This window comes from Castor canadensis, chromosome 12 (genome assembly GCF_047511655.1).
Source record: "Castor canadensis chromosome 12, mCasCan1.hap1v2, whole genome shotgun sequence".
Lineage (NCBI taxonomy): Eukaryota > Metazoa > Chordata > Mammalia > Rodentia > Castoridae > Castor > Castor canadensis.
Genome location: NC_133397.1, coordinates 124229744 through 124518101, shown reverse-complemented (window position 1 = coordinate 124518101; position 288358 = coordinate 124229744). Strand labels below are relative to the sequence as shown.

General features: G+C 38.5%; 1 protein-coding gene and 1 long non-coding RNA gene across 2 annotated transcripts; one reads left to right on the top strand and one right to left on the bottom strand.

Annotated features, from left to right (window-relative positions):
• The first annotated feature begins 24283 nt into the window (after nt 1-24283).
• LOC141415099 (uncharacterized) lies at nt 24284-34224 on the top strand. Its single transcript, XR_012440126.1, has 3 exons — nt 24284-24450; nt 26885-27007; nt 34159-34224. It is a non-coding gene; the product is annotated as an uncharacterized lncRNA (long non-coding RNA).
• Nucleotides 34225-64380: 30156 nt separating this feature from the next.
• Nucleotides 64381-244177, bottom strand: Plppr5 (phospholipid phosphatase related 5). Its single transcript, XM_074049052.1, has 8 exons — nt 244053-244177; nt 176977-177187; nt 176172-176885; nt 134727-134859; nt 131245-131495; nt 97668-97844; nt 88773-88907; nt 64381-67163 (listed from the first exon to the last, which is right to left on the bottom strand). The coding sequence occupies exons 1-8, from the start codon at nt 244175-244177 to the stop codon at nt 67131-67133; spliced, it is 1779 nt and encodes a 592-aa protein (XP_073905153.1). The 3' UTR covers nt 64381-67130.
• Between the last annotated feature and the right edge of the window lie 44181 nt (nt 244178-288358).

Here is a 288358-nt window from a genome sequence, read left to right as displayed (position 1 = left end):
ATAAAATCAACAATAACTAAGTGCATTGTAAGATAATGGAGAAACCCAAATATATGGGTACTGTCTACCATGCTAAGAAGGAAATTCAGGGGCCATTATGAGTGGAAAAGGGCAAAGGCAGATATTCAGGGGTTAGCAGAAGATATCTAGGTTATCAATGTAACAGAGACTCCTAAAACAATGACAAGTGCACTCCAGACACACTGCCATTTCATCCTGGTTTCTACAAATAACTCTTTTTGCAGCTGGTTTCTATGGTAGGTTGGCTTCTGCCAAAATGAAGTGCAATTTGGTGTAAAAAATTAAAGCACAACAAAACATTCCTTGTCACTTCTGATGGATCTCTGCTGAGAATTTTTCCAGCAGGGAACAACCACTCTGAGAACAGCCAGTTGACAGATGTCTTAAGTCAGCAGTTAGAGCTGAAATTGAAAAATGCTTATGATAGTTCTGTTTATTAAGAACTGGACATTCCCCACTACACTTTAAATGCTTTGATATAGCTGCCAGGGTGCTTTCTGGTCCTAAAAACTGCAAAAGAGATGAAAAACAGAGAAAGAACTACTGAAAAGGTGATAATATTTTTGCTGACAAGAAGAACAGCAAAAAAAGTGCATTCCATCGTACTTTGAACAGGACTATGGAGTATATGCTGCAATCTACCTCTGTACTCATGCATGTGAACTATGAAGGAGGGAAGACCATAATGGAAAGGAAGTTTCAAATTAAGTTACAATATTTTATCATGCTTGTGTGTGTGACTGATTATCAATTAACCAAATGTGCTTGAATATTTACACTGTGTGCTTCTATAGAATGATAGAGGGACATGTGGAGAACTATATGCAGTCAGGTGAGTAAGAATTAGCTCTCTGAAGAGACAACATTTGAACTAGGATAACAATAACCAAACAAGTACAGATCTAGAGCAGAGGAATGACTGGCACAAAGTCCTGAGGGCAGGAATGAGCTTGGAATCTGGGTGCACTGGAAAGATGACAGAGAAGTTTCCCTTGAGCGTTCTTAACCACAAGCCTGGATTCAGTTTGGGACTCCCTTGTAAGACTCTCCAAACACTGAAGCAGAGATTCACTTCAAAGGGGCATGCGTGGTAAAGCAACAGTCACACCCGGCAAGGTGAACATACATTTTCTCTGTGAGAAAAGGCCTCAAAACATTGTCATAATAAAGCCCCCCTAAGCACATAGAAAGCAGGCCATCTTATCTGGGAGAGAACAGAAATTATAGCCTGGAAAAAAGGCCTGAAGATTGAAAATGCTAAAAGGATCAGACTTGTAATTTTAAATAACATGTTTAATATGTTTAACAAAATAAGAAAGTATCCAAATTTCTCCTAGCAACACACATGTACTGAGTACCTGTTATGTGATGGGTAATGTCCTCAGATGTCCTAACATCTTCTAGAATCTACAATGAGGTTCATTAATTGTCCACAGTGTTTAGCAGTTACTCGGGAACACCGAAGTATTTGCTCCTACTTCTAGATATTCCTCCTAGGTCCCTGTTCAGTTCAGGCCAGTCGATCCTATTTTAGAAGATGTATGGAGTCTACCTTTTGGCCGCAGCTTGTGGATTACGCTGCAGGACACCTTTCAAGGACGCAACTCTTTTCCACTCTCTGCATGTGCTCTAAAATGAAAGAATGCTCTGACTTTGAGCCTAACACAATAGGACAGACAACTACTAATGATCAGATCAACGGTACAATCTGTAAAAGTGAACACAGAATTGGTAAATAAGACATAAATGGTTTGAATCATTTGAAGAGATGGAATGAAGGATGACAGGCTCTGAGAAAAAGAGAATGTGCAAGACCCTGACACACTTGTCTCTTAGTTACAGAGAGAAAAAGAGCGGGGACGTTAAGAGGGAAGGTAGGAGAGAAAACAACACGATGTGCAATCCTAGGCCAACTTGTGAGTTTTAACTCTTTCCTGTTACTGTAACTAATTTACACTTGTTAGAAACTTGAAATGACCAAAAATTTAAGTACGATCTGAATGTATCCATTACAATAAAGTAAAATTATGTTATACATGGATGAGAAATGTTGACCATATATAAAAACTTTAAATCTTAGTTAAGAAATAAGCTTTTATCTACAAAGGTACCAAGACTACACATTGAGAAAAGGAAAGACTTATTCAATAAATGGTGTTGGCATAACTGGATATCCACATACAGAAGAATTAAACAAGAACCTCATGAGTTGTTTTATGTCTCACCAAACAGAAAACAACTCAAAATGGATTTAAAGGTAAGGCCATAAATTATGAAATGACTAGAAAGAAGAAAGCATAGAGGAGATGGTTTGTGACATTTTGAGGCGAGATCACAAAATCATGGGCAAAAAAAGTAAAAATAGCCAGATGTGATTATACCAAACTAAAAAACTTCTGCACAGCAAAGAAACCAACCAAGTGTGAAGGTACAACCTACAAAATGTGAAAAATATTTACAAACAATGCCCCTGACAAAGGGTTAATATTTAGAATCTATAAGGAATTCCGAAAGCTCAAAAAAATCTAATTAAAAATGGGTAAAAGACCCGAATAGATGTTTCTGAAAAGAAAACATGCAAATGGCCAAGAAGTCCAGAAAACTTGGCTACACCACTTCACTGATAATCCAGGGAACCCAAATCAAAGCCAGAATGAGATTACAACTCCTCCCAGTTGTTATCAAAAAGATAGAAGCTAGCAAATGCTAGGGAGGATTGTGGCCTGAGGGTAATTCTTACAAACTGTTGATAGTAATGCAAATCACTACAACCATAAGCAAAATAGTATGGTGGTTACCTAAAACATTAAAACTAGAACTCCCTTATGATCCAACAATCCCAGTCCTGGGTTTATATGCAGTGAAATGAAGTCAGTCTGTCAGAGAGATGCCTGTAATCCTATGTTGATTGTAGCACTGTCCCCAACAGTCAGGAAAGACAATCAATGTGAGTATCCATTGATGGGTGAAGGGAATTTTTTAATGTGATATATACACAATGGAATATTACCCAGCCACAATAAACAATGCACTCTTCGTTTTCAACAAAACGACATGGGGAATATGATGTTAAGTGAAGTAAGCTAGGCAAAGAAGGACAAGTACTGCATGGTCTCGTTCACATGTGGAATCTGAGACAGTCGTCCCTTAGAAGTAAAATGCAGAGCAGTGATTGCCAGACGCATAGGAGAGGAGCAGGAAGGAAGGGATGGGGACAGATTGGTTGATGAGTACAGTTACAGTTTGGATTAAGAAATAAATTCTGATGCTCTATTGCACAGTAGGGTGACTATAGTCAACAATAATGTCTTATATTTCAAAATAGCTGAAAGGATTTCAAATATTCTTACCACAAAGAAATGGTAAACATTTAAAGTGATGGATGTACTAATTACCCCAATTGGTCATTACTCTGTGTGTGCATGCATAGAAACCTTACACTGTATCCAACAAATGTACAGTTACTGCTTGTCAATTTTATTATTATTATTTTTTTTTTGGTGGTGGAGAAAACCTTTATTTTTTTTTTATTTTATTTTATTATTGTTTTATTACTCATTTGTGCATACAAGGCTTGGGTCATTTCTTTCCCCTGCCCCCAGCCCCTCCCTTACCACCCACTCCGCCACCTCCCTTTCCCCCCCACCCCCTCAATACCCAGCAGAAACTATTTTGCCCTTATTTCTAATTTTGTTGTAGAGAGAGTATAAGCCATAATAGGAAGGAACAAGGGTTTTTGCTGATTGAGATAAGGATAGCTATACAGGGAGTTGACTCACATTGATTTCCTGTGCGTGGGTGTTACCTTCTAAGTTAATTCTTCTCGAACTAACCTTTTCTCTAGTTCCTAGTCTCCTTTTCCTATTGGCCTCAGTTGCTTTTAAGGTATCTGCTTTATCTTCTCTGCGTTAAGGGCAACAAATGCTAGCTAATTTTTTAGGTGTCTTACCTATCCTCACCCCTCCCTTGTGTGCTCTCGCTTTTATCATGTGCTCATAGTCCAATCCCCTTGTTGTGTTTGCCCTTGATCTAATGTCCACATATGAGGGAGAACATATGACTTTTGGTCTTTTGGGCCAGGCTAACCTCACTCAGAATGATGTTCTCCAATTCCATCCATTTACCAGCAAATGATAACATTTCATTCTTCTTCATGGCTGCATAAAATTCCATTGTGTATAGATACCACATTTTCTTAATCCATTCGTCAGTGCTGGGGCATCTTGGCTGTTTCCATAACTTGGCTATTGTGAATAGTGCCACAATAAACATGGGTGTGCAGGTGCCTCCGGAGTAACCTGTGTCACAGTCTTTTGGGTATATCCCCAAGACTGATATTGCTGGATCAAATCGTAGGTCAATGTTTAGCTTTTTAAGTAGCCTCCAAATTTTTTTCCAGAGTGGTTGTACTAGTCTACATTCCCACCAACAGTGTAAGAGGGTTCCTTTTCCCCTGCATCCTCACCAACACCTGTTGGTGGTGGTGTTGCTACTGATGGCTATTCTAACAGGGGTGAGGTGGAATCTTAGCGTGGTTTTAATTTGCATTTCCTTTATTGCTAGAGATGTTGAGCATTTTTTCATGTGTTTTTTGGCCATTTGAATTTCTTCTTTTGAGAAAGTTCTGTTCAGTTCACTTGCCCATTTCTTTATTGGTTCATTAGTTTTGGGAGAATTTAGTTTTTTAAGTTCCCTATATATTCTGGTTATCAGTCCTTTGATGTGTAGATGGCAAATATTTTCTCCCACTCTGTGGGTGTTCTCTTCAGTTTAGAGACCATTTCTTTTGATGAACAGAAGCGTTTTAGTTTTATGAGGTCCCATTTATCTATGCTATCTCTTAGTTGCTGTGCTGCTGGGGTTTCATTGAGAAAGTTCTTACCTATACCTACTAACTCCAGAGTATTTCCTACTCTTTCCTGTATCAACTTTAGAGTTTGTGGTCTGATATTAAGATCCTTGATCCATTTTGAGTTAATCTTGGTATAGGGTGATATGCATGGATCTAGTTTCAGTTTTTTGCAGACTGCTAACCAGTTTTCCCTGCAGTTTTTGTGGAAGAGGCTGCTATTTCTCCATCGTATATTCTTAGCTCATTTGTCAAAGACAAGTTGGTTATAGTTGTGTGGCTTCATATCTGGGTCCTCTATTCTGTTCCACTGGTCTTCATGTCTGTTTTTGTGCCAGTACCATGCTGTTTTTATTGTTATTGCTTTGTAATATAGTTTGAAGTCAGGTATCATGATACCTCCAGCATTGTTCTTTTGACTGAGTATTGCCTTGGCTATTCGTGGCCTCTTGTGTTTCCATATAAATTTAACAGTAGATTTTTCGATCTCTTTAATGAATGTCATTGGAATTTTGATGGGAATTGCATTAAACATGTAGATTACTTTTGGGAGTATTGACATTTTTACTATGTTGATTCTACCAATCCATGAGCATGGGAGATCTCTCCACTTTCTATAGTCTTCCTCAATCTCTTTCTTTAGAAGTTTATAGTTTTCCTTGTAGAGGTTGTTCACATCTTTTGTTAGGTTTACACCTAGATATTTGATTTTTTTTGAGGCTATTGTAAATGGAATTGTTTTCATATATTCTTTTTCAGTTTGCTCATTGTTAGTGTATAGAAATGCTAATGATTTTTCTATATTGATTTTATATCCTGCTACCTTGCTATAGCTATTTATTATGTACAGTTTTTTGGGTCTTTAAGGTATAGGATCATGTCATCTGCAAATAGGAATATTATGACAGTTTCTTTACCTATTTGTATTCCTTTTATTAATTCTTCTTGCATAATTGCTCTGGCTAGGAATTCCAGTACTATGTTGAATAGGAGTGAAGATAGTGGGCATCCTTGTCTGGTTCCTGATTTTAGAGGGAATGGTTTCAGTTTTTCTCTGTTAAGTATAATGCTGGCTGTAGGTTTGTCATAGATAGCTTTTATAATGTTGAGGTACTTTCCTAGTTTTCTTAGAGTTTTTATCATGAAATGAAGTTGGATCTTATCAAAGACTTGTTCTGCATCTATTGAGATGATCAAGTGCTTTTTGTCTTTGCTTCTGTTAATGTGGTTTATTACGTTTATTGATTTTCATATGTTGAACCACCCCTGCATCCCTGGGATGAAGCCTACTTGGTCGTGGTGAATAATCTTTTTGATGTGTTGTTGAAGTCGGTTTGCCATTATTTTGTTGAGGATTTTTGCATCATGTTCATTAAGGAGATTGGCCTATAGTTCTCCTTTCTGGAGGTGTCTTTGCCTGGTTTTGGGATAAGTGTAATACTGGCTTCATAAAATGTGTTTGGCAGTTTTCCTTCCCTTTCTATTTCGTGGAACAGTTTAAGGAGGGTTGGTATCAGTTCTTCTTTAAAGGTCTGATAGAATTCAGCAGAGAATCCATCAGGTCCTGGACTTTTATTTTGGGGAGACTCTTGATTACTGCTTCAATTTCATTTTGTGTTATAGGTCTATTCAGGTGATTAATTTCCTCCTGGTTCAGTTTTGGATGATCATATGTATCTAGAAATCTGTCCATTTTTTTAAGATTTCCAATTTATTTGAATATAGGTTCTCAAAGTAGTCTCTGATGATTTCCTGGACTTCCATGGTGTTTGCTCTTATCTCCCCTTTTGCATTCCTGATTCTACTAACTTGGGTTTTTTCTCTCCTCATTTTAGTCAGGTTTGCCAGGGGTTTATCGATCTTGTTTATTTTTTCAAAGAACCAACTTTTTGTTTCATTAATTTGTTGTATGTTTTTTTTTTTTTTTGGTTTCTATTTCGTTGATTTCAGCTCTTATTTTTATTGTTTCTCTCCTATTTGTTTTGGAATTTGCTTGTTCTTGTTTTTCTAGGAGTTTGAGATGTATCATTAGGTCATTGATTTGGGGTCTTTCAGTATTTTTAATTTGTGCACTCATGGCTATAAACTTTCTTCTCAGGACTGCCTTTGCTGTGTCCCATAGATTCCAGTAGGTTGTGTTTTCATTTTCATTGACTTCCAGGAACTTTTTAATTTCCTCTTTTATTTCATCAATGACCCATTGTTCATGAAGTAATGAGTTATTCAGTTTCCAGCTGTTTGCATGTTTTTTGTCTTTACTTTTGTTGTTGAGTTCTACTTTTACTGCATTGTGATCAGATAGTATGCACGGTATAATTTCTATTTTCTTATATTTGCTGAGACTTGCTTTGTGCCCTAGGATATGATCTATTTTGGAGAAGTTTCCGTGGGCTGCTGAGAAGAATGTATATTGTGTATAGGTTGGATGAAATGTTCTGTAGACATCAACTAGGTCCATTTGATCTATTGCATATTTAAGATCTTGGATTTCTTTATTGATTTTTTGTTTGGATGACCTATCTATTGATGACAGTGGGTTGTTAAAGTCTCCCACAACCACTGTGTTGGCGTTTATATATGCTTTTAGGTCTTTCAGGGTATGTTTGATGAAATTGGGTGCGTTGACATTGGGTGCATACAGGTTGATGATTATTATTTCCTTTTGGTCTATTTCCCCTTTTATTAGTATGGAATGTCCTTCTTTATCTCGTTTGATCAATGTAGGTTTGAAGTCTACTTTGTCAGAGACAAGTATTGCTACTCCTGCCTGTTTTCAGGGGCCATTGGCTTGGTAAATCTTCTTCCAGCCTTTCATCCTAAGCCTATGCTTATTTCTGTCGGTGAGATGGGTCTCCTGTAAGCAACAAATTGTTGGATCTTCCTTTTTAATCCATTTCGTCAAGCAGTGCCTTTTGATGGGTGAATTAAGTCCGTTAACATTAAGTGTTAGTACTGATAGGTATGTGGTGATTCCTGTCATTTAGTTGTCTTAGTTGTTTGAAGGTTTGATTGTGTGTACCTAAGTTGAGGTTACTCTCTACTTTCTTGCTTTTTCTTTTCCTGTGGTTTGGTGCTGCCTGTCTTTTCATGGTTATGTTAGGTTTCACTTTCTGTGTGCAGAATCCCTTGAAGAATCCTTTGTTGTGGTAGCTTTGTGGTCACATATTGTTTTAGTTTCTGCTTATCATGGAAGACTTTTATTGCTCCTTCTATTTTGAAAGAGTTTTGTTGGGTAGAGTATCCTGGGGTTGAAGTTATTTTCATTCAGTGCCCAGAAGATCTCACCCCACGCTCTTCTTGCTTTTAATGTTTCTGTTGAGAAGTCTGCTGTGATTTTGATGGGTTTACCTTTGTATGTTACTTGTTTTTTCTCTCTGATAGCCTTCAATATTCTTTCCCTAGTTTCTGAACTTGTTGTTTTAATGATGACATGTTGTGGGGTAGTTCTATTTTGATCTGGTCTGTTTGGTGTCCTGGAGTCCTCTTGCATCTGTATGGGAATATCTTTCTCTAGATTTGGGAAATTTTCCATTATTATTTTGTTGAATATATTACGCATTCCCTTCGCTTGCACCTCTTCTCCTTCTTCGATGCCCATGATTCTCAAGTTTGGTCTTTTGATGGAGTCGGTGAGTTCTTGCATTTTCTTTTCACAGGTCTTGAATTGTTTAATTAATAGTTCTTCGGTTTTTCCTTTCATTACCATTTCATCTTCAAATTCTGAGATTCTGTCTTCTGTTTGTTCTATTCTGCTGGATTGGCCTTCTGTTTTGTTTTGCAGTTCTGTTTCGTTCTTTTTTCTGAGGTTTTCCATATCCTGAGTGGTTTCCTCTTTAATGTTGTCTATTTTTGTCCTGAGTTCATTTATCTGTTTATTCATCGTGTTCTCTGTTTCACTTTGGTGTTTATACAGTGCTTCTATGGTTTCCTTTATTCTTCTTTTGCTTTTTCAAATTCTCTATTTTTGTTGTCTTGGAATTTCTGAGTGTGTTCTGTACATTTTGGTTGACCATATCCAGTATCATCTCTATAAAGTTCTTCTTTTAAATTATTCTTGTGGGCTTCATTGGGTCCTTTTGCATAGTTTATCTTCATTTTGTTGGAGTCTGGATCTGAGTATCTGTTTTCTTCATTCCCCTCTGGTTCCTGTACTAATTTTTTTTGGTGGGGAAACTGGTTTCCCTGTTTTTTCTGTCTTCCTGTCATTGTCTTTGGTGTTGTTACTGTCCCTGTACTGTGTGCAATTAAGTATTTTCTAGCTTGTAATAATAAAAATGGTAATATTTAGAATGGAAGGGTGAGAGGAGATGGAAAGCAAGAAGTTAATGAAAAGGGAAAAACAAATAAACAGACAAGAAGGTGAAAACAGAGCAAGGAATGAGACAAGAAACTTTCAAAGGTATAAACAGGGAGCGTTAGTGTACTAATCGACAGTAAGCTGAACAGGCATTAGAGAGACAGGGAGAGGATTGAAAATAAAAAATAAAAAAGATAAGAATAAAAATAAAAAATAAGTAAATGAAAAAAATATATATATATAAAAATAAAACAAAATGTAAAATAGAAAATTAAAAAAAAAACAAAAAACCTCCAATTTCAAATGCAATGAAGTTTCAGTCTTAATAATTTGGGTGTCCATCTCAGTCTCCAATCCTGGAGATGGTGCCTCAGATGTTATTCTGTAGTTGTCTCATCAAAGGGGATGCGCACACACACACACACACACACACACACACACACACACACACACACAAAAACCCACCGAGTGTCCCAAGTTCAAATGCAATACAGTTTCAGTAAGTTTTTCAGCATGCAAGTGTAATTTCGTTGTTTTCTCATCAAAGGTAGGGAGAGAAAAAGAAAGAGTCTGGAGACAGTTCTGAGAATGGTATCTGTGGCTGTGGCTTGCCTGCCCACTGCTGTCAGTCTGCTGTAGCTGGCGGCGTTATTTATGCAGATCTCAGGGGTGAGCTTAGCACTCACCTGGCCCCGCAGGCTTTGTTTGCTCAGAGTTCTCCTGTGCAGGAGCCTCTGCTACAGGCTTTTCCCTTTCCAAGCACACGAGGGGAGGTGACACTGCACCCGCGTTCTCAGGCCTGCGTGTTTATTTACAGTTCATGTGGGAGGTGGGTCTTCCCCCCTCCCTGTGCAGTTTTCCTTCCACCGCCGCTTTCACAAGCTTTCCTGCTCCTGATTACTGGGCGGTGATCCTGCTCCTTCCAGCCGCAGTGTTTGTTTACAGCTCATGTAGGAAGTGGGTCTTCCCCTCTCTCCTGTGGAGTTTTCCTCCCTCCGCCACTCTCACAAGCTTTCCCGCTCCTGGTTGCTGGGTGCTCACCCCCACTCCTGCTGGAGCCTCTCCCGCCCACCCGGCTTCTTTACTTACAGTTCCAGGAAGGATTCCCCTCCCCCAATCTTCGGTGCTCAGTGCACCCCACCCTCTCCCATTGTTCTTATTGCTTATTACTCAGTTTCTCTTTTTTCACAGGGTGGAGGTCAGTCTGTCCAGGGGGCTATGCTGCTGTGGCCCAGGGTTGTCTGTGGGAGTACTGTGGTACCACGAAGCTCACCTTGTCTGCCTCTTCTCAAGCTGTCTGGGCATGGGTGACTGGCGGCCCGGGGGCCCTCCTCGTTTCTCCATTTAATGTGAAGTGGAGATTCTCTGCGCCGGCTGGAGATGTGGAGGGGTCAAAGTTATGCCTCTTCTCAGTGATTATGCCTGCAAAGTGTGTCTCCGGCATCTCTCCAAGATTTCACTATAGGAGGCTCGCTTTCTGCTTCCTACCTCTAGCCGCCATCTTGGAATCTCTGAGAGCTCCTTGTCAATTTTAAAAATAAGTAAAAGTTTTAAAAAAAGAAATATGACAGCATCATCTCCTTTGGAGGACCACAAAAATGAACTGATGTGATTCTCATATTTTGGAAGTGTAGAATTTTCTTTTTTTTAATTTTTAAAAAAAATTGTGCTGGGGATACATTGTGGCATTTACAAAGGTTCTTACAATGTATCAAATGTATGCAAATTGAATTCACCCCTTCCGTCATTCTCCTTTATCACACTACCCCATTCTTGGAATAGTTTCAACAGGTATCATTTTTCCATTTACATACATGTGTACACAGTATTTGCACCACATTCACCCTCCTACACCCTTTCCCCACCTCCTCCCAGATAGGACCTATTTTGCCCTCCTGTTCTCCAATTTTGTTTAAAAAAATGACACTTTTGTTTGTTTAAGATAGCTGTACAAAGAGTTTCCATGTGACATTTCCATGTATATTTGTATTATAACCTGAACTGGTTCATCTTCTCTTTTTTTTTTTCCCTTTCTACCTTAGTCCCCTTCTTAAGGTGATTTCAGAATTCTATATTCATTCTTGTATAGGAAGTATACAAGATACAAGTACACAACCATATTCACCTTCTTAGGGAAGGGTAGAATTTTCTTTGCTGCCTAAGCAAAGCTCTGCTTAGAAAAGAGAACATGACTTGAGTGATGTACTACATATGTCAATACTCTGACTTTAGGATATTATGATATTTACGGTACTCTGACCATGATTTGGAGTAAAAGAATGTGGTTGTATGGATATGTGTGTGTTCCTATTTTTATACCTTCACACATTTTAAAAGAAAGGAATGTAATCTCTCTTTTTTGATAGGTAATACCAATTAATTGTAATTGACAAAATATGCACAGAATTCTATCACTTCAGTTTTAAAGATGAAGTGACAAAGCAAAGAGAAAACCATCTTATTATGAAATTAGATTTATGCATGTACACACACATGTGAGAGAGGAGCTTGCTGAGCAGCTCAGGGTGGCCTCAAACTGGAGATCCTCCTACTCAGCCTCTTTCCTGAGTGCTGAGATTAGAGGAATGCACCACTTTGCCCAGCTAAGAAGGAAAATATTTAATAACATTTTAATAGTACTTTATCTCTTGCCAAGCATTATGTCTTATGTGCTTAGTGGATATTTTTTATTCTGCTCTAATTAGGGATCATTTGGTAGCTAGAGACCTGAAATACTTAAAGTGGATTAAGTAAAGAGAAATTTCTTATAAGGAGAAAGGAGATTTTTCACAAACCTGACACCCTTGCCTCTAGATCCATGTTTTCCACTTCTAGCATCCACAGATGCTACTGGAACCTTCCCTGGACTCCATTAAGATTCCTGAAGGTCCTTGCGGTGGGAGTGTGGAGCAGAGCAGAGAAACTAAAATTCCCTGTCTGGAACAGGTGAAACTCCTTGTGGTCATGAGTTATGTAGTTGTTTAGGGTAACTGGTCATAAAAGAATGGGGGGATTGAGAAGGTGAAGTGGGCTAAGTGTACCTTTTGTAAGTAAATGGGTCTCACTTCACTATGTAGGGTGTAACAGATCTGAAGACCCTTAGACTAGTAATTCAAATTGAAAACAACAGTAATCATTAAACACACATGGCAAGTTCCATGAATGTGTTGATGATTATTGTGGTGCTTTTTGAAATATTCAGTTTACTACAATGATATTCTTACCTTCTTTTGTATCTGTTTTCTTGTGCTTTAAACTTATCAACTAAACATGGGCAAGTCCATCATCTCTAAGAAGAAAATTCTGTGCCGGTCTGAAGGGTAGAATATGAATTCATTGAACTTTAGTCCTTTGTATGTTTTTGAGTATGAACATGGTCTTAGAAGGAGGTTAGTGAAATAGGGGAAAGTCTTTTCTAGTAGGGTATGATAATCTGGAACCATTTGCTTTCTTACATGTAATGACAGAAATCATACTTGATGACAAAATATAGCATAATTTTTAACCCATGGTAAGTCATTCAAATAGATTTATGTGGTATATTATTTGAAAGTTGAATGGCAATTTTTTGCTGCTTATAAATATAGCCAACATATTATTTTTCAAATTAACTGTAATTTGATGTCTTGAATTACATATATATATATATATATATATATATATATATATATATATATATACACACAAGTCTTACCCTTGTCTGGCTGCTTAAGGGTTTCTAACAGGTCACCTCTCTGGGTAATCATACTGACTTTCAACAGAGGAATGACTCGGGATATGTGAACAGAGTGTAAGGAGTTTACTCCTTCCTGATGTTTTTAATCTGCTCATTAAAAAAGCAATTCTAGTCCACACCTGAGAGTGGGAGAGGACAGTGATTTCCTGTCTTTGTTGTACCTCAGCCTCTAACACAGTGTCTCACACACAGAAGGTACTCAATTGTTATTTATAAAATGGTGAATTTTTCACCTTAAGATTTTTACCTAAAATCAGGCATTCATTTTGAAATTCCCATTGTTGGAAAAGAATTGCACAATCATGTTTAATGCTATCTCCTCCTAGAAGGAAGGAAGATGTCATATGTATCTGCATTCCTTCAGGTATGTCAGAGATGGAACTCAGCATGGTATCTACTCTGAAGCACAGAGTGCAACACCAATAGCCTTGAGATATATCTCTCATTTGTTGATCTAGCAAATTCATGGTTTTCTCCTCTCACATCTCATTGTCTTCTGGGGGTGGGGGAGGCTGTACTGGGTGTGAACTTAGGGCCTTGTGCTTGCTTGACAAGTATTCTAACAGCACTTTTTGCTTTAGTTATTTTTCAAATAAGGTCTTCAGCTTCTCTCCCAGGCTGCAATACTTCTACCTACACCTCTGTCTTAGCTGGGACACATTGAGATGTGAACCACCATGCCTGGCTTTTTGGTTGAGATGGGGTCTCACTATCTTTTCTACCTGGACTGGCCTCAGACCATGATCCTCCCATCTCTGCCTCCTGTGTAGTTGGGATTACAGATATACACTGTCATGCTAAGCCCTCATTCTCTTCTTTATAAGACCATCCTAGATCCATGCTCCATGCTGGTTTCTCTCATCGCCCTCAAACTCTAGCATCTCAAACACTCCAGTAGAGTAATGGTTATTTTTTTCCTTGTTGTTATCTTTCTTGTGGAAGGAAGCATGTCAGACACTGCAACTCAACTATCTAGCTCTTTGAAGATATGCAGTCATCTTTGGTTAATGTACTGCTATGCATACACATAAGTAGAGATGAGAGAGTAGGTTCATGAAATAATAAAAAAATGACAGGGATATACTTATTAGATCTAAGTGCTATTCTCTAAATCTTAAGATTTCTCATAGGATTTTAGACCATATGGGTTTAATTTTTTTTTTTCATAGCAGATGTTCAAAGGCATTTTTTTACTTGCCAAAGGCTATGGGAAATGTGTAGCCAAAAGGAGGCTGGAATGATAAATCTGTGACAGGTTTTTGGTGATGAATGCATCCAGATAACAAATACAATTTACATACTTAAATGCTTATTTTTATTGCAAAAGTCTTTGAAGAAAATATTTAAGTCATTTTAAGGTCTCTAATCTCATAAATGCATTTTAATTGGCTAATGTCTACCCGTCTGTCATCCTAACTCAGACTGCTTTATAAACACTGCATTTTTTTCTAAATTTGTTCCATGGAGTCTAGATATTAAATGGTATTCACACGAAAGAGAGAAAGCAAAGCTTTCTAATTTGTGTCTCCAAGTGCTTTTCTTTTATTTTCTTTCTTATTTAGGATTCATTAATGGTTCCAGGGCATTTCGTGTGAATTCCAATATGCATACTATGTATTTTGAGCAAGTTATATCCCCTCTTACATTGCATTTACCCCCTATCTCCTTCCTCCCTTTTAAAAACAAGATTTTGTGGGTTTCTTTATATTTCCATAGCAGATGCTGGTGTGGTTGTGGGAAAAATGAACGCTTAGACACTGTTGGTGAGAATATAAACTGGTACAACCACTATGAAAATCAGGATAGAGGTTCCTCTATATATCTGAAGAGCATAAACCAACATACAAGAGGAATACCTGTGTACGCATGTTTATCACAGCATTATTCACCAGATTCAAGTGTTGAAATCAGCCTAGGAGCTTTTACTTTCTTATTCAAGTGTCCAGTAATGCAATGGTATAATCATTATACATATGTCATAAAGATAACTTATACTAACCAATTTAAGTATGCCAATTGCTGATTCACTGACAGACACTGACAGTTAGTTATTTCCAGCTGTTAGGATATGTTTGTATCCAAATCAATTCCTACCCAGTAACAGAGCCTGGGGTTCTTGAATTAGAAATTGCAATGTTCCTTGGTATATACAGAATCAGAGAGAGAGAAAGCAATAGAAAGCTTTGAGGATTGTTTTACTGATCCATGGTGAGGCCCTATGACACCTTTCAGGCTCTGCAACTGGTTCCACCTCTCCAATGAGTAAGACGTGATTGTTACATGTCATGTCTGTTTTCGTTAGCAAGTGTTGGAGAACTACTGCCAGATTCATTCTTTGCTTTCCATTTCTTCTCTGAGTCATGAAGATATTTCCTCTCTTCTTAACACACTTTCTTTGTGAAGCTTCTTCTCACCCAAAATTGGAAGTCACAGAGTTTCACTTCCACAGCAGTCAGTCAGGGGAGGCAGGTACAAAGGCCTGGCCACATTCACTATATGGGGACATAGAGACCACCACTCACTGACAGGAGCTTCAACCTCCCATTGTAAAATCTTGGATAAGAAATATAGATGATTATCTTTGCAATACAATCTGCCTGAGTCCATGCTCTGATAACAACAATTCACACTAATCTCCAAGGCAACAAACACCAACCCTTTCATTAAGATTTTAAAGTCTCATTCCCTTACAGCACCTGGTCCGAGTTCAGCATGCAGTCGTGTAGACCAGAGCTAGTCTTCTTGTGTGCAGTTCTTGTGGCATGATTACTTCAGTTTTGTCCCTCCAAGTTCAAAGACTTGCGAACCAAAAGACACAAGTTATCTGTCTTTCAACTTTCCTCCCCAACTTCTCAAAAAAAAAAAAAAAAAAAAACCAAGGGAGATCATGGACACTGAGTGGTCACTGCCTCGTTGCCATTCTGAAATCCAGTGGGACACATTTTGCCAATTCTTTGATTAGGGGTCCATCTTGCTCTCTGGGAGCTATTCTCAATGCCTCTGAGTCCTGACCTCTCTATTCTTCTTATGTCATAAGAAAAGATAGTTGAGACATCTTCTCAGCCTGCTTAATGTTTGGACGTTTGCGGTGCAAAGATTTCTTTCATTTTTGATTGTCTATGACTTTCTATAGTGGCAATACTTGTTCCAAAACAATTTTCTTAAAAATTTTGTGATTCTGTGACTTTTACTGAGGTTCATTCTGAAAGACAAAAAGCCACAAGTCCAAGTGTCTTTCAGACTGGCTATCTTGGGCTCCTTGTCAGGCAGATAAATGAGAAAACAATGTTCTTATAAAGTCTGTGTTTTGGTGGAGAGAATCTGCAAGGCATTCTCTTAAGATCTTCAAAGTGATTTTTGTTTGTTGCAAACTTTTCCTAAGGTACTACATCAGTGCTCCCTTACAGAAGAGCTTATAGTCTTCTCTAGGATTTGAACTTTAATTTGAAAATCACTTGCTATCTGGAGAGATTGGGAATAAGGAATACTTTTTTTTTCCAAACCTAGTAAATCTTTCATAAATGAACCCAGGTGGAAATTTTAATGTTATCCTGCAAATCTCCTTAGCTATATCATTATGACCCTGGGGGCCATTTACTAGTTTGTACATTATAGCAAGTAATAGTGTTGCTAAACTTGCAGCACTACACTACCGGGAACATGTGCTTGCAGCTCTAATCATAATTTTCTTATTCTCTTTTAAGCTGTCACTAGCATCCTTTGGGTTTTGAGACGCTGTACATGTCTGTTAACATTGCTTCCAGCCTTTTCAGATTTCACCAATGGTCTCAAGCTCTTTGTAGCTTCCACCCACTGCTGCATCCTCAAACCAGTACCACATGCTTTTAGGTTTTTAATATGACAGCACCCATTTACAGACATCAGGTTGTATGTCAGCTGCTCATTGTTACACACAAAAATCATTCCAAATCATACCAGCTTAAAATAACAACAAGCATTTACTCTGTTTCCAAGTCTGAAATGGAGCCATGGTAACTCATTTTTGTTCTGAATTGTATCACATGGAACAGTTATTTCTACAGTGCTGGCTTATTCTCCAGAGGCTGAGGACGGGGCCTTTGATTTCTCTTCACAAGGGTCTCTCCAGGTAGTGCTTGGATTTCCTTATGGCATGGTGGCTGGATTCTAATACAGAGAATTACAAAGCAGCAAGGTGGAAAACGGTGATATTTTTATTATTTAGACTCAGAAGTCGCCTAGCATCACTTCAGCTGACATCTACTAGTGGCAGAGTATTAAGTCACCCTGTTAGAAAAGTAGTTGGAATGGCAGATATTGCTACAGCTATAACTGGAAAAAACAGTCTGCTACAACCCATGTTGTTAAAAAACACTTTCCTATTTATGGGTCATTCATGAATTATCTATCTGTACCTACTGCCTACTTTTAATCTTCATTTATGACCTTACTGATATCTACATGTGCTTTGAATATTGAGATTATTAACTTACTGTCATTGTTAGCCAATATGTTTTCCACAAACAGTCCTTTTCTTATGTGAATTCCAATGGCTGTTTAAAGGAACCACACTGGAATCACCATCCTCAGCACACACTGGAATTGAACTGTGGCTAAGGTTTACAGCGATAGCTACTTTGCTCTTCCATTTGTTACATATAGAATAATAAATAGTTTATAAATTAAGATAAAAATTCATGTGCAAACACTTGCCCTATGGTGTTGGGAATATTTTGATTCCAGAGAGGTATTTAAAGAGAAAAATTTCCAAGGGTCAGTAATTAAACCATATTTCTTACATGCAAAAATTAGTGTTGGCACATAGCTTGTTTCACAGCTGGTTTCCTTTCGAGTTCTCTTTTGCCAATGATAGGGTTAGTTTGGGTTCTCCCAAAAGCATCCCCTAAGAGAAGGATGTGGGTCTAAGTATTTTATTTGAGAAGGTTCTCCAGCAAGTAGATGAGGTAAATAGAAAGGTAAGACAGAGTGCTGCTACTTAGGGCTCAGGTGAACAAGTGGGACTTTTTCCACTGGGACCCTTTTGAATGTTTTCAAGAACACAGTTTAGAATAATATCATTAGCAGATGAGGACGATAGGGTCCAAATCCCCCAATTCTAGCTCTGCACTGGTCGACTGTTACTCCTGGGGACATTGAACTTGTGGTAATTCCAGCTTTCCCTAATGGCACATACAGTAGCTACTACCTAAACAGGTGAGCTCTGTGGTGGGCACAGGATATTCTTCAGTGATACATTGGATAAAGCTGAAAATAAAACTTAAAACATATAAAGATGGTGCAGAGACATGAAGCAAGGATGAAAAGAAATCCATTTATGCAGGAAAAATTAATTCTACAACTTCCAAAATTAGATGAAATCAGCTACTTTTACAATACTTCAAGGCATCAAATCATGTAATTAGAAGTTTTTTAAAAGTTTAATAATTAATTATCTATGGTAAATTGTGAACATGTACATTTCTGAGTCAAAAGTAACAGACTTTAGCTGGGAGCTATCTGCTTACAAGCTGCGTTTGTGAGTGAAATAGAAAAGTTGCTGGAAGGAGATTGCTGGTTTACTTTCAAGAATTTTAACAAAATGAAAGCACAAAATGGAACAGAAATTCTTCTTTTCCTCTTCCTCTCTCCTCTCCTCTCCTGTCCTCTCCCCTCTCCTCTTTTCTCTTCTTCTATCTCCCTTCCTTTCTTCCTTTTTTCCTCTCTTTCTCTCCCTGTCCTTCAGAAAAGTTTCTTGAGGTTCTGGAAGGTTTCAAGCTAGACTGTTAGAGGATATGAAGATTTTGATTTTTAAATCTCCCTGGATAAATCAAGCAGTCTCTCACTCTATCCCTTCCTCCCTCTGTCTTTTTCTTCCTCCTTCTCTCCCTCCCTTCCTTCTTTGTGCAACACAAGGAGACTATTGTTGAAAATATGTATGATCAAATGTAGATTTAGTCTTCCAAAGCTTTACCTTTATCGTTTATTCCACCTGGGATCTCTTAAGATAATGACTTTCTTGTGATGAATGGTTTCCTGTCATCTACTATGTAGTTTGCCCTTAGAAACCTTACACCTTTACATTAGCTGAAAGCTGCCACAATCTGATTACCATCCAGTGTGGATCTCCCTGTGAATGATAATAGAATTAACTTAACAAACATAGAGAGCAAAATGAAATGTCAACTTTTATTACATACTTTTCTTCCATCTGCCAGAGTGATTTTAAATACCAGCTTTCAAAAGCAAAGAGGTACCCAGCAGGCCTTTCAGCAGGTGCACACATTGCACATGGCTGGCTTTAGCATTTGGGTTCTTCTGCACGCTGGTCCAGAAGAACCCTCCGCTGCCCTGGTATGGCAGTGGCAGAGGGCCACACATGGCAGTAATCCTTTGACCATCTGTGCTTTTCTCTGCTTAAGATAAGCTGTTGTGGTTGAACAACTCTGCTTTGTCCTTTCTTTGTTGTGAGTTTCTTGAATTTTGAATCTTGGCTGTTAAACTGGCAAATGTTCCTCTTTCTTTCCTCAAGAGAATGCTGCCTTTTCTCTTCTTTTCTGACTGCTATCCTTATGGATTGTGAGCCAGAAATCTGCATGATTATGATTTAGTGTTTGGTAGCAATTGTCTGATGAAATATGGACACTTGTGAGCTAAATGGTGGGAAGATACCAAGAGTTAAATTTTTAAGCTTCATGGGATAAATCAGCTTAACCTGAGATATTAGTAACGCATCCATCATAAACTAGGTGTGTCAGTCAGATTTCACGATAACATTGTGCCATCATCTCCTTCACATTGTTCATCAACAACAGCTTAGTTTACACTTTCTCCACTTTTTTAGTTTCATAGTTGCATTAGAATGTGAGCTCTAAGAATTTAGTTACTCTATATTTCTTCTTGCAAGTATATGCAGTATGCATGATTATAGCAGATGCTCAGTAAATAAGTCTTGAAGTCATGGATGAATGTCATCTTGTTGCTTACTGGTTCCATCTGATTTAAAGTGTATTTTGTTAAGAATCAATAAAATGGTCAAAAACTATCCCCACTTTCCTAAAACTATGTTATCTAGAAGGGTCACTCTGCAAGTTCACCTTGGCACAGTTCTTCCTTTAGCCCTTGTAGCATACAGGGAGATATTTTAAAAATTTATTTTTATTTTTTATTTTATTTTATTTGTATGTGCAAACGATGTTTGGGAGGGAGATTTTCTTAAATGAACAAATTAGAAGTACTGAACTGTCTCATCTCTGGACAAAAGACAAATATTCTTGTAACAGGTAGTGCCCAAGTTAATCTGACTTTGAGACTGGGGGAGGAGTAACCTCACATGCCTGAGACCAAGGAACATAAGTGTGAAATCCAAAATAATAGGGTTAAAAGGCTCCAGAGTATAGGTATGAAAAACAAAATTTTGAAAGGAAAAGATGTGGTTAGAAAGCCAGGGTTGGGAACTGTGAGCCAGTTCACTACGGTGTGGTGAGGTAAGCAGTAAACTATTTGCTTGCGACAGAGACCAAGAAGTAGCTATTATGTATACCTTGCTACCATTAGAAGCAATAACACAGGACTTCCCAAGCAGCCTTGGTAAGGATCATTGTCCTTAAAGTGACAACTTCTCCAATTGTATCCATTTACCTTCAAAGCCCATAGCATGATTCTTTGTGGCTAAGTAATGCTCCACTGTGTATATATACCACAATTTCATGATCCATTCATCAGTTGTAGGGCATCTGGGTTGTTTCCAGAGCTTGCCTATTGTGAATAGTGCTGTGATGAACATTGGTGTATAGGTGTCTCTACTGTATCCTGCCTTACTTTCTTTTGGGTAGATGCCCAGGAGCAGTATCACTGGATCATATGGCAGTTCCATCTCTAGTTTTTTGAGGACTCTCCATACTGCTTTCCACAGTGGTTGTACTAATTTGCATTCCCACCAGCAGTGTATAAGGATTCCTTTGTTACCCTTGATTCTGGCCATTCTAACTGAGGTGAGATGAAATATAAGTGTTGTTTTGATTCGCATCTCTTTTATAACCAGGGAAGTAGAACACTTCTTCATGTATTTACTGGCTATTTGTATTTTTCCTTTGAGAATTCCCTGTTTAATTCATGTACCAGGATCAGAAACACAAAGGCCACATATTTTCTCTCATACGTGAATGATAGACCCAAAGATAAACATATGCACAAAAACAAGCATGATCATATACAAACTCATATGTAGAACATGTTTGTAACAGTGGAACTACTCTATGGAACTCAGGGAAAGAGAGAAAGGAAAAGACAATGATAGAGCAATAGTAATATCACATACCAAAAGATGTGAGAGTCTAGAGGATATAAGGATGTATATTAAAAGATGTTGAAAAAGGTTGGTGGGAGGTAAAGGGGTCAAGGAGAGCATTCGAAGGGTTTGAACAACCAAAATAAAGCATGCCCACAGAGGGCATACATTGAGGCACCCCTCTGAATGCCAACTTAAATATTAATTATGAAAACCAGGACTATAAAATAGGCACAGTGTGTATGGGGGGGTACTAAGGGGAGAAAGGAGGGGAAGGGACAGAAGTTAAGGTGAGAGTATATGGTAGGTGGACTTCATATACCTATATGAAACAGAACTAAAAACCCCTTGCAATTGCTTAGTGGGGTGGGGAGGGGACTGAAGGGAGAGATGATGGGGGCAATGTACAATATAAGTCTAATCAGAATTGCCACTATGAAACTCCCCTGTTTCATGAGTATATCCTAACAAGAATTTTTTTAAAATAAATAAATAAAGTGACCACTTCCTCCTCCAGAGCAATGTGGCTCTGTGTTGGAGTCCTGTCCATTCATCTGTGAAATACCTCAATGCCTTCTGCAATATTCCCACAGTGTTCAAATACCAACATGCTTGTTTGTTGAGAGTGAGATCCATCTGTGTATAATTCTGATTATTACAATGTTTTATATATATATATATATATGTATATCTGTACATTTTATCTTTTGGCTTTAATTCTATAAGATTCCAATATCAAATCTTGTTTTTTCTTGCTGCATTCTCTAAATACTGGAAGACAGTTATCATTCCCTGTGCTAATGAGGGAGATTAACTCTAGTGACTGTATCAAACAAACCTTGAAATCCCAGTGGCTGAGAACAGTAAAGGCTTATTTCATTCTTCTGTGGATCAAGATGCCTTTCTGAATCTTGTAACTATGTTTTCTGAAACAGAGAACCTTCAGGGTCACTTTGCTAGAGGAAAAGAGAGATGGAGACAGCAAAGTAACCATTAATTGCCTTGTTCTTGAAGTGACACATCCCTCAGTTTGCTGGCCAGAGCTGGTCCAGTGTCCATAACTTAGTTTCAAGGGATTCTGGGAAATGTAGGAGAGAACTTGGATCTTTGGTCAATGCTAAGTGTGCTATCTGCTATATGATACTCCAGTAGATTTTTATAAAAATATTTTTCCAACTAGGGTAGATTTCTTAGAGCCTTTGATTATTTTTGTTTCAATTCTTCTTTCTTTTCTTTCCTTTCTTCCTTCCTTCCTTCCTCTTTATCTTCCTCTTTTGCAGTACTGGGGATTGAATCCAGGGCCTCACACTTGCTAAGGAAGCACTTTAACTTGAGCTATCACCCAGTCCTCAGCCATTTCTTGTAGGACAGAATTCCAAAAGATCTCTTCTCCTAAGACCTCTGGTGGTTCAGGCCTGTAATGCAAGCCCTGGAGAGGTTGAGACAAGAAGATTGCAGATTTAAGGCCAGCCTGGGCTGCATGGTGAAACCCTACATCTCCTTTACACTCATTAACACATCAACTGTTTCTCGGATTATGTATTCAATAATGACCTGATCCCATGCTTCTTCAGTGGAATATATTTACAGTTTAATGTCTTTACTTAACCACCAGGAAGCAAAATAACCAAAATCTACATTAAGTGAATGAAGGAGCCCCAAGTGTAATTTCACTTGGAAGAAGGTTTGCATGTCATCGAGTGTCTCTTTAAGCTACTAATCTGGCAAGAAAGAATATTTAAAATAGTTAGGCTCATCTTCTGAAGATGGATTAAAGGTGCACATTTCAGAAAGTAAACCAAGCACATCTGTCATTAGAAACACTGCAGATTGCACAGTGTCTTTAAAATATATACTTTAATTCTTAAAGACATGTGATTACTGTACATATACATGGGGTGCATTGTGACATTTCCATACAAGTAAACAATTTGTCACAATCAGAACAGACATGTATCATTTGTTTGTGTTGAGAACACTTAAGGTTCTCTCTAACCATGGTGACTCTTTTTGGCAGGGACAAGAAAAGAGAACAGACATTTATTGTGTCTTCAGACCTAAAGGCATAGAGATCCAGCATCTAGCAAGAAGATATTGTTGATCTCCCTTTACTACAAATTAGAGCTTCCTTGGTCAGAGCTGAGGCATCAATGTCACTGCATATGTAGAAGGACATTTGATAAAATCGCAATTGTGGTGTGGATATGGTAGCATTTTTACACACATAAAACTGCAGATGAGTTACTGGTGCCATTTTTCCAAAAAGGAGCATGTTGGGCTTGCATAGTTAAAAGCTGATCACTCCGTGTGGCACAGAAACGAAAATCTCAGTGGGAGCTAAGCACTGCCACAGAGCTGAGACTCTTGTTAAATTAAGATTATCCAGCCCCACTGAGGAGGAAAATCCATTTACATATTTACACCTCAAGATCTTAATTTTCCAGACACGTCCTAAGGAGGACTATGTGTTGTTCAAAGGAACCAAATATTCATTGCATTCATTCCTTTCTTTTTTCCCACCTAACTCACTTAATAAGTAACAATGTGGCAACTGATATTCCTAACAGACTTGAATTTCCATAGTGTTTCACTTTTAAAATATTTAAGCTTTTTGGGGATGAGGTCAAGATAGTATTAGTCTTTTCTACCTCTTACCATGTACAAAGAAAGTGTTCAGTAAATATTCATAGAGTGAATATATAAGTGAATCATATTTTATATTTTGTCTACTCAACAGCTCTCACACTAAACACACTAAACATTAATCTTATGATGCTAATGTTCTAGATTTATAAGAACAGCTCTATATTTTATAATAAAGTACAAGAAATGACCTTAATTTTCAAATACTACCAATGTAAAATAAAACAAAACAATCAAATACCACCAAAGTCAATCATAAAAATATACACTCTTGCATAAATAAATGGTTAGTAACACTAAATATCTGTTCAGTTGATGTTTTAAGGAAAGTGTTACTCCTTTTTTTTTTATTACTGAATTGTGCTTGGTTGACAAACTTAATAATCCTCAGCATCTTTCAACATGTGTTCAAGCATTCCCACAGATTCTGAGTGATTTTATGTAACAGATTCTCCTTTGATCCTCACAGGTTCTGAGCTTGTGTTGCAATGTGCGCTTTTAGACAGCTGGAAGAACAAGAATAAGGAATTTGTATTTTTATTTCCCAAGCAAGAAAAATTCCCAATTTTGCACTGCCACCTGAATGAATGTTTTAAAGTTCTCTCTGACCAAATCTTCAAGCCAGCAACTCCGCATCAGTGAGTTATCAGCTAATTGACATTGACTTTGTGCTTTTCTTTAAGAAAAGGAAACAAACTTATAAGCTATCAAAATAAACCTGTGTCTATTGAAAGTTATACTTTACCAAAAATGATAATTGCAGAGATTATTAAAACACAAGGAAGTGTATAGAACACAAATGTTAGGTGGTATGGATTTTATGTAAAAATATAAACACAAATAGGATTAGAAGCTCACGTTCAAAATTCAAAAGAGCTAACTAGGGCTTAGAGTCATGGGTTACCATTCTTCCAGTTACAAAACTATATTAAAAATGACTGCAGGCTTGTCTCTTACTTTTTAAAATGATACAACAGCCCTTCATATGCTTGACTTTTATAGCCCAAAAAGATTATCCTGGAATGTGAACACACAGCCAGGCATTTCTCTGCAAAGCTTGGATTGTTATGTATCTACTCCTCGTTTAGGTTTTACCTTCATACAAGCTTTGGTCACTTGCTCAAAATCAATGCTTTAGCCACGTTTAAACCCAGGTTTTAGTGAAACTATTAAGTCCACACAGATTAGGGTTTTTTTTTCCCTCAGAATCAAAAAATAAACTGGGGATATTGTGCGGAAATACAAGACTGGAGAGGTCTTGAATAGAAATAATTATGAATGAAGAGGAAAAGGAAATCAAGATACAATCACTGATGCAAATAAACACCAAATGATATTTGGGAAGTCCTTCTTAACCCACATTTTCATTTTAAATCTGACATTTTTTAGTTGTTGTTTGGTGATACTGAGGGTTGAAGTCAGGGCTTTGTGTTTGCTAAGCAGGTGCTTCACCACTTGAGCCACTCCTCAGGCCCTTTCTGAGTTGGTTATTTTTTAGATGGGGTCTCACTTTTAGCCTTGAACCTGGCCTGTGAGCCTCCCATCTGTGCTTCCCTGAGTAGCTGGGGTGCCAGGCAAGGGCTGCTGTGCCCAGCCATTGGTTGAGAAGGGGTTTTGAGAATTTCCTTTCCCAGGCTGGCCTTGAACTTGTTATCCTCCTGCCTCAGCCTCCCCAGAGGTGGGGTTACAGCTTTATGATACCATGCTCAATTTAAAATCTTGCATTTCACTCATGCTACATGTGTCAGTTTGTAAGACACACACACACACCCCACAGCCAGTTAGGATGAAATGTTGATATTTTTAAATACACAGGGGAACCAAATCTGCTCACATAATACTAGCCATCAGAGTAACACTGGGAACATAAAAGATTAAGAAAGAAAAAGAATCTTTGCTTTGGAATGAGCAGTCAATACTTTGACAACTATAAAAGGCCTGTTTGGAATTCAGAGATCAAAATGGAGCTGTAGTCTTTGCAGCTCCATTAGAAATTAGGCCCAAACCACTTCCCTTTTTATGACAGTATTCAACTGTGCATGTTAGATCTTCCCAACAGAAAGCCTAATGAGCCCTGTGGAGGCCACACTACCTGCCAAGAAAATAATCCATCTTCTGAAAGCTCCAGTGACAATATTCTCACTGCTCAGAAAAAATGCCGAAATGCTACCATTCAAAACATTTCCTGCAACCACCTCTGGCAATCCTGAAGAAGCTAATGAGTACACAAAAGAGTCATCATCTCCAAACTCAGAAAATAAAAGTTGTAAGTCAGCAAATTAACTACTGATTGTCAAAAATTGACCTTCATGAAGTGTCAAACAAAGCTTGTCGCGGCTCCTGAAAGAAACCCAGCAGAAATGCCCACGAATTAAGAAAGGGACACAGCGCTTCCACTCACTGCCCAGCCAGTGCTCGATCTGCTCTGAAGATTGTTGTCACCATTTCATTTTGGAGACACATGTTAAGACTAAATAATCCTCAGGCCACTGAAAGTGTAAACATGGCAATAAGAGTATTAAAAGGAGAGGCTTGTCTCTTCTTAATTTTCTCTCTCTCTCTCTCTCATTAATTATTTGTTTTGTCTTTTCTCATCACACATCAACATTATTTTTTTACTTTGCATGAAAACTTTTCTCAAAGAAAAGTATGTTTGCTCATTCAATGAGCATGTATTGAATTCCTACAGTGTCAAGCATTGCTCAATTGCTAAATACCAAATACCACAAAGTCTGTGTCCTCATTGTTCTTGAATTCTGATGGAAAATTTAAATAAACCGATAAGTGAATAACACAGCTACTATTCCAGATGGTGATAGATGAAATGGGAAGAAAAAATAAAGAGGGGAGGAGAAAAGGAGATAGATATTGTAGTTTTAAGGTGATGTTTGAACAAAGATTTGAACAAAATGAGACAGATAGCCAGGTTAGTATTGTCTTTATACCTTAATAAATTGCCTTAAGTCTTTTTTAAATAAGAGAATTTTTCTATTTATAAGTATTATGTAACCAGTTACCAGAAAACATTGTGGATTCAAATAAGCATTTTCTTTTTGTTTGTGATTTTTGTAGGTCATGAGTTCGGGAAGAGCTCACCTGGGCAATTGTTGCTTGAGGCATCCTTGTGTCTGCAGTCATTGGAAGCAGTGGCTCACGTACCGTATGGCTCCCTCACATGCGTATGCGTGCTTACAGGTATTAGCTGGGTCTTTACTGGGCTGTGAACCAAAGTGCCTACCTGTGGCCTCTCTAGTATGGTGGTCAGCACCGTAGAGCCCAGTAGCAATAGCACTTCCTATATAGAAACTCAGAGCTCCAAGCACATGTGTACCAATGAACAAGGCAGGCACTCCATCATCTTTAATGATTTAGCCTTTGATGTCATTCAGAGTCATTTCTGTATGTTAATAATTACAACTGAGCTTACAAGCTTCACCCTACAAAGCACACTCAACCAACACTCATAGGAGATATGTCAAAGAATTTCCATTCTTTACCAAAAATATTACAGCTGGTGTGAAGGTTAATCTTGATTGTCAACTTGATTATCTTGAGAGATGCCTAGGAGATTAGTAAAGCACTCTCCTGGGGTATGTCTTTGAGGGCATATCCAGAGATGATCGACATACAGGAGAGCAACTGAGGGAGGAAGACAAACCCTGAACATAGACAGCATCATCCGAGATGCTGGGGTCCCAGATTAAGTAAAAGTTGGAAGGAGGACAGTGCATCTATTACTGCTGCCATCACCCTTGGACATCAGACTCCACCTTTTCAGCCATTTACATGGTTCACACCAGTGACTCTCCACAGAGGCTCCAGGCCTTCAGTCTCAGACTGGGGCTGCATCATTGGTCTTGTTCTGTGGCTTCCAGACTTCTTGGACTGAGAAGTGACCAGGTTCCCTGGATCTCCAGTGTGCCGATGGCCATTATTGGACTATCCAGGTTCCAATGGTGTAAGACAATCTAATAAATCTCCTTTTGTAATTATATATATTGTATTTCACAACTATATATATTTTTTTCCATTGGTTCTGTTCTTTCAGAGAACTATGACTAATACAGTTACAAAGGAAATACATGAATAAAACAAATCTATTTTTTGGTCGTTGCTTTGGCTTGAAGAGTTGAGATCCATTCTAGTCTGAAAGGAAAATATTTTTGAGAGATTTAGATTTTATTTAAAAGTTGAGATCAATGTTATTAATCTGTTTCCAAAATTTCTCACAGTTTCACCTAATCAAAATATTTATCAATTGAGTAGTTAGGAGGTAATGACAAAATACTATTAGGTTTCTTAGCTCAGAAAACTTAAGGAATTTCTTTTTTTATTTGTTCACATATACATTCATGATGAATTCATTCATTTATAAGTCAGTTTTCATTATTTTATCTGGGAGTAAGAGAAAGTTGCATAACTAGAAAAGCCAGCTTCTGGTTTTGCAATTTTAGCTGAAATCAAGTCCCTTCTACAGGAAAGAAAGTTGCTTTGCAGGTGTGAGGGAAGGCTGGTTACTAAGAAGGAAGTCTATGAATGGACAAAGGGCCCAATGGTTTAGTGCCCACCTGTCATACCTAAGAGGAAAATGATGCTGAGCTTTCTGATGTTTTGCATAGTTTCTTTTGACTTTGCAAAATTATTTTCCATCTCCAAACAGAACATGGATTGAACACCAGCAGAGAAATGAGAGCGACAGGTGTGTGACTCTTATTCAGTCTATTCTCTTCAGCCTCTTGAAGCATGTTGAGTGGAAACAGAGGTGAAGGGATGGAGGTGTTCTTCAGATTTAGTCTTTATATTAAACTTTATACATTTGGCAATACCAAAGTTTGAACTCAGAGCCTTGCACTTGCTAGACAGATGCTCTACCACTTGAGCCATACACTCAGCCATTATTTTTTCTTTTTTGCCTTTGTTATTTTATAGTAGGGTCTCATACTTTTTGTCCAGTGCTAGTCTCAGACCACTGTCTTATTTATGCCTCCTGTGCAGCTGGGATTCAGGCTGCACCACCTTCACTATTGGTTTTGGAATGAAACATGGAAAATGTTTACTTACAACCACCTGGCTGCTTTCACTCAGGATGAATTTTAGAGTAGACTAACAGTTTATTACTTTAATCCTTTTGGCTCCCAGATAATAATGCATTTTGGTAAATATAAAGTCATATTGGTTTAATGTTCAAGAGAAAATTGATGTAAGTCCAATGTTTCTTCTTGGATTCATTTTTCAAAGAAAGTCTCTTGGTTTGGTTGGAAATGAATGGCTTACACACCAGCAATGTGCAGGAAGACCCTTACATTATGACTGGGTAAGAAGGAAATGAGATGTCATGCAAACACCTTAGTCACCTCTGTGAAGGAGTCACTGCCCTCAGCAACAAATGGTTTCTTTTTCATGTTTGGTTATTTCTTCTTGCTGTGATCTAGAAAATCTCTCTTAAATCCAAATGACAGGATGTTATGTGGGACTCACAGCCCCTCTGACTGATCTGAAGTTGAGTTTGGGTGTCATATGTTCTCAGGATGCCTGGAAGCAGTGATTACATTGGTACCCATTGATGCTTCTAGACCATAACTGCAGGGCCTCTGGGGAGACTCACACTTCAGGTTCAACTTTCACTCTTTCCCTCTTCATGTCATTGAACTGGGACCTGCATCTCTAGAATAATGAAATAAAACTGCATTGAGTGTTGGAGCAAGAGAGACTGGAGTCATTCAACCTAACCTATGCTTTCGTCCCAGGAGAAGAAGACCTACAGTGTGTAAATGGTTTGCCCAAAGTCATGCATTGTATGTCTCTAGACCCAACAATCAATCCTTTTTCCATTGAACCTTGCCATCTTTTATAAAAATTAAAAGGAAATTTGGAAAGTCAGTAATATAAAGTGAGGGAAGGCTGGTTACTAAGAAGGAAGTCTATGAATGGACAAAGGGCCCAATGGTTTAGTGCCCACCTGTCATACCTAAGAGGAAAATGATGCTGAGCTTTCTGATGTTTTGCATAGTTTCTTTTGACTTTGCAAAAATATTTTCCATCTCCAAACAGAACATGGATTGAACACCAGCAGAGAAATGAGAGCGACAGGTGTGTGACTCTTATTCAGTCTATTCTCTTCAGCCTCTTGAAGCATGTTGAATGGAAACAGAGGTGAAGGGATGGAGGTGTTCTTCAGAACACCTACTCTATATAGAACATCAACTCTGTATTGCTTTTAGTTCCTGGCTTGTAGTTATACATTCTGAATATTTGGGGCTCTCAAGATAAATTACTGGTCACAGTTCTCCTGAAAATGATATAAATTTTGTCTGTTTTGTTTCCACTCTTACTACTAGACTGAGGATTTATTCTTAGGCTTTACAGTTCCCTTCTTCTGATATATGAGCTATCATGTAAGTGTAGGTTTTCAGTATTAATAAAAGGACCTCCCTTCTCTGCCATGGACATATCAGTTTTCACTGAATGCTTGAATCTGTGGTTTGCTCCTACTTTATAGCCTGAACCTGTATCTATCTAATACCTGAGTCTTTAGTAATAGAGACAAAAGGCAGCCTCATCTAGGGGCTCATGCCTGTAATCTCAGCTACTTGGGAGGTAGAAATGGGGAGGATCACAGTTCAAGGCCAGCCCTATCAAAACAGTTCATGAGACCTCATCTCCTCAGAAAAAGATGGGTATGGTGGTGTGTGCCTGACATCCCAGCTACAGTGGGAAACAAACAAAAAAATGGAAGGACTTTGGTCCAGACCAGCTCAGGTGTAAAGCAAGACCCTACCTCAAAAATAACCAGAGTAAAAAATGCTTGTGAACGTGTCTCAAGTAGTAGACCAACACCTGCCTCCAAAGTGTGAAGCCTTGAGTTTAAATCCCAGCACCATAAAAGAGAGAGACAAGTGGTGTTAAATAAACCAGACTCATCTCATTTGACCTACTAGAAGGGCTAGCCATTTCATGCAAACTTGAAAACCTTTTCTCCAATAAGTAATTCTCTCAAACTATGATTTTGATATGCCAATTCTCACATCTTGCTAGTTATCTTTTTGTGCTAAGTTATAATTCTAGAATTGTTTTTCAATGAACTCTAATGAAATATTTAAATAGTTTTAACACAATACTGCTTATTTTCAGGGGGGTCTACCACCAAATCGATAAAAGCAAGACCTAGAAGTTGCATATTTACTTTGAGTACTGTTTGCCCCTCAGCCTTAATAATATTTGATGACAAAATTATAGACATCTTTTAAATAAATTATTGCTCACAAATCCTAACATTTTAAGGGACATTAGTGAGGAAGCGCTTTAGTCACAGTGAGTATATGTGGCGTTGTACTTTCACTGCTTATTATTATATATTTTTATTATCTATCATTATTATAGATATTTTGAAAGAAACAGCTGTACATTGTTCAGTTACCTAAGTTAAAAGATTACCTCTAAGAGTATACCCTGTTCTTCTGTTATGAGAATGTAACTTTTAATAAGAAATTAATGCGAGTCCTTTTCCAATTCAGTCCAAGTCTGCTTGAGTTCCTTAGCAAAGCATTTTCTATTGACTCACATTAATACTAAACAGTTGGCTTTCAGATAAATTAATGCTGTCTGTTGCATATTTCCCTTTGTATAGCTGTCCCCTCCTTCCTCTGGGCCTGGGACCAGCCATAAGCTATTTGGTTGGGCTTATTAGTTCTTAGAAAATGTTTTCACAACCTAGCAGATTTCTTACATATCTGCACGCCATGTATTGCATCTCAACGAGTGGAGTTCTCAGCACTGGAATTTGGAATTTCTTATTGTGCTGAAGCAAATCATACCGGAGTGCTGCTGACCTAGCTAATTTTGGGAAAAGGTCTCCCCAAAGCCAAGTACTGCTACTGAATGTTAACAACTTTGTTTTAGTGATCTTCTATCAAGCAATATAACAAAAAATCAGAAAACCCAGTAAGACTTCATAAGGTCAGATTCATTGCACACAGGGGTCCACGTATATTACTGAAGACTGACTGCTCCAAACAATTATATCCAGCCTAACTTTTAGCCTTAAACTCTCAGGAATGAATGGAAGTAGAAGCTTGTCAAAACTCTTCAATAATAAGCTTATAAAATGCTGCTTCTTCTTCTTCTTCTTCTTCTTCTTCTTCTTCTTCTTCTTCTTCTCCTTCTCCTTCTCCTTCTCCTTCTCCTTCTTCTCCTTCTCCTTTTTCTGCTTCTCCTGCTCCATCTCCTTCTCCTTCTTCTTCTTTGAATGCCATTCTGAAGTCCTACACTATTAACATGCTCCTGAAATAGGTTTTTCTCATCCTTTTTTCTCTCAATCAAGCTTTCTATTGTGGATTAGACAAGAGATAGAGAGTTCAAAAGTGACCCAAACTTTAGAGGTTTGTACCTAGAATAACCTTAGTACATCCTCTCCATTCTGGACTCACTCCATTTTAACACTGTATATAGGTTTAGCTCTGTGACAGATACAGAAATATAGCTCCTCCTTTTATAGTGCACAATTGTTTATTGCTGGGAGTTTTGCTGACCTGGGGACTACATTCCTGGCCTTTTGCATCCTAGTTAAATGATTTTCATCAATGGTACATGAACCAAAGTGGGGTAGTCTCCTCTGGACTGGGGGTTTTAAAATAGTTCTGCCTTCTCACACTTTATCCCACCTCTTCTGCCGGCTGGAGAGCAAGGGCATGAAGGTAAATGGGAATCCAGAGACATAAGACAGGAATGTGATTCCCTGAATTCACTGTATGGAGGAAAACCAAGCCTGCCCACAGGAAGAGTCACCTTGTACTTTTGGGTAAGAAAGACATTCCTGTGGGTGTGACCATGGAAATTCAATGATGGTTCCATTGTTTACAGCAGTTAGCACTTTCCTGACTGTAATAGTTTCTTTCATATGCTTCTATGTGCTTTCCAAGGAGTTAAACTAACTTGCTCATTTTTGAAACTTTGTACTTTCCCAATTTCCCCTATGGTTGATAGCACAGTATTTTTTTTTTTTTACTCAACAAGTAACTATTAAACTATTTCTAGTTGAGTACTTGCTATGTGATAGTCACTTTGCTGTGAGATTTTCACATACTACAAATATCACAAAGAAAACATGAAGAAATGTGAACTCTCCTGGAATATGAAGGTATTATATGGTGTGCCCAAGATCAGGTAGTTACTGAAAGTCTACACCCATATAGTCTAACTTTTCTCATGTTAAACCAAATTGTGTCTTTGCAAATGTCTGTCATTTTTGGAAGGCTTTTTTGGGGCCAACTTTGTAATTTACACAAATCATCTCACTTAATCCTGTAACAAACACATGTGGCATGTACTGGATGACAGAAGAGACAAAGCTATTTCATATCTGGTGTCTCCTTAAGCATTTTAAGCACTTGCACTGTGTAGAAGATTGAAATAGGTTGTTTACTATTTGACAGACTACTTAAGTAGCCAACATTGATATAAATCCAGCAGAAGAGCTTAAGTAAGTTGTAGCAGAATATTAAATCAAGATGGTCTATAACTTAGATATGTAACACTTAACTAGAAAGATACTATACTAGTTTCCTATGACTTCCAGAACAAAGTACCACAAACTGATTGACTTTAGCAATAGAAATTTAGTGTCTCACAGTTCTGGAGGCTACAAATCTAAGGCCAAGTTGTCTGCAGAGTTGATTCCTTCTGGGTGCAGTAAGAGAGACTGTTCCATGTTTCTTGCCCAGTTTCTGGTGTTTTGCTGGCAGTCTTTGGCATTTCTGGGCTTGTAGAAGCATCACCCTGAATTGTGTCTTCACAAAGTTTTCTCTGTGTGTGTGTGTGTGTGTGTGTGTGTGTGTGCATGTATCTATATCCTAATTCCCCCTTTTTATAAGTACAGTCTTATTTGATTAGAGCCTACCCTAATGACTTCATTTTAATTTGATTACCCTTCTAAAGACCTAGCTGTAAATGAGGTCACATTCCGAATTATTTGGGGTGGGCATTTCATCATATGAATGTGGGGGAGGGGCATACAGTCAAGCCTCAATAGACAGTGATGCATTGACCTGCTGAGCACAAAACCACTAACTCCCTAGTGGACAGCTGACATTGCACTGGCCTCTGGGGAGTCCAGCAATGAAGTGACACATAAATTCCTGCTGTCTACTATACCCCACTGGATTTCTTGTGCATTTCCTTGATTGATATTTTGGTAATTAAATCTTATATTGTAAACAGCTAAGGATATACAGATCTTCTCTTTCCAAAGCCTCTGCAATAAATAAGTAATTCAGCCATATTTAATAAATGAATGCATTCCATTAGAGGTAACATAGTTTACATGTCAGGAAAACTATTGTTATTTTTAGGTCTCCAGCATGGTCCTTAGTGAATTAATTCTGGCTGTTCATGAAGTGATATAGCATACAACAAGGTAAGCAAATTAATTGTTATTTAACAAGACATTGCTTTGCACTAATTTTGCATTTCTAAGCTACTAAAATGCTTTATAAACTCTAGGTGTCAAGCAATTTCCAAATGACACACCAGTGACCTTTTAAAATGTTCTTACCATATCTGTTCTTTTCCCAACTGCATAAGCCTAGTACATAGAGGTGGATAGAAGACATTTGTATTTAAAAAGTTCCCCAAAGGCCATGTGCTAAAGACTTGGCCACCAGTCTGTGGTGTTACTGGAAAGCGGTGCAACCATTAGGAGGTGGGGCATGGTGGAAGGAAGTGAGGTCACTGGGGTCATGCCCTTAATGAGGATTTTGGGGTCCTAGCCACTCCTCTCCTTCCACTCCCTTCTCTCTCTCTCTCTTTCTCTCTCTCTCTCTCTCTCTCTCTCCTTTCTGGCTACCATGAAGTGAGCAGATTCTCTCTGTCATGATTATCTGCCTCACAACATGCCTAAGTTGACAGGGCCAAGTGACCATGACCTGACACCTTTGAAATTATGAGTTACAATAACCTTTCCTCCTTGAAATGGATCTCAGGTATTTTGTCACAGTGACAGAAATCTGACTGACATACAAAGCAAAGCAAAGGGTCATTATGAAAAGTAAGACTGGAAGAGCTCATAGGAAAGAGCTAACAGGAATTTGTATGCAGAAGGAAACACTAAGGACATTTTAGGAAACAGGTCTCTGAAATAGAAAGTGAAGCATGAAAGTCTGACAATATTTTTTTAATGTCCTTTTACTCAAATGTCCTGCACCAGGAAGTCTCGGCACTGTGCTTGTTGCCATCAGGGTAGACTCTACGAATATTGCATCCCTCGGTAGAGACATTTTCACTGTAGTGGAACATTCATAGAAATCTGATCCCAGCCCCTTTCTTTCTTCCTTCTTCCTCAACACCTCACTCCATCTCCATCTTCCATTTGCTTTGCTAACATCCTCAGATTCGTTGGAAAAAGTTGAGTTTCCACCTTTGGGAAGTCCTCCCCGATGTCCCCAAATCTAGATTAGTGTCCCTATTACTATCTGTTCCCCTTGTATCACAGTCCTCAGCAGTCGTCAGAGTAAATGCCAGCCTACTCATTTTTCTGTTCTTCTAAACAATGAGCTCCTTAAAGATGGGAATTGTATCTTTTTCACCATTTTAGATTTGGCTACTAGAACACACAAATGCTCGATGTTAAGTTGTCAAAGGAAACACTTTAATAATACATTTTTTCTTTAACTTATTTCAGAAAAGCACAGTAGAAAATGAGGTGTTGGTAGTCAATCCTTACCCAAAGTGTCCAACTTACCTCTTGAGGTAAAATTCCACTACCCTAATAAATCATTCTTACTATATTCTTACTCTTAGTGGTTCTTTTGCTGTACCTGGGGTAGAGTCCCACTCTACCAAGGCACATCCGGGACACCCCATCCACTGGTTACAGCACAGCATTTACCTAAAAAATGACAGGCCCTGAATTCAATCCCCAGAACTGCAAAACAAAACAAAAATGAAGTCCTGATGCTGATGATAAAATGAGCAAGGGATTTTCTGTCATTGTTCTGTCAAGGATAGTTGGATGACTGTTCAAGAATAAGCTAAAAATAACAATTACTGTCTTTTCTACCTCACAAAGGTGTTTTGAGCACCACCTGAGGCACATGTATCTGAAGCATTTTGTGAAAACTATAAATATGAAGTTTGTTATTATCACTGAGAGAAAAATCAATGCCATAACTCAGACCACATCAAATCCACTTATGGAAACTAGAAGCGCCCAGATGTCCCCTAGCGTGTTAATATTGTAGAATATTAATATTTGTTAATATTGCTAACATTTTTTTCGTGGATTTTGCTCCACATCATCAACAAATATTTACTCAGCTCATGCTGGAAACAATTTCTTTCCCTGAATTGAAAAAATCTGCATTTTGGGTATAAGTGCAGGAGGTCTAGTATTGCCAAATATATTTAATTGCATGAGCTGGAAGTCATTTGAATTTCTTCATTTTGTAGATTACAGCTTTGGAAGTGACTTTTAAGAGCAGAATCTTGATGCATTTTACACAAGGCTCAGAGAGGTTTTTATAAGATAAAGTAGAGAAGTCAACCACTGTGTTGACTTCTTTTGTGTTTTGAAGTTTTATTTCTCTTTGTGGCACAATATTAGTTTCTGTTTTAGTGTCTAATTGTTTTATAGCTAATTACCACAAATTTAGTGGCTTAAAACAATGTAATTTTATTCTCTTTCGAATATAAAGGGCACCAAAAACAAGGATGTCACATGGCTGTGTTCCTTCTGAAGGCTTCATTTGGGAGTGGACTCGCTGGCCTTTTTTTGTTTCTAGAGGCCCTGCATCCTTCGGATCATGGTCTCTTCACAAACCTTTTAGTGGATTCCTTCCTTTGTCAGATCTCCTGCATCTGATTTAACTCTCTCTCTGTCCTTTTGAAAAGGACCTTTGTGATGATCATTGTTTTACCTGGGTAACCCAAGATAATTTCTCCACCTCAACATCCTTAATTTCATTACATCTATGCTCCTTTTGTCCTGTAAGATAACATGTTCACAAGTTCTAGAGACGTAGAACTTTTTGTGTCCTAACAGACGACTTTGAGAGGCCAATGTTGTTTCTATCACAATAAAGAGAAACTTTTCTGTGGTTTTGAGTAATTGTTTCTAGTAGCACTGGATTCGCTATTATCAAGGATTATAGACAACCAACTGTACTTGTATTACTCATTTTCATTAGGTATTAGGTAGCTTTAGTTGCTATGTAACAATTTATCCCAAAACTTGATGGCTTAAAGAACAATAAATATTTATTATCAGATTTATTATCAGAGATCAGTGGTGACTCAGTGAGGTGGTGGCTCAGGTTGTTTTGTAGGGCTAGAGGTCAGTCAGTGGTGGGTCAGGTTGTTTCTGGGGATCAGAGGTCAGTGGTGGCTCAGTCAAGATGTTGTCAGGCCACAGTGTGTGGAAGTTTCATGGGACTGCAGGAGCCCATTGGCAAGGTGGTGGTCACTGTTGGTAGGCGGTTTCAGTTCTTCACTAAATATATCGTTACATACTCTTCTTAAGAGTCCACATGGCCAGGCAGCTGGCCCTTCCCAGAGAGAGAAATCAAGAAATAGTATTGTGAAAATCACACTCATATGCATAGTTTTAACAATCCAGATTTAAAAATTTAAGAGCCGAATTTAGGAAATAAAAATTTTGATGTTCTTCTGGGAAAAACTGTCTTTATTTGTATATTTATTAAGCTATGAATAAGTCCCACTTAAGTCACATTTAAGTTTTAAGTTTTGCATTGAATAAACTAAGTTTACTGCAAAGAAAAATACTGAATGAAAATATGACAATTCCAGAAGAATCAGAATACATTTGCCATATAAATTTATAGCAGTTTTTTTTTCCAGATTGTAAACAATTTAATTAGCTTGGATTTATGGAACTATAAAAACACAAAGCAAGTAGTACAGGGGTTGGAAGGAGATATGATAAGAAGTAAAAAGAATAAAAATAGTTCAAACCAGATTATAGAGGGTCTTACACACATTCATGAGCCATTGGGAAAAATGGATCTGAATGATGTCAGAATTAAGAGTTAAGAATTTATGGGGTTTTTTTACATTGCAAGCATTGCATACATTTTCTACCTATATCCAAACTACTTATAGGTCCATTAAGGAACTCTGGTCTGATTTTAAGACCAAGAATCAAATCATTTTTGTAACTCTCTTCCCTTGCAGCTTGTGCACAAGTGCTAATAACCACTTGTCTTATTTTTAAGACCATATCCACATTATTCTCCACTGAAAAACTTGGGCCCTGGCTTATTCTCTTTCTTTAAAGCCCTCTTATCACCCTAGGACAAATCAGGGCTAGCACTTGTCCCTAAAACAGCCCTCATTTCACCATAGGCATTAGAACACGGACTGCTATTGACAGAGCCTACTATGAAAGATGAGGCTTCTCTCTTCCTGGGGAAATGCATTTTCCCATGTTGCTTTCCCTGGCTTCCATATGGTCATGGTCTTCCTGGACAACTGACTTACCTAGGTTGGTTCTCTATGATTCCTAATGGTTGGCATCAAATGACTCCCTGTTATCCTGTTTTGTTGACAGTGCTTTCTGAAGCTCTTCTGCTCTCTATACCACCCAAGTGGGCAGGTTTATTCCAGGCTCACTGCCAAGTGTGTCTTACTTCTCTGAGGCTAATTCTCCATGCACAGTTGCAGAATATTAGGACAGATACTGGCAGGTGGGAAGAATGGATGGAAAGGGAAAGAAAACCAGTAAGGAGTCTCAAAAGGAGGCTATAAGCAGTATTGAAGGTGGCCTGACCATATGAGTAATATGTTTTAGAAAAATATGTTTCAGTAAAAAAGCAAACTATTTTTACAGTGTTCTTTGTATGAAAATATTCATTTCACAATTGAATGTGATACATAAAATCCCCTTTTAAATGTTCTAAACTTACTGTTTTAACTTAGGCTCATTTTTAGTTAATCTTTTATAATATAGCAGTTTTTTAAGGGATTGGTTACAGCTGAAATAGTGAGTAGTTGGGTGACCTGTCACTCATAGGATGCTACTTTTTCTTGGCTTTTAGATGATTGGTTTTATACATTAAAGAGAAGTATAATAGTGAATTTTTGAAAGCACTTGGTTGATGCATTGTTTAGAGTTCTTTGAAGAGAAGGAAGGCTCCTACCACATTGCCTGGCAAATAAAGACAGCAAATCCTTACACAGATGACACATCATGGGATCTACACACAACTGCCATCTTTCAGGTTCTATTGTTCGCTTGACTTTTCACCTAAGAACATAGATGAAATTGCTTTGGACAGACCAATCTCCAGGTTAGAGTTCCCATTCACATCTCAGATAACATCTACATGCACACAGGCTTTCGTGATTGTGTGTCTACAGTGCTTGCCAGGCTCATCTCCCTAACCACCTCACCTCTCCTTTCCAGGATGCATGTCTGTCTCTATCAATACCAAATGTCTGACATTTCTTAAATTTCTCTGTGCCTTTGAATATGTAGCTTCTCTTTCCTGAAACGTTCTCCTTATTCTCTTTCTCCTAGTGATTTCTTATTAATAGGTCTCAGCTCAGGTGGCTCCCTTTCCAAGAAGTATTTCCTGAGCCTCTCATTCTGAGGTACATGTTCCTTCACTGTGCCACAGCATAACTGTGATAATACTTAAGTCACAGGTAAGTGCACAATATATAGGACCTAAGCCATGCATTGTAACTCTCTCTCCGTGTTTCTTTGTGTCCTAAGCACAAAGCACATTGCTCGCTAAAAATATCTACCAAATGGGTAGATGGATGGATATATTTATAAATGAGTGACTAGCATGCTAAGTACACCAGTTAAAAAACCCATGTCAATCGTGACATTTCCAGCTTTTGGTTAGAGTTGAGGATGCACCTTCTCTGTGGCCATATTCATAAGCATATATATTCATTTGTAAGATGATAAGAGTCATTGACAATAAGAGGACTTAGTAAGAAAATCCATTAATTACATTTAAAGGGGAGAATGGGAAATCCCAGAAAACCCTGAGGCAGCTTTTATTCTCAGGATTTTGTGATTTAAGTTTGCAAGGCACATTAACACATCTAGCAATATTTAAAGTATGTTTCAAATTCTAGGGCTTTTTAATTTCTTGAAGCCCACAATAGTAAGTAATTAAATGATCCTTTGGAAACTAAACACTAATTCTTAGGAGAATTAGTTAGTGGTGAGTTAATCACGCCAGGAGTTTGTTTGATGCAAGAAAGTTCATATTTGATCAGTTCTTCAAAGATTCTGAAGTACCCTTGTGTATTTGCACTCCCAGGTTTCCATGAAGTCACTGTTGTGGATTTGTGGAGCCATGAGTTGGTAACAGAATTTACTGAGACAGAGGGTAGGAGAAAACAAAGATTTATTAAGATGCCATTAAAAGGGGGTTGGGAATGGCTGGTGGCTACACAAAAGAGAGTAGCACACAAAGCCAGGGTTCAGAGTTATAACTCAGATTTGGACACCTTTGATTGGCTGTCTCCCTTTTTGTGGACCTTACTGATTGGTTGTTTCTTCCTAGCATCAAGGTTTGAATTTCAGCAGGCAGCAATATCTCTGCAAGCTTGGCTTTTACTTTTGTGTTCTATCTGTACCACCTCACTCCCATCTCCAGCAGGCCCAATCCACCCCCACATTCCATCTGTTTCTTGGTATTTCTTTGTCCACCAGGTCTCCTTAAAAATGGGGCCTCTTCCACACAGACTACCTGTAAATAAATAAAAGTTCAAACATATAGGCACTAAATACTTTCTGGTTACCTTCTTTGTAGAAGCTCCTTTGTAAAAGTTGGTGATATAACTCCTGGCACCATAGAACTTACTTTGAATAAATGTATAAATTTGCAAAGGACTATAAAAGAGAATTTCAGAGTGAAATATAACACTATAACAGAACCAATAAACACACTCGGGAAAAGGAATTATTTGAGAAAGAGACACTGAAGCTAAGACTAGAAGGCTAGTAAGGGTTTAGTCACATAGCAGAACCTGGGTTGAAAAGGCAATTTCCTGACTTGAAATTCAGTGATGTTATCTCTAATGCACTCCCTGTGAGGAAAAAAATAATACTGAATGGTCCAATGCAAGTCATTTCACTTTATTTCATCAGATAAATATTTGGAATTGATTCCTACTTGGAGTCTAAGAGTCCAGTACATTAAACCTTAAGAACAATTTCCTTCTGCTGAGGGACCAACCTAAAATGAAGAAATGTGTGCATGATCACGAGGAAGTTGAACATCTGGCCACCAGTCGTTTTTCTTCTTTAATAGTCTTCTGACATCTTCCTGGCTTAGAAGGTTCACCTTTTAGAATTCTTTCTGGTTACTTTCAGGATCCATCACCTCTCACTTAGTGTTTTAGAGTATTGACAAATTGCAGACTCTAGTCTTATGTTTAGCATTCTCTGAAAGTATAGTTTTTTTCCTTCTGCTAACAGTAGCCAAAAGCGTTTTGAACGATTTTGTAATTACTTTGCTTATCCTATTTCTCCCAAAAAAAAAAAAAAAGAGAGAGAGAGAGAGAGAAGAAGAAGAAATTGGGGTGGCAAGGGAAGAAGAAGGAAGGAGGGAGGGGAAAAAGGAGGGAGGGAAGAAAGAGGGAGGGGGAGGGAGAGAGAGTGCTCTGTTTCATCACATGGAAACCAATTTTGTTACCAATAGGTGTGAAGTCGTCAAAGTTGTCAGTGGTGTGGGGTTGGTTGAGTCTGGCAGAGATGAAGCAGTCACACTTCCTTATAGCACCATAGGAAGTGTCAAGACAGAACAGCCACTTCAGAGCCAGAAAAACAGATTTAGTGACAGCCATTCTTTCCTGAGCTATTTATAGAGACTGGATTGTTCTGTCATCAAGAACAAGTTAGAAACCAGGCTTTCTTCTGAGGACAATCCTCTCCTATGAATCTTTTCTGGGTTGCTGACTTCCATTCTACACTTGAACTCTATGTGCAGGACCTGGAAGTGAGGCAGTAATCAGACTTGATCCCATGTCACTTCCAGACCCTTCTCTTTTCTTTCTAAGCCCTACCCACCATGTGTGAACCTCATGTCAATAGATTACAGTCGGATACAGCCCATCTACCACCTTATCCCCCAACAATCACGATCTTATTCCCTGAAGATGTTAGATCCTGGCATGTTGTCACTTTGTAACACTAACTCCTGTCATACCTACAGGTTTCAGTGCTCACAACAAGTCTTAACATCTCAGTTTCTTTTACTGCTCTCCTCCAATCGAAACTCTCTGGCACTCTTTCCATTTCCATCAACAATACCTATAACTGAATTCCCTCCATAATCCTAAATCCAAGCATTCTAGTTTCTGAGCAGAATCTAGCTTTTTCTGTTCACTTCTGTTGCTCTGACTTATTATCCCTCTCTGCTTTGTGAATTAAAATCCTGTGACTCCACCTACTTTTTATTTATGTCGTGCCTTCCCTTAAATTCCATTGTCAATCATTACAATCACTTCCTTGACTACATCTTTACTTTTCTCATACTTATCTCATAAAGGCCCAATCCTGATTAATTCTAAATATGTGCCCACCTTATACCTGTATTTGCTCAGGTGAAAAATGTGTGAATAAAAAAAAAATCCAACAATGATGACACACAAGTTCACAATCAGTGACTTTAATGTGCCCTTCATGGTACTCAAGAGAAATACTCTAGGGCTGGACGGTGGCTCAAGAGATAAAACGCTACTCAGTACCAGTGCCACCAAAACTAAAAAGGGAAAAAGTGACACCCCATCCCCTTTCTATTCTCCTGAATGGCTGCTTCATGCCTCTTCTTCTCCTCTGAAACGTCAAAATTTCAATTCTTCTTCACCTTCTCCACACCCACTGCTGAAGCAATCAGAAGAGAATTTCCATATTTCTTATTATTTTCAAATACTCTGTATTCTTTCTATCTGCTACAGCAGAACTGCCTGTGCTCAGAGGTAAGGCCAGCTTCTCTCTTTTGTGCTAAATCCATTACCTTTTGCCCACTTAAGGACATGATTTCAACCAATTCTCTCTTCTTACATCTGAGTTGATAGGTTTTTTTTTTTATCAGAACATGAAAATGCTATTTTTCTTCCATCTTGAAAACCTGTCCTTGACCCAGTTTCTGGTATTTCTGCTCTAATTTTCTATTAGAGCAGCCTCCTTCCAACAGATATCTATACCCAGTGTTCACTCTCAGCGCATCTTATCTTGAACTCACTGCAGTAAGTCCCCCCCCACCTCATTCCAGCACAGCTAGCCTTTGTCAGGTCACCAGTCGCCGTGTTCCACATTCCAAACTCAATTCCCAGTCCTCATGGGTCATGATCCACAGGCAGAAGTTGACAAATTTGATTATTCCTTGACACACTGTCACTCCACCTCCAGAGCACCGCCCCCATGCTCCCCAAATCACCCCGATCCCCACTTTTCCTCATACCTTATTGGCCATTCCTCAGCTCTGATTCCTTCCTTCTCATCTTCCTGATTCTTAACACTGGGGTTATACTCAGGGATAAGTCTTCCTCTCTTGGTGATCTCAATATATAAGAATATAGAATTTGATTTATTATAGATATGTATCACATATTATCTATGTGATTATAAAATTTGTGTATCTAGTTCCAACCTCTTCTCCCATGAATGATGGATTAATTTTCAAGTACCTAATTGGACATCCTTTTTTTTCTCCTTTTGTGACAGCAAGGCCTCACTATGTAGTCCTATGAGCCTAATAAGTGGTCTTCAAATTTGAGATCTTTCTGCCTCAGCCTCCTGAGTACTGGGATTATAGGCATATACCACCATGCCTGACTTTTTAAACATCTCTTAAGTGAATAACAAACATCTTAAACTCAGCTCACATTATTTCCCTTCCCAGTAATTCTTTGTCAATTTTTCTCTTCCAGTCACTTGGTAGTGCCATCTTTTAGCATTTCAAACCCAAAATCTCAAATTAATCATGGAATTCTCTCTCTCAAACCTCACATTCAACTATTGACAAATCCTATTGTCTCTCTCTCTGCAAACATATTCAAAACCTGGCTAGTTTTCACACTGTTATCTTACTCAGTCACACCATCATCTCTCACCTGGATATCTAACCAGCTTCCTTAATATTCTAATCATTGCTTTCCCAGAAAATTTTAAAATAATCTTTGATATTTACCCTCGTGTGTTTCATTTCAGACGGGTCCAAACTTTCATCAGGAAATACCACCTTTTCAACCTAAAAACTTCTTTGCTGACATCAAACTCATTGAGCATTTGTTTGTCTTTATTTTGCCTTCATTTTGGGTAGGTACTTTTACTGAGTATTCTAAATTAACAGGTTTTTTTCTATCTTTCTATTCTCTTTGGCTTTCATTTATTTCTGTTATAAATATAGACATCATCCTAATTACTATATACCTGAATATATATACCTATTCTGTAAGTACATATTATATTTACATTTTATATTATACATGTGTAATAAATATATATTATATGTAATATACTTACATATTATGCAAATCTATGTAAATATCACATATACACACATATATTTCCTTTTGCTAGTTTTAAGATTTCCTCCTTTTCTTTGGTATGCTTCAGCTTGTTTGATGTATCCAGTGTGGTATTTCTATTTATTTCTATTTCTATTTATCATTCTTCTGGAATTTGTTGGATCTCTTGCATATGTGGGTTGATAGTCTTACTAAACTTTGAAAATTTTTGACCTTTTTCTTTTCCTGTGTTTTTTCTTCTGCTCCATTTTCTCTCTTTTGTTTTTTAGACTCTAGGTTCACGTGTGTTCAATTGTTTGACATTAGTAGATGGAAAGTTTGGCCTGCAATTCTCATTCTTTTATTTTTTCTTCTGTTTCCACTAATTTGACTTTGGGGTTTATAAAACATTTCCAAATCTACTGCTAGTTACTTTAATGAATGTTTGTTACAGAGTTTGATTTAGTTCTCAAACTGCCATTTCGTCCTTTTGTAGAACTTAACAATTTGCTGAACTCCTCCATCTGTTTGTACCTTTGTCCATATTTTTCTAAAGTCTTTGACATATTTTAAGTAGCTCTTTTAAGTCCTTCACTGATAATTCCAACATTTAGGTCATTTATGGGTCTTTTTATTGTTTGGCAGTACTGAGGTTTGAACTCAGAGCTTGCACTTGCTAGGCACACATGCTACTGCTTGAGACACACCTCTAACCCCTTTGCTTTGGCTGTTTTGGAGACAGGGTCTCACTTTTTTCCCAGACTAACCTGTACCATGACCCTCCTATTTTATGCTTTCTGCCATAGCTGGGATGACAGGTGACAGGCGGGTGCTACCACACCCAGCTTTTTTCTGGCAAGGTGGAGTCTTGAGAACTTTTTTGCATGGGCTGAATGGAACCATGATCCTACCAATCTCAGCCTCCTGAGTACTTTAGGATGACAGGTGTGCATCACTGCCCACAGCTACTGGTTGAGATGGAGTCTTGTGAACTATTTGTCCAGACTGACCTCCAATCATATTCCTCCCAAACTAAGCCTCTCACATAGCTAGGATTACAGGTGTGAACACTGGTACCAGGCTCCATTTGTGGACCTTCTATTGGCCAATTTTCTGTTGATGATGGATCTTATCTTCTTGCTTCTTGTTTACAATAGTAGTTGATTGTATGCAGAATGTTAGAAATTGTATATCATAGATCTTCTGGGATACATCCTTTTCCTCCCTAGAGGGAGCTCTATTTTGACCAATGGTTAAGTTTGCGACAGAATGCCTTGCTCTCATTAATCCTGAGGGTGGGCTTCACTCTCAGGCAATGGTCCTAACTCCCCAGACGTGGATTTCTTGCTTCACAACTGAATGCTAAGGTTGTTTATGAAGGTCTTTCCATCCGGCAGGATGAGAATGCCAAGTGTTTGCCTAGCACTGTGAGGGCCCTACAATCCCTGTTCACCTCTCAGTCCCAGAGAAGTTGTTCTTTGCTTGTTTTCACAGAAACATGCCCCACATTTGCACAACTTAGCATTCTGCCAACAACATTGCAGGAATCTCTACGTCTTTGGGACTCTGCCCTAGTCATTCCAGATGTCCCAAACTCTACTATCCATTCTTTTCCTACCAGGGCATCTCTTCCTCCATCAGGCCAGATAGCTGTTCTGTTCTTGTTCAGTTTTCTGAAAAATGATTCATAAGTCTTTCCCAGACAGAAAGCCAAAGCAACTGGACAACTGACCTAGTAAACTTTCTTTCCTCCAAGGGTGACAGCCTTGTGTTTTTTATTGGTCAATATCTGAAAAGTTTTTTTTTCTGGTTTTATAATTCTTTATTACATGAGGGCAACTCCAATACTAGCTACTTGATCGTGAACTGAATTGTGATTTGTTATTTTTAGTAATATTTCCCCCGAAAAGGAAAATTTTAAAGTGGCATACCTTTTTTTTTAGTTTCAGGAAAATATGCTACAGAAATTCTGAATAATTAATATAAGAAAACAACATTTTTTGCGGTGCTGGGGATCAAACTGAAGGTCTTGTACGTGTTAGGCAAGCCCTGTACCACTGAGCTTAGCCAGGTAAAACAAAAAGTTTAAAGTGTTGGTGGTGATCATGGCAGTGGTGGTGCTGGAGTGCTTTTGTGTGGTGGGTAGTTCTAAAATTAGCATTTAAGACATGAACCATATATGCTCAAAATTCACTGAAAATCCCGTAGCACATAGATTTACATACCATCTCTTAGAAAGTACAATAGACAGCTGTCTGCTTCTCCTGTCGAGCACAAGATGAAGTAACTGGGTAGCATTTATGGGTCATATTATTAAAAAATTAAGTCTTATGTCCTTAAACAGTTGATGACACTTAGTGCTCACCCTAGGAGACAAACATGGAGTCAAAATGGCTAAACGTTTACTAAAGAAACTTCAGATGCTCTCCGTTCTTATATCTTCCTTGGGGAGTATACGCTATGAATGAAATGCTGAACTTTGGTTTTTTAAAGTTTTGTCTTGCTTCACAATGTTTTGAGACAGAGTCTCACTATATAGCCTAGGCTGGTCTTGAACTCATAATCCTCCTTCCTCACCCTTCCAAGTGCTGGGATTACAGGTGTGCACTAACACTCTTGGTTTGGTTTTATAAATCTTCATTTTTTAATATAGTAGAGAATATTATTTTCTCCCTCTTCCCCTGCCTGTCAATTTTATTTTATTCTCTTGCTCTCTCTTTCTCTCTTTCTCTCTCTTCCCACCCCACCAGAATATAAGAACAGTATCATTTTCACAAGTTAAATACACCCATTGCTATCTCACAGAGTGTTTAGCCCAAGGACTGATTGGGTAGTCGAGTTTTTTGTAGCACATGGCAGCAGCTCCAGGCTTCAGTTGCTCTATAAGCTGGTCAGCTTCTTTTCCTTGTGCCCGGCCACACATAGAATTCTGACCACCACACTTGCATCCAGTTGGCTTTCCATGAGATCAGTAGAAATCCCTCATGAACACCAGAACCACACAATGCACGTGCCTTGCTAAGTCCTCAGCACTGAGGATGCTGGGCCAGTCTGTTCCCTGGTACTTTGTCCCTCGTAGCATTAATCCATGCTAGGTGGCAGTATGGCCACTTACATTCCAGTTTTCCTGAGTGATTGGACAGAGGATGACTAAAAAGAGAAGTAATTAAAATAATCTCCTCTGACAATTCTTTTTAGTTTATCAGCTAGTGACAGCTGCCTCTTCAATAACTATGTTAAGATAAAATTAAGTACAAAACATACATACAGTTGAATGTGGTTTTATTCCACATATGCATACCACGATAAAGCTAGAGGGTGTATCCATCACCCCATAAGTTTTCTTTTATGATGTAACCTTCATCACTCCCATCCCCGAGAAACTGCTGGTTTATTTTGTCACTGTAAATTAGTGTGCATTTTCTCTAATATTATAAAAATGAAATAAAGAGGAGGTATAATTTTTACTTGACTTATTTCACTCAGAATAGTGATTTTCATCTTCATCAAGGCTGTATGTGTTGTTAATTCTTTCCTCCTTTTCACTGAGCTCTTTTCACCGAACACATAGCACACTTGGTTTTTTATTTAACTGTTGGTGGACATTTGGACTGTACCTCGTTTGAGACCATGGGAAATAAAGTTTCTATGAACATTCATGTGCAAATCTCTGAGTGGACATATATTTTTGTTTCTCTTGGGTAGATACCTGGGTATGGCCAGTGTGTTTATGAAACTATTTGCCAAAGTCATGACACCATTTTTTTCTTCTCGACAGTGATGAATAAGAGCTCCAGTTATTATCCACATACCCAATAACATAGGAGATAGCCAGACTTTTTGTTACCTCTCGGATGTCCACGATTCTATTGAGTGTGTATGTTACCTCCCTGTGGTTCTAATTGTCTTTCCGTGATACATAAAGATAGGAAACATTTCGTTCCATACTTATTTGCCATTCTTGCATGTTCATTTGTTAATGTAATACCTGATCAAATCATTTTGTGAGTTTATGTGTATTATTAAGTTGTAAAGGATCTCTTTTTAATATTCTGCCTTTGTCATGCATATTGTGTTCCAATTATTTTCTCCCAGTTCTGGATGGCCCCTTCATTTTCTTAATAACATCGTACAAAGTATATAACCTGAGAAACTGAGCCCATGACTGCTAAACTGACTTGCTTAAAACTTACCCAGAGAATGTGTCAGTTCTGGAATTTGAACTCAAATCTTGTTTTCCACATCCTAGCTATTACTCATGATGCTGTATTACTAAAGAACCTTGAAATAATTAATTAGTTTATATGGAAATATACTGATATTAATGAATGTCTTCTACTTTGAATTTTCATTTCTTGAGTAAGTAGTGTACATCAATGAACAGCACATGGTTCCTGTCTACCTTACAATCTCAGGAAAATAAGAGACAAAAATTTCTAACAAGATACAACGAATGCTGTATAAAGACAAATAGCACAAGAAAGGTAGTGACTTGCTACCTCGGCTTGTTGAGGCTATCATCAAACAGAACAGATGTTTGATCAGCATCTGAAGGATACTTTGAGTGTAGAGAGCAGAAAAGATGACCAGAAGTAGTACACAGGGTGAACACGTGGTCAGGGAGGTGTGAAAGATGAGTCTCTGCAGAATTGGGATTTCATGTCAAACTGCTGGGAGAATGCAAAAAGCTGGCATCATCCAGCTTTCTGATCATCCGCACACATCTTGGCAGATAGTTTGTTCTGTTGGCAACTGACTGTGATTGGTTTTCTGATCACGATGAAACCAGGACTCTATTACACTATTGAGCAGTAGTACGAATGATTGGAAATGGACATGAGATTTTAGGTCAGGAAAGCACTGGAAGTTTGCTGTAATGGGAAAGCAGGGATTAAAGTGATAGAAATTGACCTGGTGTGGAAAAGGGCTGGGTTTACGAGATCATTTTATAGCACAATCAGTAGTTCTGGTATGGGATGTATAGCATGTTATTTGAGCATTACGGATGAGCCCAATTAAACACGATACATCAGATTATTGGGTAAGTTAACATTGTATACTAGATTATTACACTGTGCCCTACACTCCACAGATTAGATAGCTGGGAATAATTTTTATTTGATAATACAGCTAAGCTATATCAGTGGCTCAAATGCCAAAAGCTGAAAAGAAAGCAAGAAGATCTGTGATAAAGAAAAAACACAGAGAGCCCCAATATTAAAAAATGAATAAATGACCCACAAGAAAGGCAAAGTTGTTCTAACACATAATGCTGTTAATATCTGAGACTGCCTTGGGCATTCACACAACTGAGAGAAAGAGCTTTCATCACTGTTAATCGAGGGTGTCACCTGACACGTTGCTTGCCCCACACAGTCTGGCAGACTAATGCACCCTAACAGAAAGCAAAGGTCTTAAAAAGTCAAAGGCTGTTGCATACATTTTCAGAAGAATAATGTTAGGATTGTTATCTTAGTGTTGGAGATCAATTGCCAGCATGCTGCCTTGGGCGAACACACACAACCTATATAACCTAAAACAGTTTATAAAAATCAAGCCTCTCCCCTCCAAAAAAAAAAGTTTCTCATAAAGATCCAGATCTCTGGTTTCTCTCAACAAAGTAGATGAACTAGCATCTCAGGGGCTGAATTCTGGTATGGCAACAATTGACAAGAACTGCAAATAGCATCTTCTACCCCTTTATCTGGGCATGCACCATCATTCATGAATGAAAACATATTCTCATAAGACTAAGAAATCACTCACTTTCCTCATCTTCCTCCTCTTTTGGGTGTTTGAGTTTATAATCCCAGATTTTAGTGGCAAGTAAGTTTTAAGTACCAGAATATTTCACATCTGGGTCCAATAGAACAATAGCACTAGAACCCCCAAGGGGTGACTAAAGGAGTGATCTTGAAATATATAATGAGATGTTTCTAGAAATTTCATCATTATGAAGCCTGTACATATAGAAAACTGGATTCCAATTGCATTCAATTAAGTAGGCATCCTGAAGAGGCCCTATCTAAGCAAAATTATCAAGTGACCAAGTTTTACCTTGGGTGAAAAAAACCATCTTTTCCCTGCTCTTTTCTTTCTCTTCAACATTAAACAATGCCACCAGATTTCCTAGTCTTTATTAATACTTCTGTAAGGGATGTGTGTGTGTGTGTGTGTGTGTGTGTGTGTGTGTGTGTGTGTGTGCCTTATAAAGTATCTTCTAAAATATTCTCATATTTTCTGTAGCTAAGAAAATGGGATTTTGTAAATGTCCCTTGATTTCATTATAGGATGCCTTTCAAGGTGTGGGCTTTATTTTTTTCTTTATTCATTTATTCATATGTGCACACATTGTTGGGGCCATTTCTCCCCCTGCCCCTCATGTCCTCCCTCTCCCCCCGACGACTCCCTTGCTTTCAGGCAGAACCTGTTCTGTTCTCTTCTCTAATTTTGTTGAAGAGAAGACATAAGCAATAGTAAGAAAGACATAGCAGTTTTGCTAGTTGATGTGGATTTTAGATGCCTTTATTCCTTCAACAAATATGAAAGTTGCCACAGAAAGGGATTAGGGAAACCTGTCTAAAGAATGACATTAAACAAAACTTGGTGATGATGAGTACCGCCTTGGGGTGACCATTCTCTGTACGGTGAAACAACCAAGGTAAAGTAAATGCAAGAAAGATCTGGGCACACTCCTAAGATGAAATTGGTGAGGCAGAGAGCAGCAGGTGATTATGAGGGAGACTTATTTCTCAAATCTGTAAGTTAATTCTGATCACAAGGACCTTATTGCAAAGGGTGAGAAATAGCAGCTCACTCACTGGATTGTGCAAGCATTAAATATTATCAAGTAGTATTATCCACCAAAAGGGATCATTTCTAGGGATTGTGGAATTTTCTGGTAGAAAATTCTTCTTGGGAGAAGGAAGTAAAATAACTCACTTAGTAAAAATGCTTCCTTCATAGAAGAGTAGGGTATGATACCATGCATTTGGAGGACTGATCTCTAAATGCAGTCCCAAATACAACTCAAACCCTAATACTTTGGGACATATGGAATTATGTCCACATTTAGACATAGGATGTATGAGCTGGAAGTAAATATTTAAAAGTGCTATTACATTTACTGTCACTTAAAACTCTTTAGGACACTGGAGCACAAGCAAAAGTTCTTTGGGGTTCATATACAAAGGTGTAAATCGAACAGGTCGAGAGTCCTTCTGTCTAGTGCAGAAAATGCAGCCAAGCTCCAGTGCTTTGTTGAAGTGACAACTTACCTGGCTTGAGGTGACAATCCCTGGAGAAGGAACAGCAAACATGAGTGGATAAGGTAGTTCCTGATGCAGGTGGCACCCATTAGGAGGGCTATCTTAGTGCCTGGAACCACGACAGAGTGGCAGTGCTTAGCTGAAGCTGAGGGGTTAATAGGAAGCTAGAGATGTCTGGTGGGTGTGAGAGACACCCAAAGGGCAGTGTGGTGCCTCAGAAGATGCTGGGGTATCTCGCAGCAGACTTCCAGAGAAACTTGGGAGTGAGCAAACAGGAGGATGGGGATTTGAATGTGAGCCAAGAGACAGGAAAATGTATTTTAATGTCAAAAAAAATGGTGGGCATATAGTACATGTATATACAGGGTCACCAGATAAAACACAGGATTCTCACTCAACTCTAAATTTTAGGTAAACAATGAATACTTTTAGTGTAAGTATATCCTATGCAGTATTTGGGACATACTTACACTAAATAATGGTGCATTATTTCTCTGAAATCCAAAGATAACTGGCTGTCTGTATTTCAGTTTGCTAAAGTTAGCAGAAGTATGCCCATAAAACATTGTTTATGTTAAGCTTGGTTAATTGCCTCTTTTGATTTGGGGGCCATTTTCTGCGTTGCAGATTTCCCAGCCGACTTATCGCAGTGCTGTTTAACATTTATTTGTTTACTTGAAACGTAGTGCCACCTAGCTGGGATTTTGTTATTTGACTATTTTGGAACCACAACATGTAAGGATCTTGTGTTGCGATGCAGAAATTTACAACATTCTGCATATTTCATTGTCTATTTGGAAGACCCTTGTGCATCTAACAGGCGATTTCTCTTAAGACACTCCTTCCCCACTGAGACGGCCAGCATTGCTGAGTGCCAATGGTATACTAAGGCTGAAAGCTTAGTCTTAAAGGAATGAATCAATAAATTACTAAGTTTTGAGGTGGAGGAATTAGAAGGCTGAAAGTGGCAGGCAAGATTATAGCAAAACTCTGAGTTTGGACACGTGGAAAAAGGGTTGAAGAGAATCTCTTTCACCTTGTTGTCTGAGTTCAGCCCTGTCTACCAGCCTAGGATATCCTCTAACTGTAGAATTAAAATTTTTCCCTCCTGGAGCAGACACGGTATCATTCAAGTAAATCATGACTTTTCAAAGATGCTTATCTGGAGGTGAGGAAAGATAGTCTACCTGATTCTGGGCCATGAGACACTTTTCTGTGTCTACCCTGGGTTGATGAGTTAATAAAAAACAGTCAGGTTGGTTACTTCCTGCATTTCACGAATCATCAGTATGTCAGTCACAGAGACCATTAAAGATGGTATGCCATGAACAAAACACCTAACAGTGAGGCCACTGAGTTTTTGTTAAAAGGGATTTTTTACTATCTAGTATGTCAAATTCCTCAATTTTGGGTTACCTAATATTTTACTATTAAGAAGGTCTCCTCCCTCCCCAAGGTGATGGTATTAATTAAGAACCTCTCCCCCAAGGAGAGAGAGAATGCCTAAATAACTTGTGTATGAATGTGCATTCCATTTGAACATGTTTTTGAAATTTCTGCCAGATTGATTCTGAATTATTTTAGTTTCAAGCTGTTGTATTTTTTTTTACTTACATCAGAGTTTATTTAATATTCTCTGCCTTTCACAATCATCAGCAAGATTTTAAAGCAGGTATTGAAAATTCCAAGACCTTTTATCTTCGCCTTGCCACCTTCTCCTCCTCAAATTCCTTTATTTCTGACTCATTTTCACAAAAGCTGACTACACTGGAGTCTGTTCCAGGTGCTTCTTGCACTTATAAATAGACCAATGGCTTAAAGTGCGGTCTAGATTTGCAGCTTCAAAAGTAGAGCCCCTTTTGACCTACTTTCTCAGATGCTGTCTTCTCCTAGCCTAGCGTTCAGCATCGTGTCAAAGAACAGAGACTCACTTGACTTTGAGTTTTGGCTTTCCTCCTTACGGTCTGGGTCACCTAGAGTAAGTTACTAAACTTACATGTTACTTTCCTTACATGCAACATAGGAATTCATGAAAATTACAGTATTAATGAAGATGATTATATGGCCTAAAGTTAGCGTAGTAAGTGAACAATAAACACCAGACATTCATTGCTACTGCCTTCTCCATCCCCTCCTCAAAGGTAACATTCTTATTCACCTGTGTTCATTGCTCCATGCCTGACCCTCAATCCAGTCTTGATGCAAGCAAGAAGCGTTTAAGTAGAGTCAACCTAGAGTCTTAAGAACAGTGACTCATTCTTTAATCTTCCCTTCTTTCCTTATTTTCATTTCCATCTTTCTCTCCACCTCCCCTACTGCTCCCTTCCTCCTCTGTTTTCCCTCTCCCTTTTGCCCTCCTCCCTTTCCTTCCATTCCTATCCCACCCTCTCTCCTTTATTTTCTTCTTTCCAAATTAATTTTATTAAGGACCTATAATGAGCCATATTCTGTGATGTGGACTGAGGATGAAATGATGATTTTAAAAAACCTTATAGTCCCTTACAAGGGATCAATGAATTAATGTTTCTGAATTACTTCAGAATAGCTTGACATGTAAGTGCTCTACATGTGTTTGTTAAATAAATTCAGTAGGAAACCTGAGTTGTTTCTTCATCACTCATCACTACTGCCAGACCTAATCTCATGTTCAATTTGGTACTCAGGTCCTGCCTTGATCCTCGTGTTTTCATGCTTCTTGTGATAGCGAGTACAATATGTACTCTGATCATTCCAGGAATGGGGTCCTGTCTCACTTTTATCAGATCCTTTTTTTTTTCTTTTGTTGGGGAGGTGTGAGGCAGGTAGAGAGATCCCACCCTGTCAGTGACTTCTGAGCTCCTGCCCACTGCTGGTGGATTTATTCAGTGCCAGCTGCTTATTTGGATCTGTCAAAACAACATTCATCTCCTGCTCTGCTGTTGTATCCCGCTGCAAGCCTCTCAGATCCGCTGTGCTCCATACTGAACCTTCTGAGATGGGCCAATGTGCTAGATTATCTCTTGTGTTCCATTTCCGGCCAGGTTTGCCTTCCATCCTGTACTAGCACTGGATGCCATGACTGCCACCACCCTCATGTCTCAGTCAGATCTACCCACCTGCAGTTCACCCAGCCACCCCCTTCCTGAAAGAGACATGAAGTTTATTCTCTACAATGCTCCTTCTTCATCATATATCTCAAAAACTGTCTAGTTCTCAATCAACATGCAAATGAAATGGGAGACAAGAAGTGGTAGCTTGAGGTGGAAGATGGATGGTCATGAAAGGGTCCTGGTTGTGTTTGTGGTTTACGTCAAGAATTCAGAAAATGAAGAAAGGCAAAACTCAGGATGGGACAGACAACTGATGAAGGAAGCTTCATTGTTTTATCTGGAAATATCAGTAAAGTGACATTATTTTATTATGGCTTTCATTAATATTCAGTGAGGAAAAACGACGAATTAAAAATATAAAAATTGGCTGGGGGGTCAGGGAGGGGGAGAAATGACCCAAACATTGTATGCACATATGAATAAAAGAAACAAATTTTTTTAATTAAAAAAAATAAAAATTGTGAATAAGCTATTTGGTAATTATCTTTGGTAATTGTAATTGCCTGCAAGATATAATATTCATATTACATTTTAGCTCTTAAAACACTGCTCCCCTTTACTCTATAAATCGTTCTGTGAGGTGTAATAAATTCTACCTTCATTTTACAAATAAGGAAATCGCAGGCAAAATTCACTGGTGAAATTGAGGCCATCCTTTTTGGCGATGAGTGGAAATAGCACTAAAGGTGAGGTTTCTCTACTGTCCTGCTCATAGCCTTCCCAGAGATCACCCGTGGGTTTCTCAGCCATTTGAGGGCAGATACTTCTCTATTGTGGGAGCTGTCCTGGATATAACCAGATGAGGTGTCTCTCACTACTCACTGCGTGCCAGGAGAAACTTTCCTCTCCAACTCGTGACGGCCTGACCCTGTTATGAGAAATACTGCTATTTTGGGCAGTGCTGCATTTGAGCTCAGGTCTCATGCAGCTTTACCCCTTGAGTCACACTGCCAGGTCTTTTTGCTTTAGCTATTTTTCAGGTAGGGTCTCACAAGTTTTGCTCCAGGTTGGCCTCTAACTGGGATCCTTTATCTATTCCTGCTGTGCAGATGGTATTACAGGCATAAGTCATTACTTTCACTTATTTTCTGATTTGGGGTCACTAACTTTTTCCCCAGGCTTCACTTGAACCACAATCCTCTTACTCTCCACTTCACCATAGCTGGGATTACAAATGTGAACCACTGCCCCAGCCTCATAATCTTCTTTTAAACAATGAAGACACAGATGATTTGCCTCCACCACTCAGCAATGTCTACATTCGGATATCATATACCTGAAAATTTAAAGTTCACATTTTAGTCTCATGAATGAGAAGTATGTTATGGCTGATTTATTAAATTTCAAAATGTATTTGTTTAAGAGATGGGTATCATGTGCAATAATAGTAATTTAATACAGCAATTAAGAAGGAATGATTTTGACATCAAAAATTAAGATAGAGTTCGGTCAGATCAGGTCATGCAGATAATAGGATTTCAGTAAAGAGTAATCCTATTGGATGTTCTTCATGGCTCTTCTCATTATGATTCAGAATTCATTACATAAATAAGTAGTATAGAAGTACTCGTTAAACATTTGATAGTGGCAAAGGAATGACTGAAATGTATGATTTAATTACCGCAAATCTGCACATTCGAGATTTTACTTTTCCACATTCTCTTTTAATCCCACACATTTACATATATGATTTTTTACATAATAGTAATCATAGGGTATAATTTGCATCTTTTTAAACTTAAAATCCCATCATAAACATTTTCTCATTGCTACATAATGTGTGTAATTATAATTTAATGACTACATGGTATTCTATATAATTGGTAAGCCATAATCCATTTAACCATTCCCTTAATGCTGTATATTTAGGTTGTTTTTTCTATCATAAATAACACTGCACTAATCCTTTCTGGGATTATTAAATTATATGACTTTTGACGACAGACTCACAGGAATGAAATTACTGAGACAGGTTATGGGCATTTTTACTGGCTCATGAAACACAATGCCAAATTGCTTTCCAGAGGGATTTTCACTGCCAGCAGAAATACACATTTCTGTTAGTTACAATACATCCTTTCCAGAATTAGGCATTTTAATCTTTTCTCTGTGTTTTGTAATCTAATCATTGCAAAATTCACTTCTGATCTTTTGTGGATGTGAATTGTCTAGGGTGTTGGGGGAAATAAAAGAAGCATTTAATGGGTGTCTACACTTGCTATCACTTTGCTAGGAAATGCGTATTCATTGGATATCTACCCTGCATCTTCCTCCCCAGGCCAGTGTTTCTCAGCGTCATTCACTTGCATTGCTTTTTTCTTCATCACACTGATGTGTATCTGCAGTAGTATTGTGCATTTATGTTTCTCTCTATTTTGCTGACTCTTCCAATAAGGCAAAAGTTTGCTGGAGACAGGAGCTGTGCCTTTGTTCGTTGTCTTCTGGCCAACATCTGGCATAGTATTGCCCATGGTAGTGGCTGGATAAACAATGGCCAAAGGAAGGATTAAATTAATTAATTTCAATATATGACTTTATCAGTTTGGGCAGGTGGTCATTGGTTGCTGCCCCTCCATTTCCTCCCCACCATATTGTTTAAACACAGTCATGTTTTGCTCAGTGGAAGATGAGTGGAAGTGACACGAGACTCCTAGGGGTAGACTCTTTAGGAACCAGACACAGTGCCACTCTGGTCTCTTCCCAGCCACCATTAGTGCCTTTTCAAATACCATCCCTTCAGCCAGACTAGCTCTCAATTTAGGATGGCCATTACATGATTAGTGCCACCAAGAGAACGTGGGAGACATGAAATATGCACCCCAAATGAAAATTAATTCCTTGGACTGAGATTTGGGGGTTGTCTGTTATTATAACACACTCATGTATAACTTGCCTCCTAGGGAGATTAGTAAATTTAAATATCAGCCTAAATCACAGAACTGGTAGGGGAGAAGCCAACATTTAAACTGGATTCTTTTCCATTATTTCAGGATACCTTGGAGTAACTAGTTACATTGGTTTGCTGGGCCTGAGTACCAAAAACTATGTGGCATCAACACCAGAAATTTGTTGTTTCACAGTTCTGAAGGTTAAAAGTTCAAAATCAGGGTGCTGGCGGGGCGTGGTGGTACATAATTGTAATCCCAGCACTCAGGAGGCACTCAGGAGGCCATCTTGGGCAACACAGTGAGGCCCTGTGTCAAAACAAAGCAAGTGCTATTAAGGTGTCAGCAGGATTGGTTCCTTCTGAGGCCTGTCCCACCTCTCACCTGGCTTCTGATGATCTGTTGCCTGTCTTTGGCATTCTTTGGGATGTAAGACATTGCTGTGAGCCCTGCCTTTGTCTTTACTTGGTTTTCTCCATGTGTGGGTATGCGCACATGTGTGTATGCATCCAAACTTCCCCTCTTTATAAGGACATAAGTCATAATGGAATAGAGGCCACCCTACTGCAGTATGACTTCATCTTGTCTAATCACATCTGTGGCCATCCTATTTCTAAGTAAAGTCACATTCTGGGTGCTAAGACTTCAACATATTAATTCAGGAAGGCAAAGTTCAACGTCTTACAATAGAAATAGAAGTGTTTGCTTGGTCTATTACTCATAACAAAAAGGAAATTATACATCATCATATTCCATATGAAGTTATCATATATAATGAAATTTTATAATGTAACATATATTATACATAATAGATGATATATAATGTTATAGTTATATTATACGTTACATGTTATATAAGAAGACAAATTATATAGATAATATATTATGTACCCTTACAAAAATTTAAGCATAAATAAATAAATACAGTGACTATTTAGTATATAAGCTATATATAACAATTATGTTGTAATATCTAACTTAACCTGGATATAAAGAATCTAGCTCACTGTTTCTTCTGTTATTCATACAACATTCCTGGAAATTTGTTGAACTAGAAAGAGCCAGCAAGAATGAAAAAAAAAAGAGTCAAAAAGTAACAACATTATTTTTTTTAAAACTACATATTGTTAGAATGAATAGTGTTAAAGTTTCAATTGATGATAGCCCAGCTGTTATGTCCATATGTCTTCAGTATTTCATGGTTAGTACCAAGTATTCAGAATAAATAGGCATCTGAAGTGGTATGGCTGTGATCCCACATGCCATCACCATATGTCTTATGAATTTCTGATTTAAAAATACAGGTCCATGTCGTTTGTTTTACCTGGTATAGATACACGTTGGTCTCTATAACGCAAAGCACAGCATCACGAAGAAAGCAAGGGAGCTAAAAGAGCCTGAAATTTTCACAGCACTGAAGTCTTACATTCAATCACTGTGATTCAGGATCCCGCAGGCTTCAACTTATAACTCAACTTTTTAACATTGAACCGTATGCTAAAATCTTTCTCTAATAGAGCAGACTTAATTATTTGACATCTATTGGGATTCTTGCTTCAACATGACATCTAGAAATCTCATATTTCATTTTTTACACTCTACTTCAAGATATTCTTACCCATAGCACATAAGTAATTACATGGTTCTACTTTTGACTACTGAGACTTTAATCTGAATCTTAGTGAGCCATCTGAAAGCAGAAGTATCGCAAATAAGTCAGAGTTATAGCAGCAAAAACATACCTCATGAAGTTCAAATGTTTCATTTCATGAGAAGAATAGAGTCCACTTGAGCCTTATTGATTTAATTTTACATGTAATAACACCATCAGCGTCTGTGACTCATTGGCTCCTTTAGTTCTTCTATGGGACATAGCAATAGGAGATGAAATCTTAAAACCATGTTTGGCTGTGGGCTGAGTTGTGCCTCCATGTTCACCTAAATTCATATGTGTTGTCTTAATCCCCAGTGTGACTATGAGTGAAGACAGGACCTGTACCAGGGCAGGTATGGTGAAAAGAAGTCATAAGGGAGAGATCTTGTTCCCTAAAACTGGTGTTCTTATCAAAAAGGAACTAGAGAATTTTCTGTCCCCATGAGCACAGGGGGAAGGTGCTTGTCTGCATCCCCAGCACAGAGCCTTTACAAACCAATGACACCACTGGTGACAGAGACCCGAGGACACAGTCCTTCCAATGTCATTTGGTTGGAGTTAAACACTATTAGAAAAAGTTCCTTGAAATAATTGTTAATTGGATATTTAATCTGTATTGTAAGCACCCTTTTAAGTGACAGAAACTGTCAGCAGGGAAGTTTGGCTTCTTGACTTTCAGCTGTCAGACCCTTCCACCACACTGGGCTGCAGGAGCAGTTGCCACTGACCAAAACCCAGCAGCTACCTCAGGATGGACAGAAATGAAGGCAGGATCAGGAGCTGCTGGTGTAGTCTCCTGTCCCAAGTCCACTGAGCCCATGAACCATAGTGCTGCCCCTTCCTGAAGGACTATGGGCAGGTATGGCAGTCACAAATTCATCTGCCACTTTTAGTGAGCTGTCAATCAAGCAGCTGCTCCTTGGGCAGCTCTTCCAACTGTCATCAGGATAATTGAGGTTCTTTTAAAACCCTCCTATATGTCAGAAGAGACTCTGATCCAGCCACTGATGCCAGGAGGAGGCCAGACCAGTCACAAGTGCCCTGAAGAGACATTGTTCTGGTCAGGGGATCTATCATTGCCACTGCCCCACCTACAGCTTTGCCTAGAGAGACTCTGTTTTGATCATGACAACTTTGAATGATTTTTAGATGACCTTGCCTATGGCCACAGCAGATAACCCCACCCATAGCTGCACAACCCCACTGGGAGGAGCACCTCTCCCACGCATGACAGTTGGTGTGCAGGTGTGACTGGCTATTTAAGTAGCCTGCTCCGCTCCTCCCACCCTTAGGACAAAAGTCAGGGACACCCTTTTCCTGTGCCTGTTCCTGTGATGTCCACAGGCCCAAGTAAAGCCTCTTCCAGGTGGATTTATTGGCCACTTGTGGTCTTTTATCACCTGTAGAGAGGCCTGATCTGGATGCATGAAGGCAGCCCCAGGCACACCCAGCAGCAGCTAAAGGACAGAAGAATCCCAGACAGTGGTTGGGAACAGAGACTGTGGAAAGTGAAGGCTGTGAGGAGCCAACACTGAGAAGGTAAGAAATTATGGAGAACTGTACTGCAGAAGAGCCACAAGGTGCAGCTGCTGCAAGAGATCTGGAAAACCTCTGAAAGCTTCTGCTCTGTCTGCTGAGGGTCCCAGACAGCTCATGCTTAGAGCTGCTGACACTGCCTGGTGATGACATCCATCCCAATAGAACAAAAGAACCCTCAGCCAACTGGTGACATGGGTATTTTAAAATCTGACTTCTAGTTTCCAAAAGTGTGACATTATTTCAGTGTGTTCTAGTGTTCTAGTATGACAGGCCTGAGCTCACTAAAGCAATAAGCAGATGGGAAGCATGTGAGAAAGTTTCCAGGAGAAATAATTTTCAAGACAAGAAATAATAAGAATCAACAGCAGAGGGTAGAGATGCCATAAGAAGGTGACAGGGGAAAAAATAAATCAATAATCACAGCTTCTGAGAGTCTTTAGATCAGAAGAATAAAGTACTCCATAAACTCATATCTCTCTCTGTCTCATCTTTGTCTCTCTGTCTCTCTGTCTGTCTCTCTCTCTCACTCTCTCTCTCCCAAAAGCCCAGCGCCTCGTGCATGCTAAGCAACCACTGTACTACTGAGCCCAGTCCGTATAACATAGTCTTATATTTCAGTTACTTCCTGCTTAGTTTTTTTCTCCTTTATTTTACTTTTTCATGTAAAATTACATTTTCTTCCTTTATTGTTGCTTCCTGGGTGGAATACCTAGGCTGTTTATCTCTAAATAATTGCTTCCATGATACTACAAGAGCATTCTGGGATGTGGTTGGTGACTGGTGAGGTGGCCACCTTTGTTCAGATTTAGTATCTTTGCTTTTTCTGGTCATTTGTGTATTTCTAATGCTTGACAGAATAAACCACTGCTCAAAATGTGGAGGAATTCAATTCGGTAGAACACTTAACAGCATTAAAAGTTTGTAATATAGGTAATGCAAAAATGACACCCTTCTTCTCCACTGATCTCTGTATCCAACCCTGTACAATGCATCTGTAGCTCCTCTCTCACTTCCTGATCTGAGCTGCTCTTGGGACTTGCTTTGGCCAACTGAATGAAATGGCAATGCCAGTGTGCCGGTGCTTCTGTTCTCTTGGCTCACTCTCCCAGCAGACTTGATAGTCTCATCTCATGAAATATCAGGGACTAAATACAGATGAGTTCAGTTGTCCCAAGCAAACTCATCCCTGAGAAGCAGACAGCAAGATTACTTCAATGTAAGTGAGAAAGGTCAGCCAGGATCAGTCCGAGACACCAAAGTTGACCATTGATGCATGAATGAGTTCAGCTCACACCAGGAAAATGACTCAGCTGGACAGTGAAGTTGTAAAGAACAGTGGATGCTCTTATTACACAGCATTTTAGGGATGCTTACATTTGACAGCAGCTGAATACTACAATGTTGTTTATGGAGATGATGATGCTTCTTATTTTTATTTTTTTGATGGTACTGGGGTTTGAACTCAAGGCTTTGTGCTTGCTAGACAGGTGCTCTTTTCATCCGGTTGGTCTTGCTTTTTTTCCTAGGTCAGCTTGGACCACAATCCTCTTATTTTAACGTTTCTACCACAGCTGGTGTAGCAGGCATGCACCACCACGCAGGGCTTTTTCCCTTGGGAGGGTCTCCTTAACTTTACTGACCTTGAACTGTGATCTTCCCCATCTCAGCCTCTCAAGTTAGGGAGGATTACAGGCGTGAGACATTGGCACTGGCTTCATTTAATTTTTTAATCTTAGCTACTGTTCAGGATAAAAATGTCCTTCACTTAGCCCTCAGAACAAGCGTCTGGTTAACTCTAAGCTCCCATTTATTTAACTTTGAACAGAACTTTTATAGCTCTACCATCAGAACTGCTGAACTATAAATACAGAAGGGCAGAGGCCACATCGGCTTTTGCAATCAGTGTTCACTCAGCACATTGTGAATTTTCTGATACACAGAATCACTCAATGAATGAAGGCTGAAAGTCCTGTTGACAAGGAGAAAGTGCCTCTATATAGGGAAACTGGATTACTGCAGAAAGTGTCTATTTTGGAAAGATTTTCCTATCTTTTCTTTTTGTTTTAAGAACTCAATTTAAAATACACCTTAGTTTTCTTCTCAAGAAGAAAAAGGATAGCCCCATTTTTCTACAAGTGATAATGCCTTATGAAAAATAATTGCAAACACATCTATAAATGCAGTCATATGAAGGTGTGGTATCTGTCGAGATCAGCCTTCAAAGGAATGACACCTTTGAGACATAACTGAGTTTTCCTCTGAACACTGGAGCTGGTTGTGTGTCCATTTACCTATGTTTTCTTATCTGAAACTCTTTGTGAGCAAGAGCACAGATTTGAAAGATGACAGTCCAAATTTAAAATTCAGATCCTATGATCCATCTGGCTTATAAAAATCAGGGTTTGAGTGAACAGACTTTTTAAAAAATTGAATAGCAACCATGTTCTGAGGAACTCAGAACCAGCTATAATCTAAATTTAAGGGGGCAGAGAGAAGAACTTGAATATTCTTTTCTTCTTAGAAGCAGTTTATCCATTTATTACCTTTCCATAAGTGATGTTTTTATTGCCATATATTAATTGCACAAAGGGGTTTCATTGTGATACTCAAATGATTTTTTTTGGTGGGACTAGGTTTTGAACTCAGGGTTTGGTGGTTGCAAACATGTACTTTTCCACTGGAGTGACACCTCCAGTCTATTTTTGCTCTGGTTATTTTGGAGATAGGGTCTTGAGGACTATTTGTCTGGGGTGGCCTCAAACCCCAATCCTCCCAATCTCAGTGTCCAAAGTAGCTAGGATTACAGATGTGAGCCATGGGGCCTGGCTATTAAAATGCTATTCTTAAAGAATCATAACTCACAAAATTTGTAAGAAATACAATACTAGGGAAACTGAGATCAGTGTTTACAGAGTATAAATAGAACTATTTGGTAAGATGTCCTAGGCCACTTTTCAGAGCATGCGATCCAAATTTAATAAATGGTATCCTAGGGACAGGAATATCATTTATATTCATTCTTTAGTGCTCTGCATTCATAGTGTAGCAGGGAGGAGGATCAGAAGAAAACAGTCTTGGCCTGAGTCCTGAGAAAGTAGCAGAGAGACAGGGATGGCATAGCAGGGAGATAAAACCTGAGAAATCTGAACACGAAGAAGGTCATGTACCACCAGGGAGGGGAAAGTCATGTAGCACTAGGATAAAGTAGCCAATAAAATTAAATATAACCATATACAGATTAGACCTTGCTTTTTGCTTCTGTCACCTGCTTACAAGGGTTTATAAGGTGAGACCCCTTTGTTCTCAGGGCTCAGCCTTTGGACATGAGTGCGCTGAGTCTGTGCTGGCACAAGAAAATATTGCTTCCTGCTAATTGCCTCAGAGTCCCGTACCTCAGCTAGCAACCTCCCACAACAATAGGACACAGGTTATACAGAGGAGCTACATCTTCTTAGTGACAAATACAGAGCTTGATAAGATCCAGGGATGGCCCGTGGGATGGGGAGGACCATATAGCTGCCCAAGGAACTGGTTTAACTGGCCTGGACCATTTCCAATCACTTTCTAGTTAGGCTGAGAATTCTGACTCCCACGTGTTTTAACAAGTATTCTTATTCCTCTACCCCCAATAAAGACATGAGGAAAAAAATTCATCCTTTAAATTTAATTTTTAAAATTTTATTTGAAAAATACAATACACAGCAGAGAATTATCTCCTCCCCTACTGCTCTTTCACAAAGGAAACCATGGTAAATGCAATGAGCTATTTGGCTAGGATAGAACCTGAGAAAAGAGAGGCCCAGTTAGAAGTGGAATAGACAAAGTCTGTCAAAGAAGGTTCACCTCCCTTTTAACATAAAAGAGCCTTTTAAGTTATCTTAGGATTCAGATAAAACATGTGCAGAGTTTCTGCCATGCAAACAGAGACTACTAAAATTTTCAGGTTGACCAATTTATACTGACCTGGGCCCCAAGTAAGAATAAAAAGGAGACATTTTTATCAGAAAGATATGTGTTTGCCTGCATTTGCTAGACTACATATGTACATATTTACATATTAATATTTTCTTAATGTGTTTTTCATTATTGTCAGTAATAGCATCTTTGCTGGCTTTTCCCTTACTCACATGTATCTTTTTTCCCCCTGTGTTTTGTGACAGGATCATTCATTGCACAATCTTAAACCCATGATGCTTAAATACTAGAAATGACCTTACTCTGATCCTGGGCTAAATCTGTTTTTCTTTTAAGGAATTTATAACTGTTGCATTCTGACCAGGTTTAGCAAAGTACAAAGATATGACAGTGACATACTTAAATATAGCTAAGGCTTCCACCAGGAAAAACGTTCCTGCTTGAATCCCTGGAACAATGTGATCTAATTGAACAGACAAAACTCTGGAAGCTTTGCTGGTAGTCTGCCTTCTAAAACATTATGGCATCCCCCTCACTTCTGTTCCCAATAAGTTAATTTCCCATTGCCTAAATAATTAGTGTTTGAAGAGGGTCAAGACAATCAAAGTTCTTTCGTGTTCTAAATTTCCAAAAGAACTGAATTCTACAGAGACCTAAAATTAGTAGAAATACGAATTTTCTTTGTTCCACCCTAGTAAAAGAGTTTTAACTCCTACAGGGTTGGAAATGTGTAAGTCACATCCATTTTGGGAGTAATGGACACATCTTTGGTTTTGGTTTTATTTATTTGCTTGTTTCTTTTGAAATGATGGAGTTAATTAAAAGTTTACTTTCAAGACTAGAAAGATTCATTTCAGTCAAATCACTATTGTTCATATAAGCCAAAGTTGTTCCTTTAGAGACTGCAAAATGATTGTTTTGGTGATTTTCATTCTTAATTCCACATTCTAATTGTAAAGTCTGTCCCTCAGGCCTTCTCCTGAATAGGGGAGGTGGGGCTCAGGTGGGAAGAAAGATTTCTTGATTTGGGCTTCACTTTTATAAACACCCCCATAGCCTGACCTTGGACATTCATTATTTCAAACAAGGTTATAAATAGGTTACTATATAGCTGTATATTTGAAAAGTGTTCATTCTTAAAAAGGCAACATTCAATATTCAATCACAAAGCAGAGCCTTTGTTATCCTATTTTGCATTTCTTCACTTTTTTTTTTAAATATAGGTAGTTACCCAGGTCTTTAGTGACCCATGAAATGCCTCAGTATCCAAAAAGATGTGTTAGCTCTGGCATATTTGAAAGGAATATAACTTCAGAGTCAGAAAATGCGAACTGAAGTTTTAACTGCCTTTGTTACCAGATGTGTGGGTTGCTTATTGTTTCTTGGTTTCATTTTTCTAATCTGTAAAATAAAGCCATACTTGTAACGTTTACTTGGGGTATTATGTGGATTCAATAGATAATAAATGGAAATATATTTCATACTATAAAGTACTATACTAGTGCAAAGTAAAATACATTAATCGTATTTCTGCCATTGATATAAATTTTGTGCTAGGTTATGGTTCTTTCCAACTTAAGCTATATGAAATCTTGACCAGAAAAAGTCTAGAATGGAGCCTTTGACCATTCTTAAGACACTGTTAGCAATGGAAAATTACTCAACAATAAGTTTCACTGCTGGTTTACTCATTTAACCTATTCTAAATACAGCCTGCATTCAAATCCTACAAGTCAACAATTAAACCACAGCTGTAAGGAGAAAAATTCCAAATAAATAATTTTTAAATTATGATACATTACTTATTACAGTAAAAATTGGCATTTTCCCCTTCAAAAACAGAAGCACCAGTCTTAGAGTGGATGGGATGAATGGTATTTTAAGTGATGTACAGCCTAAGATAATGTGCAAACATTAGTTTAGTACAGGATATTCTTTCTAAAAGTAAAGTCATTTCACACACTGAAATCTGTTAGGATGGAAATAATGTCATGCTGAATGATAAAATAAAAACCCCCGTGACTTTCAAAGTCCACTTCAAATTAAATATAGTGTACTGCTAAATAGATATATGAAAAATTAAAAAGTCTTAACTAGCCCAAAATGGAGGATTTTCTTATTCAAATATGACTCATGGAGAGGTTTCCTTCCACATAGTCACAGAGATTCTTTGAGAAACTGAAGTGAACATTTTATTTCAGGATTAATTTGTTCATTTGGTCATCTCTCTTTTTTTTTTAATTGAACACCTACTTTGTATTAGTCTTCCCTGTAGGTGCCGGGGATACAGAAAAGAAAGACACAGTCCTGCCCTCGAGGAGCTCACAGTCTAGTGGGGAAAACAGGCTGACATTGATTTTAAAATTATAAAAATTATTAGACAACTTTACAAACTTCTTTTGTGATCAAACAAACTTTGGGTGTTATGAATGGATGGTAAAAAGGGAAGATGTCCAATGTAGGGACAAGCCATCTGCTTCAATATCATGTGACTTCCGCAAAGGCGGTGATGTGGTTCTGTGAAGAGAAAACGGGATCACAAAGTCAGAATCTTGGGGAAGTTGGTTTTGTACAATAGTTAGAGCTTTTACAAATTACCATCAGCTTCATATAGAAATGTAGCCCATGTATGTTTACAGTTACCAGAACATATAGTGTTAGGGAACTAAGTTCTGTGTATTATTACATAACTTTAGCTGATAATTATATATTTGTTCAATAGCCTTAATTAGCTGAATAGATTAAAATGTTATACCTGCTTTATTCAAAATGAAGACTGGCATTGGAGAAATAAAAACAGCAACACCAGACACATTAATATTCTTTTGGGTGTTAATGGAATTTTAATGCTGCATGTTGGGGTTTCAGATTAATTGCTCCCTGTGAGACAGATGGTGTGGAATGTGGTGGTGAAATGCTAAGACTGAAATGGCATTTGTTAGTTGACAAAAATCTACTTAAATGCTTCATTTTTGATGCAGCAATTCATACTCCAGACTGGAATCTCTGTGTTTTCAACCATAGGATTCTTTACAGAGTCTTTTCTCTTTTTCTTTTAAAGCAACAGATTGTATAGGAAGAAGCCTTTTGTAGTAGCTAGCATTTAAATAGATTCAGGCATGCAGTAGTCTGTCAAGGCTGCTAAAATATTGCAATGAAAAATTGACATTACATAATTAACGGTGCCACATATGGGATGCTGGTAAGATCTAACCTGAGTGGCAACCTCCACAAGGAACAGCAACAAACCCAAAGGGCTTCACCACCTCACTGCCTGTGAATGAATGATGTCACTGACAGAATTTCTTACATTGGATGCATCCATGTAACTTCTTCAGCATACACACAACTTCTTTTAAGTTCAAGTGGTCAGCCAGTTAAAACATACTTAAAATGTGCCTGGAGAAATTAAATCTCATTTTCATTGAATTTAGGCATACTAACCCAAAACTAGAAGCATAGCACTGACTACAATTAGGGCATTTTTTTCTAGGATTAACCAACTTATTATTAAAGAAAAACAGTATCAGTAGGAATCAGAAGTGAGCTAAGCATGCTGTTGATAATGTTTAAGCTCCCATTTTTAAAAATGCATGATGAAAATGCTGGGAAATTCAACAGTTCATCTTTAAGATTTCTTGAGTTTTTCTTACAAAAGAGCAGACATGACTTTAGGACAGGAAAGGTTATCAGTTACATAATACACTGTGATTGAATAAACTCCATAAGAACTGTAGAAAGACTACATTACAATTTTATTTTTAGTGGCCCCACAGGGAAGGGAAATCATTGAGCTGAGAAAATACAATTTGATACAGAGTGTTTCTGTACAAAACTGATATGAGTGTCACACCTCTGGACAGGATTTAGAATAAAATACTCACTCGAAAGATGTTAAGATAGAAACTGAAGATAAATCAATCAGTGGCAACTGGCGAGCATGGAAGTGGTGAAAAGGGGACAGTGTACAGAGAGACAGAAGTAAGTAAAAGATGATGTTACAAGGCCACTGGCCTAGGTCACAGAGTTCCCAAGACATGAAGTAGCCACATGCTCACTAAATTTGGGAAGATAGTCCTAAGTGAAGGGGACAACCATCAGCCTGGAAGGCAGAATTCAGTAAGGAACGATCCTAATAAGCCAGAGAAATTATAAATACCACACTGATGTTCAATGCAAAAATTGACAGAAGCAGAGGAAAACCAAGTGCAGAAGTGCAAAGCATAGAACAAACAAGAAGATAAGCAGGGTGACTGTAAATGTCAACCATGTAATCTGACCCTGTGGAAGAGTAAAAGATAGACTAATTATAAACAAGGACAATAGGTGTAAATCAGAGCTGTCCCCAGAAGGACATGAGGTCACCTCATGCTCTGATTTGCATGTTCCCCCCGGAAAGTGTGCATTGGAAATGCAAGCACTGGGCGGGGAGGAGCTGATAAGGGGACTAGGACTTAAGTGTGGAGCACTTGTCAATAAATTAATGTCATTATTTTGGGAGTGGGTTCATTATAACAAGGCAAACTCAGTACCCTGATTTGTCTGTCTCTCTTTCACACTCACTCACTCACTCTCTCCCTTTCTTTCCCTTTCTCTCCTTCTCTTTGCCCTTCTGTCATGGGATTATGTAGCTAGAATGCCCTCACCAGACACTATCCCTTGATTTTGGACTTCCCAGCCTCCAGAACTATAAGAAATAAATTTCTGGGGCCCAGTGTGTTGGCTCACACCTGAAATCCCAACTATTCTACTAGGGAAACAGAGAAAGGAACATTGTAGTCAGAGATCATCTCTGCTACAGCCCAGCCTGGGCCAAGTTAGCTTGATACCTTTTGTGAAAAACAAATTCCTAGACAAAGTAATAAAGCAAGAAGAAATAAAAGGAATACAAATAGGTAAAGAAACTGTCAAACTACCCCTATTTGCAGATGACATGATCATATACCTCAAAGACCCAAAAAACTCCTACATACCATAAATAGCTTCAGCAGTGTGGCAGGATACAAAATCAACTTGCAAAAATCAGTAGCCTTTTTATACACAAACAATGAACAAATTGAGAAAGAATACAGGAAAACAATTCCAATTACAATAGTCTCAAAAAATCAAATACTTAGGAATAAACTTAACAAAAGATGTAAATGACTTTTACAAGGAGAACCACAAACCACTGAAGAAAGAGATCAAAGAAGACCACAGAAGGTGGAAAGATCTCCCATGCTCATGGATTTGCAGAATCAACATTGTAAAAATGGTTATACTACCAAAAGCTATCTACATGGTTTAATGCAATTCCCATCAAAATCCCAAGGACATTCATCACAGAGATTGAAAAATCTACCTTAAAGTTCATTTGGAAGCACAAGAGACTGCGAATAGCCAAGGCAACACTCAGCAAAAAGAGCCATGCTGGAGGTATCACAATACCTGACTTCAAACTATATTACAAAGCAATAGCAATAAAAACAGCATGGTACTGGCACAAAAACAGACATGAAGACCAGTGGAACAGAATAGAGGACTGGGATATGAATCCACACAGCTATGCCCACTTGTTTTTGACAAAGGCACTAAAACCATACAATGGAGAAAAGACAGCCTCTTCCACAAATGCTGCTGGGAAAACTGGCTATCTGCTTGCAGAAAACTGAAACTAGATCCATGCCTGTCACCCTGTACTAGTATCAACTCAAAGTGGATTAAGGACCTTAATATCAGACCCAAAACCTTGAAGTTAGTACAGGAAAGAGCAGGGAATACTCGGGAAACAACAGGTGTAGGCAAGGACTTTCTCAGTAGAACTCAAGTGGCCCAGCAAGTAAGAGAAAGGATGGACAAATGGGACTACATGAAATTAAAAAGCTTCTGCACAACAAAAGAAATGGTCTCTAAATTGAAGAGACCACCCACAGAGTGGGAGAAAATATTTGCTAGCTAGACATCAGACAAAGGACTGATAAACAGAATATACAGGGAACTTAAGAACTAAACTCTCCTAAAATCAATGAACCAATAAAGAAATGGGCAAGTGAACTAAACAGAATTTTTTCAAAGGAAGAAATCCAAATGGCCAAAAAATCTTTAAAAAATTCTTATTATCCCTGGCCATAAAGGAAATGCAAATGAAAACCACACTAAGATTCCACCTCACCCCTGTTAGAATAGCCATCATTAGAAACACCACCAACAACAAATGTTGGCGAGGATGTAGGGAAAAAGGAACCCTCTTACACTGCTGGTAGGAATGTAAGCTAGTGTAACCACTTGGGAAAACAATATGGAGGCTTCTTAAAAAAACTAAAAAAATATCTACCATATGATTCAGCAATCCCACTCTTGGGGATATACCCAAAAGAATGCAACACAGGTAACTCCAGAGGCACCTGCACACCCATGTTTACTGCAGCACTACTCACAATAGCCAAGTTATGGAAACAACCAGGATGCCCCACCACTGACAAATGGATCAAGAAAATGTGGTATCTATACACAATGGAATTTTACTCAGTCACAAAGAATGAAATTTTGTCATTCACATTTAAATGCATGGAAATGGAGGACATATCTTAAGTGAAGTTGACCCAAAATCTCATGTTCTCCCTCATATGCTAATCATAGACCCAAAACAAATGCAGTGATATTATGGGATATGGGTCACATGCTAAGGGGAGAACACGCAGGGAGGCATAGGGAAAGGGAAGGAAACCTGAAACTTGAATGCGGTTGATGTGCTTACTGCAGAGGAGTGAACAAAGTCATCTTAACCTGGCAGAGGCCACTATGGGACAGGGACTAGGAAGTAGTGAAGAGGTCTGGTAGAGATGAACCAATTTGGGTTGTAATACACATGTGCATGGAAGCAACGCTAGGAATCTCTCTGTATAGCTATCTTCATCTCAAACTAGCAAAAACGCTTTGTCTTTCTTATCACCTTTTATGTTTTCTCTTCAACAAAATCAGAGAACAAGAGGGCAGAACAGGTTCTGCCCTGAGGTGGGGGTAGAGTGGGGTAAAGAGGCAGCCCAAATGTATACCCATGTAAGGAAATGTAAAAATGACTTAAAAAAAAAAAGCAAAAGAACTAGGGGTATGACTAAAGTGGTAGAGTTCTTGGCTAGGAAGCCTAGGGCCACAAGTTCAATCCCCAGTACCTGCAATCACAAAAAATAAGTGAACGAAAAATACATTTCAATTATAAATAAACATTCTACAGTATTTTGTTAGACACCTTAGTAACAGGCACTAAGCACGGAACTGTAAGGGTTCTATTAAGGTCCAGAAAGTACCGGACTTCAGTCTTTTCTTTTAAAATCACAAGCTTCAGTGACCATTGTTTTCCTTCCCTGGCTCATAAATTAAAACCCTATTACCTTTTCCTTAGGCCAACTCATTTCCAAGATAAACAATAAAGGACCAGAGTTCTGTGCAAAATTCTATGCTTTTTTGGCAACTAACCCTCTGCATTTCACATCAAATGATGGTTTAACCTCTGCGATGACTTCTCCTATTTGACTAGAATTAGAAGGAGCTCACCTGGGGCTTATCTTTGCTTTTTTTACTGTTGTACTGGGTGGGGATACATTGATGCATTTACAAAAGTTCTTAAAATATATCAAAACATCATAATTGAACTCATTTCCTCCATCATTCTCCTTCATCCTCCCTCCTCCCACTTCTGGAACAGTTTCAACAGGTCTTATTTTTCCATTTACATACATGTGTACACAGTACTTGCACTATATTTACCTTCCCACACCCTTTCCCCACCTTCTCCCCCACTCACTGATACCAACCCTCCAGACAGGACCTGTTCTGTGATTTTGTAAAAGGAAAAAAAAAATGACATTTTTGTTTGTTTAAGGTAGCTAAAGAGGGAGTTTCCTTGTGACATTTCCATGTATATATGTATTATAACCTGTATTGGTTCATTTCCTCTATTTTTCTTCTTTCTACTTTAGTCCCCTTCTTATGGTGATTTCAGCAGGTTTAAAAATTCTGTATTCATTCTTGTATAGAAAGTCCATCAACCACATTCAACCTTCTTAACTTCTTTCTTTTGCCTTCCCCCTCCCATATGTGACCTCCTCTTAGTGTGACCTGTTTTTTGTAATATTGCTGTATTGAGGGTGGTCATCTTTGAGGTGGTGTGGTTAGGGTAAAGACAGACAGATGAAGACAATGAACAAGGAATTAAAAATTAAGGAATAATTCAGCAATAGTTGCTAAGTATATGAAAGAAGTGTACAGTGGAAATGGGGACCTTCTGTTTATCAGTGGTTTTATTTATCCTAATAGGCTTTTAAAACCAAGATTATTTTTCTTTCAGCATAAAGGACTGTAGAGAAGGGACAAGATAATTATATAACAATATGAAAATTATGTTATTATCTATAAATTCTACACAACTTCCATTGTCAAGACACATAATATGCATAATTTAGAATAAACAGATGTAATAATTCCTATGTAAGAAATTACATCGTTCACTTCCCTGTCAAATTTCTCCCAGTGATATACATAAATAGAACTGTATTTAATCTTTTCAGATCCCCTGTCTTGAGGCAAACCAGCTGATGAGGATTTTCTCCTTTTAATCTGTACAAATTTTTAGTAATAATCTTATTCACAGACAATAGTTAAAATAAGCGGTGGGCAAACCAGAATACCATGCAAGAGGTCATGTGACACACCAGCCGGATGGCAAGAGGTCATGTGACACACCAGCAGGATGGCTGGTGCTGTCCACAATGACACACAGAGATTTAAGGAGGAGATGACAGACCATCTGGTCAAAGGGCTGAAGATTAGAATAGACTACATCAAGTACGTGCTAGAAAGTGTTCTTTCAAGCCCACAGCAACAACAGTGCAAAATACTGAGTTCAGTCCTTGAGTGCAGGGGTCCCATGGAAAAAAAAGCACTTTGTTTCTTAAAAGTAGTTTGGGAATCTTATGGTACAGAAGTTTGAACCCAGGGCCTTGTCCTTGTGAGGCAGGTGCTCTGCCACTCGAGTCGCATCCGCAGCCCTTTTTGCTTTAAGCATTTTTGTAATAGGGTCTCTACTTATGCCCTGGCTAGCCTAGATCATGATCCTCCTATTTATGCTTCCTGCGTAGCTGGGATGACAGGTGCACACAACCATGTCCATCTTTTTATTGGTTGACATGGGGTCTCATGAACATTTTATGCCTGGACTGGCCTCCAACCGTAATTGTCCTGATCTCAGCCTCCCACGTAGCTAAGATTACAGGTCTGAGCCAAAGCTCCTGGCTAGATTCTTAAATTTGGGAAACTCTAAAGTCTATAGTTATCCACTTCTTGTGCTCTGAATTCTACATGAAAATCTCTATTTTATATTTCTATTCTCTACCTCCATTTATAGATATTATACTCTGTAATGTATTACAAGTGTTATTCAAGCTAGTGTGGTGGTAAACACTTGTAATCCCAGCACTGAGGAAACAGAAGCAAGAAGATTTCAAGTTCGAGGCCAGTCAGAGCCACAAAGCAAGACCTCCATCTAAAAAATAAAAATATTATTTCAAGCAAAATTCACTTATTCATGATGTCAAAATCTGGTAATGACCTGCCACCAAGAAGATCTGCCACTGAAAAATTTCTCCTTTCTAAGAATAGAATAGTCAAAATTCAAAGGAGTCTTCCAGGAAAATATTCAGAATTAAAGCTATCAAAAAACAGGTTTTAGAAATGCCATTATTAAGGGCTACTTAATTATGGAGTGCTAATCTTCATCAGTGAGTAAAAAACAAAATATATTTGAAAATTTAATAATAATAATAACAATAGTAACAAGCTAGCGAGGGTTTCCAGATCCCCTTTGGTTGTCATGGAGACCTGCACAGAAGGACACATTTTTCTGTATTCGCCTCAGCGTTGGAACCCAAGCTCAACACCAGTGCGCTCCAGCGCACATACGTTTATTGCCTTAATCGAAGGTGTTCACAGTGGCTTACTCCCAGCATCCCGCTGAAGAGCCTGGCAAGACAGTCTTTAAAGGATCTCCCCTGTGAATTTTCTTCTTGGCCATTGTCAATGCATTGGTTTTGAGACACCTACAAAATGTGTTTTACAAATTATTGAAATATTGACTTCTTTATTTAGGCAAAGCACTAGTTAAAAGTTCTATATTTGACATTGTCAGACCAAATGCTGAGATTAAATATTGTACCACTTTCGTTTTTTCAAGATGATTGATTATAAAATGATCTGCAGTCATAACAACAGGTTGTCAACAAGCAGCTTAGGTATTTCACCTAAATATAAATTGGGGTCTTTGATTCAGTGATTGTTATCTTAGGCCCTGCTGGTGAGGAAGTTGTGTGGCACAGAGGACTCTGCAGTCTGGCTGTTTGAATGTCAAGTGTTTGAATGTGGTTTCCATAACAATGGAAATTTTCACAAGCAAGCTAATCCTTCAAAGAGCTAGTATTCTCATCTAGGAAATGAAAAATATACCTATTTGAAATGGGTTCTTACTAATATTAAATAAGATTATATTAACAATGGTTCTTGCCCCTACTCCAACATACGCACTATTCATTTGTAGTTTATGAAACCACAGAAACAAACTTAGCAACTGAAATTTAAAAAGAAGAAAAAGTAAAAGGAAGAAATCAAGAAATAAAAATAACTGGTTGGAGGTTTATAGACAAAATTCACTATTTATTCATTTTACCATACTGTCCCCAATTCTATAAGTTTACAATTCTAATACCCAAGCAAACTTTGAGGCTCAAACACTTCTTACAAGATTGGTGCAAACACATTTGGTGTAGAAGCCTAACCTGAACTGACAGGATGCAAATTTTGCTGTTTTGCTACATAAATATCCTGCTTTGCTTACAAAGTGATCCTCCATTCTCTGCTTGTGTAACAGACTACACAAATTCCTAAAATGTAAACTATTTTGCAACTTGATAACCAACATGAACTAATGATTTAGGGTGAGGAATTATTGTCCTATAACTCAATCAACCAGTGATTCTCACGCTGTATAGACACAGCCTAAACTTTACCAGGGGAAGATAAAATAGATGTCATAATCCCAAGATTGTCACTTCTTTTTTCCTTTGTTTTCAACATTACTGGAGTTTGTACTCAGGGTCTGAGGTTTGCTAGGCAGGTGCTCTACCACTTGAGCCAGGCCCCCAGACCTTTTGTCACTTTTAATTTTTCTATTTGCTTCCTTACTTCAATCTTTGTGTACTCTGAGGAGAGTGAAAGGGCAGAAGAGAAGAGAAAATTAGAAAAGCATGGTGAACGGAGTACATGTTCTAGGACTCTACTTTGCCATGTTAAGTTTTCCTCCTACAAAGCTGTGAAATTGGTGAGAGCATTTCAGTAAACAGAAATTACATTAGGTCCTTTAATGAAGAAATTATTAGCAAAATTCAGACTTAAAGCTGTGGAACTGGTTATAGAATTCAAGATAACCAACTTCTTGTGTTAAGAAGCTGAGGATATATAGACATAAAAGCTAAAATGTGGCAGAGCAAGTTTCCTTGGGAAAAAAGATGTTTCTCTGTCTATACAATGGTTCTACTTTTGCAAAGTTTATATTAACTCAGAGCTTTGTTTCCATTCAGCTTTTTGTCCTATAGGGACTAAAGTCTACTTTCTGAGAAAATCCTTTCTCCCTAGAGAAAGCAGAAATCTCTAGCTTTCCTTGATAAGCTAGTTAAGCCAAAGACAGGCCTTGTTTTTACTGGACCATCAGCTACAGGTCTTGTGAAGTATTTTCAAGTCCTGAGAACCTGCTGGCTTCCACACCAAATCTTTATGGATACCGGTTCTCATCCATGGCTTCATTTTAGGAGCTTTAAGAAAATACTGATGCGACCCCAGAGACTCAGGTTTACTTGGTCTGAGGCATGGCCTTGCCACTGGAATTTTAAAAGGCTCTCTGGATGACTGTGATGCTGAGAACCACTGCAATAGCAGCTCTACACGCCCCACTGGGTTCCAGGCCAATCTCTGGCATCCTATCCAAACCACCTGTGGTCTCTGATTTGTATGGTACAGATCACCAAACCCAAACCAGGGCCTGATGGGTCAGACTCTCTGGGCATGCATTCCAGAGATTTGCCATTTGCAATTGCCATAAGCAAGTGCTTTCCTCTTACACCACTGTGAATACCACTGCCAAGAGGTGTGGAAAAGTGACTGACTAGCGAAACAAGCATAGTGGGGCTAGCCTGTCTCTAGTTAAACGTGTATTGCCTTAAAAAAGCAATAGTCCTGAATGATTCTAAAACCACCTTTCTGCTCAAAACTTTTGGGACCAGCCACTCATCATATGCCTTACTTAGAGCTCCACAACACATAAAGAAAGCTGTTGAGAGGGCCTGCAGTGAAAACTCTTGTTTCACTTTAACATCATGTTATCCAAATGTGTTGACACTGAACTTCATCTGAGTCTTAGTTAATACTGGTGTGTTTATGGTAATTGGTGGATGTGAGTATCTGTATACCTTGTCCTCTAAGTTTGTGATACTCCCTAAGTCTCATGACCTTCCCGTCTAACACCCTTTTATCCCATATTCCTCAGCAATCAATCATGTTAGAAATGTAAATTCCCAATTTGCCTCCTGCCCAAGCACTCTCACTCTACAGTTTCTTTGGCCCTATGGATGTTTCCTGACTGCAAATTCATCCATCTGTCCCACTCTAGCTTGTTCCTGGACACCATACTCAATCATCAGAACATCCTCTGACTGCATCCTCAAGGGCCCTCACTTCATTTGATGCATGAACTCTTTGCAGGAGCTGGGTCTTTATGCAGAACATTGTTTTCTCTGCTCCTTTCTTAGTAAATGGTCCTAACAGATGGTTCTTAGGCAATGATAAGTTTAGGTTCCCCTTTACATGCTCCTCTGAAACAGCTATCATCCCCATCTTCTGTAATGCTTATAAAATTATCTCTCCCTCTAACACTGAAAGTTCATGAGTCCTGGAAAATGCACCATGGGACTTCTTATTTGATATCTGTCATGTTTTATTGACTACAAACCTGATTACCAATAAAATTCTGCTATGCACAACAGCTGGTGATAAGAAAGGTAACTCATCCACAAATTTTACCCATGTCTTGTTTCACAGTAGCATTTTAACTGGAACCTCCCTATTTATTTCAGTTCTCTTTAGCTTTTCAAAATATTGTAGATCTGCTGAACATGCAACCTGGTGCCTCCTGAAAGAGAAGAATTGGAGGAGATGGATACTGGTCTAAGTGACGGATGCATTCTTTCATAGCCAGAAGCTGATTAAAACTCCTCAGTTTGCTTATTTTTACAGAGGCACCAGTCAGTGAAAATCCACAGGTGTCACAGCAAGACACATTTCAGAACTGTTTAAAATCATGAGGGTCAGTAGACATGATAATTTGGAAAATCTTTTGTAAAGGTAAATATACATTTATCTTATAAGCCACATATCCCAGCATTCACTGAAAGTATATAGACAAAAGCAGGAAAAATTACATTCATGCAAAAATGTACACATGACTGTTTCCACCATCTTTATTCATAGTTGCCCCAAGTGTCAAACAACTCACATGTCCTTAAATTAGCTGATGGGTAAAGGAGCTGCGACATAGCCACACAAGGGAATATAACTCAGCAAAAGAGAGAAAGGAGGAAAAGCCTACTGACGGTACTTAAAACAAAGAAATCAGCTCAAAAGGCCGCATTTTCTGTCAGTCCATTTTATACACCCTGGGAAGGGCAAATCACAGGAACAGAAAGCAGGTCACTGGTTTCCAGGAGTGGGGGTTGAAGGAGGGGCTGAGGACAAAAGGGGAAGAAATATCTTGAAGTGATTGCCATGTTCTCTGACTTGATTCTGCTGATGATGCCATGATGGCAGGCATTTGTCAGAACTGTAGGCTTCTAGGAAAGGGAAATTTTCAGGATATTCCCCAAATGGAGGAAAAAATAGGACTGCTAGCCTTGAACTCTCTAAAGGTCCACAGGAGAATAGAATTTGGCCTATCAGTTATCAAATCATTGTTCCAACATCTGACTGTTTCCATCACAAAAGAAAAATACAAAATAAATTCATTGAAAAATATTCAAACAGCATATACTGAAATGAGATGCTCCATTCATTTCGTCCTCTAAGATTGGTAATACAGTCCATTGACGGACAGGACAAAACATCTGAATTAAACAAAAGCTCTAAGAGCGTCCATCTCTTTGCTTCAGCACTTTCATTCCTATGACTACATTCTAAAGTATTAATTAGTCATGCAATGATAGATATCTTAGGGATGTTTACCCTGGTATTGTCTTTAATTGTGGAAAATTGGGAGTAAAGGCATCTTTTATGCCTAGCAAAGGCAATGGATGCAGAATTTCTATGGAATATGACTTTTTTCCACATAAATTCATATTATTGTAGAGCAGAGAAATCATGAATTTGACCAAATACTGAATATATTTCCATGAGAATGGAAAATATAGTTTTGTATTTTTGTTTCAAAACCCAGCCCTGTTTTGTGACCTTAGGCAAATGACCTAACCTCTCTGTGTCTCTTTCTCAGTAAAATGGAGATAAGATACGCGCAAATCATTTCTACAAAAACGTAAATGATATTGATACAAGACTGGATTGTTGTTCCCTAGGTTTGTGTCCTAGTGCAGTGGATGACTGAAGCCATTAAGAGTCAAAGCAAGTTTACACCACAGAGCAGGAGTAAGGGAAAAGCAAGCACAGAGTTTATTGAAAGGATAACAAAGCATCCTAATGGGTGGGACTTAATGAAAGAGCTAAGCCAAAGGATGGTTGAAATTCATGAGATTAAATAGGGGCTGACATTAGGCACCCCCACACTCTACTTTGAAGCTGTACCTATAATTGGCTGTCTAATTAACTTCTTGCTGAACCCAGGCATCTGGCTGCCCCCATCCTTATCGGACTGGACATTCCAAGAGGGTCTCTTTAGTCCATCCTCTCCTTGAAACCTGTCAGGGACATTTTATGACTACCGCTCATTGTTCTGATGAGACCCCCTTTTCATTTATTTGGGGAAGTTTTCTGGGTTACTTTCTTTTAGGAGGTCTATATTTTAACGCTTTAGAAGTCTGCCTCTAAAAAGGTTTTGTTTCCCTTATCTCAGAAAAAAGACCACTGCTCTTTACCTCTTGTGTGAAAAGCCTGTTTCTCACATCTCCCTATTTGTTTTTCTTTTAAGGATGTCTTCCTGTCTTCTTTATCTAAAACTAAGTTACTTCTGCCATTTTATTTCCCTTCATATTTGTGCCCTTACAATATTTTTGTGCAAGGTTCACTTCATAACTGAAGACATTAATCTGTAACCGAAGACTATGTTTACTGCTATGCTCATATGATCAGTCATTATTGCACATATTTATGATGTATTATTATGTGACCTAACAGAGATATCACACATCTTACATGTGCACAAATTCATAGACCCACAGGGTCTTGAAAACTACATTAAGAGAATGTTCCAAGTGCTCATATGACGGGAAGTGGATACTGCCTCTTTATTTCTTTGTTTTGTCTATCTGGATTTTCTGTTTCTTTTCTTTTCTCAGTACTGAAAGTTGAACACAAGGCATTGATTACATTAGACAAGCGAGCTATCACTGAGCAAAACCCCCAGCATTGAGTTTTCAAATTTTAAGCAATGTACACAAATTGTTTACTTCATGGTTGCTTCTTTCACTAAAACAATAAAAAGTAGTGGCCATTTTCTAAGACTCTGACTTGGGCCGTTTATTTTAGTTGACTAGTTTTAGTCAAAAGTTTACATTTTTTCTGCAGTGTTTTCACAGTATTGTGGTACTCCTGGTTGATTTTGAAGGCATCAGCAGTGGTTCTAGGATGGTTCACTCTCAGGACACAGATCTGATTGAGAGCACCAGAGGCTGTGAGCAGTTTCCCACGTACAGCTAATTAATGTGTGCACTGGAAATGAATTTTAATCTATCACTGTTTATTTTCTCCTTAACTAATGGCTGAACTAATCATATAATTTTAAGATACACTCATCAATTCTCATTTATTCAGATAAATGAGAATGCCTGTTGTCTACATTTGAAACTAATTTACTGAAAGATGCTTTTATAAAAGGGAAAACCAGTTAGATAAGTGCATTGGGGAGGGGAATCTAGCTTTTATTCTCTGTGAAGTATATTATAATTCATAAGTAGCCTGGAAAAATAAATAGTGCATACATGCATATGCAAATAGGAAAATGACATATGGCAAAGCAATTAGCAGAATGTTCAGTATTTTTAACCCCCAAAATGCTAATGCTTGTTGGAATTTTAAAGATTTAATTTTCAATTTGTTTTTTAAGCAAATTGAATTTAACAAATGAGAACTGTGAACGTTGACTCACTTCAAATTTTTTTCATAAACGTTCAAAGTTTAGGTTGAGGAAAAATGTCTAAACATGAATATATCTCATTCTAGTAACTATTTCCAATATCCAATCACTAATAAAGTTGTTTTTGACATGGTCTCATATAACATTTATGCTACAGTTCTGCAGCTCTGCCAAACAGACTTGCATTACAGAAAAGCTGTAATCTTAAATAGATTGTCAGAATTATCTATGCATGTACCACATTCTGAAACATCCAAGGGATTTATTCCCGGGACATGGTAATAGGTCATCATATTTGCCTTGGCAAGAAGCCACAGGATCGTTTTGCTGTCGCTACAATGTAAAATTTACATGCAACATTTTATAACAGAGTATTTTTTGCTACATGTGCTACATATGAAATAGACAACCTACATTAACTTTTAAATCCATGAAACATTTTATAAGGATATTCTAGTCCCAAATCAAACAGAAATCCCATTAAGGGAATTATTATTGTTTCAGGAAGGAACTTGAGTAAAGTACCAAGAAGCTTATCTGTGACCTGTTAATTGCAACACTTACCCTTGGGGGAACCAGCATTGTATCAAATTTTTGAGTAAGGCAATGAGGAGTAATTTGTCTAATTCCATCTGGTTATTATGTAGAGGAATCAAACTTCAACTTTGAACCCAGGGTTTGGAGCTGCCAAAGCTTGGCTTTCTTCTCCACACCTCCCCCCCCCCCATCAGCTCATGCTTCACTTTGTAATCCTGTAATCTGCAAAAGGAGTCAATGTGAAGGTCAAGGTACATGCTTCCCTGGTCATTGTGAGTTTGTGAGTTCTCTTAGAATTTCTGCATGGGTATAATTTGCCTTTGCAGTTGCCATTGGGCAACTGTAATAGTACACACTCATGATACCACGTCTAGATTTTTGGAACTGTCATTACTGCTTATGACTCACTCAACCATTGCTTCTGTTAAGCAGGGGGTACTTTTGTGTGATGAGCTCTGTTGGTTGGTACAGGCTGGTGAAAAACCCCTTACCCTAACTATACAATTAAGCATACCAATAAACCATTCTCGCCATTACTTTTCCTCCCTGGTGGGCAAGAGAGAATTCCCCTTGCTTCAATTGATTAAGGTCACATCAACCAAACAGAAAGTAATGTCTAGGTTTAAATGGGAAAAAGACATTTTCTCAAAAAGCTTATCTTTACTTGGCTTTTTTTTTTATTATTGTGCTGGATGGTGGTAAATTGTGGCATTTACAAAAGTTCTTATAATATATGAAATATGTCATATTTGAATTCACTCCCTTCACCATTCCCTTATCTACTTTAGCTTTCAAATTAGGCACAAGTGGCTACAGTAACCTGTGAGAATAGCATGGATAAAACTATGTGGACATTAATTCTTCTTAGATCTATTAGAAATACTCCATTTTCTATCAAATCCTATGCATTCTTATATTTATTTTTAAGCATTTCACCCCTTGTCATATAGCACGCCCCTTTCTACAGAGCATTGGTTAAAATTGATAAGGCACACATCATTTTCCATAGGATTGCCTCTTGGCATTTGGCTCAAGACAGAGGGAAAGGAAAAGCCCTCAATGCTTTGCTGCTGTTGAACCCGGAGATCATTTGGAAGGAGGACAGTTGTGCTCCTTACCCACTGGAGTGTGAACAAAAGGACTCTGAAGAGAGGAGGGAAAATGACATAAATGAGGGATCTGCATGTTCTGTGAGGTGGGGGATGGTTTCTTAGTGACACCCTGGCTAGCTGCCTTTGCTTACTGTAAATCATGAGGACAGATAACTTCTGAGATCAGATCAGCACCTGGTTAAAAGCAGACTTTGCCCAATGATGCCTGGATAGTCAAAATGACATAATAGGATCTATTGAGCTCTTGCCCACTTTGTGTGTAGTATTCAACTGGATTTTTCTTCAACAGCCTCAAAGATCTTGTTGTTTTTATTCAGTATTGCTGTCTTGAAATTTGGTCTCCATTCTGAATATGTTTCTTTCCTTAAACTCGTCAATGGCTTCCAATTGCTCCCAGGGTAAGAATGAACTTTTTAATGTCAAGTAAAAGATGCTTTGTGAACTTTCATTCAAAACGATTACTTTTCTGTGTATTTACTTACCATTTGAATTTGGTCACTAGTTATTTGCCTACTCGTGAACCTTCCCATTTTTTTTTCCATTAGGATGTTTATATATTACAGATATCAATCTTCTGGCACGTGTTGTTTACATTTTACACTTAGTCATCTGACTTTAATTTATTTTAAACTACTCTTGGCAATTTTAATTTTTCCAAAGTGCTTGAACAATTTTCTAGTTAGCAATGCTGAGTGAAGCGTTAAGAATGAGTCCGTCCTTCATCAAATCTGGAAATTTGCATGCTTTTGTACTTGTGCTGGTGTTACATAGGATTTGTGTTTCATTTTCTCACTGCTATATTATTTTCTTGTTACATATCTTGTTTTTCTTTCTTTCTTTGGTTTTTGGAAGTACTGCTGTTTGAAATTAGGGTTTGGCACCTGCTAGGCAAGTGCTCTACTGCTTGAGCCACGCCCCCAGCCCTACAAATCTTGTCTTTAAGCAAATGTCATAATTTTGCAGTGTTTCTGTTACTGTACTTACCACAGTTAATTCCAATTCCAATTAATTCTATACTTAAGAGGATTTGATTCTGTATGACAATTCATTCATCTCATGACTTTCTCAACTTGAGAGTCCCAGGTCTTGGCAATTATTTAGTTAGATGGTAAGCATTTTCTTATAAATTTATGTAGTATAATCCCTGAATTTTTACATAGCTGAAATTTTAAGGTAATCTTAATGCTCAAACAACTTTTGGGTGAGAATAGAACTCGTGTGTCACAAACTTACTCCTTGGGAACTGGAGACACCCTCCTGAAGGAGAAACCTGAGGCCAACGTGCTATTTACCCTCAGCTAGTTAACTTAGTTTTCTGACTTAGTGTTTTCACAATTTCACTCAAGTTTCTGATTGACGAGGTATCTATCAAGCCTATTCACAGGTTATTGACCAAGTCCAAAGTAACTGGAGCAGAAAGGAAAGAAGCAGTTAAAATTGTCATCTACCATGGTGTTTATAGGATTCTTCCTTCAGTATTGATATTCAAGATCAGCAGTATAAAATGCAGAATTTCTGACATACATTTAAGTTTTGTCTTGTATCAGGGTAACCCTTCCAGATTCAAAATTCAAGCATTAATTTGGAAGAAAAGTTTCCATAAAGCATAATATCTGAATAGTACTATTGCTTGATCTGCCTTCTTCTTCAGGCTATATGGTGACTCATAAGGTTGATTTCTGTGTATGGCCTCCAAATCTATTACCTTTTCTCAGGGCAGTTTGCTTCTCTTGTTCTTTTACCACAAAACCTGTCTTAATTTAAGTGGTTTTACTTTCTCTAGCATGGATTATTTATTCTCCTTATGGTTCTAGTACACTTCTAATCCTGCAATGGAATTATCTGTTTTTCTACATTAGTTTCTTAGTTTTACCAGTTATCTTTCACCTTTCCTTTTTTTGTCCTTTTCCTTACTCCCTTTTCTTTCTTTCTTTCCTTCATTCCTTCCTTCCTTCTTTGCTTCCTTCCTTTCTTCTTTCTTTTCTCTCTCTCTCTCTCTTTTGCACTAGAGTTAGAACTCAGAGTTCCACCAATTGAGCTACACCCTACCCCTTTTTGCTTAGTTATTTTTCCAATAGGGTCTTGCAAGACTGTGATACTCTTACTTAAGCCTCACACGTAGCTGGGATGATGGGAACATGCAACCATGCCTAGCTTTATTTGTTGAGAAGAACTTCATTAACTTTTTTCCTCCAGCTGGTCTGCTGTCCTCCAGATCCCCAGCTGGATTACAGGTGTGAACCACTGCACCCAACCTCACGTTTTAATTTCCTTTACTGTGGAATGAAGCTGCCATCTGCAATAAATGTAATTAAATTTCTGGTCATTTAAAAAAAAGATACATTTTATCTCTTCTGTGTCACAAAATCATTTTAAAGGACTTAAGTTTTTGTCTTGATATATTCATGCTTAAAGCATAATTTACCTCAGTTTACTTTGCTAAATGGAAGGAGGAAGGACACATCAATGATCCTTTTAACTCCTTCCATCAATTGCTAGAGAATCTGCCACACAGATTCTGAGTGGAAGAGTTGGAGTTGTGTATCATCATTTTGATGATATACTATCTTAAAGGGGACGTGTGAAGAGGTGAGACCATGGGCATCACCAGGAAGATCAGGTTATTTCTGTAGCTTCATTCCTGTGTTTGTGGACTCACCAGGAAGACCAGTTCTGTGCAGCCTGTCTTCCACCACAGGACAGTATGGTCCTTGAAAGCAATTGTTTCCTTTGTTTGCTTGGGTTTCTGTTGTTGTCATTTGTTTTCATTTATTTATTTTTTTGAGTGGAGGTAGCTGCCCATCCAGTTTTGGGGTACTCACTCAGTTTAGAAAAGGATTCCTTCACCAGACATGAGCCTATATTAGTGAGATGTGTGATCAAAAGAAAACTTATTTGGAGGCACTGGGAAGGGGCGCAGGATACACTTGCCCATTGCTAAATCTATTCAAAGTGGTATTGGTTCAATGTGCTGAAATGTGTCTAAACAATGTAAACTCCTCAGTCTTTTAGATGGTCCTCACACTGAAATTCTGGATTAGTGGGATTCTAGAGGATTTTAGCCACTCCTGCATCATCGATGGCACATCCTTAATACCAAAGAAAAATTTTAATTGCCTTTTGGGGAAATTTTCTCCAGTTGAGCTTATTTTTACTGTATGTAATAGAAATTCCTAAAGTTTTACTAATTCTCACTCTTGTGACACAGCCAATTAAATATCAATTCCTGGAGTCTTCTCTCTCATTTCCTGCATGGAACAGAAAAGGTCCCTTTTCCCCATTTCTCCCTACTTTATTCTGTTAGACTAAATTCTTTTCCTAATAAACTTTATTATTATGTTTACTGCAAAAAAAAGTATCAATGCTGCCTTTACTCTAATTAATACAGGAGCCTAAGGATAATGAAACTGGAAATGCCTACTTTTCCTCTTCCTAGAAGGAGAGCCACACCTTTGCTTCCTGGATTCCCAAGGGAAATTAATAATGTCTTTAGGTTTCTGGAAACATCCTGGAGCCAGCCACCCACACTGCAGATTCTGTTGGGATGCAGGAGCCTTTGAAGGACAAAGCAGAAAAAATGAGTTTGGGAAAAGGAACAGTGTGATCTAGGAAAGAAAAATGGTTCCCTGGGTCCTTGGCTGGGTGGGAACTTTGTGGATCCTGTGAATGAGTGACCCCTACACAGCTCAATGCAGGGCTGACAAGGGATGCTAGGAGTACTGGACCCTGGGTGTGAAGGCATAGGAGCTACAAATAGAACTTCCACGTTTACGTTGGCAGAGAACAACCAACCATTTTCAAAATGATCGTGTGAGCCACTAGGAAGGAGCACAGGGATTTAAATCACCTTGGAGGAATTTTTTTTCAAGGGATTTTGGTCAATCAAAACATATCAGTAACCTAATGAGGGAGCATAACCAGGAGTTCTTCAGAAGACAGCTTAAAAATCTGAATATTTAAAACTGTAATGATCTTTTCTCATAAAATTATTCATGAATACTGTATTATTTAATGAGACAAAGATAGAAATAGAAGAGAAAGATAGAGAAAATATCTATTTATCTATCTATCTATCTACCTACCTACCTATCTATCTATCTAATCTATAGAGAGAAGGGGAGGACCAGGATTTTAGATAATCAGTTTTCTTCTTAGGTTTAAGCATTGCTGTTCTCTTCTTCCCACCCCCTCCATCTCTCTCTCTCTCTCTTTCTCTCTCTCTCTCTCTCTCTGTCTCTCTCTTTCTCTGTGTGTGTGTGTGTGTGTGTGTCCATATGCTCCTTTCTGTCCTACTAAAGGCAAGTATCCTTTGTGTGTATGTGTTGGGGGGTTGTTTTGTTTGTTTGTTTTGTTTTGTTTTTGGTTATATCAGACACTAAACTCTGGAACATGGCTTGCCCGGCAGGTGGTCTAACACCCAAGCCACACCTCCAGCCCTTTTTGTTGAGTTTACTTTTCAGATAGGGTCTTCCATATTTTTCTCAGGCTGACCTTGGACAGTAATCCTCTTATCTCTGCCTCCTTTGTAGCTGGAATTACAGGTATACACCACTATATCTGACTTGTTTTTGAAATAGTCTTGCCAACATTTTTGCATAGGGTGGCTTGAAGCTGCAGTGTTCCCATCTTTGCCTCTGTGCATTCTTGTGTGGTAATTCTGAATAAGTGGCTTCATTAGATACATACACGTATTTTATATGCATAACACTTCTTTTAAAACTTTACAATACATATTGGAAAACTTTCTGCACCTCGATTTACTCACTCCATTTTAACTGCTGAGCAATAAGTAGCAATTATTGAGTCTCACAGGTTCCAGACACTGTTCTCAGTGCTTTACCATTAGCTCACTCAACTCTCCACTCAATCCTAGCCAAAAGGCCTAGAAATGACAGCTTATTGAACTCCCATAATGGCCAATTTGTGAAAAAGAAAACTGAGTCATTGAGTATTTTAATGAGTGTCCTAAGGTTGAAATTGTCCAAAACACCCAGCCAGTCTGACACCAGGTCCTACAAGCACATGCACCACACCATACCACACTGGATCCCATTGCAGGAATGGGCCACCACTGAGTCAGTATTTCACTGATGACCCACACTTAGGCTTTTCATGATTCGAAAAGTTGTAACGAAGTCATTGGTAACTTGACTATTGAGTGGACAGTGGGGTGTGATGGGCTACTTTCCACAAACGCTTAATTCTTTTCATAAAACCAAACACAATTAATGTTCAGATTTACTTAACTTTCAGAAACCATATGAAAAACTCCCCATAATTAAGGAATAAATCACTTACATTAAAATAAAGCACGCTTACATGCTATAATTACTCAGTGCTTATAGTTTATCAGGAGCTTATGTAAGTGTCTAATTTCTAGAAGAAACCCAAACAAGTAACAATAAGAGAATGATAGTGTGGCCTAATAACACTAAAATTATTGGCCATGCCTGCAGACCAAATTTAAACGAAGGCTCCCTTTCCTTCCTCAGAGGGTCAGCTTTGAGAAACTATTGTCATTCTGTAACTATCAAAATTAAAATCAAATTACTCAAGAGAATAATGCAAGCACTTGCCACATGAGCTGTAGTGAAAAGCAACATGCTTACTTCAAAGATTCCTTATCACAAAAAGAGGAGATGTACACTGAAATTCAGCAAATATTCAGCCTTGACCGAGTGCCAAGAATTGTATAATCAATTGTATAATTGATGCACTTTCACATAGACATGGGGCAAGGAAAGATGGAATACATTTTATGAAAAATGCACATCTTCTCAAGTAATAGTATCTTCTTAAATTTCCTGTGAGAGACTAGTGTGCAATGTGCTTTACGTGGAAGCTGCAGCAAAGCACTGAACAGATTCCATGTACAGGTTCTCAGCTTTTAGCACAAGGGATACAGACAGGTTTTTTTAAATGTGGTATTCATTTTTCTAAGATGATCTTTTCAGTGACTGAATTCTTGCTAATAGCACATTAGATTCTGAGGTTAAGTAAACCAACTAGAACTGTGCAGGCACCCTCCAGATACACCTGCAAGAATAATTACTGATTTGTTCTTGCTGACAATCAGATTTTAGGATGGAAGTCACGAATCACCTGTATAGATGTTACCTTTTCCAGTGGACTTTCTACCCGAGGCACGTTGATGGCTGGCATCCGAACCAGGTTTTCCATGTGTACGTGCTCATTTTCAGGCTGTCTGCCTTTAAAATTATTTACCACACACACAACCTAAAATTTCAGAAAACAATGACAGTTCAGTAAGACATATATCCTATAACTATCATCCTTGTGAGTAGTTTATTGAATCTAAACACAGTAATAAAAGTGTTAAAAATACTTAAATGGTGTACATGTGGGATACTTTGCATCCAGATTTACTTTGCATAAATTTTAATAACTATAATTTTAATAACTATTCCAACACAGCTAGGTTTAAGAAAATTCACTAATAACATGTGACTTGATTAATAATGACAATTTTATTATTCCAAAATTTTCATTAAATGTTCAGATCAATCCAAAAATAACACCATAACCTTATAAAAATTCATAGCAAGCTAACCTTTCCTTAATATGGCTAACCTACAACTTAATTTAAATGCCAGTTACTTCTCATTGCATCAAGATTATTACATCCGTAATAAACCTTCTACTATTGGCACTAATTTAGCAACATTTCTTTAATTAACCTAGCTTATTGTCTATTATTGCATCCCATATATACTTGGCATTTCAACAGTATCTTACCAGGGCAGCTGCTGAAATAGAAAACCCTTTCAATAAAGGGTTTCAACTGATTACATCCCAGAGGTGAAAGAATCTATACTAAACCAGAGGTTCTCGTACTCTTTCCTGTGCATAAAAATGAAGTTCTGGTATTGTTAAAACTTCATATTTCTAAACCCTCTTCTAAAGTTTCAGATTTAGTAGGTGATGGATGGGGCCCAAAAGTTGACACTTACAAATGCACTGTAGAAATTTCTGGTGCAGGTCGGTCATATTTAAGAAATAATGAACTAAACAATGCAAAAAAATTATTTGCTACTGTTAACAAGTGAGTAAGGTATTGATTTTTCTTTTCTTAGTTTTTTTTTTCTTACTATAAATCAAGATACAAACCTTAATTGCAATTTCAACTTAATAACTTTTAAAAAAAGTAAATACTTAGTCAATAATAATATATCTACACTGCATGTTTTTACAAATACTCCATTGGACAGGTTTTTTTTCTTTTGTAGGACTTAATACCGAATTTTTCAAAGACAGTTAAATCTTGGTTACCCTCTAGTTTTTAAATAAAATTTACAAATCTAGAAAATAAGAATATACTATGAGATTTTATAACAAAAAGTTATTTCCCTGCAAGCTATTATTTATTTCTTCCACATCCTAGAATTCTGGGTTAGAAACATAGATCAAATCCTGTTATTTGATGGATTCAGCTTTAGTGATGCCAGCAAGGTCTTTAAGGTAAGGGTTGGCAGGAAGGGCTTGGGAATGGGGACCTGGTAAACCTACTGTCAAAGGACATCACAAGTTTCATGATAGACAGAAATCTATACAAATAGATACTGATTGCTCGAGAGGTGAGGTCAGGAAGTTTCGTCTGGAAAGGGAAGAGTGTAAATACTTTTGACTTTGTCAAATTACAGACTCTGTGATAACTGCTCAACCTCTGTCCTTTCCATGGAAAAGCAGACATTAAGTCAGTTCATAAATAAATAGTTTATTAATGTGCCAATAAACTTTCTTCTGCAAAAGTAGGCAGTGGGTCAAAGTTGATCTGTCGGTTGTAGTTTTCTGATTGACCACTCTTTTAGAATACAAAGGATAAAATCAGTAATTTTAGCTCATAACGACAATAAAACAAATCAGCAGTTTCACATCCATCCTACACACCACACACATACATTCAAACACATTTTCTTTTTCATTAGTGTTATAAATTATTGGGAAATTTAGCACATAAAATTGCTGACAAATCTGAAGTAAAACTTTGTGAGATGCACAGACATCTGGAATTCTTGAGATGAAGTTTATCTAATGGTAACATGGGCTTCTGAAATTAACACAAGTTTTTTTCTTTTTCTTTGTTCTGTGTTTAGAAGTTGTGGCTTTGAGCATTATTCATTATTTTTAATTATTTAGGATTGTAAAAGGATCTATTGGCTATCTCTTTGCCTTAGTGAAACATGAGGTTAATACCACTGAAGCAGCAGAGAACTCCTATTTGAAATACTTAAGCACCTAACACACAGTAGATGCTTACTAAATATGAACTATTAACTTATTGATTCTTTTTTATTATTGTTATTAAGAAGGAAATTACTAAATTTTCTTTAGAGAATATGCAAGTATTTAATGTTTTGTCTGCTAACAAGAACTGATTTACTGCTAGTGAAAATAATAATAAAAAGCAAAAGGTGTAGGTTTTGATTCTTCATCTGTATGTTCTGGATGATTCTCTGGGTCTCAGTTTTCTCACTTAGAAAGTGAAGATATTGTAACAGATCACTAAGTTACCTCCATTTCTTTGGTTGACAAAGGTATGACATATTTAATAAATGTTCACCACTGAATTAAAGCTTTACCCATCTCCTGACCCCACTCCTGGATCCTCTTAGAGAGATCCTCCACCCCCATCCCAGTGCAGTTGCACATGACATAAAAGTTGGGTTCGTCTTTTATACCCTCTGTACTCAACCACTCGCTGAATCTGCTCAGCTTTCCTTCCTAAAAACTTGATTTCTTTTATCTGCTTTACTCTATCTATACCAACTTCAAGAACCAACCATCCACCACCTATTGGCTGGATTCACGGCACACCTTTCTAAACCGTCCTACTAAGTGCAGTCTTGTTCCTCTTCAATCCATTTCCTGTAATGACATGAGGGTGAATGTTCCAAACACAAGCTGGATATGTCATTCCCTAAAACCATTTTGTGAACTGGATTCCCATTTTTCTTCAAGTGTTAACTCTAACCCACATTTGTAACCTTCTTTCTCTCACTTTCCCAAACACCTTTTCCTTTTCCCTTCTCATGTTCTTTTACTTGGAATACTTCTCATCTCTACCATCTTGGATGCCACATCTAACCGGTCATCCTGTGCAACCTCAGCGTTGACTTCCCACAGAAGACTTCTCTGAGCCCCTGGCTAGAGAAGGACAACGTGCTGTTTTGTGCACACGGAACTATAATTCTTTTTATCAGCACACCTGTCACAGCAGGAAACTTTACATCAGTCATAGCAAGTCTTTGATTGCTGTGTTTCTCTTCCAAGACTGTCTGCTTCACAAACCAAGGATGTTACCTGTTTTTCTTTTTCTCATCCTTGTATTCCTACCGCCACAATGACTGGAATGGACACACATTCAGACCAGGCATCCTCAAACTTTCTGATGTGCGTATATTACTTAAAATCAATTACCTTCCAAACAGTAATTGATTACAAATTATATTTTATAAATTTATATCAATTATATTTTATATAAATAATTATAAACTATAGTTTGCATAAGCTTATATAAATTCTATAAATTATAGTTCAATATAAATAAATAATTATATACATTATATTTCTATAGATGTGGCTTCTGTGTGCATAATTCTACACTCTCTTACAAAAATGTCACTAATAAATCACTGCTACACATATAGTTCTTTATCCAGTCGTGATGGGAAATGAATCTGCTTCATCTGTGATCGCTTTTCCTCTTCTGTTATAGCAACGAAATATCATCACTGCAAGGCATTAAGTTCATGGGCCTTGGATCATCTCAATTCTGGGCTCTTTCACACACTATCTTTGTGATCAAAGTTCATGGGAAATCTATTTAATAGAACTAGGCCTCTGATTTCTTTGAAGACAATATACTCAATGAGCTATCGTGAGGATCAGTGGAACTAATTTAGTAAGAATCACATGAGAGATTACTGTTGTTTAAGGTAACATGACAAAGTATTGCTGTGGCTCAATGAATTTGAACTTATCCTAACTGACCCTGTAATACCTTGCTTTGGAAGTATGTTGAATTACACAGTTTTTATAAAATAATTTTGATTGATCACCAATAATTATTGGATTAGTATTTGCTTTGTGTGTCTATCCATGAGCCAAATGCATACGGGATGAGTGATACATTTAAAAGCAATATAATTCCTGGCAAGATGGAACCAGGACAAACCGAGAACATAGTAGAAATTAAAGGAATCAGGTCCTCAGCACACTGCATAGGAAAATTGGAATTGACTGAGCCAAAGCTCAGCTGTGCAAAGGACTGAATAGCTATCAAAGGGGAGGACCATGATGCCCAGTGCTTTCTCTGTCCGGGCACCGGGCTGCCCTGGCCACATACGGGACTCGTTTAACCGTTAAAGGAACTGTGAGAAGCAAATCAAACAATTCGTCATTCATTCATTCATCAAACATTTACTCAGCACCTCCTATATGCCGTCCCTGTTCTAGGAACTGCAGATGCACAGTGAGTAAAACAAACAAAAGATTTCTTTTCGTCAAGGAGCCTGGTCTCTAATGGGATTGGAAACAAAATGAAAACAAAAATGTTAGATGTGATATAAAAAGATCTGAATTGTGTTTTGGAGAAAAGTAAAAAAGGGAATAAGAGAAATCCTGGGGAAGGGAGTAGTCATTTTGCTCATAGTTCAGAGAATGCCTCATTATTTTAGGAGTAACATGGGTTAAGTGACTTGTTCAAAATTATAGGACCAGCAAGTGACAAAGGCAAACCCCAAATGTAAGTTTTTCTCACCCACATCTCTCTGCTCTGCTCTCTGATACATGCAGAAGAAAGGACATTCCTGCTGTAGCAAATGTGTAGGATGGACACAGCTTGTTTATGATGGGGAATGAAGCTGATTGTACTCAAAGTGCAGGATTTATGCACAGTGAAAGGGGAAAATATACTTCACTAGGAAAGGTGCAGCCAGATAACTGAGAACCCCAGACATGCAATGGACGTGTCCGGATTTGATGCAGTAGAAATGAGGTTTTGCTTTTTGTTTTGTTTTGCCATTAGCAGTGACTTGTTAAAATGTACATAGAACCAGAATTGGGGGCGGAGGGGGTGTTTAGAAGAAAGTCTGAAGCAAAGGGGCAGCTGTGAACCTATAGAGATAACGGAGATGAGAAGCAATAATCTTCAGATTGAGAGGTTCTAGCCAGAAAAGCAGATATGGGAAAAATATTTTTGTAAATGGAAATGAACTTGAAGTAGATGAATCCCTGGTTGTGGGGGATGAACCAGGAGGATGAGTCAAAGGCAAATGCTAGCAAAAGTCTGGGTGATGGGAGGAGATGTTCTTTAACCAAGACATAAGAGGCCTGGAGTAGGTTAATGTTAATTTTATCTTGGAGTCATTTTACAATCCTGTATGTGTTGTAAGATAATTGGAAACACACCAGGAGATTGCAAGGCAAGGGTGGAGTCACTGCTCAAAACAAAAGCACTGCTGAGTTGCCCAAATGAGACACCTGGGAGTCATCATCATAGATTGCTCCCTCTGCCTCATCTGCCTCACCTCCACTGTTCCTCAGCCCACCTTCCCACCTCCTCCTGGAGCCCCTCTCCTCACTCCCTGCTGCTCAGGACTAATTTCACCATTTTATTTCCTTGGTTCTGCTTAACCTAGGGTTTTATTTTCCAGCAAACATTTCTTCCAAGTACAAATCTTACAGGGTTGAAGGAATGAGAAAAACAATCACTTATGGCACCTATTTCAGTCATTCACAAAGCAACTCAGGGAACACGCACTCCTTCACTTAGCCTTTGTGAACCCAAGAGGGAGGCTGTGATTAGACTCACTGATGAGGGAGATACCGAGCTTCAAAAAAGCTAAGTGGATGACTCCATGGTCCAAGCTAAATACCTGAAGGAACGAGGAGTCCACTGGGCTGGGGTTTTGTTTGTTTTGTGTCAACTCAGTTGAAGTCTGACAATGCTCTTAAATGACCTCCATTTTAAACAAAAGTCCAGATGTTCTCATGACATGCAAAACCATTTGGAATATCCCCTGTCATTTTCCACCCCCACCTCACCTGTCACTTGTGCTGGAGAACTGGTGCCTTCCAGAACGCCATGCTCTCTCCTGCACAAGCTGGGCCCTGGCCTAGAATACAACTGGAGCTCCACGTAAGCTGATTTTATGAAGTGTTTCTTATGGCCTGGTGCCTCCCTTTGTCCCTTACTCCCTACGCCAAGCCTAGACTTTTCAAGTTGATGAATCATCTCCCCTTTCTGATCTGTGCCTACTTGCAGCAGGGTTTATCTCTTCGGTAATGGTACTTCTGTCTGCTCTTCCCACCTGAGGATGATCGGTTAAGTACATGCATTATATCTTTGTCAGGTATTTATTCCTTGTACCAAGCACTGTGCGTGGATTAGAGCAGGGACTCAGTAAATGTTTGTTCATGATGGAAGAGAGTGGGGAGACATTTAAGGGAGTGACCTGATTATTACTATCTGAATCCCAAATCAGACTTTAACTCTCACTAGGGATCCATGTCCAGCTATCATTCACCACAAGGTTCTGAGAGTGGGAAGTGCCTAGGGTTCAGGTTTGGGGTTTTCAAAGTGTGAGTTGCTCCCTAGAAGTAAGGGATGATGACAACAGCCACCTAAGACCATCCACAGGAAGTGTGATGAGATGCCTGGGAAGTTGTAAGGGACCCAGGAGTTAAATCTCATGCTTGTGTTCTGACATTTTTATTACTGCTGTGCTCTTTGTCTAGTATTGACTATTTCCATAGGATTTATGCACGGGTCTTTGTTTGGGGGTGAGGAGGGTGTTACGACCCAAAGGCTTCTTGCTTGCTAAGCAAGCACTCTACCACTTGAGCAACACTCCCCAAGCCCTTTTTCATTTTAGTTATTTTTTGGAAAGGGTCTCACATTTTTACCCGGTGCTGGCCTCAGACTATGATCCTCCTATCTATGCTTCTGCATAGCTGGGATTATAGATGTGAACCACAAGATTTGTTGGTGGAGGCATGGGGAGAGGTCTCATTAACTTTTGCCCAAGACACACTGTAACCTCAATCTTCCTGACCCCCTTCCAAGAGTTGAGATTATAGGTATGAGCCACCATAATCTTGTTTCTTTTTTAAAAAATGTTAACCAGTTTCAACTATGGTGAGTGAAAACAAGGCAAGATTTTTGTTCCAAACTGGGGCTCCAGGTTTCACCCGAGGCTGCAAATTATTCTAAGACAGACAGGTCTTAAATTGGTAAGGTTTTAAATTGGGAGTGTTAAATTGGTAGGTCTGGCCCACGTCTGTTTCCGTATTTGACTTAAAATGCCTGCAAAAATTGATGAATAAACAAACTATATCTCAATCTAGAAGTCTTCCTTTGTAACCAAGAAACTGAGTCTTAGCCAGTTATAGCTGAGGAACCTCCAGCCAATCAGAGGCTCAAAGCTGCCACACATAACCACATAAGGCAAATACTAACTACAGCCAATCAGGTTGCTCCTTTAAATCACTTCCTTTTCTCTGGCTATAACTGGAACTCACACATGTGAAGAGTGGGCATTCCGGACCAAGTTGGCCCAGTTCTAGAGCCTGTTTCTTTTTTTTTCTCAAATAAACTTTATTAAATTTAAATAATCTCTGACTTAAAAAAAAAACAACAAAGCACAGCAACCAGACATAAATTTCCCAATGACCTTGGAAAACAGAACAAGTGACATTATTCAAACATGAAGCATAGGATGTAGACTAGAGATGAGGTCAGGGTCACCACTTTGCCACAAGAGACTCTAGAGGAAACAACCCATTTCAAACACCAGGTACATCAACTGTGTTCAAGCATTTGTTAACTGGAAAAGTACACAGGCATTTTTGCTCTGTAATGATTGACTAGTAAAAAGAGGGAGAGGAAGGAAAAGTTAAAGAACAATTCAAGTGTAATCAAATGAAAAGTATTTCTTAAATTATAATGTGTCTGTGCAAAAATGTTTTGATATGTATCATACACATTTTATCATCTAGTAGAAAATGCCAGTGCTTACAATGATCTGATACTCTCAAGTTGGGCTAAAATACATTTCCAACAACCAGAACCTATAGAAATATTCCAAGGACATTTTATAATATGAGTAAATGTGGTATTCTTACTTCATTACAAGCCACTGTATATGCTTTTCATATATGATTTGAAATGGTACTGTCTTGGAGGCAGACTGTGAAATTTTCATTCTTAAAGTGAAATGGCTCGTCTCATAAATAAACATTGTCGTAGTGGATGTGACACAGGGGCTCACAGGCAGCACAGGGGTGAGGCACAAAGGGGTCCTGGGATGTTCTAGATACTTCAGAAAAGCCTAAAAATATCCAATCAACCCAGTCTTAGAAATTGTCCAGGGGCCAGGTGCTGGTGGCTCACATCTGTAATTCTACTTGTAACCTCAGCTACTTGGAAGGGTGAGATGAGGAGGTGTGCAGTTCCAGGCTAACCTGGGCAAAAACTCTGAGAGACCCCCATCTTAACAATGGCTGGATGTGGTGGTATGCACCTGCCATTCCAGCTATGGAAAGAAGCCTAAAATAAGAGGATTGTGGTCCTTGTCAGCCTCAGCAAAAGCAAGACACTGGCTTCATCATGGCCACAGCAAAAATTGCTGGGACTCAGCTTAAGCAGTAGTGTTTGCCTAACAAGCGAAGGCCTGAGTTCAAACCCCAGAACCACCAAAGAACAAAAGAAAACAAAACAAAAACCATCCAGAGAAGACTGTTTTAAGCCCTCTTCCATTTTTACCTGAAGTATTTCATTCACCTTTAAGTGAGGAATTTATCTTTTCATCCCTAAACCAGATTCAGGCAGAATAAATAGTCATTTGTATATCACAATTAGACAAATAGACAAACTCAGTGACTCACCCTTGCACTTTCACCCTTAAACTTTTTTTTACAGGTGGTTATACAAGTTCATTAAAGGACCCAAAATCATGTAAGTAAGTTTGTACTTACCAGAAATACTGCTATAGATATTCCAACCAGAAAGCCTGCTATGACATCTGACCAATGATTCCGATATTCTGCTACTCTGTTGAGTCCAGTAAGAAAGGCCAAACACATTAATCCCAAGCACAGAACTGGCTTAGCAAGTCTAGTTCCTTTGGCTTTGATTGTGTTGGTAATGTACATCTGAAATAATAAACAAAAGCATGGCTTTTCATGAAGGTATATCATTTATGTACACAGATTCTGTATATGTGCACAAATGTTTGTACAGAGTTACATATACTTACCTAGTTCAAATTATTAACTACAGTTCACGGATTCCCTGATAAAGGTTTCTCAGAAGCAGTATTTAAGATTGGCAGTTATTTAATTTCGCTTGCCCAATGTGGCCATTTCTTATTAATAACCAATTCTCATGTAACATTGCTAGTCATTTAGGAACAATGAATACAGACATTCCAACTGGTTTTTTTTTTCACTTTTAATGTACCTTTCCTTCTTTCATCTGAGTGTATTTATTAAGTTAATCTCAATGATATTATGAGAAGGAGAAAATTGATACTTTTGCAATGTTTTGATGTTTAAATGCCACACTGACAGGATGCATACTTGATCAAACCAGAAATGTGAATATAGCTATAAAAAATAAGATGGAGCTTCCCACTAAATAAATGTTACTTTGAAGAAGGAATTTAAGATTCAACGCAGTGCCAAGGTTTGCTTTTATGTTTTTATCTGAAATTATAAAATTTTTAAAATTTACCAGCCAGAATTAGCACAAAAAGGCTTAATTACAATGATGGAAATGAGTCAACTAAAAACAAAACAGTGAATGGACTCCCACACTTTTGGCAATTTCATATATGTTAATGAAGAGCATATAGCACCAAGTGAATGAAATATATCCAAGCTGTAAACCACCATGTTCAAGAATAATTTGGTCCTTTTCCCAATCTAATTTACTCTGTAGCTCACTTGCTCATAATTTAAGTCATGTAAGCAAATCTGTTGACTGCAAGTAAATGTGTCAATTATTATTGAAGTTAATAGTAAAGTAATTATAAAAGAGATGGCTTCAGCAGTACAATTAGATTTTGTGGTGTTAATGTAAGTACCTGGTGCTGATCATATACTCAGAAAAAATCTTAGAAATGTATATAACCACTTCACTACTGTCCTGAGTCGAATTAAAAAAAAGTACATTTGCCAAAGAGAGGAAACCCAAATCAGTGTTTAAACTTTTAGTTCACAGTAACCATCTTAGGATGCTATGAAATTCAGTAATTATCCTTCATATTTTTTCAGGTCAAAATTTGTAGCCCTGTTGGTTATCAGAAGAAGCTGTATTAATATTTAAACAGTACAAATGATACAAACCCTTTCCTGAGCCGTGTACTACTTCATTGCAGTATACCCCAGGTCCCAAGACTATTCCAGAAGAAAAAACACCAAACAGTCTCCATCTTGGCTTGTGACCTTCAGAGCTAGACCTGTGTCTCCTAAGCCAGTGCTCAGAAGGGCTTAATAATTCCAGTTACAGGGATCCACACACATGAGAAGGGGACGGGAAGAGATGAGGAAGAGGTAAAGATGCTCTTGCCATTCTGAAAGAATGTGTTAACAGACTCTGTCCACATGAATAAACAACACAGCAGGGATCTCAGGCCACTTCCCAATACCCTGATCCTTTACCATGCATTTCTGTCAAAATTCTTTCCTTATTAAGACAAAATGAGTATGGGCTAACTGAGTAATAGGAACATTGCTAATATTAATTATAACTGTCATTTTATAAATGACTGCTGTTCAGGGCACTATTCTAAGCATTTGACATTATCTTATGAAATCCCGAAAACAACCTTCTAAGTCAGTTATCATTATTAACTTCACTCTACAGTTAAAAAAAAACTGAATCAAGATATAGCTTATTATGAAGACTACATTTTGGATTTTGAGGTGGCACTGTTGAGAAAGAAGAAGGGGAAACAAGAACTATGGGGACAGCACTTTAAGTCCCTCTTACTCTTTCCTTCTTTTTCTTCCCTGACTTCTTTTGGGGAAGAAATGGCTTATGGTCATAAACTGAGCATCAGAAAAGGCCAGAAGTTGGAATTAAAAATAGGAGCATGAGGTCACATCTATGCTCTGTCATTAGGGGAAATGGAAAGTAAGGTCAGTGTGCCCATGTGCAGAATCTATATGGCTCTGGAAAACATTTGCCTTCCCCAACAGCCATTGCAGACCCAGCCCAGCCCTTTACTTGTTCAAGTGATGAAGGCCCATGGAAAGCTGTAGGCTTGGACCACAGCTCTCTGAAGTTTCTCTCGAGTGTTGAATCATTTCCTAAATTACCCTAATGACTTGTGTGTAACCTAGAGATGGTCTGGGCACTCTGGTAACTAATGAAAACGTTGCCTATATTAGAAATAGCCTGGGACTGGCTTTTCTTCTACCAGATGCCCATTCATGTTCAGACCCAGAGTGGACAGGGGGAGGTGACAGAATGTCCATTTTTATGAGAATTTCAGAAGTTAGTAGAATATCAAGACTTATAGGTATAACTTCAAGGTTGATCATATTTTTGGAGCATAGTCTGCATGAATGTAACAAAAGAAAAATTAGAGAATATTCAGTTGTACTTGGCAACTTTATGATTATGAGTGCCTTTTAACCAGTCTAAATGTGTTTTCTTTACAGAAAGTCATTTGCAGCAGAAGAGATTATGGCATAATAATCTATTAAGCAAGCAGGATACGGGACACGAGTTGATTATTTATGCTTTCAGGGTATGTAATTCACTTAGGAAACCATCTAGGTCAACCAGATGCCAAAATGTAGCTAAAATAAACACAAACAGAAGGATGCTGTGAATTGAGCAGGGAGGAGTTCACTCAGTCCTCAAGGCTCTGTTGGATGCTCACTACCTCACAGGCCAACCCACTTAGCCATATTAGCAGAACTTATTCTCCCATTCCACAAATACCTATTAGCACTACGAAGCAGATAACCAGAGTGGATCATTCGCTCTGTTAATAGCTGGGTGTACTTTCCTCCACACTTTCTCTTTGCTTATCCAAAGATATGCTATAATTAACACAAATATACAGAGGCTTTGCTTACTTATTTGCTTTTACGGAAGTAGAGTTCTAATGACAATATTATTCTGTAATGTGAATTAGCTCACTTGTCATAATAAACATCATCTTTGGGGTAAGCTGAGGAAATATACTGTTTATAAAACAGTACCATTTAAAGAAAGAAATTTCAAAAAAATCCACACAAATATTTGCTAAACACCTAGTGATCTAGTACACACCAGAGGTTGTGTTAAATTTTTCAAGGAGGAAATCCCAGGTTTGAAGGATAAGCATTGCCATCCCAGGCAAAGGGAAAGAGAGAGTGGGGGGGGTGTCCTAGACACAGGGACAGCATAGGTAATCCTGCTATGTGTGCTCAAAGAACCTTTTTGTCCTTTCTCAGAACACTCAAGCTGTGTGCACAGTTATTATTTATTTTGTTTGCTTCCTTCCCTCCAGTGAGAACATAGAAGCCAAGTCTGGATACTTCACTATGAGCCCTGTGCTTGTCATTTTGCCTGACTCACAGTAAGATTCAATAAAGATGAGACTTACTAAAGAAAAAAATAATAAAGGGATATGCAAAGATGGAGAGACCACAAAGCATTTGTCACTCTCTAAAATAATGCTCTTCATTGCACATCTGTTTATCTTCCCTTCACTAGAAGATCTCATTAGAATGGCACCGGTACTCCTTCATTGCTCTGAAAATCACAGTAACATTCAAAAAATAAATGAATGAAGCATGAATGACATGGTTGGGTAAAAATGAACTTTTGAATTCATTATCTGAAAGTACTTTTCATGATTTGAAGTTATCTTGTGTATGTATTTGTTTACTTGCTTATTGTCTTTCTCTTCCTTGTCTGTCTTACATTGCATGCTACAGGGTAGGCCCTCGTGACAGGAAATATCAGCCCTTGAAAGATGTCCTCGTACTAATCCCAAGAACCTATCCTGGGTTCCTGTTATTTCCTGTGATATGTTACTCTTGGTCATAGTCAAAGAGAGAGATTTGGAGATGATCTTCTCTCTACCTTTGAATGGTGGAAGGAACACAAGTTGCCTCTAGAAGCTGGAAAAGGCATGAAATGAACTCTCCCTTAGAGTGTCCTGATATTTGCAGCCTGATGACAACTGATGTTAGTCCAGTGAGACCCAAGCTGGATTTAAGATGTACAGAACTCTATGATAATATATCATGCTGTTTTAAATCACCAAGTTCAAGGTAATTGCCCATGGTGTCAGTAGAAAACTACAACCCTCAATCAATATCTGCTTACTGGGTGAATGAATTAATGGGCTGGAATTTGTAAAAGTCTTCTGAACATTCACATTGGAGCTAGAAAGATCTGGGTTTGAGTTCCAGCTCTGCCACTTACATAGGAGACATTTTTCAACCCCAACCTGTCTAAGCCTATCTACATATCAAATACAAATGATAATTAAAATAATACCACATAGTACTGTAGGGATTAAAGACTACAGCACAGGCAAAGTACTTACCATGGAGTTGGCCTACAGTAAATTTTCAAAAACTGCAGAGTTAAATCAGAGTCAGACCAGGAAATATCATAGGACCAGGACTTAATTCTGGGGCAGAGCCTGGAATGGAGCTTATTAAATTTAAGCTCTCCTGTGGCTGAGTCTTTGCAGAACTCTACTCCTCTTGTTCTTTACTTCTTCATTATGCTATTTTGCCATCCTCCATATTAGATCATCTGCTTGAAGACTTCCACTAATTTTTATTTGCAAGTGACTTTCACATACTCTCTTATTATTTAGCTCTTTCTACCTACAAACTAAATAGCTTCAATTTCTTCCACTGATGCAGAATAACTCAGTGGGTAGAACCCTCAGCAACCTAGAGAGTCTAGTATTTTTGACATAGGTCACTCCTCCAAAAATTATGCCCATCCATACACATATCCTATAATCAGCCCAGAGAACAGTTGTAACTTTTCTAGACTGTACCCTATTGTCATAATTCATTGATCCATGTCTCATAGTCATTTTGGGATTGGATTATCTTTAACTGGTTTGTAGATTTTGACAACCTTAATTAATAGAGCCTGATAGAGCACTAACTTTATTTTGATTTGTCTTGTTTTAATGACTTCAATACATTATTGATCATACTGTGTTTGTGTCTATGGGCTACTAAACCTTTCACAACTTCCTCACATGAATTGAAATTTTATTAAGTTCCACCTCCTTACCCCTCCAGACTTCTGGGATTATTCAAGAAATGAAATTCCTTACAGTTTTCAAACTAGTATTCCATCCTGCCAATATCATTTTAAACTTTTATGTTGACCTCTATTATGTTTATCCTCTTTCATTTAGCTCCAGAAAGAGACTCCCCTAAAATAAGACAGCATTAAGGATGGAACTCCATGGCACAATGCTACAGAGAAGTTTGAAAATTCAAATTTTAAAACTTATGTACATGCACAATTGGTACAGTGATGTTAAAAGAAGCTAGAAGGTTCATTTATTGAACCAGCATGCAGGGTTCTGGAAGTCTGATTATTGTACTCAGACCTGATATTCTTATCCACAATCATAAGTTTGCCAAATAGCCATGCAAAGGCATCTGAAGGTGAACATAAGTGATAGTTGGTGCTGCAATGGTGAAAGACCAAGGATTTTACAAGACAGATTTGTGTTCACTTAATTCAGACTTCTCATAGCTGTGGTATACTTGGGCAGGGCTGGTGACAGTACATTAAATGGTACTATATTTAAGTGTTGGGTGTCAAAAAATGATATAGCAAGTTATGGCACTTTGACATGCTGAATACTTTGAACTCAATGAGATTAGAAAGACTGAGAAGCAAAATTTCCCTCTGACCTTCTCCTGCCCTCCTGTCTCCAACTCATCTTTCTTCTCTGTAGCCAGTCATAAAACCAGAATTCTTCCCCATGTGGGTCATTAAGACCTATTAAAGTCATTCCATTTTCACTGAAGACTCTCACTGCCCCATACCCCACAAGAAGCAAAGTTAACAAAGAAGTCAAGAAGAATCGAAACAGACAGGCCTTGATGGGTTTTCCTCACTCAGTCACCAATAGATCAGACCCTTTGCTACATGGTGAGTCTTTCTTCATCAAACCTATGCATAAAAATAAAGTGTTTTCCCTTAGTCCTGAGGTCATTATTTCTGAAGGCTTTCTTGTCACTTAAAACTTTGACTAAATACATTTGTTAGGCTTCTTTTGTTAAGCTACCATTTGTTATAGAAGTATTAGTCATACACCTTATGATGGATGCAGAAAGGTACATATCTTTCTGACCCTACAGAAGTCATAAATTTTAAATACTTCAATTTAGATTGTGTAGAGAATGCTGCTACCCTGTCTTCCAAAACCAGCATGAGCACCCATCTTATACTGAGTGGGAAGGGATGAATTCTAAATAAATACTCAGCTGTTCTCAGTCCCCCACAGGGCTCTCCTACAAAGTGCCCTCTCTGTCTTCTCTGGCCTCCACTCCCATTGTGTCACTGATGCCTTACTGACAGCTACTGCTGATGTCTTCGTGGCCTCATGCTGACTTGGTCCATTTAAGCTCATAGGTATAAAGATTCTTTAATGTCCAGCACATCTTCTTGTACCCCCAGGTGGGCTGTCTTCCCTCTCCAGCTTTGCCGCAGGGTCCTCTGGTTCCCATGGCAGCAATCTGATCTATTGTGTGATTTACTTGCCTATGGAGGCATATTGAGAGCAGGTGTTCTCCCTGTTGTAAGCCAGAATTGAGGTACATGCCCTCTACTTTCTGTTAGCCACTGACAGACTTCCTTCTCAGGATTTTTAAGCCAAAGGATGTTCACCTGATTACACATAATTGCTGCTCTGCCCTTTGGTCTCTTCCTGTCTCCTCCCTTCCCCCAGGTTGGTAGAACTGCCCTTATGTTAATTATGCCCATGCTGTATCCATCATTGACTTAAAAGAAAAGTACTCAGATCTCCAAGTTTTACCTTTCATATGTAAAAAGTTTTACTTTTCATATGTAAAAGTTTGGGGATTTAGAAAGTTCTCTTCTCTCTTGACAAATTGAGGTATTAAGTAAACAGAATTTTCTGATTGGTACTGAAAGTTCTTCTCAGGCCTGTCCCTCCTTGAGGCACTGAATCCAATATGGTAGACCCCAGCTGTGATAGTTATTGAGCACTTGAACTGTGGCTACTGCAACTATGGGACTACATTTTTAATTCTATTTGCTTTTAGTAAAACACAAATCTTAAAACTAGTACCGGTTACGTTATCTGAAAACTTGTAAGAATGTATGAAACTGATTTGTACCCTCATCTACATTTCACATTGTGAATTTTGTGAAGTGCAAATATAGACAAAGTATTTCAGATGACAAGTTAGTATACCACTTGAGATATGAAACATGTACTAGTTTTAGAAAATGTAAAACAATCTAATAGCTAACTTTATATTGATACATGCTGAAATGATAACACTTTGGATATACTTGACTCAACAGAATGTTTTTTAAAACAAACACCACTTTTTTTTCTAAAATGAACTGTTTATTTAAATCAGTAACAGTAACAATGCACTGGAGGATGATTGTAGTATATGGATAAAATAAATGACAGTAATATTACAAGGGAGAGAAGGCTGGAATTGAGAATATTCTGCTAAAGGTACCTATATATTACATTATGTGATATAGTTATTTGAAAGTGGACTTAAATTACTTTAAAAAATGTACATTATAAGCTGAGCACATGGCTCACACCTACAATCCTAGCTACAAGGGGCAGTGGGCCATTAGTCAACCAGGGGCCTACCATGAGGAGATCTATTATAAGTCCCCAGCATACAGCCCAACTATAAGCACAGATGGATAATCAAAAGTCATACTGCTCACAGCTGGAAGCTGAGATCGGGAGGATCACAGTTCAAGACCAGCCTGGGCAAATAGTTCGTAAGGGACGCTCATCTCCAAAATAACCAGAACAAAATGGACTGGAGGTGGAGCTCAAGCAGTAGAGGGATTGCTTTGCAAGTGTGAAGCCCTGAATTCAAACTCCAATCCCACCTTAAAATAAAAATAAAAACTGTACATTATAAATTTTAGAGCAAGCACTATAAAAATTTTTAAAGTATAATTGATTCACTGTTAGGGCATAAAATAGAATTATTTAAAATACTTAATTAAAATCATTGGAGATGCAGGGAAAACAAATGCAATGAATAGAAAACAGTTACAAACCTGATAGCAATACCACTTTTTTACATTTTTAAAATATGACTTTTAGAAAATTTAAAAATCAAGTTTATAGTTCACTTTATATTTCTATTGACCAGCACTGACCTTGTCAAGAACACTGCAATTTAACAAAAAAGATAAATAAACAGTGAAATTACAAAAAACAATAGATCCATTCTACCACTTACTTGGCACTTTATTACTTTTATTTATTGCATTGGTTGGACTTAAGTACTACCCTAAAAATAATTTTTAGTTTGCCTGTGCTTCTTCAGATAACATTCTTCTGTATCTTTTATATTTGTAGCATTTCAAATACCATATACTGTAATAAAATGATATTAAGATGTACTTTCTGAATTACACTATCATGGTCTGTGTGTTTTCAGGTTCTAATTATCATAAGAGCCACTTTTTAAAACTTTTACTTCATCAAAGTTAACCAGCTATCTTGAATTTTATGAGTTTAATAATCTGGGTAAGAACAAAATGCCACCAATTAGCTCCATGACCTTAAACAAATTACTCGAAGCCTCAAATACGTCATTGGTAAAATTAAAATGGCAATAATACTCATTTTGTAGAATTTAGCATAGTAATCACAAATGGAATGTAAGGTTTATTATTATCACAGGGCACATGAAAACTTCCGGTTGCAAAGCAACCAGAATAAACTTAAAGGATTAAAACAATATATTTGTATTAAAACTATACATTTGCTGGAAGAAATAATAAATTCAATTGCTTAGCTTACAGGCATGGGGATGAAGGCCCTTATTGTAGCTGAGAAATCCAGCATAAACATCCATTCCTTTATTATAGTCTCAATGGGCACCTAACAAAGAATTACATCACTGCGAACACAGGATTTGTCCTGTAGTTGGTGCCTTTGAATGGGTAACATTACAGAGTCACAAATATGATGTCAGTAACAACAACCTCAGTGTTCAGGACCAGCTGGTACACACAGTTAAGATCAGAATGCGCTCAGTAGCTTGGCTACAATGGCCAATTGATGGCTTGGTGGTGAATCACAGCCCTATATCACTGACTCATTTACCTTATCCTCAAAGTGCAGCCATGCTGATTTCACATGGAGACCATTTCTCTCCAGTGAGACCTCTGACAAATATATTGCACGCATGGCATTTGTCCATTAGTTGGAAGAACAAAAACACTTTTGCTTGATATTGTCATTTATAAAAATCAAGAACAACATTTAGGCTCCACTTAACATTCATTTTCAATATGCCAGGTGAAAAGCATGGTGGTATTTACATGAAAAGAGGCTGCTACCTAATTTCTGCTTCTGATACAAGAAAAATCAAACTGTGTGAAGAGCTACCTGGAAAGAAAAGGTATTTTGATTGCTGTGATTTCAAGAACCCTGTCATCTCCAAGATTTAAATTTTTTGACTCAGATCAAAGGAACTAAAATCAACATGCAGAAGACTGATCTGGAGGGTTGAGCTCAAGTGATAAAGTGCTTGTCTAACAAGCAGGAAGGGTTCTGAGTTCAATCCCTAGGACCTCTCCCCTCTCCCCCCAGTACCAATAAAAATGAAGGAAGGAAGAAGGGAGGAGGAGGAGGACAAAAAGACAAATCTGGAAATATTTAAATACTACAAAAATATGCAGTGAAGTGTGACATGAATGAGGGATTTGTTTTGGATTACCTTAAAGGAAAATTAAGAAAGGAAAAACTGTTAGAATATGTACATAAAAAGTTTAAGTCGAATGTTGGGGACAAGAAATGAGTGGCAAATCAGAAAAGAGTATTTCAAGTGTCTTTGGGTAATCTCAAAACTGAATCTCTAGTTAAATCTTTAGGACCCAAATTATTTCTCAGTCTTCCTTCAGTGAAAGAAAGAAACTGTAATTAGTAATGATGTGGTTATCTATATACATAAACTATGAATGATTTTCACAACATAGTATTTACCTGTATATCATATAGAATCAGAAAAAAGTAAATATTTAGAACTGGATTTTAGATTTTGAGGGATTTCCTTAAATTATGTAACACCAGGAAAGACTCAAGAACTATCTCACAAAATATAAATATACTATTGCAATGAGGGAAAGAAATGAAAGTGTGATATATCTTTCTCATTTTTCTAACAACATGGTACTTGCCTCACATGCACATTCAAAGTCTCATGGTTAGCATGTGTGTATTTGAACAAATGGCACACTGCAATCAGCAACAAAACATATTACCAATTACTTCAATAAATATCATAAATATTAATCATGGTGTGAAATTTCTATTGATTCCTTAAAATTTGAGATTGTGCTTGTAGGATTTTTCTGATTTCATTTCTAACCTTGGCTGGGAAATAAATCAGGGGAAGAATTTTTTCTGGTTGGAGTCTCCGGAGGGACCTTTCTTTCCTCTCTCTCATGGTTTGAGATTTCCATCCTCCATTTCCTCAATATTTATTCAATTAAAATCTGGCAAGGTCCACCTCATTGTACCCTCACCTGGTTTCCAACTTACTTTATTCCCTCTCAAGAATGAGGAAAGTGGAGAAGATAAATTCCTGCAGCCTCTTGTTGCACACTCACCAGCTTCGACCTCTCACACCAAGAAACACTGGGCTGAGGACATACAGGATGCCAAGGATGTCAAAAAATGTCTCTGCTTCCTTTTACCTCAAATCACATCCTCACCTCAGTATAATAGGGGGAGGTGGTGATATCTTTCTCATTTCTCTACCTAGTAGAAAAATGTTCCTAACAATTAAGAGTTATCTTTGTTATACTGTAATGATACGTCTTTTTCTTCTTTGCTGGCTTACAAGGGATAGAAACATTCTTTCCCTCTTGCCTCAGTGCCCAACATGGAACTTGCCTCACACTCAATAACTTATCATTAAAAAAGTTTAAATTGACTGGATGCTTACTGTGAATCAAGGACTCGCCCAGGGCTTAAGGCAAGTAGGCAATGAGGCAGGAATTCAAACTCAGTTTAGCTTCAAAAGCCCTGCCTCACAAGGATGCTGAATTCCATACAGAATAGAGGAGCTGTTTTCTTCTCTCTCTCTCTCTCTCTCTCTCTCTCTCTCTCTCTCTCTCTCTCTCTTTCTCTTTGGTAGTACTGGGATTTAAGCCTAGGGCCTCACACTTGTTAGGCAGGCACTCTTCCACTGAGACACCCTGCAGCCCTGTTTTATGTTGGGTATTTTTCTATTTGCCCAGGAATGGCTTCAAACCATGATCCTCCTGATCTCTGCCTCTGAGTATCTTGGATAACAGGTGTGAGCCACCAGCACCTGGCATCCTTCACTCTTGAGAGGAGTCTTCATGCAGTGGTAAGACTATGCTGGAAGAAGGGTCTGGGAGACCTGACAATAACTCTGTGTCAGAAGCTTTGTGGGTGGAAGCTATGGGTTAGTGCAGAGAATGGAGGAACAGGGAATTAGGGGGCCAGGTTACAAAAGTTATGTATGTCATGTGAAGGAACTTGGACTTTATTAAAAGGAAAATGGGAGGGCATTAAAGAGATGTAAGAAGATGATGGAAATACACTGAGTGTTTAAAACTACTATATTTAATTGGTAAATAATAATTATAGGTATTTATGGGGTACAGTGTGATATTTTAATTCATGTATACATTCCAGAAAAATTCAAACAAGTTCATTATATATCCATCACTTCATCAATTTGTCTTTCTTTCTGTGGTAAGAACATTTGAGTTTTAGGCAGGTGCTCTTACCACTTGTAATCCCCAACATCACATTTGAGTTTGAAAATAGCACTGTGGCTGAAGTGGTTCCAAGTGTTGGATTGTCACATCCTGGACAAAAGTCATGGCTGCAGTTATAAATAGATCAGAGTACTTAGGAAGATGAGTTGCTGAGATTTACCTTTAAATTGAGAGTGTGCTGTGTGTGCCCATGAGTGTAATCTGAGTGGCGACCATTAGCGGAAGTGGAACAGATGGGGGAGGGTGGAATGCCTTGTCTTACTCTAGGATTGGTTCTAATGAGTGAGGCCAACAGAAGCTTCTAGTAAAGAAATCTCTTGTCCTACCTGGATGGACAATTATATTCAGACAAACACCAAGAATCAAAACATCCAACCTGTCTTCCCATGGAACAACTGCACTCCATGGTGAGCTGGTAGCACTATCAAAAAATAATTTTTAAGTACGCAGTGGGTTAAGTAGACTATTAGGGATGACCCAGGAACCAAATCTCCACTGTGACATGGTAACAGTTTCAAACAACTCTATTCTCATCTCTAGCACTACTTAGGATTATAGGAAGCACTCAATGAATGGATGAATGAACACACTGCTTTGGAGAACTGGCTTTGTGTCTATATTAGTGGTGCAACAAAAACATACATAAAACTTACACTAAATCTATACGAAACAATCTAACTTTATGACCTTTTAACCATATATGCAACTTTAACTATTTTCTAAGTGTGTGTAGAAGTTACTGTATTTTAAAAATGGCCTCTGAAAGTGGTATCTTTTCCAGGAATCTATTGATACTTGGAAAAATTAATGTATTTGATAGACTGAGGCAAAGCAGTTTCCTTCTTCTTCTCCTTCTAACCTGCCATCCAACTGCATCTGTGTTGGATGGCTGCTATAAGCGGACCATGCTCCAGTTAGAATCAGAGGAACTGAGTTCTAGGCCTCACCCCAGTTCATTAGGGCAGTAGATGAGTGAGTAATGTAAGCTCACTGAACCTTAGTTTCCTCATTGGTCAAATGTAGAAATCTATAATGCTTTTGCCACCACAGCTCCACAGTCCCTCACGTCAACCCTTGAGTGGAGCAATATTTCAGAATGCAGAACATTTACAGTTATTTGAAAGGTACTAGGATGCACAAACTGCTCATTAGGTGATATCTTCAGTGAGGCTGGATACTGTACCCCACAATAAAACACAATCACATTTCTCTGTCAAAAAACATGAATATTCACAGTAAGTACAAAAAGCAAAGAACTCTAAGTAACCCCACATTAATGTAGCCAATAAATTCAGTTCTCAGGTTTTTCCATCCAGAAACAAAAGAAAGACTAACCTTGCTTTGAGAGGGTTGGTTTTTTGTTTTCTTGTGTTTTGTTTGTTTTTATAGATTTCAGAATTGAGAATAAAAGATTGAAGCAGTCATTTCGAGGACCAGATAAACAACGACTGTAAAGGATCCCATACAGACATGAGCTGCTGAGAATCACATGCCCCAAACTGATGCTGCAAATTCTTGGCAACTCCAGGTCTGCCAGCAGAAGAGCCATGACTCTTTACGTGGATGGCTTTCCACTCAGCTTTGAACACCAAGTCTGTACTACACACATTGACTGATTCAGACATGTACAGGTTGATTTGAGAGGCACCCGGGGTTGGGATGGCACTTGATGCTTGTAGGGAGCAACAGAGGTAGGAAAGGCCATGGAGAAAGGAAGGTCAGGAAAGACTGAGCAGCCATGTCTGCGGACAGTCATGCGGAGAAGCACAGCTTGGCTTTGAACACTGTCTGAAGGAATCAGTTACTTAATCTGATGCAGAGAGAGTGCCCTAGATATTTGACATGACAGAGGAAAAAGTGTTGGGCAGGAGGACGGCATGGGCTGCAGGGCAGGAAGAGAGAATGAAGAGACTCTTGGTGCCCACCACATCAGCAGAATTGGGAGACAAGGGAGTCATCATCAGGGGACAAGGGAGTTAGCATCAAGGGACAGCAGTTAGAATAAAGGGACAGGGGAGTAAACATCAGCAGACAGGGAGTTAGCAACAGGAGACAAGTTACTTAGCATCAAGGGACAGGGGAGTTAGAATCAGGAGTCAGGGGACTTAGCATCATGAGACAAAGAAGATAGCACCAGGAGACAGAAGTTTGGACACACTTGGGGGACAAACCTCAATGGGCATATAAGAGATAAGAGAAATTATTTCACAAGCCTGTTCTAAATCTTTTGTTTCCTGGGACTTGGAACTTGGCTGGGAAGAGGACACAGCTGAGGGAGCACAGGCATGAGTGTTCCCACAGACAGGAGCCAGTGGACTGGACTTAAACACAAGCCTCTGACCACCCAGGGAAAAATACAGCAAGGAGGAGGAGATGCTGACTGTCTGCTTCTTGGCAGATAAGATGAGGTCTCCTAGAACACCACTGAAAATTTACCCTGCTAGAAACACTATTGATTTCAATTAAAAACAGGTTGAGGTTTTATGAGAAGGAAAGAGATATAGATAGAATTTCTTCATTCATCCCTCATTCACTCCGACATTTTCAAGGAATTTTTATGGTGGCTTTACTCCGTCTTGGATGATGTGCTTGATCTAGGGATATGGAGACAGATAAGTCCGTCATGCTGACCTGAAGAATCTTATAGTCTAAGGAAAAAGAGAAACACTAAGGAGATTAATTACTAGCCAAGCATACTAGGGTAGTGCCTGTCTGTAATCCCAGCACTCTGGAGTCTGAAGGAGGAAGACGGCCAGTTCTAGGCCAGCTACCTGTTCTAGGCTAGACCATGGGTTACATGGAGAGACTGTCTCAACAAACAAACAAAGAACAAATAAAACAAAAATAAAAAGATTAGTTACTAACAATAATCGAAGTGTACTTTCAGGAGCCCAACTCACAGAAGGGAATTGCAGGAAAAGGAAGTCAAACTGATCAATAGCTTTTTTTCTAGGCCCCTCGTACAAAAAAGCCCTCTCCTTTTATTAAAAATAATAAGAAGAAACAACCAATCCAGACATGGGGGGGTAGGCAAAACTTCCCATGGGGGTTCTCCACATGACAGGCTAAAAGATGGAGAGACAAGAGAAAAGGGAAGGGAAGAGAATTTTAGTTGGAGGGAAAAAGGAAATAACTGTCTTTGTAGAATCTTAAACAGAAAATTTCAAATTCATTTGCCTTAAAGGCCAATCAGGTAATACGAGTGAGCCAAGTAGTCTCAGTAGAGAAAAGCCAAAAGCCTCTGGCTGAGGAAAATATAAATGAGGACTGTGGCCAAGGGAGGGGACTTTGCCTTCAGGAGGGGACAGAAAAACTCAGTAATACTCCTACCAGCTACTGTCATTGGTGTGCATATATCCAGGCCACCAACTCAAGGATAAGTAGGCATACAGTTTGCACATGAAACTGATCAATTTTAAAAGCTTGCCAAGTAGTTAGAATTTAAATGTGTGCCAGACAAATACTAACACATCTGCTTGTTGGATTTTGCATGCACTGTTAGTTTACCTCTGAGATGGGTGAGCAAAAGAAAACACGGAGAGCTCAAAGGAGGGCAAAGAGTTGGGCAAGCATTCACAAAAGGAGGCCAGTGTGTAGGGGGTACTAGTGGGAGGGGGGAGGGTGAAGGAAGGAGATTAAGGTGGCAGTATATGGTTGATGGGCTTCACATACCTACATGAAACAGAGCTAAAACACCTCTTGCGATTGCTTTAAGTGGGGTGGGGAGGGGGCTGAGGGGGAGAGATGGTGGCGGCAATGCAAATAATGTACAATATAAGTCTAATTGGAATTTTCATTATGAATCCTGCCCATATAATGAATATAGTCTAATAAAAAATTTATAATGAAAAGGGTGGGCAGCTTTTAAGCAGGGAGGACAAGGTCTTCCCTGATGTGGGCTGTCATTGCTTGGCTAACCTCATCCTGACACTCCCCCACACCCAAACTCTGTGCTCTCACCACGCTCAACTGCTTATAGTCTACTCCAAGACCATTTCATGTCTCTGACTCCTTGCAGTAGGCTGAATGGTGTCCCCCAAAAGATATTTCCTTATCTTAACCCCTGGAAAATGTGAATACTTCCCTATTTGGAAGCATCAACTTTGCAGGTGTAATTAAGGGTCTCCAGATAAGATTATCCTGGATTTTTCGGTGCACCCTACTTCTATGTCTTTGAAGGAAGAGACGATGCAGATAGAAGAAAAGAAAAGGCACAGGGAAAACCCTGAACCCTGTGGAGGCAGAGCTTGGAGGTAGATTGCCATAAGCAAGGGACACCAAGAGCCAGCAAAGGTTCAAAGTTGCAAGGAAGGAGTCTTCCCTAGAGCCTCCAAGGGAGTGTGGCCCTGATGAAACATTGGCTTTCAGATTTCTGGCCTGCACAACTGCAAGAGAATAAACTTCTGTGCTTCTAAGCTTCTACTATGTTTGTGGTAATTTGTTGTGGAAGCCCCAGGAAACCAGTGTGCTTTTTCAACCTCTCACCATCCCTGCCTAGCTCTCTCTCCTGAGATGACACTTTTGTCTCCTAGAAACCATCGTGTCCATCACCTATGCCCATCTGTGACAACACTCAGTAGATGTTTTATTGGTGGTTTCTGTTGGTGTTTGGCCCCCTACTCTCAGCTGCATCTACATGTTAGGCACCCTCAGACTGTCTCTGTCTTTGAGTCCTCAGGCCTGCTAAATGTTCAGTAGTTGTTTGTTACACTAACTAATAAACAAGCAAATCAACTGCTATTTTCAGTGTTTTGAAAGTTAACTGATTAATAATTGTTTGGTTTTATGACCTACATTTCTTTTCTAGTATGTGGCATAAGAGATGTAAATTTATATAAAAACATAATGAAATAAAAATTTGTATATTCTAAGTCCTTTTAGAAATGTCTTATCAGATTCTAAGATGATTAATAACAGTGAGAATGACTAAAATGTCCAGTCCAGATCTGTGACTTTAAAGAAGAAGATGAAAGTCACTGCTGAAGAGAAATCGGAGAATTGTGTTTGACTATGAAGTCAAGACAAGTCAAATGTGTGATGGATGAGTCAACAGCCATGCAAGCAAAAAAGAAGTCAACAAACAAAAACAAATGCCATATTTGTTGCATTATGAGGGGATTAACTTGTGTAAACATTAGGTCTTTAACATACCTTAATGACTACATTTGGAAATTACAGAATTTTAAAAATAGTAGGTAGTTTGTAGAAAGTCTATCTACTTCTAAACAATATTTCATGAATTCTTAGGAAATTTGCTTCTGGAGTCTTTACGGGGTGAGGCATGGATTTCATTGTATGTTTTAAGGCCGTTCACATGATTTGTAAAGACCTAACACACAATGAAATGAGGAATGCCATGTTTAAAATGATTCAGGACAGCACAACAGGAGCCCTGGGGCACTTCTGAGCATGGGTCCTGTGTGAGCATAGTTCACACACGTGAAGCTACGCTGCTTGTGCTGAGCACAAGCAAAGAGTGGATTACCTCTGGCAAGACTTCAAGCTACTAGGAAATACTGGTGAAGCAGTCCAGCAATGATGAGGGCCTGGACTAAGTCTGTGCAAATGGGAGTTAAGTTTTATCACCCTAAAATAACACTTCATTTCGCTATTCAGCGTTACCATTGAATTCTTTTTATTTCAATTATATTACTAATAACCACAGAACTTCATGGAATAGAAGATGCCCAATGAGTAAGCTTTATGGGGTAAGGAAAACCAATTATAAGAAAGAGTTAAAAATCTCTGCAACTCTGTTAAAAATAACCCAGCTGAAGTCGTGGATGCCACTGTAAGTCAAAGCTAATAGCAAGGAATATGAGATGCAGTGACCATCGAGAACACTTATGTGTAAGAAACAGGCCTCATTTTTGTGGAAGCTTCTTGAGTGTCCTTGTTGAGGGGTGCGCTGTGACCGCTTGTTCACTCCTTCCTAAGAAGCCAGAAGCGCTGGAACACTGTATGTGCCGCGGCTGTGTGAGTAGCAAAGGCCCATCTTGGGAAGAATCAAAATTTCATTCCTGAGAAACTACAGAGACATTACCCACCCCAAACAAAGTGCCCAGGTAAAAGGCCTGGGATTCTGCACTGTCCGCACCCATGGTGTGTACTTCAGTTAACTGGCTCCCTCGGGGAGACTGTAAGATGGAGCAGTTCAGAGAGTACACATGGGGGTACATCAGACTTAGATCCTGGCTCTAGAACATCCCAGCTGTGTGACTCTGGGCAAGTTATCAAGTATCTCTGAGCTGCAGTTTCCTCATCTCTAATTTAGGAATTATAATAGTATCTGTGGCATATGGCTATAAGGATTAAATGACACAGTCCGTGTTCACAGTCCTGGCAGACAATGGAAGGAAGGTACTTATTATTCATCTGCTCACACAAATGAAGTACTCTTTTGAAGGAAAAATAAGAATCAGGGCCAGGTGTGGTTATGCACGTCTGCAATCTCATCTATGTTTGAGATTGAGGTAGGAGGATCCATGATCTAAGGCCAGCCCCGGGCAAAAATGGGAGACCCTATCTGAAAGTGAAACTAAAGCACAAAGGGCATGTGGTGTGGCTCAAGTGGTAGAGCACATGTGTACCAAGCACCAGGCCCAGAGTTCAAACCTCAGTGAGACAGGAAAATAGGGAAGTACGGTTTGGCAAGAAGGGGTGGAGACTGACCAATAAAATGCCATAAAAGTCCTGCCTAGGACATGCCCCAGGTCCCTTCTAGGACATGCCCCCTTCAGAAGACATTTGGTTGGGAACATCTTTGGAACCCCCTTTTTGTGGTTAACTCAGTAGCCACTTCCTTAGGACAAAAACAAGATGCTTGTCAGAAGGAAAAGTCCTGGAGCTAGTACATGCGCTGAGGGCCAGAGAACTGTCCTCAGATGACCTTTTGGGACACACACCCCTACTTAAAACTTCATACATATGTACTACATGTCATACATGTAATTATAACACAATGCATCATGGGTAGGGAGATGCAGAGGCAAAAATAAGTTTGATAACATCCTCCTGTCAATCACCCTAGCCTTTCCCACAAAAACCACCCAGTCCTCCCCTCCGCCTTTGCCCTTATAACCTATAAATTGCCCTCTGAACAAAGATAGGGAGTTCTGTGCCATCTAGCCAGTAACCACCACTCTGTCTTCCAGTGTTTCCTCCTGTCTGTACATTTTTTTTTCTTTCAATAAAACTATACTACAGCTTACAATCTGTATCTCTGCCCAGTGCTTTGTTCCAAGACACAAGAACATGAGATCTTGACCAAGGTCACCTAAGACCACCCACCAGTAACACCAGTACTGCAAAAAATAAAAAGTGTCTTAAGTGTCAGGTGTTTTAGAGTGTGAGAGGGTGGTTCTGCTGAGTGGTACAGAGTACTGTGGTCATGGCAAAGAACAACCACAGACAGCCAGACACAAATAGAGACCCTACCAGCCAGGATCTCTGAATCCAGCTCATTTGCCCCCATGTCCAGGGGCACAATGGGGTTAGGGTTTTTATGGGTGCGCAGGACCCCGTGAGCCTCAGGGTGTGGGCATCCTCTGAGGCAGCACCTCCAACCACAAGGATGATGAAATTCTTTCTCTGTTGAAGTTGGTGATGAAGAGGCTCAGCAGGAGGGCATGTGAGGTCGTACACAAACGTCAACTTCTATCCCCATTACCTCTCTAGGTGCTAACAGAATTATCAGAAAAAATGCAAATGCTTGATTTATTAAAGGAGTTATACCCATTTATTCAGAGCCATGGATCCAACACTTTGTGTGGCACAGTCTCCTAAATCTTGACTAATTTTTTCCTGCACCAGTATAGATTGAGAATATAGATTTATTAGGGTCCAGGGCATCTACTTAAAACTCTTAGTTCTAAATAATGAGCACTTAATATATGGTGTCATTGTTTCAGCCAATCAAAGCGCCTTCCTAAATCTGAATTAAATTCACACCACAACTAGCACTGTGGTAGCTATAAAGAAATGCTCTCTAGTCTTAGTGAATAATTTACATGAGGTGAGGATATACAAATAACAAGAAAACCAAGTTAATAAGTGCTATATTACCCAGGCCTTTGGAGATCAGAATACGAGCAGTGGAATAGCAAGAGTGAGTTCTGTCCCAGGTACAGGCAACAAAAGGATGCAAAAATAAAACCTACGAACTGACTACCTGCTTCTTTTATTATCTCCGTACTTTGACAATTGTAAATATTACCAGCAAGAATACACTCCTGCCCCACTGAGGCAGACTGCGCCTTCAAAGATGGCTACACTGTCCCCACGCCTACCCTTGCCTCCTCACCTCTCCCTCACAGAGAGGTAGAGTCAAATCCCCCCGCTCTTTCATCTGTGCAGTCTTGTGACTCAGTTGTAACCAACCAACTCAGCAGATGTGACCCTGTAAGCTCACAGAAGCAGAACCTCTGTCTCGTGCCCTGGAACACTTGTGCTTAGAGTCTTGTAGGAAACTTGACTCCCAGTGGCTGCCATGCTGGGAAGAAGTCATGGTATATGGAAATATCACAACAGGTGTCACAGAAAGTGAAGCACCCATGCCACTGGTGGCCACAGTGGCAGCAGTGTAGGTGAGTGAGATGGGCAGCAGAGGTACCAGGGTCCTTCGGTCACAGCGGTGTATCCTCACTGCATCCTTCCACTGGTCTGATTCTGCCTGCAGTTCTAATTCCATTCTGTTTGTTCCCAGGCACTCCTCCTGAGCCTCTTTTTCAGCTTGTCCTTTCACCTCATCTCATATAAATCAGCCTGATTTATCATAAACAACTCTGACCAATACATGAAAAGGATGTTGTCGGGGTGAATATGGAGGCTGGAGGCAATGGAAGTATTGTAGGATGAGAGAATCCAAAAGTAAGAGTATAGAAGGAGAAAAATATTGTGGTTAGTAACTAGTAACAGTCTACTATAAATGGAGTTCATGTGAGCTGAGAACTGAGCTTGGGGAATTTGGAAATAAGGAAGGTATGAGTCAGTCCCAACTGCCAGCACAACATGCCATAGGCTAGGTGGCTTAAACAATAGGAATTTATTTTCTCACTGTTCAGGAGTCCAGGATTAGGGTGCTGGCATGGTGAGGTTCTGGTAAAACCTATCCTCTATTTTATGTTGTCTCGGAGAGAGATCGTAAGAAAGCTCTCTGGTATCTCTTCCTATAAGGACCCTACTCTCATGACCCCCCTCTAACTTTCATTACCTCCCAAAGGCTTCATCTTCAAATAGCATCACCTTGGGGGTTAGCACCTCAACATATGAATTGGGGGAACATAACTCAGTCTACAGCACAAAAGAGCTTTCAGCCAAAGTCAAGAAGGCTCCATGCAGGATGGATGGGGTGAGGAAAGGACTACGTTGGGGAGCTTGTTTGAGCAGCTCCAGCAATAAAAGAGCTGAATTCAAGCAGTAGAAAGACATAGGGAGAACAGAAGAGTCTATTTGAGAGCTATTTCGAATGTAGAGTCAACAGAATTACTCAGACATCTGGAAGTGGGAGTGTGGAAGAAGTGTTGATAATGACTCAGATTCCAGGGCTGAGTAGCAGGAAAAAGGAGCAATGTCAGCCATCACATCAGAAGACACACAAGCAAGAACTAACTTGAAGCCATGGCAAGACCATGATTCTTGTCCCCTGAAGTGCTGGGTATAAAGAGCTGGTGGGATATTTCAAGCTAGAAATGAAGTCTGGAACTCAAGAGAGAGACTAAGACTAGTGAAGAACTTTTGGGATTCATTGGAGAAGGTTTGGAAGAGGGGATGAGATCACCCCGGGGGGGAGCAAAGGAAGGTCAATAATAGAAACGTGGTATGCAAGTAGACGGCTTTCTAACATGCAATACAGCACTTCAATGAGAGAAGAATAAATTTGGAAAATATAAGGTTTTTGACAGCTTAGGAAAAAGAAAAGCTAAGATAGAAGGGGGTGAGTTACTGAGGATCTGAAGAGTCTTTTGATAAGATAAAGTCTCATTTTGTGTGTGTGTGTGTGTGCTGGGGGAAGGACAAAATCCATCTAGTAACTGGATCATAAGGGGAGGAAATATAAATCAATCTTTCCAGAAATTTCTTTGTATTTAGATGGTAACTCAAATTAATGGGAGATTAGTAGTTTTGCTTTTGGATAGTGGAAATTTTAAGAAGAACTTGGCTCTCTATGTTGTCTGTAAGCTAATAGATAAGTCCCTACATAGAGAAAGAAAGAACTATATAGTGTGTGTAATGTGCTCTGCACAGTAAGCCACACTCAATAACAATTATTTTATGCCTTAAATATCTGAATTATTACAGAGGAATTTCTACTTATTATTTGAAGTCCTTCTTTCCTCTTCCAAGATTTTCTTTACAAGATATAAACAAATACCTCAAAGCGGGCTGTGTAAGAATGTAACTTTTTTTTTTGGTGGTGGTCTTGGGGGTTGAACTCAAGGCCTTGCGCTTGCTAGACAGGTGCTCTACCACTTGAGTTACATCCCTGCCCTTACTGCTCTGACTTTTTAGAGGGCAGGGTCTCGTATTTATGGCCTGGCTGGCCTATACCCCAATCCTCTTGTTTACCATTCCTGTGAAGCTGGGATGACAGGTGCACCACCATAAGCCCAACTATTTTTTGAGATGGGTTCTCACTAGCGTTTTGCCCAGGCTGGCCTCAAACTTGAACCCTCCAGTTCTCTTCCTCCTGAGTAGGTATGATTACAAGCATGAATCACCATTATGGAAGCCAAAATACAACTTTTATAGCAATAAGACTGAAGAGGCATGAAGAAATCTCCTCCGTGAGAACTATATCTTCAACTTACAGGAGGTTGCTGACTGAAATTACAATGCAATCATTTTTATCTTACATGTTAAGGTACTTAACATGCTGACATATGTGACATAGGGAAGATCACAGGAGATAAAGCGTCATGCAGTGAATCCCATGCTGTGCATTAGCTCGTCAGATCCTCTGAATTAGAAGGAAATGGAAACAGTGTGCAGCCACAGAGGTAAGCTACTCAGATGTCCCTTCAAGAAGTACAGTGTCAATGAAAGAAAGAATGAATGAAAGATGGAGTCCTTCTGCTGTAAGGAGAGCAGTGAGCTGACTTTCTACCTGTAGTGCATTTGGATGGTAAGTTCCCTGCTGGGCTTGTTCCTAGAATCCTGGGCAAGTGATGGTTTCATGTGAATGAAGTGGAAATGGCTAGAGGAAGGATATAAAAGGCTCAAGGTCCATGACACTGAGTAAACATGCCTACAATATGGGCGTAAAGACCCACCAGTGGATTCCGTGTCATGGGAGAGCCAAGAGGGCAACCTGTTCACTGAGGCAACACGGCGTACAGATGCAAGGGACACCAGCACCACTCAGAAGACATAAGGCACCTGTCTTCTGAAGGTCAGGGCTGATGGCAGGAAAGGCTGACTCAGAGCGGACTTCTTACTACCCACAGGGATTATGGAGTCCCTTAGGAAACATAAGCCAGAGGTCAGTGCCTAAGCACTGGAAGCCAGAATCAGGGAATCTCAGCAAGTAAGAATGGTCAAGGCCAAGGCTGAGGCTGTAAACCAATAGTGAGCTCCTGCCTGGTGGGCACAAGGCATGGGCACAGTCCCCAGGATCACAAAAGAAAGGAAAAGTAGAATGGTTAAGGCCAAAGTGATGAGCAAAGATACTTGACTTGCAGAAAGTATCAGATGTGGCTTGTGGAACATTGTCATTTCCTGGTATATATATAATGAGAATGTGTGAGATGACAGTGGAGGCCCAACAAAAACTTTCAGTCTTTGGGACTTCATTGCCAACCCTTAAGGACTTCATTGACTGAAGAGGTAGTAGGTCCCTGAGGAAAGTAGCTTACAACACCACAGAAAGTACAGGTCATATGCATTTCCCCAGTCCTTCCCCAAAAGGGTGTGTGACAATTTACTCAGATGTCTACCCACAGGAGAAAATAAAACACTCACATATTTTGAGGACAACTGGGCATGGGGTCTGAGTGGACACTGGTATCTGAGATGTGAACACTGTCATCACAGCTACCTATGAGAGTGGGGATATGTGTGGACTAGGTAATAAATGAGTCCAGGCAGAAATTTGGTTCATCATGGGTCTACTAAGTATTATTTTTTTTTTGTAGTGCTAGGGTTTGAACTCAGGGCCTACACCTTGAGCCACTCCACCAGCTCTTTTTTGTGATGGTTTTTGGGTTTTTTTGTTTTGTGATAGGATCTCACAAACTATGTACCCTGGCTGGCTTCGACCCACAAGTCTCCTGATCTCTGCCTCTGAGTAGCTAGGATTACAGGTGTGAACTACTGGCACCTGGCTACTAAGTCTTTTAATATCAACAAGGGTCAACTTTTCAGTATCTTAAGGTATAAATCAGACACCTACTACTCTACAAGTGGAATAACCCCTTCAACTTGAAGCCCCTGAAACTGTGCCTCCCATCCCCACAAGACAGAAAATCATAAGGAGGACCGCACTGTGGGTGGGAGGATGGTGAAGAATGAGGGCCACTGCTTAAGTCTTAAGAATGAAGCGGTGATGGTTCTTATCCCATTTCTCTATACTTCACCATCTGGACAGGTCCTGGAAAGTAATGTAGACTGAAATCTTTAATCAAGTCATAGTGCCCATTGATTTGTACAATGTGTTCTTTTATATCTCATTCAACCCTATAATATTCAGGGGACTAGGACTACAGTAAAGATTTTGTTTGTTTGTTTTTTGGCACTCCTGGAGGTGGAACGCTCAGGACCTCGCACTTGTTAAGCAACTGCTCTATACTACTTCAGTCACTCTGCCAGCCCTTTTTGCATTAGTAATTTTTGAGACAGGGTCACTTTACATCCAGGCGAACCTGCACCTTCATCCTCCCATTTGTGTTTCTCCAAATAGCTGGGATAACAGGCATGTGTCACCATGCCCTGCTGAGGCTGGCTTCAAACAATAATCCTCTAGATTTCTGCCTCCTAGGTAGCTAGGATTATAGGATTATAGGCATAAGCTGCCCCATGTCAGGGGCATGCTAGACATATCTTCAAACAAAATACAATTACTGAATTGTGTACCTACCACAAAAAAAAAAAAAGCACAGTTCTTGACAGGTGACTTTTGGTTTCTAAGGAAACACATGCATGAATTTACTCTGGCACAGATACTGGGTACTATGGTCTGAATATCTGTGCTCTATCCCCAAATTCATATGTTGAAATCCTAACCCCTGGGTGATAGGATTAAGGGGTAGGGCCTTTGGGAAGTGATTAGGTCATGAGCACTCTGATTAGTGCCCTAACAAAAAAGACACCAGAGAGCTAACTCATCCCTTCCACCATGTGAAATATATAGCAAGAAGACAGTATCTATCAACCAGAAAGCAGGGCTCAAAAGATACTACCAACACCCTGATTTTGTACTTCCCAGCCTCCAGAACTATGAGAAATAAATTTATGTTGTTTATAGGCTATTTTATTTGTGGAATTTTGTTATAGCAGTTCAAATGGACAAAGACATTGTGTGACACGAAAATCCATCATCTTTGAGTGGAACCTGGAGGAAGACAGGACTCTATAGCAGGTACAGCTGTGGGCAGGCAGCCCATGGTCTCAGGCCCCATGACCCTGCAGATGTTACAGGGTTTGAAGTTTCAGTGGTGGGAAAGTGTAGTCTAGAGCACATGGCAAATTCCAGTGGGTGACTCACAATGTAGTAAAGTCATGCCCCCTGAAGCAGAAAACTACTATGTCTTGTAAAGGAGGCATGAGCATGGTGACTGGGCCTGGCAGAGATGACCCAGCCTGTCAAATGATCTGAATTCAGAGCTGCCATTAGAAGCTGGGTTCTGTTGGACCCTGTCAAAGTGGAATTGCCTACCATGGAATTCCAATCAGCTATAAATGCTGCAATGTTAGTTATAACAGCGGAGAGAATTATTGTTGCATTATAAAGAGGTAAAAGATAGCTTTGGGTTATCATCTTAAAAAGCAATTAAAGTTCTTTAACACCTTAAATAAGGTGCTGAGCATAAAGTATTAAAAATCAAGGGTCATGGATAAAAATAAAATATGGATTCACTTAAAAATCAAAGTACAATTAAAATTCAATAACCAGGACTATTTATATAACTTTTAGTGTTTGAGCTACTTTGTCACCTGGAAAACAGGACATGGGAGAGGAATTTCTACAGTGCACACTTTTTCAGCTATGTTCCTAATTCATATTATGCAACGTTCAATTAAAATCAACTAACAAGTTTTCTTCACCTGGTGGATTTGAGGAAAGACATTCTGAGGATCACTGAGAACGTGGGTGCATTCTCTGCACGGGAACACATCCCATGAGGAATGAGGGATGTGATGTAAGAGCACAAGTTTTGGCTTTGGAGTCACTCTGACTTGGGTTGCCTTCTGGGCTCTCATGTCCACTAGCTGAGTAACAATGAACAAGTTAATTTGTCTCTCCTATCCTCAGTTTTGTTACCTATAAAATAAAAACAGCTGTATTTTCATTTAACCGCTCTGAAGATTGAGGTATATAAAGTACCTAGGATGATATCAGGCAAAAGTGCCTTCCAATAAATGTAGCTGGGGAACAGAGGTTTCAAACAAAGCGGCAGAACTGCATACTACAATGGAGTCCATGGACTTGGTACATTCAACCATGATGTCTGGATCCGTTGGGGATGGTGTGCAAACTCCAAGGTGCACAGTGGAGTACTGGTTCCAGTGCGGGAGCAGGCCTGGCTTCCCTATTCCTGAGCTCTAAGACAGAATGCTTAGAGATCCCCTAGCAGCTCCAACCTACTCTCCCCCTCCATGGCTAGGCTCTTAGCAACTAGCCCATTCCATCCCTCAGGAAGGATGGGTTTCATTTCATGTCATCTGACCTGGTCTTATCAGCACTAGGGCTCCCGTCTTAAGGAAATCACCTAAATCCAAACCTCTATCTCGTTGTGTCTGAGATTCTTTGACAATCTTATAATTTCTCCCCATTTTAATTCACTCCTGACTCTACATGACCATTTTAAACTTGAGGAGTCTATATCATTATACAGAGGTGTGTTTCCTTCCAGTTGTTCAGTATATGCTTATGGAGTTGAATTAAACGCAGTCATTCTGAAACATTGCTTCTGTCTTTTTATTGTTCAGCTCCAATGTTCAGCTTCATGACTCAGGTCATGAAGTTGCATGATAATTTCTTTCTCATTTATTTACTCTCGCTAATGCTTACATCCTATAATTCTCCCAGATCCCCTCATGTACAACTCTAGGTCCCCCTCAAGTGTTCCTGACTTTCTGTGTTTCTTGCTCCTTGCCTTTGCTTCTGTTGCTCCCCTCCTCTGGAATGCCTCTTCTCTACCTATCCAAACCAGATCCATGTTCAAGGTTCATCCCAAGTGCCACTCACATCTAACACGCTCCACCTGGGCACCCACGGTCATTACCACGTACACCACCCATTACATATGATGCTTGGGGCAGACACATCCAGTAGCTATTATTTAATCTATGGTCCATGATTCTTCTAAAGACTCACGAGACTGTCTTAAGTTCATTTAAAGTAAGAAAGAAAAAGTCAACTTTTAGTTGAAGAAAAATGCTTAACATAACACTTAAGAATTTCTTTTCATAGCAATGCTGACATAAAATATAGTTTTTAAATTTTCTTATGATGGAAGGGGCCCAGGAAGGCATAGTATCTAGGGCATACAGAAGTCCTAGTAAGTCTGTAACTACAAGTCCTCTTTTCCTAAGTAGAATGTAGAAGCTGCTGTCAGCAGTTCTGGTGCTGGAGTTTACCAACTCTTAAGAAAACCCAGACATAAAATGAAATTCTCTGACATAGTTTCAATTTTTCTTTAATGTTAAAGAGCAATAAAATACTGTATTTACCCATAAATACCCATGTACACTAACTAAAATATCAGTGCTCTTTGCTTTTAGCCAGAACTAAGACAGGTGGCAGCACTGGTGATCTCAGGCTGCTCAGAGGTTCTGATATGTTGCTGAAAATGCAGGAAATTTCTGGGATGTGATTAGAAAACTGGAAATCAGTCTAAAGCCACATGTCAACCACAGAACCACTTATGAAGTCAGGTGAAACTGTTTCACTTAACTGTTTATTAATATCCTAGTCATTTTAATAATTTTATGTGTGCAATTTCAGCACATCATTATTATATTTTTATTATTATAGGTCACTGTTTACTATCTAGGCCCAAGCTGGGGTGGGAGAGGAATGCAAGAGACAAAAGGGTTTAAAACGCTGAGTTCATGGTAGAGTGGGGGAAACGGGAGACATGGGGGATAATAAAAAGGGCCCATGAGAGCATATTTATTGGAACACAGAGGGTACATCACAGATGGCTTTTGTACTTCCCTCACCCCAACAGTAACACTTAGCTGAAGGCTGACAAGAGAACTGTAAGTCAACTAATAGTAGCAGTTGAGGCATCAACAGTCACAGTAACAGTATAGCAGTCACATTACGGGTGAATGCTCAATAAATATTTTTGATATACTACCTAGCAGACACTTAATCAAATTTGCCCATTTGAAATCTAGAGCACACGTTGCTTCTACATTTCAGTATTAAATTACTCCTAAGCACAGAAACTTTAGAGGATGGCTTTCCCTTGGCAGTTAGGCCTCACTGGCCAGTGAAGACAAATACACAAAAGCAGCCCAGAGCTTATCATTTCACCCAACAGTTCTTTTCCCTCCCAACACAATTACTGTCTAATCTCATGACATTGACTGCCAGAAGTAAGCTGGCATGCATTCCTCCAACAGCTCAAGCCGCTGTACTGAACCAGGTAGAAAGTGACTGGAGGGAAGGGAGCAAGCTGACCCCAGGGCTGTGTTTATTTAATCCTCGTCTTGACCACTTGTGAGTAAGGGTTGTTGCATATGGGACCTTGTGAGCATTTATAAAAGATGCTTGGGTGAGAAGTGAGGGTAGGATGGTGCCAATGACTGGCCACCAACAAGGAGGAGGACAAAGGGAAATAATTTAGCTTTCCACCAATATTCAGGAAAAACACTGTGGTAAATTTTTTAATGTCCACAAACCCCCTATACCATTATAATCTGACGTGACTGCTCTTCCCATCCAGGGGCAGAGTCTCCTTCTTCACCACAGCGGTCTGGGTACCTGGGTATTTGTTTGGACACACAGAATAGGAATGGTGATGTTGAGAAAGTTTAGAAGCCTAAGCCTCAAGACATATTAGAGCTTGGGACTTCATTCTCTTGGGAGGTTGCTGAGACATGTCTTCGAGGAAGATGGCCTATGAGAAAGACCTCTTGAGAGAGAGACCCAGCTAGTAAAGCTGCTCCTGGTGAGCCCAGATCCCAGACAACTGGTCAGCTGAACTGGACCCAGGAGAGAAGCCAGGATAGACTAGCAGGAAACTTGCAATTCAACCTACCCAATTCTGAGGGGAACATAATTGTCCTTTTGAGGTTCAGGATGGCTCGTAATGAAGTAATGTATTATGGAAGCCAAGGCTAACTAATGCACTTGACTGTTTTATTTCTTTTTAAATTAAAAAAAAATCTAAGGCCAAAGAGATCATCTTCTGTCATTCTGTTTCAGTGACTTATGGGGTTAATGCAAAGTCACCAAACATGATTCTTCATTCTCAGCTTTGAAGGTCATTTGCTTTAAATTGGAAAGACATTACTCATTGTATATGAAAACAAACACCACAATGCTAAATTTAAGTATTATTCTAATGGAATTTTAACACTGAATTATAAATGTTGTAGTTGAGGGTTAAATAGCCTTCAGATATTTCCCCCTAGGCTAACAGCATTTGCAAAAATAGGAATAGGGAATTTTTCCCTCCCCCTCTGAATGTTCCCAGTAAAGCAAAGGAAAGCTCTGTGATCAAATTATCCCCAAACCCTTAATTAAAATCAGATGCTGAAGAAGAGTTCAAATTCCTTAACTTTATTTACTAATCCACATATCGAGTATCAAATAGTCCTCAATTCTTATTCAAATACTTCATAACAGGGTTTGATTTATTTTTCTTTATGAGTTTACATATGTTTACCACACCAACACTAAATAAATATAACCACACACAGTCATAACACCATTTCCACAGAGAATGTTGACTGTCTGTTTTTTCCTATTTACCTACCCACCAAAATTCTGGCAAGCATTTCATGAGACTACATTAGTCTGAAACACCCCACTTTTCCATTATAAAGTTTTCTCAAGGTGTCACTAGAGAACGTGGGAAGAAATACATGTATATATAAGTTCAAATATAATGGCAAAAGCTGACTGTAAAGCCTGCATTTGGAGCAAAAGTTATATTCAGAGTTGCCATAGCAGCCTCCCACATTCACACACAGACACAGACACACAAGTGTGTGCACACACACAGGTGCTGGGGAAAGAGAGAAAAGCAGTTAGCAGAGAATAGAATCTTTTGTTAAAATGACAGAGGCATTCATCAATGTAATTATAAGCAGGAATCCTAACTTTTAGTTGAACCCCTTTAATAACAGAAGATTTCCGGGTGCTGGAGTGTTTGGTAGTGATCGTTCTCTAAACTCATCTACCATCTGCGTCCTTGGCTTTACACTTTACTGGATGCTAAGATTATGGAGGAGGAGGAGGAGGAGCAGGAGGAGGGAATTCAGATAACCTTGCACACATTAAGACTGACATGGTTCCCTATCTGGAACATTCAGAATTACTGTTAACCAGGGAAATTTGTGGTTCTGTGGAGCTGAGTAAATTACTTACTTTCTGAGTGTCTCCATCTATAAAATGAGTGTAATAAGAGTACATATAGCAAAGACATTAGCATAAATAGTCAGTTATTAAATTAATAACAATCAGAAGAATGATAAAATTTAACATGTAATAATAAAGTATTCAATGAGTAAAAATGAAGCAATTAGTGACTGACACACACTTAATACTCAACAAATAAATGTTTTGCTATGATACTTAGATTTGGTTATAATTATTAATTCCACCAACTCTTCATTATAGACAAGAATGGTATAGTTTATAATGCATAAGTTATCATGCGGGCAGGTTGCCAGAAGATCGGGGCAAGATAAGATGTTAAAATCTTCTACTCCACAAGAAGACAATGCCTTCTCCCATAGCAACCTCTTTGGAACAGTACGTTGGTGGACTAAAAGGCCAGGTATTCCACTCCAGTTGCACAAGGACCACCACCACAAATGCTGGCTACAAAGCAAAATCTAACATCTCCTAATGCTAAAATACTCATGTAACAGTATTTGGAGTCAGAACACTTTCTGGAATTTATCATCCATCATTTGCTCAACTACATATTTAGGTACAGATGTATTTGCAATTCATTTAGATGTACAAATATAAATGTCAGAATTAGATGTGATGGCATTGAGTGTTTTGTGACTTCCCATTCACTCGTTTTTAAATCGTCATTGTAAGTTTCGGTGCTTCATAGTCCAGCAGAGGTGGGAAATGAAGTCAGGCAGCTTGGTGAGTAGGGAAGGAGTTAGCACATTTCTTATCAGGCTCAGAGCTATCTTACAATGTGAAGGAAAAAGCAAAGCTGATGGGCTAAAGAAATCAGGGGAAGTTAGAGGAACGGGGTAGGGGAAGAATGAGATAGGAAAAAGAGGATTAAAACAGACACTTCTGACTTTTCAGAAGTCAGTAGGCAATGGAAGAGAAGACAGGCAGGACAGGATTGAATCCTAAACCCTATACAAATTTTCTTGATGGAATGCTTTTGAAAATCAGGCAGTGAAGAATAAAATCAATGTGGCTTAAGAACTTTAAAATAAAGGCATACTCTGTGGTCTCTAAAATTATTTTGCCATTGTAAATATTATGTGCAGTGGTCTATTTTCCCTTTAAAGTTGTTCTTCTATTTAGTAACCTTTATTTTCAATCTCAAGAAGAACTGTCACACGGTAGAGTATTGCTACCGATTCTCTCTACTTTTAGTGACAGCGTGACGTGATTGCTTTAGCAACACACCCATCATCAAATGGCAACCTGGGAATGAAAACAACCCTGACTTTTCCCAAGTCATTAGAAATGATCACAGTTGGGTTCAAACTGAGCTGAGTCCTTTACAAGGCTTTTGTTAATAAGCTACAGTTAGAAGGAAATAGGGAGGGAGGGTAAAGAAGGCAGTCAAGAAGGGGAATGGGGTTGATGGCCTTCCATATGAAATGAATCTAGAATTTTTAAACCTGCTAAAATCACCAGAAGAAGGGGACTAAGGTAGAAAGGAGAAAAATAGAGGGGATGAAGCAATTCAGGTTATAATATATATGTACATGGAAATGTCACAAGGAAACTCCCTGTACAGCTACCTTAAACAAACAAAAATGACTTTTTCTAAAAAAAAATGGAGAACAGGAAGGTAAAAGAGTTCCTGTCTGGGGGTTGGCACCAGCGAGAGGAGGGAGGATGTAGGAAAGGGTGTAGGAGGGTGAATATGGTGGAAATATTGTGTAATGTATCAAATTAGAAAATGAGACCTGGTGAAACTGTTCTAGGAATGGTGGTGGGGGTATAAAGGAGAACGATGGAGGGGGAGAATTCAGTTATGATACATTGTCAGAACTTTGGTAAATGACACAATGTAACCCCAGTACAACAATAATTTTTAAAAGATTTAAAAAGAGAGAGAGAGAAGGAAGTAGGTATTGGCACCACTGTGAAGGAGAATCCTTAAAAGGAATTTACATTCTCTGAACTCTTATTGGATTTTATAGAAAACCTACAGAGAATGATTTCAGAGTCCAACCCCACAACTGCAAGGCACACCTGCTGATGGGAGTGCTGGGGTTGGGAGCTGTCTGCCAAGGCTGTCCTTCTTTCTACCTGTCCTGTCAGTAATGCACTCAGTTGCTAAAGGACAGGACAGTCTAGTCCACCTGTGCTTTCATTCTCGGAGTGGACCCAAGAACCCTGACCACATAAAAATTCCTGTGTGTCACCTATGCATCACTGCAACCACTCATTCCTTCTTAAATGTCCTAAGACAACTGCACTCAGAGCCCAGCTCTTACCTCTAAACCCATGGAAAATATTGGAGAATAAGGAGAAGTACTATTTCTGAGGGTATTTTGGTTATACCATGAGAAAATATTAAAACACTGATTGAGATACTATAATATAATTATCAATAACAACAGAACACTCTAAAAAAATATGAGTGCCTCCTCTCCACCCTCACCAGGGAATATGAGGGCTTGAAAAGGCAGCAAGAGCCTAGCTAGTTCTCTTAATTGTACTATTTCAAGTTCACGGGTAGTCCTCCATAGCAAATTTGTATACACTAAGTCTTATTTAATTTAAAGACAAACATACTTACAAACAAACGCTAATGGCTATATTTTTAATATAGCCAACTACCCACACATGATCTCATGAGGCTCAACGGACTTAATTTTGTTCACAGAACTGTGATTATTAGAAATAAATTAGATGGCCAATAGAAAGTTATTAATGTCCCACAAATGACTTTCACCATGGGAAGGAAAAGAACTAGTACAAGGAAGCGTTGACTAGCATGAGTTTGTAACCCTACTTACTGTCAGATACATGGCAGCATAGACGCTGAGTGCTGCTTCTTTGGATGGAAATGTTTTCCTTGCTCTCGTGATGAGATCTGGGTTGCCTGTGCAGGCTTCTTCCCCGCTGATGAACTGGGTGTACTGCTGACATCCGAGCGCTGTATAGTTGGGCTTACAAAGGGCAAGAAAATGTGGTGCCAGATTCCCTGTAACAACTTGTCCAGCATTTACAAAGATATCTGTAGCAAACAGTCCAAATGTATAAATTCCTGAGGAAGAAAACAAACAATTTTAGCTCTCAGTATTTTTTTTTGTCTACAACAAGCCAAAATGGGAATATTTTAGAAACTATAAAATATTCCATACATACACATACTTCTCATTTTCACTCCCCTCAGCTCTCCCTTGGCTTTGTGGAATAGTGGGAGTGTTAAATTATTTAACATATTGAGCTGTCTACCACTGGCTACATTTTTTATGCATGACAGGTTTATAAGACATAAGATTAAAAGAAGAAAGTATATTCTAAGTCTATGTTTGGATGATGTGATTTTTGAAAATGAAGACACATATCCCCTGAGACAGTGTAGTCTATCATGTCTCCCTAATGTTAGCAATCTATTTTTTCCTATTTTCGACAACATTTTTGATCTCAAACATAAGCAGAGCAGTTGTCTTCCTTTGATTGTGCCTCTACACCCCATTCAGACCGGCATTACCTCTGCGGCAGGTACCAATGAGCAGTAAAACCCAAAGCCATCAGTGCTCATTTAAATATCCTGGGATATCTTAAGTAAGGCAGAACACTTTCAGACAATCCATACACTGCTTTCAGAAACACATTTTTAAAAGGTACAGAACAGCTAGAATTTAGTCTCACCTTATCTTTTATAGGTTAACGTTCTATTTAACCATTTTGTTGGGGCAACTTAGTAAGCATGAGGCAATCACAAGGATAATTTTTCAATTATCTTTATAATAACCAAATTTTTCAGTTTTTAATTTTTTAGTTTAAAATCTTTTTATAGCTTAAGAATAATTCTGGTTACCCGGAGATATAAAATAGATATTTTTCTCCTTTTGTACGGAAGTTGCCAATTTGCTTGAATACCAAAAACATTCTATAAATTCAGGGTTCATTGATCATTATCATCAAAACGTTTTTCAACCGAGGCAAAATAAAATTTTGCCATTAATTTCAATTACTTAAAAATGTAAGCTTCAAGGGTGTGGTATTGCTGTAAAGAAATCCATTCTTAGTCGGGCACCAGTGGTTCACCTGTAACCCCAGCAACTCAGGAGGCAGTGGTTGGGCAAACTGAGGTTCGAAGCTGTTCTGGGCAAATAGTTTGTGAGAGCCTACCTTGAAAAACCCTTCACAAAAACCGGGCTGGTGGAGTGCCTCAAAGTGAAGGCCCTGAGTTCAAGCTCCAGTACAGCCAAAAAAAAAAGAAATTCATTCTTTTATAATTTTGGGAAGTAAGATCCACCAGCACCTTTTAAAACGATACTAAAATAATACTTCCCAAAACAGTTGTATCATTAAAAAGTCATGGAATTTTATTATAAAAATGAGATGTATTTCTTCTTAGTCACATACTTCTGGATTGTCCATTTATAAACCTTTTCATCATTACTGGTTGTTGTATAAGGAAAAACCATGAAAATTGTACAGGATCAAATAATTTTCCAGTATTAGATGTATGGCAGTCTTTTTAATTTTCAAAATATTATCAAAGATTTATGCACAAAATTTTATAGGTTTATGCACAAGAAACCTGCCCATAGAACCACCATGAATCCAAATGAAACAAAGACATTAGTTCTCCTTTCATGCTAAAATTCTAAAAGAAAACAATAAGAACCCCTTTCTTTACATCTCACCAGTGTTCCATGAGACAAAGTAAAGATTATCAGAAGCAGAAATTTGGGAGAGGCAGAGAAATGAAAGAGAACTGAGCTCAGGAAGATACCCACACAGTCTCTCCTCCAAAATCTCTGAGTCAGGCACAGAAATCTAAATTAAAGCCTTCTTCAGCTGTACTCCTTTGAAATGTAGGCTAAGATGTACTCATTTTGTTTAACTAAAGCGCTCTTTTTATCTAGCGTAATAGGTCTTCCTGTTGAAAATAGGACTATTTGATATGCCTGGAAATGTCTCTTGATACTTGTGAAATTCCCAAATGTGCTTCAGAACTTAAATGTCACTGTGTCAGGTCCCAGGCCTACATTATGGTTGACTGACAGATGATTACTAAGGTGCAGTCCCGTGAGTGTATCTACTCTGCTGTCCTCCACAACAAAGTCACTATACAGAGTGGTGTCCTTTTATGCAGCAATGTTTTGGTTACAAGCTAACTGGAAACATTTAAATCATGATCAGGGAACAAAAACAAGTCAATGTTTCATAAAATGATACAATAAGTAAGAAACATGTACACACTGTTCCACAGTCGTTAGAAATATGTGTGTAAATGCAGAAAAATGTGGATTCAAATAGGCAGAATAATTTTGCCTAAAAGTGTTTAGAAAAACATCAGCTTCCCAAAATACTTTGTTTTGCATATATTAGTGGCTACTACTTATTTTTCTGTTAAATGATTCTCACGTACAGAGATGACTCAAAAACACAGACAGATGCGTGAAAAAACAACCTGCAAGGTTTCACTTAAGAGTTACTCCTTCCATAAGATAAATGGGGCTTTAGAGTCCCATTTGATAACCATGAAAAGAACAGTCCTGAATGTGAAGAGCTCTTGTCTTCAGAGAAAGCTACAGGCCTGGTGGTATTTTTTCCAGTCAGTGAGTTTATATGTATATCAGATCATCTATTTATAATACCCAAAGTTTTCATCCTGATCCCCTCAGAATGAGAACTATATTGAAAACTGACAGGGTCCTTCATGTATCTGTCAATGCTGACCAGAATTTGTCACAAATGTTATTTAGCACACACAGATACACTAAATTTTATCTGGTGAATTTGGGAAATAACATCTTAAGTTCTGTTGTGTCAGTTAAACACTGATCTTAGTTAGCTTCGATAATCTGTCAGTGCTAACATTTAAGATTAAAGGCAAAGCATTGGTGATACTGAATCTTGTCCTCCAACAAAGTCACCGATACATTTTTGTGACTGAACTGACTGCTGTTTATCAAATATTGCCCTTGGTTGGTCTTTATGATGTTTAACGACTTGTCTAAGTTACTGTTTCTCCCCAAGTACTGTTCCTGAAATTTTTTGTTTAAGAATATTTAAATGTTCAAGTGTTGTTATTCTTTTCTTCCTTAACATGGATATGATATCCTGAAGAAGGGTCTTGAAATACTAGAGACAGTAGCGTGCAATGTTCATTTTTTAAACCAGATTGGAATATTTCACACAAAAGATAACCTAGTATCTTTGTACAGTTGTTAAAATGTGTATGGGTCATATTTAAGATTATTTTACATATAAGCATTTTTTCAGCAAGAAAAGAAACAATTCAATGCACACATACCAAGAAACCGGACAGTGCGGCGCACCAGCGGATTTATGTAGCAACAGTCTCCCGTTAAAAGAGTTTTTTCCTGGTTTTCAAAGTCCCTTGTGGCTAGTTGTAAGCAAAACACAGCAGTTTCTCCAACTATTATCTTGCAAAGAAATAAAAGATTAAAGAATATTAGAAGTTAACCAGTATTAATGTTTTTTATTTTTTAAAAAAATGCAAAAAGGAAGTCCTTTTCTTTTGACAGTTGCTCTATGTTGAATTGCCCCTAGTAAGGGGTTTCATCACGACATTTCCATACATGTGTGTCATGTACTTTGATCATAGTCACACCCTCTAGCTCTCCTTCTTCCCCCCACCATCTGCTCCCCCCTTCTCCCTTCCCTTTCACCTTCCTAATAGACTCCTTTTACTTTTATGACCTTGGTTGGTTGTTTTGTTTTGTTTCTCCCCAGCTTCCACAAATGACAGAAAACCTGCGATTCTTATCTTTGTGGGACTAGTTCATTTCAATCATGGGCTCCAGTTCCATCCACTTTCTAGCAAATGGCGTAATTTCATTCTTTTTGATGGCTGGTTGAAACTCCATTGTGTATACACACCACATTTTCTTTCTCTAGTTACGGGCACCTAGGCTAATTCCATACCTTGGCTGTTGTGAATTGTGCCACAGTAAACACGGGTGTGAAGGTGTCTCCGTAGAGTCAGTTGACTTTGGTTCTTTTGGGTATATAACCAGAAGCAGTATGGCTTGATCATAAGGGAGTTCTATTTTTAATTTTTTGAGGAACCTCCATACTGATTCCCATAGTGACTCCCACTCACACCAACAGTGACTCCTTCAGATGATGATCTTGATGTGAAAATGAGGCAGTTTGCTAACTAGATTTTTTCATTGTAATTTTGTTGTAATATATAAACCACATTTCTCTCAATTCAAAGGAGTTTATTAAGATGCTAAATTATGAAAAGTAGACTATCATTTGTTCTTTAAAAGGTTTCATTAAAAATGAAATATACAAAGGAACGTCAATGATCAGTTATTTTTGGTGTGTGGTTGAGTTTCGTGGGATTTTTTTTTACTGTCTTTTTTTATTGGGGGTGGAGGTAGTGGGGATTAAACCCACATCCTTAAATTTCTAGGCAAGTGCTCTACCACCTGAGCCAGAGCCCAAGTCGTTCTGTTTTTACTTTGTTTTGAGATATGATCTCACTAACTTTTGCCTGGGCTGGCCTCAAACTCGTGATTTCCCTGCCTCTCACTTTTGAGTAGCTGGGATTATAGATATGAACCACCATGCCTGGCTCAGTGACTATGTCTGGTCTAAAGCAGATCCTTCCACAGACTTCAAAATAGATTATCTAAGATCAAAGAATGATATATACATGCATGGGAAATATCAAAGTAAAAACCATTGATTTGTACAATTAAGATATATTAACAATTATATTTTAGGGAACAAGAGAGAACATTCTCTGCAAATATTTTTTAAGGGATCTAGTGTATACAAACTAACGTGAGATCACAGTGATACTTTTCTAAGAAAAAATTGGCCTTGAGATTATTCTATTCTGACACATTATTAAAAATTGAATCAGTAACATATTCCTTACACTATAACATAAATGTATTATTTTAATCTTCATAAAAACTAGATGAAGCAGGGAATATTATTACAATCCTGTACATGCAAAGAAATCAAGATTTCCAGCTCAAATGAATTGTCCAAGGGCTTGTGAGGACAGCTGGGAACTGGTACAGATCCTCTGCTCCACTGCTGACTTAGAAGGACCTATTTCCTACTCGTGATTATATCATTTGCGGTGGTTCTCATACATATCCTCAAAATCACTAGCAAGATATTACAGCAAGTACTATCATTTCATCTTAAAGATGGGAAAGTAGAAACTTAGAGAGGTAAAAATATTTAGTTTCCCTTCAGGCCAGTCAGAAGCCAAGCAGAAATTTGTGCCTTATCCTCAGACCCTATTGACTGTGATGTAATAACCATGAACAACAACGTAACAAAAAGATTAAGAGCAAAGAAACCAGGGCTAGTAGTACACCTGCTAATTAGTCATCGTTAATTTTGTTTTTAGTACATCTTGTTAACTAATATGCTAAACAGGAAGTGTCTGACATTCCCTAGGTGGCATGATTTGGGTATGCTCCTCCAGAATTCATGTGTTGGATATGTAATCCTCAAATTCGCGTGTGGGGTGCTCTTCCAATGAAGTCATGAGAATGGGGATCCCATGATGGCCTTAGTGGCTGCAGAAGAAGGGAAACAGGGACCCGAGCTAGCACACTTGATCTGTCTTACTATGGGACGTCCTCTGCCATGTTATTTTGCCCCCACCAGATAGATGCTGAGCAGACACTGGTTCCATGCTCTTAGACTCCTAGCATCTAAAACTTGGAGCTAAATAAATCTTGATTCACTACATATTGCTCTTTTTGGGTTTTGTTAGAGCAACAGAAAATAGAAAAAGACAGAGGGAAATGTTTTGAGAGTCTCCAGTACTGAAAAGCAATATCTATGGTTACAAAATATTCAAAATAGTAAATGGGAGGTAGTAAAGGGGGTCTTAGGAGATTGGTGTTCAGTCTACTTTTACCCCAATTGGGGCATCTAGTAATTTTCATCCTTCTTTCTACTTTCTTCTACTCTTCTTACTGTACTTCTTTCTCCAAGAAGGCTATGGTTCAAGTTTAAGAAGAAGTTGTTAAGCTGTACTGTATTTTAAAAGTCTAGTCTTGCCTACCTGCTGAGACTGGATTGAATTAGAGAAGACTAGAACTTCCAAATTCCTCCCAAATTTTAACTTTGGCTTTGGTGAAATATAGCAGGTGTGTGATGAAATAGTTCATCTGGCCAAAAAAAGCACAAGAACCATTTTTTCATGGGTACATAGGCTGTCACCAGGCCTTAGGAGAAATGAACAGACAGACAAGCTGTGTGTCTGGCATCTTCTTATTTCCTATTGTGAGTAACTGTTTCATGTACTACCTTCTCCACTGTCCCTCAGAGAAATTACCACTATGCTGCTTTCTGGGTTTTCAGTTTCAACTTCTTCCACTGTTTTGCCATAGAATGTTCTGAATTTTAACACTGTATCATCTACTTCACTTCCTGATTTCCTAGATCTCCAATGATGGCCACCCCCGCCCCCCGGAGAAGGCACACAGCAATTTCCACCGGCTCTCCATCCCCAAGCTGACTCACTTCAAAGTACCCTAAGTCTCAACTCAGGCTGTGAACATACTAGACACATCAGAATATTATAGCTATCCAATAATGGTCATCAAATGTATACATGAGTCTCATCCTCAATAGATGTCATCTTTAGTAGATGACATGGTCTGCTTTTGACCATTTACTTAACTTCTGATACCAACTTCTGCTTTATTGTTGACATGAAAGTTTACTAAACACCCTCCTTCCAATAACCAGGTCTTGAATTGCAGTGCTTGACTTGATAACTCTTAGTTACCATATTGTTTCCCAATTAAGAGTGGCCCTCACTCTTCCTAGGACAACTCTTCATAGCTTTCCTAACGCTAACCTCTCGCTTATCTGTATCTCAGGCCATTTCATGTTCCTGAATTTCCAGTTCGTATATTGAGTATAAAACAAAAGAGAGCCACAGTCAATGCCATTTGGCTGCTAAGAAACCCACTCAAACTAGGTTAAGGAAAATTTGGAATTTATTCTAGGGTTGGTGGGTTATCTCAGAAACTCAGGGAGGGGGATTGGAGATTAGCTCCATGAATGAAAGTCCTCAAGAAGTCCAGGCATACACAACAGCTCTCCCAGGGTCATACTTTCTCATATAGTGGAGCCACACCATCTGGCATCTTGGCCTCTGTGTCAATTGCCTGCATTGTTCTGCTCTGTCTGTAAGCCGGTTCTCCTACTTCCTAGCATGTATGGTTGCCCCAACAGTTTCTAAGAGCTTTATCTTGAACTTAGCTCAGTTCAAGGAAATAGATAAAAATGACAAACTTACAGGAGGTTCATCTTCAAGTAGGTGTCTCCCTTGGTCAAGGTTAAAGAAGGTGTGTCTCAGTATATAAAACTAGTTCTCTTGGTAGAAAGGGTAGCTCTCAAAGAAAAAGAGAGTTACTGTGTCCTGGCATCTCCCATCCATTACATCTCACTGGACCTCCCCCATGTCAGTACTTAGCTTAGACCAGTCCTTTCCACGACATTCTCTGAAACTGTGTTATGTCTGTGTACTCAGACTTCATCTCATCAAATTTATATGCCTGGACCCTCGTGTCTGCTTTCCTCCACTGGGTACATTTAATTCAAGTGCTCTAATTCTTTTTCCCTCTGGAACTCATTGTGACATATATGAAATCCTCATTCAAACAATATTCTCTCCTAACTTCCCCCACCCATCTTCCTGGATGAAAAAGCCATCATTTACAGTTATCAGATGGATCTATTGAAAACAAATTTTGTGCAAGCAGCTTTCCTATTTACAGTTTTCAGTGTGTCTTCATGAACAGGAATCATTACAAGAGGTCATTTACACCTGAGCCTAACGCCATCTTTTTTTCAGTTTGTGCAATTCCTATATAGCCTCCAGACATTCTATGATAGTCACAACCAACCCTTTTAATTCCCCAACATACCATTCCCTACATCCAGGCTTTTATACTTGGTCCCTGGCTTGATATAGCTTGGTAAGCAAGGCATTGTTCAGAGTTTGAGCTGATTTAAATATTGCCTGCTCTATTGCAAGTTTATGTCTATTCCTGGTGCAATTCATCCTTCTCTGTGTTTCAATGGCACTTTGTACATTTATTATGGTAATTTCCATATGGTTTTATAAGTATTGGTAACATCTGTCTCCTGTACTCAATTGAAAGCTTCTGAGGCAGGGACTGTATGTTACTTCCAGTTTTAAAGCACAGTGACTGACAATAAACGTGAATGCTGTGTGAATGAATGAAATTCAGCTCAATCTACTCATTTTGTAGACAAGAAAGCCTATTCAGAGAGAAACAGAGAAGGTAAATATGCCTGAGCCTCACAGCTATTGGCACAGCCCAAATCTGAATCCAAGCTCAGAGCCGAATCCAAGTTCAGTCCACAGCCTCTGCCTAGGCACTTGCCAGTTCTTCCTCCAGCTTTTCTAGGTGAAGACAGGTCATCCTGTCTTCCACTTACAGGATGCATCCCATTCCTAGCATTTCTACAGTTTTAAAGGAAAGGTACTGAGTACACAGCACCTCGTAGGGACCTTTACAACCCTCAGGTGTGCAGGTATAAGAGGACTGGGTACAGAAAGACTTTCCTGATCTTGTTACCATTCACCAGTCTTCTGACAAAGACCTGAAGAGTTCCACACTGTCCTACTCCATTATTGCTTTTTTAGTATCTCTTTTTAATGAAATCTCTTCACAACTTCCCTGCATGAATCTTATATGGAACTGAGGACTGGTATTTTGGTCATTTTCTCATCTTTTTCAAGGAGTTCTTAATTCTGGAGTCAATGGCTGTCATTCTCATTACATTCTTATAGCAGCCCTGGGGTATAAAACATAAATAGTTGACTTTCCCCAGGACTGAAGGGAGAACACAACAGAATAAGGACACAGAACCCAGAGGTGAGGATGCTAAGTCTTGCCACTTCATAGTGTTCTTTTATAAAATTTCTTCTCTTTTGTGAGCTAACAAACAAAGGCTGTTTCCAGAAAAAGTTGAGGTAGAGAATGATGTTAGTTGAGATTAATTCAGGTACACATCCCTTCTGCCTAGATGACATAGGTACCAGATGTCTATGAGAGTGATAAAGGAGGGACCCTTGTAGCACTTGTGGAGAGCACCAACCAGCCTTCCATGGGTCAGCACTTTTCTCCAGCTTTGGCAAAAGCTCTTCATCCACTTGAGCAAGAAAGCAAAAAGAGAAAACAAAAGAAGACTCTCTAGTAGACAGAACATAGGCTGGCACAACAAGCACATAGCTGAAAACCAACTCATTTTTCTGACATCTTTCAACTCCCTTCCTCTAGCCTTATCCTTCGTCTGCCAAGAGAAGCAAAACACCTGCCAGTCCCCTGCTCAGGAGGAAGATCAGTGATTGTCATGATCTTTGCCAAGGCCATGCAGATGGAGTGAGATGCCCACTGATAGCTCAGAAGCTGATCTTGAAAGACTGGCACTGCTTTATCAACCCAGGCTGAATGTGAGCAAAGTTGCTATTCCTTGAGTTACAGTCTTCTTTCACTACAACCTGGCAGCCCCACACCCTTACAGGAGAGTTCTGCTTCTGAACCCAGCCTGACAGAAGGCCTACATCCCATTCACAGACCTTCTCAAACCTGGGTATCATATTCTGTTACACCTCATTCTCTTGCTAGGTCATGTCATTAAACTCAGTCTTGAACACTGGAGCCTTTCAAACCCTAGTTTGCCTACCAAACTCAGCCTACACATTATCCCTTCCTAATGCCCCATCTAAGTCTCAATCCTGTCTTGAGGTCAGATTACTGTCCATTACACCATTTGACAGTCAAAAGCCCCATCTTGCTGAGATGCAGGTGTTAAACCATAAATCCCCAGACAGATGTAAAAATGTCTCCCATATGAGCACAAAACTTTGTTTCAGCCTGCAGAGGCTGACCCTTTCTTCTATATTCCTTAATGAAAAAAAAGGACTGAAGATTTTCTAAAAGGATGAAATCATTATAGACTTTTGTCAAATGTCAAATCCCAAATAGCTTTATGTTTTCATTTATAAGAGCACAATTAAAAATTCCTCTCTGCTGGTGACTCAAAGATAGCCATGCATCATTGGTTTGAAATTAGTACTAGAAAACCATTTCCAATGTAATTGTAGCAGTGGAAGTCATGCAATCAATGTCATAGGATTTGGCATGTATCTTACATTTCAGATGTGAGAGGAAAAAAAAAAACCTGAAAAGCAATGAGAATCTGTGAAAGTATAGTCAGGGGAGACAATTTTTTTAACATTCATATTTAAGTTCATATCAAACAGATCCTGAGTTCCTGACTAATACACAAGAGCATATGAAGAGAGCTCATTCCCACCATCAAATTCAACCTAGCCAAGAAAGTCCTAAGCTGTACTAAAGCCACACTGGATCATAGCTTGTTAACTTTGTGTCCTGACAGCGTCTTGAATTTTCAGTATCATGACTAAGGAATGCGGTTGCTAACTTCTCTAAATAGATTTCTGCAGATAACCTATCAAGGTTAGGATAAGTATGAGTTAATTGAACAGAAGAAATTACCTAGTTGGTGATAAAATAGTTGTACAATCTCTTCCACGATTTAAGAAATTACGGTTATCTCTTCCCATAATTGCATGTGTTGCAAGTAAGTCTCAGGTTTAGAGCCTTTGGAAGAAAGCACTAACTTCTTAGAGTGAAAAAAATATTGGTTTTCATTGCATTTTATGGCTCCCTTGTATTTATTAAGTGATTTTTTAAATTTATGGTATTGATATAAAATAATCTTTTATAAATAAGTATTTGTTTGTGGGCCTGGGGCTGTAGCTCAGAAGGAGAATGCTTACATAGCATGTGTGATGCTCTTAGGTTTGATCACCAGCACTGTTCCCCCAAAAATAACTGCTTGCAAAGCAGACAGATTTAAAGAAAAATAAACGATAGCTGAGGTGGTGTACAGTCATGACAGATATCCTGAAGGTATAGCCAAGGGAGAAACTTAACACATAATAAAGGATAAGTTGCTAGATTTCAGGTACAGTTCTAACTACTCTGCAATGACTTACTAATTTAATCTTCAAAGCAACCTTATGTTATTAAAATTCAGATACAGACAAAGAAAATAAAGCTCAAGTAATCTATGCTGCATGTTACTATCAGTAAGGATTGTGGGCATGTGGCCACAGGAGGCCCCGATACCCCGGGCAGAGAACAGTCTAGTGAAGTCATGTGTCACAGGCAGCTCAGAGGAGCTGAGGTTAAGAACGAGATTCCTTCCTTTAAGACGTGTAGTCTTTAAGAGCAATGCCAAGTGAAATACAGTGGCCAGATGAGAAACACATGAAGCTGTCATCCCAGCCACTAGGTGGCCTAAGCTCAACTCATTTCTTTGCTCTCTTGTGTTGTTGATGGTGGTGGTGGTGGTGGTGGTGGTGGTGGTGGTGGTGGTGGTGGTGGTAGTGCTGGAGGTTTGAGCACAGGGCTTTGACCTCAACAGCTAGGTGCTCTACCGCTTAAGCCACACCTCCTGCCCTTTTTTGCTTTGGTTATTTTGCAGATAGGGTCTCACTTTCAGCCCAAGAGACCTGGACCACACCATTGTCCCATTTTAAGTTTCCTACCATCACTGGAATGGCAGGCCCATGCCACATGCCCAGCTTTTTTCTGTTGAGATGGGGTGTTGCAAACTTTTCATCCGGATTGGCTTTGAATCACAGTCTCCCCTATGTTAGCCTCCTGTATAGTTTGGGATGACAGGCATGAGCCACTGTGCTCAGCTCTTGGTTGAGATGGGGGTCTGGGGAGCTTCTTCACCTGGATTGGCCTCAAAACCATGATTCTGCCAATCTCAACCTCCCACATTAGGATTACAGGCATGAGCCATGAGCTCTGTGGGCACTGGCTCTCAAATGTGGATTCTGTGACCAGCAACATCAGCCACACCTGGGAAACTTGATACAGATGCAAATCCTCAGGTCTCACTCCAGCCCTACCGAGTCAGAGCTCTAAGGGTGAGGTCTAAGCCATCTGTGCATTCACAAGCCCCCTCCAAGTTCCGCCAGATATTTCAAGTCTAAATCTCTCCATTACCACACACTCTAAAGTTGCCAGGGATATTTTTAAAGGGATTTTTAGATATTTGTGTGAACAACTAATTATTATGTGCTTTCACTGTGCTAAAAGCTATTCTAGGCATGTAGTTAGGGTAGGGTTGTAGAAAGACCTGCTAAATGAAGTCTAAAACAAAAAGAAAGTCAACACTTACACTTTCCAGACATTTTAAGTGAGACTTGAGGACGTGGAGTGTCCTAACAAGGCAGACCCAGCTAATCAGTGCCCCACACCCAGCCAGTTCACTCACGCCCCTGCCTCAGAGTTCTCTACACTGCTCACTCTGTCCAAAGTGGAGGAGGTCATCCAAGAAACATCCAACTATTCAACCACTGCAGACACATGTGCAAATAATACCAATGATGAATAATGAAGGGAAGAGGTCCGGGTTATGTCATGAATAAGAACTGGGTATGCAAGGGACAAAAAGTGCATGAAAAGGAACTTGGTGTTCCTTTCTGGAACACTCCTTGCAAAAAGGCATCCAGTCTTCTCCAACCCAACTAAGGAGTGCAGTCAATAGTAACTCTTCGAAGCCTGAAAGCCTAAGGGGACAGGGCAGAAAAGCACAGCTTAGAATGTTTGTCCCAGCACTGGGAATGGGTACTTGTCTTTCCCCTATAGTAGAGTGAGGATGAACTCAAGAACCAGGCTTCGTGAGGTTGAGTGTTGACTTTTCATCTCACTAGCTGTAATTTCTTTTCACCTTAGTGTCCTCACCTGTAAAAAGGACACAAGAGGAATGATAACATCATGGGCTGCTGTGATGATCAAATGACGTGCTGTTATAAAATTCTTACAGTAAGTGCTGATGCAAAGTCAGCACTATGTAAATTTTATTCATTATTAGATGATGACCTTGAAGTTTCTGTGATAGGGCAGTGTTTGAAGTAAAGGAGTCTGGGATAGAAAGATAGACTATAGTGATAATTTGGGTAAGGTAAAAGTCTCAAAGCTAATCTTCCCATCCTTGTGGAGGAGCAGCAGGAGGACACAGACAAAGGATGTGCCGTCTGCTTAACGAGGAGGCAGGGATTTAAAACTTACACACATTCTTTTTTTTAAAATGACAAGGATTTTGTGAAAAACCATTGAAAAGATTTTCCTAGTTAAGATAAATGTTTCTGATTAAACTTTATGATTTGCCCAATCACTAAAATGATATAAAGAACACAAGCTACAAGAAAAATGGGTTGTAAGAGTAATGTAATAAAACCTCCTTTCATATATTTGTAGTTTTCTTACTATTATTATAAATATATGGGGTCAAATTCTCCAAGTTCACAGATCTGTTGTAGGTCAACAGTGTTATATACTGAAGAACAGGAGTGCGGAACAGATCCTGCCTGGGATTGGTACCAGTGGGAGAGGGGAGGAGGTGGGGAAAGGGTGTGGGAGGGTGAATATGGTGCAAATACTGTGTACACATGTATGTAAAAGGAAAAATGAGACCCCGTTGAAACTATTCCAGGAATGGGGGAGGGAGGATAAGGAAGAATGGTGGAGGGGGTGAATTCAAATATGACATTTGATATATTGAGAGAACTTTTGTAAATACCACAGTGCACACCCATCCAGCACAACAACAAAAAAACCTGGAAATAAAAGCCCACTGTTACATAACGTACCCATCATTCCTCCAAAGAATTAACTAATAATTAATAAACATTAGCAAGCTTTTCATCTTGGTAATACACACTACCATTTCTTCTGAAATACACGTTGGAACTCATTTTCCCTGTTCTTTATCAATAATAAAAAAGCAACCAGATAAAATTTAAATAGTCTTTGGAACTTTGAAATGATAGAGCCCTTAGGAATGAAACCAAGCACTTCAAGGCCAAACAAAAATTAACTGTTCTTAGGTTTATAATTCTCAAACTATATTTAGTAAGATGTTAAATGATATTGTGTAGGAGAGAAAAATAAGAAGAAAGCTAAAACCTATACCTTTTAATCCTTCCTAAAGATTCAAATGCATACTAGCATATCAAGTGTTATAATTTCCAAAAGCCCTATGATGGCATTACTTTATTGTTTTCATCCTACAGATAAGAACACAGGATCAAAAAGACTGTATGACTTACTGTATTAGTCAATTTTGTATCAATATGAAAAAACATCTGAGGCTGGGTGAGTTATAAAAAAAGTTTCACTCACAGTTTTAGAGGCTAGAAGTCCAAAAAAGCATTTCACTGGCTCCGGTGAGGGCCCTCTTGACCAAGTCACAAAACAATAGACAGTGTCATGGGAAAGTGGACACCAGGAAGTCAAAGAGGCTGGGGAGGGGTCAAGGTTGTTCCTTTATTATAGCCCTCTCCCAAGAACTAACTCGGGGGTCTCATAATAACTACCTTAATCCCTTCCAAGGGTCCCCACAAGGCCCTACCTTTTGACATCATCCACAGAGGACCAAGCCTCTAACACAGGAGGCCTTGGTTGATATATTCAAACCATATCTAAAACACAGGGTTTACCCAAGATTATTCAGCAAGTGAGGCATGACCTTGTCATGTTTTATTAGTTTGTTTTATTTTAGGAAGAAAACTAGTAGTTAAAGCCTTCTTCACCTTGTGAGTTTATGAGGTTAAGTGCCTTTTAATCAGCTTTCCTGCATAAACCAAAGGATGACAATCTGTTAAAGAAAACTCTCAACTTCATGAGCCAGTGTTTTCCAAACTTATCTGATCATCGGGTGATGTCCCATATTCTAGGAACAATCTTAAATATCTAAGTAGGTCTTGTGTCCCAGGGACACTAGTGAGAGTATATTTAAAAAAAAAAAAGTCGTCTTTCTTCTTAGAGGAGAGCAATTTAAATTTTGTAACTTTTATCTACACTTCATTTTAGCCAAAAGGCTCTGAAGTGGTGGAGTCATTAGCTAGTATAGCTATTATATGATAACTGGAGGAAAAGGGTTAGGGCTTCTTAGGAAGAAAAAATAAGGCAGAAAGGTTAACTTTACAAAGTAGCAATGAACTCATTCACTATTTCCCTGGTTATTAGGAAGAGGAGTTTAACACAAAAGAGAAAAAAATATTAATTTATACAATAGGTAAGAAAAATATTACTCTGAAAGGTGACATCAGTGGGAAATAAAAAAGCCATTTAAGTAGCGTTTTGAGATTTATGTGCAGCAGAAAGTGGCCAGGGAAGGAAACTGAGATTTACCTTTCAGATCCATGGTTACAAAGACTGACATTTTTTTCTTATGCCACAGAAGAGCCACACTTTTCCCCACTGACCTTCTTGGGGTGTCCGATGACCACAGTATCTGGGGAGAATTATCAGGGACCTGAGCTGGTGCCCTGGTGTTTCATGCTGTCGGTTGCAGGCAATAATTCTACCCCTCTTTCTTTTATCTGCTTCTCTGCTTCTCTCTTTGCTAGTTCAATCTATGTTGCTGTACAGTTGAGATTCTTCTGTAATAAAATACAGGTTTCTGCTGTACAACAGGACTGAATTATTAGTGGTCACCTTCAAGTGCCCTACCACCCCGCTGTGGGAATATGTATTCAATAGACTAAGCCATGATATTCTGAATAACACTCTCTTTTCATGAAAATGGGCTTCTGAGATGACAGCTGTGCCCCGGAAAGCTGAAGCAGTATTCCTTGCAATTTCAAATTCATCATACAGATCATTCCCTGAAGGCCATCTTCTTCCGGTTTTCTTGGCTTTCATCTGTCCCATCTTTACACAGACTGCCAGAACAAATGTCCTTTAAGGCCATTTATTCTTACTGAAAAAAGGACTCGACTTTATTTTTAAAATGCTTTCACAGCAACAGTAAATGATGATCACGTAGGAAATCTTTATCCTTTACCAAGCTATTAAAAATGTTTGATGAGAATGTACAAAGAAAAGCATGATTGAAACCCAAAAATAAATGAATGAAACGAATCTTGGAACATAAATTCATCTTGCAGTCTGGCCTCACTTGTTCTTGGTAGAAATGCAAGATTCTGGATTACAGCTCACAGTATATTAGGAAAAGGTACAATTATAATTTAAATATGAAACCCTAACAGTTCAGAATTGGCTGAATTTATTAAGCAAGTCAATTTAAGGGTTTCCAATAGATAATGGAAAATGCATTTTTAAAAACACTAGGTATTATCCCAAGTACCTTTAATTTCAATTTATGATATATACATATTTATTATATAAGTTCATAAATATAGTTTCACTGTCATTTTAAAATGAGACATATAACACTTTACTACAGACAAATAGAACACATACTGTTCTAACACTGTGTGTGTGTGCATATATATATATTAGTTTTAGTTTGGTCCTTACAACTGTCCTCTGAGGCATTACTACATTGTTTTACAGACAAGGAAACTGAGACAGAGTAATTTTTCCAGAGTCTTAAAGTAAATGGCAGATCTAGCTTAAATGGATGTAATCTGAGTCTAATTTTAATTTTTATAGGAATGGAGTCATGGCACTTCCAGATACAACTTAACTTAATCACTCAATGTCTAACTTGACATAATAATATTTTATTATTTTGCTTTATTTTAGAAAGAAAAGTTAATACTTCATCAGAACTTGTGCACTCAAGAGTATAGTTCTCCCAGTTGCCCCCAATTACCTATTCTATATAAAGCATCAAGAATCTATTCTTCTAAAAAAGCCAGATAAATAAAGCTGATAAGAGGCTTAAACAAACAGTTACTTTTATTCAGACAAAGAGTAGAAGACAGTCTGTATTGGTTGGCAGGTGCAGTGGGGTTGGGAATGTTAAATTCTTCAATCTCTCCCAGACTACATCTTATCTTTGAGATTAGCCTGCTATTCTGAAATGTCTTTTTTTCCCTTCCTACTTCCCTTGAAATGTCTTTTGTAATATTGGAGCAGTTTGGTGGACAGTGAAGAAAGTAACATGACTTCAGAAAATATTAATAAAGAAGATAAAACTTTGGAGCAAAGTTTTAAATTAATGTTATTTCTTGCAATAGTTATGATTACATATTCATCAGCAGGTGTTGAGCATATTGTTGAAACCTATAGCACTGACGTGACAGCCTTTCCATTGATTCTGTTAAGGGGGAAAATGTGACCTTGAAGTCCAGCATCTCTTCCACATATTACTTAATTTCCATGCTTTTTTCCCACCACCCTTCCCTGCAAGATTCAGATTAGCCCTTCTAATAGGTGAACATTCATGTAAAAACCCTACCTGAGATAAGAATCCTTGACTTTTCCACTTGGATGGACGTCAATCTTATCCTTCAGAACATTCACTCAAATGTCCAAATCATACATAATCTTAGTGTCTGCTTCTCTATTGAGTCCTACTGTGAGCTGTCAAAATGTTTACAGTCATCACATCTCAGCAGTTAGCAACAGGCTTTCTGAGACATAAAACGCCAGCTCTAAGCTCTCCGGCACCAAGGTCCACAACTCTGCACAGCAATGCCAATGAAGGTTTTAGAGGCAGTTTTTCTCTGTTCTCTCTCCCTTTCATTCAGAAACAAAATATGTCTCTTATCCTTGTATTGCGTGGAACATTTTCATGTCCATAGTGCTAGCTGCTTCTATTGGCCAAGAGAGTGCAAAGCCTCTATGGTCTCCCCACTGGGGCCATCTGTGTTGCTGCCTGGTGACAACACTTCAGGAGGTTGGACAGCCTTCCATCTGAAGATCACAGTACTAACTAGGCAAGGAACCAAATTCTCTGCTTCCACCTCTGACTTAACCATACATAGTGTGGAATGGTGTTGGTCTAACACTGGATGGGAAGAAAGAGGCAGAGTCCCTATTGTGCCTGAGTGAACATTTTCTTTGAGAAGCCTCACCTTAAAAACTCCCCTGGGCACTATAGGACATTTCAAGTTCACATTTCACAGTTGACAGATATTTTGAGAATTCTGCAATTCAATGCCAAAAGATGCACTTGTAACAGATACGTGGAATCCTGTGAACATTTGAGTCCCATGGGACTCAGAAACTTGGAAAAATATTCCCTCAAAAAGCAACAGGAAACAATTCTACTTAATGAGCAATTCTTAGCATAGTTTGCTGGCCAGCAATTTTAGATGGCTATTAAAATCTCAATCAAGTTTTCTTTCAAAATCTTGATTATAATCTGTCCGTATGAACTTAAGAAAAATGGTATTAAGATGAACCTGTTATATGCGGTACTAAAAACTTTTAAAGTTCATTTAACATTAGTTTTCATAATCATGACAACGTCACAATACCGAGGTACACTAAAATTCATATCCTGACATAAAACTAAAACCTCATTGATTAATTATTGATCCAAGCCACACTTACATACAGCAAGCACTATTATTTTTCTAAACAACATCATCTATCCTGCCTTGAAGAGCCACGGGGTTCTTGCTTTTAAAAAGTGATGCATAGGAGAAACTTTCTCTGCTAAGCACCAATCACATTTGGATGTGATTCCTGGAATAAGAATGGAAGTCCTGAGGGGAGCCAGCCAAAAGTAGAGCAGATCCATATTATGGAGCTGGAGACAGAGAGGAGACACGTGGATCACTGATCTGATGTTCAGATATTGAAATAGTCATGTTTGAGCTAACCTAACTTGTCACTCCTTGTTTTGTAACATAATAAATTTTCATAATTATTTGAATGGCTAAGTCAGAGTTTTCTGTAATGTGCAGAAGAAAGCAATTTGATACAATATGAAGTATCATGAAGATAAAATTAAAAATATACAAGTAGCTACAAGTAAATACAGATGACTGTGATACCATGTTGAAAAGGAAGGGGTTGAAAGTAGGAAGAGAAAGCATCAAATTGGTGGTTGTTGGGTGTGGATAGAGGAAAAAAGTATTATGAAAATCCATTTTTTTTTCTTGGTGGGACCAGAGTTTGAACTCAGGGCTTCGTGCTTGCAAAGCAGGTGCTCTACAGCTTGAGCCAAATCTCCAGTCCATTTTGCTCTGGTTATTTCTGGGCAGAGGAGGTGGGAGATCATACCTACACTTCAGGAAAGTCAATATGGAAGCAAACAGGGGAGAAAGAGGTGAAAAACTCAACAGGTACCAGTCTCATACTTACTAACAAGTAATGAGCCAGATTTACACCAGGAGAAAAGCATAGAGCCAAGTAAAGAATGAGAAAAAGAGAGCAGAGGACAAGAGAGGTGAAGGGTAAATTCTGAGACCACCTACATTTGGGGAGTGGTAAATAAAATGTGGAGTTTAAGAGACACCAAGCAAGAGTGTCAATGACTGAAATAAAATTATCCTGCAATGGAACCCAGAAAGGATATTTTTGAGAGGGGGTGATCGTAAGCTAGGAGCCAGTGGCTCATGTCTGTAATTCTGCTACTTGGGAGGCTGAGATCAGGAGGACTGAAGTTCCATCCTGGGCAAAAACTTCACAAGGTCCCATCTCAACCAATACTGGGTAGACGACATGCTTCTGTCATCTCAAGCTATGCAGGAAGGAGGCTGAGACTGTGAGGATTGCAGTTCTTTGCCAGCTGAAAAAAGTTTATGAGACAGCCCCCGCCCCCATCTCAGTGGAAAAAAGCTGGGTGGTGTGGTGTACACCTGTCATTCCATCAATGCTGGGAAGCTTAAAATGGGAGAATGGAGGTCCAGTCAGACCCAGGCAAAAAGCAAGATCCTATTTCCAACACAACCAGCGCAAAAAGGGCTGGAGGTACAGCTCAAGGAGTAGAGCACCTGCCTAGCAAATATGAAGTCCTAAGTTTAAACCCCAGTTCTATCAACAAAACAACAGTAAGGAGGAGGAACCATGAGCAGCCACATTCAGTGTTGCAAAGAAGTAGATGAAATGATGGTCCAAGCAAGGAGGTTGACCTGCAAGGAAAAACTTGATGTGATGAAAACATTTGCACATTGCCTCGCCTTCCAGAGCCCATGTTTGCTGAATGGAGTAAGTTCCAGAACTACACAGTCTGACCTTAAGGAGCCTGACAGTGGATTTGACTTAAGTGATTAAATCAATTAGGTGAGGAGAGGAAGGAAAAAAACTGTGGATTGAATTACAGTTGCTTCACCCTACTTCACTCTTAGCTTTGCACCTACCATCTCCCTACTCTCTTCACCAAGTCGGGGGCACTGGAATATATTCCTTTCCCCCCTGTCTTCAAACTTTAAGCTCGACCTTCATTAATCTCTGAAAACCCTGACTTTAGGAAGGAGAGATTTATACAACTATAGTTCAAGTTCTGAGATTCAGCCTCCCTTCTGCTAATTCAGGTTGAGCATTGTGGCCTGTATTTGATGACAAGATCCATGTGTTGTTCCTGAAACAAAATATTACTTTATGTCTTATTTTATTGTGATATCTGTCCCTGACTTTCTGCTTTGATCACCTACTTAACACCACAGCCCCTTTGTGGCTGGGATTGTGGGTTCCTATCTGTCTCCCAGGCACTGTGGTTTTGCTGCTGAGTTGTATGGTAGCTGAGACACTATTTAGCAACTGATTTTCTTAACACTCCCTCCCCCTGTTTCCTGGATCCCTGGCAACTGTGTTCTAAGCTCATCTGCAGGACATGCAGTTAATTCCCACCAAGCTTCCCTAACACAGACTCTTTGCTAGAATGTATGTCCTCTGTAACTCTTCCATGTTTGGTTCAGATGCCCAGAGCACCTCTGAGGGAGTCTACTCTTCCACGCCTTTAACGCACCCATTCCTCAGGGGTGTCCACACCCAGGTTCCTTCTGGCTTAATCCATTCCATCAAGTAATGGAATGGGTCTCTGACTCATCCTATCTTGCTGTATAATAATAGGGTTTTGATTCAATCCCGCCTTTGCAAAAGAGCACCCAGGCAAGTGGAAACACTTGCAAACTAGAACCAGAGGAAAGCAGATTTTCTCGTCTCCTCCATTGACAAGAATCACAACGTATGATTCATGGTCTTGAAGATGTTCAGGAAGAAGTGAGAGCACTAACCCATGCACACAGATGAACTGAGCCTTTTACAGTAGCAGAAGCATATTTGTTGCCAATATTGTAGTATGAATAACATTGTCAACAAGATACTTTAGTCACAATAATAACTGAATTAAGATAGAAAGATATAGTAAAGTGTTGATTTCCCCCAATATCTACTCAACCTGATCTGATGATGTATTAGTTACCTGTCTCAACACTGTGACCAAATACCTAACAGAAACAACTCAAAGGAGAAAAGATTCATTTTGGCTCACAGTCCCAGAAGGTTCAATCCATAATTGACTGGCCCTATGCACCTGGGCAGAACATCATGGCAGCAGACATGTGTGGTGGAGGAAGTTCATGACAAGTGGCAGATGAATAGCAGAGAGCCCAATAGATAGGGATCAGGGACAATATTTCCCAAAGATCTGCCCTGAGTAATCTACTTTCTCCAGCTATACTCCCCCTCCTAAAGTTTCCAAAACCTCCCAAAATGGTGCCACCAAGCCCTTAACACATGAACTTTTTGGGGAAAATTTCCAAACTATAACAGATACCTTGCTAATTAAGCACAAATGCAGATACAAGGTTCTGATAGGAAGAAACTGGAACCTATAGACATTAATATAATTAGGACCTATAATAAAAGTGAAGAAAGACAGGAACATTTCCCATTTCTGGCATGTGTTAGAATATCTAGCTCCAAGCTCTACCACACCAAAAAAGAGTAAATGACGAGTCCTTTTAGGGATAATGGTAGATAACATACGTTAACATTTGTGATTTTCTAGCACGATTTTCTCAGCACAGAGTAAAGATCCTTGAGGACCTCATTTTCAGTGTTTAATCCCATGCACACGGGTTAGACTTGCAAAGATGAATCCACATATTAAATGGATTATGACAGAGCCTGAGTATTTGTGGCCTCAGAAAAATACACAGGACCTGCAATCTTCAGGTCACTTGTTGCCATGATGTGTGCTGGAGATGAGATAATCCCCTTCAAAGAAAATAAAAAGTAAGAATGCTTAATGATGCCATAAATAACATTTCTTCACAACTTAACACACACTAGAGCTAGCAAAAGGAAGAAGGCATGGGAGGGGGAGGATCTACACACAGCAATGAATCTTTTCCTCCCACAGGGAGACACAGAGAAGGGAAGTCTGCAATATGTCCTGATCCAAGTTCAAGCACAAAAATGTTCCAATCTTTTCATTCACTTCTCTGTTTCCTAATCTTCATGAAAAAGCATATTTAAGACAAAAATTTAAAAATCATATTTGAACCAACTATTTGTTATTTTGAGAAAACTTTAAAAATCCATTCAAGTGTCTTCTTAAATATAGATGAAACTTGTATGTGGTAATTTAGTGGTATTCCCTAAACTCATAGAAAGAGGAAAGCACTAAGTTTCTTAAAAGCAAGAATGAAAAACCATCTAGATCTGCCACATCCAAGGCCTTGAGCATCTGCTCCAAATTGAGAAGCCCTATAGAAGAATAAAAGACCTAATATAAAAAAAGAAATGAAAAATAACTTGTTAATAAATTTTTATGTTGGTTACATGTTGGGATGATGGTTGGGATATACAGGGCTAATAAAATACACTATTTAAATTAATTTCACTTATTTATTTTCTAAATGTTGCTATGGAAAATTTTACATATGGTTTGCATTACATTTCTACTGTGTGCCCCATGGATTAGATTCTATTTTTTCTATCCCCTGGCCCATGAGAAGCTGCACATAATTGCTCAATAATCATAATTACTCAGTAGGTCCCAGGTTTTAAAAAGAGCCAGAGCAGAGGAGCGAGCTGCATGGGTATCACGAATATAGATTTGCAAGGCTATATTTAGCATGCATATCTGATTGATTTTCTAAGAAATAAACATAAAATTAAGTATGTGGTGTGCTTTTAGAAAACTGTTCATTATGCTGCTTTATTAAAATGTCTGTCTTTAAAAGATAAAATGCTCTAAGATGGAGACTGTACCAAGCAACTGGGCACACATTTCTGGGTAAATTAAATAACTTCATGTGAAACTCTAGTGTGTTGGATGGGTACTTTATCAACTGTCTTAACATCTGTCATATTTCTGAATTAGATCCAGCTTTGACATGTCCATCATTTCCATCTGAAGTCTAACCCGGAACAGTCAATTTACCATCCCTGATTCCTATATAACAATTCTAACTAAAACAAATGGAGCACAAGAAGAATCAACTCACAGAATTTGTACTTTGGTTTTTTTCTACCTCCTCACATGAAAGGAGTATTATCCTTATTTCTGTGGGCATGTGCTAATGTGTCTATAATTTCATGGTTTTCCATGACTCTGATTTTTTGCTTATTACCTAGGATTCATGAATGACCTCTTTATAGATATTGAATGCAGCAAGCTCAATAAATTCTTCCCTGTGAACCATCTTCCCTTCTCTAGTTCCTCATCCTGACATTATATGAACATTCCTTCTTTCTGGTTTGTTTTTACCTAGGCTAGTTTCCTTATGAGGGGTGAATTATTCTCTGATATTTTCTTGGGGGGGTAGGATTTATTCTCTGGTGGGCAACTGAGCTCTTAGAAATGATACTAGCAGATCACGTACATGGTGTATAAATGCACTCTAGTAGCTGGAGCTTTAGGAAAGTCCCTGTAAGCCAGTTGTACAAACAAGTACCCAAAGAAAACATAATATTGGCACTAACTGTGAATAAAGAATGCTAACTTTTAAAATGTCCATGCAAACCATAATTAAACTACCTCTGGTGTGAAAGTATGAAATAGATATAAGTGTGACTTTACACAAAAGTGGTAAAATCTTTTGACAGCCCCAACTTTAGTCTGTCAACAGTAAGAGGAGAAAGGGAGGTGTGAGTTTTGGTTCCTCTAAGATTCACAGCGAGTATACCTCAGTGGTGAGTTCCTGACTCTTACTGATATTCATGTCACTAGAACTTCACTCAGTTCCTGGTATAGAAAAGATACTCCAAAAATAATTGCTGATTTAAAAAGACAGGAAAGAAAGAAGGAAGGAAGGGAGAGAGAGAGGAAAGGAGGGAAGGAAGGAAAAAAGGAGAGGGAGAGAGGGAGGAGGGAAGAAGGGAGAGAAGGAAGGGAAGGAAGGGAAGGAAGGAGGAGAAAAGAAAATGAAAAGCCATTTTGCTTGGTGAATTTGCAAACTGAATGCCTGCCGTCTGAATAAATGGTGGTGGTATGGCACATGAAAGATCCAACTCAGAATTTGAGTACTCACAGCCCTGAAATAACCAGTGATGGTATTTCAGCCTGTTCCACACACTTATATACAGACATTTTGTGTGGCTAGGATTCATGTCTTGGGCAATACTTTCATGTGTTAGAGAGACTATATTTGTCACAGCTGGTTGGCCATAGGACGGTCTCGTCTTTTACAGCACTGTTGGCATTCGTCGGTCCTCACATTTATATTTCTGTTCACCTGGAATCCTACATCAATTGAGAGCAATTTGGCAAAAGCAGAATTATAACAAAAAGACAAGCAAAAGGATATTTAAATACAAATACATCTGAGACAATGAAGAGACTAATACCCAATTTTCTGTTATCTCCATCTACTTAATATTCTTGCTAGTTCAAGCCATTCTCTCTTGGACATAATACTCTCTTGTGACTCAGTATCATCGTGGGTCATTAATTGAATATGTTTTTATCTTCAAACCTACCTCACTTTATTTTAGAAATACCTCATTTTCAAATGGCATCTCAGATGCTCGATTTCCATGTAGAATCTTTATACAATTCTCTATGAGTTATGATTTGATAATGCATTGAGATTTGTTTCAATAACATAAATTATTGCTCTCTTCATTTGGTCACAACTCTCCTTCTCCTTCCATAAACTTCCAGTACAGTACAATCAAATGCACTCAGTGGAAGAAGCATGGTTCTTCTTTCCAAAAGAAGTAATGGACCCCAGGAATATTCCCTGCTGTCACTGGAAAATGGTAGAAAAAGGACAGGTTTTGGAGCCAGGCAGATCTTCTGGTTTCAAATTTCTTAATTATTTGCAAATTAGTTAATGTTGTTTGAGTTGTAATTTCTTCTTCTGTGAAAGGGTAATGACTATACAAAATGACAGCACTGTTGTGAAATTAAATTAGCCCCACTCCCCAAATTAACGTGCTCAGAAACACAGCTTTCATACAATAGCACCAAATATAAGGAAACAGAATTGATGAGGTCATGTAACCAGCTGCATATTACACTAATTAGATGCAAACCAGGTATGTCTGGTTCTAAATCTGCCTCAAAAAATATTAGTGCTCACTCCCTCCCAACCAAGTCCAGAATGCCTACCAGGATGACAAAAACATCCTGTCATCAAGTAGGTAAGATGCCATGTTCTCACAGAGTTCAAGTTGACCATCTTCACTGGGCTACCACAGTGTGTCACGTGATATTCATTTTCACATCAACCAGGGCTGAGTGCCTCAAAAGGTGCTGGACACTCTCCTAGGTACTGAAATACGTTGTTGAAATTTTAGCTTCTTGTGAAGGTTATTTCTGCATGCATCTGGATTTGTGCATGGACTGCAAACTTGGTGAGGTCAGAAGAGCCATTCCCATTTACTTCACATTCTCTCCCTTTTCTTTGCTCACTGAAAAATACCTAACAAAGTATTTTGGTTTAAAATGTCAGAAACAAGTTCTAATCTAAGCTTTGTGACTGTTTTGACTGCATGACTGTGAACAATCCTAATTTTTCTGAGCCTCAATTTTGTCATCTCTAGATGATTGTAATACCCTTATCATTTCTTGGGAGCCATTCTCTAAGAGACAGCGTCCTATAAAATGCAATGCTACTGCAGTTATCATCATTTCACACTATGTGAATGCCAGAATGAATGCTTCTGCAATAGGAACTGTGAGGTCAGGGGGCTGGATCTGAATCTAAGCTTAATTCTGTTACCTCACATCTGTTATTTAGACTCTGCCCAAATTCAATTTCAACTCCCAAATTGTGGAATTCTGACTCCTAGCATGGTTCCTGGTCTCTGACTGCCAGGATCCTTGGTAGCCCCCCAGGATCCTGATGGGGGCTACCAAGTCCCACACTCCAGACTGTGTACCTGGGATGTCATCTCACAGCCCTCTTCTATCCTTTGTCCCTTCTTGACTCTGATTCTGACCAGCCTGCCTTGTCTTACTCAGGATTCTTTCTTCCACTTCCCACCTTATACTTCTTCCACTCTGCCCTACTCAGCCCTCCCTCTCAGTGTTCCAGTTCCCACTGTCATCTCTTCTGTCTTGGCCTTCCTGATCCTAAATACACCATGGGTTGCCTCAGTCTCTGTAATGAAACCCACATCAGGCATCAGAGCTGCTTATCTGTTTAAAGAAATACCCAAATCTTGTGGTCTGTTTGAGTCTCCCTTCTCTTTTCTCCTACACCCAGCTTTCCTGCCTTGACCTGCCTGTGAGATGGCAGCACTCTTTACTGCTTTTACTCCTTATGGTGGGTCCTGCCCTGCCATTAACCTAAGCACATTTACAAGTTTCCTTTGCAAAATTTAACGTGTTTCCTCTTTTGAATCCCTTTAAGTTTTCCCCTCTCAGTGAAAGAAACCAAGACACTAGCACATTCACATTATAAAATTTATGCAAATCTAATTAATCCAATCAAAGCTTGTTTGTGAAAAGCCTGTCTTATGTGCTCTTTGAAGTCATTTCCCATGAATGGGGATCTTAATTAGATGACTAGATTTGGAAGGACAGTGCATCCTGCAAGAAAAACGAGCACATTTAATTCTTGATACCATAAATCTGAGTGTCATCTACCAAGAAAGCACTATTCTGCTTCACATAAATTTCAATCAGTTTTCCTGAAAGAAATGCAGTATCATTTACCTTCAAATTTATAGAGAAATGAATACATTTCACTTTAACTTACAACTTATAATGAGAAGATCAGAGGCATTTACTACACAGGTGAGCACACCTGTTATGCAAATTGGAAAGTGCAAATCAACACCCCTTAATTATCAAAGCAAAACAGCAATAGTAATAAAAATAACTTTACCAACTTAAGTGTTACTTGTGCATTTCCAACATAACCTTTCCTAATTATAGAAACATTTGTTTCGTAGCATTGTCCATGGTACAAAAACTGACTTAAAACCATGTGGCATGTGTGTCACAGAAGCTAGCTTCTTAGTGAGCAACTAATTAAACACTTATTTCACAGTGATATTTTTATTTGAAAGTGAGAAAAGCCTAAGAATTCTGAAACACACTTGGCAGTGAAGGCCCATGCTCAAAATGTTGTCCAAGATTCCTTAACACTCTAAAACAATATTTTTGCTTTTCCTTTAGTTTACTAAATTAAAATCAGTCACAGGTATGGAGTCACTTTTGTGAGGCAGGTAGCTTGAGAAGACAGGGAAAGTGCAGCTAAAAGGCTGGAATGTGTATCACAGGTTTACCTCTTCTGGGTAGACAGTATGGGAACCTGGATTTCAACCTCGGGTATCACAGGAATGTGTTTTCCCCTGAACAGCCTTATATGCTGAGTCTGATTACTTCTGTGCCATCCTTCTCCACTCCAGACACTCAGGTAGTTCCTTCAACCTATGGAGCACTGGCAGGCCTGAATGGCTGCACGCAGTTTGCGTGAAATGCTTTCCTGAAATTCCCTGACTGGTTACCATCTCCTCCTCTAAGAAACATGCTCATTCACGATTCTCTCTTTATCTTCCTCACCCCACCTCACTCCCTATTATAACTACCTCTGTCAGGATCAGTTAAAATACACTAATCCAGGGATCCTCTTCTGCCTCTGAATATCTAGAACTCATCATTCCCACAATCCTTATTCAAGAAGGACTTGGTTAATGAGTTCTCTTTTTTAAATGAACACATGAAGGAATGGATTCCTGAATTCTAGATCATCATGCTACATAACACAGTTTTTAACAGTATTTCACTTGCACCCATTTGATAAGGAAAAAATTGGCACTTGTTTGATATTTCATTTTAATTAGGAAATAGTGAATTTCAGTGAAAAGTATCCATTTTCCCTGTTCTGCCTGAAGTTAACTGAACTCGTAAGTGATTTGTTTGCTCAGGCAGCACTGAATCTTTCTTAATTCATTAATGTCATTCTCTAAAGTACCACTAATTTTTATCACTCTATAAGGAAAGAAACTTCTCAAAAATAGTCCCATGACTGAGTCAAGTCTTTCAACTCTTAATGTATGATTACTAATGAAAATGTACAGAGTATGATTCAGAGGTCCTGAGTGACAATCAAATTGTGACACATCTCATTTAGAAGCTCTGCCAACTACCTGAATGCAACATCAGAACAACATCAAAAAAGTTTTCTACCTTTATCACACGTACAAATTTTAGATGTGAAATGAATTGATGGTTTCATTCATACGTTTGAAAGGAGAATGATGTGCTCTTAAGTGATTCATTTATTTTGGGACAAAATTTTTAAAGGATGTTGAAATACATTAAATGTCACACTTTATGAAGAAGAAGATATACAACATAAATCCTTGGCAATTTAAACTAATAAAAGTAGGTGCTAAATACAATGAAAGATATGAAAAAAATGAAATAGTAATTACAGAACAAAAAATATAATGCAACATGTTTTTAAATCAAAATGGCATTTCAAATATTCTCCACTTCATGTAAGTCAGATTTATTTGGCCAACATTCTGTACAACTTTGATTAAATTAAAAAATAAAAAATAAATGAATCTATATAGGAAAATATTTGACAATATTAATGATTGGGAATTAAAGTAAAATATTAAATATCTGGGATTTGGAAATAATTTGGACTTTATATAACATAAGTATCCATGAATGGATAGTCCACCTATGTATATTTTATCATCACAAAAAATAACATTTATTCAAGTGCCAAGGAAACTAATAATTGTCTTAAATCAAAACACTGAAAATGAGTTCTATTAATTCTATTCTTTTGAAATACACAAATAATTATTTATATCTTCCATTTAAAAGGCATATGGTGAACAAGAGTCAAAGATACTTGCTATTCTATAGGAATTAATAATGCTTTGATAGCCAACATATCTGTATGTAATTCACTGTACTGTGCAAGCATATAGAAGCATACCACATTGTAAATGCTGTACACAATTAAAGGCAAATTTTAATAATCATCTGATTCCAAGATGGCAAATCCAACTGGAAGAGGTTGCCTGAGGTTCAGTGTTAGGTTGTGAGAAGTTCAGGTCAGTTTCAAATGGAAGGAAAATGCCCTGATCTCTTAATAAGACCAGCAGTGTTCATGGGAAGGGAGCTGTGTGCATCATGATGCTGTGTTATATGCAAAAAATTTGGACTTACTCTCTCTCTAGATGAGATCGCTGACCCCTGGTTGTTTTATACCCACCCAAGGCAAAAAGGCATGATGAACAACAAAAAATATGTAAAGCTCCTGCTCTACTTGCCTGATGGAGAGGGAACACCTGAAACCCATCATCTAGTGCTAACCACAAGACCTAAAAACACGACATCTTGAGTACAGTCTGTGTGGGCAGCCAAAGTGCTAGAACAAACTCAAATCCATGCCAAGTGAAGATGAGGCTTCTCATTTGCAAGAAAGGTAGTAAGCATAAGTAGTTCATCTCTATAATCCCAGCACTCAGGAGGTAGAAGCGGGAAGTGAGTTAGAAGCCAGTTGGAACTACATACTGAGACCCTGTTTCAAAACAAAGTTAAGGAGGGAAAAAAAAGGTAGTCAGAGTGCTGAAAAGTAACCTCCAACACTGGGAAAACCCCTAGGTTGTTTCATTTCATTGTAAGATAGAATATCCTAAATACTCATTTTATACACAGAAAAGACTGCCTAAGAAAGCCATGAATCAGTCTCCTGTCCCAGTTTGAGTTCAAACCTTTCCTACAAAATATCTAGTGATACAGAGCCAGAAAACTGACCTCATTGTCTCAAAGCCTCAAGGTGGTAAGCAGCAAAGCAAAGACAGATGCTCAGGTACCTGCCCATCAAGCCAGTGATCACTCTTTCTATCTTGTCTTGCTTTCTCCCCAGCAACCCACACCACATCCAAAATTTCCATTCTCCTTTATGAAGAGTGTAAATAAAGATAAGGGAAAAGTCCATTATCCAAAAAATAGTTGATAGGAAAGACAGATAGCTGTTGACTTGAAGCCTTGAGGAAAGAATTATCAAAGAGGTGGGCCTGAAGCTGTTTAAATTAAAGGGTGGGAAAATATGTAAATGGATGGAAATGAGGAGCAGGGAAGAAAACAGACAGAAGGGCACTGCAGAGAATTGCTTTTCAAGCCATGGCTGCTTGCCAGGCAAGGGCACCAGGATCAGAAGAAGAGTTTTCAGTAGTATTTAAGAGTAGTCCTAAGAACACTTCCTGTCTCTTAGAAATATACAGAGAGAGTTCAAAATATAAATAGGTAAATGTCTATGCTACTTTCTTAAGTGTGTTTACAGTACTGGTTAGCTCTTCCATCACACGATTTGCCAAGCCTTAAGCTAAAGACTAAGTGTCGGTGGTACTGGACCCTCTGCATGCTGGTCATATTGTTATATTATGTTAAATCACTCTACAGGAATTTTTAAATCTATGCATAAAAATGGATCAATTTTTTGGTCCATCTCGCTATAGTAAGTTTAAAATGTAGCTTTACTTTTTGTCTGCAAAGATATGATGTTAAAAACATTGAAGGAGTATCACATCACAGACCCAAATTATTTAGGAGTTAAATGTTCTTCCTGCTCATCTTTCACTACCCCGTCTCTATCACAGATTGTTAATTATAAATACAGTATTTAATAAAATCTTTTGGGGGTAGCAGTATAAAGCCACAAGAAAAAACTATCATAATATTCACATACTCTTCATTTCTCTTTCTCAGTGAACATTGCCATTCATAGATTTGCTGCAGGTGGTTTTAACCCCTCGAGGAGAAAGTAAAAATCACACTATGCATTAAAAGAGGACACGGAACCATTCTGCCAAGGCATACCTCATCCTTGCCATGGGGTTATGGTTTAATTGCTTGACCTTTCTGATCCTCACAGCTTTCATTTATAAACTAAGATCACAGCTAAGGCCCATGTCATAGCGTTGTAGTGAGGGCTAAACTAGCTAATGTGTGTATGTATCATACTTCCAATGATGGTTATCAAGTGCTGTCTACACATTAGTTATGGGTGTAATATCTCATTAGCTTGCATGGCCTTGGACAAGTCACTTTTTTTCCCTGAGCACTGGTTTGGAAATGAAGAGACAAAATTACAGGATTCTAAGTCCGCCTTTACAGCTAAACAGTTCCAGCTCTGAGAAGCATATTCTCTTTCCCATTGCATTCACAAATCTTTTCCCAAAATGGAATGCCAGAAAAAGCCTGAGAGTGAAGCTTGAATAAAGTGTCTAATGGAGACCCAGATCTGTATTCTAGACTCAGCCCAGAACAAATAAAAAGGGGACCCCAAGCAATCATGTGATGAGCCAGAGAGAAGAGGAAACAAAGGTCTCTTTGTGAAAGACCAAAAGGGTTGTCACGTAGTTTTGACTAAGTCTCTTTATTCATTTTAATAACAGAGCAAACCCAACACTGCCCAGGCACATGTGAAGGAAGAGATCACTGTCACCAACCCAAAGATACTGTTGCTTTCCTTTCATTGGAAATGTCGGGAGTGCATTTGAGATTACAACATGTATCCCAGGTGCACTATCTCTATCCAAGACTGCTCAATTTTGGTGTCTGTGGAATATGACATCCTTTGATGAGGTCTCTGGAAACACAGTATGCTTCTCAGTATGAAAGTGCTTCTATGCACCCAGCGTGAGAAAATGTTAAATCCAAAATGGAGATTTAAAAAAAAAAAAAGTACAGTTTCTGCTGTCCCTACTGAAAGCACCCTTTTAAAAAAGGTATCACTGCAGAACTAGAAATACATAGTTCAGGTTATATCAACACAAATCTGACTCCCCTTAAACAGAAACTGCCATGAGTTATTTTGGTAATGTGCAGCTATGCCAGTTAGCTTCTCAGGTCACAATTTTTTATTTCCCAGTAATGATTCGAAAGATTGGAGTGAGGAGAGGAAGACTTTAATCCTGGTTTTAGAATTTGGAGAAAGTCACTTAACCTCATTAAGCCTTAATTTCAAGGTATGCTACATAAGGAAGGTGCTCACAAAGGTGTTCAGAGAAAGAAATTCCGAGAGGAGGGATAGAGGAAAAGGGAGACAACTCTTCATACCAACATGTTCAAGTGGCAAGAATTTCATTTTCCATATCATGTCCAATACAAAATACATCCTCATCAGGCTCACAAAATATGAGTGTGGCCACAAGACAAATATAATAGTAGGCATCCATACAGCCAACATATTTTGGGTGTATATTCTAGAAATAACGAGGTTGAGGAACACCCAGTCCCTAAATTATGAAGTCTGTCATTTAAATCATTTTGGTGCAATCTATGTGATACACATGCACTAGGTTGTTTGTGCTCCAATTCTACAAATGCTCAGCTGAAATGTTACTAAAATACAAAGTCCTAGGTAGTCACTAACATTGTATCAGACAGGTACTGTTATGATTTCGATCATAAATGGCCCCAAAGCTCACATGTTGAAGGTTTGTTCCCTGTTGTAGGAGTGGCCAGAGGTGGGGTTTTTAAGAGATGACTGGATCATTAAGGAGCTAATCTATTTGTGGACTCATAACTTTATGAGTTTGGGACACAGGGAATCTTTGGTTTTTTTTTTCTTTTTTTTGCAGTATGGGGTTTGAACTCAGGGCCTCACACTTGCTAAGCAGGCTCTCTGGCAGCCACTCCACCAGCCCCAAGCTTGCTCTCTTTTCTGCCTGGCTAACATGAGGTGAGCAGCTTCCCTCCTCCACTGTAGTACCCACATCTGCCATGATGTACTGCCTCACTACAGTCAGTACAAGTGAAAGCCAGGTGACCATGGGCTGGAAACTGCCATCATAAACCAAAATAAATCTTTCCTCTTAAGTACCTCAACATTATAAAAGCTATATATGACAAACCTACAGCCAGCATTATACTTAATGGAGAAAAACTGAAACCATTCCCTCTAAAATCAGGAACCAGACAAGGATGCCCACTATCTCCACTCCTATTCAACATAGTACTGGAATTCCTAGCCAGAGCAATTAGGCAAGAAGAAGGAATAAAAGGAATACAAATAGGTAAAGAAACTGTCAAAATATCCCTATTTGCAGACAACATGATCCTATACCTTAAAGACCCAAAAAACTCTACTCAAAAGCTCCTAGATACCATCAACATCTATAGCAAGGTAGCAGGATATAAAATCAACATAGAAAAATCATTAGCATTTCTATACACTAATAATGAACAAACTAAAAAAAACTACATGAAAACAATCCCATTTACAATAGCCTCAAAAAAAATCAAATACCTAGGTGTAAACCTAACAAAGGATGTGAATGACCTCTACAAGGAAAACTATACACTTCTGAAGAAAGAGATTGAGGAAGACTATAGAAAGTGGAGAGATCTCCCATGCTCATGGATTGGTAGAATCAACATAGTAAAAATATCTATACTTCCAAAAGCAATCTACATGTTTAATGCAATTCCCATCAAAATCCCAATGACATTCATCAAAAAGATTGAAAAATCTACTGTTAAATTTATATGGAAACACAAGAAGCCACGAATAGCCAAGACAATACTCAGTCAAAAGAACAATGCAGGAGGTATCACAATACCTGACTTCAAACTATATTACAAAGCAATAACAATAAAAACAGCATGGTACTGGCACAAAACAGACATGAAGACCAGTGGAACAGAATAGAGAACCCAGATATGAAGCCACACAACTATAACCAACTTGTCTTTGACAAAGGAGCTAAAAATATACGATGGAGAAAAGACAGCCTCTTCAACAAAAACTTCTGGGAAAACTGGTTAGCAGTCTGCAAAAAACTGAAACTAGATCCATGTTTATCACCCTATACCAAGATTAACTCAAAATGGATCAAGGATCTTAATATCAAACCCCAAACTCTAAAGGAAAAAGGAGGAAATACTTTGGAACTAATAGGTATAGGTAAGAACTTTCTCAATGGAACCCCAGCAGCACAGCAACTAAGAGATAGCATAGATAAATGGGATTTCATAAAGCTAAAAACCTTCTGCACAGCAAAAGAAATGGTCTCTAAACTGAAGAGACCACCCACAGAGTGGGAAAAAATATTTGCCAGCTACACATCAGACAAAGGACTGATAACCAGAATATATAGGAAACTCAAAAAACTAAATTCTCCCAAAATTAATGAACCAATAAAGAAATGGGCAAGTGAACTAAACAGAACTTTCTCAAAAGAAGAAATTCAAATGGCCAAAAAACACATGAAAAAATGCTCACCATCTCTAGCAATAAAGGAAATGCAAATTAAAACCACACAAAGATTCCACCTCACCCCTGTTAGAATAGCCATCATTAGCAACACCACCAACAACAGGTGTTGGAGAGGATGCGGGGGAAAAAGGAACCCTCTTACACTGTTGGTGGGAATGTAGACTAGTACAACCACTCTGGAAAAAAATTTGGAGGCTACTTAAAAAGCTAGACATTGATCTACCATTTGATCCAGCAATACCACTCTTGGGGATATACCCAAAAGACTGTTACTCCAGAGGCACCTGCACATCCATGTTTATTGCGGCACTATTCACAATAGCCAAGTTATGGAAACAGCCAAGATGCCCCACCACTGACGAATGGATTAAGAAAATGTGGTATCTATACAGAATGGAATTTTGTGCAGCCATGAAGAAGAACAAAATGTTATCATTCGCAAGTGAATGGATGGAACTGGAGAACATCTGAGTGAGGTTAGCCTGGCCCAAAAGACCAAAAATTGTATGTTTTCCCTTATATGCAGACATTAGATCAAGGGTAAACACAACAAGGAGATTGGACTTTGATCACATGATAAAGCAAGAGCACACAAGGGAGATATGAGGATAGGTAAGACATGCAAAAACTAGATAGCATTTGTTGCCCTCAATACAGAGAAACTAATGCAGATACTTTAAAGCGACAGTGGCCAACAGGAGAAGGGGACCAGGAACTAGAGAAAAGTTTAGTTCCAGAAGAATTAATTTAGAAGGTAACACACATGCACAGGAAAGCAATGCAAGTCATCTCCCTGTATAGCTATCCTTATCTCAACTGGCAAAACCCCTTGGTCCTTCCTATTATTGCTTATACCCTCTCTTCAACAAAATTAGAGATAAGGACAAAATAGTTTCTTCCTGGTAGCGAAGGGGTTGTGGGGAGAGGGAGGGGGCTGAGTGTAAGGGAGGGGGTAGGGGGACGGGGGGGAGAAATGACCCAAATATTGTATGCACATACGAATAAAAGAAAAAAATGAAAAAAAATCTTTCCTCCTTGTTTATCTCACATACTTTATTACAGTGATGGAAAGGGAACATACTCCAAAGAGGCTGCCTAAAGTTGTTTTGCTATCTGTATATTAATTAACAACTGATTTAATTAGCATTGTGGACATAAAAAGAGGATTTTTTTATTGATGAAAGTGGCAAATTTTAATTAGCATAATGAATGTTAAAAATGGACTCATGATGGTGAAATGAAAAATTTTCAAGCTGTGTGTATTCTCTGAGGCAGTTTGGAGACAGTTCTCACACCTGAATGAGCAGGGCATAAAAGTCTGCTGATGCCTGAAACCTGTTCTCCAATGGCTTATTCTCCATGGATCCAGAGTCCGGCCATTTTTGGCTTAGGAGGATTTCTGCTCAGAGCACATCAACCCAAGGACACAGAAACCTACCTTGGCTGTGCTGACACTTTACAAAGGATTTCGTAAACCTAAAACACCTCTAAGGACAGAAAAGTTTGAATTCAAGCAACTTGCAGCACAGTATATATGGACTATTCTGCATGTTTTAATAAAAGGTCATTAAACAACTGTAAACTTTGCAGAATTCGCCCCAATGCTTAAATTTGAATTCATTACAAACTCATCACTACAAACTTCAGTGGGTGCCTGAATACACTATTTATCAAAAATAATCTAGAAGTCTGGCACTATAAAATTTGCTGTGTCACTTTCTGATATTGGGATTCTCAAGTCTAGTGATGGAATATAAGTATATTATAGAACACCAAACAAAGTTATTTGAATGCCATAATTTGTATAAGAGGCAAACATGATGGAGGCAAACAACAAGTGTTTCAACTGACAAAAGATCTACACAGGATAGTTGGGGCTAGAAATAGAAGGATAGATCGGAATGATCCAGATAGTTAGGTTTGGGGGAAGAATATTATAGAGGTTAGAAGCAAGAGAGATAAAAATAAATAGATATAAAGATTACAAAAGTAGCAATTACCAAAACACACACATACACACACACACACCATGATTTCACTCACACATTTTTTTCCCTCAGTGAGTAATGTCTACCAAAAAACTGTCATTAGAGTTTTAAAAGTACCTGTTTTGGAAAAAAAATCTCTAGAATTCTGCTCTTACCCCTCCCCCAAAATGGTAATTTTACTGACAGTGATTCTCGAACTACATCTGTCATAATAAGACTAAAAAAGTAACAGCCTGCTGAGTGAAAACTGGCATTCTCAGAAATAGTTTAAATAGTACTGAATATAGAGCTCCATTTCATATATTTCAAATATCTTCCATCAAAATAATATTCCCTATGATTTTCCAAAGTCTGTGAAAAGATTGATGTGAAATTCAAGTTCTATTGGCTATTGTACCAATTAGTGTCAGGTAGCAAAGAAGTTTTATCTTTGAACATGGATTTTAAATCCCCCTCTTCATTATATGTTGTTTTTTCTATAACTGAACCTATACACTAACAAGCATATGGATAATGCAAAGAACACACTGATATTTATTCAATATGCTTTAACTCTCCTCTACCTGCTAGGAACGTCATCATTTATGCTGTGAATCAAATTAGTGAGCAGCCCTATCCTCTAGCCAACAGAGCATTGGACTTGAAGTAATAGGTTCAGACCCTGGATGTGTCATTTACCAACTGGAGCGAATTGCTACAGCTCTCTGGACATACTATCATGCAGACTACCTGAAAGGATTAGTGTGAACAGTCAATGGACTAACCCATTCATTCAACAAAATGACAAAGTGCACACGATGTCATTTTACTCTGCACTATCAATAAAAATTATTAGCATTTATGTTAAAAGAGCAGCTATCACTTATTGCACACTCACTGCACATGTGTTTAATTTTTATAAGAGATCATGATAAGTATTATCTCAGTTTTATAGGCAAAATAACTGAAGCTTGGAGGTGTAAGTTTATGCATAAATCTAAACTGTTGACGGGTAGGGAATATGCCTTATTCATTTTAGAAACCTGAGCAATAGCACTGTAACTAGCACATGGTGGATGCACTGTTATCATTCAAAACTTCTACAAATGCTGTCTTTTTTGGCATGGCGAAAATTTAAAAATCAGTATGATACAATACATTCTTAACAAATAGCATCAGCAGTGCTCCTGGAAACATTTATTTCAAATTACAAAAATAAATGCAATGAGTCTTTATAATAATCTCGAGAGTACTCAGAGCTTATTAAAGTAATCTGAAAAACTACATTGGGTATTGGAATCATTGCCTATAATAATTAGTTAGATCATTTTACACTGTTGACTTTTTACTTATGCTTTTCTTCCTATAGGAAAAGCAGAAAAGAAGTATAAAATTGTGTTCATTTTTCTATACCACAAAGTAAATGTATGAGGCTGGCAAAGTAGAACTATAAGTCAGCCTACCACCCCAGTGACCAGGTGACCACATAACCCCATGGAACCTGCTCACACTGTCTTCCTTATTTGTGTAAAGTGATTTGTTGGGTCCAAAGTGCTCTCTTATCCATTCGACCCTCACAACAATTCTGAAAGATAGGAAGGTGTAAGTCAAAACAAATTTAGATAAGTTAATTGTCTCAGAGAAAGTCGCATGGATAATGAGTAAAGGGAGAGGGAGGGACAGAGAAGAAGAGGAAAGGAAGGAAAGAACGGTAAAGGAAGAGAGGGGTGGGAGTTGGAAAGGAAGGAGGAAAAGCTAGATGGGGTTCTGTTTCCTGGGTCCTTGCTTTCTCCTCACCATTTCCTCATCAGTATGCAAAACAGAGAGGAGAACTGAGAAAGAGACACAACAAGAAATAAAAGGAGGAAGGGAAGGAAAAAGGAAAAAATGAATGAATGAATATGAATAAAAATATCCAAGTAACAAGATCCCAAGAGACAGTAAGAGGACAGGTTCAAACAGACCCAAGAACCCCAGAACAGTTCTTTTATGGAATCTTGGATTTCTTTGCCAAGCTGATTAAACCACAGAGGCTCTTACTAAAAGTCTGGCATATGTACATACACACTTAAATATTTTACACACAACTTATGTACATTCACTGCACCCCAAATCTAGAGCTGGGTCTAGAACCAGAGGGGGAATCTACAGGAATGTGATTGCCTCCAGCACCGTGGCAGTGTGTGCTACTGAGCTAAGAGCTGTGCCTTCACCTTAGAACAACAGAACTCTCCGAATCCCCTCTGCTCCCACCCACCTCTCCACATTTCCAAGCTTAACATGAAGCAAAGCAATATCCTACCACACACCGAGACTATTATCTACGATGGAACACAACACTTCCCATCAAACCAGGAAAATTGAAATTAAGGACAAAAGGTCTGAGAAAATTTTGACTTTCCTAGTATTGAGTCACTGTGACTAAAAATCTTTAAAGACTAGTTAACACATCGAGATAAAGGTGTTTAACGAAAGCATGAAAAGCACAGGTTTTGGCATTGTCATTCTGAGTCTCTTAGATTGATCATCTAACCTGTGTACATCCAAATTTCCTTTCTACTTTTTATTGTGAAAATCAATGAATGAATTTCAGTACCTGGAGTCTGACATCATCCCACCAAACTTCTTACATCTCATTGATAAAATGAATTTAGTGATAATACTTATGTTTAAAGAAAGTACTATCGAGTGAACATTAAATAAAGTGTATCTAAAATAGGCTGTGGTGCATAGGAAATGAATAACAACTATTAGCTAGGGCCTGACTACTGGAGGAAATGGCAGTAAGAATCAAAGGTAGGAATTGTTAACTTGATTCTAAGAACAGAATTCTGATTGTTTTTCTTGCTCTTTATACCTCCTGATTCATGGCAGTGAGATTAAACTAGGTGGCTTCTGTCTGCACATATTTTTTTTTCTTTTTTTTTGCCTTAGAATCCACCAACAAACAAAAGGTATTTTGCTTTGTACTTTAACGTGGGTTATCTTGGTTACAACCTGGAAGGAGGAATGGCAGCATGCACACATGTAGCTGGACAGTACTTTGATACTTACATGTCTACTGGTTACAAACTCATAACCATCCTACGAGGCCAGTACTAGTAGCAGTTTCATTTTATAATTCCCACAGCTGAAAAATGGCAGATCTGGGCTTCAACCCAAACAGTCAGATTACAAAGTCTAAACTTCTATATATACTGAGTCTCCAAGAGGCAGGCATTTGTATCTCCAGTTTATGGGTAAGAAAATTTTGACAAAGGCATATGGGTAGTAAGTAAAAGGTAAGAATCAGATTTATCTGACATTCATATCTGTGTGTTGTCTCCTACACCACACCACAGGTCCAGGTTCCAGAACAAGGGATGGGTGGGGATACCCAAGACGAGGTTTGGGGGAGGGAAGTCTATGGGAGAGCTCTGGGTGTGAGACCCTCTACTGTCATCACCTACCACCGACACATTTAGTGATGCTAGCATCCCTGGATGGCAGCAGTAGTTTCATCCCTCATGTCTGAGTCTCAGGATCCACAGAGGGCTTCCTGGGATGCAGATGTAAAGAATCAGAGGTACAGCCAGGTTCAGCAGCTCACATCTGCAATCCTCACTGCTTAAGAGGCAGAGATTAGGAGGATAGCAGTTTGAGGCCAGTCGGGGGAAAAATTCCATGAGACTCCATCTCAACCAATAAAAAGCTGGTTGTGATGGAAAATGCCTGTCATCCTAGCTAGCTGGGAAGGTGGAAGAATCACAGTTCAAGCTGGCTGGAGCATAAAGGGAGACCCTATTAAAAAACAACCAAAGCAAAAAGGGACATTAGATATGCCTCAAGTGGTACAGCACCTGCCTAGCAAGCACAATGTCCTGAGTTCAAATCCAAGTAGTATCAAAAAATACTTTTTTCAAAAAAAGGATCTATGGTGCCTCTTAACCTTCAAACCTATCATGTCTGCTGTGAAGGACTACCTCGGTTGGTGCTGCTTTTCTTTATTTTGGTTCCAGCTTTATAAAGTCGGTTGGTCTAGCCTCAGTTCCTTCAAATCGTCTGTGTTGCTCAGAAATACAAAGAATAAATATCCTTAGTGACCACCAAATCCAAAACTGGAGAGCACAAACTACTGCCAACACCAGTTCATTTAATCAATGAAAACCAAAGGGCACTAATTGAATTTATAGCTGGTATGTTTTTTGTGACATTCTGACAAGTGCTGTATACATGGGACTAAACCACGGCTGTTTTCAGGGTTTATAAGTCACACCATCCATGAAAAAAGACTAAATTGTGGGGTTTTTTTCCCTGAAAACACAACTGAAATAATATTACACAAAAGTGAGGACAGAGTTTAAAATGATCCTACATAGATATTTTAATTACAGAAGAGCTAAAGTGTCCTGAAACACCACCCCACAGACCATGTCCTTATTCAGTTCCTACGGAATTTAGATAAACTCTTCGCTTGGCTCTCCAGGTCTCCTAAATGTGACTCCAGCTTTTGTTTTCAGCTGGGTACCCCCATTTTCCCAGAATATCACTCTCAGAAAAAAAAAAAGATGAGCCAACAGCTATTTCAAGAGTGCAGTCTACATTTTCTGCCTTCATGGTTTTCTGCTCACGAAGCTACCCCTAGAATGTCCTAAATCAAATGCCACTTCCACTTTTCTTTCAAGACACATCTGGTGGGCTGAGGATGCAGCTCAGCCATTGACAGCTTGCTTGGCATAAGTGCAATACTCCACAAAAACAAAAGACAAAGACAACTTCCCAAATGCTACCATTTCCAACAAGTCTCCGTTCACCCCTTCAAACAAAAGTGGCCTCTTCCTTTTCTGAACCATCAGAATCTTTGTGGCACATACATATACCTAGGTAGATGCACACATACATACATACGAATTTATTTGTTGTTGTTTTTTGCAGTACTGGGGACCATACTCAGGACACTGAGCATGCTAGGCAGTCTATCACCGAGGTACATCTCAAGTCCATAGGGTTTTTTTTTGAGACACTATGTAACTCAGGCTGACCTCAAACTCAAGATCCTCCGGCTTTAGCCTCCAGAGTGCTGAAATTACAGGTATACATCACCAGGCCCAGTCATACATGTAAATTTTATCATGATTATCATTGGTGTGTTTACCTAATTTCCCAACTTGGACTGTAAACTGAGGATCAGGGACCATGGTTTACTCCCAAAGTTGCTTTTATAACCTCTACTCTGACAAATATGATGCTTAGAACACAAGGATTCAATAAACATTTGCTGAGCTGTTATTTTATTAATAATGATGCCAGTCTGGGAACGTGGTTCAGGGGTAGAGCTCTAGCCTAGCATGTGCAAGTCCATGGCACCAAACCCTAACACCAAAAAAGAATTTAATAAAGTGTTAATGATAGTGTGACATGTATCAACTACGGGAGGAGAGTGACATTTGCATACTATAACTAATTTAATATTCAAAGTCCTATAACTGAGAGAACTAAGGCTTAGCAAACTACATAATTTGTTCAAGGTAACACACCAAGTAGAGTTCCCAGCTTATTGGAGCAGAGTTATCTTGGATCTGAATCAAAATTTATAAGACTCCCAATCTGGACCCCAAGTCAACACTATTCAAAAGTGATAAAACTCAAAAGATATATGGTTTTAAACTTTCAGATAAATAAACTTAGCAAAAACGAAATAGATCCATAGATTGTGATAGTAAGGAGAGCTACTTTTCAAAAACAAGTATTGGAAATTAATATGAAAAGTTAAAAAAACATATTTGTGAAGAACTTTTACCATCATAGTACAAGAAACGCAAGAGATGCAGAAAAAGACTCTTCGTTTGAACTAGTACGATAAATGATGTATTAGCAAATTGAATTTGCAAATTTGCATACTGTAATAGAAAAACCATAGGCTTGGAAATTTTAGCCTTGGTCCTTGGGCACATTACTTAGTCTGTTTTCCCAAATGATATATGACATTAATGATAATGGCCTTGAGAAATAATGGGAATATTAGTGGATATAAGACAAGTGAAAAACCTACCAGAGTATCCAAAATAAGGTAATAACTCAGCTAACGTTGGGCACTAGTAACGTTATTATTACTAGTATTTTTTGAGAAGTGAGTTTGCTAAGCCAGTGTCCTTGAGAAGAATGGAGAAACAGTGCTGCCATTAGGGTTCCAACTCCTTCCATGGTGACAGAGTGCATTATTCCCAGGAGCCAAATAGAAACAAAGCTAACATCACAGCCTTCCTCCTCTTCAACTTGACCGTCAAATCCATTCTCTTGTACCTAGGAACTGGAAGTCAAGTTTGAACCTTCTTTTAACAAATGTATCCACTTATGTCCTCAACTCCTACCCAGCAGCTGGTTCCCATCTTTCAGAGAATACTCTGGAAGCAGCAGAAGTAGCATGGCATCAGTCCCAGGGTGCATAGGTGCACCACACCCACCCCTTTTTGTTTTCATGTTTCCAGTTTCTTATCTGAACTTCGGTTTCTTCAAATGTTAACAGGAGGTCATAGCTCCTAGAAGTGCTACTCTGTGAAATGTACATCTCTAAGACTATTCAGTGCCCAGCACAGAGTAGCACTCAGTAGTCACTAATTACTTTCCTTCTCCCTCCAAGGTCCCCCATAAATGGAGAATCATCAAGATCTTTGGAGCAGTACAGTGTGCTCTTGTCTCTTCTTAAGTGGAACCTGCCACCATGGATGGATGGTTCAGATCTGAAAAGTACTATCTCATTTAAATCACAGAATACCAAATATCAAGGCCCAAGTGATTAAGTTTGCAACCACATTCAATAACCTGAAAATAATGGGCTTTTTCCTTCATAAAAATATCCCTAAAAACTCCCTGACCTATTTTGTTTTCTGGAAAACATGTGCCTGAGAACTCAAAATTCTGTAGAAAGTCCAAGAAACAGACTAGCTTTTCAAATGCAGGAGAGAGAACACATGCAGGAAGCTGTATTGGGGGATTCTGAAACATTTTAGCAAACCATTATGTCAAAAATCAAAACAAAACATTTTCTGGAGCAAGGTCTAAAACACTTCAAGCCATAGCACTACAGCTGGATGTGAAGTCACCTATCACAGTAGGTGTGGTAAACAAAGTTACTTTGAAGTTACCAAGAAGTTGCTTGGTTTGTTCCTGGAATTCCATCTCAGTGTTAAGAACTTGCTATTGTTTTGTAAATTGTTCAATCATTTCCCTTAAAATCAAAGAAAAGATAAATATCAAAGCCTAACAGTCTTAATGTTGATAACTGAAATTCACATTCAGCTTTTGAAAATAGAACTTCATTTTCCCTTTCCTCTTCATTTTCTCATTTCCTATTTGTTATCTGGAGGAAGGGGGAAAGAGACAGAAACTGACTGCATCACAGGAAGGGAACCTCCAATATTTTGTCAATATAAAGGACTATAATGTAGCAGTTTTTCTATAGAAACACCACCCATTCTCCTACAAAAAACTATGCACTGTATTCCCATATTGTCACATGTAAATTACGATTATTGGCCCAATAATTGCCTATATATGTGTATGAATATGTGAGAGTGTGTACCTGCTCTTCCTCTCTCCTCTCTCTCTCTCTCTCTCTCTCTCTCTCTCCCTCACACACACACACACACACACACACACACACAGTCACTCACTCACTCTCCCAGTCCATAAATCCAAAAGGTATTCTCAGCCATGTTCAAGACACCAGGGCTGGCGCCTCCCAGGGAGGCAGCAGTCCTTAAATACATTTCAAGTGCTCTTCTGAAAGAGGCACGGCTCAGCTTTCCAGCAAAGCCCTGTCGCTGAGGCCTCTTCCTTTAGAAATCCCCAAATCCTGTTTTAGATATTTGTTGTCTGTCAGCTCGGTCCACCTGGCCCTTCCATGGGCAAGGGAAGGAAGTGGCAAAACAGGGATGGGTGTCGTGCCCCTGTCTGGAAGCAGCCTTGCCTCCCACACCTCAGCGAGTGCCCCGTTCTCTCCTCCCCACCCGGCTGCTCATCTCCCAGGCGCTATCGGAGAGGAGGCAAGGCCACGGCGCGGATCAAGTCCACCACATTCACCGCAAAGGCTCAGCCCTAGCCACCCCGACACCCACTCATCGCCTCCCACAGCCCCTGTCCCCTTCCACCGCCTCCAGGTCACCAGGCACTGCAGCCACCGCAGGGGGTGCGGGGGAGGCGCGCGGGGAGAGCCGGGGGCTTCCTTCAGCAGCCACCCTGCGCGTCCTGGAGGATTGTCCTCTGGGGACCAGGCTGGAGCAACTTGCAGGAACTTAAGAGGCAAAGGCTGCGCTCCCGGCCCCTCAGCCCCGATGGCGAGGGCGAGCCCCAGGCTTACCACGAGCACGGGGACGCCGGCTGCCAGCGAGTAGAGCAGCACGGGGGGCACGGCGCTGCGGTCCTCCGGGCCCGGGTAGGGCTTGCGGTAGGCGCTGTCGTGGCAGAAGAAGCCCTGCACGTTCACGGTGAACGTGTCGGTGTACTCGAAGTAGTACGCCAGCATCACCGTCCCGGCCATGATCACCATCTGGAAATAGAGCATGCTGCTGGCGAGCGCCGCGGGCAGCGGGGCGCACACGCGTCCCCTCCCGGCCGAGCCGCGAGCCGAGCGGCCACCGCGCCAGGCCCCCTCCCCGGTCCGCCGGGGGCGCGGCGGCGGGGGCGGCGGGAGGACGCGCGGCGCGGGAGGGAGCGAGCGAGCGAGAGAGAACGAGCAGAACGAGCGAGAGGGAGAAAGAGCGAGCGCGGAGAAAGAGGCGGAGGCAGCGCGGGCTCCGAGGCTGCGGGGGAGGCGGCTACCCCCGGACGAGTCCCCGCTCCCCTGCCCGCCGCAAGCGCCGCCCGCCTGGGCGCGGGGTCGCGCGGAAGGGCGGGGAGTCCCGATCGCCGCACCCTGGCGCGACAGCCTTGGCGACACCGCGGCGCGCGGGTCCGGTTCTCCCCCCCACACACACAACCACCACCGCCACCGCCACCACCAGGCCAGCCCCCCGGAGGAAACGGCGTGGCGGACGGGGCTGTGGCACCGGTGCCCCTTGGAGGGCGCACCCGGCTGGGTTGGAGGAGCAGGGTGGAGGGAAACAAAAAGAAAACGGAGGGGAGGCACGAGAGATGGGGCTTCTAGAAAGTCCCTTTCGAGGCACAGCTGGGCTGCTTAAGGAACCTGCACAACGCCTGGGAACAGAGTGTGCACGTCCTCTGAGCGCCAAGCTCAACAGAGCGCAAAGTGCCCGAGGTGGCGCGGCGACTTCAGGCAGCGCGTTTAGCTGCGCTCCCTTGGCTCCCTGAGCCCCGCGCAGGACACCAGGCGAGCTGAGGTTCGGGGTGTCGTTCCCTCTCCTCCAGCTTCGGGGCCTTGGATGTTAAAATACAGAATCCTAGCGCATCGTCTGCACCGGTTCTTTCCTCTGGCCATGTATTCTCTTGCTCATCTTCCGTGTCCTTTTCTTAACTGCCTGGGAACAGGAGACATTGCAGATTTTTGGAACCCAATGGTACCAGTCAGCATGAAAGGGAAATGGGCCATTTGCCTCATCTTGCTATTCTGGGAGTTGAGAGTAGTGCAGGAATTCCTTGGGTGTCAGGTGAACAGCGAGGGAGACCAAGGCAGGCCGACAGCATACGCATACCAAATACACCCGTGCGTGGGTAGCCACGCGTGCGTACATACATAATAGATATAGAAGTAGCTGTGGCACGCTGCGTGTATGTAAATTGCCTGTCCTGCGGTAGCATGTGGGTCCCCGCACGGAGGCTTAGGCATCACTCTCCAGGGTCCCCTCTTGGAGCCTGTCTCTACTCACTCTGGCACTCCAGTGAGCAGGTGAGGAAAAGTGTGTACCAGGCAAGGGGCAGGAATGCCCTTAGAGCTCGGCCTCTCTCATTAAATTGTAGAATTACCCTAGCAGGTTTCTAGAACATTAATTCATTTTTAATAGGCTATAGTTTGATGATTGATGTTAGAGGTGGGACTCTATCATCAGGAAAATACATTATAGGCTTAAAAAAACGTTTACATTTGGCAAATGATTGGTAGATTGGGGATGGGTAGTAATGGCAGTGTGGATTTCCTTATCGTTAAATAGGTGTCAGATTCCACATAATCAAGAATATCGTCAAACAACTTACTGTTTAAGAGCACGAGAGGCAGATCACACTAAGTGACAAACGTGTGTAACAGGCAGTGGAAGGAAGTCATTAGTAACTCGTCATGAAAATATAGCTACTATGAAGACACATGGTTAAGCCTTCATTCAGAAAGTCAGTCTAAAACTGGAAGGGTGTTGAAAGTGCTTTTGTGATGCTAAACAGGAGTCCCACAAACTGTCCCCCTTCATAGCATTTTGAGAAGAATGGTGTTAATTATTAAAGGTAATTAATTTGGTTCAGCTAACAGAAACATGCATTATTTTCAAAATTAGAATGTGCTGTAATACACAGTTAATGTGTATTAAGTGCCTTGGACTGGCACATGTAACAAAGTGAAGTCCTTGTCCTAGTCACTGCCCCAATTCCACTATGAGCAGTGAATGACACATTGGAAGTATTCAAAAAATATTAGTAAACTCTGCCCCTTAACCACAACAGGGAAATATTTTCACATGGGAAATTTGTCCAGGGTCAGGAAATCACAATTTGTTTGTGCCTCGATGAACAACCCCTATGCTGGCATGGTCACAGTGACACAGAAGGTGTAAGGCCAGTCTATAGCTGCAACCTTGTTACCACCTCACTTCAAACACTAGCTCTGCCACTTGCCAGCTCTGGAAACAGGGCAACACGCTGGACCTCTTTTTACAAAACAGCTTCTGCTGGAACCAATTTAAGGTTGATATAAGAATTAAATGATTCACAGTTCACTGTGTCTGACATGTAATGAGTTCCCATATAGCATTTAAATTCTGTAAAACTTAACTTCCAGGATAAGCATGTGGGTACATGCCTGTAATCACAGCTACTTGGGGGGAAGGAGGAACTGGGTCTGAGGCTCAAGTGCTTGAGTGTGAGGCTTTGAGTTCAATCCCCAGAACTGCTAAAATAAATAAATAATTTCTGAACTTAAATGTACCCCACCCACCACAAGTAACTTAGGTAATTCCAACATCCATCGCCAGTCACTTCCCACTCATTCATTGCTCCTGAAATGATTCTGGAATTGTGCACCTTTCCCTACAGATTTGCCCACATTCCATCTCCTTTAGCTACTTACTAATCTCAGGAATGAGATTTTTTTTCTTTCAGAATCCTAATATTATTTGTCTATTTTAGATGATTGAAGGGTGTAGTTGACTGATTCAACAATCCAATGCTGAAATTCAAAGTTTATATTAAATCTTAACTTACATTTTAAGGATATCAACATGAAATTCATCTTCCATGAATATTTGAGCAGAGTGGTATTCATAGAAATACTTCAGGTAGATGAGACTGTGCGAGTTCTATGTCTGTGAACTGCTAACTTTCCTTTCCTCAATCTGAGCTTCTTCCAGGGTAAAATGAACTAATTTTACTAATTAAATGAGAATATGTAAGTTACTTGGTCAAAAGAAGGTATTTATTTAGTGTATTTCTTCATTATATTTTCTATTAAATCATTTAAGCTAATTATTTCTCAAATATACATCTTCTTAACTGCAAAGAATCCTTTGAAGTCCTTCTTCAAATTTTATTTAAGTTTCTGGTTCTTTTTAGAATAAAAACACCACTATTGATATTTAATCTTTTGAAATCCAGACTGTTTTTAATTTAACTCTTAAGCACATCATTGTACTTTGAAATGTATTATGGCAATCAGCCTTTCTTAACAAAACAATGTTCTGTTCTTCAAACTCTCCCTGTCTTAGCTCTCACCAAGGTGAACAACCTAAATGAAAAATTACTTTCAGTCATTTTTGCTATATATAGATGCTCGTGACTTACCCACTCTCACCCCCACTTATTTCTCCATGGTAAGGTATTGAGACAAATCTTGAGGGAATCCCCTATCAGTACCAAATCTTGAGGGAATCCCCTATCAATTCCAAGACCTCCCTCCCCCACTCCAATGCTACATGCTCCAGGAAGAAAGATTCTAGACCAGCATGAGACAATACAGCCCAAATGGTTTATAACTATTGTCCTGCAGAAAGAAGACGTGTACAAAAAGTCAAGGTGGAAGGGACCATTATGTTGGTAGCAAGTACAAGGACAAACCGAATAGCCTTTGGGTAGGCAACTTGGGATGGCTAGATAAGCAGATGCCTTCTCTCCAATTAAGTTAAAGATGCCTGTTGAAAAGGTACAGACGCTCTATTCCTTTCTCCTTGACATTATTGACCATTGGATTCTGAACAACAAATCTGCTATTATTGAGAAAACCTGATTGAAATTTTCTGAGAAGGGGCTAGGATTTGACCCTCCTTAGTTTAGAGAATGATTTTGGCAAAGAGATAGCTGAGCAGTTCCAAAGAAGGTACAGAATGCTAAATGTTAATTTCCATGTGCTTTGTAACTAGTATGTTGAGTCTAGACATTTTGCTGAAATTTTCTAATTCTATGTGCAGAAAAATAACATGGTCTTCAACGCATAACTGCAATGGTAGAATAAGAAAGGCTCAGAAGGTTTCACATGAGACAAAGTAGGGAGGCAGCTCCAAAATATAGACAATAACCATTCATAAAACCTACACTCATAATGCTGAACCTCAGTAGAGAGGGTTAAGAAGATTTAAGACTGAAAGTAAGATGGCTTTGCACTAATGAGGAATTTTAAATATTAGCATATAGATTGGTGGAAGCTCTTATGAGAATAGCCTAGGGAAAAGTTTTTTTAATAGGCCAGGTTAGCTGCTTTCTGAATAAGTAAGGACACTGGGTAATTCAGTCTGAAATTATTGAATGTGCACCACAAAATACAGTATCTAGCAGCTCATTTGTTGGACTGGGTCTGGACAATGAATACATACACCTATCTACAAGCATCCTGACTACCTGGTATAGGAATACCTCTGAAGCACGAGTGAGAAATAAGACATAGAACTAGTTAGATCAAGAAATGTGGTCCTTGAGCTGGGAATGCTGGTGCACACTTACAATCCCAGCACTTGGGAGGCCACGGCAGTAGGATCCTAAGTATGAAGCCAGCTTATGCTACAGAAGACAGACTGTGTCTCAACAAAAAGAAAACACAGAAGAAATATAGCCCTAAAAGATGCTCACAGAAAGCCCGGCACCAGTGGCTCATGCCTGTAATCCTAGCTACTTGGGAGACAGATCAGATAGAGGTTCCAGGCCAACCCAGGCAAATACTTCATGAGACCCCATCTCAAAGAAAAAGAACTAAGTACAGTGAAACACCCTTGTCATCCCAGCTACAGTAGCAAGCTTTAAAATAGGAAAATCGCAGACCAGGCCAACCTGTGCAAAAAAGGAAGACCTTATCTTCAAGATTACCAGAGCATAAGGGCTGGAGGTGTGACTGAAGTGGTAAAACACCTGACTAGCAAGCATGCAGCCCTGAGTTCAAACCCCAGTACCTCCAAAACAAACAGACAAGAAAAATGCTCATGTAAATCCAAAGACATGACATCTTGAAAGAAAAATTTAAAAAGAGCCTGGAACATTTGGAATTACACCCTTGACCTCTCATTATTGACACCCTATAGGATTGCATCCTCACAAAATGATTTCCAGTGCTTGATTAGGACAGAAATGTTTTCTCCAGAAAAAAAAAGAAAGCCAATGTCTAGAATGGTAATTTGAGTGTCTGCCTTTGATGTTCCAGCTGGAAGGGATGTTTATCTCAAAGACCAAATGCTCTGACCTGCACAAGTGGTACTTAGTTTCAGCTGGGACCAGTGAGATGTCTCTAAAGTGCCTTTTTCTGTGACTGTTCTTCTATTTCCTAATATTTAAAAGTGCTACTTCCAACACAGTTGTCAGAAACAAAGCATGCATTTTGCTACTGAAATTAGTTATTTTTCCATAAAGGTATATATTGAATTAATGGACCAAGTAAAAAGAACCAAAATAGTTTCTAAAATAGGAAGGCTGGGAAAGAGTAGAATCATTTAATGCACCATATGCCGAACACTTTCATGTTAAAAATTTGAATTATTAAGTTAGTAAGTGTTGATTGGGACAGACTGGTCATATTTATTGTGTAACCCTGACAATTACTTAGCTTCTTTGAGTCTCAATTTGCTCATCTAAAAAATTCAGTTTATGAATCTTACACTCTCCACTATCTCCACTCCTATTCAACATAGTACTGGAATTCCTAGCCAGAGCAATTAGGCAAGAAGAAGGAATAAAAGGAATACAAATAGGTAAAGAAACTGTCAAAATATCCCTATTTGCAGATGACATGATCCTATACCTTAAAGACCCAAAAAACTCTACTCAGAAGCTTCTAGACATCATCAATAGCTATAGCAAGGTAGCAGGATATAAAATCAACATGGAAAAATCATTAGCATTTCTATACACTAATAATGAACAAACTGAAAAAGAATATATGAAAACAATTCCATTTACAATAGCCTCAAAAAAAAATCAAATACCTAGGTGTAAACCTAACAAAAGATGTGAAAGACCTCCAAAAGGAAAACTATACACTTCTGAAGAAAGAGATTGAGGAAGACTATAGAAAGTGGAGAGATCTCCCATGCTCATGGATTGGTAGAATCAACATAGTAAAAATGTCGAACCTCCCAAAAGTAATCTACATGTTTAATGCAATTCCCATCAAAATTCCAATGACATTAATTAAAGAGATTGAAAAATCTACTGTTAAATTTATATGGAAACACAAGAGGCCACGAATAGCCAAGGCAATACTCAGTCAAAAGAACAATGCAGGAGGTATCACAATACCTGACTTCAAACTATATTACAAAGCAATAACAATAAAAACAGCATGGTACTGGCACAAAAACAGACATGAAGACCAGTGGAACAGAATAGAAGATCCAGATATGAAGCCACACAACTATAAGCAACTTATCTTTGACAAAGGAGCTAAAAATATACGATGGAGAAATAGCAGCCTCTTCAACAAAAACTGCTGGGAAAACTGGTTAGCAGTCTGCAAAAAACTGAAACTAGATCCATGTATATCACCCTATACCAAGATTAACTCAAAATGGATCAAGGATCTTAATATCAGACCACAAACTCTTAAGTTGATACAAGAAAGAGTAGGAAATACTCTGGAGTTAGTAGGTATAGGTAAGAACTTTCTCAATGAAACCCCAGCAGCACAGCAACTAAGAGATAGCATAGATAAATGGGACCTCATAAAACTAAAAAGCTTCTGTTCATCAAAAGAAATGGTCTCTAAACTGAAGAGAACACCCACAGAGTGGGAGAAAATATTTGCCAACTATACATCAGACAAAGGACTGATAACCAGAATATACAGGGAACTTAAAAAACTAAATTCTCCCAAAACTAATGAACCAATAAAGAAATGGGCACGTGAACTAAACAGAACTTTCTCAAAAGAAGAAATTCAAATGGCCAGAAAACACATGAAAAAATGCTCACCATCTCTAGCAACAAAGGAAATGCAAATTAAAACCACACTAAGATTCCACCTCACCCCTGTTAGAATAGCCATCATCAGCAACACCACCAACAACAGGTGTTGGCGAGGATGCGGGGAAAAAGGAACCCTCTTACACTGTTGGTGGGAATGTAGACTAGTACAACCACTCTGGAAAAAAATTTGGAGGCTACTTAAAAAGCTGGACATCGATCTACCATTTGATCCAGCAATACCACTCTTGGGGATATACCCAAAAGACTGTTACTCCAGAGGCACCTGCACATCCATGTTTATTACAGCACTATTCACAATAGCCAAGTTATGGAAACAGCCAAGATGTCCCAGCACTGACGAATGGATTAAGAAAATGTGGTATCTATACACAATGGAATTTTATGCAGCCATGAAGAAGAACAAAATGTTATCATTCGCTGGTAAATGGATGGAATTGGAGAACATCATTCTGAGTGAGGTTAGCCTGGCTCAAAAAACCAAAACTCGTATGTTCTCCCTCATATGTGGACATTAGATCAAGGGCAAACACAACAAGGGGATTGGACTATGAGCACATGATAAAAGCAAGAGCACACAAGGGAGGGATGAGGATAGGTAGGACACCTAAAAAACTAGCTAGCATTTGTTGCCCTTAACGCAGAGAAATTAAAGCAGATACCTTAAAGCAACTGAGGCCAATAGGAAAAGGGGAACAGGTGCTAGAGAAAAGGTTAGATCAAAAAGAATTAACCTAGAAGGTAACACCCACGCACAGGAAATCAATGTGAGTCAATGCCCTGTATAGCTATCCTTATCTCAACCAGCAAAAACCCTTGTTCCTTCTTAGAAATAAGGGCAAAATAGTTTCTGCTGGGTATTGAGGGGGGGGAGAGGGAGGGGGCGGAGTGGGTGGTAAGGGAGGGTGTGGGGGCAGTGGGGAGAAATGAACCAATCCTTGTATGCACATATGAATAATAAAAGAAAAATGAAAAAAAAACTACACAAAGATGTTGAAAGGCTTATATTTATAAAATACTTCATAAATATTAAAGAATCGGGATAATCTGAATTAGAAATCATATAATCCAGTGTACAGAATGCCCATCTAAGTGGGTCCTGGGATTCTCCCCATCACTGAATCCAACTCACAGAAACTCAGAGTAATCACTGACTGGTCTGTTTCCATGGCTGTAAGTACTGGGTTTTTTATCATATGTTTTTATCATTAAAATAGACATTGTTTCGTTAAGTATAAATCTATTGATCCATTATGCTAGGAGACATTTCCAAGTACTCAGTTACCCTGAGAATAACTTCAAATAATTTTTAAGGAAATGATCATAGGAGTGTGACAATGCTTGAGCCCAAGGACTGAGATCTCCATATGCCTTCATTTGAATCTTAGTTCTGTAGAATCAGGGTTATGGGGGATGGGTCAAGTTATTTCAGTGTCTCAATTTCTGCAGTATCCTAAAATGAAGATAATGAGGACAGGTGACAGAACCTAGGCCCTTCATCATAATTAGTGAGCATCACTGATACTATCGCTCTTCACCACACTGGTACCGTCCTACCACTGCCAGGTCACACAACTTTCATTGATCCATTTGAAAATGTGTCTATGTAAAATCCCCCTGAACTATCTTGTCTTTGTACCTACACATTCTTTGAAGACACCTGAAAGTCATTGTTGGTGAAAAATGAGGAACAGCCTAAACTAAATCACAAATCACAAATCCCGTTAATAGTTTGAGAAGCAAAGTGCCTTCAGCAGTGATGTGGAACAGGTGGTGACAGCTGCAAGTCCACTGTCAAAGACAAAGACTGAATGCTAATCAGTATTCCTCTGCTTGTCCTTGGATGTGCTAGGTAAATGACTGAAATGAAAACACAGAAGAAACTAGACACTCAAAATCATTCCTCATGTTCATATTTGGGCCATATCAACTACTGTGTTAGCATCTTTAAAAAGTGTGGCCAAGAGCAAATGAACAAATCAAGCTCATAACTTTGATTAGTAAAAACCTGATTTATTCATAGTCAGACTCCACATACCCTGGAAGCCTCACTTGGGTGAAGTGGTTTTAGTATTTTGCAAATCATTTTTTGGAATAGAGGCCACCCAGGATTGATGCTGTTATATCTCTTTAATAAATTCAACATAATTGTGAGGATCAGAGATATGTAAGCAAGATATTCCCTCTGTCTCTGTTGCTATTATTGGAAGAAAACAAACATATTTGGGGAAAATTTTCACAAACTTTCCAATTTATCCTAGCATTGGTTCTTACAGACATCAGTCTCTTATACCTTGTTCCACTACAGTAATGAACAGTCAGACCTACAAAACAGTGACCCTGTGTCAAATCAGAAAAGAAAAATGGAGAATATTCAACACACTTTGGTTAATAATCTAAGAGTTCTGACAGAAAGTAGAGGTTTCTATTAATAAAAGCCGTATTTCCCCAGGATACCCTGGTTTATGAAGTTAATTAAAGCTTTACCATTCATATTCCATTTTTTATAGAAGGTACATGTGAGCCAAAGTAAGTATTAAAATAAGTCGTTAGTTAGTGAAAAAAAACCCTCAAGATTTCATTTTCACCCACTACATTTGATTGAAGATGTCATTGCACATAAAAGTCTTGATTGCAATGATGATATGGTATGGTAATGAATATAATAAACCATCCCAATTAATCATAAATTGATAGCCAGACAAACAGCACACACAGTAATGCAGTCCTCTTGCACATATGTCTTCAGATTTTCTTTCAAGACGATTTTGCTTACAGTGGTACAGTGCATAAGTATGCATATTTTAAGGATAAAATTTCCTACTGCTTACTATCTTATAATTCACCAATTAAGAGATTTTCCTGGGCTGGCAGAGTAGCTCAAGTGGTATAGTGCCCACTTAGCAAGCATGAGTCCCTGAGTTCAAACCTCACTACCACCAAGAGGAAAAAAAGATTCTTTCCTTGACCTCAAATTTTTTCGCTTTATGGTTGTAAATGTGTGGGGGAGAGGTAGGAAGATGCCCAAGTAATTTTACAATCCATTCAAGCACCAAATTAGGGAAGGGAAGTCAAGTCAGCGCTTTGCCACAAACGCTAAGAGAGAATTCTGAAAAACATCACCTGAACTTTTTATGAAAAACACACCTGAAGCAACTACCATTGCCCACCTTTGCGTTCCTTGTGGCACAGTGCTTCAGTGGAGCAGAGTAAACTGCGTGAAGGAAGCCTGTGTCCACTGCATCCATTCCCACACTCAAAGTGGAGAAAAGCCAAAAGGTATCCTTTATTTGAATTCCATCTACCTAGGATTGATCTGTTCTTTGAATCCCATTTGTCTTAGACCAAGAAACCAAACCCCAGAGCAATTAACTGTCTGAAGTCACCTAGCAAGGAAGAGAGCCTTAGTCTTCTGGTTTCCAATCCATTTAAGTCCTGTTATATTTTTCTCACAAAGACAAAGTACTGTTTGTACTAAAATCAACTAGCACAGTTCTTGTGAATGAGAGTATTTATATCTTTTACTCTAAGTGACTTTGTATGAAAAAGGACTCCAGCTATGTCCTGCATTTAGGTTCACTGACTCTTAGTCTAGATGTTCTTCCACTATAAAATATTGCTTCTTTACATGTTTATCTGTATTCATATAAAGATAAATGTTAAGGAACAAGAATTTATGCGAGAAAGTCCGGTTTTCATACTAAGCCTAGAAATAACTGTGGTTTGGGCAGAAGGAAATAAGTGAGATAGCCTACATGTGTCTTATACTTACACTACAAAGGGATCTACCCCAGGCATATTTGAAGTTTCACACATTAAACTTTTTAACCTCAAAGCAACAAATCCCTAATGATGACATCTCAGACAGTGACAAGGTGAACTTGGGGCAGAATAAGCAAAAGTCGTGACAGGAATAGGACATTCATGTGCTATTACATCACACAGTTCTAGATACCTCAGTTAATTCAGAGACTGAGTTTGCAGAGTTAAACCTAGTCTCCTTGTAATTCTACAAAAGCATAAAATACTCTTTTGGGAGTAGAAATAGAAGCTGCTCTTTGGTGACACTCTTTCACGTGGTGTTTGAGACCTTGCTTCCTGGCTTGTAGATGCTGCCTGGTTGAAGTATCCCCACGTGACCTTTCCTCTGCATGCACACAAAGAGGGACACCAGTGTCTCTTCCTCTTCTAATCAAGACACCCATCCTCTTTGATTAGGGCTCATTCTTATTGCTTCATTTAACATTACTTCTTTCTCTGAAGGCCTTATCTTTAAATACAATCACGGTCGGGGTCAGGGCATTAATATACAGATTTGAGGGGGATGCAGTTCAGTCTGTAATCCCTTACCTTGCCCTTCCAATTCAATATATCAATCTTTTTACAAGTTGCTCTACCACTTAAGCCATGCCTCCAGCCATTTTGTTCTAGTTATTTTGGAAATAGGGTCTTGTTTTTTGCCCAAGCCTTCTGTGATACTCCTATTTTAGGTTTCCCATTGTAGCTAGGATTGTAGGTACACACCATGACACTCAGCTTTTTTATGTTGACATGAGATCTCATGAACTTTTTTGTCCAGGCTTTCCTAGATATACAATCCTCCTGACCTCAGCTTGCGAAGTACCTAGGATTATAGGAGTGAGCCACCAGCATCCAGTGGAAATTGCCATTTTTAACAGTGAAAAACATTTAATCACTGGCAAGTGAAATGGATCAACCTAGCTAAAGGTCACTCTGGGTTTGCTTTACTGCTGAAATATTCCACTGATTATTTCATAAATTATAACACTGAGGAATAATAAATTATACTTACTCATTCTTAAATGATCCCTGTGACTCCTGATCTGACAGATTTCAAGTTGAACTCTTTAAAGTTATGCTTGAGACCAAGTTAACTTTATGACCTCATTGTAAAAGTCAGAAAGCACGAGTTAAAGCTGAATTGATGACACATAACTTTAAGGATTTACTTGGCAGTACAACTGCACTAAAACCCTTCTCAGCACAATTTTCCTACTATAAATGTTGGTATGTGAAGAGTAGTCTTACTTATTTGTGTATCCAGAAGTATAAAATGAAGAAGATATGGGGGATTTGGGATAAGCACACACACATATTTTTAAATCTTTGGGTCAGAAATTTAATTGCTTCTTTTTGCTCATCCAGATAAGGAAGCTATATGCTACACTCCAGGAATTGCAAGAAATCAATTACTGACAAGTAATGGAGTCCAGTATGAACTGAGATAAGGTTGGTTAAAAATCGGCTTCATCACAGGCTTCACCACTGCAGTCTGAGCCAGCAAACCTCCTGTGCATTGAAGTTTTGCCTCCCTCTCTCCAGCTGGATATGCCTCTTCCATATGTCACATTACATAGCGTGGAACCCCAGTTCTGCTGGTGATATTTAAAACAAATGTACTAAATTCTTGCCCTCTAGGAACTCACTTCACTAGGTAATCTTGTAGGAGAAAAGCATACTGTGTTTTGGAATGTTTAAATCTTATTTATTAAGACTTTACAATATGCAAAGTTCAGTACCAAGCATAACGAAACAGACTATCTTCCACCCGCTAACAAAAACCAATTATTTAAAAAGTTAGCTGGGTGTCAGTGGCTCAAGCCTGCAATCCTAGTTATTTTGGAAGCTGAAATTGGGAGGATTGTTGTTCGAGGCCAGCCAGGCAAATAGTTTGAGAGACCTTACCTCCAAAATAATCAGAGCAAATGGACTGGAGGTGTGGCTCAAAAAGTAAAGCACCTACTTGGTAAGTGCAAAGCGCTGAGGTCAACCTCAGTTCCACCAAAAACAAATTTTAAAGTAAGTATTATGCGTTTCCACACATAAAACTCAAGAAGATGAAATTTTCTAAAAATAAAGACTACCTTAGCTTACTGACAGATGAGGGGAAAGAGGCATGTTTAACTATTTACTATGTGCCAGCCATTTTATATGCTTTAATCCTATTTAATTCTTTCTAAAATCCTATGAAATCAAATATTATTCTTCACTGAGGCTCAGGGAGACTTTCTCACTTGTCCACAATTAATAACTAACAGAACTGGTGTTTGAATCTAAATGTTGTTCATTTCTATTGCATTATATTGGCAATTTTTATTGCATTATACCAGTTCCACAAATATTATGTACTCTTAAAAACATACATATGTGACCAGATATTATTTGTATTAAAATACATATTTTTTTTCATTTTTCTTTTATTATTCATATGTGCATACAAGGCTTGGTTTATTTCTCCCCCCCTGCCCCCACCCCCTCCCTTACCACCCACTCCACCCCCTCCCACTCCCCCCCTCAATACCCAGCAGAAACTATTTTGCCCTTATCTCTAATTTTGTTGTAGAGAGAGTATAAGCAATAATAGGAAGGAACAAGGGGTTTTGCTGGTTGAGATAAAGATAGCTATACACGGCATTGACTCACATTGATTTCCTGTGCGTGGGTGTTACCTTCTAGGTTAATTCTTTTTGATCTAACCTTTTCTCTAGTACCTGGTCCCCTTTTCCTATTGGCCTCAGTTGCTTTAAGGTATCTGCTTTAGTTTCTCTGCGTTAAGGGCAACAAATGCTAGCTAGTTTTTTAGGTGTCTTACCTATCCTCACCCCTCCCTTGTGTGCTCTCGCTTTTATCATGTGCTCATAGTCCAATCCCATTGTGGTGTTTGCCCTTGATCTAATGTCCACATATGAGGGAGAACATACGATTTTTGGTTTTGTGAAATACATATTTGAATATATTAATAAGCTATGGGATATCCAATAAAAGAATATTACTCAATAAAAGGAAACAAACTCCATAAATTAGATGAAAGGCGTTTTGCTGAGTGAAGGAAGCCAGCCTCAAAGGTTGCATACTTGTAGGATTCCATTTATAAGTCATTCTTGCAAAGCACACAGCTTATGGTATTAAAGAACAGATCTAGGATTGCCAGCATCTTGGGTGGGCATGCAGAAATATAGAAATATCAATATAGAAATATCACAAGGAAGTTCTGTGGACTGATGGAACCATTCTGCATCCTAGTCGTTGTAATTATCTGATCTTTACATGTGTTATTGTTCATAGAACTGTACATAGAGCCATCAAGAAAAATGAAATATTTGAAAGAATAAAAATACTGCACAACACATATCAATGTACTAATGGGACTTCTGATATTTTCATACCTTTATTCTTACACAGAAAGTGACTAGTTTTGAGAGATTTTATAGTCCCTTTGTAGAAATAAATATATTACAACTTGTCTGTGTTTGCAAAATGATAAAACAAGATGTTTAGGATTCATGGAGTCTGAAATGTAACAGTCATTTGAAGCTTGTTTGCTTATTATTTTATTGGAAGGAATATTGTGGTCATCTCGGGGAATATACACCCAGTCCCAGTGGTTAGGAAGAAGTGTACCAAATCCTTGGAGAAGTTGAGCACTAGGAAAGAGCAATTGAGGGGAAAAAGCCAGTTGAGCTTAGCAAAATAGAGGTTGGGATGAGGGTAGAGCTTGTGGAAAGAGAGGATAGTAGAATTCAATCTGGTAGCATCAGCAAGTAAGTCACACTCTAACCACAGCCACCACCATGTCCAGTCGCAACCCTAAATCTAATAGCTTCGTTGAAACTTGTATCATCAAAAGGAAAAAATATTTGCCAGCTACACATCAGAACTAAACAGAACTTTCTCAAAAGAAGAAATTCAAATGGCCAAAAAACACATGAAAAAATGCTCACCATCTCTAGCAATAAAGGAAATGCAAATTAAAACCACGCTAAGATTCCACCTCACCCCTGTTAGAATAGCCATCATTAGCAACACCACCAACAACAGGTGTTGGCGAGGATGCGGGCAAAAAGGAACCCTCTTACACTGTTGGTGGGAATGTAAACTAGTACAACCACTCTGGAAAAAAATTTGGAGGCTACCTAAAAAGCTAAACATTGATCTACCATTTGATCCAGCAATACCACTCTTGGGGTATTGCTGTGAAGATTGTGACACAAGTTACTCCAGAGGCACCTGCACACCCATGTTTGTTACAGCACTATTCACAATAGCCAAGTTATGGAAACAGCCAAGATGCCCCACTACTGATGAATGGATCAAGAAAATGTGGTATCTATACACAATGGAATTTTATGCAGCCATGAAGAAGAACGAAATGTTATCATTTGCTGGTAAATGAATGGAATGGGAGAACATCATTCTGAGTGAGGTTTGCCTGGCCCAAAAGACCAAAAATTGTATGTTCTCCCTTACATGGGGACATTAGATCAAGGGCAAACACAACAAGGGGATTGGACTTTGAGCACATGATAAAAGCGAGAGCACACAAGGGAGATATGAAGATAGGTAAGACACCTAAAAACTTAGCTAGTATTTGTTGCCCTCAACGCAGAGAAACTAAAGCAGATACCTTAAAAGCAACTGAGGCCAATAGGAAAAGGGGACCAGGAACTAGAGAAAAGGTGAGATCAAAAAGAATTAACCTAGAAGGTAACACACACGCACAGGAAATTAATGTGAGTCAACTCCCTGTATAGCTATCCTTATCTCAACCAGCAAAAACCCTTGTTCCTTCCTATTATTGCTTATACTCTCTCTACAACAAAATTAGAAATAAGGGCAAAATAGTTTCTGCTGGGTGTTGAAAGGGTGGGGGGGAGAGGGAGGGGACGGAGTGGGTGGTAAGGGAGGGGGTGGGGGCAGGGGGGAGAAATGACCCAAGCCTTGTATGCACATATGAATAATAAAAAAATAAAAATTAAAAAAAAAGAAAGTTAGTGACAGAGGCTGGGGAGGGAGGATTTGGCTCTTTAAGTGGTTCTCCTGTAGCTTTCGAGAAGTTATCAGGTCTTTACAAGAGTTCTAGCATGTTACTAAATGAGTATGTGAAAAGAGTGCAATAAACAACCGGATCGGACAGAAGTATCACACGCTATTAACCTTGAATCGGGAAGCTGAGTCAATGGAATATTAAAGTAGAGGATTAACATGTGTAAGGTAACCAAATTTCCAAATAGTCTTTCAAATGTTTAATGTATTTCAGGAATAATACATATGTGTCTGCACATTGCACAAATATTCATAATGCACATTAATAAACACATATAAATGAGGCGAGAATTGTGAATTACTCAGCAAAACCACAGCGGCCCATCTTGATGAGAGGATTATCCTTTCAGAAAAATCCATTAAAATGCAAATATGTTAAATAAATCAAATTTGGGGGGTCAAATTTTCTGAGGAAGTACAATCTGCCAGCAATATTCCATCTCTACAGAATTTCCATCTGAATCGTACTAATGATGTGCAGACTGAGAGAGTATTGAAAGAAAAATTTCTGAGACTTTGGGCTTGAGCTCTAGCAGATGCTGCAGTTCTGATAAGTAAGTCAAAATGAAGTGGATAAAATTCTTTGCACACGCTTTATATACATTTGCTAGGCAAGAGATACTCTTACAATTAGCAATTCATGGGGGAAATAAGGAAATGTACACTATTTAAAAATAACATAATTCAGACGTATCAAAATACTAAGTATTTTGACAAAATTGCTAATATCTTTTACCAGGCATTCTGGGTAAAAACTTTGAGTTCTGCTTTAACAATGATTTCTCAGGCATCGCTTTTCTCCTCCCAAATGACTCACAAGTGATACCAAGAATGTCACATTTGATGCATCCAGGGCTGCCAGGCTTCTCAAATGAAAACTAAGATTTAGAGAGAGATAGTAAATAGCTATTTGTTTTATCACCAGTGTCTCATTTTGACAAATGACTGCCATCTTTGAGAAGTCATCCAAGCAGAGCAGCCCACAGACACTGTCTGAGGTTGAAAGGAAGTCTCCAACACAGGTATTGTTGCTTTTATGCCTTCAGAGAACCTGCATCCCTAACTGTATTCTGAGCCCCAACCCTTTTTTAGTTCTGACAGGGTTCCCCAACTCTGCTACATATTGCAATCATGGGGGAAGATGTAAAACTCCTGCTATCCAGGCCAAAAGCTCATTAAATCAGAATCCCTGGAGGTGGGAGCCAAATAGTCATAGCTATTTTTTTTACTAGCATGTAATAGTTGTACAGGGGGGATACGCTGTGACATTTACATATGTGCTTACAATGTATTTTAGTGAAATTCACCCCCCTCCATCCTTGTCCCTAAATCCCTTCTTCCCTTCCTAGAACAATTTCAGCAAGTTGCATTCTTTGATTTTCATATCTGAATACAACATACATCCACATGTTCACCCCCATCCTTCTTTTTCCTTACACTCATCCTCCTAGTGGTACCCACCTCTAGAAAAGACCTATTTTGCCCTCCCATCCTTCATTTTCTAAGTGTATATTGATAGTTCAAGGGGGGGTTCATCTTGTTGCTTCAGGCTGGTATATATCATGCTTTAATCCAATTGATCCGCCCATTGCTTACTCTTTCTCTATCACCGTGTTCAACAGCAATAACCCCCAGGTGATGCTAATATGCAACAAAATTTGGAAAGCACTGCCTGCTGACTGACACACAGTCACACATCACATATATTTGTAGCATACATGAAAGAATCTAGTTCAGAACCAGGTATTTGCTACCTATTGGGCTGCACTTGTATCTTTTTGGTAGTAATTTCCCCAACACTCACTCTGATAAATGTTAAACCACATTAATTACACATCTTCAAATCAAAATACCACTATAGTGTTTGAAAAACATTAAGTTACAAAAGATATATGCAATGATACAACCCCAGACAGCTCAGAAAGTACTAAAATAAATATTTTTCTGTACTACTTGAAGTTATCAGATGATACATATCAATAATGAACAACTTGAGTCAAGAGTTGCACATTTCTAAATATATCCGTAGAAAATTTTATTCAGAAGTAAGAAAATAAATTGTGGTTTAACCACGTTATTTACAACATGGTGAAATGGGAAAAATGCTTAAATGTTCAGCAACAAGGTAAGGTTGAGTGAATTATCAAGTAACAACTCAACAGTACATCATGCAGCAAATAAAAGTATTACCAAAGAATTTTTTAGAGCACTGAAAATCTTTTGGTATGATCAGAATTGGATCCAAATTCTTCCTTTCTGCCTCTCCTTTTCTTAGTTTCCAAGTTTTTTCTTTAGAAAAAGAAAATCACATTCATAACAGAAAAAAACAAAAATTATATTGCTTTTTTTTTCATGATGCTTGGTTCTTTTTTTTTATTCATATGTGCATACAAGGCTTGGGTCATTTCTCCCCCCTGCCCCCACTCCCTCCCTTACCACCCACTCCACTCCCTCCATCTTCCCCCACCCCCTCAATACGCAGCAGAAACTATTTTGCCCTTATTTCTAATTTTGTTGTAGAGAGAGTATAAGCCATAATAGGAAGGAACAAAGTTTTTGCTAGTTGAGATAAGGATAGCTATACAGGGAGTTGACTCACATTAATTTCCTGTGCGTGTGTGTTACCTTCTAGGTTAATTCTTTTTGATCTCACCTTTTCTCTAGTTCCTGGTCCCCTTTTCCGATTGGCCTCAGTTGCTTTTAAGGTATCTGCTTTAGTTTCTCTGCGTTGAGGGCAACAAATGCTAGCTAGTTTTTTAGGTGTCTTACCTATCCTCACCCCTCCCTTGTGTGCTTTAAAAAGCTATAATGTATGTATAAATTGACATATTGAGCCATCATTATAGAACCTAAAATATTTATTTCCATTTTAGGTTAGATAAAATATTTATTTTCATTTTAGAGTTTAGCTCTATCATAATTACATAAGTCCTGTCAGAGTTTAGTGAAAATGGACTTGCATGCATTCTGGAGTGGTTACTGGACATTTCACAGAGGAATTAGGATTTGAGTGGAACCCTGCAGATGCCTAGATTTTAGTAAGAGGGAAAAATTTGTCAGGAGTTTCAAAACCAAGTTTTGAACAAAAAAAAAAACGGAGGGCAGAAGTGAGACAGGTGTGTTTGCGAGGTTGTTCTCAAGGATTAGCTTAGCCAAAGAAGAAAGTCAGTGTTGGAGAGAAGTGGGGAATTGTTTTAGATAGGCATACTGGGTCCAAATGGTAGCATGCCTTAGCAAAATAGTTTGAGCTTTATCCTAGAAATAATAGGAAGTCAGTTAACTATTCAATCAGGACACATGATATGTTTAAGCAGCACATCATGAGGATGACTTGGACACTGGTGTCTATAACAGTCCACAATGTGCAGAGAGAGGAGCCACAAATCCAATCAGTTTGGGAAGCATAGGGAGTGGTCTCCACTTGCAAGATGGTCTTTCCAAGATTCAATCCAATCCCATCTCCTTTTTTGTTTCAACATTTTGATGGCTTTCTTTGAGCTCATAATTAAACCCTTAACATGTTAAGGAATATTCAGCCTTCTCCAGCTCCCCGACACCATCCCACATTCCCCCTAATTCTGCACCTGGCCTCTTCTACCCTACACTCACCATGCGCCATGTGATTGGGAAATGTGTGCATTACCCGGGATCTTCCTCCATGACCTTCTCATCTAATTAATTCCTACTCATATTCTACACTTCAACTTGAGTGTCACTTCCCACAGAAGTCATTTCCCACCTCCCTACTCCTCCTACTATAGGCTCACATGACACCAAATGCCTTTGACATTGCGTTTGTCTCTGTTGAGGTTATGTAACTGCTTGGGACACTATTTGATAACTCTTTGTTTATTTTGCTAAGCCCCTCGAGGGTTTATCTTTCTTTTATATCTCCATTGCCTAAAATTTTCCCTGGCACCTAGAATGTATGTAATCAATAGTTTGTAAATAAATGTATGATAAATAAGGTGTAGAATAAGGTGGTAAAGTACAAGTTGGAGAGAAAATATAAACATGAAAGACATTTTATAAGAAAAACCAGAAAGGAAAAAGAGCAATGGTTCAAAGATGATGACAAGAAAGAGTACCAAAGAGTGGTAGTGTGATTAAACTCAGTAGAGGGGAACTCTGCCCGGGAGAGGGGTGGACAGTTTTACTACAGCATAGACTTGGAGGTAAGGACTTGGAAATTGTATACATAAAGATGACAATTAAAGCAGTAAGAATAAATAATATTATTGTGGAACATATATTTCCCACATTTCCTTGTGGAGGGACATCCATCAAACTAGCACTCATAACGGGTCTTACTTACTTCTGCTCAAGTGAAAGCCATGATTTAGCTGACTGTGGATGACAGTGACATTTATTGGTTCAAGTGTTCCACTGGGAAAATCTTATCTACTTCAACAGTGGAAGATCTGGAGATTTATTTCCTCTTTGGGGGTGGAGAGGCAGCTATTCTGGGCAAATAATTTATTTCCTAGAATACGTTCTTTCAATCTCAGCATTTGGGACAAGTGGAGGAGCAGAGAACAGTAACATCCTATTTGGCTCATGGATCTGAACATTTAGTATCTACTTGCTGACTTCTTACGTCTAGTTTTTCAATTGCTTCACAATGCAGTAGAATTAAGTGATATCATACATTATCTCCCTAAAGTTCAATGTTCTAGAAATTTTTAAAAAGAAAAGTATAAGGTGAAAGAAGATAAGGCACCTAGGGAAAGAGAGAAGTGATTATGAAACTCGCAGACATCAAGGATTTTCCAGGGCAAGGAGACCAAGAAGGGAGTTTTCAGAAGGTGTGAAAGGACCATAGGCCAAACCTTCCAATCAAACAAGGGAAGGATGGTAGACTATGAGCCACTGGTCTCTTATAAAATTGCATTCCCCATGGAATGGCCAAAGAGAAAGCTTGACTTTAGAAGACTGCGTATGGAAGCAAAGACTGTGGTTCAGGTTATCTGTGCAAAAGTTTGAACATCAACAAGGTATGGAAGATAGAATAGTAGCTGAGGACACAGCAAGGTAAAATTGTTTTGTTGTGTTTTTCTCTCTTGTTTTGCCAAGGAATGAAATAGCTGGGCATATATTTGATTACTAAGAATCCATAGAAGTACCCATGAGTGAATGAAGAGGTCAAGGGGGAAGAACAATGCATGGGAGTCAATTTTGAAAAGACAGAGTATGAAAGGTGAGCTAGACACTAAGTCCAGTCTTCATGGAAACATATTTTCTTCCCTGAGACTGGAGGGAGTAGGAGAGACACAGCAAGCCATGAAAAGAGTCAAGAGAGGCTGGTGAGGTCCTCCACCAAGGGATAATTGAAAGAAAAGGGCCAGGGAGAAAGCTGATCAATAAAAACATACTGTTCTAAGAAGACTGGTGGCTTTCAGTTTATCTGAAAACAAACACTGTTTACTTTCTGATTTAGCTCTGGTATCAAAGTCTTTCCTCTAGAGAGTGAAAAGTGTACTAAAACAGGACACAGTAACCCAATCTAACTATATATATATATATATATATACTCATATATATGTATATACATATACACACGCATATATATGAAGGGACCTAAACATCCCAATTTGGAGCCCTAAATTCCCATGAAATATCATCTTGAAATTCAAATTCACACCTTAATATTTCTGTCTTCAGAATACATGTCCTCCATTCTCCTGATGCTATTTGGCTCCATACCACCTTTTCTTCCCTTCCTTTTGGGAAAAATAGTGAGGACAAAACCACTTTTATTATTTTTCTCTTTTAGCAGCTAAAATATGTTATGAATATGGCTCCTATTTAAAGAATTATATCTCAGAGCAACTAAAGTTGTGTCAAATCCAGCGATTGATCCAATGCCATGTTTTGAGGCTGAAGTCATGTCACTGAGGCATCAAGCGGGAAAGCCTGGGAAAAGGCGGAGCAGAAGATGACTCCCACAGGCTGACCCCACTCCAGAAGATGATTCCCACCAGGTTAACCCCACGTGGAAATCCAGAACTAGAGCTCCTCAGTGGAAATCTGTGCTGACGGCCCCTGACTCTTTTTTATGTGATGAGAAAGATATAAGTATTCAAATGTGGAGTAAAACAGTTTGGTATTGCATAGAGAAGGCAAAAGGATTGTAATCATCGGCAAGATTGACTACATACCAAACCATATTTTAATAATGATTTTTTTACAAGGAACCTGAAGCACAGAAAATGAACTTAATTACCAATTTTCATTTTTACCCACTTAAAAAAATAAAGAAATGGAGGTACAGGAACAATAAAGATAATCCAACAATTTTCCCTAAGTATGTTAGTATCAATTGAAAATGAACTTCCTAGCATAAAAACATGAATAAACTGAGCTACAGAGAGATGTGAGTTATTTCAGGGTGATAAAAATAATAGCCCTAACTTATTGTATGTCTTTTCCATGGCAGTCTTTGTATTTATCATCCAACATTTTTGCATTTTTATTATTTAACATGTCAAACATTCAGGAAAGTACAGAAATAATATTTTTTAAAACTGTGGACTCAACATGCAGTTTTAAAAAATTAAGGAAAATTTCAAAAGTACAACCTTATTGTTTACCTTTGATAATTATTTCCTTATAACCGACCTTGTTTTATCTTACTCTTGCCCTCTGTTCCCCTCAGACTATTTGGAACAAATGTTCGTTCTGTCATTTCATTCATAAATAATTCATTATATATCTCTAATTAATAAATAAACCAAAAATAGAATGATTATACTTAGTAATTAATATTAACTATTTGATAATGCTCAATATCAATAGTCAATTTCTCCATTGTCACTTTATAGTTTGTCCAACTAAATATCCGAATAAGGTTAAAATTTTGAGGCCAGGTGTGGTGGTACATGCATGCACTCCCAGCTACATGCAAGGCAGAAACAGAAGGGTCACTCACCCTCTGAGACCAGGCCAGACAAAAAACTCCTGCTGGAAATCCAACTGAAAGTGTGTTGTGGGGAGCGGCAGCATGGCTCAAGTGGTAGTGTGTTTGCTTAGCAAGCACAAAGCCCTGGTTCAAACCCCACAACATCAAAAAAAAGCTCAAATTTTACAATTTTTAATTGTCATTTCTGTATTAGTGTATAGGTTTCCCTTTTCTAAGTTTTTCTTTTTGTAATTTATTAAAGCATTAGTTTATCTTTCATTAGGAAATATGTACAATGCTTTGTTTTTATTGTTACAAATTTGTCAACTTTGGATGACTATTGCCAGTTAATTCTTTTAATGATTTTAAAATACTGATATTTTAATTTGACCATTTATTGCTGATTTACTTACTATAATATCTCTATAAAGACAAACTATATCTAGTTAATTATTGGTCTACTTAACAGTACAGTTTATGTGAGAAAAGCAGAACAAATTCTTATTGGTTACATTTGTTTGCCAACTTCAAAAAGTTAACTGGTTTCCTAGCATCCTCTGAAGATGTGATGAGATTTTAATATAGAACATACTTTAAATATGCATATTAATATAATTACATTATTACAATATTATAAAATAATAAATCATAACATTAAAATAACATGACACTATTCTCAAATAATACATTATTTATTGTATGATTATAAATTCTATAATATTTATAGTTATATATAATTATAAGCTTATAGATATAAAAGTATTTGTTGTATTTCAGTCCACCAGGTTTTTATTCTTTGTCATAATCCAGTTATACCACTTTGGCCACCAGTAGCCTAAGCATTGGCTTCCTTGGATGTTTTTCAGGCAGCTGTGCTATGATTTGCTTCCATACTTCTAATATAAGTTCTTCCTCATCCTCTTATGCATGCTTTGCCACACACCAAGCACCAGCTCTTTTTCCAAAGTACTTTGGGCCCTTTTAAGAGGAAATGGTTTTTAGAGACCAAATATGACCTGTAGGAGTTGCTAGTTGCTACCAGGTTGGTCGTTGTTTCTAGGCATTTTCAGATGGAAGAACTAGAATTGTATTTTTTCTTTTAGAGAAAATATGCCATGAGTTCACAATAACCTTTCAATTCAAAGTCAGGGATACTGCATTTGAATGCAACCTCTTTGGTCTTATGTCCATACCTGCCTTGACAATCACAAAAGTGACTACACATCTACTTTATGATACAATATAAAAATAGAAGATTAACACCACCAAAACTACAATAAATTATATAATCACTGAAAATAATTAAAGGTTTTCCATTGTATGTGGGTTTTTTCCCAAGGTTGACAGTTTTGTTTATTTGTCTGATTTTAGGGAGTTTCTCACCAAGAATATAGAGACAAATTTCTATGTTTTGAAGTTATTTTAAGTATTTCTTCCTTACGTAGTTATGCTATCAGTGTGATAAATAGTTAAGCTCATTTATTTGATCTTTTTAATTTTAGAGATTACATTTCTCCTTTAAATTTTGTCCTACAATTATATAAAATATTTACACAATAATCTTGAAGCAGATTCAAATCTCAGGATGATAGCAGTTTCACTTGACACCTTGATTTGAGTCTTGTGGGGACCCTGAGCCAAGGAGTCAGCTGAGTTGTGTCTGAACGCACAGCATGCAGAAACTGTGAGATAATAATTATTCATTATTTTAACACGCTATATTTCAGGCTACTTTGTTACCTGGAAGAAGATTCCTGGCACATTGTATGTGACACATTTGTATGTTTAGTTCAGTTTGTATTTTTTCAAAAGTTTTTATCTATTAGGCTTATTATCTCTTTATATGTAGCAGTTAATGAGATTAACATCATTTTAATTTTTATGTACTCAAACTGTTGAGTCTTTTCCATATTTTTCTCAATTTTAAAATTTTTTGCTTTAAAATAATTATTTTATTATTGTTGTGCTGGGGGAGGGAAATTGTGACATTTAATGGAGTTCTTACGATATATCGTAGTTGAATTTACCCCCTCTATCATTCTCCTTTATCTCCCCTCCTCCCATTTGTGGAATCATTTCAACAAGACTAATTTTTCCATTTTCATACTGTGTACACAATACTGGCACCATATTCACCCTCCTACACCCTCTCTCAATTTTTATCAAAGTTTTCCCACTAACAGGTTCAAATCTCAGCTCTGCTTTCACAAACCCTGTAACCCTGGCACATTATTTAACATCTCTGAGACTCAGTTTCCATATCTTAAAATTAAAGGAAAATAGATTTAAAGTACTTGGCATAGTGTTTAACTCCAAATACGGAGTCAAAAAAGGCCAAAATAGGTTTGTCCCAAATAGGTCAATCACTATGTTTGCTGTTCGTGTTATTCCTGTTGTTAATTCTTACCTGGTGACTCATGTGTGCTTGCCACAAACCTGTGGGTAAAAGTAAACTACAGTTTGCTGTCTAATCCTGGCCCAATCTTTCCTAAATATGAAACTTCTAGGAACCTCACTTTTCATTGAAAATTAATTACTAATTTATGGGTTTGCTGTGGTGTGTGTATGCGTGCCTACTTGTATGAAAGAGAGGCAGAGCCAGAGCAGAGCTGTCTTCAAGTTTCTAATTCCATCTATGAGAGTTTCAAGGCAGTTTTCAAGAATTGTCTCAATTCTTTTTTCTGTCTTTCTTTATTGTTTTTTTGCTTTATTTTTTTTTTCCTGTTTGAAGCAGAGCTTCTAGGGAAAAGAAGACCACCACATCCACAGTACTGATCCCTCATACACAATTCTCTTTATAGCTCACAATAAACTGGCTTCTGATCTTCCTGTTCCACTGAAACTAATATTTGTAAATGTATCTCAATGTGAAATTCCAATGAACGTGTTTTGGTCCTTTCAGTACTTGACCTCTGTAGTTGGAAGTCTGACATATTAACTGAGCCTTTCTTCGTGAGAGTCTTCGTTTCCTGGCACCCATAGGGCTGCTGTGTCCTGGCTTTCATCTCATTTCACAGACTTCTTTGACGTCTCTTCCTCTGTTGCTCCCTTAAATGTTGGTCCTTCCATGGGACTCCATCTTACATGCATGATTCTGAAATCCATCTTCCTTAGCCCAGTTTCTGTCTATACTGCTTGTTACCATTGAGTATCTGCTACCTTTAATAGTCTATTTATTTTTGCTCTCTCAACAGTAAAGCCAGCTCCATGTGGCAGACATACAATCTACTTTGTTGTTTCCTAGACTCTAGAAGAATACTGAACACATAATATGCAAGAAATAAGTGCTTAATGTATAAACAAAGTCTACATCACTGATCAGATTTTCCCATTTGTTTCTTCCCAACTACAGACAGTAAACCTGCTTTGTACCAGGCACTCATCACCACACTGAGGAGGGAGCCCTTTGGAGATGCCTCGGAGCAGAAAAACAAGGTAAAATTTGGTATGGGTTAAATAGTGATGAGTTAAAAAATTGAAAAGGAAGATATGAAATGCCAAGTGAGAGTTAAAAATTTAGATGCAACAATCAAGAACGCAGAGGCTTTTAAGTAAAAATCGGAGGAAGTAAGAAAACTTGCCATGGTGTATTGAGAGGGAAGACAGTTTCAGGCAGTAGAGGAGGCAAGTGTAGACATGAAGAAGGAAACTGCTGGCTTGATAAAGTGCAAGAAGGCAAGAGTAGAGGGGGAGTAGTGACAGGTAAGGTCAGAGAGCGTCATGGCAGATTATATGTGGCCTTGTGAACCACAATCCCATCTTGGGTTTTTACTTTGAATGAGATGGAAAGCCATTGTTAGGAAGTGAGGAAGTGACTTGATTGAATTTGCTGTGTAGAGAATGGGCTACAGAGGGCCAGGGAGTGGGAAGGGCAAAAGGGAGGAGATCAGTTTGGAGGCGACTGTAATGATTACCCCTGACCTCTCAGTCTGTACAACCGGCTGCCTTGTAGACATCGCTACTAACATGACCTGCAACACCTAACCTCAGCATATTCAAAATCCAAGCCATAGCTGCCTCCCATCTTCCCCACACCCAGTTTTCCTTCCTGTTCCCTGTTTCTGTGAATAGCATCGCTATGCGGCCAGACTCCAGACCCATTGTTCTCCCTCCTTTTTGTGCTCACATGAAATCCAGCTCTAGTGTAATGATTAGACCTCTGCCATCTCTGAAGTCTTCCTCCTCTCTCTTCCCTCTGCCACGCCCTAATTAAACTCTCATTATTTCTCACCTATTTCAGGCAATAGAGTCTGATACACGCATGTCTCTCGATTGTGTCCCTCAAACCTCCCCTCCATGCTGCTTTCAGAATGAATTTCACAATGAGAACAGATTATGTCCTTCCTTTGCTTAAATAAGAATCATTAATGCCTTCCTATCTTGGTCCAATTTCCATTCTTCCACCATTTTTAAAATTTCAAACTCCTGTTTGCTATGCAGTTCCTTCCCAATCCTTTCTTTCACCCATCTCTGCCCCAGCACCTCCACCTGTGCTCAATGAATCATACTCTTTCAGAAGCTTTCTCTGCTAACTCCTGTGGGGATTAGGACACTCGCTGGGTTTTCACATAGTTTTCTATGTTTACTGCACTTATTTCAATCATCTCACTTTCTATAAAATTCCCTTTATGGTCTTATTCCCTGATGACGCTACCCACACATTGAGAGCAGGACGGTGTAGTTAAGAACCAACCTTTGGATTTAAGCACTCTTAGGTTTACATTCTGGTTTTGCATTTTCCTAGAAACTTCAGTTTGTGCTAGAAACTTCAGTTTCCTCATCTATAAAATGGCCCTTGTACTATAAAGAAGCTGTTGTAGGGATTAAATGAGGCAAGTCTACTTGGTATAATGCATAACTCATACGAGATTTCAGTAAATAGGAGCTACTGTTACTATTGTTTATGTCAGTAGTTATGTAATGAAGGAAAAACGAGGACAAGGACAGTCTCCAGGGGAAGCAGTCCTGTCACCAGTGGCACTGATGCAAGAACAGATGCAAGATAAGCAAAACTGGATGCCTACTGAGGACACAAGTTGCAGGTCACCAAGTGCCTCCTCTAATTAGGCCAGGAGTGATAGCTAAACCAGTCCCAGGAGGTAACTCTCAATTGAGGCTGCCTCTCTGGCTAAAAAGCTAGGTAAAGAAAAGTAGGACACACACAGGACAGTTCTCAGAAATGTGCTTTTGATGTTGGTGGATGTGAAGTTACATGGCTCCTTCAAGAGGGCAGTATTAAAAGCAGATGTGTGATATTGCAAGTTGAATTGTGTCCCCTAACAAGATATACTGAAGTCCTACACTAGTACTTTAGAATATGACCTCATCTGAAAATAGGGCCTTTTCCGGTAGTAATCAATTTGAGATGAAGGCAATAGGGTGGGTTCTAATCCAGTTTGGACACAGAGACAGAAATGCAGAGGATGATGATAAAAAGACAAACAGGGAGAAGGCAGTCATATGTCTGGAGGATACTTGTACAAGACAAGGAAGCCAAGGATCACTTCCACCAGAAGCTAGAAGAAGCAGCGAAGGATTGTCCCCCTAGAACTGCCAGGCAGGCATGACCCTGCCAACACTTGGATTTCAGACTTGTAGCTTTCAGAACTGTAGGACAATAAATTTCTGTCCTAGATTTTGGAATTTTGTTGTGGCAGTCCTCCAAAACTAATCACCTGTGATATAAAACAATAGCCATTTCCTTGGGACTATGAAGTTCTGTGCTTTTTTTTTCTTTTTCTTAAATTTAATTTCAATTTTCAATTGACAAGAATTATATAAACTTACAGAATAATGCACAAGTTTTGATATTTGTGTACACTTAGGGATAACTAAATCAAACTAATTAAGATACCCATTACCTCACACATTTTTTTGTGGTGAGAAAATTTTAAATCTATTCTTTCAGCAATTTTGATGTAAATAATACATCAATTAACTAAAATCACCAAGTTTTACTTATTCCTCCAAACTGAAATTTCACATCCTTTGACCAACGTTTCTCTACTTCCCATCCCATGACCCAGTCCAGGTGGTAATCATTTTCTCTCTGGCCAAGTGCTTTTCATGCATTTTAATATTCAATCCTAAATGTTCTGTGGGTTATGTGTAACACTGATGTTCAGTGAGTTTGGAGCAATTTGCCTGGGATCACATAGCTAGTAAAGGTCAGAGCTCACTCTACCTGACTGAGAGGTCATGCTTCTACTCACTGAACATGGCTTCCATGGAGCATACATGGACCCTCTGGACTGCAGAATAAATGTGAACCAAAACCCAACTTCAAAGTATTGTCTTATTGGGCTGGGAATGTCTCAGTATAGAGCAATTGCTAGCATTTGCAAAATCCTGGGTTCAGCCCCCAGTACCACAGACACACACACACACACACACACACACACACACACACACACACACAGAAGACATTATCTTCCTGAGAGGGATCCCAGGAGGTGATGAAATACGAGGTTCCCAGCTTGTACCCCTTCAATATGAAAATCAATTTGAAGTTATCCACAGCTTTTATGGGAGTTTTAGAATCTGGATAGAAGGTAGTTAAACCCCAGTGGTGCTCAAGACCAAGATGGACCACTTTGAGCAGGTAGTCACACATTCTAGTGGCAGGCTGGCTGACCATGATCCCAACTATAATCCAAAATCAGCTCTATCATCCTGTGGACTCAGCTCCAGTTCTGGATGATCAAGGTACTGGTGCCAGCCCCACCTACCAAGGCACCTAGGAAGAGCCTTGGAACATCGCTGATACCCAGCTCCAGCCCAGCTCTAGCATAGTGTCCTGCCCTCCTATGACTTGGCAGGACATATGCTCACCTGAGCTCCTGGTAACAGGCCCACCAACCTCAAACCTAACCGTGAACCTTGAATCAGTCCTGTTTTTCAACTTTAGCCCTGTCCCACTGTGCGATGGAGACAGACAGACTTATCCCCATGGGAGCCACACTCAGTATCACCTAACAGGCCTGCCACTAGAAGTGGTCCTTGTTGTGGACCTTGAAATGGCCTTATATCTTTGGTCAGGTCCTTCTAGGCCCCATTCAAAGGGAAAATCTGCCCACTCAGGGACATTTAGGGACCCATGCTGGTCAGCATCCTTAATAGCAGGCCCACTGACTTCAGACCCAACTGTGAGCCATGAAGTAACCTTGGTCTCTTCAGTCCCAGAGGCGTCCTGCTCCCCAAAAGACCTCCCCAGAGATCCAGTGGGAACTACATCAATCCACACAGCTGGTAATAAGCCTGCCACCTATAGGCCTGGCTCCAGCCCTGCTTACCCACACTAGTGAAAACTGTCTAAGCATTCTATAGGAGAAGATATTTGCCTACAAAACCTGTCTGCAAAGATTAGAACCGCTTGCCCTTAAATACACAGACACCAACACAAGGCTACGTGGATCATGGAGAATCAGGAAAGCACACCACCACCAAGGAAGTGAATAAAGAACCAGCAACTGATCCTAACAAAATGGAGATCTGTGAACTGCTTGACAAAGAATTCAAAGTAATCATCTAAGCTCATATCAATAACTATGAGAAAACACAGACAATTAAATGAAATTATGAAAATAAAACATGAACAGAATGAGAAGTTTTATAAAGAATAGAAAACATGAAAACAAAACAAACAAACAAAAACAACCCTAGAGGTGAAGATCACAATGTACTGAAAAATTCAACAGAGAGCTTCAACAGTGCATGCATTATGGGATGTAAAAATAGCTCAACACACACAAATCAGTCAATAGTATACAGAGCATTAACAGATTGAAGGATTAAAAGCTCCGTGACTGTCTCAAATGAATAAAAAACATTTGACAAAATTTAACATCTACTCATTATAACACCTCCCAAAAGACTAAATACAGAAGGAACTTCACAAAATAAAGACAATAAATGAAAATCCCACTGCTAATCTCATAATTAAGGGGAGAGAGACTGAGAGCGTTTCCTCAAGACAAAGATACCACTCTCACTACAATTATTTCATCTAATACCATAACTGTCAGAGCAATTTGACAAGGAAAAGAAATAAAGGACATAAATAAGAAATAAGTAAAATAGTCTATGCAGATGACATGGTCATATGTAGAAAGACATGTTAGATTCAACCAAAGAACAATCAGAATCATACTTTGTGACCAAAGGAACAGAAAAGAAATCCAGAAACAAACCCAAGTCAGTACATCTTCAGTAAGTGGGCAACAATCAGGAAAGGATGGTCTCTTCAGTACATGGTGTAGGGAAATTGTTTATCTGTATGTAGAAGAATGAAATTGGACCTTTATTTCACATCTATATAAAAATCAACTCAAAGGGAATAGTAGGAAAGAGAGGGAAGAAAAGAAATCAACTCAAAGTGGATTACAGACTGAAGTGCAAAACCCCAAAACATAATAATTCTATAAGAAAGCGTAGGAGAATTTGCCAGTGACTTTGATCTGGGCACTTATTTTTTGGGATATAACACCAAAAACACAGGAAACAACAGAAGCCAAAAAATAAGTGGAACTGCATCAAGGTAGAAAAGCTTCTGCACAGCAAAGGAAACAACAAAGTGAAAAAACAACTGACAGAATGGAAGATAATATTTGCCAATAATATATCTGATATGGGTTTACTATCCAAAATATATAAGAAACTCAAACAATTCAATGGCAAGATAACAAATAATTTGATTAAAGATGCTTGCTGATCAACAAGAGTCACACAAATTGCCAAAAGATATATGAAAAATGCTCTAATCACTTAATCATAAGGGAAATGCAAAGCAAACCATAAGAAGCTACCTACCACTTCACACCTGTTACAATGGCTATTACCAAAAGACAAAACATGGCAAGTATTGGTGGGGATGGGGGGAGAGAAAACACTTGTACCCTGTTTCATCCATGTTGGAAACAATATGTAGATTGCTAAAAAAAATTTAAAATATAACTACTTTATGATCTAGCAGTCCCAATTCTGGTTACATATCCAAAAGCAATGAAAGTATCTCAAAATGCTATCTCTGGTCCCATGTTCATTGCAGCCTTGTTCACACTAGCTAAGATATGGGTACACCCTAAAAGTCTGTGGATGGACGCTTAGTTACAGAAAAGATATTGCATATTTATGAAATATAATATAAATATAATATAATTCAGCCTGAAATAAAAAGGAAATCCTGCTACTTACAGCAACATAGGTGAACTTAACATTGTGCTAAATGAAACAAGTCAGACACAGAAAGACCAAAGCTTTCTGATTTCATTTGCCATGGACTCCAAAACAGTTAAATTCATAAACACAGAGTAAAATGATGGCTGCCAGGGTCTAAGATGTGGGAGAAACAAGATGTTAGACAAAAGGTACATCTTCAGTTATGGAAGATGAAAAGGTCCTAGAGAGCTAATGCACAAATTATTGATTATAATTTTCAATACTGCATTAGAAACTTGAAATTCACCAAGGTGGTTGATCATAAGTGTCACACACACACACACACACGCACACATGCAAACAATAGCTGTGTGGAATGATGAGTAAGATTGTGAAGACAACTTCAAATATATGCAAATATCAGCACATCAAGTAGAACAATTTACACTAAGCAATTTTTATTTGTCAATCTTCTGCCAGTAAAGATGATTTTTTTAAACAAACAAATAAAAGACAGCCTCCATATCTCTGTGTTTACATGCCTTTCCTTGAATGATGTTGAAGGTAGGCTACTATGGTAACCTGGGAGAGAATGAAGTTAGAGAGTATGGGTTCAAGCCCACACACTTGGATTAGATAAATACTTGGCTTTGGGGCAGAAATTTAACTTTTAAATGTCTTCTAATGCAAAAAAAAGACTCTTGGTGCTTCAATCCTCTTTGTATCTCTTTGTGTTTGTTCAGTCATTCATTCAGCAAGTGCCATCACTACCCTAAGAGCACACTGAGACACTGAGATTTGAAAAGGGAAAAGACACCACAGGCATGCATGAAAATAGAATAATGAAATCCATTAAAATGTTTTTAAAAGGAGGGGAGAGGACAAGAAAGAGTAATAGAGTAAATTTGATCAAAGTACATTAAATGCCTGTATGGAAATATCACAATGAAATGCCTTTGTACAATTAATATACACTAATAAAAAAAAGAAACAACAACAAAAACAAAAGGGAAAAGATAGAGCCTGCCTCTCAGAACTTCTGCACTTGGGTTAATTGTGTTCCTTGCATTGTCTTGTTGCTTTCTGTACATGTTGATTTCCTGAGGTGATATTAACAAGTCACATTTCTCACTATTTCTTCATTACTATGTACAGCAATTAAGAGCACTAATTTAGAAAAAAGACTGACCTGGGTTTGAATCATGGAAACCCATGTGATGTTCAGCAATTTGCTTAACCTCACTCAAGTTTTTACACTTGTAAAATGGGGACGCTAATACTTTTTCTTTCATATTGTAGGATGATAACCCTTATCATTTTGAGGATGAAATGAGGTAATATATATAAAATAAAGTTTGGTTCCTGTCAAATGGAAAGGTGTAATTAGTCATTATCAACCATATGGTATGCTTTCTGCAGCATAATAAATACTAAAATAGTGGACAAAGTAGTGAAATGAGATAATGTAAATGCTGGTGTTTGTCAAATTTTGGGTCCCAAAATATAATGTATTTTCTCCAAAGTATGCAAATGTTTTTAATGATTCTGTTGTCACTTCTTTTCTAAAGAATAACAAAATTTAAAGTTTGGAATGTACTAATTTTTAATATTTTAATATTAAAAAACAGAGAACAGGAAGGTAAACAGTTCCTGTCTGAGGGTTGATACCAGTGGGATGGGGGAGAATGTAGAAAAAGGGTATATAAGGGTGAATATAGCGAAATACTCATATATGAAAATGGATAAATGAGACCTGTTGAAACTATTCCAGGAATGAGGGAGAGGAGATAAAGGAGAATGGTGGAGGGGATGAATTCAACTATGATATATTGTAAGAACTATTGTAAATGCCACAATGTACCCCCAGTGCAACAATAATAAAAAAAAGATTAAAATTTTTTTAAACATTCATTTAATTGAAAAAATAGAAAAAAAATTGGTGATGAAAAGACTGTCTATATTTGTTTCAAAAGTCAAACACAGTGTCTCAGTGAAACTTTTCAGAATCAAGATGAAGTCACTTGTGTCAAACCCCAGATAAAGCTGGGCCCTTGAGCACACATGCCTGAGATAAGAACTGTTATAAAGACTCTGAAGGGTTTGTTTCTACCTAGGTCTGAAACAAGAACTTTTCCCACCTTAGTGTCACTGCATGAGTGTCCAGGACTCATGCACACATTGCACAATTTACAAAACCCTTTCCTGATACACTGTATCCCTTTCCTGATACACTGTATCCCTTTCCTGATACACTGTATCCCTAATGGACTGACTGTCAACTCTTACAAGAAAGCCCTGGAATCAGTGCTGTCTTTGTTTCAAAACAAGTAAACAAGGACTTTTCTCTTCTGCCTTGAAGTTTGCCCTTGCCTCAACTCCCCCAGATATGCCTGTGATCCCCCATGATATTCCTGCCTCTTTACAATGCAGTACTTCAATTTACTCCTTATCTGTCTGTAATTTACATTGACAATAGCTAGTGCATTGAGCGCTCATTTATATGTAAAATAAATCCAGGGTTACCTGATTGACTGCTTTGATTGAATCAGCTCCTTAGCCAAAAATTAGTTGGACTCATAATTAGAAGGATTAAAATAAAAATAATAAAAAAAATTGAGCAGATCATTTGAAACAGATATTGCTGCTGTCTACCTATGACTTTTACCTTGACTACCTCTGAAAGCCTAAAATAAATGCACATGTTAAAGGCCAGCCTTATTAATACCATTCCAGAAACTATTTATAACCTCCAAGCCTAGAGTAACTCCAATCTCTATTAGTCTTATTCCTTTAAACACAGGCATCATTGCTTTAATTATTTGAATATTGGTCTTATTTCAGGAAAAAATCTATATCTTTGCATCTCACAGCACTTAATGCAGTACTATGCATAAAATAAATGCCTGTCACAAATTAATTAAAGAAAAGTTACTAAGTATATAAATTAATGAGTAAATAATTGTTACACGTATGACTCCTTACTTTACAAACCTCAAGTCCCCACTCATGGAAAATTTGAATTCAGAGATCTTCATAGCTGGATTAATTCTCACATTGGTTAAAAACCCTATGCACCTTACTTTTGCACTTTAACATACTAATATTTCAACATTTGTTGTGTTGGAAATCATTATTATTACATATTTTGCACTTTATAAATTGATGATACTAAAACTCTTCAGAAATTCATACATGGCCTTTGCTCCCTAAAAATTCTAGTATATCCAAATATGATTTTCTCATTTGACAGAAACATTCATTAAAGATCCATTTTAAATAGCAAGCTCCTGGTGACTTTAAATGCTGACTGTTCATCAACTAATTGACAGAGAATCTTGAAGGGCAGAGGAACGGGTAAAAGTATTATGAAGGACTGTTGATTGCAAATCAGTCAAAACTGCAGATGAAGTAATTCTTCCACTGTAAGTCAATGTGATTAGGTTTGCCCTTATTTAATCTGCACAGACTTTTGAGAAGTCCATCTGAATAAAAGACACACACACATTGAATTAATTCACAGTTTAGCATCTGTAGGCTCTGCCTCTAGGTCACACATTTCTCAAATTAGCTTCTATATTTGTGAAAACATACTTTTGGCCAAATGAGGGTAACCTCATTTACACAAAATTACTTTCATGAGCACAATAAACCTTTCTGAATTTCTGACCTTGGCAAAGACCTGTGCATATCAAGTCACCTGGTTTTCATTCAAAGCTTCTCAAATCTACTTTTCCTACCTGGATTATTTCCTGCTTGTCAGTCAACATCTCCAACTCCAAAAAGAACTCATGTACTAATGCTTAAACCCAATTGAGTATGTATTCCTTTAAAACATACTTACAGAACACAGACTTTTTTGTAGGTACCATGCCGAATGCTAGGAATATAGTGTTAAACAAATAATACTTTCTAGATATTATCTAGGTCCCAATCTTTTCTCCCATACTTACTTATATTTTTATTAACATGTATTAATTTTACATATTAAAGGGTCAGTGTGATGTTTTATATATGAATACAGTGTGCACTGACCAAATGCAACTTCCCTTTATCCATTGCCTTTCTGCTTCTCAACCTCTAGAAATCACCACTCCACATCCAGTTTAACTTTGTTATTTACCACATGTGAGATAGAGAGTGCAACACTTGACATTCTGCATTTCACTTCCATCTACTTTGCTGAAAATGACAGGATTTCATTATTCTTTTTGGTTGAATAATATTCCATTGTATTTATGCCATAATTTATTATTCCACTCATCCATTCATGGGCTTTATGTAGGTTGATTCCATATCTTGGCAACTGCGAATAGAACCACAATAAATGTGGCGTGCAGGGATATCTTTGGTGTGCTGATTAAGTTTTCAACTTTAAACCAACTCCAACCCCCCCTTACTAAATAAAAGCTTCCAATTTTTCTCTCCATGCAAAATATTATAGATTGAATTTCCTAGAGTCATTATTTTAGGGTTTTCTTTTCATCTTTCTATTTGATCTACCATGAAGTATTACTTTCTTCAAAATTTCTGTAGCATTTACTTATTAATCAAAAACTTTTATTGAGTATTTATCATGTATTCATCATTGTTCTAGATTGTGGAAATAAAACAAAGGCAAACCAAAAAGCTTACATATTAGAGGGAGGTATAAACAATAAATAAAATTAAATGGTAAGGAAACAGAAGGATTCTGTAGTGGATCAGTTTTATTATCAAAGAAGGCTGTCCTTTGCACTGGAAAGACAGAGCATATTCTTAATCTTTTATCATCAAGTCCTTGAATTACCACAATTTGGCAGGGTAGGTGCTGGGTTTTGAACTCAGAGCCTCACACTTGCTAAGCAGGTGCTCTACCACTTGAGTTATGCCCCTAGTGTGAATGACTGCAATTTGTAGTCTCCCTGACTCTGTGGCAGCCTATTTGTCCCTTCTAGCCCTTCCACACTGCTCTTCAGAGAGTTTATTTTTGAGTGGATTCTATGCCAGACCTGTCAGTTCTAAAATCCTTCATTGCCCGAACCTTCTCACCTCAAAATGGCATCCCATACTGCCTGCTGCTGACTCCCACTTACCTTTTTCCTATGTCTTTGTTCATGCACTTCTTCTGTCTTAGAATTCCTGCCCCCATCTTTTCAATATTCTTTCTTCAGGTAGACATCAACTCAAACTTCGTTTTTCTCTTGAAAATTTCCTGTCTAATTTAGTATTTGTAGACAGTCTTTTTCTCTAAGCTTCCATCTTAGCACTGAAGATGAGCAATTTATTTTTTCATGCCATCCCACCTTACAGTACTTTATTGCATGCTGGTCCCCATCCTTGTCCCAGTGTCTTTATCCCTTTATCCATTGTCTTTCTGTTCTCAATACTGACATGAGTTCAGTCCTGACGTGCCATGTAGTCATCTTATTCTCCCTCCTGAAAGCAGGTATAAAGTTCTGGAATGTTCTTTTGAATATCTCTTATTGTATATTGCATGGCTTCCATGAAAACATATTCATCGTGAGCATTTTTCTTTATTTTTTAACACACAAAACTGGGAAACACTGTCTTAGATTTACAGGTTGCTAATCTCCCTGTTCCAATTAAGTCATGAAGTCCTACTTGAAATATTCAATCTCTTGTAGACTCTTGTCTCATAGCCAGTAAGTAATTTGGCTTACTACATCAGAATTTTCTGCTAAGTAATGAAGCCTCAAAAATGTAACCCCAGTGAGCATTAACTTTTATTTATATTTGCTTTATTTGCTGTTGAAATTTCCTTTAATCCTGGGGAGCATTCTGAGTTCCACAGCATAAACACATCTCAGTTATGCACAGAGAGGGACAGAGGCATGAAGCTAAGAAGAGGGTTTTCTGAGACTGAATCACACATGCTTCACTTTTAATTAAAGAGCAAAGCATTCGTGTCTAATGATTGATGCTTTATTAATAAAATTAATACTTCCACAAAGAAAACCTTAGTCATTTAATGTAAAACCTTATAAAATATAACTGTATACATTTTAATTGATGTACCATTGAACTTATTTAGCTTAAAGATCTCATAAGACAGTCTAAACAAATAATTTTGAAAATATAGAATTTCAACCAAATAGAAATTCAACCTTTACCAAGTTTCCCAAGCAATTCGTTCAATTGTTCATTCATTCATTCATCAATTTTTTTTAAGAAACTACCACATGCTAGGTGATGTTCTAGGTTGGATGTCTACTGAAGAGTGTCATGGACTTTATCTGTGAAACTCAAAGTCTAATGAGAGACACACAACATTACGAAGTAAATATGTAATTATGAATGCAAGAAATACTGCAAAGAAATGAAGAAGACTGTTTGACAAAGAGTAATTAATTCAGGTGGTGAGAGCACCTCTGAGGAAGAGTCATTTGAACTGAGACTAAAAAGAGAGAAGAAGCCATTTGAACTGAGACTAAAAAGAGAGAAGAAGCCATCCTTGCAGGGTCTACAAAAGACTACATTAGGCAGAGGATTGTAGGGAGGGGGTATTAGGTAGGCTAAATCAGGCAGAACCTTTTATCTATAGTAAGGAATTGAATTTCTTTCTAAACACAGTGAGAACACATTGAATGGTTTTATATAGATCTAAAATAATCATCCTGACCATGTGATTATTTTGTATCGCTGTAACCTCAGAGGGTTTGGAACTGGAGCACTGAAAGCTGTTGCTGTAATACAGAAGCTTGGACCATGGTTGCAACAAAAGATAGAGAGAGAAGTTTATAGATTGAAGAGTAATTTAGAAGTCAACAGGATTCAGGGATGGATTTGATCTAGGGTAGAGAGAGTAAGAATTGTGAGAGAGAAAAAGGAGCCAAGCATAATTTCCAAGTGTGATGGAAATAGGCAATATGCCCCCGAGTGGATGGTGTAACCATGAACCATGATCAATGAGGCAGGAAGATGGACAACAATTAAAAGTCAGTCTCTGAAATCCCAGTGTCTGGCCATCCATATCACTCTGCAGCATTTGCCGCAACACTTCCTACAGTGTGATTTGTGTGAAAAAGGGAGGCACTTCTAGAATACTACACAGAGGATCTGGCAAGGCAAATTTCTACATTTTTCACTACTTGTTCCAGGCATATTACAGCTGTAAGATTGAGAAATATGAAGGCCTAGGGAAAGAGATGCGGGAGTGTAGAAAGTAATACAAAAACTACTGACATAAAGTAACTGAATCTAAAATAAAGTCAAAGGTTGAGTTACTGAAAAAATTAGAGTGTTGAGTAAAAATTTCAGTTCAAGTTTTCTCTAAGTCTCAGTCTCTCCAACAATACTTCTAAAAATAGAAACCTCAGTGTATCACTGAGTTGAAATACCGTGCTTTCCCAGTCTTCATGACCAATAGTTAGGAAAACTCCATTATCTCATGGAACTTTCAGCGTGTTTTCATTAAGGAGTGTGTTTTTGTTAATGAACATAGAAGAAAATAAAGGAAAATGAGAAAACAATCCTTGTCAAGTAGTTAATTTAACAGCAATTTCTGCATACCCAAGTTTCAAAGTTATGTGATAGTTAACATTTAATTAACCTGCTACTTGATGAAATTTCCAACAAATAGCACAGGTTAGACTAAATGTTAAAAAATCTAGCTCAAGTCTAAAGTAAAAGGAATAAAGTTGGGAAATGGTAATCAGAGTTAATGACTAATCCTTTTGGCCTTATTGCTATGAAATGAGGTTAGTGTAACCCTCATTTCAGAGCTGCCATCAGAGCAGAAGGGTTAATGTGAGATCAAGTTAGAATGAAAAAAAATAAGCTGGGTGCCAGAGGCTCATGCCTCTAATCCTAGCTACTTGGGAGGCAGCGATCAGGAGGATCATGGTTCAAAGCCAGCCTAGCCAAATAGTCCACAAGACCCTATCTCAAAAACACCTAACACACAAAAGGGCTGGTGGAGTGGCTCAAGTGGCAGAGTATCTGCCTAGCAAGTGTGAGGACCTGAGTTCAAATCCCAGTGCCATCAAGAGAAAAGAATGAGAAATGAATAGATGATGACACAGACATAGTGCCAGGCCGGGTCATAAGGAGACTTACAGACCATGCCACTTGTTTGGATTTTATTTTGCATAGAATGAAATCTGATGGGTTTGGGGCAGAAGAGTGGCATGAAGTGACCTATGGTTTGAAAGTGTCACTCAGACTGCATGGGTAGGGACCATGAGAGAAGCAGCCAAGCTAATGCTCTAGTTCTGGAAAGAGATGCTGGTGTTTTAGAAAGGATGAAGGTAGAAAAGTGGCAAGAACATGTCAAAATTAGGATATATTTTAATTGTAAAGTCAATCAATTCTCTGACAAGTCTCTTGGATCCAAGAAAGAATAATTGGAGAGTGTAAGGATGAGCAACTCATTTGAGAATTTTATCGTAAAGGTGGGCATCAGAGCTGCAAAGCAACATATGTAAAGAAAGTCTTTTTCTAAAGGTGGGAAATACTGTAACGTGTTTTTTAAATGATAGTAAAGTTTATTGGGAAAGTAGTATACTTTTTTTTCCTTCTTTTTTTTGCAGGTGCTGTACCACTCGAGCCACCCCACCAGTCCCCATTAAGGGGAAGGGGTGATGACACAAGAGGGAAAGGACCAATTTCAAGAGCAGTACCTTAGAGTAAGACAGATGGAAGCCTTGCACAAAGGTATGTTTGTCCTTAGGTAAGAGTACTGCACCATCAGCACACCACTGTTGCAGGAAAGAAGGCTTGGTCTGTCGGTATGAATACAGCAAGTTGTTAAGATTGGTAGGAAGAGCATGGGAAATTTACTCTTGTTGCCTTTCTTTTCTCAATTACATAAGAATAAAGAATAAATATCTCTGTAAGGACAGAGATACTAGAGTTTTGTACAGAGGAGAAACTATGAAGTCTTCACCTGAGAGAGTAAAAACTGAATTCACTGAGGAAAGGATAGGATTACATGCAACTTCAGGTCAGCATTGAGGAATTCAGAGTAATGCCAGCTGGCATGATTACCTGGTTCCTCCAGCCCTATTCAGCTGCTCAGGGCAGAAGAGAAGAAGGCAAAACTAGGAATTCAACCAGGGTTGCTGTTTTGTTACCTGATGACAATGGAAAGATACTAATTCCAAATGGAGAAATCAAAGTAGGTTTCTTGGCAGGAGAGGACCTGGGATTGTGCAGACTTTGAACAGCCAGATGTTTGCACGGTCACTCTAAGTAGAAGGACAATTCTAGAAAAAATAGAAGTTTGAAGAGGACAAAGAACTTGCAAGTCTCAAATACAGGAGTCTACTTACCCTACACATTATGTGGAGGTATTTTACTGCACAAGGCAGAAGTGGATGGTGATGGTAAGGAGGAAAGGGGGAGAAAGCTATACTTAATGGAGGGGACCAGATTTTGGTGACTTTTGACTGCTGTCATATACCACATGAAAAAAATCACAAACTTTAGATTTGATCAAATACCCTATTAGTTGTACTTCTCATAGACAAACAACTCAACTGACATTTCTGGTTTGAAAACATACACTGAATCTCAGGACTAAACTAAGATTGAAAAGAGAAAATGACAAAAATAAAACAAACTAAAGAAACATAAAAAGCTTGTATTTATTTGGGCAAGATTTCAACTTTCATTGTTTCCTGAGAGTAGCAACAAGAATCAGTAGAAAATAAAATCAGCCAGAAATGCAATAAAAGATACATTCCAGCAGGCTTGTTTTCTTCTACTTTCTTTGTGAAAACAAGCTCTTTTATGTCCTTTCTCTATTGAGGATACTTGTTACTATAGAGGCCTTACGTAACACAGCTTATGACTTATAACAAGCCAAATGTGAGGTTCTTGTTTAGATCTGTCTCCCCCATTCTGCTGCTGGAAATAAAAGAATACAGAAAGCAGAACCCTTTCCTTCTGAATGTTCAAACCTTCTGTAAAGTAAATGTCTGTAAGTGATTCAACAGAGTATTAAGACTTTTTTAATTTATTGGGCTCTATCACCCTGTTAAAAAGATGAATAGCAATCCCAAGTACAGAAGATAAAATCATCAGGATTTCTCTTGAGGCTTTTTCCTTTCTTCAGTTTTAAAATCTTAGAAAACTTGTCTTATTTAGAACCACAAGATCGATAACCCATGAATAGCTTCGTTGTTCATTGATAGCTTTGTTTTTTCTTTGCACCACATTTTTTCTATGTCAGTAAGATAAGAAAAATTTAAACTGCATTTTCTTATAAATTCCTTTATCTAAAATTTCACTAAGTGATGAAGGGACGTATTGTCCTGACTGAAGTGCAGAAGAATTATTGCCCAAAATGTCTCAGGAACACCACCACAGTATTTGTCAGAAATATGTTGAAAATGCATGTTCTTTTCTTATTTAATCCACACATCAGTATGAAGCCTTATTATCTCAACACTATCTGTAAAGAAATTCAGCCTCGGGACATAAAATATTTATACAATATTGCATAGAAATAGAACCCTGAGCAAGTAATTAGCTAGACATCTAAGTGCATAAAATAATGCCTATACGAAGTATTAGATAGATACATAAATGCATAAATTAATGCCTGTGTGAACTATTGCCGATTCAAAATTTAGGGAAAATATTTTAAGAAAAGTAAATGATCCAATGTCTTGAAAATATGTGTCTTGAACTGTCACTAGATATTTACTGTTTGCTTACAGAGTACATTGTAAAGTGACTTGATTCAGTATGAGACTTTACTAGCCAAAAGTCAGCATCACTCAGAAGTGGAAGAGTCTGTTCTCTATGCTGTTTGTGTAATAATTTTGATTTTGGAACCTTATTTTGATTGAGTAGAAATGACTTAGCATGTAAAAATCTTGCCTTCCAGATATTCATGCTCTGTGTGGAAGTAAGGAAGGAATGAACCAGGGGAGGAGGCTGGGCCAGGAGTGGGGTTGGGCGGCGAGCTGTACCTGGGAAGGCAACAGTCAACTCTATGTGGAATGACTGGAAACTTCTTCCAGATTTTGATGTATCGATAGTGATTTAGTTCCCTATGGCAGGCTATTGCATCAATAGCAAGAATTCAAGTCAAAGGAGCATCAACAGTCCTAAGACTATAGCCACCAGGTTCCCAAACCAGTCAGGATTCTAAGACCAGCTTGAAAGAAGTCATTCTTATCACATATAGTTAGGAACAAGGAGTGTAGGTCAAGAGAAAGGAAGATATTCTGGATAAATTCCCATAAAAGAACTTTTTTGTTATGAAGCTAGATTTTAAAACTACTTGATTCAATTGCCCTCACACAGATTAGAGAAGAAATCAGGAATCAATCACTCTACTGAAACTGTTTGTGGCACAGTCATCATGTTTTCGAGAGTCTTACTTTCTGCTTTAATTTTGTTAACCTACTTTATGTTCTTAGAGTCTGTCTTGTTGTTTGCTATTAAATTCCTAAGCTGAATGACTAATTTATACTTTAGTGATGAAGACACACGTGACTAAAGTCTTTTCTCTGAGAAATGCTTTGTTTCTATCCTATGATGTTTAAAACTTTTTTAATTTTAGAAATATAAGCAAATAAAACTCTTGAATGAACCCCATGTACATGAATTCCTCACCTGCAGGCATGTCAACTGATAATCAATCTTCTTTCACTCATAGCTCTTCAGCTGAATTTTCTACCACTGGACCATTTTAAAGTCATTCTTATACATTGAATATTTTCATCCATATAAAAGATGAGCATTCTTATATAATTTGATGTCTTTTAAGTATTTTGTCCATTTTTCTCCTCCTTCTTCTTCCTTTCCCTTTCTTTTTCCCTTTATCCCTGTTTGCATTAATGGAATCTGATGTTTTATTCTGTTATCCAACAGACTTTATATAGTTTTGATTTTGATGATTATTTTCCCTTGGTGTCATTTACTCTGTTTTATCTGTCTCTTATTTCCCTATAAAATGTTCCTTAGAGTAGGAGCTCAATCAGATTTAATTTCAATGTGGTGTTTTGTAACCAGCTACATCATATTGACTGTCCTCTTCTGTTAGCAGACTTGTGATCTTTGCATAGATTGTTTGCATTATGTTTACATTTAAAAGTTGCAGAATGGTGATCTATACTTTTATCATTCCTTCTTCATTTATTAGCTTTAAATTTTCATAAAAATAAGCTTTCATTCATCAAATATTTGTTTATTCTGAAGTGCAGTTCCTATGAGATGGGCAGGCCAAGGTGAATGGTTCTTCTCTTCATTTATATTTTTCATAATATTGAGTCAGTAGTATCTTCATAGGTCACCAAGGATTTTTTGTGAGGGGATATTTATTCTTATGAACATCTAGATTTAAGTATATTTAATGTGTTTCTCTCTAGAGCAACTATTATTCTTGTAATTGCTCAAAATTCCCATCCTTGTCCAGTGAAAAACCAAGTTTGCTCCAGACTTGCTCTGATGTGAAAATTCCTTGCTTTGAGAGCTTCCTTACTTTCCTTACTTTCTGCATGACAAATGTTCCTAATTGAGTTCTGGTTATAAAAGTGGAAAATGACTTTGAGAAGACATGAGCACAGTGCTGAGGTAATATTTCAGAAGTTTTAATAGAAATGTCTTGCCAGTATTTTCTAAATAATCTGTAATTATCATTTTAATTTCTTCTTTGGCCCAAGAGATATATTTAAAAATTTTCTCAGTAGTCAAATGCTGTTTCTTTATTGTTAATTTTCCTTTGGGATGTTGTTTTCTTGATTAAAGAAAACCACCTCTACAATTTTTTGTCATTGTAGCTTAAGGAGTTTCTTGTGATCTAACATAATAGTCTTAAATATTTTATTCACTCTTGAAGAGAAAGAATTACACTGTAGGATGCTTAAATTTGTTATATATCAACTAGACAATTTTACGTTGATATTAGATCTTGATATGTTTGCAATTTATATACCTAAAACCCTGTGCAGTAAATAAGACTCTAAAATAAAAGGAACTTAAACAAACCAGAATTTTCTTTCTGCCTTTTTTTTTTGGTGGTGGTACTGGGGTTTGAACTCAAGGCCTTGCACTTGCAAGGCAGGAGCTCTACCACTTGAGCCACACCTCCAGCCCTCTTTCTGCCTTTGTAATGGCCCAAACAAGCAATGCAGTCCTTACATGGTAGTTCTTTGTTTTTGTCCTGCCATTTCCAGCAGTAACAATGGACAACAGGAAAATGTTGTGATGATATTTTCAAAGTTAGCTATCAGCAGCGTGCGAAAGTAATGTTTACAGTCAGGCATCAGTGCGTGTAATCTTAGCTATTTGGTTTTTCCACATCAATATCAGGAAAAGGGTTTGCAAGATCCCATCTCAAGGGATAAAAGCTAGGTGTAGTGGCTCATACCTGTCGTCCTAGTGACAGCAGACAGCTTAAAAATTGGACAGTTGTAGTCCAGGTTGGCCTGAGCAGAAAACAAGACCTTATCTTCAAAACAGCCTGAGCAAAAAGGGATGGAGAATGGCTCAAGTGGTAGAGTGCCTGCCTAGTAAGCACAAAGCCCCGTGTTCAAACCCCAGCACCACCAAAAAAAGTGATGTTTGCATAGAGAAGCATTAATATCACTTCAACCTTTGAAGAAGTAGTGGTTCCTTGGGCTGTCCTGAGCTACTGATTTAAATAGATGAACAAATAATGAATTACCCTATCAAACTGCAGGAGAAAATAATGTAGGATAATTTTTAAATTCTTTATGTAAATAGAACTATAGAATCCTACAGAAGGCCAGTAGTCTAACATCTTTGTAATGTACACATGTGTCATTAAGTTGATTTTCCTTTGCTACTTTGGGGAAAAAAAAGTGACAGTTCCAAAGCTCTTCCATAAAATTAGATGCTAATTTTCAAATTGAATTAAATCATGTCATTTTATTATTACAGCATTTAAATGGTGATTTGAGTACTGCTTTGTGAGACTTAATACAAAAGACATTTATGAAGACTCAACATGCACTTGGTCTGATGGAAAGACTCAGTAAAGCACTCCAGTCCGTGCCCACTGGGCATGCAACCTAACTAGACTGATAGTCCTAATTCAGGGCTGGGAACCACACTGCATTAACAAGTCAGTTAACCACTTTTAAAACTGGGCTGACAATGTTAAAATCTCGTGGGGCTCATTGTGCTGTAGTGCACACTGGGCATCTCTAAAATCGGAAATGACTTGAGATAAAGAGTACTGACAACTGTTCTACTGTAATGCAGATCCCAACACCTCTCCACCTGCCAAAGGGTACATCTCTATTACACTTGTGCACACCAGTCTCTCAGACAGCCTCAACCAAATGCTTTTGTAGCCATTTGGTGGTGGCAGTTATGTGTTATGAGCTGTGACTTACCTGAACTGATCCTGTGTACATAACTAAGTATAGTCAAAGGAAAAATCCCAAGAAAAAAATCAGACATTTTCTGGCACAAGCTGGAATATAGGGTTTGTGTCATACCCGACACCCACAAATGTCTCTAACTGAGCAAACATTAATGGGAAGGTAGCAAGGTCCATCAGCTACACAGAGTCCTTGGTTGAGAACTATTTAAACAACTCTTCCTTGGAGAGGACACAGCTTCACAGACTTTCCTTCCTGACCTCCCCCTCAGAATCTTTAGGAAGACTGAGATCCTTAGATAAAACTCCCAAGTCATTCATCACTCCTATGTAATTCAGAAATTACCTGGAGGATAGCATATACCCTCAGAGTGGGGTGACTGTGTGGATGTGGGGTTTTAAGTGTTCAGCTATAGTAACTGCCAGAGGTTCCATAGAGACCTGGCAGGGGTTGAGCCCCCTGTAGTCAAGAGCAGCCAAACACAGCCACCCCCAACCACAGCCACCCTCAAGACCTCTCAGCACCAACAAGTAAAGGTAAAGTTGAGTTGAGAAGGGAGGATCTCTGAATTCTGACCACACCAAAGAAGACATGGTGTGTTGAATTCACCCCCGCACATTGATTCACTGCACAATTGAACAGTCATATCTTTGTCATCAATTGCCATGGTGGGGTCTATAAATATTAGATTGGCTAGGAGTCAGACATAAAAATCAGATTATCTTGTCTGAGAAGGTATAAAGAAACCCTCACATCTTAAAATTCAAAAGATCTAAATTTTCTATTAAGTATCCATGGATATCTGAAGCAAGGTACAAGATCTCAAAATACTCATTCATTATTTGTAGGGACAGTGATTGCTTTCTGTTTTATTACTAATATATATCTCCAGATCTCACTATACAACCTAGAATATAATAAATTCTCCATCAATAATTACTGAGTGAATGAATGGGTAAATGAATGAAGAATGAAATATGGATATTGAAGTTAGGAACATTAAGAGATCAAAAGCAAGAACTATAGGTAAAAACTGTATCCCATGTTCATAAGCAAGTCATGGCAGTCACCACAAGGCAAATGTCAGCTTAAAGTAAAGTTACAAAGGACTAAACATACAGCAAGCCTATTTTTCTTCCACTTATTTTTACTAAGAGGTCAATCCCTAAGTTTGGTTTGATCCTAACTGATTATCTAAAATGGTTGCAGAGAAAAACACAGACAAGATTGAAGTAATGAGTTAAATCAGACTCTGAGGACTAGTCTCTATTTTCTCACAGGTCTGAGCTACTTCTGAATGCCTAGACCAGATATCTCTATCCTTTACAAAAGTAGAGATGTTCTTCATTGTGACATAATCCAGGAATAAATTTCTACTAATTATAAGATCAGTGAAACTGAAAGAAATGAGGAGCAATTCATGACCCACCTGTTTTGCTTTCACAAATAATATACTCCCCATGTTTCCCCTCCCCACAGACATCCCAGCTAGTATGTGCCAGAAATGTCCCAAATTTTTCTATGTATTTTCTGCAAGAAACTAAAAAATTATGCATTTTTGATCTTTTGGATTGCAAAGGGGAAAATGCATAAATATGTGTATAAGGCATTCATCCTTGTGCATATTTTAATAGTGAAACAGTGGGACTAAGTCAAATGCCCTTTCATTGCAGAATGGATGTATAAAGGAAAAAACGACCAACCACACAGTGGGTTTTCAATGCACTGAAAATATTGCTGTGTGTATGTGACAACAAGGATTGTCACCAATGACATATCATTAATCTTTTAGTATTAATCTTTCAGAAAGACTTGCTTAGTATTTATAATATAAAATTATTTTTAGGAAAACCACCTTAATGTTTGTATTTAACACAATGAATAAATGATCAAGTACTGATATTATAAAACAGAAAAGAGAAATAGTCCCAAGTGAGAAATAGTCCCAAGTTCTATGGTGAGAGCACACCAAGCTCTTCTTCCATGCTATAGGATAGAGAAATATGGTGTGAATTAATCAACAGGTCCTCGTCCACTGTAATTGTCAGTAGTCACATTCTTGGCTCAATGTCTCGAACATGGCTACTATTGGACAACACAGTTGTTCTCTTCTTCCTCAAATGTCTGCAGAGGCAGAGAGGCCTTTGCAATATTCTTGAAGCAGCGACTACTGATTTTAGTCATGAGAACTAACAAATTACATCATTTTGTATCCATGACAATTCAATTAGAGCATTTGGTCCCCTGACCACAAGGAGCAGCACCTTTCTCCAGTAGGCTAAAAGTGTTTAGGCTACTGAAGCCTCTTCCACCTCTCCCTTGCTCTTCTGCACTGGAGGAAGAGCGATTTATTTATTAGAAGTAGAGCTGTTCCATCGAAGTGTGGACAACAGGTAATTCATCTCCTTCTCTTTCTCTTTCTTTTTAGTTTCATCTAAATTTTATAAACTCCAGAGACTATCTTAACCTCATTAATCCTGGGAAGCTTGCCTATCTTAAATAACTTGACATCAGAGATGCTCAATAAGTGTTAGTTGTTATAATTTATATTATTGTTATTGATTTGGGGAAAATAACAAATTATAAAATTTTAAAAGCTCAGCTGGATCTGGCTGATAGAAGTAAGGAAAAACAGAAACCGAACACTGGAGGCAAATGGAGAAGTGCAAGAAAAGGCAGCAAGGAGCAGAGTGTGATTGATATGCCACAGAAGGAAACTAGAGATGAAAGTTCTACCAACTCTAACATTCTGGGAGGACAGCACTGGACAAAGCTACATGGGAAGAAAATATTTATCCTATTTTAAACCCCTGAGGGTACAGTCATTGGGAAAACCTGTAGCAGCGACTTGATTTAGGTCAGAACATCTCCAGCTGAGGCAAATGGAGACAAAGACTATCCGGTAAGTCACAGGAGTCATAGATGGAGGAATTCTAGAAGAAAAGACAAAAGCAGCGGATAAGTGGCACTCTGCCCAAAATGACTTTAGATGTTTCTGAACTTAGAGAAATCCAGAAAAAAGAAAGCAGAAGACTGACACGGTAGGAAATGCAATGCAATGACCTCTGGAGCCCAGGCTCTTTTTAAATGTCGGGCACCCAGCTCTGGAGGCAGGGGGTGGTAGGGAAAGGCAACCACCTGAAATGAATATAAAGGGAAAGAAGAAAGAGAGTTTCAAAGAAGGGCTGGAGGGTAGTGAGGGCATCATAGCAAATTTGTAATTTTTGCAAAATATAATGTAGCAGCAAAGTCACAATTAACTTCTTAATACAGGCATTTTCATAATTAAATTTTAAGTTCATAGGTTAAAAACTCAAAATAAACTGGTCTGGGCTGTAGGACATCATAGCAATGCTAGAGTCAAATGTGCTCTCTTCTATTTTGCTGTTCAGGCTGGCAATTGCAAACATGACAACTTGTTATGAACAGGAATAACTGCTGTGGGGGAACTCTCGTGTCTTCTCCACTGAATGATGAGGGGGCAGTTGAAATAATCTCAGGAATCCTATTGACTTCTTTGTTGATGACATTTCATAAATGACATGGCTTTAAACTGGAGGAATTAAAATTCGATACCATGTGTTTCCTGAGAAAATAGCCAATCTGCTCCTGAAAGAACCCAGGTGAGTGAAATCTGCCTTGCCTAAAACACTAAGAAAAAAATATTTTTAAAAAAGGTTTTTTTAATTTTTCAAAAAATTTAATGGCTATTAATTGGATCTTTCTTTTGGTCTTTAGTTTCTCTCCGCAAATGTAATTATAGAAGGAATTCCAAGAGGCTCAACTTTGTATTATTGGAGGTACTTTTGCATAGTTTTTGGTTTTTGTTTACTCTCTAATGAGAAATATTTGAAAATTTAGCTGGGCACAATTTGAGGTTGGAAATTGAATAGGGAACTAATTTTTGGCTAGCAGTGCATTGTGCTCTGTGCCTTACATCTTTTAATGATTTATTCCGAGCTACATTAGAACTTTCTGGGTGCCACACAGGAAAATAGTTAGGAATGGAAAGGTCTTCAGAAATGGGGGTGGAACTGCTCTGATGCCTACTGGTTCCCCCTCTGAAGAGTTACAGCCATAGCTTTGGTTGGCTGAGAATTGATTGTTAAACAAAAGATTAGATGAACACAAAGTTTGAGAGTACTTGAGAGGAAAACTTGCTCTCTGAGTTCTTTTTCCCTTATTCCTTATAGAAAGTGTAGTCTGTACAAACTCACATAGGAGTTGAGGGAAAATGCCTGCCTAGTAGCTGTCAGAGAACTTGACATCTGTGGAGCAGCCAGGTCACTGTGCTGAAATGGTGTTTTGCCCCATGACTTCTCAATTCTGTGCCAATAATCCACTTAACCTCAAGAGCTGAGGGCCTGTCTTGCAGTGCCACCATCCTTGTGGTAATCAAACTCAAAAGAAGTATGGCACACCCAGCTTGTCCTCTGCTGTCTCTGGCTGAGCAGCTCTGCCTATGAATGATTACATGTTTCCCTGGGAGCCACACAGCCGTCCTTCACAGTGGGCATGAGGAGCACCAATCCAGTGTCAGGGTCAGGCAGGATTCTCTAACCAGCTTACCCAGTAACAAAGTGATGAAATTTGCTCCTTATTTAGTGTCCTGATTCTATTTCTTAGTTAGAAACAGGAGAGGATGGTGAGTGATTAGTAACCAATGAATTATACCACACATGTGCTGATTTTTACTGATATATTATTTCTCCAAGTCTCAAAGAACAATTTAAAAAATTAAATCGAAGAGAGATAGGGGCTTAAGAATAACCAAAGATTATTAAAACAAGACAAATGGCTGAAAATTGCATGAATTATTCACCATTCTCAACCACATGAGAAAATAATTCTTTCTGTTTCAGTCTTCAGAAGGAATAAATAAAGGTGACCATAGAATATATAAAATGTATAAATGCATATTTTATACATGGACAGCTGGACATATCCAGAGAAAAATGTTAATATTAGGAGAATTTAGAATTTTTCATTCTGTCAGAACATGGGACAATCCAACCTTTGAAAACCCTTCACTGCTACTACTGCAACTCTTACCTCCTCCCTTCATCCACACACCTGGCCACAGGTAATTCTGAGATTTCCCCAGGAATGTCTTCAGGTTGTCAGTAGCAAGGCCTCTGTGATGCCCCTTTGGCGCCTTATCCATGATGCTCCATGAAGACAGCAGTTTCCTTACCAGTGGCTTTTGCTGTTCCAGGGTGCACTAGAGGCTGCTGACTGACCAGTGTGCAGCTCTGTCTTGTGAGAGCCTTTCTTGTTGCTTACTTGGGTACCTAAGGTATTTGAATCCCACAATAAGGCCTGTGACAGCAAAATTGTGTGCACACTATGCAAAAGTTTAACAGTCATCTCATTTCCCTTTTTTGTTTTTTCTGCAGTGCTAAGGGTAGACCATTGTGCATGCTAGGCAAGTGCTCTACCACTGAGCTACACCATCAGTGCCCCTTTGAATATTTTTTTGAACAAAGTTTTGTTACAGTGGTGAATATTAGTGTTGCCTTTGGCACAAAGTATTATAGTGTTTAGTTAAAAAAAAAATCTCGGTTTTAACTTTTAGCTCCATGAAATTGAGCCTAGAATAAAACCTTGTGTCAACCAATGACTCCTACTCAGAGTTCTTCCTCTGATGGCCAGAGGCTTTGTGGTTGGGTCAAGGTCACTTGCCTGGCTTCCTTTCTAGGAATGAGTTCTGTTTCTACAGCTCTCCATTCCTTTTGTGAGTCCTCTTTCTCTTTTGGACAAGACTCTACTTGTTTTCTGCATCAATGGTGTCTCCCCTTCCACCACCCATTTTTACCCAGTCTAGACTCTCAAAGTAACTTGTAGGTACTCATTCCACTTTGATAAAAAGCTCTATGTTTCATTCAAGAACTTAATTTTTCATGAATATAAAAAGTTATTTCACCCATAGATAAAAGTCAAGGCATGATTGTTTTTAAGTTTTTTTTATTGTCTATTCATTTATTCATATGTACATATATTGTTTGGGCCATTTCTCCCCCTGTTCCCCACTCTCCTCCCTCTCCCCCCAATCCTTCTCTCTTCTAGGCAGAAGGGTTTGCCCTCTTCCCCAATTTTGTTGAAAAGAAGACATAAGCAATAATAAGAAAGACAGCTTTTTTTGCTAGTTTGAAATAAGGATAGCTATACAGAGAGATTCCTAACATTGCTTCCACATACATGGGTGTACAACCCAAATTGATTCATTTCTACCAGACCTCTTCACTACTTCCCGGTCACCTTTCCATATGACCTTTGTTGCTTTAAGGTTACTATATTAACTCCTCTACAGTGGACACATCAAGTTTTAGGTTTCCTTCCCTTTTCCTTTTCCTCCTGTATGTGTTCTCCCCTTAGCATGTGACCCATGTCCAATAATATTACTGCATTTGTTTTAGGTCTGAAGTCTGCATGTAAAGGAGAACATACAATTTTTGACCTTCTGAGCCTAGCTAACCTCGCTCAGGATGATGTTCTCCAGTTCCATCCATTTACTTGTGAATGACAAAATTTCATTCTTCTTTGTGGCTAAGTAAAACTCCATTGTGTATAAATACCATATTTTCTTAATCCATTTGTTGGTAGTGGGGCATATTGGCTGTTTCCATAACTTGGCGATTGTGAATACTGCTGTCAAAGCACCATTTTTAAGTCTTTTAAAATACACAAATCTTCAACAATTAAAGGAATTCAAGACTATCTTCACAGGTATAGAAAAATTACTGCCAGCCTCTTCTTAAATTAAGAGTTGATACTCCAATACACTTTGGAAAATCAAAGTGATTAATGCTTCTGGAACTTTGTAAATCATGACACCATTTTAAAAAACCAATTAGTTCAACTGAAAGTTATGATCATGATAGTTTAGGATTGGACCAGCTACTGTCCTTGTGGGATCACCATGGACCCAGAAAATAAACATCCTTCTCAGAAGTCTGCTAGGAGAGCTTTTCTTTTTTTTTTTTTTTTTTTTATAGAGTAATCAAAATGGGAAACTTTGTGTGTTGGGATATATATTCATTCATATGCTTTGCCCTTTGTAATTAAAGTCTTTCAATAATTATATTAAAACTTTGAGTTTTTTTGAGATTTTTTTTGGTAGTACCTGGAAAATGTGAGTTCTTATTAAGTATATTTTAAAGTGTTTAGTTTCCCAATTTATTTTTTATTTATTTATTTATTTATTTATTTATTTTTCATTTTTCTTTTATTATTCATATGTGCATACAAGGCTTGGTTCATTTCTCCCCCCTGCCCCCACCCCCTCCCTTACCACCCACTCCACCCCCTCCCGCTCCCCCCCTCAATACCCAGCAGAAACTATTTTGCCCTTATCTCTAATTTTGTTGTAGAGAGAGTATAAGCAATAATAGGAAGGAACAAGGGGTTTTGCTGGTTGAGATAAGGATAGCTATACAGGGCATTGACTCACATTGATTTCCTGTGTGTGGGTGCTTTTCAATTCCGGTGTGTATGTGAGTCCCATCTGGCTTGTGTTGCTATCACAAGATGTCACCATACAAGTAGAATCTGCGTTAAGGGCAACAAATGCTAGCTAATTTTTTAGGTGTCTTACATAATCCTCACCCCTTCCTTGTGTGCTCTCGCTTTTATCATGTGCTCACCTAAAAAATTAGCTAGCATTTGTTGCCCTTAACGCAGAGAAACTAAAGCAGATACCTTAAAAGCAACTGAGGCCAATAGGAAAAGGGGAACAGGAACTAGAGAAAAGGTGAGATCAAAAAGAATTAACCTAGAAGGTAACACACACGCACAGGAAATTAATGTGAGTCAACTCCCTGTATAGCTATCCTTATCTCAACCAGCAAAAACCCTTGTTCCTTCCTATTATTGCTTATACTCTCTCTACAACAAAATTAGAAATAAGGGCAAAATAGTTTCTGCTGGTTATTGAGGGGGTGGGGGGGAGAGGGAGGGGGCTGAGTGGGTGGTAATGGAGGGGGTGGGGGCAGAGGGGAGAAATGAACCAAGCCTTGTATGCACATATGAATAAAAAAAAAAACAAGTAGAATCTGATCTGAACGGAAAAGATGGTGTAAGAATTGGAGGCAAAGAAATGTGGATTTGGGAGAAATCTTGGGCCAACTTCATCCCCACAGGCTCAAGATCAACCATAGAAAAAGAAAAAAGAATGATTCACTATGATTCACTAAAAGAATGGAAGGTGAAACAGATTCACTAAAAGAATGGAGGGTGAAACAGATTTTAATAAAATAAAAATTAAAATGTAAGTGATTTTGAAAGCATCTGTTAATGAAACTCTCATGAATCCACCAAATAATGATTAAAGCTTATTGTCAACATAAGACAATGTGTGATTTTTAAATAAAAAGCAGTATTTGTGAAATCAAGAATTCCCTTCCATTCGGGAGAGGAAGAGGAGACAGTGAGAACTCTGATGAAAGGGAAACACATTTGAATTTGACAGTTGTGTCTAAACATAAAGAAAAGAAAAGAAAAGTACGGGTCAGATACCTGAAAATAGATCTTAAAAATTAGCCTGCATAACAAGTATACCAAAAATGAAATTGACATCATTTACACCTATTAGAATGGCTACAGTGAAAATACCCAAAATGTCAAGTAACAGGGTTTGCCATGAATTACTGGTGGGAGTGGAAATCTATGTAATTATTTTGGAAAACTATTTGATGCTATCTTTTAGAGCTAAATGTATGCACAGTTTGTGACTTAGTAAAAGGGAATAGTACTGCTGGCTTTGCAGAGCCCGCCCTGGGGTCAATAATACCATCAGCTCTGTAAAGACTTTGCTGCAAGGTTGACCTGACAGCCTTGCTGACAACCCAGTTAGCTGAACTTCCTGTGTAGCTAGAGTTACAGCAAGAGAAACTGCAGAGCACCACCTACAAGCTGGAAATAAGAGAAAGCTGGTGGTTGTCTCAAAAGTTCCTACCTGCAACAAGAATGCACTGAGAACAGAGTTGACAAAAGCACAAGAAGCAAAAGCTCTGAATGCATTCTCCATGGACCAGTGAACTTTGGAGGGAGGGGGAATAAAAGGGGAGCTAAAAGAGCAATAAAAGGGAAAACCCAAAGCATTTTAGCACACTACCAGTTTCCAAGTCCCATTGCTTATCTCTCTGAGCAGCCTTTACTTTTGCTTTAAGGCAATACAGACTTCTTTGCCTGTACATTGCCTGTTCCTTGCTTTAATCCATTAAAGTTTAGAGAAAAAAAGTCCACGGTCAGAGCACTTCAGACCCCGTCCATCACTATCAATTCTATTTCATGTCACCAAGTATCATGCACTAAAATATTGATAACACCACTATCACTAATAAAATCAAACTATAAATTATCCACAAGCTCATCAACAGGAAAGTGTAGAAGTCGGAATAATTTCCCCTCCCTGAGTTCTTACTTGAAATCCAAGCGACAGAAATTAATAAGAGAAAAGCAAAGATAAGTTTATTTACATGAACATTTCATGTATACATGGAAATGCCCAGGAAATAAGTAATTCTTAGTAACAGATATTAGAACCCCAGCTTATACAGCACCTTAAGCTCTTCAAGCTGTTTATTTATATGGAAAGTGGAATTAGTAATAGGTACTTTGTAGGGCTATTGTAAAAATTAAGTTATATGATTTATGTGTCTAGAACAGCACATGGCTTTTGTTTTGCTTTGCTTTGCTTTGCTTTGTTTGAAACAGGGTCTCCCTGTGCTCAGGCTGGCCTCAAACTGGAAATTCTCCTGCTTCAGTCTCCCAGGTGCTGAGATTACAGGTGTGTACTACTAGTCCTGGGCTTAGAATAATGCAACTTTTTAATAAGCAATGGCTGTTATGTTCTACCATATTTTCACCATGTTTTTCACACACACACATATAAAATTGTTATGCTTATGATCTTAAGTGAGTATAATATATTAAACAGGTAGCCCTGGAAGATTTTGGATTCCATCAAGACAAAGGAGCACCACTGCTCTCAGCTCAGTCTTACAACAGAAGAACTTGAGGTCCACCTAACAAACAAGCATAGAAAACTCTGAAAGGAGAAAAGAAGAAGTTCTGCTCGGAGCCTCAGATCCAGAGGAAGGACCTGGCAGACTCCACTGGCTCTTCTTGGTGCCTGTCATATATCCTGGGAGTTCTAGAAGTTTCCAGCCCAGAATTGTCAAGAGCACTCACCATAAAAATCTCTGGAGAAAACCTGTTCACTTAGCTAGAAGATGTGGAAAAATGTCACTTAACAACAGAAAGCATTTTCTTGCAATACTTTCCCTTCTCCAGCCAAACACTAATGGGAAACTCTTACCCCCTCTAAGGACACAGGCAGCAAGTCTGCACTTCCCTTCAGAAGTTCCCTGGAACTAATCTTCCATCACCATCTGACAGGTCATAAACTTAAATGTAAACACAAAACCTGAAAAAAGCAGAGGAGAAAATATCTGCATCTAGGAGGAGACAGAAAATTGTTAAACTTCACACCAAAACATGACCCATGAAAGAACCAATCAGTCAAAACTCATCAGATTAAAAGCTTTTAGTCTGCAAAAGTCACCATTAGAAGGAAGAAAACATTACCAGAGTCTGGAAGAAAAGGTTTTCGAATCACATAACCAAGAACAAACATCTGCTACAAATTAATTATAATGAATGTGGATTTATTAATATATTAATGAATATTAATATAGAGAATGCTCAATTCCCAACACTAACAAGAAATCCAATTAGAAAATGGACAAAAGCATGAAGAAACATGTCACCAAAGAGGATATTTAGGTGGCAACAAAGCACATGAAAATATGTTTGACATAATAGCTATTAAAGAAATGCATATTGCACACACAAAGAGATACAGCTACACAGCTATTAAAATGGCTAAAGTAAGACATAGTGAGATCACCAAAGGGAGGTTAGGTGTGGAGAAGCTGGACTTCTCGCACAGTGCTGGAGGGGACACACATGTTAGCAGTCATTGTGTAAAAAGTGAATGTTTCATTTTAAACTGAACTTGCAACTATTGCACTCCTGGGTGTTTATTGCAGAAAAATGAATACTTGCATCCACACAAAAACCTATACACAGCTGATGTTCACTGCAGCTCTATTTGTGATAGGCAAAAAGTGGAAGCAATCCATATAACCTCCCATGGGTACATGGTAGAATACTGTTCAATGATAAAGGAAGGAACTGTTGGTACATTGATGACTTGAAAAGTCTCCAGAGACTTGTGCTGAGACAATCCCAGCAGGTCACATGCTATACGATACTATCTTTATGACACCTGTGAAGTGAAAAATTATAGAAGTGGGGATAGGATAGGGTTGCCACTTGTTAGGGATAGAGTTGGAGAGATGGGGGTGGTTATGGTACAAAGACAACACAGGGGAATCCCAGGAACAGAGAACTGTTCTGTATATCAATATTGAAATCCTGGTTGTAACATTGCACTGGAACTTTGAAAGATGTCACCTTTGAGGAAAACTAAGTAGAGGATATTAGGCATTTCTGTACTATTTCTTATAACTTCACGTAAATATACAATTATGCAAAATAAAAGTTAATTTACAAAAGGTATCATTGGAGCAAAAATAAATGCTGTCCTAAGAAACATTCAGAGTTTCAGAGTTAAAAAGAGTCAACTTAAGGGAGAAATGTGAGACTAGAGGAGAGGAAACTCAACGGGAGCCAGCAATGTTTAAGGGGAGGGAGACTGTTAGTGTTTTCACGAAGAATTTACCTGTGAAACTGTTATAAATGAAATGGATAAGACAGGAACCAAAAAATATTTGGGTACATGTTAATATTTTTTCTCAGAAAAATATTTCTGAGAAAACAGTAGTCTATCATATCAACACATGAAAACAAAAATGACAAAGCATCTTATTTAAAAAGAAGAGAGGACATTAAAATCTTTCCTGTGACTGTAAGAAATGCATTAGCTGAGGTGAAGGATGAGAAGTCAGGTGACTGATAAGGAAACCGGAATGAAGGCAGGATGTGTTCTAGTGAGACTTACATGCAAAAGGTCAGGACACTGAACTCAGAGCATTGCGGAAATGCTAATTGGGCGTGACCAAAGCTGAGTGTGAAAAAAAAATATATATATGCAGGTTACAGATGGGGTCGGGGCCAGTGTGAGCTGAGTAGCTGGATGTCCATCTGTCCTGAAAGAGGCAGGGAATTATTGGACAAATATAAGGCTTTGGCTGCTTGCTATCTCCTTCCCTGCTTATTTTCTTCCTCCCTTCCTCCATTTCTTCTTCCCTCCTTCTTCCCCCCTTCCTTCCTTCCTTCTTCCTTCCTTCCTTTCACTTCCCCATCTTCCTCCATTTCTTTTTCCTTCCCTCCCTCCCTCCTTTGTTCTCCAGTTATCTTACATTCTTTTCTACTATTCAGCTATGCACTGAAGTAGGCACCAAGAGTACAGAAAGAAAGAAGATTGCATCTTCTGTATGTGCTTAGAGTCTACTAGAACAAATGCGTAAGTAATTAGCTTACTGTGTAGAATTTCTTTTTTGTTTGTTTGTTTACTTCTGTTGACAGAAAAAGAAGTGAAAATAAAATGTATTAAGCCCTCTGATGTTCCAGGCTCTGTGCTCAACATTTTGCACAGGTTATCTCATTTTATCCTCACTACTGCCATATAAAGTAGGAAAGCCATGTAAAGCATATTGACATATTGCATAAATGCTTTCATAATTAAAACTCTGTGGAATTTTGTCCCTGAGGTGTTCAAAACAGTCTAGACACCCATGTGTCATGAGCACTGGAGTGAAACCCTAGGGATACCATAGTCCTTGGCTCAATGAAGTTGTCAGCTTCTGTCTGTTTCAAAAATTCTCTGATCAGATGGAAATAATGAACTTTTGCACTATTCTCAAATGATTTAAATGTGATTTTTTTTAAGGAAGGAACCACTGTTTTACGATATCTTCTTTCTAAAAATGCCCTGCCATTCTCCCTGGGGTGATGGTAGCTGTCCTAATGCCAGGGCCCACTTCCAACCGAATAATTTCAGTTGGCTTTTCCAAGTTCCCTGTGGATCTCAGAGACGTAAAACATTTTTTTCATTCTGATTTCTGTGATTGCACAGTTTTATTGGCCATATGTATATGTAGGTTTAAATGGTGAGGTTACATGCCCAAATGTGTGAGTATTTGCATATATATGTGAAAAGTGGAATCAACCTTCCCATGTCCACAGCTCTCACATCAAAGAAAATGACAGAATATGAAGAAATCTGGGGTCCTGCACATGGAATTCAGCAAGGGAAGGGCAGTTCTTGAACATTTTTAGGACAGGGAAGTGGTTCCAGCTACGCAAAAGTATTTCTGCTTCCTGAGTAGTGTATCTTTAATGGGAAAACTTTTACTTACTTTTCTACAAAATTTTTACTAAATCAGGAATATTAGGTGTACAAAAGCCTATTAAAATTTATTATTAGTTGGCTTTGGCAGATGAAAGTAAGTACATCACTAATGTAGGGCAGTGGAAAGAATGTTCTAGGTCCCAGTTTCCTCACCTAACATTTGCTTTACTCAGCTATTTGACTCGAAGTGAGTAGTGTCACCTCTTTAGGTGGTTGATGTCCAAGAAACACTGAGTCAGGATGGGGTATTGTGCAAAATGGATCCAGTGCTCCCAGGAGGTCAGGTGCAAAGGGAAGTCTGGTAGCAATCCAATTCACCTTATGGCTGTGTCATGGCTGGGCAGCAGTCCATTTCAGGCATAATTTCTAATATATAAACAAGTCCCTCTGGAGGCTGTAGGTCTCTGAAATTGAAATCAGCCACCTGAAGCTGTTTTTCCTGAAGAATAAGAAGAAAAAGGCTATACGACAGACTGTCAGCATGATACTTATGCATAGTGATGATAAAGGAACAGAATTTTTTCTTTTCATTCTACAAACAACCTGTTTTGTTTTGTTTTGTTTTTTTATTTCTCCAGAAACTACTTTGCTACATGTAAATCCCAAGCCTTCACACATGTCAGACCACCTGATCTGAAAGTACATTTCTGCCAGGGTGAGCTGGTTCAAAGAGCCAAGTATCAACAAACCAGATCCCTTTTTGTTCAGAAATTCTTAAAGACTTTTTTCTGCTCTATCTAAAATAACTATTAAAAGTCTAGCCAAATTTTTAGGCAGTGACTATTCAGAATGGTGCTTTAGTGGTAGATATATACCGTTGTGTACTTGTTCAAAACCCACATAATATCCATCAAGAGTGGACCTTAGTGTAAACTGGAGTAGTGATGGGTCAAGGTTCAAGATTGATTGATTGTAACAATGTTCCCTTTGGTGTAGGACAGTGATAGTGGGAAATCTGTGAATTTGTGAGGCCAGGGAATGTAATGGGAGCTCTTTCTACTTTCTGTTAAAGTTTACTTTTGTAAACCTAGCCTGACATTAAAACAAAATCTATCTCTTTTAAATCAGTACACCAGCAATGCACAGGCTTGTAAGCACCACGAAGGCACAAACCAATTCTCCCAATGATTTTTCCCTCTCTTAGAATAGTGTCAGATGCAGAGAAGGCATAGACATATTTTGCTAAGTGGTAGCCAATGCATCTATGCATGCAGGCATACGTATAAGGCAGTGCGGTAAGTGCTTGGGATTCAATAGTGAACACATTGTGAGGTATCTATCCACACTGTCTTGGTAGAACAGATGTGAACAAATCCACTTTTGGTTGCAGCTAACAACTTGAATGGAAACAGATGGTTGTGTGTGTGTGTGTGTGTGTGTGTGTGCATGTGTGCACATGGGCGTGTGTGTATATGACACACAACCATTTCTAGGGTGAGTGTGAGGCACAGATGGGTTCCTAATTTTTCAGGAAACATCACGGAAACAGAGATGGGATATCACCAATTTAAGAAGTTTGGTTATAGCTTGAATTCACAAAGGAGGTTGCTGAGCTAAGAGTGGAATTCTCTTTGTATTCAATACATCTCAATTCCCTCCTCTTGCCGCTTTGTGTTGCAACAATTTATATTGTTGGCCTGGAAATGAGTCATAACTGTCTAATGGTGCCAAAGGGAAAATCGTATCCAAATTAGTGCAACTGACCATAAAACTGTCAGACTTTGCCTGAAAAGCATTTGTGTTGGTGTGACAAATTCCCAGGAGATGGGTCACAGAGGTGTCAAACCTCATTTAAGTAGTATACATATGTATAATTCTACTTTTAACAAGCTTATTTGCTTGTTCTTTAACTTAATGTTTCATTTACCATGATTCCAGTGTTAAGAGGCTTGAAAACCATCAATCTATAGCAGTTTCCAGTCCGATAGACATTGCAGCCCTAACAGAAACTAGAATAGCTCTAATTTCATTGCTTGCTGTCTCACACAACCCAAGCATTCTAGGGCGTATCCCCTTAATTCTAGGAACCCCACTAATCAGTTTCAACTAGAAACATTACCACAGTGGTCTCACTGTTTTTTTCCTAACAGTTTTATTATTTACTTCTGGGGAAACAATGAAGATTGATTCAGCTGGAAAGAGATCAGATGTCATATCCAGAAGGAGACCCCATTTATACAATGTTACAGCTGACAGACTCTTTAACGGCAGGAAATATATCATTTTCTTCATTCGAGAATCACCACATTTCCTAGAACTGTACTCTGAATCTAAATTGACTTGAACAAGCACCAAATAACACCATATTATCAGACAGGAATAAATAACATTGATATGGACATTCATGATAAATGATGATAAATTAATTGATTAGCTGAATCTCTATAAAAGCCATAAATACCAACCAAACAACAACTATGACTTAAAAATAGTTTAAACTACTCATGCTATCTTGATTTAACGTAAAAGAAAACTTGTCAAACCTAGTGTCCAGTACAAAATATTAAAGTCTGAAGGAAATAATAAATTTAGAAACATGGTCTCCAAAGACATCCCTAATATGTGTGAGGGCTTCCAGTTCATATCCAAGTGTTATCTGATCTTTCAGTTATTTAATTACTTCATCATTTTATAAATAAATTATTGAATGTTTTCGTCACAGTGTTATTTTATGTAGTCACTTAGTGCACAAACATTTTAGAGTTTGTCAGGTGTAAGAGGCAACTAGGTGTTTTTCTCAAAGACATTATGTTTAAGTCTTGCTGTAATGGAAAGAAAACCCTACACAGTTGTAGGAATGAATCTGAATTCTATGCAACTCTTTTTCTTCATTCATCCACACCTGGTTCTAAACCCCTCTGGTCATTCCTTCATTTAATACTGTGTTTCAGGGGTCTTGCAGGCACTGGGAATACACTCACACACACAAATGAAAAGATAGTCTCTACTTCCCACAAAGCTCACATTTGCATGGGGGGGGGCAGTAAAATAAATAAATAAGAGCAATTAATTATATAGTGTCAGATTTGAATAAGGATTATGAGAATAAAATGTAAAGTTAGGGTAGGGACCAACAAGTGACACATAAATTAGAAAGGATGTTGAGGACAACCTCTGTGTGGAGATGACTTTGGAGCACCCTAACTGAGTGACGTAAATATCTGTGGAAGGACTGTGGCTGAGAGAACAGCAAGTGCAAAGGCCTGAGATGGGAACTTTCTTGGCCTGGTAAAGAATAGCAAAAAGTTAGTGGGGCAAGATGGGAAATGGTAGGGCATGAAGTCAGAGGTAGCCAAGAGTAAAGTTGTATAGAGCCCTGTAAACCTGTTTTTCAGATAGGGCCTTGCATTTTTGCCTGGACCCAACTCAGGATATCCTCCTCCTGCCTATGCATTCCGTGGAGTCACCAAGACTGGTTTGTCTGGTGACATGGGTCTCCCTAATGTTTTCCCAGGCTTACCTCCAACTGGGATCCTCCTGATCTCTGCTTCCCCAGTAGCTGAGATTATACATGTGAACCACCAAGCCTAGCCACCATGGTCAATCTTTTACAATCTGCTATCACCTCAGGATAACAAGAAAAGAGTCTTGAGTAACAGCTCTAGAAGCTAAACACAGTGACAGGCTGATTCATCACAGAATTAATAAATGGCAGGATCTGGACTTGTTGGTAAAATGTCACAATGTGTTTAATGATCACTCTGAGAAGTTATAGAATTCAAGGGGAACCTTTCTTTGATAGAACTCTAAAATCCTGTGTCACCAAGATTAAGACAAGATTCCTTGTAAAACAATTTTCCAAGACAGTCTATTAATTTGAAAAATAGTTCTCTCAAATCATAAATTGAGTAATAAAATATTTTAACATTTTAAAAAAGTGTTTTGATAAATCAAAAACTCATTGGTTTGAAACATAAACTCATTCAAAAACGAAAAAAGCTTTCTGCTACCACACACACAGCGCTTCCTCCTGCTGACACATTGTAGTCAGATGCAGCACCACTCTTAAATTCTGATGACCCATGGTCTCTTTCTCATCCCATTAGTTTTGCCTCTTTCAGAATGTCACGAGTGGATCCATTGAGACTGGCTTACTCACTTAGTAAATGTCACTGGTATTTAACCACGGTGATGTAAGGATTAACAACTTTTTTTTTCTTTTATTATTCATATGTGCATACAAGGCTTGGGTCATTTCACCCCCCTGCCCCCAACCCCTCCCTTACCACCCACTCCGCCCCCTCCCTCTCCCCCCCACCCCCTCAATACCCAGTAGAAACTATTTTGCCCTTATTTCTAATTTTGTTGTAGGGAGAGTATAAGCAATAATAGGAAGGAACAAGGGTTTTTGCTGGTTGAGATAAGGATAGCTATACAGGGCATTGACTCACATTGATTTCCTGTGCGTGCATGTTACCTTCTAGGTTAATTCTTTTTGATCTCACCTTTTCTCTAGTTCCTGGTCCCCTTTTCCTATTGGCCTCAGTTGCTTTTAAGGTATCTGCTTTAGTTTCTCTGCGTTAAGGGCAACAAATGCTAGCTAGTTTTTTAGGTGTCTTACCTATCCTCACCCCTCCCTTGTGTGCTCTCGCTTTTATCATGTGATCAACAACTTTTTATTGCTTGGCAGTGTTCCCACATGTGAATACCTGACAGGTGATCAACCAAGGATGTGAAACAAGATTACCTCCATGTCGGAGGTCCTGTTCGTTAACCCAGTCAAATGCTATGTGTTTCCTAGAAAGACTTTCAATGGAAACAATAGGTAGACCGTGGTTGGGTTTTTTTTTTTTTTTTTTTGCCTCTATACAATAAGTAAGTTATTTAAATTTGTCTGACTAAAAAAAGACAAAGGAAGCTTTGAGATAGAATAGATTATGCCGCACCTTAATGAAATATGTTTTCTCCTTTATTGGCTTAGTTAGCTATTTGAATCTGTTTTTAATTAAAACTGAACGTGTTTTGTAGTAAACAAGAAACACAGCTTCAAGTAAAGAAAGTTGTAAGTAATCTAGAACTAGAGATAGATAATTATTACCCTGAAAAAACTGGTATAAAATCAATAACATAACTCCTACTTCTGTTCCACCAGGACACACAAACTTGTTTAAAAGTGTTCTAATGCTAGTTGTGTATATTGGTGGTTTTTACTTGGAAATTTTAGAAAGGCCAGGTAATTTCAATTGAAAAGAATAACAGGGTTTTTTTTTCTTTTTAAAAAACATTTTCACTTTATTAGATGAAACGTGACATACAATATGCTGCATATATTTAATATACACAAATTTGACAAGGTTTGGAAAATATATGCCTAGGAAATTATCCCTACAATAAAAACGCTGAAGAGATACATCAGTCCAAAAGTTTCCCCATGCTCTTTATATACCCTTAATGTACCACTCCTCCCCTTTCCCGCCTCCCTCTTCCTCACTCAGGCAGACCTGCCTATTTATTTTGCTCTGTATTACTTTTCATATTAAAATATGAACTAGCACAAGCTATGATTTTCGGTGTGGTTTCTTCAATATGCTTATTTTGAGATTCATCTGTTTTGCTGCACTTACAAAATGTTTTCCCTTTGTATTCTGAGAAGCAATATACTATATGGGTCTATAACAGTTTGCTTATATTCACCTGTTGATGGATATTTGACTTATTTGAGTTTTTTAGTTGTTTGGTTGGTTTTTGGTGGGACTGGGGTTTAGAATTAATGCTTCTCGCTTGGGAGGCAGGTATTCCACTGCTTGAGCCACTGCTCCAGCCCTTTCTCCTTCGGTTATTATGCAGACAGGGTTCTGCTTCTTGCTCACCAGGCCTGGGCTGTAATCCTCATATGTTAGGCTTCCTGACATAGCTGGTATGGGGGTCTCACAATCTTTTTACCTGGGTTGTCCTGGAACTGTGATCCTCCCGATCTCAGCCTCTGGAATAACTAGGATTATAGGTGTGAGCGCTGGACAGCTAGTGGATGGATTTGCTTTTCAAAGTGACTTTATCAGTTGCTTAAGATATTGCCAATGCTTGGTTTGGTCAGTCTTGTTATTTATAACCATTCTATGGGTGGGCAATAGTATCTCATTGTGGTTTTAATTTGCATTTCCTTATTGCCTGATGATGTCATGCTGATTTGCCACCTTTATAAGTTCTTTGTATATATTCACATCATTTGTCTTTTTATTGTTTTCAGCTTGTTTTCTTTTTATGGAGTTGAAAATGTCATATATAGCCTACATGTGCTCTCTGTTTTGTCAGTATTTTTTCCCATGCTATGGCTGGTCCTTTTTACTTCCATGACAGCATCTTTTCAAGAACATTTTACTTGTGATGAAGTCCAGTGGAAGTTTTATGCTTTTTGTACCACATCATTCATCAAATCCATGGTTGCTAAATTTTTCTGTTTTCTTCTAAAGTGTTACAGTTTTAGCTTTTGTATTCATGCCTGTAACCCATCTCAAATTAAAGTTTGTTTTTGTTTTCTGCATATGTACACCCAATGCTCCATGAAAATTTACCAAGAACAATTTCTTTTCTTTTCTTTTTTATTAGAATATATTTGTTTTACAGGGGTGTTCATAGTGACAGTTCCAATTAGGCTTATATTGTACACTGACTACATCGCCCCCATACTCTCTCCCCCTCAACCTTCTCCCTGCCCCACTTAAAGCAATTATAAGCAGTTGCTTTGTTCTATTTCTTGTAAGTATATGAAGTCCATCAACCATATGCCCTCACCTTAATCTCTGAACTATCTTAGCAGCTGTGTTGAAAATTATTTCACTATATTGACACTATCATATATGTACATATATGTATGTACATATTATATATGTATATACTTATATGCATATACGATATAGATGTAAATAAACTTATTTATTTGAGTAGTATCCATTTTATTTAGTTTGTCTAACAAAAAAAAATCACACCTTCTTAATTATCATTTTATTACCATAAATCTTCAAATAAAAAACTACAAGTCCTCTAGATTTGGACTTCCTTTCCAATGTTGTATTGAGCTAGTATATGTTCTTTGAATTCCCACATACACTGAAATTTGTCAACTACAAAAAAATACCTGCTGAGATTTTGACTGTTACTGCATTAAATATATGGATCAGTTTGTGTAGGAGTGACATATTAATAATATTGAATCTTATCCATTAATATGTTATCGCTACATATGTTTAGGTCTACTTTAATTTTTCATAGGTTTTAAAGTTTTCAATATTCGAGTGTCTTGAATATTATGTGTCAAATTTATTCCTAATTATTTTAAGTTTTGATTATGTTTTAAACTATTTTGGTTTTTATTTCAATTTTCAATTCGATTTAGCCCACTTGACTTAATTGATGGTTAAAAATCCTTCCACACCTGCACTCCACACACCATATAGAACACTATACTAAGCATATTGACTATGACACACTTCCAAGAGCAGAACACACATGCTAGAGTCCTAAGACAACCAATCAAATGGATACAGTGCTGCTTTGCCTACAGCATAAGAACCTTCAGACAATGTGCTTCTATTTCTCACCTACCACTTTCCTTCCTGTGGTTTTTTATGTTAGACTCTTCACAACACATGATTATTTATTTTTAAATAGCCAATCATATTTTAAAGGAAGAAATTTTATTTTCATTACTCATAAAGTAGGATTTCCAGTGTTCTTCATATTTTGTGTCAACCCAGACATTCACTCAGTATAACATTTCCGGTGGCCAAAGGTCTTCCTTTGCCATTTGCTGCAGGGAGAGAGGAAATGCTGGCAATGAGCTTTTTCTGCTTCTGTATGTGTAGAAAATTTTGATTCTGCCTTCATTCTTGAAATATATTTTCCCTGAGTACGTAATTTTAGGTTGATAGGATTTTTTCCCTGGAAGTTACCCCAAGGTGTTTTTGGCTTACATTATTTTCTACCAGCAGTCTGTTGTCACTCTTATCTTTCTTACTTTGTGCATGACATTTTCTCCATATCACCACTTTTCAGAAATTCGATTACGCTATGCCTTGGTAAATTTGTCTTCATGTTCTGTTCTTGAGATTCTTTAAGTTTCATCGATCTGCAGGCTTCTAATTTACATGAAAATTGGACATTTTTTACCCATTCTTTTCTTCACAAATTGCTCCAGCATTGGGAGCCATTGGCACCTCACTGATGCATTGTCTCTCTGCTGTAGGGGACTCCGTCTGCTTGTATCTTGCACGTTTCACTGATGCTCTCTTCATTTTTGTAAAATCTTCACTCTATTTTATTTCAGGTGAAACTATTTGTAACATTATATCTTTATAGTTCACCAGTCTTTCTTAGTCATCATTTCTATTGCTGTTTTCAAGTTCACTACTCTTTTCTTTTGTAGTGTGTTAATGTGGCATCAGTCCCATTCTCTATTTGTCTATCTATCCATCCCTCCTCTGCCTATATATCACCTGTCATCTATCTATCTACTCAAAAGGGCAATAAAAAAGCAAGATCACAGAAAATAAATATGACCGTTTGCCAGTATAGGTCCTGCTAATTTAAGTGACTTGACTATTGTAAGCCAAAAAAATTCCAAATGCATATAAACCAAAAGTTAAAATAGTTTTATTTGAGAGTAAAACTGATCTGTAAACTTGGAAACATAGATTCAGCTAGAGACTAAAAGAGAACTCCACTAGGGGAGGTAAACACATACATATGTATGTGTATGTATGCAATATATATACATGTATATATTCATACTGTATATTATGTTAATGTAGCATTAATCTCATTCAGTATAAAAATACATTATATTAATAATATTACATATATATATATATATATATATATATATATATATATATATATACAATCTTAGGTATTAGACCTTATTGTTTGCATTTCCAAATTTTCAATTTGTGTATTTTTATATCTTCCACTCTCTACTTAACATATGTAAACTTTTTCCTAGGCTTTTCAACACACAAAACATAGTTAAATAATTGCTTTATGTTCTTGCTCCTAATTCTGTCATTTTTATAATTTTATAATATCTGTGTTACCTTTGATTAATTTTATTTTTATTATGGGTTATGCTTCCTGCTTCATTGCCTACCTACTGTATTTTATTTTGGATTGTTCCTTGTTGTTACTGTTGTATTGTTTTGTTCTGAGATTGTGTCTCACTAAGTGGCCTGAGGTGGGGGTGGTCTTGAACTTGCAATCCTCCTGCCTCTGCCTCCTGAGTGCTGAGATTATAGACTGAGCAGCAACTCCAGGCTTTCCTACTGGTTTTTCATTGGATGCAGGACATTGTAAATTTTTCTTTTTCATCCAGTGATGGATGTTTTTGTATTTCTAAAGATAATATTGAACTATGCTCTGTGATGAAGTTATTTGGTAGTAGTTTGAGTTTTTAAAGGCTTTCTTTAAGCTAATTAGTAAGGATCAAAGTAGCATTAAGTGTAAGGCTGGTTCCTTCAGTTATTATTATTATGTTTACTGTCTCTTGACTTGTGAATGGTTGTTTTTTTCTAAGTTCTGAGTAGTGAGCATAAATTATTCTTGACCTTATGTGATCTCTAAGGGTAATGTTCCCTGTTTTTTTCCAAATAATTCTTTCTCAAGCTCTGAGTGGCTTCATCACATGTGTTGCTGGTCAGTGGTTAGTTAAATTCTCATTTATATCCCATGCTGGTCTCTGGGTCTCTCTCCTCTCTCCAAACTCACTCTTTCAATTCAGGGAGCACCTTGGGCTCTGCTAGGTTCTCACTACCCATTCTGTGGCCTCTCTGGGATTGCTGCGACAATCACTGGAAATACCTTATTATCTCTCCTCTCTCAGGAATCATTTTCTTGCCTGATGTCTAGTGTCTGAAAACTGTTGCTGACTGCTATCACGTCTGCTTTTTAAATTGCTTTGGGTGGCACTATAAATTCTTGTTCCTCCATGCTGATCTGATGCAAAACTTCATGCAAGAATCTCAAATGAAACACAGTGGTTTTTTTTTCTTTTATTATTCATATGTGCATACAAGGCTTGGGTCATTTCTCCCCTCTGCCCCCACCCCCTCCATTACCACCCACTCCACCCCCTCCCTCTCCCCCCACCCCCTCAATACCCAGCAGAAACTATTTTGCCCTTATTTCTAATTTTGTTGTAGAGAGACTATAAGCAATAATAGGAAGGAACAAGGGTTTTTGCTGGTTGAGATAAGGATAGCTATACAGGGCATTGACTCACATTGATTTCCTGTGTGTGTTGTGTGTTACCTTCTAGGTTAATTCTTTTTGATCTAACTTTTTCTCTAGTTCCTGGTCCCCTTTTCCTATTGGCCTCAGTTGCTTTTAAGGTATCTGCTTTAGTTTCTCTGCGTTAAGGGAAAAAAATGCTAGCTAGTTTTTTAGGTGTCTTACCTATCCTCACCCCTCCCTTGTGTGCTCTCGCATTTATCATGTGCTCAAAGTCCAATCCCATTGTTGTGTTTGCCCTTGATGTAATGTCCACATATGAGGGAGAACATACAATTTTTGGTCTTTTGGACCAGACTAACCTCACTCAGAATGATGTTCTCCAATTCCATCCATTTACCAGCTAATGATAACATTTCGTTCTTCTTCATGGCTGCATAAAATTCCATTGTGTATAGATACCACATTTTCTTAATCCATTCATCAGTGGTGGGGCATCTTGGCTGTTTCCATAACTTGGCTATTGTGAATAGTGCCGCAATAAACATGGGTGTGCAGGTGCCTCTGGAGTAACCTGTGTCACAGTCTTTTGGGTATATCCCCAAGAGTGGTATTGCTGGATCAAATGGTAGATCAATGTTTAGATTTTTAAGTAGCCTCCAAATTTTTTTCCAGAGTGGTTGTACTAGTTTACTTTCCCACCAACAGTGTAAGAGGGTTCCTTTTTCCCCGCATCCTCGCCAACACCTGTTATTGGTGGTGTTGCTAATGATGGCTATTCTAACAGGGGTGAGGTGGAATCTTAGTGTGGTTTTAATTTGCATTTCCTATATTGCTAGAGATGGTGAGCATTTTTTCATGTGTTTTCTGGCCATTTGAATTTCTTCTTTTGAGAAAGTTCTGTTTAGTTCACTTGCCCATTTCTTTATTGGTTCATTAGTTTTGGGAGAATTTAGTTTTTTAAGTTCCCTGTATATTCTGGTTATCAGTCCTTTGTCTGATGTATAGCTGGCAAATATTTTCTCCACTCTGTGGGTGTTCTCTTCAGTTTAGAGACCATTTCTTTTGATGAACAGAAGCTTTTTAGCTTTATGAGGTCCCATTTATCTATGCTATCTCTTAGTTGCTGTGCTGCTGGGGTTTCATTGAGAAAGTTCTTACCTATACCTACTAACTCCAGAGTATTTCCTACTCTTTCCTGTATCAACTTTAGAGTTTGTGGTCTGATATTAAGATCCTTGATCCATTTTGAGTTAATCTTGGTATAGGGTGATATACATGGATCTAGTTTCAGTTTTTTGCAGACTGCTAATCAGTTTTCCCAGCAGTTTTTGTTGAAGAGGCTGCTTTTTCTCCATCGTATATTTTTAGCTCCTTTGTCAAAGACAAGTTGGTTATAGTTGTGTGGCTTCATAGCTGGATCCTCTATTCTGTTCCACTGGTCTTCATGTCTGTTTTTGTGCCAGTACCATGCTGTTTTTATCGTTATTGCTTTGTAATATAGTTTGAAGTCAGGTATTGTGATACCTCCAGCATTGTTTTTTTGACTGAGTATTGCCTTAGCTATTCATGGCCTCTTGTGTTTCCATATAAATTTAATGGTAGATTTTTCGATCTCTTTAATGAATGTCATTGGAATTTTGATGGGAATTGCATTAAACATGTAGATTACTTTTGGGAGGTTCGACATTTTTACTATGTTGATTCTACCAATCCATGAGCATGGGAGAGCTGTCCACTTTCTATAGTCTTCCTCAATCTCTTTCTTCAGAAGTGTATAGTTTTCCTTGTAGAGGTCTTTCACATCTTTTGTTAGGTTTACACCTAGGTATTTGATTTTTTTTGAGACTATTGTAAATGGAATTGTTTTCATACATTCTTTTTCAGTTTGCTCATTGTTAGTGTACAGAAATGCTAATGATTTTACTATGTTGATTTTATATCCTGCTACCTTGCTATAGCTATTGATGATGTCTAGAAGCTTCTGAGTAGAGTTTTTTGGGTCTTTAAGGTATAGGATCATGTTGTCTGCAAATAGGGATACTTTGACAGTTTCTTTACCTATTTGTATTCCTTTTATTCCTTCTTCTTGCCTAATTGCTCTGGCTAGGAGATAGTGGGCATCCTTGTCTGGTTCCTGATTTTAGAGGGAATGGTTTCAGTTTTTCTCCATTAAGTATAATGCTGGCTGTAGGTTTGTCATATACAGCTTTTATAATGTTGAGGTACTTTCCTTCTATTCCTAGTTTTCTTAGAGCCTTTATCATGAAATGATGTTGGATCTTATCAAAGGCTTTTTCTGCATCTATTGAGATGATCAAGTGGTTTTTGTCTTTGCTTCTGTTAATGTGGTTTATTACATTTATTGATTATCGTATGTTGAACCACCCCTGCATCCCTGGGATGAAGCCTACTTGGTCGTGGTGAATAATCTTTTTGATGTGTTGTTGAATTCGATTTGCCATTATTTTGTTGAGGATTTTTGCATCAATGTTCATTAAGGAGATTGGCCTATAGTTCTCCTTTTTGGAGGTGTCTTTGCCTGGTTTGGGGATAAGTGTAATACTGGCTTCATAAAATGTGTTAGGCAGTTTTCCTTACCTTTCTATTTCATGGAACAGTTTAAGGAGTGTTGGTATCAGTTCTTCTTTAAAGGTCTGATAGAGAACTCAGCAGAGAATCCATCAGGTCCTGGACTTTTCTTTTTGGGGAGACTCTTGATTGCTGCTTCAATTTCATTTTGTGTTATAGGTCTATTCAGGTGATTAATTTCCTCTTGGTTCAGTTTTGGATGATCACATGTATCTAGAAATCTGTCCATTTCTTTAAGATTTTCAAATTTATTTGAATATAGGTTCTCAAAGTAGTCTCTGATGATTTCTTGGACTTCCATGGTGTTTGTTGTTATCTCCCCTTTTGCATTCCTGATTCTACTAATTTGGGTTTTTTCTCTCCTCATTTTAGCCAGGTTTGCCAGAGGTCTATCGATCTTGTTTATTTTTTCAAAGAACCAACTTTTTGTTTCATTAATTCTTTGTATGGTTTTTTTGGTTTCTATTTCGTTGATTTCAGCTCTTATTTTTATTATTTCTCTCCTTCTATTTGTTTTGGGATTTGCTTGTTCTTGTTTTTCTAGGAGTTTGAGATGTGTCATTAGGTCATTGATTTGGGATCTTTCAATCTTTTTAATATATGCACTCATGGCTATAAACTTTCCTCTCAGGACTGCCTTAGCTGTGTCCCATAGGTTCAATGACCCATTGTTCATGAAGTAATGAGTTATTTAGTTTCCAGCTGTTTGCATGTTTTTTGTCTTTACTTTTGTTGTTGAGTTCTACTTTTACTGCATTGTGATCAGATAGTATGCATGGTATTATTTCTATTTTCTTATATTTGCTGAGACTTGCTTTGTGCCCTAGGATATGATCTATTTTGGAGAAGGTTCCATGGGCTGCTGAGAAGAATGTATATTGTGTAGAGGTTGGATGAAATGTTCTGTAGACATCTACTAGGTCCATTTGATCTATTGCATATTTTAGATCTTGGATTTCTTTATTGATTTTTTTGTTTGGATGACCTATCTATTGATGATAATGGAGTGTTAAAGTCTCCCACAACCACTATGTTGGCGTTTATATATGCTTTTAGGTCCTTCAGGGTATTTTTGATGAAATTGGGTGCGTTGACATCGGGTGCATACAGATTGATGATTATTATTTCCTTTTGGTCTATTTCCCCTTTTATTAGTATGGAATGTCCTTCTTTATCTTGTTTGATCAATGTAGGTTTGAAGTTTACTTTGTCAGAGATAAGTATTGCTACTCCTGCCTGTTTTTGGGGGCCATTGGCTTGGTATGTCTTCTTCCAGCCTTTCATCCTAAGCCTATGCTTATTTCTGTCAGTGAGATGGGTCTCCTGTAAGCAACAAATTGTTGGATCTTCCTTTTTAATCCACTTCATCAAGCAGTGCCTTTTGATGGGTGAATTAAGTCCGTTAACATTAAGCGTTAGTAGTGATAGGTATGTGGTGAGTCCTGTCATTTAGTTGTCTTAGTTGTTTGAAGGTTTGATTGTGTATACCTAAGTTGAGGTTACTCTCTACTTTATTGCTTTTTCTTTTCCTGTGGTTTGGTGCTGCTTGTCTTTTCATGATTAAGTTGAGTTTCACTTTCTGTGTGCAGAATCACTTTCAGAATCCCTTTCAGAATCTTTTGTAGTGGTGGCTTTGTGGTCACATATTGTTTTAGTTTGTGCTTATCATGGAAGACTTTTATTGCTCCATCTATTTTGAATGATAGTTTTGCTGGGTAGAGTATCCTGGGGTTGAAGTTTTTTTCATTCAGTGCCCGGAAGATCTCACCCCATGCTCTTCTTGCTTTTAATGTTTCTGTTAAGAAGTCTGCTGTGATTTTGATGGGTTTACCTTTTATGTTACTTGTTTTTTCTCTCTTATAGCCTTCAATATTCTTTCCTTAGTTTCTGAACTTGTTGTTTTAATGATGATATGTCGTGGAGTAGTTCTATTTTGATCTGGTCTGTTTGGTGTCCTGGAGGCCTCTTGCATCTGTACGGGAATATCTTTCTCTAGATTTGGGAAATTTTCCGTTACTATTTTGTTGAATATATTACGCATTCCCTTTGCTTGCCCATGATTCTCAAGTTTGGTCTTTTGATGGAGTCGGTGAGTTCTTACATTTTCTTTTCACAGGTCTTGAGTTGTTTAATTAATAGTTCTTCGGTTTTTCCTTTAATTACCATTTCATGTTCAAGTTCTGAGGTTCTGTCTTCTGTTTGTTCTATTCTGCTGGATTGGTCTTCTGTTTTGTTTTGCAGTTCTGTTTCATTCTTTTTTCTGAGGTTTTCCATATCCTGGGTGCTTTCCTCTTTAATGTTGTCCATTTTTGCCCTGAGTTCATTTATCCATTTATTCATCATGTTCTCTCTTTTACACTTGTGTTTATACAGTGCTTTTATGGTTTCTTTTATTTCTCCTTTTACTTTTTCAAATTCTCTATTTTTGTTGTCTTGGAATTTCTTGAGTGTCTCCTGTACATTTTGGTTGACCCTATCCAGTATCATCTCTATAAAATTCTCATTGAGTACCTGTAGTATGTCTTCTTTTAAATTATTCTTGTGGGCTTCATTGGGTCCTTTGGCATAGTTTTTCTTCATCTTGTTGGAGTCTTGATCTGAGTTTCTGTTTTCTTCATTCCCCTCTGGTTCCTGTACTAATTTTTTGCTGTGGGGAAACTGGTTTCCCTGTTTTTTCTGTATTCCCGTCATTGTCTTTGGTGTTATTACTGTCCCTGTACTGTGTGCAATTAAGTATTTTCTAGCTTGTAATAATAATAAGGGTAATATTTAGAATGGAAGGGTGAGCTGAGATGGAAAGCAAGAAGTTAAAGAAAAGGGGAAAAGAAATACACAGACAAGAGGGAGAAAGCAGAACAAGGTTTCAGACAAGAAAGTTTCAAAGGTATAAACAGGGAGTGTTAGTGTACTAATTGACAGTAAGCTGAACAGACATTAGAGAGACAGAGAGAGGATTGAAAATCAAAAATAAAAAAAAATAAAGATAAGAATAAAAATTAAAAATAAGTAAGTGAAAGAAATATCTATATATAAAAATGAAGTAAAATAAGATGGAAAGTAGAAAATTAAAGAAAAAACCAAAAAACCTCCAAGTTCAAATGCAATGAAGTTTCAGTCTTAATAATTTGGGTGTCCGTCTCAGTCTCCCATCCTGGAGATGGTGCCTCAGATGTTGTTCTGTAGTTGTCTCATCAAAGGGGATGCATAAAGTAGAACAAAACTACACACACACACACACACACACACACACACACACACAAAAACCCACCAAGTGTCCCAAGTTCAAATGCAATACAATTTCAGTAAGTTTTTCAGCATACAAGTGTAATTTGGTTGTTCTCTCATCAAAGGTAGGGAGAAAAAGAAAAAAAAAGAGTCTGCAGACAGTTCTGAGAATGGTATCTGCAGCTGTGGCTCACTGCCCACTGCTGTCAGCCTGCTGTTGCTGGAGGCGTTGTTTATGCAGATCTCTGGGGTGAGCTTAGCACTCACCTGGCCCCACAGGCTTTGTTTGTTCAGAGTTCTCCTGTGCTGGAGCCTCTGCTACAAGCTTTACCCTTTCCAAGCACTGGGAAAGGTGACACTGCACCTGCATTGTCAGGCCTGCGTGTTTATTTACAGTTCATATGGGAGGTGGGTCTTCCCCCCTCTCCTCTGAAGTTTTCCTCCCACTGCCACTTTCACAAGCTTTCCTGCTCCTGATTACTGGGCAGTGCTGCTGCTCCTGCTAGCTGCCATGTTTGTTTACAGTTCATGTAGGAAGTGGGTCTTCCCTCCTCTCCTGTGGAGTTTTCCTCCCTCTGCCACTCTCACCAGCTTTCCCGCTCCTGGTTGCTAGGTGCGTGCCCCCGCTCCCGCCAGAGGCTCTCCTGCCTACCTGGCTTGTTTATTTACAGTCCCAGGAAGGATTCCCTTCCCCCAGTCTTCGGCATTCAGTGTGCCCTACCCTCTTTCCTGCATGTCTTTATTGCTCTTATTGCTTATTACTCAGTTTCTCTTTTTTCCCTGGGTGGAGGTCAGTCTGTCCAGGGGACTATGCTGCTCTGGCCCAGGCTTGTCTGTGGGAGTATCACAGTACCATGAAGCTCACCTGGTCCACGTCTTCCCAAGATGTCTGGACGCAGGCGACTGGCGGCCCGGGGGCCCTCCTTGTTTCTCTGTTTAACGTGAAGTGGAGATTCTCTGCGTCGGCTGGAGGTGTGGAAGTGTCAAAGTTATGTCTCTTCTCAGTGATTATGCCTACAAAGTGTGTCTCCGGCATCTCTCCAAGATTTCACTATAGGAGGCTCGCTTTCTGCTTCCTCCCTGTAGCTGCCATCTTCCATCGAAACACAGTGTTTTTAAGTGAATGAGTACTTATCACATATTTCTAAATGAAGAAAATCTTTAATCAGGCACCAGTGGCTCACTTCTGTAATCAGGAAGCAGAGATCAAGACTACTGCTGTTCGAAGCCAGCCCCAGGGAAATAGTTCCCAAGACCCTATCTCAAAGAAACCCTAATACATAAAAGGGCTGGTGGAGTGGCTCAAGTGCTAGAGCACCTGCCTAGCAAGCACAGGGCCCTGAATTCAAACCCCAGGATGATGAAAAAAAACATCTTTTCCCAGGAAAGAAATTGTTAGGTGGTAAAGCATTTTAGCTCCAATCCAAATTTTTAAGGTTTTAGATAGAAATTTCTGTGATGTCATTTAATTTATCCAGTGGAACAAATTTAGATCTTTTTTCTTTTGAGTCAGTGCTTAAATTTTTCAGAAATTAAATCTGCATGAGAAGTAAATATTTCTGATATTCAACAATACTTAAGAGTCATAATAAAGACTGAATTTACATAAAATCAGTTTTACTTTTAAATAAACCTCCTCTCCAATCCTTAAAATAATTTATATATTATTTAAAGTTATAATTTTTTAATTAACTAAAATTAGAATGCCAAACCAGTGACATTAATAACTACAGAATTACCAGAAGATAATTTACATATTTTATTTTGGCTAATTAGCATATATCATAAATGTAAAGTGTTACCTCGAACATTTCCCAGAAAGCTACAATGTATTAATTATTCAAAGCATATATTTTAAGTAATTAATATTTATTCAGCACGGCATTACATACAAAGAATACATCAAACACTAGTCAGGCCATGGCTAGGGCAGAAAACATTGGGGCCGGGGTAGATATCCTTTTGCTAATATATACAATTTCCAAATGATAGAATCAATGAACACTGACAGTTACTATTACAAGAAGCTCCACAACGCTTCTTAAAGGTGTCTGAACTCATACCTCCAGAGACAGGGCTGAAAATTAAATATGCCGAGAGAATAATAGCACGTTCAACACAATGTGGCTTGGCCCTGGGCACATGCTACCTTATCTACTCAAGCTTGACTTGGCTTTCACACTTTTCTCCCTTTAATTCCTCTTGTTGTGGCTAGCAACAAACTCTTCATCAGATCTAATTATCTTTGCATGTACAAATATTGGTTCATTTCCTCAAATCAAATCATGTGCTCTGATTTTAAGTGACAGAAATGATTTTAAAAAGGGGGGGGATGGATTAAGATACATATTTTAATATCATTCACAGAAAGTGCAGTTTCATTTAACACGTGTACTGATCTCAGAAACTGAAAAGCTTCTAGAAAGCAAAGCAGCTACTGTGGTTTGGGTAATTGTGCTCCAGGTCCCCATGTGATAAAGGCGTGGTCCCCTGCCTTCAGCACTGTGGGAAATAGTGAAACTTTTAGGAGATGGAGCCTAATGGGAGACCCGGTCATTGGGGTGTCCCTTAGAAGAGCATATTTAGAAGAGCATATATTGGGACCCCCCCCTTCTTCTTCCCTTTTATTCACATCCCCACCATAAAGTGAGCACTTTGCTTTACCATGAATTCACTGCCATAATACCCTGTCTTGTCACAGACCAAAGCAACAGGGCCAATCTGTCATGAACTGAATCTCTAAAATTATGAGGCTAAACCAATCTTTTTTCTTTATAAGTTGATTTATCTGAGCTGTTTGTTGCAGTAGCAGAAAGAAGACTAACACAACAGTCATACTCTCAGACTTTTTCTCTCCAAGCACAACTGATTTCACTGATTCACTTTGGAAATAGTTGACAATGGTTTCCATAATTCCTGAATATACTTGTCCTCAGTTCAAGAGGTTTTCAAGAGGCTAATTTGAATTTCAGAATATCATCTCCAAATTCCCCAAATCATAAATTGGTTCACTTTGAATCAGAAACCAACTGGTGGTACAACCATCACAGGTTTCCATAGCTGTGATGACATACCTGGGAAATCAATTTAAAGAAAAAAATATTTGTTTTGGCTCATGGTTTCAGAGATTTCAGTCCATGGTCACTTGGTCTGTTGGTTTGGAGGCTGTGATGAGGCACAACATCATGGTTGGGAGCTTGTGGTAGAGCAAAGCTTCTCAACTCATGCCATCAGGAAGCAGAACAAGCGAGGGACCAGGGACAAGTCACACACCCTGCAAAAGTGACACCACACAATGACCTACTTCCTCCAACCAGGCCTCAGTCCTACCATTTACACCACCTCCCCTTAGTTTATTCTGCTGTGAATCCATCAATGGATTAATCCAGTGATGATGTTAGAGTGCTCATGAGCCAGTCATTTTCGGACATTGTTACACTGAGGACCAAGCTTCAACACATGTGTCTTAGAAGGGGAGCATTTCACTTCCAAATCATATACTACCTTATCAAAAGAGTCAAGGTCAAAAGAGCAAGTGAATATGGCTTCCAGGGGTTACCACTATAGGTGCTATTAGTCTAAACAACTTGACTAGTGTGAATCAAGAAAATCACAAACATGGTTAAAACGGTTTTGATTGCAAAACAAATTTGCAAATTAATCAGGAAACAGATGTCTGCAGACTTTAGACCATGTCACTGAAGGAAGTTGGGCTGGGGTTTTGTACCACAGAGAAGTGGCTCCATGCAGCTTAGCACTCTTTGAGGAAGATAAGAGGCACAAACCAGTCATTGGGATGTCCCTGTCAGGAGGCAAACTGGTCACTCTATTTCTGATCCAAACTTGGAAGGTATTGTCAGATTCCAAAAGATCGCTCCTGCTGATGGAATCAGTTCCCAACAGGGTGTCTGTGCGGCAATCTACCCCTGTAAACTAATCTGTAAGGCTCAGAAGAGGATCTTTGCTGCTTTGACCTCTCTCTGGCCATTTTGACTGTAATTTTTTCATTATGAATTATCTCTTGTGCTAGATGTTGCTTAGCGTAGAAACGGCTCAGTTTAGATACCCGGAGAGGATGAGAATATGCAAGCATCATATTAGGTATTTGTTGAATAAATGAACAGCATTAAAGAGGGATTAAGGAGCAGCATGGTGCTAACTGCATTACATAAGATAATTCATTTACCCCTGCGAGCAATCCTGTGAGGTAGCCACTATAATTATTCTCACTTTATAGAAGCAAAAACTGAGTCTCAGAGAAAGAGTAAAGCAACCTCCTGAGTTTTTGCTCCCATTGAGATGAGTTGGAACCACGGTTCTGGTATCAGAATTTGATTACACAATAAAAAACAACCCATCCGGCACCAAGTGACACCAGGTTTCCTGGAGCTTGTGAGCATCTCAGGTCAGTAGCTTCCTTCCAACCACACTGGGCTTATCACTTGCATTAGTAGTTAAGCCTCTGTTAAAGACACAGCTATTGCTTTTTTCTGCTTAAAAATAAGCCAAGTAAGGAACACATACGATCAAAGTATATTAAATGCACGCACAGACATTTCACAATGACCCCCCCCATATTGTACAATTGATATGCCCTAATAAAAATGTACAAAATAATAAAGTAAACATTCATTAGACTACATACAGCTTTTCAGAAATTCACAAATATCTCTACTTTAGTGAACTTGATTTTGCAAGGTGGGCTGTGATTGCCTCCCATCAGCATGTTGAAAACCTTTTGTTTGGAAGTTGTTTTTATAGTGGCTTGTAATTCACCGATTCTTATGCAGACTTAAAGATCAAATCCTCTAGATTTTTCTACTCATCATTGCTGTGGAAAGTTAGCAATGACAACTGTCAAGTCCCCACCTAATGGATATAAAAGTTACAGCGGGGCGTTCTGGATCCAGGAGTTGTGAAGTTGTCTCATCACAAGATCCTTGTAAGAAGGGAAGAAGAGAAGGCCTGCTGTGGAAGACGCCTGCCTGTGTGCAGACGGAATGCTACCTGAAGGGAGTGAATGTAAGCGGCCAGGTTACCAGAGCAATTGCGATTGTCTGGTGGAAAGAGTACTGTACACGGCAACAACACCGCCCTTTGTTCCTTCAGAAGTAGCTTCTGAAAAATGTGCTTAAAAGATAAAAAGAAACATGAGGAGTCAAGAATCAGCAGGAATCACAAATAATTTTTTTGAGAGCCAACTGCATTTAAAATGTGTCAGATGAAATATGAATTAGACAAATATCCTATTAAGCTATAAAAATTAGAAGAGGAAATGCTAGCTCCTTTTTGTGCTGAATTTTTGAGGTGATGTGTAGTCTAGTTAATAAATTTAGTAAGTTATTATATTTAGTAATATTAAAGTAAGTTAGTATAAACTTACTTTAATAAGCAAGTAAGTTAGTATATTTTAGTAATTTAGTAAGTTAGTATATTTGGTAAGTATACTATAAGGCAAATTCAAATAAGTGAAAGTAGTCTGTCAGAAAATGTCACTATTTTGTTTCATATATATTCCTCTATCCTGACAGTTTTGAAGAATTAAGATATGCAAGATTTCCCTGATAGACTCTTAGAGACAGTTTTTATTGAAACTTAGTTTTAAAAAGAAACGGGATTTAATATAAATCAAGAAATTAAGCCAGACACGGTGACTCAAGCCCATAATCCCAGCTACTCAGGAGGTGGGAATCAGGAGGATCATGATCCAAGGTCAGCTGGGCAAAAAGTTTGTGAGACACCATCTCAATCCACAATCAGGTGTGGTGCTGTGTGACTGTCAGGAGGAAGCTCATGGTCTGAGGCCAGCTTTCCACACTCTCCCCACACTGGGCAAACTACAAAGACCCTCCAAATAGGAAAAAAAGAAACGGCTAGAGGATGTGGCTCGAGTGATAGTGCACTTGGCTAAGAAGTACATAGGCTTAAAAAGTCTGGTACATAGGCTCAAACCCTGGTACCACCGAAAAAGAAAAAGAAAAGGAATATTGACTCAGGCAGGAGTCAATAGTTAATTGTGATGTTGGGCATACAGTTTTCCAAAATCAATTGCAATGTGTTAGTTACCAGATAAATGCCTCCTATCTTACTGTAACCCTCGTCCTTGGCCACGCCTGGCCGTGTAGGAGCCTGGCCATGTTTACCCTCACTGTGGGTGATGAGGAACTACTGACCTGTAATTTCAGGACACTTCGTACAGTCATCTGGTCATTTCATGATGTTTGCTATGTGGAGGTAATGAACCTCAGCCATGGGACCCAAAAATTAATATTAGTTAGCAACTTAACCTTTGTTCAATATAGTACAAAAAGGTGGATTTCAAAAGATTATTTTTAAAGTATTTACGTAATTGCATATTTATTTCTGTTTGAAGATATCCCACCTGAAGAGAGTGTGGTATAATACTCCATGACTATGACGTGATATTATTTGAAGATTCGCAAGAATAGGAATTCCGTGAACATTTTATTCCTATGGATATTCTGAGCATTAAGTAATTAAAGAGTTGTGAGGACTTTTTTTAAGATAGTTTCTGCTGGGTATTGAGGGGGTGGGGGGGAGAGGGAGGGGGCGGAGTGGGTGGTAAGGGAGGGGGTGAGGGCAGGGGGGAGAAATGAACCAAGCCTTGTATGCACATATGAATAATAAAAGAGAAAAAAAAGAAACAAAATAAATAAATAAATAAAATAAAATAAAATTCAATGCAGGGTCTCACCCTTATGAGCCAGGTGATCTACCATATAAACCATGCTTCCAGCTCTGGTTATTTCTTTATTTTTTTAGATAGGGACTTGCTTTATACCCAGCTGGCCTGGACCATGATCCTCTATTTGTGCTTCCCCCATAGCTGAGGATGACAGGTGTATACTACCATACCCAATCATTGGTTGAAATAGAGTCTCAGGAACTTTTGTCCAGGCTGGCCTTGAACCATGATCCTCTGTATCCCCCCTTTTTTCTGTAGCCCAGTTGGTTCTGGAGACCTAAAGGGCAGATGAGTGAGCATCCCATCCCCCATGGAGAGCACTATGATTCCTGCATCCTGAGAAGGAGATACAGGATCTGATAGATCTGCCACAGGACTGATGAGCAAAATGCTCTCAAGATTGTGGTCCCCACCTCAATAATGGGCAAACAAACCAGTTCATCTAAGAAAGCCCACCTAACCTTTACCCAAACCCAGAGTTAAAGCATCCATAAAAGCCAAGCCTTCACCTGAGCAGGGAGCCACCAGTTGGTTTCCAGGCTCCGCTGCACTGCTCTGGCTGTAGCCTTTCCTTTCTAATAAATCCTACTTCATATAACGCTTTGGCTCACAAGTCAATCGGCTGCCTCAAGAGCCTGTTCCCTGGCCTGTGCAGGCAAGGACCCTCAACACCGCCTGCAACACTTCAAATCAGCACATACCATTTTTGCAACCGCAGGAAGGGACATTTCTCCTGGAGCAAGGTTGGTATGACTTGAGCACCAAACCAGCAGGGGCATGCCTAAGGTGCGGCCGTGAGTGTCTGGCACCCTGATGGATGCAGGTACTGGGGTAAACCGCCTGCTGAAGACTAGCCAAAAGCAGACTTCCTTGCACTGCTGCCCTGTCTGTCTCTGTTCCTACATAACTCCAGACTGGTATCAAACTTGTCATCCTTCTCCATTAGCCTCCAGAATACTGAGAAAGAGTTGCTTTGAAGATACAATACAATGCTTTTCTGGAAGAAGACAGAATTTTGGTCATGAAAAAGAAAAAAATAGGACTGGGGTTTAATTCAAGAGATTAAAGGGCCCTGAGTTCAATTCTCAGTAAAAAAAAAAAAAAAAGGAGAAAAAAAACCAGATACCAGTAGCTCACACCTGTAATCCTAGCTACTTAGGAGGCACAGATCAGGAAGATAACAGTTCAAAGCCTGCCCTGGCAAAGAGTTTGTGAGACTGACTCTCAAAAATACCAAACACACACACACAAACCAAAAAAAGGGGGGCTGGTGGAGTGGCTCAAGTTGTAGAGCCACTTGGTAGACTTGGTAGAGTCTAGCAAGTGTGAGGTCCTGAGTTCAAGCCCCTGTATACCCCCCAAAAAAGAAAAAAATATTTAAAAAAAATAAAGAAATAACAAAATAGAGATGAGTAAATTTTTAAAATTTCAAGCAGGAAACATTCAGTGATTATACTAAAAATATTTCCTGTATTAGGTAAAATATTACCTAATATTTTCAGTATTATAATACTACCTAATAGTGAAAATATTGCTTACCATTGCTCAAAGCTAGCTCCCTGGGCTTGAACATTTTGAGTTATCTTTAACTCCACTCCTCTTTTTTGTACATACTTAATCACTGAGCAAGAATTGGTATTTTCCTTAAATCAACACATTAGATTCATTATATTCTTTTTATACACCATTGTTTAGAATTTCATCACCACAAAACTCTGTTTCACAAAACTCCACCATGCTCCTTTGGGAAGTTGTCCTTGACAGAGTTAATGTCACCTCCCCTCCCTTTGTCCTACCACAAGGTTGTTTTACCTCCCTAATCCTTTTGCAAGAGTTACATGCACTCCCTTAGTCCCATCATCCTAAATTCTAAAGAGAAACCTCGCCTAAAGGGTTAGGATGTTAATTGCTAAATAATCTTTCTTTAGATTTTACAGAACCCAGAATACCTGGTGACCTTTGTAAATGGCCCTCTTTAGTCTTTAGTTTAGTGCATAGGCTAACACAAATCATGTAAATTCATGTGAGGTTTGACTTGCAGAATAGTATTTTATCTGCTTTCAGAAAATACAGGAACTAGCTCAAGGAGGTCAAGGTTGATTTTGATGATCTAGGAAAAAAAAAGAAAAGGTGACCTATACCCTGAAAGAAGACCTGTTGATCAGCAATAGCTCCCCTGCCCACTGTCTTGCTGTACCTCATCCCCCAACCCCTGCTGTTAAAGCTTTTTAAACCCCTAAGTTGCCCAAGATGGACCTTTGAGGTTGATCACTGCTCCATCTTCTAAGATTCAGGCTGTTGAGTAAACCTTGCTCCCAAATACCGACCTTCAAGGGGTAAGCAGCCAGGACCTGTAACCTCCATTCCTGCCGCTAGCCTTGACATGATATATATTATTTTATTTTACATGCAATGCAATGTTTTATACATACATATATAGTTACTATGTTATTTATATGGTTAAAGTAATTTATTTATTTTTTATTGTTTATTCATTTATTCATATGTGCATACATTATTTGGGCCATCACTCCCCACATGCCCCCTTCCCCTCCCTCCCACTCCCCTCACTTCCAGACAGAACCTGTTCTGCCCTCTTCCCCAATTTTGTTGAAGAGAAGACATAAGCAATAATAAGAAAGACAAAGCATTTTTGCTAGCTTGAGATAAAGATAGCTATACAGAGAGATTCCTAGCATTGCTTCCATGCACATGTGTATTACAACCCTAATTGGTTCAACTCTACCAGACCTCTTCACTACTTCCTGGTCACCTTCCCATAGTGGCCTCTGTCAGTTTAAGATTATTTTATTAGAATATCTATAATGGTTTTGAGACTGGGAATGAGGATCCATTAATGCTAGAGTTGCAAGACCTATCAGATTTTAAGATCCATTTTCTCCCCAAAGGAGCATTTAATAAACCACTGAGTTATTCCCTTCTCCATCCTATTTCACAATTGGTAAATATTCTTTTCTCTGATCTCTTTACTGCTCTTAAAATAAACTAGAATGATCTTTCTTCTTTCCGCAAAATAGATTCTGGTTGGCTTTGAAGGAGACATTCTTCATAGAGCCTTTGAAGAGTCCACTGTCACACAGTAACTGTCTTTCTTCCAGTTTCTATGTATATATAAGCATATGTAAAACATTATGGCTCATAAACAGCTTGTTAAACAATTTGCAGTATAAAGACAGGGATTATATTTGTTTTGGGGTGTGCTGTACTGGGTAGGGTTTTAGTAATACTTGTAAACAGACCAAGAAAAATCAGAGAAGAAATTTCTTCTTCTGGCTTGTTCTCATTAAAATATACAGATGTTAACATTATGTTATGTTTAAATAATATTCATTAAAATTATTTATTAATGAGCACAACAAATAATACCTGAGCAAGAATATTGTTCTAAAAGAACAATCATAAAATGGAGAAGGAATTTAATCCAGGGTCATTGTAGACACACACAGAAAACATGACAGTGAGCCCCTGTACAGCAACATATACCAATGAAAATGTTAAAAATAAAATAAAACCTTTATCAGTTTAGAGATACAGAAAGTAAACTTGTTTTTAAGAGACATGAAAAGTAGAATGCTTTGAATTTAAATATCACAACAAAGAAAGTAAAAATATTGTGCTTATTGATATTTTTATTCTTAAGACAATTTCCCATTCTAAATGTGTAAAAACAGATGCTTACTAAGTCATAAAGAAAAATGAAAGGGATGAAGTAGAAGCAAGGGAGCTCTACTGTTAGGAATTCTTGAGCTACTCTTTCATTTCTTGGCTTGAAAGTCCATACATGATCTTTAGAAATAGCTGTGAGAGGTATTTTGAATAATGGAAGGAAGTTCTGCACATAGTGATGAGATAGAATGGCAGAGATGTGATGTCTGGTGATTATGACTACTGTGATATTGGCGACTATGGATCTAGTTCAACTAGAGAACCACCTATGATCAATTTTCCCCAAATATTATCTTCCAACTTGTCCCCTACCACAACCAGCAATAGATCTTAACCTCCATGCTCAAAGTTTCCAATCAACTTTTTGTGTCTCATTCTTAATGGGATGGATATTTGAATATCACTAAATATTGGAAAGAAAAAAGTGAGAACAAGCATCTAGAAATAAAAGATTTAAGAGGTGAACTTAAGAAAGTAAGTTGAAGAAAATATTAAATACATCATTCTTTAAAGAGAATATATTGCATATATAAATCAAGAGAAATGGGACAAAAAAAGATGACCAAAGGATAATAGTTCATTACTTATAAATTAAAATTTTTATAGTTAATTTATTTTTTAATTCAATGTGAATGTTAGAGTATAAAATTGAAGCAACTTCCCTGAAAATAATATAAAGCAGTGAACAAAAGGACAAGTTCCCTGAAAATAATATAAAGCAGTGAACAAAAAGATAAGACAGAATATTGAGTGTATGTGGATGGATGTATATTTGATGTACATCTACCTACTTGATTATGTGAGTGAGTCTTTTCTGACATGTGTGTGTGTGTGTGTGTAAAGATAACCAGGACGTCTCATATCCAAATCTTAATATTCAAATACATAAAATAGAAGAAATTATGATGAGACAATAATTGTGAGTGATTAGTAAAAAACATTGCTGCATTTGCACATAGAGAAGAGGGTCACCAACTAAGGAATGTAAGCAGCCTGTATTAACTGGAGCAGATTAAAACTATTAATAGGAAGTGGGATCTTTTGCCAGGTGTATACACCACCTGTGGTGGTGTGTATACCTATAATCCTAGCCCCATGGAAGGCATAGGTAGGAGGATTATAGTCTGAGGCTGGCCCCAGACAAAAAGCACAAGATTCTATCCTAAAAATAACTAAAGCAAAAAATAGGGCTGGGGTATACTCAAGTGATAGAGTACTTGCCAAGCAAGGTCAAGGCCCTGAGTTCAAACCCCAGTTCTGAAAAAGTGTTTGGGGGGGAGGTTTGTTCTAGATCTCAATAGAGGAAGGTAACCCTGCCCATACCTTGATTTTAGCCCACTGAGACCTGAGACAGATTGCTATCCTACTCATATTATCTGGTGTTTTTTAAAGTACAAAAGTTAAAAAGAAAAAACCCACAAAGTTACAGTAATTTATTACAGAAGCAATAGAAAATGAGTCGTGTAGGTTTTTGAGAACCTCCTGGAAGATTTTTCTCCATTAAAATGAGAGCCTAAGGCAAGACCAGGACACCTGGAATAAAGAGAACTGCAACAACAGGAGACAGAGGGAAGGTAATTCCCAAGATGGTGGAAGAGACAGATTTCAACACAATGGCTGGGGACCAGGTCTAGAGAGTGAGGAGACCACTTTGAAACAAGAGGGCGATAGGCGTCTGTAGGGGCTCAGAAGGGAAAATGTAACCAATTATTTGATACCTTTGATAATGTAGAAATCTGTGTTACAACATTTTTAACAGAGCTATTTAATTGTGTGTCAAGAATTAACCAGATACTTTTTTAAAATTATGCAAATGAAATAATTAAGCCATCATTAACTCCAAGAAAGTGAAAAGTTTTAAAAGTGTAAAAGGTGGGAAATAAGTCCACACATAGAACCATACTTCAGTAGAACCTACATGGTCATAATAATTGTTAAAACATAGTGCATGGATTTTGTCAAGAGTCGTAATACATCTGTTATGGGAGAATGGGGAGGAGGGAGAGGAGTGGGGAGTGAAAAAGCTAAAGTCTTCATTCCCTTAAAAAGAGGTGAATATTTACTACCTAAAACTTACAGGTCATTCCCAGGAGGGGAAACTTCTGTTATTTTTAATACTTTTAGACCTTTCAAAACTTTCAAAATTTTTAATAAATTAAAAACTGAGTGTAAGAAAGAACATTTAAGATGATTTATATTCTAAAATATTAGCAGAAATTATCTAAGAATGGCAGCCTTATAAGGAAATTTTGAGACTGCAGTCTATCAGCCAGCCCCTTCCTCATTCTGTGTTCCTCTCTCTCCATGGCTCTTATCACAATTTCTGCCCTAATATTCCACCGACATATCTGCGCATTGTTTGCTCGGCTCATTGGGATATAACATCTGTGAGGAAAGAGTGAAGATCTAGTTTCACCATGGAGCCTAAATTAATGCTTGCTTTATTGAAGTGTTCAGTAAATAGAAATGATTATTTCAAATTCTCAAAACTTTGTTATGATATCTACTTTTAAACTTACTAAACATTTACTACTTTAAAGTCAGGGAAAATACCCCCACAAATGTCATTTTCATCTTAAAGGAAAACAAAAAGCACAGTCTAGGAACTAAAAGGAGGAGTGTGGTGGTGGTGAGGCAGGGGACTGGTCTTGTCTGGTTGCTTTGGGAGATCAAGGCAGCTGAAGCAAAGGACAGGAAGCACACAAGCTGTATGGGGACCGTGAAACCCTAGCAGCTGGGCTAGACTAAAAAAGGTTCGGAAACCAAGCCAAAGTGTCATCTTCTACTCTGACTCCAATTAAGCGAATTGGCTAAGGCCAGGGCATACCTGGATACAGCCCTTAAGTAACCAAAGGCTTATGTTGTTTCTCAGGTAAAGCTGTTCAGAACATACTGAAAGATGGTTTGAAACAACTATATCAAGAATGGACATTTGCAGAAGCCTCCTCTTGGCAATGACCTTTTGTTGTCACAAGCTCAAAGTATCCTGCACTGAACACATTAAGTCTCCTGAAAATGAAACTTGTGACCTGAAATGAGACACAAAGAAGCCTAAAGCTAGCATCTAATCAACCAACAACCTCTCCCCACTCTCTTCCTGTGAATTCCCCACTACTAACCCATCAGGGAGGACGATCTGAGCTTCTAACTTCTGACCTCCTTGCTGGTTTACCACAGAACAAAGTTTTTTTCAAAGAAAAGGTATGAATATTGACTTTCTAAGCATAGCATGGAAGGAGTAGGTAAACCATGGGTCAAGAAGGCATATGCCTGGTTTTATTCTTCCTTAGCTAAGCAAAATTAACTAGGTTAATGGAGCTATGCAAAATGATCCTTATTCAGTCTGTAGTTTGCTGGACTCATGCAAAAATTAAATATCACCTAAAGTAAATTGGCAGACTAACTTTCTCTATCCACACATGAGCATCAGTCAAAATACACCAAAGTAAATCTTTAACATTTACTCACTGTTCACCCTCTCCCCATTTCTATCCTGTTTTCTCTGAGCTTGACTGTCTAGATTCCTGGATTTACTCCACACATACTTTAGTAAATCTACCCCAACTCACCCTCAAGCAATTTTTTCAATTGTTCGAACCTTCTAAAGAACATCCGTTGCTCCCTAAACACCAAAATTGCTTCGGTTTAAAGAACAAGATTTGGCTCAGTGGCTGTCATTTATTCCTCTGTGCTACAGTTCTCTTGCTCACTCTAATCTTAGAGACTTTAAATACAAAAACTCTCCTACCTGTGCTTCCAGTTGCCAGCCCCATTCATGTACCTAGGCACTTCTACCTGTTTGACTTGTGAGCTGATTGAGTCCTCAAATTCTTCCTATTGTCCTGATCTTTGTTTTCCACTTCATAAAAGAGAAATTAGTAGAAATAGTGTGATTCTTTTCACCCAGTTATAAAGAAAACATTGTAGTCTGTCATCTGTCACTATCTTTAGGTATAAGTTGCTCGTGTGAATGCTAACATTGGGTTTTTACTGGACTTTAATCAAAGCCTAGTTTCTTAAAAGAGCTCTACCCCCTCATCATCCTAAAGCATTAAAACATATGTTACATAATTTAAAAGTTTGAAAATCCAGGTGTCCATATCACTTCCCCTTTCCCTGATAACCTGATACCCTTGCCTCTCAATTCACAACATTATCGTCGATCATTTTATGAATGATACTAAAAATTTATAGAAATCAAACAGGAGGATGACTCCAAGACAGTAATTGCAATGTCTGAGCACTACAGTCATTGCTGAAAGAAGCTATTGCCAGTTCAGAATTTCTGGCTTCATTAAAATATTAATTTTCCTCATTAAAACATAGGAATTATATAGATATCACTGTAAAGTGTGCTGTGATATTTGCAGTATTGTGTATACACTTAAAAAAGACAATAGGGAGCAGAAGATTGAGCTGGCCAAGGAATTTCCAATTAGGTTTCCTTTGACCAGTGCTGATGCACTCTAGATAGGGTGTTTACGCACACCATCTAGGAAGGCCAGTTTAAGGAAGGGCTCATCTAGACATGCATTAAATCTCCCATGAGCTCCTGCTTGCATGAGAGCATGTGTCTGTGTGTGTGATAGAAAAAAATCTTAGCAACATACCCTAACTTCCCATCAACCCAACTTTCTTACCTGCCATGATGGACTTAAGGTGATGACTGAAGAGTGCGCTAGATCTCATATATTGTGTCATGGTGGGTGAGAAAGGCAAAGTGGAATGTGAAAAGATGAGTGAGCAGAAGAACCCTAAATGTATCACACTAACCTCAGGGTTTGCTGGCTAATTTGGGGTCAGATGTAGCTATATTAACCAATCAAATAGAGTCAATACTATGAATGCACAGAGTAATTACGGAAGGGAATGTCTTTTTATTCGGTTCCTTTTTTCCTTTGTTGTGCTGGGAATTGAACCCAGGGTCTTGCACATCATTGGCAAGCACTTGAGCTACACCTCCAGGCCTCCATTCTTATTTTGAATCATATTTCTTTCATTTGAATAATGCATATCTTAAAGGTTAACTTCCAGAGTTTTCTTACCTCTACTAAAATGAAGCAGGGGAAGATTGTGTTGCTGCTAAGTTCTTGGTCTTGGTGATTTGGAAACATTTTCCTGTTGACATAGAAGGAAAGAACACAATGATTGTGAAATCCAGCTTGTACATGGACACACACCCTGGAACAATAAATTCTCATTACAAAGCTAACTTTGTCTTCACCAGGAACGGACATCGTACACCCTGAGGTATTGTTTGGAACGACATAACATCAATATCTTACACTTGTGCTGCACCTAACATCTGCAAGCACCCTTCCTTTTTAAATGGTGCCTCTGGCTTGAGAGACCATCAAATGTTTCCACCTCCATCCTCGTGCAGGCAAATCAGATAGCCAACATTTGACTATATCCATCTGTGAGATTGCCATTATGCCCAGAAACAGAGAGTTGGAGTTCACTGGGCACCAGGGCCACAGGTGTCACCGACAGCTCTGTGCCTGTCCCTCCCACAACCCAATCAGAATAGTATCTCCTTGGATGGTCTCTTTTCAGTAAAACTGTCAAATATACACTGCTCCCAAGAATATGGTGGAAAAGGAAGAGTATCTGAATCCTGAGTTCAGCAGAAACTTAAATTCCAAGGTTATTGTCACTATATTGTGCAGAAATTTCAAATAAAATTCTCTTAATATGTAAACCATCCATTTAGCATTCATGAGTCAAGACAGTGAAATCATTTATTCAAATTATCAGTTGATATGTTGATTATCATTCTCATGTACAGAAAAACACAAAAGTGAACACTTTTCCTTCTACTTCACATGGCCACATAGGCAGAAAACATCAGACTTTGCAGAGTCCCAGTTAGATGTTTGTATGGGATTACCAGCGGAGAACGATATGCAAAAATAAATATGCACCAATAACTCTTGGAAACAGAAAATGTTCTGGAGATGTGGAGAGGCTGAAAAAACTCTGTTCCAGAAACAAAACAGATTTTATTGTAAGTTCTCCCATAAAAGATGGATCCCAGCTGACAATGACAAAAAGTAAATGAAATAAAATGAGATCCCCAAATGTAAGATGAAGTGGTGATGAAGCATGTTTTTTTCCGATAATGCAGTATCATGATTGACCCCAAAGTCATCGTGTCCCATTATATGATTTCAATTGCTATAAGCATTTGAGGTCACCCTCTGTACTGAAAGGAACAAACCACCTGTCTGTCCCCATAGTACAGTTGTTTGCAATACAGTAGACTGCCTCACTTTGGGGGACATTTGCAAATCACATTTAGGAACTGAGTTTTCATAATGGCTTAGACCCTTATTGGCATTTAGAGACAATGAAATGACATGTAGGGACATATACTAGGTGTGGTATATATTCTGCAATGCACAGGATAGCTCTACGTAATGAGAAGAATCATTATTGCATCCTGGTACATTTTCTAATGTCCCTTGGCTGACACTCACCTTATATGCAGATAATATAAAATGTACAAGAAACTATGTGAAAACCCCAGTAATGTAAGAGAAGGTTATTGTGGATAAGGAAGCTTAAACGGAATAAAGACATTGCTTCACAATTGTAAAAATTTTACTTGACGTGGGAATATTCTATTCAACAAAGATTATTTCCCCAGCACATACTTAGTTTAAAAGATTTTCATTTTATGGTGCAGTAATGCAACTACTGCGAAAGCAAAATGTTCATAGTAAATTTGGAAATTTGAAAGCCCTAAATCTTTACATTTAGCATTATATTCACTAATGCACAAATGCATAATTTAAAGTGCACAATTATACTCGCTAATACAATGCTAATATAAAGATTTAGGGCTTTCAAAGGATTTAAAATTAAGGAAGACGTAAGTTAGTGAAAACTCATGCCATGTATGATCTTACTGAATTTCATGAATGAAATTCACTTGAAGACATTTTTTATTACTTCCTTATGCATATGATTATAATTTTAAGTGTAATAATAAGAAATCTGTGTAATGACAATTATATGTTCAAATTATTGATTTGCTTTGAGTTTGCATATGTTTTTCCATTTTGCTCTGACTTTTTCACTAGAACCTTGGAAAGAAGTTCTGCCCTAAAAAATGAGTCTTAATTGACAATGGTGATAAACAAAGTATTGAAATGAAATGAGATCCCCAAAATGCAAGATGAGGAGAAGGAAAGAGAACCTGATGGCTAGGACTCCTGCTTCCTTTGAGGTAATGTACCCTGTAGACCCCCGCTACTCTGGAAACCTCTCGATCAGTGCTACCCAGGCAGTGACTCCCATGAGACTCTCCAAATAGGACATACATGAAATTTAAAATATACAACAAATGAGGAGGGGAAAGGAAATGTGATCTTTGTTACACTGGAGAGAAAATAATGCTTAAAGTCTGAGTATATCACAAACACCATTTTAAATACTTTTAGATCTTAGTATAAGGTCTCAGAATCTTCCTTTTAAAATGAAGACATTATATTTCAGAACTGTAGCAAAAGAGGAAATTTTGATGTTTTGTACATTAATTTGTCATACTGCTTCTAAAACTAATACATTTTGATCTTATAAATCCTGTACAAGTTATCAGTGTAAGACTTAAATAAGTCAGGATCTGAACAGAACTATGGCATAGCAGCAATAAGCGAGCTAACTATGAATGGAAGGTCTTTATTGTCTAGTGACAGTGATTTAGAACCCCAAACAGGTCTAGTCTTTTAAATTAACCAAGACAAATTTCTGCTGGAATGTCTGGTTTTGTTGAAGTACTCTTCAGAAATGTCTTTTATTTATTTCAGTTATGTAAGGTATTCTATCATATGTGTACAAGGTTAACGCACTTGAACTCTAATTGGCATTTGAGAGTAATTGAAGCAATTCATATTAAAACTGAATTTGAGTCTTTAGGGAACTGCATATGTGTAACAATTTTAGACACATCCACACATTGTTGAGGCTTCTCCCTTCAATCAGTGAAGTCTAGTTCTTTTCCCCTTAAGGGTGTAATGGACTCAATGGTGCATTTCTAATGACTGGGATACAGCAGCATTGATGGTGTGTGACTTTGAAGACTAGGTCATAAAAAGGACTGTGGCTTCCTGCTCTCTCACTCATGAGTTCTTAGACTGGTGGGTATGGAGCAAATTAGCTCCCCTGCTGTAAGGAGAAACCCTAGCAGCCAAGAACTTTGGCCTCCTGCCAAAAGCAGGCAAGGAACTGAGGCCTCCTGCAATAGCCAAGATGGAGCTGGATCCTCTGTTGCAGCCAGACTTTCAGATAACCACAGCTCCTGCCAGTCCTTGACAGCAGCGGCATGAGAGACTTTGAACCAAAACAACCCACTCCCTGGTTCCAAGCCCACAAATCTGTATGGAAATAGTTGTATTGTCCTCAGCAACCAAATTTTGGGGTAATTCTTGACACACTAAAACCAATATTAACTGTGACCCATTGACCTACTAGGTAATGATAATGAAGATAAAAGTCATTTGGGTTTTGTGTGTGTGAAGAAAACCCCACCCTGAAGAGGAGAATACCTAAAAGTAAGTATCAACTCATTCTTACATTTTTAGTGAAAATATTGATACAGAACCCAATCTTACAAGTGATTATTGTATTTTACATCTCATGACCAAGTTTATACTCAGTATACCTATTGCCATATTGGTCCTGCCCATTCTAGTTTGTCTCAGATTGGTAGTGTGGAGGGCACAACTGGCTGACCAGTTCACAGGTTTGCTATGGGGTTACATGAAAGGCAGAATTAACGGCAAATCATAACTAGAAGAGTGCAAGGGAGACAAACAGGAGACTGGACATGGACTTTCACTTATCCCTTGATTGAAACATGAAATTGCACTGGTGATGGTCAAAGCTGGTTGAATATTGTCAATTCCACTGGCTCAATACCTGTGTCATTAAAAACCAAACTTCTTTGACTCTATAGCATTTGAAAAAATTAAATAGAACAATATCCCATCCCTCTCCCATACACAAGAATAAGAGCGCAAAAATAAATGAAAGATAAAATAAAAATAAAATAAATGAAAGATAAAATTAAAATGAAATAAAAAATAAAAAGAAGGAAGAAGAGAATTTGGTTTAGAAGTCCTTTTAAGGGAGTGCGGTGTCTGATGGCTCTGCTTGTGTCACTGAGCCGCAGACACCCAGTTTTCTCACTAATATCATACTTCCTACCACATGTTTATTTTGAGGTACAAAAGGACCTTAAAAGTACTGGCCACTGCAAAGAGGGTATGAATATGGAACCTGGTCCTCCAGACCTCAGACCCCATGAAATACATGGGTTGTGTCCTTATATCTAATGAAATTATGCTTGGGGAATAGATAAGAAAACTATATTTTCTAGGTAGGAGCTAGATGATGCTTTCCCCTAATTCATATGTTGAGGCTCTATACCTGACTCCCTCAGAATGGACTGTATGTGACAGTGCTTTTAAACAAAGTAATCAAGGTAACTGAAGCCATTATGGTGGGCTCTAATCCAATCTATCTGGTGTTCCCATGAGAACAGATTAGGACACAGACACATGAGAGAAGACTACAGAAATTGGCCATCCACAAGTCAACTAGAGAACTTCAGAAGAAATCAACACCACTGATGCTATCCCCTCAGACACCTGGCCTCAGGAATTGTGAGAAAATAAATCCCTCCTGTTTAAGCCATCCAGTCTGTGGTACGTTGTTATGGCAGCCTTAGCCAGCAATTATGTGAGGTGATCGATTGCTACCAGGGTGTTAGAATCTCAGAAGCTTCTTCAGATCCAATCATCACTTAATTGTATAGCTTTGGGACTAGCTGGGTAAGAGTTTTTGGTAAGGAAAGATAGAGTGGTAAGAGTCGTAAGAACTGTCACTAGCTGTACAATTTTGGAGACATTTCCTCATGTTGTAAAATAGACCAAAAAGATGAAAGAATTACTCAAACTATTGAAATATTAGTTATTTTGGAAGTCTTTCCCATACACACACACTCAGGGGAAATTTAAATTTTCTTCACATGAAAAGCAATATACACAAAAAAATCTACTTAATTTGCCTGTGGATTCACTGTGACAAATTTAAATTCTAGAGTCATTTTCTTTATGAGTGCAAATGGAATGCTAATTAATGTTACTATTAATCTCAGAAAAACGTAATTAAGTGGGTAAATCTGCTGCTTTTTTTCTATCCCTCAAACTAAATAATGCATTCCATTAGAAATGATTTAGGGCAGATCAGAAATTTGGCTTCATTTTACTACATCTACTCATCATTAGTGCAAAAAGAAATAGGGGGGAGATGGACATTGTAACTACTGTTATAACATTGGATACAGAGGAATATAATCAGAAAGAAATCATGTATTTTCAAGGAAAAATTCATATAATTGTATTGCAACAATACTACTCCGTAATTGCCAAAGATCTGTAAAATATAATTCTACATTTTATTAGCATTTGTATATTGGTTTAGTACACTGCTCTGTATGAATCTATTTCCACACATTGTTCCTTTGTGCCTCAAATATTGCATAAATACTAATAAGTCCTCTACAGGAAAATAACTGCTTTGACTATTGATTGCAACTTTTATTGAAGAACTTCACAGAAAGATTAAAACCTTCAATAACTTCAATAACCTTGTATGCTCTAGAGTACTGTCATAATGGGTCATGTCTAAGCTCAGATAGCATCTGGCTCTATTATCTTCTCAGCCCACAGTAATACAACTGGTAGTTTCTATGCTACATTTCTTTGGAGAGAGAGATAGAGAGATAGAGCGAGAACTTAAAATATAAAAATGTTTCCTGCTCATCAAGCTATTATCTTGACTTTCAAATCATAAGATTCCTGAGGGCTTAAAATAATAAGAAAATGTGATAGCTTCTAGCAGGTGAGTAAGCAGCATATAAAATCCTCCTGATTTTGTAGTAAGTCCTTAAATATGACAAAAGTATCTAAACTGATCATCCCAGGAAAAGGCAATTCTCTTGTTATTTATCAATTTTGAAAATAGAAGTGCATTCCTCAGTTCTGAACGAGATGACTAAAATCACAGTAGCTTAAATGAAAAAGAATCACACGTACTGCATAGGTAATAGCCCAAGTGTTAGAGCATAGGGCCGATGTGGCAGATGGCAGGACTAAGGATCAGGGTCCCTCTGTCATATGGCTCTTCCATCCACAGTGTCTCCCCCATCTAGTCCACCCATTCTGGTCATTTTCACAGTGGCTGCTTTTGGGGGAAGAGTAAGAAGGAACAGGTTGGAAGGAGACTATGCCCTCTCTTGTTAAGGAAAACATAATCAAAAAGGCCAGAAGAGGCTGAGAAATGGGACCCACTGAAACTTCTATTTTTTTTTTCCAAATCTTTATTCAGAATCCAGAAATTCTACACCATGTTGGACACTGAAGTCAAGTCTTAGGCTTTGTGTGAAATTCAATAGATCACTCTATAAAGTAGAGCAGTGTGGCTGATATCCAGCAGGGTGCAAACATCGAGTGCTTTCCAGTGAATCAGAAAGTCTTTCTGAAGTTTCACGTTGTGCCATGTAAGTGTTGTCACAGCATTTTTTTTTCTCAATAGGAACAGAAATGGTGAGATAAACTTAGGTGACATCATGTTATACAGGACAAAAGAACTCTAGACTGCTATTGGTCATTTTAGCTTTCTTTTGGTCTAAACTAGTTTTCTGGCAGCATGTTTGCCATGCTAGCACGAATTTATCATTATGAAGAAAGTTCTAATTTCTATTTTATCAGTTGAAAATGCTTTATTGTTTTCTGAATTTAAAAGCATTTAATTCTTTTCATAAGTGTAAAGAAGAAAGTAAAAGTACTGCATAACTTTACCATCCAAAGATCATTGCTGTTAGCATCTTATATATTCTTCAAGACTTCCATGCATTTAGACCATTGACTAGGAAGTCAATGTAGACTGTGTAGAGGTGAACTCTCTACACAGTGACGTGGACTCTCTAAACTTGGGGCTGCCTGGCTTTGCTGGTTCTCTATTTCCTATGTGTCCTGTCACACCCTTATGCCCAACTATCCTGTGTTCATACGTCACATTGGTTTTAGGGTGCTTATAACCAATATGGCTTTGCTTTTGTTTTTCATGAGTTCAATATATAAATCAAATTCTGTGGAAAAATTTGCTTTCTCCCATCATTGTGGTGTAAAGTAACTAAGAATGGCTTTTGTGTTGTGATGAGGTCTGGCAATCCTGAGTCTTTCTCCCTTGGGTTCTGAGTACTTGTTGCTGGACTCTTTACCTGCTGCCTGAGAGGCAACCCGTATATTATCTGTACAGCAACATTCCCTCTGACATCCTCAAGAAACATAGGGAATTTTATCCCTTACTTTTTTTGATGTATCGGGATTGAACTGATGGCCCTGTGCAAGTGTCTTACCACTTGAGCCATGCCTCCAGTCAGTCCTACTCCCTGCATTTTAATAGTAAAGTCAATTCTTTATTAGGGCCATCACTGAAAACCTTTCTGTGCAGCTGAAGCTTAGCTAAGGAAGGTGTTGAGGATAAATTTTACATCCACTCTTGCGAAAGTATCCCTTTCCTAATATTGTAAAACTTTTTCAATGAGGCATGTCCCATTGTCTTTAACGTTCAGTGTCACTGTTGAAAAATACGTTGTCATTCTATTCCTCAGCTTTCTGTAGATGGTCAATTTTACTCTATTCTAAAATGCTTTCATAACCTTTTACGATCCTCTTTTTATTGCAAGTTTCAAAAAAGCTAGGAGAGGCCTATGCATCTAAGTGTGGGTCTTTAAAAATTTATATTACTTCTTACTTTTAATCTGGAATCTTGCATTTTTCCTTCCCTCTAGTAAATCTTGTGTTTTTATGAGTAAGGTCTCTCTTATGTTATCTCTAGTCTTCTCTTAAAAATACTTTTTAATATGTGTCTGGCCACCTTATTTGAGTTTCTGTGTCTCATAACTCTCTTGTATATTCTTTATACTTTTTCTTTGTGTCATACATTTTGACATATTATCTTTTATCCCATCAACATTTTTGAATTTGTAAAAAAATCATATTTAGATAACATTTTATATAAAAATGATACCCTTTCTTATTCACATATACATGGAAAATTAGATCTTTAACTTTCCCAAGCAACATTAATTTGGCACCACCAAATCTTATGTAATTGTCCACCACAACCATAGAATCTCATAGTTAGAATTAGTTAAGATCCAGTCTTCAGTGCAGTAAAATAAACTAGGATTCCATGAAGAGATTGCTAAGTGAATATAAGTGTACTGAAATAACTTTTAAATGCCAAGAAAACTTAAAATGAAATAATTTAAATTCGCAGCTGAGGTCATAAACAGCAGAACTGAAGCTACAGAAAGACAACTCAATGATTGAGGAAAAAGTTGACATGAGCTTCTAAAATACAGAAATGGAAAAGATTGGAGAAAAAATAGACAGGTGCACCTGAAAATGGAGAGCTGCAATGTTTATGACAGGTTTGTTCAAAGGAGAAGTGAAATAAAGTTCAGAACCTGAATTGCTCATTTTAGATGTAAGTTGTCCCAAGCACTAGCATAGAAATAAGGACAGTGCTGCTACTTCTTGGAAGAAAACAGTCACTGCTTTATGTTTCTGGCTTCCCTCCATTGCCTACTGTAGAGTGTCTACCAAACATAGGACTGAGTTGAAGGAGGCTCTTGGGCTTTGCAGCTACTTGGCACAAGAAGGCCTGAGGAGAAACACCAAACAGTTCACCAGAGACAGTGGGGCTGTTAGATTCTCTTCTCCTCGGTTTTGGAGCAGTAAGATTCAGGACTCAGGGATCATTGACTCATCAGAGGTCAACACTACTGTTCAAGAGTCTACATTATCGTTTGGGGGTCTACACTGTTTTAAGTAAAAAGATTCTTCCATGTGATGGTTTGTAACTCCTCAGAGAACTAAAGCTACATGGGTGCTAGAGAACAAATTTAAGACAGTAGAGGAGTATTTTAAAGTGTGTTTTTGTTTTTTTTTTTTGGCCAGTATTGTTGCTTAGGAGCAATCTATTTCTCTACGAAATTTGTAGGAATGGAAGTGAGTGTGGAAGCTCAGTGTGCTTGTTCAAGATCCTAGACTTCTGTAAGGACTCTTCCTTATTTCATAGCTCTCATTTCCTTTTAAAGTGCTAGGTAAATATGGACTGAACACAGCAGACCATGTTGCCTTGTTACTTCATTGATAAATTTTCATGAGGGATACAGACTCTTGCAAGTTCTATGGAAACAGGAAAGACATTTCAAAGATCTTTCACTGAACTGGTGGACCAAAATCTATACATAGGGAGTTTGGCATTTGTAATTATTTCATTTGGGTTTTTTTTTTTATTAAGCTTTGTTTAGGGGAAAAATATCACATTCCACCTGTAGTAATTCTTTACCTGTACATTGGGAAATTGATTAATTCAATTATTCCCTCCTTCTGGGTCTCTCACATCCACAGTCACCATCAGGGATTTTTTAAAACCTAATGAAGATCTTAAATGGGGAAATAAATCAGAGTATCTCCTAAGAAGTCCATTGGTCAAGTCTCACAGAGGACAAGATTGGCTTTTTTGCCTAACTAAATTTCAGAGGCCAGGCTTTTCTCGAATGTTCAAACTAGAGCCAATTTGAAAACATAAGGAAAGCATGCAACAGACAGACAATAGATAGACCACATCAATCCTAAGTGATTAGTACAACCATGATACCGTGTTTGGCCCTGAAAGAAATCTTAGAAATTGATGTATTGATGAGGAAATGAATCTGAATGAAGTGAAAGAGAAAGAATTCTAAAGTTAGCTATCTCCTTCTGCTTGATCTTAATTCTGGTCCTCTAAAGGCTAATATGTAGAACAGAGTTGCTACTGCTACTCCTATTGTCCTTGTCACCACCATTGTACATGTGAAAGGAGTGACTATTGAGAATAATGCCCAATGCCAAACAGCTACAACTTGATCTGGTATTATGAATTCAAACAGACCAGAGAAGGTAGGTCATGAAATAGTTGCCAAACTCAGTAATGTACATTAAGCACTCAGATTATATTTGTATTTTGCAGAGTAGTGACTGCCACAAACAAACTAATAAGCAATAAGTGAAATTTTAAAAAATGGTGCTGCATTTAGCAAAGAAAATCATACCATTAAGAGATTCTTTTTTTGACTTTTATTTTATGGTTTTTATATTTTCTTACACATGTATACATTATTTGGGCCAGCTCCCTCCCTCCCCCACCAGTCATCCTGCCTCTGGGCAGAACCTGTTCTACCCTCTTGTTCTCCCATTTTGTTGAAGAAAAAAACAGATAAGATAATAAGAAAAACTTGGCATTTTTGCTGGTTTGAGATGAAAATATCCATACAGGGAGATTCCCAGCATTGTTTCCATGCATATGTGTATTACAACCCAAACTACCTCATCTATACCAGACCTCGCACTACTTCCTAGTCCCCTTCCTATAGTGGCCTCTGCCAGTTTGTTGCTATATTCATCCCTATACAGTAAGCACATCAGCCACATTCTTGATTCCCATTTTTAGAGAACTCCATAGAGACACAGACTTTTGATGGAACCTTCCCTTCCACAGAGATACAGGAAATGAGGGAGGAGAGAAGAGGTAAGATGGCTGTATTGGAGGATGACACAGCAGGTTTCTTATTTAGGAAAAGATGCAACAGCCTTCATTTTAAATAAACTACCACATCCCTACATACACATTAGGTTTGCTTGAAAAAAAATTTAATAAAATGCTCCCAGTTTGAGCAGGAAATTGCAGAGGGGATGAGAGCCCAGCTGCTACCTCTAGGGAGAGAGAAATGATTCTGGCAGCAGCCAGGAAACCTTGTGTAATTGCTGATAGGTCAAGATCACAAATGGATAAATCCACCTCCACTCCCACCCCCACAGGATGCCATTTCATCGAGGTCTTAGTTTGTTACTGACCTAAATAAGCGTACAAGAGTTTCTTTTCTTACTTTTCCCCTTTGTGTTTTATTTCCTGTTTCTTTCTTTTGTGTCTGTGAATCATGTATTCACAATGAAATTGGACGATATGAAAATTCACATACCCCAAAATGTTATTACTCTGTTCAACAACAGTCTTTTCATACATAAAGACTTATTTCATCTTCCTATTGGGGTCACCCATCTGGCTTTCCTGGTGAGAGAAAAGCAGTTTTAACAAGTAGATTCTTTTTGATCTGAGTAAGTGCAAACTATGAAGAGAAAACTCAAGCTGGGTTAAATAGAACTAGCAATTCAGCTTCCCTTTTTGATCTTTTCCCCCACCCCTTCAGTAAGTCAATTCATTCTTCCAGGTGTGGAGTGTTGCAGTGAATCCCAACACTGATCTATAGCTCTTCAGTGCATAAGATGTTTTGAATTCATTTCCTTCCTTGAAGGATCAGTGCTGTCAGCCACTGTGTGCTGTCCTTGATTCTGGAAGGTTCCCTCTTCTTTGAATTTGTTATTCATTGTGATTATTTGGTTCCTTGGAGTTTTTTTTTTTTTTAAATCAGATTTGTGTATGTTTCCAAACTTTCCAATTCCCCTCCCATTCTCATTTAAACAAACATCTAAGTATAAATAACAATGTTTGCTCCTGTAAAATATAGTGGTTGCACTGATAAGTCTTTAAAAAGGATTTATCTCAAGACCTCTGGCTTAGAATTCTCTTTAAGTGCAGTGTCTGTCATAAGCACAGTCCCTAAGTAATATTTTATAAGCATTGCTTGAAATTAAGTTAGGTAGACAAAAACTCCCTTTTTTTCTTTTTCCATTTGTCAGTCAATGGTCTGTGTCTTCAGAACTTAAACCCTTCCAAATTATAGTCAGCCAAAGCCCACACATCTGTTTATTTCTCTATGTGACATCCCTTGATATCCAACTTAATGGAGAAAGGACATCAATATTTATCAGGCACCTGACAATGTCAGGCACCAAGCCAAGTAATTTTCAAATGCTATATTTAAATTCACAAGAAATTTCTCCTTTAAGAGATGACAAAATAATGACTCAGAATGGTTAAGGTAAGATTTCCTTACTCAATTAGAATGTAGAAAAAAATCACAAGAGATTATTGCTTTGAACAGAACAACTAAAAAGATCAATAGTTACAAAAATTACAGATTTTTACACTGGTCAGAGAGGACAGGTGCGCAAAAAAATGTTAAAGAACTAAGCTCTACAAGCTTTTCCTAGAAGAGAAGACATTTCATCCATAGAAGCACAGTGGGAAAAGATGCAATCCCATCAGAGATGGTGACATTTACAGGTCAGGCAAAACCAGATCAACTGTTTTTTATTTTTGTTTTTTTTTCGGTGGTACTGGGGTTTGAACTCAAGGCCTCACCCTTGCTAGGCAGGTGTTCTACCACTTAATTCACTCTGCCTGCTCTTTTTTGTGTTGGTTATTTTGAAATAGGGTCTTTGTGAGGTATTTGCCTGTGTTGTCATTGAACCTCCAACCTCCTGATCTCTGCCTCCTGAGTAGGTAGGATTACAGGCATGAGCCACCAGCAATTGGCTCAGACCATCTAGGAAGGGCACTTGCAGGCTGGCATGACAGACTGAAGTTTTGAGGAGCTCCAGGGGCAGAGTCTGTACCTACCTGACAATTCTTGCCTAGCAAGAGAGGCAAGAGAGAGAAATATGGAATTGCAAAAACAGGGAGTCATGCTGGTGTACTGAGAAAGCTTTCTGATAATGTGAAGAAAAGGAAAATAAAGCACTGGACATACTAAGACTTTTATTGGCACTTAAAGCAACTGAGTCTCACTTGAGAAAAACTTCTAATCAAGCCCTCAAATTATTTGGAACCAGTGGTGCCCTGAAAGCATAACCCTACCCAGATCCAGCTCAATTACAGATGACAGGAAGGGGCACTCTTCAGTGAGTACTCCTACAGGACATGCAAAGGGGCATGAAAATTTCTCCCATTAAAAAAATGATTGTCAGCCAGATGTCAGTGGCTCACACCTGTAATCCTAGCTACTTGAAGTGCTGAGATTGGATCACTCTTGGAGGCCACCCGGGCAAACAGTTCACAAGATTCTGCTCCAAAAATACCAGAGTCAAATGAACTGGAGGTGTGGATCAAGCAGTAGAATGAGCTTTGCAAATGTGAAGCTCTGAGTTCAAATTCCAGTTCCACAAAAAAAGATGACCAATAGAAGAAGACCCAAAGATATCCCAAGGTTAAAATTAATAAATAAGAACCTTAAAGTAGCTATTATAAATCTGTTGAAGCGTTTAATAGGAAAGGTAAACAATAAACACAAATAGGGAATTTTAACAAAAAGATAACAAGAAATTGAGGTGACAGAGGCAAGACAGCAGATTGCTAACAGCCTCAAACCCCGGAGCTTTCACAAATCTGAACAGAAACTGAGGGTCCTGGAAGACACAAGCCAGGTCCCACATTCAGCCAGTAGCAGAACTCTGCTCAAACCCCAAAAGAGTGAAGCAACTGAATACATGAAGAATTTGCAGGTTTGAACTCCCCTTGCTCCACAGCCAAGTGCCAGCTCCTCCAATGGGGAGAGGGAAGCAGAAATTTTCACCACAAAATACCACATGGAGAAGATTGTGCTCAAACAAGAAAGGTGCCCAGCATGTGACCTGCTGAGAAAGGCTACTGGGCTTTGGTGAGCAGAAGTCAGTCTCATGACATTCCTTGGAACAGAGACCTTCCCTGGAGCATAGGCAACACCCACCAGAGCCCCTGCACCCATCAGTGGTGGCAGTGAAGGTCAGCACAGAACAGATATCCAACAGGGAAAACTTACTGAGGCCTGGTGACTGCACACAGACATCCCAGGGAACATGGCACAGTGTGGCCTGAGAAGTTGCCTAGTGGTGCAGCAGATGCACCAGTAGCAGAGACAGTGAGCTATATCTCCAACCCTGCAGGGGACCTCCACCAGTGAGGAATCTGGACAAAACTTGCATTTGTGCATAACTACACACTGTAAGTTCTGGGGAGCTTTAGAGAGGGCAAATTTGCAAGTGTGGATGTGGCACGGCTCGCTAGTTGACAGTATAAACTCCAGAAATCCTAACGCCTCCCTTGTCCCCAACATCAGGCACCATTCTAGGAACAGGTATCCAATTTAGCCTGCCATCTAGTGGACTGAAATACTCAGACACTGGGAGTGGAGGTGGAGGAGTGGTGGGGAGGATCAACTGCTCAGAAAAGCAGTAGAAAATTTGCAATTTTTATGTAAAATTGGTTTTCATTGTTGGTAAATCTGTGATGATTTTTTACACTTGTTTGTTTAAAGCATCTTTTTCTGTACACTCCAATAGTAGTTTTGCACTCTGCACCTCAATTTTTTCTTTAGTCTTACCTTCTTCCCTTATCCCTCACTATAGTCATCATATGAGAGCCCCATAATCCACCTTTAAGTTTACAACCCTAAATCATTTCTTCTCTTCCTGTTTTCTACCACCCTCCCCAATTTATATTTTCCACCATCAACCACAGAATAACATCTTAGCTCTCAATTTTTCTTCTATCTACCCTCCCACAATCCTCCTTCACTACTCATACTTTCAACAGATAAATAAATTCCCTGATTTTTCTCAGTTCTTAGGCGTTTATATTTGTTTGTCAGTTCAATTTCCCCTGCTGATCTCTCCCCTTTCCTCTTTTTATTACCTGATTTATCTTGTCTACCTATCCCAGTCTGCCTTTTAATTAACCTCCTCTATGAGCTCAGCCACCACCCCTTTCTGTTACAGAAACTTTTCACCTAATATAATCTACTAGAGCCATTGCCCTGTCTCCCTCCTTTTACAAACCTTATGACCTTTAGTCTTCCAGGACTATGAAGATTCATCTTTGCTCTGACAGGCATCTAAGATACTGGAACCATAAAAGTAATCGATCCTTGCTAGGGATTATTGTAATTTCAAGGCTATAACTTAACAACTGTGATAACTTTAGTAGCTAAGACTCCTTACTCTATGTGGAATGGGGGGAAAAATACAACATCTTGAGAATAAGAAGCTGAAGGATTTACTATTGAGCCTCTAGAGGCAAGAAAACACCAGAGTTCTACTACCACCCAGTCCTCTATAATCTTTCATAAAACTCCAACAAAAGGGGCAAGGGAACTGAAAACCCCAACCAAAAACAATCCCAGATGCATAATTCTCAATGCAGAAACAAGACAACAGCTCTCCCTCAAAAGCCAACTCCACCACTATGGATCTAAACAAAAGTGAAGAGGAAGAAGTATCAAATACTGAATCCACATAAACTAGTGGCTGAACTCAAAAAAGATATAAATAAACAGTTAAAAGAGCTCAAAAAGAATTCAAACAAACAGATGAATGAAATTAAGAAGACCATGAAGGATATGAAAGAGAAAATCAATAAAAAATAGAAATCCTGAAAAATAACCAATTTGAAACAAACAGCTCAATATCCCAAAATAAAAACCTCAACTGAATGCCTGGCTAACAGAGTGGAGCAAGTTGAAAACAGATTAAGAGGAACAGAAGACAAAGTAGTGGAATTGGATCAAGCAATCAAATTCTATGAAAAAAGTCTTTAAAAATGTGACATATACAATATGTCTGGGACACCATTAAAAGACCAAATATATGAATCATGGGTATAGAAAAAGGAGAAAAGATACAAATTAAAGGCACAGATAATTTATTCAATAACATAATAGCTGAAAACTTCTCTAACCTTGAGAAAGAGAGGGGCATTCAGGATCATGAGGCTTCTAGAACACGAAACCTCCAAGACCAAAAAAGAAACACCCCAGACATATCATAATTAAAACACTCAATATACAGAACAAAGAAAGAATACTGAAAGCTGCAAAAGAGAAAAAGATAGGTCACATCTAATGGCAAACTCATTAGAATAATAGCAGAATTCTCGATACAAACTCTAAATACATGGAAAGATAAATTTCAGGGCCTGAAAGAAGACAACTGTCAGCCTAGACTACCTAACAAAACTATCCTTCCTAATTGAAGGAGAAATATAAACCTTCCACAACAAACAAAAACTAAAAGAATTCATGGCCAACACTGCAGAAAACACTTAAAGGACTCCTACACACCGAAGAAGAAAGTAGAGTCAGCCAAGAAAATGCAAGAATAAGCCCCTTTGACCAAACAAACTAGCAAACAAGGAATAGGGGAAAAATAAACATCAAGGGAATAAAAATGACAGGAAACACCACATACCTCTCAATACTACCACTGAACGTAAATGGCCCAATGCCTCTATCAAAAAACATAGAAGAGCAAATTGGATTAAAAAATATGACCTAACCATTTTTTTCTTACAAAAAACATATCTCAGAAAGAAAAGCAAACACTGGCTTCAAGTTAAAGGGCAGAAAAAGATTTTTTAAGCAAATGGATTCCCCAAACAGACAAGAGTAGCTTTACTTATATCTAATAAAGTAGACTTCAGGCTGAAATCAGTCAGAAGAGACAATGAAGGTCACTTCATGAAAGGAACACTTCATCAAGAGGAAATCACAAGCCTTAACATGTCTATGCCTAACACTGGTGTACCCAACTACACTAAAAAAAACCTACTGGGTTTAAAAGCACAGATAGACCCCAACACAGTGATAGTGGGAGACTTCAATATCCCACTCTCACCAATAGATAGGTCACCCAGACAAAATATCAACAAAGAAACATCAGAATTAATGGACACTTTAGACCCAATAGACATCTACAGAGCATTTCATCCAGCTACCGTGCAATACACATTCTTTTCAGCAGCTCATGGAACTTTCTCCAAAAATATTTTAGGACACAAAGCAAGTCTTAACAAATTTAAGAAAATTAAAATAACCCCTTGTATCATATCAGATCACAATCCAATAAATCTAGAACTTAACAGCAAAAGATACTACAAAAAATATTTAAGCACATGGAGACTGAACAACACACAGCTGTATGACCAGTGGATCATCAAAGATATAAGGGAAGAAATAAAAAACTTCCTAATTTTCTAATGAAAATGAAAATACAACCTACCAGAACCTGTGGGAAATAGCAAAGACCATGCCAAAGGGAAAGTTTAGAGCTATGAGTGCCTACATGAAAAAAATAGAGACATCTCAAATAAATGACCTAATGACAGACCTTATGCTTCTAGGAAGACAAGAACAATCCAAACCCAAAACTAGAAGCAGAGAGAAACAATAAAGATAATGGCTGAGATCAACGATATTGAGACCAAAAAAGTATACAAATAATCAATGAAACAAAAAGTTGGTTCTTCAAAAAGATTAAGAAGATCACTAAACCTTTAGCCAACCTGACCAGATGGAGGAAGGAAAAGACCCAAATTAATAAAATCAAAGATGATAAAAAGGGACATAACCACAAATTCTAATGAAATCCAGAGGATCATTAGGGAATACTTTGAAAACTTATATTCAAGTAAGCTGGAAAATCTCAAAGAAATAGAAAAATTTCTAGATGCATTTAACCAACCACAATTGAGAAAAAAGAAAGATATCAACCACCTAAATAGATCTATAACTAACAATGAGATCAAAGCAGTAATAAAGAGCGTCCTAACAAAGAATAACTCAGTACCAGATGGATTCATGCTGAATTCTACCAAACCTTTAAAGAAGAACTAATACCAGGAAATACAAAGGGAAGGATCACTACCAAACTCATTCCATGAAGCCACTATTACAAAACCCAACAAAGAAAAAAGTGAATTATAGACCAATATGTTTAATGAATATAAGCACAAAAATTCTCAACAAAATACTAGCAAACCAAATCCAACAATATATCAAGAATATTATATACCATGACCAACTCAGTTTCATTCTAGTGATGCAAGGATGGCTCAGCCTACACAAATCTATATATGTTGTAATACAGTATATAAACAAAAGCAAAGACAAAAGTCACATGATCATCTCAATAAATGCAAAATAAGCCTTTGACAAAATTCAACACCCTTTCATGATAGAAGCACTGAATAAACTAGGAATAAAAGGAATTTTCCTCAACATAATACAGGCTATATATAACAAAACTATAGCCAACAGTATACTACATGGAGAACAACTAAAACCATTCCCCCTAAAGTCAGAAATGAGACAAGGATGTCCACTGCTCCCACTCTTATTCAATATAGATTTAGAATTCCTAATTGAAACAATCAGACAGGAAGTAGAAATAAAAGGGATTCAAATAGGGAAGGAAGAAATCTTGGCTCATCTCTACTTGTAGATGATACGATTCTGTACCTAAAAGACCCTAAAAACTCCACCAAAAATTCTTAGAAATCATAAACACTTTCGTCAAGGTAGCACAAAGCAAAATTAATATACATAAATCAGTAGCCTTCCTATATGTCAACAATGAATAGACTGAGAAAGAAATCAGGAAAAAAGTCCCATTTATAAGACCCTCAAAAAAATAATATACCTAGTAATAAATTTAATGAAGGAAATCAAACCTTTTTAATGAAAACTAAAAAACACTGAAGAGAGATATCGAAGCAGACATCAGAAGATGGGTGCCATGTTTGTGAATCAGCAGAATCAGCATTGTGAAAATGGCTATATTACCAAAAGCAATCCACATGTTCAATGCAATCTGAATCAAAATTCCAATGCCATTCTTCACAGAGATAAAAAAAAAAATCAATCACAAAATTAATTTGGAAACCCAAAAGATCTGAAGCAGCCAAAGCAATTCTGAGAAAAAATCCAATGCTGGAGGTTATCACAATACCTGACTTCAAACTATACTTCTAAACCATAACAATAAAACAGCATGGTATTGGCACAAAAACAGACATGAAGACCAATGAAACAGAACAGAAGACCAACACATATATCACACAGCTACAGCCAACTGATTTTTGACAAAGGAGCCCAAAACACATGATGGAGAAAAAACAGCATCTTCAACAAATGTTGTGAAAACTGGATATCCACATGTAGAAGACTGAACTGTCTTTCACCTTGTACCAGTATCAACTCAAAGTGGGTCACAGACCTTACTATAAGGCCTGAAACTTTTAAACAACTCCAGGAAGTAGTAGGAAATACAGTGGAACATACAGACATAGGGAACGACTTCCTAAACAGAATTCAAATGGCTCAGCAACTAAGAGAAAGAGTGAACAAATGAGACTGCATCAAGCTAAAAAGCTTCTGCACAGCAAAAGAAATAGTCACAAGACGTAAGAGACAGCCCAGAGAATGGGACAAAATCTTTGCCCGCTACTCATCTGATAAGGGACTAAGATCCAGAATCTACAGGAGCTTATAAGTTTGTAAAAGAATTGACCAAGATGAGACAGTAGGAGAAAGCAAAAACTTACTAGTATGCCATTGAAAGAGGAGAAAATGGTGGGCAGCTAGGCAAAGAGCATGGTTGCACCAAGACAGGGTTGAGAGTAGGCTTGCTGGTGTCTCTCTTTTTGTGGATCTTACTGATTAGGTGTTTCTTCCTCAGAACATGGTTTAAATTTTCACAGATACACGAACATTTTTGAGCTCAGCCCTTATTTCCTTCCTTAGGCCCTTCCTTCCTCATTCCCCTGTCTCCTGGTATTTTATTCCTGCTGTGTTTCCAGAGGGGCATTTCTCTACACCATTACAAGACCACCAGTTAGTTCTACAAAACAAAGTGCAGAGGTTAAAACCCACCGTCTCTGGTGACAGCAAACCTGACTGCTGACTGTGTAACACAGACCTGGTTATTCACCACTGTAAGGCTTAGATCTCTTTCACATCAAAGAGTAATAATATTTGTACCTGCTTCTTAGGATCAAATAATGAGGTAATGTGTATAAATTGCTTTGACCAGTGCCTGATATGTAGCAAATTCTCAATAAATATCATAGTTATTATTGCTATTAATGAATTCAAACAAGATGTCAAAGAGGCTTTATAAGGTCGTTCCCAAATTTATTTTTAATAGGACATAGCAAGATTTATTTTATTTTCATTTATTTATTTATTTTTGGTGGAACTGGGGTTTGAGCTCAAGGGCTTTGAGCTTACAAAACAGGCTCTCTACCACTTAAACCACATCTCTAGTCCACTTTATTCTGATTATTTTGGACATGGGGTCTCCCAAACTATTTTCCCAGGCTGCCCTCAAATCATGATCTTCTTGAGTTCATCCTTCCAAGTAGCTAGATTATAGGTATGAGACAGCAGCACCTGGCTTAGAAAGTTTTATTTTAAATGCTTCTAGGAGGTTATTATTAGGATCTGCTTGCAGTTACTCATACAAGTATGCAACCCCAAAATGTGTATCTTTGGCATAAGGATTATTTTGAGCTGGTTATTTTCAGACACAGCATGAGCCCCCAAAGAGAGAAACTACTCTTTTGTAAGGGAAATTTACATTTATAAAGCAAATCTCAACTTTTAAGGGTGTCTTCCTCTCTGAACCAGGAAAAGAAGAGTGACTAAATCATAGGGAACTCTTACAAATGGATACAGATGTCAATTTAAATCTGCATAACGAATCTCACTTTTGTTTCACAGTACTGTTCTCTGTTACCTCCCCCATAACTGGTTTACTCCCCTTTGTCTCCATTGAACAAATTGGTACTTAAGCCTGAATTCTCAGCCATTTCTTTGAGACTTATTTGCCTGGATATCTGCCATGTATATAAGAAATAAACATGTTAAATTTTTGCTTGCTTTCTTCTTGTTACTCTGTTCTTTGTTATGGGGACTCAGCTAAGAACTTAGAAAAGGAAGGGAGACAATTGCTTTTCCTCCCTTACAATCATCTTTCAGCACTATATGTACATACATAAACACTGACTTACCGTTGACTCAGGGCGAGTGCATTACTCAATAATGGGGTTTAGATCTTTTCTGTCGTATTCATGGGGAGCTGGTAATTTCTATACTTTCAGAGTTATTTTTCCCTCAAGAATGTGCTTTTCTGGTTACATTCCACTGGAAAGTCATTTTTTAAATTCTTGATTACTTTTCAGACCCTTTTGAGTTAAGACAACTATAAATATA

Excerpts from the sequence above, each read along its gene's own strand:
- Plppr5 (XM_074049052.1), bottom strand. The coding sequence starts at position 244,177 with ATGAAGAGAGCATCAGTGAAACGTGCAAGATACAAGCAGACGGAGTCC. Across the intron at positions 176,886-176,976 it reads GTTCCTTAAGCAGCCCAGCT|CCGGGTGCGCCCTCCAAGGG; the intron begins GTGCCTCGAAAG and ends CCTCCAACCCAG. Across the intron at positions 67,164-88,772 it reads AAAAGGTAACATCTATACAG|AACCACATCACCGCCTTTGC; the intron begins GTGATTCGTGAC and ends TTCTCTTCACAG.